General features: G+C 46.3%; 24 protein-coding genes, 2 long non-coding RNA genes and 2 other non-coding genes across 38 annotated transcripts in view; 15 read left to right on the top strand and 13 right to left on the bottom strand.

The window, feature by feature from the left end:
- LOC130374212 (kunitz-type protease inhibitor 1-like) overlaps positions 1-4,499 on the top strand; it is a 6,834-nt gene extending 2,335 nt beyond the window's left edge. Inside the window, exons 4-10 of the mRNA XM_056580866.1 lie at positions 572-742; positions 1,175-1,210; positions 1,455-1,583; positions 1,766-1,816; positions 1,896-2,066; positions 2,356-2,409; positions 3,411-4,499. Coding sequence (XP_056436841.1) covers positions 572-742; positions 1,175-1,210; positions 1,455-1,583; positions 1,766-1,816; positions 1,896-2,066; positions 2,356-2,409; positions 3,411-3,595 — 797 coding nt within the window. The 3' untranslated portion in view covers positions 3,596-4,499. The remainder of the gene's footprint in view (positions 1-571; positions 743-1,174; positions 1,211-1,454; positions 1,584-1,765; positions 1,817-1,895; positions 2,067-2,355; positions 2,410-3,410) is intronic.
- Positions 4,500-11,770: 7,271 nt separating this feature from the next.
- On the top strand, positions 11,771-45,651 carry LOC130374273 (pleckstrin homology domain-containing family G member 3). The gene is made up of 18 exons (XM_056580948.1): positions 11,771-11,905; positions 16,942-17,008; positions 30,111-30,562; positions 33,099-33,199; positions 34,183-34,252; positions 34,455-34,501; positions 34,978-35,128; positions 35,687-35,818; positions 36,574-36,756; positions 37,051-37,143; positions 37,554-37,640; positions 37,829-37,862; positions 38,038-38,139; positions 38,390-38,422; positions 38,649-38,659; positions 39,877-39,957; positions 40,330-41,809; positions 42,579-45,651. Exons 2-18 carry the CDS (start codon positions 16,960-16,962, stop codon positions 43,466-43,468), a joined length of 3,996 nt encoding a protein of 1,331 aa, XP_056436923.1. The 5' UTR covers positions 11,771-11,905; positions 16,942-16,959; the 3' UTR covers positions 43,469-45,651.
- On the bottom strand, positions 18,515-18,587 carry trnav-cac (transfer RNA valine (anticodon CAC)). Its single transcript has one exon. It is a non-coding gene; the product is annotated as a tRNA-Val (tRNA).
- On the bottom strand, positions 19,317-19,389 carry trnav-aac (transfer RNA valine (anticodon AAC)). Its single transcript has one exon. It is a non-coding gene; the product is annotated as a tRNA-Val (tRNA).
- cep170bb (centrosomal protein 170Bb) lies at positions 44,768-60,521 on the bottom strand. Its single transcript, XM_056580947.1, has 19 exons — positions 60,397-60,521; positions 58,071-58,160; positions 57,729-57,807; positions 57,402-57,460; positions 57,120-57,216; positions 56,157-56,243; positions 55,064-55,579; positions 54,523-54,692; positions 53,566-54,489; positions 53,014-53,190; positions 52,695-52,812; positions 50,907-52,577; positions 50,308-50,548; positions 49,784-49,943; positions 48,230-48,361; positions 47,967-48,055; positions 47,730-47,823; positions 47,584-47,635; positions 44,768-47,172 (listed from the first exon to the last, which is right to left on the bottom strand). Exons 1-19 carry the CDS (start codon positions 60,499-60,501, stop codon positions 46,958-46,960), a joined length of 5,076 nt encoding a protein of 1,691 aa, XP_056436922.1. The 5' UTR covers positions 60,502-60,521; the 3' UTR covers positions 44,768-46,957.
- Positions 60,522-64,813: 4,292 nt separating this feature from the next.
- Positions 64,814-69,835, bottom strand: ckbb (creatine kinase, brain b). Its single transcript, XM_056581191.1, has 8 exons — positions 69,753-69,835; positions 68,848-69,051; positions 68,177-68,331; positions 67,928-68,060; positions 66,581-66,752; positions 65,981-66,104; positions 65,499-65,688; positions 64,814-65,295 (listed from the first exon to the last, which is right to left on the bottom strand). The coding sequence occupies exons 2-8, from the start codon at positions 69,038-69,040 to the stop codon at positions 65,117-65,119; spliced, it is 1,146 nt and encodes a 381-aa protein (XP_056437166.1). The 5' UTR covers positions 69,041-69,051; positions 69,753-69,835; the 3' UTR covers positions 64,814-65,116.
- A 1,298-nt stretch (positions 69,836-71,133) lies between these two features.
- Positions 71,134-80,273, bottom strand: LOC130374981 (photoreceptor outer segment membrane glycoprotein 2-like). The gene is made up of 5 exons (XM_056581965.1): positions 79,693-80,273; positions 79,111-79,357; positions 78,508-78,710; positions 73,630-73,651; positions 71,134-71,247 (listed from the first exon to the last, which is right to left on the bottom strand). Exons 1-5 carry the CDS (start codon positions 80,271-80,273, stop codon positions 71,134-71,136), a joined length of 1,167 nt encoding a protein of 388 aa, XP_056437940.1.
- A 2,176-nt stretch (positions 80,274-82,449) lies between these two features.
- On the top strand, positions 82,450-86,196 carry LOC130374591 (transmembrane protein 179-like). Its single transcript, XM_056581449.1, has 4 exons — positions 82,450-82,805; positions 83,663-83,794; positions 84,307-84,385; positions 85,161-86,196. Exons 1-4 carry the CDS (start codon positions 82,492-82,494, stop codon positions 85,296-85,298), a joined length of 663 nt encoding a protein of 220 aa, XP_056437424.1. The 5' UTR covers positions 82,450-82,491; the 3' UTR covers positions 85,299-86,196.
- Positions 86,197-87,951: 1,755 nt separating this feature from the next.
- LOC130374980 (inverted formin-2-like) lies at positions 87,952-101,238 on the top strand (the record flags this gene model as incomplete). Its single annotated transcript, XM_056581964.1, has 23 exons — positions 87,952-88,106; positions 88,214-88,363; positions 88,917-89,054; positions 90,002-90,263; positions 90,489-90,604; positions 92,208-92,367; positions 92,712-92,745; positions 93,065-93,206; positions 93,495-93,627; positions 93,861-94,460; positions 94,794-94,927; positions 95,965-96,026; positions 96,159-96,261; positions 96,349-96,434; positions 97,106-97,206; positions 97,879-97,949; positions 98,055-98,162; positions 98,316-98,386; positions 98,554-98,677; positions 99,316-99,480; positions 99,729-99,831; positions 100,012-100,269; positions 100,955-101,238. Coding segments are annotated over exons 3-23 (3,243 nt in total), but the record flags the coding sequence as incomplete, so codon positions are not given.
- A 15-nt stretch (positions 101,239-101,253) lies between these two features.
- On the top strand, positions 101,254-101,927 carry LOC130375034 (uncharacterized). Its single transcript, XR_008893707.1, has 3 exons — positions 101,254-101,317; positions 101,659-101,728; positions 101,871-101,927. It is a non-coding gene; the product is annotated as an uncharacterized LOC130375034 (long non-coding RNA).
- Positions 101,928-105,450: 3,523 nt separating this feature from the next.
- On the top strand, positions 105,451-111,365 carry LOC130374979 (RAC-alpha serine/threonine-protein kinase-like). The gene is made up of 11 exons (XM_056581963.1): positions 105,451-105,551; positions 106,106-106,223; positions 106,427-106,558; positions 106,753-106,818; positions 106,972-107,040; positions 107,353-107,478; positions 107,997-108,125; positions 108,669-108,883; positions 109,361-109,448; positions 109,557-109,659; positions 110,292-111,365. Exons 1-11 carry the CDS (start codon positions 105,451-105,453, stop codon positions 110,369-110,371), a joined length of 1,227 nt encoding a protein of 408 aa, XP_056437938.1. The 3' UTR covers positions 110,372-111,365.
- tnfaip2a (tumor necrosis factor, alpha-induced protein 2a) lies at positions 110,626-124,183 on the bottom strand. Of its 4 annotated transcripts, XM_056581159.1 has the most exons (13): positions 123,775-124,178; positions 123,612-123,632; positions 122,720-122,870; positions 121,449-122,313; positions 120,131-120,245; positions 119,564-119,680; positions 119,086-119,180; positions 118,771-118,863; positions 115,080-115,206; positions 113,432-113,557; positions 113,118-113,273; positions 112,368-112,489; positions 110,629-111,920 (listed from the first exon to the last, which is right to left on the bottom strand). In XM_056581159.1, exons 2-13 carry the CDS (start codon positions 123,627-123,629, stop codon positions 111,758-111,760), a joined length of 2,148 nt encoding a protein of 715 aa, XP_056437134.1. In that variant the 5' UTR covers positions 123,630-123,632; positions 123,775-124,178; the 3' UTR covers positions 110,629-111,757. The 4 variants fall into 4 exon arrangements, with proteins under 4 accessions (XP_056437136.1, XP_056437133.1, XP_056437134.1 ...); XM_056581158.1 differs by lacking the exon at positions 123,612-123,632 and having other exon boundaries at positions 110,628-111,920; positions 123,696-124,180; XM_056581160.1 differs by lacking the exon at positions 123,612-123,632 and having other exon boundaries at positions 123,775-124,179.
- A 12,109-nt stretch (positions 124,184-136,292) lies between these two features.
- Positions 136,293-176,492, top strand: cdc42bpb (CDC42 binding protein kinase beta (DMPK-like)). 2 transcript variants are annotated; one of them, XM_056580678.1, is made up of 38 exons: positions 136,293-137,088; positions 141,519-141,610; positions 143,318-143,401; positions 143,777-143,872; positions 144,122-144,270; positions 146,416-146,509; positions 146,663-146,863; positions 150,145-150,393; positions 150,880-151,105; positions 151,406-151,519; positions 152,210-152,343; positions 152,994-153,236; positions 153,519-153,629; positions 153,990-154,243; positions 154,841-154,946; positions 155,157-155,281; positions 155,873-155,978; positions 156,162-156,224; positions 157,993-158,141; positions 158,469-158,566; positions 158,836-158,915; positions 159,276-159,353; positions 159,688-159,750; positions 159,964-160,069; positions 160,667-160,803; positions 161,002-161,141; positions 161,329-161,410; positions 161,582-161,798; positions 162,337-162,399; positions 162,768-163,009; positions 163,841-164,195; positions 166,814-166,911; positions 167,005-167,089; positions 167,302-167,419; positions 167,754-167,871; positions 170,476-170,578; positions 170,890-170,954; positions 174,006-176,492. In XM_056580678.1, the coding sequence occupies exons 1-38, from the start codon at positions 136,914-136,916 to the stop codon at positions 174,144-174,146; spliced, it is 5,160 nt and encodes a 1,719-aa protein (XP_056436653.1). In that variant the 5' UTR covers positions 136,293-136,913; the 3' UTR covers positions 174,147-176,492. The 2 variants fall into 2 exon arrangements, with proteins under 2 accessions (XP_056436653.1, XP_056436654.1); XM_056580679.1 differs by lacking the exon at positions 156,162-156,224.
- Positions 176,493-176,614: 122 nt separating this feature from the next.
- LOC130374754 (probable G-protein coupled receptor 132) lies at positions 176,615-179,390 on the bottom strand. Its single transcript, XM_056581698.1, has one exon. The coding sequence runs from the start codon at positions 179,370-179,372 to the stop codon at positions 178,230-178,232; it is 1,143 nt and encodes a 380-aa protein (XP_056437673.1). The 5' UTR covers positions 179,373-179,390; the 3' UTR covers positions 176,615-178,229.
- A 1,155-nt stretch (positions 179,391-180,545) lies between these two features.
- On the bottom strand, positions 180,546-182,864 carry LOC130374755 (probable G-protein coupled receptor 132). Of its 2 annotated transcripts, none has more exons than XM_056581699.1 (2): positions 182,638-182,864; positions 180,546-181,810 (listed from the first exon to the last, which is right to left on the bottom strand). In XM_056581699.1, exon 2 carries the CDS (start codon positions 181,644-181,646, stop codon positions 180,546-180,548), a length of 1,101 nt encoding a protein of 366 aa, XP_056437674.1. In that variant the 5' UTR covers positions 181,647-181,810; positions 182,638-182,864. The 2 variants fall into 2 exon arrangements, with proteins under 2 accessions (XP_056437674.1, XP_056437675.1); XM_056581700.1 differs by having other exon boundaries at positions 180,546-181,807.
- Positions 182,865-184,511: 1,647 nt separating this feature from the next.
- vipas39 (VPS33B interacting protein, apical-basolateral polarity regulator, spe-39 homolog) lies at positions 184,512-195,054 on the bottom strand. 3 transcript variants are annotated; one of them, XM_056581505.1, is made up of 19 exons: positions 194,942-194,981; positions 194,469-194,564; positions 194,273-194,378; positions 193,589-193,729; positions 193,413-193,451; positions 192,995-193,059; positions 192,853-192,909; positions 192,029-192,121; positions 191,918-191,951; positions 191,636-191,738; positions 191,219-191,246; positions 190,791-190,864; positions 189,792-189,867; positions 189,488-189,622; positions 186,870-186,911; positions 186,486-186,662; positions 185,878-185,967; positions 185,686-185,790; positions 184,512-185,577 (listed from the first exon to the last, which is right to left on the bottom strand). In XM_056581505.1, the coding sequence occupies exons 2-19, from the start codon at positions 194,562-194,564 to the stop codon at positions 185,557-185,559; spliced, it is 1,482 nt and encodes a 493-aa protein (XP_056437480.1). In that variant the 5' UTR covers positions 194,942-194,981; the 3' UTR covers positions 184,512-185,556. The 3 variants fall into 3 exon arrangements, with proteins under 3 accessions (XP_056437480.1, XP_056437477.1, XP_056437479.1); XM_056581502.1 differs by lacking the exon at positions 194,942-194,981 and adding an exon at positions 194,718-194,919; XM_056581504.1 differs by having other exon boundaries at positions 184,513-185,577; positions 194,980-195,054.
- A 257-nt stretch (positions 195,055-195,311) lies between these two features.
- On the top strand, positions 195,312-202,004 carry LOC130374570 (activator of 90 kDa heat shock protein ATPase homolog 1-like). Its single transcript, XM_056581405.1, has 9 exons — positions 195,312-195,707; positions 196,595-196,785; positions 197,189-197,271; positions 197,967-198,084; positions 198,373-198,467; positions 198,864-199,019; positions 199,674-199,775; positions 199,855-199,906; positions 200,510-202,004. Exons 1-9 carry the CDS (start codon positions 195,628-195,630, stop codon positions 200,665-200,667), a joined length of 1,035 nt encoding a protein of 344 aa, XP_056437380.1. The 5' UTR covers positions 195,312-195,627; the 3' UTR covers positions 200,668-202,004.
- Positions 200,421-226,260, bottom strand: brf1b (BRF1 RNA polymerase III transcription initiation factor subunit b). 2 transcript variants are annotated; one of them, XM_056581396.1, is made up of 19 exons: positions 225,445-226,260; positions 224,743-224,943; positions 213,381-213,461; positions 212,787-212,960; positions 212,120-212,151; positions 211,774-211,846; positions 206,826-206,975; positions 206,411-206,504; positions 206,138-206,264; positions 205,754-205,793; positions 205,444-205,539; positions 204,799-205,062; positions 204,570-204,631; positions 204,145-204,226; positions 203,996-204,042; positions 203,518-203,798; positions 203,105-203,156; positions 202,751-202,982; positions 200,421-202,623 (listed from the first exon to the last, which is right to left on the bottom strand). In XM_056581396.1, exons 1-19 carry the CDS (start codon positions 225,452-225,454, stop codon positions 202,583-202,585), a joined length of 2,139 nt encoding a protein of 712 aa, XP_056437371.1. In that variant the 5' UTR covers positions 225,455-226,260; the 3' UTR covers positions 200,421-202,582. The 2 variants fall into 2 exon arrangements, with proteins under 2 accessions (XP_056437371.1, XP_056437372.1); XM_056581397.1 differs by having other exon boundaries at positions 200,423-202,623; positions 225,949-226,259.
- On the top strand, positions 207,369-212,240 carry btbd6b (BTB (POZ) domain containing 6b). The gene is made up of 5 exons (XM_056581401.1): positions 207,369-207,506; positions 208,417-208,666; positions 208,966-209,056; positions 209,335-209,453; positions 209,626-212,240. Exons 2-5 carry the CDS (start codon positions 208,479-208,481, stop codon positions 210,656-210,658), a joined length of 1,431 nt encoding a protein of 476 aa, XP_056437376.1. The 5' UTR covers positions 207,369-207,506; positions 208,417-208,478; the 3' UTR covers positions 210,659-212,240.
- Positions 214,106-224,081, top strand: LOC130374562 (uncharacterized). Of its 2 annotated transcripts, XM_056581394.1 has the most exons (18): positions 214,106-214,272; positions 214,347-214,405; positions 214,609-214,704; positions 214,808-214,935; positions 215,962-216,105; positions 216,640-216,717; positions 216,841-217,011; positions 217,340-217,436; positions 217,643-217,866; positions 218,264-218,429; positions 220,277-220,479; positions 220,560-220,677; positions 220,824-221,032; positions 221,539-221,656; positions 222,044-222,213; positions 222,575-222,672; positions 222,903-223,009; positions 223,091-224,081. In XM_056581394.1, exons 1-18 carry the CDS (start codon positions 214,244-214,246, stop codon positions 223,645-223,647), a joined length of 2,772 nt encoding a protein of 923 aa, XP_056437369.1. In that variant the 5' UTR covers positions 214,106-214,243; the 3' UTR covers positions 223,648-224,081. The 2 variants fall into 2 exon arrangements, with proteins under 2 accessions (XP_056437369.1, XP_056437370.1); XM_056581395.1 differs by lacking the exon at positions 214,347-214,405.
- On the top strand, positions 225,780-230,954 carry xrcc3 (X-ray repair complementing defective repair in Chinese hamster cells 3). The gene is made up of 7 exons (XM_056581403.1): positions 225,780-226,640; positions 226,748-226,885; positions 227,313-227,525; positions 227,713-227,867; positions 229,138-229,350; positions 229,961-230,007; positions 230,392-230,954. The coding sequence occupies exons 1-7, from the start codon at positions 226,586-226,588 to the stop codon at positions 230,627-230,629; spliced, it is 1,059 nt and encodes a 352-aa protein (XP_056437378.1). The 5' UTR covers positions 225,780-226,585; the 3' UTR covers positions 230,630-230,954.
- LOC130374571 (uncharacterized) lies at positions 226,575-237,475 on the bottom strand. Its single transcript, XR_008893617.1, has 4 exons — positions 235,271-237,475; positions 234,863-234,995; positions 227,327-227,564; positions 226,575-226,862 (listed from the first exon to the last, which is right to left on the bottom strand). It is a non-coding gene; the product is annotated as an uncharacterized LOC130374571 (long non-coding RNA).
- serpina10a (serpin peptidase inhibitor, clade A (alpha-1 antiproteinase, antitrypsin), member 10a) lies at positions 231,021-236,297 on the top strand. The gene is made up of 6 exons (XM_056581402.1): positions 231,021-231,169; positions 231,815-232,090; positions 233,182-233,472; positions 234,034-234,307; positions 234,890-235,037; positions 235,265-236,297. Exons 2-6 carry the CDS (start codon positions 231,823-231,825, stop codon positions 235,448-235,450), a joined length of 1,167 nt encoding a protein of 388 aa, XP_056437377.1. The 5' UTR covers positions 231,021-231,169; positions 231,815-231,822; the 3' UTR covers positions 235,451-236,297.
- A 7,672-nt stretch (positions 237,476-245,147) lies between the features above and the next one.
- Positions 245,148-250,688, top strand: LOC130374565 (ankyrin repeat and SOCS box protein 2-like). The gene is made up of 10 exons (XM_056581400.1): positions 245,148-245,259; positions 245,946-246,165; positions 246,417-246,586; positions 246,937-247,092; positions 247,485-247,730; positions 247,960-248,131; positions 248,515-248,847; positions 249,213-249,447; positions 249,983-250,133; positions 250,388-250,688. Exons 2-10 carry the CDS (start codon positions 245,972-245,974, stop codon positions 250,528-250,530), a joined length of 1,800 nt encoding a protein of 599 aa, XP_056437375.1. The 5' UTR covers positions 245,148-245,259; positions 245,946-245,971; the 3' UTR covers positions 250,531-250,688.
- A 443-nt stretch (positions 250,689-251,131) lies between these two features.
- On the top strand, positions 251,132-259,732 carry LOC130374564 (ankyrin repeat and SOCS box protein 2-like). 2 transcript variants are annotated; one of them, XM_056581399.1, is made up of 10 exons: positions 251,132-251,395; positions 251,812-252,150; positions 253,255-253,365; positions 253,855-254,018; positions 254,656-254,814; positions 255,515-255,760; positions 256,074-256,245; positions 256,549-257,131; positions 257,298-257,451; positions 257,783-259,732. In XM_056581399.1, the coding sequence occupies exons 2-10, from the start codon at positions 251,819-251,821 to the stop codon at positions 257,929-257,931; spliced, it is 2,070 nt and encodes a 689-aa protein (XP_056437374.1). In that variant the 5' UTR covers positions 251,132-251,395; positions 251,812-251,818; the 3' UTR covers positions 257,932-259,732. The 2 variants fall into 2 exon arrangements, with proteins under 2 accessions (XP_056437374.1, XP_056437373.1); XM_056581398.1 differs by having other exon boundaries at positions 251,134-251,414; positions 257,783-259,731.
- Positions 259,733-262,374: 2,642 nt separating this feature from the next.
- On the bottom strand, positions 262,375-267,026 carry ubr7 (ubiquitin protein ligase E3 component n-recognin 7). Its single transcript, XM_056581149.1, has 11 exons — positions 266,731-267,026; positions 266,401-266,534; positions 266,247-266,304; positions 265,891-265,986; positions 265,713-265,766; positions 265,307-265,412; positions 264,732-264,856; positions 264,235-264,402; positions 263,505-263,670; positions 263,238-263,299; positions 262,375-263,125 (listed from the first exon to the last, which is right to left on the bottom strand). Exons 1-11 carry the CDS (start codon positions 266,857-266,859, stop codon positions 263,042-263,044), a joined length of 1,182 nt encoding a protein of 393 aa, XP_056437124.1. The 5' UTR covers positions 266,860-267,026; the 3' UTR covers positions 262,375-263,041.
- Positions 267,027-267,393: 367 nt separating this feature from the next.
- si:dkeyp-55f12.3 (uncharacterized protein LOC568418 homolog) lies at positions 267,394-268,527 on the top strand. Its single transcript, XM_056581220.1, has 2 exons — positions 267,394-267,629; positions 267,792-268,527. The coding sequence occupies exons 1-2, from the start codon at positions 267,422-267,424 to the stop codon at positions 267,875-267,877; spliced, it is 294 nt and encodes a 97-aa protein (XP_056437195.1). The 5' UTR covers positions 267,394-267,421; the 3' UTR covers positions 267,878-268,527.
- tmem251 (transmembrane protein 251) lies at positions 268,474-269,806 on the bottom strand. The gene is made up of 2 exons (XM_056581219.1): positions 269,662-269,806; positions 268,474-269,189 (listed from the first exon to the last, which is right to left on the bottom strand). The coding sequence occupies exon 2, from the start codon at positions 269,172-269,174 to the stop codon at positions 268,758-268,760; it is 417 nt and encodes a 138-aa protein (XP_056437194.1). The 5' UTR covers positions 269,175-269,189; positions 269,662-269,806; the 3' UTR covers positions 268,474-268,757.
- Between the last annotated feature and the right edge of the window lie 8,649 nt (positions 269,807-278,455).

Raw genomic sequence — 278,455 nt, 5'->3', positions numbered from 1 at the left:
TCCTACCAAGGGAACCAGTCAGACCACATCCCACTACAGCTTTCCAGCGGTTTAAAAGAACACGCAAAGACAGACATGACCGCAGGTACAGACATGCATGCTGTTTCGTTATGATAGTAGTGCGTTTTATATTATTTACACCATGACAACAGAAACTAATAACTTAATACTATTATTCACTTTTATGCCAAGCGACTGACTGAATTCAGATGAATGTCGTTCATTACCAACTAGTGGTTCGACAGTGAATACAGATAAATATATATTTCAGGAGCAGGAAGGGTGTTGTGCATCTTGCCCAAGGATGTCTACAGCTAAGAAGCCCAGAAATCAGACAAACCGCTACACCAGTGTTTCTCAATCTCAGGCCATGAGCACATTACTGCTCAGCACTTCACTGGGACATTTATGATATGGGCGGAGGTGGGTGGGGCTAAAATGATGCGTGGGAAGGTCTTGCACAACAACGTAGGAGAAAAATGGGTCACAGGCCTAAATTAGGTACTTTAGTTAGTAGGTTACTACTGCACCATCACACGCAGATGGCTCTAAGGATAAAGTGTGCCAACAGTGTACTGCCTGGTGGCGAAGGAGGTGGGACTGTGTCGCGCAAGTTTCCCTCGCTGGCACTACAACGCCGCCACGGCCCGCTGTGAGGAGTTTGTCTATGGGGGATGCAAAGGAAACAATAACAACTTCCTGACTGAGCCGGAGTGTGGTAAAGCCTGCGCCAACGTCAAAGGTACATCGGCCCCACTTAAGGTTATATGAAACTTCCTCAGCCTTGAATATCCGCCTTAGGTACACTATTGGCCTTTACGTCAACAGCGTATTCCACTTAGTTTTTCTTGCTTAGTTTTCAGGTTCTTTCATGACAGAACTGTTGAGGTTCACATATATATGTCCATTTGTTTGACACATCATTTTCCCATAATAAAGATCACCCGATCCCACTGAATTAGTAACTTCTGTCTGTTAATAACCAGAACAACCTATGCAGAACCTTAAATACGAACAGTAGAGACCCACGGCGTACACACAGCAGTAATTCAACTGTTCTATCTTTCACTGTTCACACTTTGACACATCGCAGTCATTTAGGTCATAACATGAATGTTTATGAATAGGTTGTGTTATTCACATGTGATGTTAATGTTATGTTCTGTTTCCATAGCACCCACTGGAAGATCTGTTACTCTGCCAGGCAAGGGTAAGCTAAACATCGATCATTCAGAGTGTATTTTAACAATGGACACTGCAGCCCTTCTGGTATAACAGGTCATTGGTGATCCTGATTGGCTATTTAACTGACGCTAAGCAATGTCCTGCAAACTATGCAAAGACCTCATCACCAAGTCCGCTAGGCCGGTGATATTACGGGCTGCTGTTTAGTGTGTTACAAAGAGGAGGGTCTGGGGAAGCAGTGTATTGACTGGTGTGTGGCTCCACTTTAGAGGACTGCACCGCCCCGTGTGGGGACGAAGAGTTTGAGTGTGCGAGTGGCTGCTGCATCGACCGATCGCAGGAGTGTGACGGCCAGGCGCAGTGCACCGACGGATCGGACGAGTCCCGCTGCGCCCAGCGTGAGAGACGTGCACGCACAGACATGCACAGACCATCATCGCACGCACGCATGCATCTGTGTGCAGACATCCACACACAGACGCACTCACACATGTCTTTATACATCTAATACCTATAGTATTGTTTGTGTTAACTTATCGTGCGTGCGTTTACATGTATTGTGTGTGTTTTCCCTCCCCAGTCAATGAGACGTTCTCCAGTCTTCTGGAAGTGAGTTTTGCCGACCACCTGGGTAAGTCTTCTGTTCAGGGTCATTCTTTTTGCCTCTCTCTTCACCTCTGTTAATAACCCCGTCCCTTTCCCCCGCCCAGCATTCTGCACCGAGCCGCCCAAAGTAGGTCCTTGCTATGAGAACCAGTCGGCCTGGTACTACAACCCCATCCAGCAGCAGTGTCACCCCTTCATCTACAGCGGTTGCCAAGGCAACGACAACCACTTTGAGTCGAAGGACGAATGCGAGAAAAGCTGCCATGGAGTGACAAGTGAGCAGGAGAAATTCTAGTGTAGAATTTGCATAATGCTATTGAGCATTGGAATGTATTTCAAATAGCGCTTACATGGGAAAGTATTGGCATGCGCTAACGTGGCATTGATGTGTTGCTAGCATAGGATTAGCATGTGCTAAATTGGTATTCACATGGAAATGAATGGTGGTAACATAGCAGTATGAGCAGAATGTATATTGGGATGAATGTTCTATCAGAATCATTTTAACTGATTTTGATAGTGATGATTAATGTGTTCATAAAGTGTTCATGATAACGTCCACAGGGTCGGCCCTCTTCGCCACGGGAAGGTTTGAGGAGCTGGAGGGGAGTGATTCAGGTACTTTAGTATGATTTCGGGTACTTTAGGTCAGGGGTTCCCAATTTTAACCTTTTAGTGTACCATTAAATTGTCAAGACTCATCACGGATCACCTCATATGCAAACGGTAAGAAATGGATAAATACACATGAAGTGGCTAAGCAAAAAGGGCCAATTTATAGACAATTATTTGGGCAAGAAGGCCATGGCCAGTGGGTACAGTGGAAAAGGTTAACACTGTTTATGCTCCCAGTGTGTTTATTTAGAAAACAAATAATGAGTTTTTAGATAATAAGTATTTTTGCCTCAAGGACCCATGCGGTCAGTTTGGATAGATTTTGCTGTACCTTGAATGTTTTGGATCCCTTTAAAATCTTGTTGAAACCAACCCGTAAGCCAACAATTTGGTACAAATACTCTTGTATATACTTAATACTGTCCGAACTTATGGTGTAATTTTGTTTTTGATAATGTTAAAAATAGCTGAATAATGCAAAAAATACAATGTAAATGTCCGCCATTATTAAACAAATCACAAGTCCACACTAGAGAATCCCAGAGGCCAAAAACGTTGTCACAATCAAGTTAAATACCCCTTAGGTCATTTGTAAGGTTAAATTTGATAGCTAACAAAATGGCGTTACAGGTTCAATTTAAAATGACCACTTTTGAAGGTGCTCCCCGGGCTACTTTTTATAAAGGAAGTCAAAGGAGTAAAAACGCTGACCTCTACCATTCCGAAGGCGATGTATAGAAACCGTGCGTAAGCAGGCCTACAAAAAGGTTAAGTACCTCTTTGGTGACACGGAGTGCGATAACTCGCAGGAAAACAAAAACAATCCGCTCCTTCATACAATCTATCACAATTCTGCTTCAAAGTGGCCCAGGGACTTCAGTTTTGGCGTGCTCACTCATTAGCCTTGCTAGCATTAGGATGTCAGCATGCTCGCAGGATATTGCGCACATCACACACATTGGCACTTTTTAATGTTCACTATCAGTTTAATGTTTTTCTCCCAGGCTCCATCGCCATAGCCATTGTGCTGGCGGTGTCCATTTTGGCGCTGCTGGCGGTGCTGGCCTTTTTCTTCCTGAAAGGACATAAGAAGGGCGCCCACCAGCCAGTCGCCACAGCGCCTCCACTGTCCGGCGAAGGTGGCGAAGATGACACTGTGGTGTACCGCAGTACCACCAAACCTGTTTGACCTACATTCACTCACTCACGTACTCACAAACTCACACTATTTCTCACATTTCCAACTTTTATTCAGAAGAGGGCGTCGCTTCAATTCAAAGACTTTTTAGTTTGTGGAAACTGAATCTCGGTGGAGAGCACTGACGCTAGCTTCTCTCAGTCCTTCGGGCTAACAGTATGTAGCACCAGCTAACATGACATCTTACACCTGTTTTGGTGTGTGCCAACACTTGGTGGCCTTTTTTTGTTTTGTTTTATGATATATTTATAATTTGTGTTTTTAAAGGTTATGGACAGTCTGATGGTTTTAGAAATGGGAATGAGCTTTTATAGGATGAATTTTTAACAATATTATTGTAAATATGTTTGAAATAATCTAGTATTCGTTGTTGCTGCCATTTTGTGTTGATTGTTTTGTCATCAATTCCTCCATAGATGGTTTTGTGTTAAATGTCCCATGGCATGAAAATGTCACTTTATTAGGTATTCTAACATTAATATGAGTACCCCTAGCCTGAGTGGCGAAGTCACGCCCCTTCCGTAGAGCCCATGGGACCTATGACATCATAAAATATGAATGGGTTTCAATGGAGAGAAATTAATTATTTTCTGGTCCCAGTCTTTAAATGCCCCGGATTACATATATGTTGTTTGTGGATTTCAATGAAATTTTTCATGTCACGAGTTTCACCGTTTATTGGGCAATTGTTCAGTTAAAGGCTGTAGAGAGAAAACGCAATGAGAAAGACTAGGCCTACATGTCTCGTATGTGACATCACGCTCCCTGCGACTGGCGTGGACAAGCCGACAATGTTTATGTTTGGTTGTAGTCTTTATGCTCGGTTCTCCGTCTCAACGTATGGACTGCATTTATATAGCGCTTTTCTAACCATTGGCCACTCAAAGCGCTTTACAATATTGCCTCACATTCACCATTCACGCACACATTCACGCACCGACGTCGGAGTCAACCATGCAAGGCGACAGCCAGCTCGTCGGGAGCTAACAGTCAAGGTTAGGTGCCTTGCTCAAGGACACCTCGACACTCAGCTAGGAGGAGCCGGGGATCGAACCAACAACCTTCAGGTTACCAGCCAACCCGCTCTACCTCCTGAGCTACTGCCGCCCGCAGTAGCTCAGGGCTAGAACCGAGCGAAAAGACTACAACCAAACGTGAACATCCCCCCTTTCCGTTTCCGGCCAACGAGCAATGAGTCTTCCAACAGAAATAAAAGGGATTTACAAAATGCACTAAATGTGCAATAAAACACGTTATAAACTGTATTTCGTTACGATACTTGATTCAACCACTCTATTTCATCCTAGACAAACCACAAAGGGGGCTCAATGTTCAAAATACAGGAAAAGAAGAATAGCTCACAGCAACATATTGAAAAAAAGAACTACAAACTAGTTCATTTTTTGGAACTGTGAACTTAGTTCAAAATTTTTAATTATGAACGTTTAACTGAACTAGTTCATTTTAAAATTTGTGAACTGAACTTTGAACTTGTTCACGTAGAAAGTGAACTTTCTCAACACTGGTAAGGGCGTTGATAAGGCCCAACCACTGGACCCATGTGGCCGAGTCACGGCAGGTAAGCAGCCCCGCCTGTTTAAGAGGCTTTATTGGCCAGTTGGAATAACGTGAGTCAAATGGGTCTGACCTACGAAGTCTTTCAAATAGCTAGCCAATGCATAGAGCAAATAAATGTATGTAACCATATTTAAAAACGGAATAACTAGCATCTGGTAAATGGGTGTGATTAGTGATTGGTTATTAATCAGCCAAGGCATATATATTCTATTAACCACCACTAGTAGTAGCATACGCCTTTTAGCAAGCACATGCGATGCACCGCCTAGCATAGCAGCTGGTCCTCGGAAAATGATTTATATCTCAAGTGGTGGGTAGTAACGCATTACAAGTAACGCAAATGAGTAAAAAAAAAATACTTTTTTCGGGTAACGAGTACTTTTCACGTTCCTTTTTTAAGTCAGATTTTTACTCTCACTCAAGTAAATATTAGATTAAGAATTCTACTCTTTACTCAAATACATTTTCCATTGTGGGAGTGGGTGCGGGGTGGTTACGGTCCACGTACAGTTTATAGAATTCTAAAGATACAATGTTACACAGGCTCTGTATTCTGCAGACCAATATATTACTTGTTTGTCGTTGTTTTGTCTGGCTGTGAGTGTCAGTGCATGCGTATAGCTGAATCGCAATCGCATCAAGACAAATCTGATTGGCTAATACACATTGAGGATGAATTCAATCATTTTTAAATTACTAAAATTATCACTCTCCTCATCCCACACCCCAAACATGACATACAAAATGTCGTGGAACAGAAACAACAACCAGAGATATTCATAAGCTATCATTTTATCGCACTGTTAAAGCTTCGCCACCAGGGTGCAGCACTTGCAGCACCCGTATTTCGAGCGCCACTTGCAGGCAGCGATGGACGCTGATGGAGCAGCTCCCACTCCCGTGGTCAACCCCTGGCCACCTGGTCACACTGTTCCTTCCCATGCGAAGGAAGGGAGAAAACTACGTTATGAAATGTTTAATGTGTCACCCTAAGCTTACCACAATATCAGCCTTCAAGAACTCTACATCTAACCTCCGCAAACCTGTTGAGGTAAGTTGCATTGTTTTCAGTGGTTCTCCTCGTTCTACATAGCGAGCTATTCCTAGAGTAAGTTGTAACTTTTTCTAGCTATCATGTTCTGGTTGTGCAAGAAGCTTGTTGGCTGGAGACTGGAGAGCTACGGTAGTTCTACCCTAGCGAATAACACTATTCACTAGGCTTGTAGGCTATCTATCAAGTTAAACCAGTCTGCTGGCAGGATTGTTTCAAGGTTATTTAAAAATTAGGCGCCAAATTATCAATATGCAATAAGGTAACTCAATATTTAACAAGAGGACAAATTATATTGCACATGCAAGGGGTACATGTCTTTAAGTGGAACGAAATTGTGCAATTAAATACTTTTGGGGATTTATGTTTTATTTTATAAACTTGAGCAGCATGAGTTTAAGTTAGCCCAATATATAACGTCTGTTTGCTTAGCCTATAGCGCTGTCTGATATAACTAAAGCAGATGTCCTGTATCACATCATGCAATTAGGTATCTGCAGTTGATCTGACATCAGATCCTCTGTATATATATATTTTTTTTATTTGTGTTGTTGTGCTGTCTTGTTCTGTGTGTGTGTGTGTGTGTGTAAATGTAAATGTAAATGGACTGCATTTATATAGCGCTTTTCTAACCATTGGCCACTCAAAGCGCTTTTACAATATTGCCTCACATTCACCATTCACGCACACATTCACGCACCGACGGCGGAGTCAACCATGCAAGGCGACAGCCAGCTCGTCGGGAGCTAACAGTCAGGGTTAGGTGCCTTGCTCAAGGACACCTCGACACTCAGCTAGGAGGAGCCGGGGATCGAACCAACAACCTTCAGGTTACCAGCCAACCCGCTCTACCTCCTGAGCTACTGCCGCCTGTGTGTGTGTGTGTGTGTGTGTGTGTGTGTGTGTGTGTGTGTGTGTGTGTGTGTGTGTGTGTGTGTGTGTGTGTGTGTGTGTGTGTGTGTGTGTGTGTGTGTGTGTGTGTGTGTGTGTGTGTGTGTGTGTGTGTGTGTGTGTGTGTGTGTGTGTGTGTGTGTGTGTGTGTGTGTGTGTGTGTGTGTGTGTGTGTGTGTGTGTGTGTGTGTGTGTGTGTGTGTGTGTGTGTGTGTGTGTGTGTGTGTGTGTGTGTGTGCTCATGACACTGTAAAGCGACCTTGAGTATGAGAAAGGCGCTATATAAAATAAACTAGTGCTGTCAAGCGATAAATATTTAATCGCATTAATGTCATAGTTAACTCGCGATTAATCAATTTTTTTCCGTGCGGCTAGTCTTTTAGTGGGATCAGAGAGTGTTGAGAAGGACAGTATAAAATATATTTGGTAAGATGGATATAAGAAGAGAACCGTAGTGAATTCAACCCGGTCCACTTGACATCGGATAGGACCGTGCATGACAGTGGTAGGCCTACCGTAAAACTTCAATAGCCCAGGCTTTTATTTGTTTCATTCACTGAACTTTCGAACAGAATTCTTCCTCAGCAAAGATGGGAAATACCATAACATTTATTATTTAAACCAGTATAAATATTCCTACCGTGCGTAGGCCTATACACACACACACACACACACACACACACACACACGCGCACGCACGCACGCACGCGCGCGGTGGCGGAGTGGTAATCGGGAGAGTCGTGAGAATGGGGTGGGCCGTTAACGTTTCGGGGCTGTCGGGTTGATTACTGCGGGATAACAATATTGCGTTTATAAAAGTTCCTTGCAGCGCCGTCCGGCAGCCTGAGCTGTGCACCCGCAAGCTCTCAACAGACGCAACACTCACACACTGTCAACGTCGCAACCAAGTCGATTTTGTCTAGAGGGGAGTAACTGAGCAGCCTCTCCCGAAGTGGTGCAGCCCAGGTGGGCCTTGAACTGCGATTGGTCAGAAAGACGTAACAGCTAATCACTACATTGAACTCTCTGCAGGCTCGAACAGACTCAGGTACACACAAACACGCACCCTTTTAAAAGTTTTTCACCTGCTCCGTATCCTTGCTTGCCCCAACAAGTTTGTGCGGCGTGCTTGTTGTTTTGTTTCTGGAGTAGCTAGATCCGGTATATTGTTGTCGTTTTTCTAAAGTGACTAGTTGTTGCTAGATAGCAGGGGACAAAACTACAACGTTTGCCAAGCCAAAAGAGCGTTAATCGTGCGATAAAAAAAATTAACGCCGTTAAAATTGTATATATAGGCCTACATATATATGCGGATGTGTGTAGAGACGGCAATAGGTGGGAGGATTGAGGGGAGAACGGACAACGCCACCAGGGGAATTACAACCCTGGAAATCAGTATAATATGGTATGTTACTTTTGTGTTGTCGAATATTATTGACAATACCGATGAGGCAAGCAGATTCGTTAAACTGAACGGCCAGAGACGGTAATTCCAAAATAAACCACAACTGGGGCCCTAACTGGAGCCCTAACTGGGGCCCTATTGCCGCGTTTCCACTGCAGGGTGCGGTACGGTTCAGTTCGCCTCAGTCTGGTAGGTAGGGGGCGGTATAGCCCAGCTCAGGTCCGAGGTCGCGTTTCCACCGCCGACAGTACCCTTTATGGTAGGCCGGATGTCGATCGCCGCGGCAGCTACGTAAACATCGTGACATCATAGCGCCGCGACACAGTGTAGCCTGCTCAATAAAAACAATTTAAAAAGTTGAACGCACGTCTTCCTCCCCAAGAATGCAGAGGAACGTCTCCACCTCCTTGTTCGCCCAAACAAGCGTTTTACGCGACATGTTCATTGTAAAGAATAATACCTCGAGGCTACCGTTTGTTTGTTTTTATCCCCACGTCGCCCGGAAGTGACGATTCTGTCGACCAATCAACGGAGGGGGTGTGTAGCTCATATTTTCCGGCACTCTTTCAGGCATCTCAGTACCCCAACGGAGGAGTACTGAAGACGAGGGCAAAACGAGTACGGCTCACTCCGGGTCACGCCCACTTTTGGCGGTGGAAACGCAATCTGTACCGCACCTTTGCGAACCGAACCGTACCGTACCCTGCAGTGAAAACACGCCATTAGTGACAGTTATTCAGTTACTACTGAGGAGTTACTGTTGAACCGACTAGGGGATACTGTATTAATTAAAAATTCTGTGAATTAGCCAATTTAGCATCTGTATTTTCCTTGTTTTCACAATTAGTTATTAAATTAACAGGGCACAGACGGGTTAATTGTCATATTTTAATTAAGATATTCACAATACATACATACATATTTACATTTAAAGGAGCATTTCGAGGCATGAATATGCCTAGAGAGTATTGAAAGAGTATTGAAATTGGGTCCTATTTGTAGATGAATGATAAAATAAAATTCAAATTTGGTGCCGTCTTGACCGAGAAAAGGCAGAAAGTGACTTTTTGGCACTTGTGGATTGAATACAACAACTCCCACCATGCACCACAATGCACAGCTTCGCTGGCCACTCCCGCTGATCTAGATCTCCGCATATCGGATACCTCGCTGTTCCATCTACCAAGCTGATACCGCAAGACTGCTTGAAAATCATTTCACACACCATTTCTAGTGAAGAGTATTAGTTGGTGAACTCAGTGAATTAGTCCTTGTTTGTATTTCTTTCGAAATGGTGACATTTTTGCATGGTGCCATCTTCTATGTCAGATCCAGTACCTTCCGCCATTGTACTTGTACTGCCTCTGTTAGCTTACCTTCAGACGCTGTGGATGTTAGTTTCTGCTGGTGAATTCCCACCCACTGGCACTTCTCTAACAGGTCTGTAGCGAGAATCCTCCCCTCTTACACTTATATTTACTTCTACGCAAAAATCGTCATATTGCATGTCATCTTAAACAGGAAGTGTTGGAGATCGATACGGATCTCTCCAGTCTCTCCAGAAAATAAGGGAATGATGCACGACCATTCAAAAATATGAGTGGGTTTCTAACGATACAAAGCTTAATGGAAATAGGTCAAGTTTCCCTTTAAGTATTTCCAGCCCTCAGGTAATAATTTCAAACAAATGCTGTTTGCAGCCACGAGAGGTCGCCAGATCTCCTCGTGCGTATCGGCAATACCAGTCAAACACAGTAAGTAGGTGTCTAAACAACAACGATCCGTTGTCACCAATGCAACCCTAAGTTACCATGACTGTGTATCTTGAAGAAATGAATATAGTTAAACTTTAAGCCAACTTAATTGACCAATAGACCTTCAGTTGGTCTTGAGCAGCAGCGAACTCGTGCTTGACAGAAACAATAAGGTGAGACGATCGAGGTGCAGGTATGTCCTGATGCCTTGTTTAGATAACCAGGCTGCAGACATGACCTGACACGATATGCTGTCCCAGGCCTACCCATGGCTCAGGAATGCCTACTGTACGGACGGGTCTGGTGTACTGGACTGGAGAGATCATTGTTTTCATCACACTAATGCACACATTCTCTCTGTTGACACCATTTCACGTGTTCACCTTAACCTTTAGGTAGATTCGATAGATAACGTTATTAATCCTCCGGAGGGGAAATCCTTTGTTACAACAGCCCAGCAGCAGTGGGAAACAAAGGCTAAGAAACAATACAATAAAATACAAAGTGCTAATGAAAACCAAAATAGATGCTAAAGTAAAGAAAAGCGGGGAACTTTGTAGTTTGTCGGTCCAACGTGTAGGCCTAACTAAAAATCTCATGTTTTTACAAAATGGAAAAGATGGGACATAGGCCTTCAAGTGTGTCCCATTATAATGCTTATTATAGTCTGTATGGGCAGTACACAATGAGGTTTTTTAAGCTTCAATACCTTAGTGTATTGATATTGTTTGATAGATGATGCTTGCTTATGGATTAAAGTCTATATAAGACTATACCCCTTTTAGCGAGGTCGTGTCACCGTCTATCATGCGATAATTCAAATAAATGAGTAACTCGATAATTAAAAAAAAAAACAAGGTTATATACGGTGACATGTACAGCCGGGCCAGGCCTCCAAATATCGGACTGTCCCGGGAAAAGCGGAACGTCTGCATTTTCTCAACAACTATCTTCAATAACCCCAGAGCGGATTTAAATGTTGAACAGAAAACATGCATCTAGAATTGATTGACCATATCACAACAATGTGGTGTCTTACGACAGACCGCTATAAGACCGTCCTGCATATTTCCTTCCTGCTGCTGCTGGATCTGCAGTAGTGCTGCTCGTTGCAGGCTGCAGAGCACGCGCGCGCGCGCGCACACAAGCACGCACGCACGCACACACACACACACACACACACACACACACACACACACACACACACACACACACACACACACACACACACACACACACACACACACACACACGTGTGCTCCCGCGGGGCCTGCCTGCAGACATAAGACTTTCAACATCGAAATGGTACAGAAAGACGCCGTGTAAGCTGTTGTTTGCTAAACAATGGGAAAAAAAGAATAAAAACTACTTTGCTGAAGAACAACTCGGCCATATGGGCGTTTTGACAACAAGACGCTCCTCCTCCGGCCCGTCCCCGCCTGTCTCCCAGGCAGCAGAACCCGCCCGCCTCCCGCCGGCTCACCCACCCGTCCCGACATCCTCCACAGTTCTGCAGACGTTAGTCCTTCAAGACGGAATCTAAATAAAACATACGATTGTAAACTACCGAATTAAAGACTCGTCTTGCGGTCGGTAGGCCTACACGTGTGGAAGTGAATGAGGTAAGTGTTTCAGCCTGTATTTTGAAGCCCCGACAGATTCAGGGACTTTTTCAGGACGATGTGTGCTGTTTTAAGTTCTTTTTTATCAAGTTACAACAATGACTGACGCTATCCTCTAACTACGGTAGAGGATAGTTGTTCGGAAAAGCGTCCTGTTAATGTGAATTAACAAGGTGTTCGGATTTAGGATTACGGCCGAGGTACTAAACTTGAGAGGACTAGAAAGTTTTCTTGGGGCTATGCATTCAAATAAAACAGTTATTCTCTTCCAACTCGATTGTTTAACGGTTTGGGATTGTATTGTTTCTGTGGTTAAGTTAAGTGTTTAGTTGCTGTGATTGACACTAGGCCTACGATATGTCAGAATAGACCAGTAGATAGATACCCCCGCCCCCCCCTCCCTACCCCCATCCGTTTGGCTCATCCCCAACCCATCTGTTTCACAACGGTAATAAGTAACATTATCCGGGCTGTAACAATGATCATAAAATATTTATATGATGAAAACATTGGCTTGGGCCGATAAATGTCGTCACCGCGTGACTGTGATTGGCCCGCCGTGACTGGCCTACCTGTGAGCTGGTTGTCATGGTGACGGGGCCGGACTGTGTCAAGTGTCAATGCTAGTTTCGCCAGTTCCTCGAGCGTTATTATATTCACTAAGTACAAATGTTCATACACGGGAGACAATGCTATGACCACACACCAACTGTCTTCATTGTTTTTATAATAAATTATAAAGATTACCTTTTTAGCGTCATGTTTTAAGATAGTGAACAGTGTACGGTGTCTTCTAGGATGGATTAAGTTGGACTCATTTCCATATTCTACAACCAAGCAAACCTATATTTACTGCCTTTATGTGTATTAGTATAAACTCATAAGAACCTCCAACCGAAAGGTACATAGTTTGCTTTGGACTGGTCCAGAGTACTTAGGGCAGGGCAGTGTAGAGCAGTCAGGTGTGTTGGTTTGGAAGAGTCTTGCAATGCAGAAGATTCTCTGAAATTCCAGCAATGTCCAGCACTGGTCTGTGTTCCCATGAACTGAAGTCCTCCCTGCTGTCTGCTTCCTAATATATTTCAACACTATCTTATTTCCTGATTTACAGTTTCCAATACCCCTCAGAAGCCCTTATAAACACTATCTCCTGTCCTGCTAATGTCCTTATAAACACTTCATACTGTTCTGCTAATGTCCTGATAAACACCTTCTACGTTCCTCTATGGGTCCTGCCAAACACTACCTGCTGTTCTGCTGATGTCCTGATTAACACTAGTGTCCTCCACTATCGTAATAATCACTGTCTACTGTCCTGTTAATGTCCCGATAAATAGTTTATACTGGTTGGTGTTTCATGTCAATATGAATATTTACTGTCTCTACACAGCATTTTGCCCTTATTTACCTTGACAACTGGTTGGAGAGTGAAATTAATTGTGTGTGTGAGTGTGTGTGTGTGTGTGTGTGTGCGTGCGTGCGTGCGTGCGTGCGTGCGTGTGTGTGTGTGTCAAACCTTATAATAGGATTGCTCGAGGACCACCTCTTGAGTCAGCCTCACTTTCCGCTCAGACAGGAAATGACCGTTTGATGGAAGTCTAGATCTAGCAATGTGATTGGCTCAAACTGTGCTGATTTTATTTGAATAGTGCAGTCGAACATGCTGCTTAAAAACAATCCGAACAGAAAAGCTGTCTCTCAATAGTGAGGGGACATCCGGTTACAGGAAGCCTTCTCGTTATAGAACAAGGTCTTTCTTCTAATCTATCAAGTAGGTCAATATTAGTCAAGACTAAGTAAATTGGCTTTGATAATATTGACAATGTTTGGATCTACTTACACATTTTAATAAAGCTTTTCTCAGATGTAAGCCGTTAAAACTAGTGCATTCTGTTCTGTGACTAATAGCAAGCTGCACCAGTGTCTCAGAATTGCCCTCACTTCATATGAGGCGAACTATGTTGACATAGTCAAATATAGACAGTGTTACTTCTCTCACTGACTCAAATGGGCAGAGCTCTGCTGAGAGCAGATGTTTGATAGCTGTTGTGGTGGAACCGATTCAGGAGTACATCGCAATGCTAGTTGAGCAAACACGAGGGAAACAGTTTAACTCCAGATAGGAGAGAGGGAGAGGAAGTAGGGGGTGGAGAGAGGGAGGGATGGGAGAGAGAGAGGGTGAGAGAGTGAAAGAAAGAAGAAAGAAAGAAAGAAAGAGACACACGGGGGAGGATTGAGTGGGAGAGAGAATGGGAGGGGGTTGGCAGAGGGCAGAAGGGGTGAAGGGAGGGAGAGAGAGGAGGGGGAAAGAAGTGAGGAAACGCCACATATTTTGGTGTTTATTTAATTTCAGGACACACTATTTTGATGTAATTTTAAACCGGCTTACTTATTGTTAGTCTGCTGGTTACTGTGTTTTGATTTTAAACAGGCCTACATAAATTCTGATGGTTACTGTGTTTTTATATTTATCTTGTAATACACATTCATGGATATGGCCCTATTTTAAGACTACCTTTTGAGAACTTGGCACAATTTCTGAAGGTATTATTAACAGAAGTACTTTTTTGATTTAATTATTAACCTACTATTACACATTTATGGATGTGGTTGTTTTTTTAAAACTACCCTTTGTTAACTTGCTTGGTTTGGAAGAACATTTTGCTTTCGCACATTGTTCTGCATGATATCAATACAATGAAAATAAATAGAATAACATTGCTTGTAGGAATACATATGTGGTGCTACTCTAGGAGGGTCATCTCCTGTAGTAGCCTTTTGTTGACAAAGAACTTTGCTCAGCCCCCATGCTGAAGTGATTTTCCAGTTTGGCTCACTTGCAGGTGAAGTTGAATAGCACTGCTGTAACCGAACTATGTAGGAAGCGTCCTTTTCAGTTACCTATGTGAAAGTGCTGCACTAAGTGAAATGGCCTAACCATGTAGCATCACAACGAGATAGTAATGTTAACGGTTTGATTATGATAGTAATGTTTAGGATTATATAATGCTAGTAATCTTTAGAAATATATTATTCTTGTTGAGTATATATTCTTCTATTCACAGGTGGTATAAGTCCCCTTGTTGTTTCCAAACGCTGCAGTTTGTGTTTATGTTCTTCAGGTCGTGTTATCTCTGATAGATGACCTTCAGACGTGGCCTGAGTTTATACAAGACACACGATCATAAACCAAAACATTGATAGTCGGAATTCCCCTGTCCATCCCGTTTGGTGCCAGCCCTTTATCAGCAATATGTGCCTTCAGGTGTAACTTATTAGTTGGAATCTGTTGGTGTATTGTTTTTTTCCCTGAGCAATATAAACTAGAATGCGGTCGGTCTTCATCAAGTTAAACAAGCCTGTAGAAGGCTTGTATAGGCAGGGCAAGGCCAGTTTGAACAGTGCCCCGAAACACAAAGCCCATTCCCAGTGCTTTACATAGGCAGGAATCACATTTCAATGTATTATTACTGTGCATATAACACAGTGAATACAAATGTATTGCAATCAAATTCTTAGTTGACAGCTTTTTTATTCTATTATCACTTTATTCCAACTTTTATATTGTAAATAAATACTGTATCTGCCTTACAGGACAAACATTAAAGTGAATAAAATTCAAAAAATTGAAAGAGAAAGACAATGGTATAAGAAGGTAGAGGAATACATTTATTTTACCAATGCCAGCACAAAAAAGCTGCATCCAACCGGGCTGTGTGGTGTACTAGAGACGCAGGTGTGTCAGGGGGACAATACTCCTCTCGGACCTCTGGATTGGCTTGAGAGCGAAGAAACAGAGTTCCATTAGAACCCCCGGCCCCCGACCCCTAGTTGGCCCCCTGATGGAGCACAGTCTGTCCCCTAGCCTTAATAACCAGGTATCCAATGGGACCACCTGAGCAGCAGATGAGATGAGATTAGATTTGATCGTATTCGATTTAGTGACATTACCTGAGCCTAGCATTAAGTTAACCCAGCGAGAAGGGCCCGTAGGAGGTGGAATCAGGGGTCGAACTCGTTCTTAAACTGGGTTTACTGGTCTGGTGGTTTCAGAGGTTGTCTGGGCGGTGCTGTGTGGCACCACCTCAGCCGGGTTCAACACTGTGTGCTGTTCTCTGATGTGGCTGATCGGTTTCGAGGCGATCAATCAGTGACTCGATGGATCGGTCAGTGTTGTTTTATCCGGGTAGCGCTAAGTTCTGTTGTGTGGTATCCACCAGTTGGCAGGACTAAATGACACAGTGAAAGGGCGTCTTGTTATTGTTAAACATGTCACTCAGTGATGCTATCACAGTGTCCTCTACAAACAGCCGTCTTCACTTTTGTTCACAGAGTCTCTCTTGGTTTTGTTAGTGTCCAGGTGTTGGATATTCGGTTGACCAAAGAGACGACACAGTACGGTGAACTCTATTTTAGATGAGATTGAGAACATGCCTGAGGCTCACCCTATTTCTTCACATGGAAACACATATTTCTCTACAAATGACCATGCATAATGTGAAATATCACATTACACACCATAACACTACATTGGTGTTTGATGGCTGAAATTCCTTGACTGCTTAAATATCGAGGTGTCATTTGTGATTCTGATGGAGACGGACATAAACATGAACTAGTTAGAATGCAAGTCAGATAGTTAATAGTTCTAGCAGTTCATGTAACATTAAGCAACACATTTACTGTTCTATCTTTGTTGTATCTTGATCAAATATTGTGGTTCCTAGAGAAGGAACATTGCAGGCTGAGACAAGTGTAGACCCGGAGATAAGTATAGACCACAAGACTTACCGCCACACTGAGATCGGCTGGCTAATCAATAGAGAGATCTTTCTTGAAGGCCGGCCCCCAGATGAACATACGATCGATCGTCATGAAAAGTGAAAAATTATGAACATGCTTTTTTGTTTCCAACTCTGATTTGATATCAGGAGGAGGGACACCTCCCTCCCTCTCTGGCTGCGTAGAGACATGCTGGGTGTGGTCGTCAGGTTCTCTCTTGGTCCTCTTCACTGACTCCTGTTCTGTCTCCCCAGACCCTGAGGCCCTGTGCCATGCCAGAAGGATCCAGAGGCTCCTTCCATGAAGCCCCCATGGATGAAGGTAGGATGAGCCTGATATGAATCTGAATCTGCTAGTCGTCTTCCGATACTACATATATCAATACAGATTAATATCTATACAATACACAGTCCTTTAAGTCTTTTATTGAACAATGTATCAGTTTGATTAGCAGCTGCATGAAACCCAAGCTAGTGTATGCCGTGTGTGTTTTATGTTCTGTATGTCTAGTTCTATCCATTCTATATGGGTCTATTTCTTTCTATCTGCTGGACAAAGTTGGTAGAATGATCCAGAACAACAATTATAATTTGTACCGCAGGATTATGGTTTTCTTGGGTTATGTTAGATTCTCTAGCGTGTGCATGGAACTACCCAATGGAAACACCAGCTAGCACATGCCAGCAGGCCAAGAGTGTCATTGCAAGCACCTGCAAGGGCAAGGTAGCCAACACAGATACTAGCTAGTCAATGCAGATGCTAGCTCCCCAGAGACAGACGATAGCTACACCGCTACGGTCCAGTGGTACTGTCTATGAAGTGAACAGTGGGGTGATTGTTGCATAGTGTGATGCCCTCTCTTTGGGTTTAGCTCTTGTTGCTGTTAATCCCCCCAAACCACCCCAACCATCCCGCTAGAAACCTCTTTCTTCACAATAGCCTGCATTATGCTCGCTGGACTGTGTACCACCGAGGAATAGCTAGGCTACATAATCTAGCATGTAGCCATGATAAGATGCGCAAAGGGGGGGGGGGGGGGCACATGTGCTGTGAGAATTGTCTCCTACTGAGCCTGTGTTATCCCAGATGGGAATTCCTTTTTTTTACTGGTTTGTGCAATTGTGGTGTGTACTCCTCAAGGGTTACCAGAGGAGAGGGAGAGTGTGTGTGTGAGTGTGTGAGTGTGTGAGTGTGTGAGTGTGTGAGTGTGTGTGTGTGTGAGAGAGAGAGAGAGAGAGAGAGAGAGAGAGAGAGAGAGAGAGAGAGAGAGAGAGAGAGAGAGAGAGAGAGAGAGAGAGAGAGAGAGAGAGAGAGAGAATGACTGAATCAAATTTCCTTCTCTCTATTTTGCATGGAAGCTTCTACCATCCCCAGGTGGTCAAATATGGTATGAACCTCTTAACTGTTTAACTAAATGAAATTCCAACACTTTATATTACTTGTATTACTATTACAATCAATTTTATTACTGTAACCTTATTGCATTTCTTTTTCCCATGAACTATTTACAAATAGGCAAATTGGCAAAAATGAACAAAATAGAGCTATTGAGTAATGCTGAAACGTACGCAGAGACACAGACGTACAGACACACTCACAAACCAAAAAAACAAACGCACACACACAGGCACACAAAATCAATCAAGAAAAACTAAACATTCATAATTAAAACCTGAATAATTCATCAGAGACTGGAAGATATAGAGGAGTTGCTTAAGTATATATTATAGGGACATACAGGTAGATAAACAGACTGACAGGTAAGATAAGACAATGTAATAGTAAATTATAGATAAGATAATAACAAATATAAGCATATTAAACAAATGTTTCCGCCCGGTTTCGAACCGGGGACCTTTCGCGTGTGAGGCGAACGTGATAACCACTACACTACGGAAACCTGCTGATCCAGCAGTCACACTACCCCTACAGCGCTTTATCTACAAATGGATAGATAGCACACTAGGCTGGAAGACATCTAGCTAGTCCGACAGACAGAAAGGTAGCGAGGCAGACAGACGGCTATCTAGGAGACAGAGAGCGAGCTAGGTAGCTAGCCAGACAGAAAGCTAGCTAGCTCGGAAGCATGACAGACAGAGATGGCTGGCTAGCCAGACAGATGGGTAAAGTAAGAAATAATATATTACTGTTGTTTAATTTGGAGAAATAAGGATGTAAGTATAAGTATGTCGATCTCAAACCAGGGACCTTTCATTTGATAAACGCTACACACTACATCATCTATCTTGCTTGCTTTCAAGAAGGTCAATAAATATGCACTTACAGACAGCTGGCTAGACAGACAAGCAGGCAGTCAGACAGCTGGCTATAGGCAGAAAGAGACACGGGGGGAGAGAGAGAGAGAGAGAGAGAGAGAGAGAGAGAGAGAGAGAGAGAGAGAGAGAGAGAGAGAGAGAGAGAGAGAGAGAGAGAGAGAGAGAGAGAGAGAGAGAGAGAGAGAGAGAGAGAGACAGCCAGCCAGCCAGCCAGCCAGCAAGAAGCCAGCAAGCAAGCAAGCCAGATCCCTAGTTATGCATACTAACAACTAGCTAGACAGAGGTAAGGCTATCTTGGCAGACAGGAAAGATAAGAAGTAATAGGAATTCAGGAGATATATAATAAAATTCATTGTTTCCGCCCGGTCTCGAACCGGGGACCTTTCGCGTGTTAGGCGAACGTGATAACCACTACACTACGGAAACCTACTATATATTGTTTTCGAAGCTACATATTTTGTTGCTAGTAAGCTGGCAAAGTAGCTAGCTATTAAGCCAGAAAGTCAGAAAGACATGTACTTACTGACAAACGACGAAAGAAAATACAGCTAGCTATACAGATATACAGCCAGATAGAGAGGCGGACAGGCAGACAGAGAGAAGGGTCACTAGCCAGGCAGGCAGCTTGCTAGTAAAAAGACAGACAAACAGACAGCTAGCTAGACATTAGGTGGCTAGACAGACAGGTTAAAGCAGATCAAAAAAATAAGGGCTAGGGTTTAGAGCTTTATTGATCCCAGACCAGAAATGGGCAAAGTCAAAACCATGTTGCTATTTCCGGCCGGCTTCTAACCGGGGGCCTTAATGTGGGAGGTGACAAGATAACTACACACTCTGAAACAGTATCGAACCAGGGACCTTTTGTGCAGGAGAGGACACTTTTTACACTCTCTATGGTGCTTTTGATGTACTCTACTGTGTTTTACTCTACGGGTGTCTTATATTGTTGGCTACCCATAAGTAAATGGGGGGCACTTTTTTGCATTTCCAGTTCCTGTCACCGCTAGTGCTGGAAATAAGACAAATAGCTTAAAGTTAGTTGACATACACAATAGGCCTACTTGCTGTTCTTCCTGATTGTTGTTTAACAGTATTAATTTAAATGGGAAGCATATTGAGCTTTACTCAAGCTTTATCCATTTTGTGTTATTTTGATGATTGATTCCTTTTTATAGTCGTAAAGTTGTTGTATATCTGTTGTTTGCACTACTCACTTGATAGTAAAGTTATAAAGTAATAATGCTAATTAGATAGAGCAAGAGAGAGGCCTTCAGCACACCATTTGCAACATCTCCCTGAGCTTCTCACACAGGTCCCATCAACCATCAACCTATGTATATTTATGCATGAAAATGTACTCTCCTTCAAAGGACAACTGGTAATCAGCCCCAGGCTGATGATGTGATGCTTTCAACTGTCACCCACTGAAATCAATGTCAACAACGTATATGCATATCATGAAGGCAATGAAATGCCTTTTATCCTCTTATCGATATGGTTAACTGTCACTCAATGTGAAATCAATGTGAAAATATGTATTTGCATATGAATCACATGAATACGTCTGAGACGTCAGATCTGGGGTAAGGCCCGCCCACTGGATGGATCAGACTTGAAAGTCTGCCTGCCTCTGTCCTTCTTGCTCCTTCTGGAAGATGTCACTCCTTTGGCAGTTTACCACCATGCTTTACTTCCCCGGTTAAAAGGTGTTCCCGCTTGAAGGTGTGTCCCAACTGATGATGCACTTGTCCGGAGCCGACGACACAACAACACACGCACTTAGTAGCCTTTGTTTTACATTATAGCCTACCGCACAATGATATCCGCAATGATGAAACCAGTTGGACGTCGGGTAGTCCCCCTTTTATGCTTCTTAATCTCAGTAGCTCATTGGAAGCCGATTTATTTGAGATTAGTCTTGTTTTAAACATTGGACAGTGTTTCACACATATTTCCCAGAGGGCCAGTGCCAAGGGAAAAAAAATAAGCAAGCTATTGGTGTGAAATATTGTCCAATGTCTGTGGACCTAGACTAATCTGAAATAAATCTGTACTATTTTAAGCCATTTTGTTGTCGTCAAACCAAAATCAACGTGATGTGCTTCCATCTAAACCTCATTACCCTTTTGAATTCCTATATAGTTATAGGAACGAACAAATAATAACAAATCGAGCCGTACTCAACGTGCATGTCTATGCTTTTCAGACAAAATAACACACAGTTCATTGTATCTTACGGTACGACTCGGCACGGTCAAAAGTGCTCATGGAAAATGAACACTTGAGGCAGGGCTGGAGCTTCCCCCTGCCTGGTCGTCCTGGTAGAGGGGACTCCTGGTGCTGAAAGGTACCCAGCGAGCTGAGTGAAGCATGAGGTAGGAAGGCACAACGGGGCCTCAAAACCTCATCGATTTATGTGGATGTAGCTTGTGCCGTCCCTCAGGATGCAGTACTGCTGGTTGTCCAAGAGGGGGAGACATTACAGTCCTCCTGTAGAGCCGTTATAATTGGATCAAAGTTCCCTCTCCCAGTGGCAGACAGTGAAGTAAACAGACAGAGCAGCAGACAGGCTGACACACTAGAGAGGACTGTGAGAGCGACAGGTGGGTACCTCTTCACCAACAACGAGGGAATCCTGAAAGACTGGATCAAGGAGGAGGGACACATTCTCTGGTAGGGAACACGATTAGCTCTGACTGACATCTCTTAGATGATACTCAGTGGCTTTGAATGTGTGTAAGGTATATTTACAGTACAGCTAAATGTGTAGAGTATTACTGCAGTACTGTAAACGTGCTGCACTACAATTAGAATGCTGTTCTATTAATAATTAACTGTACCATACTAACACTAAAATACAAATGCTGTATTAAACTTGAGTCACTTGGTCTATGTTACGCACACTGTACTGCGATACCTGTTGGGTTTTACCTGCGTCTGCATGACATGTCCTGACATAGAGAGGGAAGGAGGGGTGTTTGGTTATAGTTTAGGGTTGGGCCTTCTATGATTTACATAGCAAAGGAAGGTGTGTTTGAGACGTAGCGATCAGGTGGGGGTGGTTGGGTGGGGGAAACCGTGTGGATGGTTCCAAAGCTCCCACTTTAGCAACAAAGTCTAATCTCGGTCACCTGACCAGCTCCCTGGACCCTTCAATTACCATGGATACCCTGGCGTGTGTTGTGATGTCATGCCATAGGCAAACCAGGGTATTAACTACTGCTTTCACAGGTGTTGCGGGAAAGCAGCGTTCCCTACCTTCTCTCTGCTTGGTCTGGAAGCAGCACATCTCTATCATCATTTGATTGAAATGGATGTGATGGTTTGGAGGTGATAGTATGGCGGTGATGGTTTGGAGGTGATAGTATGGATGTGATGGTTTGGAGGTGATAGTATGGATGTGATGGTTTGGAGGTGATAGTATGGATGTGATGGTTTGGAGGTGATAGTATGGATGTGATGGTTTGGAGGTGATAGTATGGATGTGATGGTTTGGAGGTGATAGTATGGATGTGATGGTTTGGAGGTGATAGTATGGATGTGATGGTTTGGAGGTGATAGTATGGATGTGATGGTTTGGAGGTGATAGTATGGATGTGATGGTTTGGAGGTGATAGTATGGCTGTGATGGTGGACGTGCTATCCTAGATATGAGTGTGTGTGTGTGTGTGTGGATGTGATAGTGGTGCCGAGAGAGGTGACTGTGACGGCGTGGTTGCGATAGAGGTGGACGTGATAGTGTTTGGGATATAGGTGGGATGTGGATATGATGCTTTGGATGTGACTGTGGATTTATATAAGTGGGGGTGACAGTGCAAGGGATGGTTTGGAAGCGACAGAGGGGAAGGTGAGATGGGACAGCATGGAGGTGGATGTGATGGGATGGATTTGATAGTGTGGATGCGATGGTCTAGATATGATAGAGGTGAAATGGTGGTGTGAATGTGGATGGGGTAGAGATCAAGGTGTTTGTAGATGGTGGAGCAGAGGATGGAGGTGTGACAGTGTGTGAATTGAACAGGAGATTGTTTGAAATGAAGGGACTAGGAGGAGGTGTGACGAAGATTGCGATACATGATGGGATGGAACTGGATGTGATGTCCACATTGAAATGTATGGAGGGGTGAAGGACTGGTGGTGTCAATGAACCCTGACAGAGACGGCCATGTGTATCTCCAAGTGTAAATCTCCAAGTGTGTATGTACACGGGTATACATACATGGGTGTATGTACAAGTATCTTTCTCCAAGTGCATAGATGCAAGTGTGTATTTACAAGTATCTATCTCCAATCTCTCTTCAATAGCAAGTGCGTAAGGCAGGATTTACAAGTGTGTATGTGCAAGTCTGTATCTCAAAGAATTAATGTTGTGTAGAGGGGTGTGTCACCAACTGCGTACGCACAAGTGGTACAGGACGGCTTAGTGGGTCACCCTGTAAACCCATCACCCACGTTAGCAAAATGTATTGCGACCCAGGTTTGAAAAACAACGTATCCCTAAACAAAGTGTGTCATGATCTATGAGGCCAGGTATGTGGAGAGGTTGGTATAGGGTCCTCAGTATGTCTACTAGTATCACCTGTACAGAAGCACGTCTAGAACAAAGAACCAAGATAAATAAGCTCCCACCTGATAGAACCAGGCCCAGTTTTGTGAGAAGAAAAAGCGACATTAACCTCTCAACCACGCAGTCTTTCAGCCGCGTGTGATTGTGTGTGTGTGTTTGTGTGTGTGTGTGTGTGTGTGTGTGTGTGTGTGTGTGTGTGTGTGTGTGTGTGTGTGTGTGTGTGTGTGTGTGTGTGTGTGTGTGTGTGTGTGTGTGTGTGTGTGTGTGTGTGTGTGTGTGACGTGCAAGTGTGTGTGACACGATGAGCCAACAGGATTAGTTTGGCTAATCTGCTAGCGTAGCAGGAGCCTCAGATACTGAACAGGAAGTTCTGCCAAAACCCTGAGCGGCTCCATCCAGTGGCTTTAAACTGGGTCTGCATGCTATCCGTTGAGCCTGATACCATTGTTCTCATCATTGCTGTGGTTCTATCAGGTGCAATGGTTCTCACGGTTGCTATGATTCTAATGGGTGGCAGTAGCTCAGGTTGCTAGTTTGATCCCCGGCTCCTCCTAGGTGAGTGATAATGTGTCTCAGCGCAAGACACCAAACCCTAACTGCTCCTGACCAGCTGGCTGTTGCTTTGCATGGTCAAAATGTAGGCAACATTGTAAAGCGCTTAGAAAAGCTGTACATAATTGCAGTCCATTTACCATGTAATGGTTCCTATAGTTCTAATGGTTGCTATGGTTCTCATGGTAATGGTTCCTATAGTTCTAATGGTTGCTATGGTTCTCAGGGTAATGGTTCCTATAGTTCTAATGGTTGCCATGGTTCTCAGGGTAATGGTTCCTATAGTTCTAATGGTTGCTATGGTTCTCAGGGTAATGGTTCCTATAGTTCTAATGGTTGCCATGGTTCTCAGGGTAATGGTTCCTATAGTTCTAATGGTTGCTATGGTTCTCAGGGTAATGGTTCCTATAGTTCTAATGGTTGCCATGGTTCTCAGGGTAATGGTTCCTATAGTTCTAATGGTTGCTATGGTTCTCAGGGTAATGGTTCCTATAGTTCTAATGGTTGCTATGGTTCTCAGGGTAATGGTTCCTATAGTTCTAATGGTTGCTATGGTTCCCAGGGTAATGGTTCCTATAGTTCTAATGGTTGCTATGGTTCTCAGGGTAATGGTTCCTATAGTTCTAATGGTTGCTATGGTTCTCAGGGTAATGGTTCCTATAGTTCTAATGGTTGCTATGGTTCTCAGGGTAATGGTTCCTATAGTTCTAATGGTTGCTATGGTTCTCAGGGTAATGGTCCCTATAGTTCTAATGGTTGCTATGGTTCTCAGGGTTATGGTTGGCCGTTGTGGACTGTTCTCCTGACAGAAGACAAAGCACACATTCTCCAGAGTCGGTCTCATCCTCACCAGAATAACCAGAACACCGGGGCCGTTGTCCTCTGACACAGACTGTTTTATCCCCCAGTATTGTGGCTGGTGTAGGCTAATAATTAGCATGTAGCTAATGGTAACTAATGGTTATGAGGACATGGCTAAGGGAAATGATTGATAAGTATGGAAAGTGGTGTTAATGTTAATAATTAGCTTGTGGCTACTGGTGTCTATGGTGGGGTATGGTGCTCTCTGATACGATTTACTGCGCTGACGTTTAGGCGTTTAGACGCTTCTATCCACAGTGACTTACATTGAACAGTTTCCGAATAATTTATGAGCAGGGAGGGGTAGGAGGTCATCTATGATGTCTACGGGTAGACTACAGACACTGGGATTTGAACACAGAATCCTTCAGCTATAGGTTAAACACCAAACACGACTATCCTGCAAATACACTTTAACAACCAACCCCTCTATTTTCTAATAGACGGGAGGCATCTTTTGCTGTAGTGGATTTTAGAAAAACAGTTGGAGCATTTTAGATGCTAGGTAACCTTTACACTGCACTGCTGGTGGTCCCTCTGTCCTGAAGAGATGAATACATTTCATAGGTCATATTTCCTTTTCCTTTTCCATTTCACAGAGATGAAGACCCCAACCTCGACCATCATCAGTCCCTCCACCCCTCCCCTCTCCCATCGTGTGTGTGTATGTGTGTAATTGTGTGTGTGAACTAGGGCTGTACGTTATGGCCAAAATCGATGTCACCATATTGCATTTCATATCAGTTGATGCAATTAAGTTAATTAAGATGATATTACATTGAGGGCATTTAGCAGATGCTTTTATCCAAAGCGACTTACAACCTTTCATACTCATTCATACTAATACTCATTATACACATACGGTTGACACCGACGGCGGTGTCAACCTCGCAAGGCGACAGCCAGCTCGTGGGGGGCAGTCAGGGTTTGGTGTTTTGCTCAGGGACATCTCGAAACTCAGCTACGAGGAGCCGAGGATCGAACTAGCCGCTCTACCTCCTGAGTTTAGCCGACTAATCAGTCAATTAGTGTGTAAACAGGGTATTTTTTGGGTTCAGACTAAAGCCAGATACAATAATAGTCAATAGTCAATAATTATTCTTTTAACGTTTATTGTCAAAACATTGTTGCAATGTTGCATACCATTGCTCAGTACCGCTCTCTCTTTCAGCCACTTTCAAAATAAACATGACATCACCGCCAAACAAACATGAACCAAAACATAAACTTCACAGCTCTGTCACTATCCATATCTTAAAACAACTAGGCTGATAGAGTTTCGGGATACAGATAATAAACAGTGCTGAGTTGCTTCAGAATACAAATAAAGAGTAAGGCCAAAGAGCACAGAGAGATCTCCACACATCCACACACACAACGCGTTCTCATGCAGAGCTGTCCTAGAAGCTTTAACCCTTTCGGACAGTGCTGCAGCTAGTGTTGCCAGATTGGGCGAAAAATCGGGTGCAATTTGGCAACACTGCTCTCGGACGCGGACATCAACATCTGCAAAGACGGTCCTCTATGTAGCGAGCGGCAGGTCGCGGGAGAGGGCGAGGGGGGGGGGGGGGGGGTGATAAGTGGGTGTGCAAACTTTAATACATCCATGTTTTAGAAATGTAAGTCTTTAAGGTGGTTTTCCTGTTTGACGACCAAAGCAGGATTTCTTTCTCGCGGAGAAAGTTGGTGTCCAAAATAAAACTGTAACGATACAACTGCACACCGCAACACTATCCCCCTATATCCACGTAAATACAACTGAAGTGGTCCGACCTCTTTTATTATTAGGCCTACTCCTATTCGATCTTCGTCGACTTCATGACTGCTGGTGATAGCTTCTTCAGTGTATTTGCGTTGCGGTCAGGGGCGCTCGATTTGCATACAGAATTACCTGAGAGGCGCTGGGAGTACTGGGATTTTCATATAGGGATTTGGGGCGCTGCGTGCAGGTACGCCATTGACCACTGACGTCACCTTTGGTATTCCGCTAGACTCAGGGCGCTGCGCCGAGTCTGGGGTCGATCCTATTCAATGTGTTTCGAAAGTAGGGGAAATGTATAAATAAAACATGTGACAGTTATCGTGGCAGATTTGATCGATTTATGTTAATATTGATTTATCGTCCACTCCTAGTGTTAGCGTTTGTTTGGTGGGGAGTGTATAAGAGAGTGTGTATGCGCTTGTGTGTGTGTATGAGTGTGCGTGTATTTGGGGAGGGGGGGGGGGGGGGGGCGTTTGTGGATGTGTTTGCGGGTTCGTGTTCGTGTGTGTGTGTGTGTGTGTGTGTGTGTGTGTGTGTGTGTGTGTGTGTGTGTGTGTGTGTGTGTGTGTGTGTGTGTGTGTGTGTGTGTGTGTGTGTGTGTGTGTGTGTGTGTGTGTGTGTGTGCGCGCACACAGGAGTTTCTCAAGTGTGTGTGGGAGGAGTTGTATTATGACCAGTGAACCTGACCTCTGTTTTATCCACCTGCACTTCACTTGAGTGTTTCTAGTGTACAGTGTGACACTGGGTATAGTTTGGCTGGGTTAATGCTGTGTACTGTGTATTTTGTGTGTTGAGGGGATGGTGCGGCAGAAACTCATGGGTTCTGTGTGCAATGGTACGGATAGGTGGGGGGAGGGTAGGTGGGGTAGGAGTAAACGGGGTGTATTTTTGGGTCCCGGTTTGGATGTGTACACCATCAGGAGGATTGGGTTAAAATCCAAGCACAGACTGGGTCACTGGCTCGGTAAGTCAGGCTGTTCCCTCTCTCTTCCGACCGGCTGGAGTCTGAGTTCGTTCATTTAAATAAACAGGTTCATATATTTGACTAAGTGTTCATTTATGTAACCATTTCCGCGGAAGGAATTCCAGGATGTCTTTGTCTCAGAAGTAAATGTCGTCATGTTTGGATAAGGAGTTGGTAGTGTCCCGCATGTGTTAAGTTCCTGGAACTTGGAGGAAGTCTGGGACATTAAAATACCTTTTGTGTGTGTGTGTGTGTGTGTGTGTGTGTGTGTGTGTGTGTGTGTGTGTGTGTGTGTGTGTGTGTGTGTGTGTGTGTGTGTGTGTGTGTGTGTGTGTGTGTGTGTGTGTGTGTGTGTGTGTGTGTGTGTGTTTGCGGAAGTGTATGCATTTGTCTGGAGGTTGAAGTCCATCTCTGTACCGGCTGCAGGAGGAGTGTTTAAAATAGTTTTCCTTAAACGGACCAATCTGAACATTCCGGAGGTTTAAATGGACCAATCCTGGATGTCTTTGTCTCAGAAGTAAATGTCGTCATGTTTGGATAAGGAGTTTGTAGTGTCCCGCATGTGTTAAGTTCCTGGAACTTGGAGGAAGTCTGGGACATTAAAATACCTTTTGTGTGTGTGTGTGTGTGTGTGTGTGTGTGTGTGTGTGTGTGTGTGTGTGTGTGTGTGTGTGTGTGTGTGTGTGTGTGTGTGTGTGTGTGTGTGTGTGTGTGTGTGTGTGTGTGTGTGTGTGTGTGTGTGTGTGTGTGTTTGCGGAAGTGTATGCATTGGTCTGGAGGTTGAAGTCCATCTCTGTACCGGCTGCAGGAGGAGTGTTTAAAATAGTTTTCCTTAAACGGACCAATCTGAACATTCCGGAGGTTTAAATGGACCAATCCTGAGTTAGATCCTTTTAAAGCCCTCATTTATAATTTACATTCTTACAGAATTGTGTCATTGAATTAAAATATTGACAGGATGTTCTGGTCATTCCTAAGGAAAGTGTATTGGAAAACTTTAGAATATGATTGTAAAGTAATAAATAATATCCTTATGAATGTTATCTTTTTTAAATGTGTTATGTCTAATTAACACATGGATCTCCCTTCCATTAGCTACTTGGCTCAAAAAAATGGCAAATTAGATTATATGTTAATCTTCTCAGATGAGGCAACACGTTTGTCTGATGGAACACGTGCACATTAATTAATATATCTGAAGAACGTGTGCCTGTGTGATACTGAAGAAGGTGGGAATCCCCTCTTCTTCAGTATCACACAGGTTTACTGGGAATCCCAGTAAACCTGTGTGTTCCTCTCCCCAGGTGGGCTGTCTCAGTACTTCCTGGTCAGGTATTTTAAACACACCCAGGAGGGTCTAGGTATGACCTTTAACCCCTCAGCACCCGATCACCAGCAGCCTGCCAATCAATCACAGATATTCAGTTAACTCCTTGAGTTTGAAGTTTGGTGCTTCCCGTCTTAATTGGCCCTGTGTTAATTGAATGCCACACGCGTCTATATGCCCACTGATACATACCTAAGTACAATAGCAACATTAAGGAAGTGATTCTGCTATGTTTGGCTTTCATGATTAATCCTGGAGCTACTATCCACATGCGGGTGTGACTGTGCATATCTGCATGCTTGTGAGTGTGTGTCACACAGGGTGGTTAGTCTGGTATCTAGTTAGCCTGGTCACAAGTGGGTTCACCTGGTCACTGGTTGTCTAACGTCGTCACTAGTAGGTTCATCTCGTCAGTGGTTAGTAAACCTGGTCAGCAGTAGGTTAACCTGGTCAATGGTAAGTTAACACGGCCACTTAGTAGTTAACCTGGTCACTAGTAGGTTGACCTGGTCACAGATTAGTAACCTGGTCACTAGTCGAAGAGCTTGTTCACTTGTTTGTTTTCATTGTCACCAGAAGGTTAGCTTAGTCACTGGTTAACGAGGTCACTGGGTAGTTAACCTGGTCACTGGGTAGTTAACGAGGTCACTGGGTAGTTAACCTGGTCACTGGGTAGTTAACGAGGTCACTGGGTAGTTAACCTGGTCACTGGGTAGTTAACGAGGTCACTGGGTAGTTAACCTGGTCACTGTGTAGTTAACGAGGTCACTGGGTAGTTAACCTGGTCACTGGGTAGTTAACCTGGTCACTGGGTAGTTAACGAGGTCACTGGGTAGTTAACCTGGTCACTGGGTAGTTAACGAGGTCACTGGGTAGTTAACCTGGTCACTGGGTAGTTAACGAGGTCACTGGGTAGTTAACCTGGTCACTGGGTAGTTAATTTGGTCATTGGATGGACAGCAGAGATCCCTCTTCTATTTGTCCATTTTGACACGGGTCTTAAAGTTTTGAACGTTGTCATTTTGATCCTTCCAACTTGCTGAGACTTATCTCAATATAATCTCTTCTGTCAATCAAGCTGTTTCTGACGGCTGGCTCCGCCCCCTATCCCCAGACTCCCCCCGCCACTCTGCGGCCTCCAGTGGGAGTACCGAGCGCGCTCCGTCCGCCACGCCGTCGGACGGCTCCGACCCGCCGTCCGCTGCCCGCCGCCCGCTGAGCCTGGTCTCCACCCTCTCCTCCGGCTCCGCCTCCTCCAGAGACGACTGCCAAGCCCCGCCCCCCACCGGCGCCTCCAGCCCCACCCCCTCAGGCGAGGACATTGACCTTGAGCCAATCGAAGATGATGTGACGAAGGGGCGTGGCTTCGGCGGCGAGAGGAACAACAACAACAGCAACGGCTCCGCCTCCCCGGCCGGTCGGACCGCGTTCCGCCGGCAGCCCAAGGTGGCGACGGCGAGCGACGCCATGGCGCCCAGCCCCCAGCTCAGCTACGTGGACCGCGTCGTCATGGAGATCATCGAGACGGAGCGCATGTACGTCCGAGACCTGCGCATGATCGTCGAGGTACGGCATCGGGACACTGTGTGTGTGTGTGTGTGTGTGTGTGTGTGTGTGTGTGTGTGTGTGTGTGTGTGTGTGTGTGTGTGTGTGTGTGTGTGTGTGTGTGTGTGTGTGTGTGTGTGTGTGTGTGTGTGTGTGTTGTCCACATACACATAAACACTGTGTATGTGGCCAATGTGATATCATATACTATAACATTTACTTCATAGGGTCCCTGTTTAACCACCACGTGTGATGCTGATTAGAAATGACAATTCCTTTCATAATTCAATTCAATTGCATTTGTATAGCCCTTAATCACCATTACAGTCTCAAGGGGCTTAATAGGCCAAATATTTATGACCCAAGCCCCCACATGGGCAATAGGTAATCAGCCTTCTATTATCACGAATGACAACATATGATGGATGGTATGATGAATGGTATGATAAATCTAACCTGGACGTAAAGCAGGGTTATCCCGTGTGCTAGTACGGTCTGGTTGTATTGATTCAGGGTCCCCAGAGGTAGTATCCCAGGGGAAAAAATACTATTGTTTACCACAGCATTTACTACAGTATACTATATATTACTATAGTATACTATAATATACTACAATATAGTGTGGGATTTACTATAGTAATTTTCCAGACATTGTAGTGTACTATGGTAAATACTATAGTAAGTTACTACACAGTGTAGTATACTATAGATTATTATACTATACTACAATACAGTGTGGGATTTACTATAGTAATTTTCCAGACATTGTAGTGTACTATGGTAAATACTATAGTAAGTTACTACACAGTGTTGTATACTATAGATTACCATACTATACTACAATATAGTGGGGGATTTACTATAATAATTTTCCAGACATTGTAGTGTACTATGGTAAATACTATAGTAAGTTACTACAAAGTGTAGTATACTATAGATTACTATACTATACTACAATATAGTGTGGGATTTACTATACTAATTTTCCAGACATTGTAGTGTACAATGGTAAATAGTATAGTAAGTCACTACAAAGTGTAGTACAGTATAGATTACTATAGTTAACTATAATATACTTTTTTATATATATATTTTCATTATTCTGTAATTTGTCCTAAAATGAATATGTGAAACCTAAGCCAAATATTTGAATTATGTGGAGATTTTATTGTAGAAACATAAACCACACATAAATATAAAACATAATGCACAACATGCATAGGCTACAACAGCCAGAATATAATAACAATGAAAGAGAGTACAATTGAAGCCTTACTAACTTTAAACATTTTCTAATACAGGCATCTTGATAAGAATAATTGACTCATCGTGTACGTAGCAAAAATCATTTGCACAAAATATCATTAGGTTTGCAAATAAGTATTTCATGAGTCTTTCTGAACTTCACAATTTGCTTAGCAGTATTCACCTTAGCGAAATGATCATAGATTCTTAATTGTCTGGAATCCTTTTTGAATCTAAAAATTTGTAGGTACACCTCTTCACACTTGCATGCTGATAAGCAAACACAATTGAGCTTACAAAGTAGTATGGATTTAATGCTACCATGCTCTCCGTTTTTTAGAGCCACACAAGAATTGTTGCGTTTAAAATTTGCTGCATACATTTCAGTGGTGTATAAAGTATATGTACTGTAGTTTATTTACTATAGTAGGCTAAACTATAGAATTTTCTGTAGTATACTATAGTTTACTGTAGTAAAACTACTATAGTAAGGTTCAAAAACACTACAATATTTACTATAGTATATATAGGGTATACTATAGTTTATTTACCATAGTAAACTATAGAATTTTTTCAGCAGCTCTAGATGACTGTGGTATCCCTTTCAGCCTCATCAAAGGCTATAATTACCCTGAATACATCCTGGCTTGGGGATAATCTTCTTACGTAAAAGACTGTGAAGGATCAAGCCCTGTTAGCCAGCATGATGCTAGGCGCTAAGTGAAAACACACAGACATGCTGACGGTAAATAACGTAAGATGTATTTATAACAGCTTTAAGAGAGTGGCTTGATATTGCTCGATGTAGCTTTAAGTAGCTTGAAGTAGCTCATGCATGATGAAAGACTATAGAGTGGAGTAATAAATAAGTGAGTGCAATCTCTGAACCTTTCTGTCATGGTATTTGTGTTGTCTCTCTGTTGTTTCTGGGCATTCTTAAAGAAATGAAATTCATAGTTGTCATGCAAGAGATTCGCATGGCGGTCTAACGCACTAATGACGTCATCGCGGCCCTCGCGTAAGGTCCATGCAGCGATTTGTCTCGTGTCGGGCACCTTTGGGAGCTCAGCACTGAGAGTGCGTGGACTGCACATCCACTGGTAGGGCCAATAGACAGATATAAAGGCCAGGGCGGAGTGTGGACTGTCCCTGCACTTCACGCAGGGCGCATCAGGGCGACTACACAGAAGGGATCTGTGAATGGAGCTCTCTATGATGAGTTAATTAGGTCAAACACGTGCTTCTGGAGGGGGCGCCCTCCGCTGGACTAAACCTGGGATAACACAACACACATTGTTCTTCTTCCATGCAGGACTACTTGGCCCACATCATCGACCACGCTGACCTGTCGGTGGGCCCCGAGCTGGTCTGCTCCCTGTTCGGGAACATCGAGGACATCTATGAGTTCAACAGGTCAGTCCACTCTCTGCAAGGGTTTATTTGCTCTAAATCTGACGTTCTCGCCCAATAAGGTCTGGGTTTGTGATAATATAATAATAATTATATTATATATATATATATATATTTAAATGTGAGGTTTAACAATCTAGATGTCCATAAGGATTATAAATGCATACAATTCTGCCTTATTGAGCCAGGTAACCTACAAAAAACGTTTTTTGTTGCCCATTTAATCACGTTAATAAAATAAGATTTAGAGAAACCAGGTGTAAAATCCTATGTTTTTGCGAGTCGCCACCTAACAGTTTGTGAATGCGTTCTTTTCGTGACATCGATGGGCCTTTAGTATACTCTTCAACTCATTGATGGACGTGGGAGCGGACTGAGAGCCGAAGCGCTTTCGACCCGGCCTCTAGGCCATGGCATTGGTGTGTGTCAGCATTTATTGCACGTTTATATCCTAATGAACCTCCGTTTGAAACAGACTATCTAGCGGGGTCTAATGTAAAAGATTTGATGTACATCCCTCTCCTGTCCATCTGCTAACCACTGACAGAGTGGTCTCCTTCAGGTCCTCCAGAAGGACAGGCCTCTCTGGTACGGCCCAGTCTCCAGCTGTGAGTCCTGGTTTGGTTTGGTGTGGTTGAGTTTGAGTTTGGTTTGGTTTGGTGTGGTTGAATTTGAGTTTGGTTTGGTTTGCTGTGGTTTACTTTTTATTGGTTGATTATGTTTCATTTGGTTGACTTAAGGTTGGTGTGTTTTGAGTTTGTTCTCACAGAGCTTAATTTAGATAAGTTAGGTTTGGTTTTGTTAGGTTTGAGTTGAGGTGAGTTCTTCTGTGTTGCACTGTGGTTTTGAGTTAAGGATCTTTGGTTCCCTGAGTAGGCCTGGACCAGGTTGTTCTAGAAGGATCCGGCCTGCGTTGTCCTGCACCATGTCTTTCTAGAAGGTTCTGGACTAGAAGGTTGTTCTTACTTGTGTCTACTTTGTTGCAGTGAGCTCCTGCAATCACTGGACCAGTGTGACAACGACCCGGTCGCCATCGCCAGGTGCTTCGTCATGAAGGTGACTTTACTGCTGCTTTCTTTACTTCTCTTACTCAATCATGCGAACAATTCTAGAATATCCAAGGCAGCAGTTGTTGTTGCTGTCATTGTCGTGGTGAAGACTCACCAAGAAGGCATTCTTGGAATGTGTGGACTTCAGGTTGAAACCCTCCTGTATGTAACAAACTATGACCTAATAACATGTATTCTTCTAATTACAGAGTGAGTACTTTGACATCTACACGCAGTACTGCACCAACTACCCAAAGTAAGTGAACACATTCAGAACCGAGATCCACTGCTCTGCTCACTGTCTATTAAACCAATCAGCTGTCAGAAGGGAAGAGAGACTTCCAATCAAATGTACCTCATTAGTTGATCAGCAGATGATCAGCAGATCAACTCTGATGTGTAACTGATTTGGCTTCATCTGTGTTCATGTTCATGTTCATGTTCATGTTCATGTTCATGTTCATGTTCATGTTCATGTTCATGTTCATGTTCATGTTCATGTTCATGTTAATGCGCAAAGAGAGTCAGGTATCTGAGGTCAGCACTCCACCTAGTGGTAGAACGGGTTATATGCAGCCAGGGAAACAGTGCAGTGACATACATGTCAGAGGAAAGGCTAAATCCTGTGTGTCTTTCTTTCTTGCTCCTGTCTGGTGGCCCCTGCTCCTGTCTGGCCCTCTCTGGACCTGTTTGGACCTGTTTGGACCTGTCTGTCTGGCCCGCTGGGTGTAGCTCGGTGGCGGCGCTGACCGAGTGCATGAGGAACAAGTCCCTGGCCAAGTTCTTCCGGGAGCGCCAGGCGTCCCTGAAGCGCTCCCTCCCGCTGGGCTCCTACCTCCTGAAGCCTGTCCAGAGGATCCTCAAGTACCACCTCCTGCTACAGGTCAGAGAGAAGGTCTCCCCTCAGAGACACCTGTCACTAGGGAGGGGAGGGTGGGGTTACACTGAGCAGGGCTCGGGGCCACATGTTCACATCCAGAAGCATTTCAGGTCTGAGCTTAAGACACACAGAGGGAAACTATGGGCTAAGACTGTTGGAAGTGCGTTCCATGAGGGCAGCTTGGTGCACGTACTTGATGACATGCCATAATACTGATGTTTAACCATTGATGTATTGAAGCTTAACACCAGTGTTTATTACTGTGTATTGAATGTTTAATTTGTGTGCTACTGTTGTTTAAATAGTGTCTTTAGTTTTTGTTGGCATGCTACTGGCGTTTAACTGGGGTGTAACTTCGTTTTACTTATTGCAACGTGTGTGTGTGTGTGTGTGTGTGTGTGTGTGTGTGTGTGTGTGTGTGTGTGTGTGTGTGTGTGTGTGTGTGTGTGTGTGTGTGTGTGTGTGTGTGTGTGTGTGTGTGTGTGTGTGTGTGTGTGTGTGTGTGTGTGTGTGTGTGTGTGTGTGTGTGTGTGTGTGTGTGTGTGTGTGTGTGTGCCACAGGAGATTGCTAAGCACTCTGACCAGCAGGGGGCAGACTACGATGTGGTGGAAGAGGCCATCTACACCATGACGGGCGTGGCCTGGTACATCAACGACATGAAGAGACGCCACGAGCACGCCGTGCGCCTGCAGGTCACCACACATGCACACACACATGGATCTATATATATACACATATACACACACACATACCCATATTTACTCTTACACATACTCACACATACATATACAAGTGTGTGTATGTGTAATACACTATTTACTTTGTACGTTTGGGATCGCTTGGATACCTTTTTATTGTTGTTCTGTTCTATCATGGTTCTGCATGCTCCTGGTGTGGTCTCTGGTTCTGGTCCTGATTGTGGGTTGGTCTCTGGTTCTGGTCCTGGTTGTGGGTTGGTCTCTAGTTCTGGTTCTTGGTCTCTGGTTCTGGTCCTGATCGTGGTTCTTGGTCTCTGGTTCTGGTCCTGATTGTGGGTTGGTCTCTGGTTCTGGTCCTGGTTCTTGGTCTCTGGTTCTGGTCCTGATTGTGGGTTGGTCTCTGGTTCTGGTCCTGATCGTGGTTCTTGGTCTCTGGTTCTGGTCCTGATCGTGGTTCTTGGTCTCTGGTTCTGGTCCTGGTTCTGGTCTCTGGTTCTGGTCCTGATTGTGGTTCTTGGTCTCTGGTTCTGGTCCTGATCGTGGTTCTTGGTCTCTGGTTCTGGTCCTGATCGTGGTTCTTGGTCTCTGGTTCTGGTCCTGGTTCTTGGTCTCTGGTTCTGGTCCTGATTGTGGGTTGGTCTCTGGTTCTGGTCCTGATCGTGGTTCTTGGTCTCTGGTTCTGGTCCTGGTTCTGGTCTCTGGTTCTGGTCCTGATTGTGGTTCTTGGCCTCTGGTCGGGTGGGGTCCAGGAGGTGCAGTCCCTGATGCTCCACTGGAAGGGTCCGGACCTGACCACCTACGGGGAGCTGGTCCTGGAGGGGACCTTCAAGGTCCACCGGGCCAAGAACGAGAGGACCCTGTTCCTGTTCGACCGCATGCTGCTCATCACCAAGCGCCGCGGGGAGCACTACGTCTACAAGGCCAACATCTCTGTGAGGACCGCCAGCAGCACCACACCCACGCACCACAGCTTCACTAACATCTCTCATATTTACTACAATTTCAATATTTAACGTAGAAATATATGTATATCCGTTTTTATTTTATTGTATATCCTCAACATATACATATCCTTTTTATCGTATATTTGGATCTTGTATTTCTGCACCTAATAACCTAAGATCCTGAACTCAGAGTAACAACAGGAGGTCTTACTGATCAGTGCCGTCAGTACTGGACTCGCGTCTGCTTCTACTCCCACTCACGGTGTTGACTGTCTGTTCCAGTGCTCCACTCTGATGCTGATCGAGAGTGCCAAGGACTCTCTGAGCTTCAGTGTCACGCACTACAAACACCCCAAACAGTCCCACACTGTGCAGGTGAGAACACCCCACAATATCAGGAAATACTCATTCATACAGATGAGACGTTTGTATTTATCCCAGATGGTAAATGAACCCTCATTTCCTGTTTGGGATGAATATGGTGCATTCATATCTTATTTTCTAACTTTTTCTAACTTTGACAGCAAGTGATCGATAAACATAGTATTAGTGGTTAGTCTAGTGCTAGTCTAGTCTAGTCCAAGCAGAAACTCCAAGCTGGGTTCGATCACCGATGTCCGCATTAGTCTACCCTGAGTCATCCTAAAGCAAGATGCCCTCTAACCTGCTTCTTAATTATATGTATCCGAATTCACTGTCATTCACTTTGGATGAAGGATTAATAGTTAGCAGCTGTCCTAGATCCCAGGTCTGCTCTGACCTCTGTGTGTTCTTGCTACTTCCAGGCTCGTAACCTGGAGGAGAAGAAGCTGTGGTCCCACCACATCAAACGGATCATCCTGGAGAACCACCATGCCATCATCCCTCAGAAGGTCCACCACCATTAGCCTCCGTAACACACTAACTAACACATTAACTCTGCCACACCTTACTCCTCCACGCCAAACTAGCCTGTACCACAACACATCAAATTCAACACACTATCCCCAGTATACGAACACAGTACTTCCACTCCAGTTTGAAGCTGTGTGGAAGGTGACTCCTCTTGTGTTTATTTCAGGCAAAGGAAGCCATCTTGGAAATGGACTCAATATGTGAGTGGTTTTTTTCATAACTATTCCTAGACTCACATTTGATATAAAATGAATGGATTGTGTTTGGGATTGATTATGTCAGTAATAGTGGGATAAATAGCGTGCCATGTAGTCGACCCTAACCATGTCCTCAGAATGTCATTGTACGTTTGATAAATAAAACCCTTCCCGACAGATCCGTCTAAGTACCGCTACAGCCCCGACCGGCTGAAGAAGGCTCTGTCCGTCCAAACAGACGATCCGCTGCCTACTAATCGTCAGGGGCGACGCCAGTCAGGTGGGTTTGATGGACAAGCTTCTCCACCCAATGAGATCACTGCTATTTAAATATTTCCATATATAGACATATACTATAAATATCAATACCCCTCTATAATATCACTACACACCTCATTGTATTATCTCAACTGTGTACTGACAGTGTACTGTTTCTATTCAATCATGTTATCAAGGTTATGTATAATGTTAAGTTATAATGGGAGTGAATGTAGTATAACCTCATGGATTCTGTTTATTTCTTTCTTCAGAACCAATTAAAAAATTCTTTGAGGGCACCAAAGGTGAGTTTACACTTGATTAAACCTTTAACTTACTAGGTCCTGGTCAAACTCTAGACCTTAAACCACCTCCTGGTCTAACCCTAGATCCTAGATGACCTACTGGTCTAACCTTAAATCCTAGACCACCTACTGGTCCAACCCTAGACCAACATTTAGCAGAAAAGCAGCACTATATATGTCTTTGTACCTACGTGTATGTTTAACAGTCTCTTTTCTTTGTCAACAGCTGTCCTGAAGGTAAGACTCATCTACTCTATCATCATCTCACCAGTATATCGATGGATGGATGGGTGGAGGGATTAATGGATGGATGGGTGGAGGGAGGGATGGATAAATAGAGTGGTAGATGGTTGGATAAGAGTGATGATAGATGGATGAATTGTAGAGGGACAGATGGTTGGATGATGGATAAGGGGAGTTGGATGCTAGATGGATAGATGGGTGGAGGAATGGCTAGGGTGTAAGTTTGTCGTGTGGTCCACTGGGGATTCAGTAGCACTATGAGGAACAGAATACAACGACAGATGAATGATGCGGCGGTTGGTGGTCCGGTACACTCCAGGTTAGAGGAGGAGGAAGATGAGGAGGATGATGAGGATGAAGAGAGGGGTGTGGTGTGATGTGTTCAGCATGCAGCCAGCGAGGGGACTGTCCCGGGGGAGGAGGACTCCAGGGGCGGCGCCCTGGGCTTCGGCCTGGGGGGGTCGGGCTCCGACCGGCCCCGGGAAGAGGAGGAAGAGGAGGAGGAGGAGGAGTGTGGTGGGAGGAAGGCCTCTGTGGACGACCAGGAGGTGGTAATGGACAGTGATGACGCTGATGATGACATGATGCTGCTGGAGGACTATCAGGTAGCAGACTTCGCTAGCTCCATGCTCGCAGCCATTTCCTGCTGGCATTCTAGAGCCAGAGCTCTGCTTTCTCTTGGGGACCCAACGGTGAGGCCTGCGGCTGCCTCCTCCTCCTCCATGCCTCCTCCCTGCCTCCTCCTCACCAGGCTAACCTCCAGTCGCCAGTCGGCCCACACTGCAGCTTCATAACCCACTAAAGTCATGGTCGCCAGCACCAGCAGCTTGCGGCAAACAGCGAGAGGCTAGTGGCTATCAACTAACTAGCAGCTAAGAGTTGGCTGTTAGCAGCTTAGAGCTAGCGGCTGCAGTGGCAGCAAGCCGCTTTGAGTAAACGTGCCTGCTAGCTAACAAGTAGCAATCTCTCTATTGACTTAATGCTGTCTAATAGCAATGTTTTGAATTATTAATGATTGATTCTCAGACTGATCATCCAGGTTATTGATGACACGCATACCGAAAACCTCCTCGAACGCTTTTCTTTGGAAGTTGGTGAAGTGGGATCGGTCTAAAGATAGAGATGGATTCATAGAGAATCAAACTAACATCTGACCTATCCGCCTTGAAGGTCTGAGACTAGTGTTGTGATTAGCGTTTTGTGTCCTAAAGGATGAGGAGATCGGAAGCATCGCTCAGGAAGAGAACCACCAGAGACTTCCAGGTGTGGGGGAGCCACCGGCAGAGCTCCAGGTTAGCAGAACCCAAACTAACAAGCCGTAACCTACAATGAATCTGTCTGACGAACGTTAACCTGGCTCTAAAGCACTTATAACCTAATCTTATGATTACCTAGCTCTAACTAAACTAACCCAATGCTAACCTGGTTAGGACCGAACTATTTCCTCTTGCAAACCTAGGTCAGACCAAAATATATCTTGAAGGGGAACAACCATGCTCTAATATTGTTGTAAAAGAACATAGAACACACGTATGTAACAATACTCTCATGTTTTGGATAGCAGAATGTGATGGTTCACATCATGCTCTTGAGCAAAGTACAAATCTTCTTCTCCTTCGAAGTCTACGATGTGGCCTCACTGAGGCCTCTGATTTCCTCTGCAGGCTTCTGAGCAGCAGTCATGTCACCACAAGAACTCAGAGTCCAAGCCAACAGATTCGTATTCGAACACCTCTTCCAAGATCTCTGCTTCTCCTGGAACAAAGAAGCCAGCAGCAGAGCCACCAACAGCAGAGCCACCAGCAGCAGAACCTCCACTAGCAGAACCGGCTGTGAAGGTGAAGAACCGGGAGGAAGCGTCTTCTGCCAGCCAGGACTCCGACTCAAAGACCCTGAGCAGCGAGGAGTCCTCAGAAGAGGAGGACCACGAGGAGGCCGTCAAGGGGAGGAAGGCCACCAGCATCCTCCCCACCTCCGTCCTGAGCCGGGCCGGTGCCATCGCTCAGCACTTCCAGGGAAGCACACGGCGGCCTAGCCAGGCCTCCGACGACGCCCTTTCCCCGAACTGCCTGTCGCCACGGTTATCGAGTCGCACCGGCAGCATCCACAGCCCCAGGATCACCAGCCCGTGTTCAGACGGGCCCGAGGTGTTCCGGCCGGCCGACGCCAACATGCTGTCGCCGCGGGACGACGACGGCGGCGTGACGGGAGGGGCCCCCCAGCGGAGGGACTCCACCCTGTCCAAACACGACCAGCTGCTCATCGGGAAGATCAAGAGCTACTACGAGGTGGCCGAGAGCCACGACCCGGCCTTCTGCCTGCGGCGGCGGGAGAGCCTGACCTCCATCCCCACGGGGCTGGTCCGCAACTCCGTCAGCCACTTCAACTGCATCCCAACGGACACACCGCATCCCGGTGAGGGCGTCCAGGGGAAGCCCTCTTCTTCTGCCGCGGACGACGACGGCCGAGCCCCGGGAGAACCAGACTCTGGGGACCAGGGGGGCATCCACATGAAGGCCGTGTCCTATCAGCAGGAGGGCACTGCGGTCATAGTGGGCGGGAGCGTTGGCTACTCCAGTGCTCTGGTCACGGCTCCCGTGCTGCAGGAGGAGTTCAGGTCGTCGTCTGAGATGATCCAGATTTGGCAGGCGATGGAGCACGACCTGAGCAGACCCTCAGTGCGTAGGCGCGAGACCCCCATCCAGGCAACCAGAAGCTCCAGGACGGCTGCCTCTGGTCTGACCGGGGGTCTCCCGGCAAACCCCAACTCTGACGGGGAGAAGGGAGGCTCCGACCTCGGCACCATAGCAGAGGAAACCCCCAGCGTCTCCAAACAGAGAACCAACGGACCCGCGGGCCGAGCCGGGAGTTTACGGGAGACCTCGAAGCTGTGGGGAGAGGCGGTTCCGGTCGTGAGACCCCCGAGGGTGTTGGAGCTCAGGGGCCAGACGCAGGCTCAGTCTGTCCAGCTGGAGAAGGACTCCCAGGACGACCTGGACAGCGCTAAGAGCAAGGTGCTGAGCCTCGCGCGACAGTACAGCCAGCGCATCAAAACCTCCAAGCCAACGGTCCGGGTGCAGGCTGCAGACCCCCGCCTGGGGAAGAGAGCTCTGGCATCTGTGGTGGAGGAGAGCGAGACCTCAGGTACACACACATTTAGATATTTGGGAATACTCTGATATATCTGATGCTAAAGGGGGGCGTCTGGCCCAGGGGGTAACCGGTAGTTATCCTGGTGCAATGACCCCTAACCCCTACCTGCTCCACAACGGCATATCAAATAAGTCACTGTGGGTCGCTTTGGATAAATCGTCTCCTAGATGCCTTAATAGTAGTCAAATTTAAGCATGCATTAGTGCGTGAGCTGGAAAACCCAGCAATAAATTGCCCTTATTGACAACTTCTCCTTCTATAAATGTGCACGTGATGATACACTTGAACAAGTGAATATTCATATGTATGTTGTAGGAGCGGTCAGTAAATCAACGCGCATTCATCCTTTCGTAGTGTCACAATGCAACCTTTATCGCGTAACCGTAACAGCAAAATAAACTAAACTCATCTTAAACCGAAAACTCGCTTCATCAACTCGTAATGCGGTTGAAAATCATTTGCCCTTCCGCTCTCTAGCCAAAAAAACACCCGTGCTCAAGTGACGTCTATATATAGAGTTACCACCCCCTGACATCATCATTGCATCATCATCATCATCATCATTTCACGTCAACATGATCAATAGTATTTCATTACCCACATGAATATGATAAATATGACATAGGTAAAACACAAATCAGTGTAATGGCTTCAACACTGCGGCCCCTAATTGACCGGTATAGGACAATTCATACATTTACATAGGAAGCATACACTCAAGAGTCCTTTGTGACTATATTATATTTTTCCTGTTCTTCAGGTAAACCCAGCCTGAGTCTCCCCCTGGTCCCGGGCCACCAGCCCCGGACCGCCCCCCGGCTGAGCCCGGTGGAGCCTGGCGCTCCGGGGCCCGACCCGGGGGCCAGGGCGCGCTCCAGGAGCCCCAACAGCCCGCCTCCCACGGAAGGCTTCTGCTGGCCCGACGTCCGGGAGTTGAGGTCCAAGTACGGCCTGTCGGACGGCCCCGCGGCCGGCCAGGTACCGGTGGGCCGCAGCATGTCGGTCCCGGAGGGGATGACCACGGACGGCGGGGTCAAGAGACGCTCCAGCTACACCTCCCCCCTCCCCCCCCCGGCGGAGAGAGGGGAAGGAGGAGCGGAAGGAGGGGGGGCAGATGCCCCCCCGGAGGAGGCGGGGAGGTACAGACTGCAGAGGACAAAGTCCCTGGACCACCGGCTGAGTGGCGTCCCGCTCGGTCGTCTGGAGAAGCTTCCGGAGGAGGCGTCCAACGGCGGCTTCCACGGTTACTACATCTCAGGGGAAGCGGGGTTACCCGGCGACGAGAGTCGGAGGGTCGTCGTGGTGGAGAAGCTGCCCGACGAGCCGGCGGTGGCGACCGGAGACGCGGCAGAAGCAGCCGGAGGGGAGGAAGGCGGGGGGAACTTTGTCCAGATCCGCTCGCCCACCAGCAGGGAGAAGATCTCCATCCGGGCGGTGATCGACCGCTGCCGGGCCTACCAGGAGACGGAGGAGTACAAACTCAGGGAGGAGGACGCCGCCAAGATGGAGGCTGGGCTGGGCGGGGCGAGGGGCAAAGAGCCGGACAAGAGCGCCGCCGCGTCGTCGACGGAGCCGGAGGGCCAGGAGCCCGGCTCCACCCAGCAGAGCGTGGTGAAGAACCTCAGGGAAAAGTTCCAGAAGCTGAAGTGACAAAAAAAAAAGCGAGGAGTTGATCAATCGCTAAAAAGGCTAAAATAATATTGTACATATATTATATATCATAATAATTATACTAGAATACCCTGGATGAAAACCACACTGCAGGGTTCAGTTACGGAGCGGGCCAAGATGGTCACTACTGAACTCTCCAACCACACTGAAGCTCAGAGCACACGGCCCTGTCAGAACTACACAAGGGCAGTTCTGTCCTATTCAAAGTAAATACGGCCACACAACACTCACACTCTGTGTGCTTTGTGTTATCACAATTCTTGTGTGTGTTGTGCTACAAATATGTGATGCAAATGTATGCTTTCTGTTCTTCTGGCTCTAAACTAAGGAGCTCTTCGACGACACAACTGTCCTCTTTTACCAATTAACTCCTCAAATACGTCACCTTTCAACAACATTAAGCTTTGAGACGCATCTCTTCCACTAAGACTTATTTTGATTGTTATGTAGTCTTAAAATTAACCCTACCACTATGAAACAGTAAAGTTCTGTATCGAGCCATGTTACAAATCATTTGTATATTTCCTGTCATCATGTTGGACCACCAATGTACAATTATAACCCCAAGATTTGACCTGTGGTTGAACTCTTTATTTATAGGTGAAGGGCCATTAGCTAGCTTTACGTTAAAGCTAACATAATGCTAACATGAGTTGGTATCATGCTTTTCTGTTGATCCGCTTCTCTCTGTTTAGTTTATCAACCACACCTTCTCAACCACACCTTATCAACAAGCGCTACGGAGTTACCAACTTGGAAATCTATATGTCGGATAGATGTACAGTTTAATATACATCACATTGTTATAGTATTCATATTATATAAATTATATATATAGATGATTCAATTTTATACACCCATAATATATTATATCTATCTCAATGTATCTGGCTGTTTTATGAGCTAGTCTTCAGAAACACTCAGATGGACGTTTGCTCAAAGGCACTTCAACAGTTTATGATGACGTCCAACCTATGAGCTACTTACTTTAACATGAGGTCTACTATGACTAACTGTATTTATTATTAAACGGTTGCATATGAATTATGGTTTATCTCGTCTTTGTTGTAGTACATAACGTTTCTACTGTCGGAGGGAATGTCTACATTAAAAACAGCTTCTCACTCCGTCCTTCTGAATGATGGCTGTCTGTCACACACTTCTTGGGCCGATTTAACTTGGAGTCACATCACATTGATTTCAATGTGAACAAAAGCACAGTTGTAGCCTTTAATAACGGATAGCAGAGCTCCTAAACGTGCAGGTATTTACAATATTTTTTTTCCAAAAGGTAACAAGTGAGTTGGATGTGAAGTTAGTAAGATCAACTGATCATTTTCTTGTCCCTCGTTCAAAAAAAAGGAAATCGGCACATTGGCTTCCCCTGTGGCGGTTCCCCTGCTTGGCGTGAAGGTGCCTTGCAGACGGACCGAAACTCCCACTGAGGGTCTGTTGGGTCATGAGACATCAAGGCCTCCCCTTTTATATCGTCGACAATGACGTAGAAAAGAAAATGGCACGCGTACTCACAGGAGTGCATGAAGAAGTTTATTACAAAGAATGTGATGAGAGGAATGAGTTTCTGTAAATCAAATGCCTCTGTCACTCGAGATGAACAACATCATTGTACGCTCAAAGCCATAAAAAAGATTTAGGGTAATGGTTACATAGCTAGTAAATAACGACGGTTTGGTCTGCGGTAAGAGCTTGTCTTGTTTCTCTACAGCTGTTCTGTAGCATGCATATGAAGCATAATCAAGTAGAACACCAATCACCTATTAGCAGCAAGAGTTACATCATTACAGCAGCTGCCAATCAGGTGCCCCGTTCCGAGCAGGTGATCAAATCAATACATTCCCATTGGTTGAAGACATCTAAACTTCACCAGACTGCAAAACAAAAACTAAGTCACCCATTCAGCAAACTCGGGTCAACTGAAAGAAAGAAGTGCACGTTTGGTGAGGTAGCCCCAGCTCCTTGTGCACACCACGGCCGCTGAGCGCTACCGGCTGTTCTGTACAGTGGATGAGCCGTGAGCTACAGCTCGCACACGCACGCACACACTCGCAGCACTCAGACACTAACACACACACAGGATATACACACGGTACATACTAGAGAGGTCAGGGGTCATTCGAAACACACACCGGAACTCCAGATAAGACCCTACACACGTTCTCCCTAGGGCTAACGCTCGTACGTACCATTGAAAGGCTTTTGACCGAAAGGTCACCGGTTCAAACCCCCGGCTAGAATTAGATATGGAGGAGGTAATGTCAACTATAGCCCCCACATTTGTGTATTCTGTGAGAAGCACGTTAAACGAAAGCTGAGCCCCAACCCTCTTCAACGCGAAAGAAGGGTTGGTCAATTTGAAACCGAGATGCGTCACTGTATCAAGCTTTAAAGTTGGCCTGGGAAGGCCCATCAGCCATCGGCCACAATGACTTGGTGTGCTTCACAAATTACCATTGCGACGCAAGAACGGTTGGTTCAGTTACCACAGCGATGAGAAGACGCTTCAGTGTCCATAGTGATGCCCAGAATTCATCAGTTGCCATAGCGGTGACAAGAAGCTTCCGTTACAATAGTGATGGCAAGAAGCTTCTGTTACCTTGGCTATGATGAGAATGGTTCAGCTACCATAGAGATAAATGGGTAAAGGGCTCGTAGGTGGAGTGCTGGCTCCATCTGTAAGAGATATGAGATGAACGGTACTGGCGTGTGAATAGAAGAGGTCGAGCCGACAAACACAAACCAAGACATTCAAAATAAACTTCCCTTGTCAGGCACGCTACACACACATTTTAGAAACAGGAGATAGCGAAATTGACTTTTTTTGTGTACATTTTTTCATTCAGAATCAGAAAGCCGTGTTGTTCAGCATTGGGATGTCCGGGTGAGTATTGATTTAATTTGTTTAAAGCTACATTCTTTTTCTTCATTGTTTATACTGACAAACAGGCCTCCTCGTCCACGTAGTGACCCACTCAGCTTACACACATTCAGTACCCCTAACATTTGATCTGTCCCGGTCGGACAGGAAACACACATTCTATACCTCCCCTCTCCCTTAAATACAGACCAATGACAGATTATCAAAGCACAAATAAATATACTCCATACATTTTGATACAGGGTCCACTGACTGTACTGTAGTGCAAGCGACTAATAATCATAACAATATTTTCTATAACTTTGTTTATATTCGTGTTGGCAGGCGCAATGTGGAAGCAATTACTACTGGTTGTTGTTGCTTAAATAGTTTCTGTAAAGGATACAAAGTACAGATGGACGTTGAGAGCCGCGGTGTTCTGTTTGCACCACACACACGGTGCTCACAGACATGTGTTGTTGACGGTCTAGGTGAGATGTCCTAACACCATTGGTACTAAAAGGCTGTCAGTCATCAGCCAGTGGGCGGGACATAGCTACTAGCTACGGACAAACGTATCCCCGGTGGCCCGCTCAGGACATGTGATGCCCTCCCCCGCCGGCGGCCCCGCGGGACGACCGCTTGGTGCTCTCGTTGGCGTTGGACGAGGAGGGGCCCCCGCGGGGCCGGTCCCCCAGGGGCCGGCTGGTCGGCTTCTTGTCCCGCGCCGAGGGCCTCGTCTGGCTGGTCGACGTGGGCCCCAGGGCCCCTACCTGGAGGCTGGAGGGCTCCACGATGGTGTTGATGACTACGGCAACAGAGAGAGGACATTCGACTAAATGTGCTGCAGTAAAGACGGGAGACTATGGTAATGAACTACACAGAGGATTGATGGTAAACTAAGATACTAAAGTAAAGGCTGTGTGTTAAATCAAGGTTTACAGTAACAGAGGATTGGTATTGAACTAAGATACTAAAGTAAAGGCAGTATATTAAGGCCCATCCCATTTCTACCCCTTCCCCTTCCCCCTCCCCCTTGTTTTGAAGGGGGAAGGGGAAGGGGTACCCCTTACCCTTACCCCTTCAAAACAAGGGGGAGGGGGAAGGGGAAGGGGTAGAAATGGGATTGGGCCTAAATCAAGTGATTACAGTAACAGAGAGAATATGTTAAGTTCTACAGGAAAAACTAAGTAGAAAATCTCTCTCGGAGGACATTTACCCTCTAGTTGTCTCTGAACTCTCCTGAGCTCCTGCAGTATGGAGGTGATCTCCTGTGAGAGGAAGCACGCGTCAGTAAAGGCTCTTTCTATTTAAGGTAATCCAGTTCCTTGATGGAAGTGCAGGATAATATGGGACCGCTCCCACCTTATTGGATGTTTTCAGAATTGGGATTTCATTCTCAGCGTTGATTTTAGCCTCGATCTCCTCCCAGACCTCTGCCTTGTTGTGGAAGAGAACCCTAGGAAGGATCGGAGAAACGGACGGGATTAAGGTCAGACGGTTTCCACAGTTTGAAGACTCCCCCATCACCTCTTCAACGTCTGGTCCTCAAGTGAATTGAGTTACTGTATGTCGTTGCACGGGCTCAGCATTGTTCCTTACTTCATCTTCTCAGCAAGTTGCTCAGTGTTTTCCCGGATGGCTTGTGAGAGCTGAGACACGGGGTTCAACATCAGGTTGTCCAGGATCACCTAGAACCGTCCAACATGACAGAACAGCGCCATCAGCATAGTGCAGCAACCAGTCTGAAGAAACCTCTTCCCAGCACACTAAAACTGACTGCAGTGTTTCCCACGGCTAAGACGGGCTTTGACACTCAACTGTCTACAGACAATGAGAGTAAATAAAGGGGAGGAGCCAGTGACCTCTTGGCGGTTCCAGGGACGGCGCTGCTTAGAACCTGGCTCCGCCTCATTCATGTTTGCGTCCAGGACACTGGTGCAACCTGGAGGAACCTTCTGGTAGTTTAAACTAGCCTCAGGGAGATGTTGGACCAGCTGGAAAGAGAACAAAGTCACAATGGGTGGTGGTGGAAACCCCCCAACCAAGACCAGTAGGTCAGTGGTTCTACTGTAACCAGTAGGTCATTGGTTCTGTAAACCAGTAGGTTAGTGGTTCTATAAATAAGTAGGTCAGTAGTTATACTGCAACCAGTAGGTCATTGGTCCTCTAAACCAGTAGGTTATTGGTCCTCTAAACCAGTAGGTCATTGGTCCTCTAAACCAGTAGGTCAGTGGTTCCATTAACCAGTAGGTCAGTGGTTCCATTAACCAGTGGGTCAGTGGTACCATTAACAAGTAGGTCATTGGTTCCATTAACCAGTGGGTCAGTGGTCCTCTAAACCAGTAGGTCATTGGTTCCAATAACCAGTAGGTCAGTGGTTCTCTGCAGCAGTAGGTCAGTGGTACTAGTGGACCAGTAGGTCGGTGGTACTCTAACCCAGTAGGTGAGTGGTACTCTAAACCAGTAGGTCGGTGGTACTCTAACCCAGTAGGTCGGTGGTACTCTAACCCAGTAGGTCGGTGGTACTCTAAACCAGTAGGTGAGTGGTTCTAGTGGACCAGCAGGTTAGTGGGTCCATGGGCCGTGCTACGTGAACGCATGCATCCAAGTCAACATGCGTTTGCGATGGAAAACAATATATGCAGTGAGTCTTAGTGTGGCTGGGACCAGGTGTGAAGGAGGAGAGTGCAGAGGAGGGGGTCAACAGTCACCGCCCAGACCCATGAACCCCCCCGTTCATGGGCGGGGTCAACTGTTGTGGCGTCACGTTAGTGCCCTGGGGCAATCCAAGCAGGGTGGAGACGTGTTAGGGTCGGTGGTGGTTAGAGGGTGGGGGGGTGGTGGAGGAGGGGAACCAATCGGAAGACAGGGGAGACTAATGAGTCATCGATAGACACCTGAGATGGTCGGACCCCTGGAGAGTATGGATGTGGCCTCTGTTCGGAGAGTGGAGAGATGGGTGATGAGAATCCGGGCGATCAGCGCGTGACCACGACGTCATTCAGAAACCACACAGTTACCTTGTTGATCAGGAAATGGTTTCCCCTGATCACCACGATACATCAAAACAGGACTTGGTCCTTCAAGGAGTATTTGTTTCCACGAATAGCACTCGATACCACTATATCGCAAACATGACTTTCTACCACAAAACCACAACGCTGGTACTCAAAACCACACCAGCTCAAAACAGGCCTGAAAAACAGTCAAGCGCACAGAGAATAGAATACTATTATATTCAGTCATTATTATGACACCACGTCAAACCACTGACACACCGTGGCGACCTCCCCAAACACAAGTAATGTCAGTAAGGTCTCATTTCGGTTGGTACATCTACGAGGACTGGGCTCCTTGGTGTGGGTGCTGGAGTGGGGGGGTGGCGGGATGGGGGAGACGTGTTAATGGCGACCCACCTCTTCCCTGGAGGAGATGGGCGAGGCAGGGGTGTTGGGCTGGGAGCTTGGGGAGGAGATCGGGGTCCCGGCGATGGCTACGGGGGGGTCCCCGTCCCCGGCCACGTCGTTGATCTCCCTCGCCAGGATGGCCAGGTCTTTGGCCAGGTCGTGGCTGAGCCTGAGGAACCCGACACACAGTTACTCATTTACTTTGTCAATATTTATCACACAGTTTGATCCGAAGCAACTTACAGTGAACCCAGATTCACGTCATCGAGGAGGGGGCGGGGTTAGGTTAGGGGTCATCCTGCTCAAGGATGCCTACAGGTGGACTTTTGGGCAATAAAGGTTTGAACCCACAACCTTTTGGCAGCTGGTCAAACACCCTATCCCCTAGACTATCCTGCACACAAGATGGCTGCTATGGTCCATAACAACACAGAGTTGTCATTAAGTCTATAATTGTGATGCTAACCATGGAAATGGCCTGACAGAGTTTGGGAACCCCTGGTAGATAGATGACAGGCGGAGCCAGGTCTTACTTTGCAATCTCAGCGCTGTGCGTTGTCCAGTTCTGGTAAGGGTCCACGTCGTTCTGGGGGTCGTCGTCCTCGGTTTCCACGGAGATGGACTTGGGGCGGGAGGGGGCGGTGCGCCCGCGGTGAGGCTGCGAGGGGGCGGAGGGCTGGGAGGAGCGCCGGGGTTTAGAGGTGCCGGGGCTGGTCTCGTACTCCTCCTCCGAGGAAGAGGAGTAGTCCGAACCCTTCTGCCTACGGCGAGAGGCTAACACAATACGATTGGTTATTCTACATGAACACTGAACCTCAGGATCTCCACGACAACCTAGAACCGCTCACCCTCAATGTGACGCTCAAATGGATTCAGACTAGAAGTCAATATTGATCATAGTAATCAATATCGATCACAGCGATCAATATTGATCACAGTAATCAATATCGATCACAGTGATCAATATCGATCACAGTGATCAATATCGATCCATATTGATCACTGATCTTGTATGTTCTTGTATGACTGATCTTGTATGTTTCTTATCTCACCTCAAAGAACACAATGTAATATTTGTTCAACCACTCATTGGCTTGAGGGTACATGGGTGAGAGGGGCAGCCAGTACTAACCGGTTCCAGAGTACTTGGTTCCGTTGGACCGGGTCCGGCCAGCGGTCTGCTTCGCCGCGGCTCCAGAGCCTTTGGCGGCAGCTTGCCTGGCGTCCCCCACCGACGACTTCCTGTTGGAGCCCCCGGGTTCCCGCCCGGAGTAGCTGTTGCGCCCGGCGGGGGGCGGGCCGGCCTCGGTGTCGCTGGGCGTGGTGAAGGAGCCGGCCCTCTTGCGGGGCATGGCCAGTATGTCCAGCCGAGAGAGCTTCTTCTCCGCCGAGCCTTTGGACGCCGCCCCCACGTGGTCCGAGTTCTGGGACCCCCGGTCCGTCTCGGCGCCCTCGTTGTCCGAGGTCTCGCCCAGGCGCGCGCGGCGGAGCATGGAGGCGCGGGTGGGCCGCGGGGCCGACAGGCTGTTGGACCGCGTCAGGACCTGCTGGGCCGCCGTCTTGGAGGTCTTCCCGTTGTCCTCCTTCTGCAGAGGGGCGGTGAGCTTCTTAGTGCGGCCGGACGCACGAGAGCCGGCCTCGTGGTCCGAGGAGACGTTGTCGCCGTGGCTCTGCCCCGGCTGGCCCTCGGAGAGGTCCAGGGAGCCCCGGTTGCCGGCGCTGCGGCGCATGTGGAAGCGTTTGGCCGCCTCGGCCTTCCCGCCGGACGCGTCGGACCCCACCTGGCCCCGGCGTTTCTCCGATAGGCGCTCGCGGGCGGAGAGCTGGCGCCCCTTCTCCTGGATGGACGGGCTGGAGGAGGACTTTTCCTTCTGCAGGCCGCTGATGACCGAGCGCTTCTTGGAGACGGAGGTGACCGGTGTGTTCTTGTTGCTCACCTGGCTGACGGTGCTGGCCGTGTCCACGTCCGACTCCCCGGACAGAGAGTCCCCCATGTGGCTGGAGGAGCCGCCCTTCTTGGAGCTGCGGCCAGACCCAGAGGAGTGGAAGAGCGGGCCTTCGGACTCCTTGAAGAAGACGTCTGGGGCGGCCTCCTTCCTCTGCTCCATGTCCCTGATGGACGGGTGGCTGGAGATGTGCGGGAGCTTCTTCTTCTGGACTGTGTCGCTCTGGCGCTCTTTGGTGAAGCTCTCTTGCCTGACGATGGCGCCGTCTTTCGTGGGGACAGAATCCTTGTCCTGTAATTGGAGGTTGGGGGCCGAGCTGTTGGGCTTGACACTCGTCCTACGGGGCTCGTGGCCACTCAAGTGACGAATCAGAACGGTGGTGGGCGGGTTCTTGGATGGGGCCTCTTTGAGGCTCCGGGGTGGGTCAGCCTTTCCTGGGCTGTCGGAGCCGATATAGAAACAGGTGGACTTGGTGGACGGGGATGGAGAAACCCTCTCTGAAGGTCTGACGTGGGGCACAGGAGCTCTGGACGAGGCCTTGGCCGTGGTCTTGGCCTTGGTCCTGTGAGCTCGCTCCTGTCCATCGTCCGAACGGCTGGTGTCGCTCAGGCTGTCCGGGTCCACGTCGTCTCTGATGCTAAGCAACTGGCCAGATTCGGGAGGGCATGTGGCCCTGGCTTCTCTGTCCAGGGTTTCTGGTCCAGGGTAAGAGTCCTGCTGGATCAGGATGCTGGGGGTGCTGCCCTCCAGTCTCTCCCCAGGAGGAACCTGGGGTAGCAGCCTCTTGGTGCGGGAAACCTGGCTGCACTCGGACTCTGACTGGCTCATCACTGACCGGCTGGATAGGTAGCGAGAATCTAAAAAAGGAAAACAGGGTTCCAATGAGGCCTTAAAAACTAAAACAATATTCCATATATGAACAAGAGCCATTCGGATTGAGTTTGCCACTCAACAACAAGATCTCGTCAGCTCACCATCCAGAGATTCCCCAACAGAGGGGGGCGAGGCCCCCTCAGCGTAGCCGTCTGCCAGACTGGCCCAGCGAGAGACCCACTTTGGGCCCTCCATTCCTGCTGCGTTAGCAGGAGGAACCTGCAACACAACATTTCATCACCATCCCCAGAAGACGACGGAGATGAACAGACCTTAAAGCAACCAAGGTATAAGACTAACTAGATGGGGGTCAGGAGAAAAGTAGGGTGTACATTAAGTGGAACACATGCAGTGGATTGGGACATGCAGTGGTGTTCTCTCAAACGTTACACAGTGGTATCGTCCTGGGTTTATGTTTACCTGCACCGGGCCGGTTGTGGTGCCACTGATAGTGGCCGGGTTAAAGCCATGCATTGGATCCACAGCACTACCATCGATCTCAAGGCTAGTGTGCTCATCCTTCCCCTCATTAATGACTGGCCTATAAACAGAGGAGTTTACACCACTATACTCTGGAGAGTCCAGGACACCAAACACCTGTCAGGGGTCAGAGGTCAGAGCATGCGGGAGGAGGAGGAAGCAGCACAGAGGGAAGACAGGAAACAGGAAGTAGAGATGAAGGTCAAGAGGTGTGTCGTGCATTTTCAACGTAATGCAAATTCAGAAACACATCTCGTATGTATAGGACATATTATTCGACTTTGTAGAGCTTAATACGTGATACATTGATACATGTATCATTTTCTGTACCCTGTAACACAGGTTAAGTCTAACGCAATAATAAATCTATTTCAAGCACTTTTCCGTTGTATATATATATAGGAGGATTCTGCTTCAACAGCCGAGAGGCCCGGCAGGTTAAAGTGTGTTAATAACTCTGTAGACGTCCGTCCCCAGCCACTGCGGACCGACCTGGTCTATCATGTTGCGGGCCTCCTCCACCTCTGTGTCGTGGCACTCTGTCTCGATGGTGTAGGTCCCCGCGTCGCTCAGGCTGTCGTCCTCCTCGTTCCGGCCCACCCGCTGGGTGCGGGGGTCCAGTCCCCGCACTAGACCCGGAGGGAGCATGGCGGCCTGGGCGGGGCCGGGCTGGCGGGCCGGAGAGGCGGGCGGGCCAAGAGAGGCGGCCAGGGTACTCCGCGTAGGGGTGGGGGTCAGGGTGCTGGACACGGGGACAGGGGGAGCAGGCGAGGAGGGGTACGAGGCCGGGGCGGGGGTCTTGGGGCTTTCTTGTGGGGAAGGGAGGTGCATGCAGGCGGGGGACACCATGACGGGTGGGGCCGACATAGGCGGAGGGCCCGGCCTGTCCCTGGTCGGAGACGGCGGACCCCCAGAGTCCTTGAGGAACTCGGCGGCGAACTCCTGCACCAGCTTGGACTTCTTCCCCACGCTGCCAAAGGGTCTGGTGGGGGGGGCGCGCGGGGTGGCGGAGGCCAGCACGTCCCCCTCCGTCTTCTCCCTCTTCAGAGAGCTGGACCGCTGGGGGGTCCCGTGGCCCTGGGTCTTCAGGGGAACGGTCACCTGCTGGGTGGGGGGGAGGTGGCCGTGCACAGAGGCCGGCCGCTCGGTGCCTTTGCGGCGCTCCATCTTGGCCTTGAGGGCCGAGTAGGAGTCCGCCTGGGCCGGGGTGTGGGTGAAGGACTGGGAGCGCTTCTTACGAGGGTTGTCGTCGAAGAACTCGATGATGAAGGCCTGCTGGCTGAGGTGCTCCGGGGGCCCTGGGATGGAGGTCTGGCTGGGGGACCCCTGGCTGGGGGACCCGTGGTGTGGGGACACCTGGGTGGGCGGCTCCTGGATGGGGGTCTGGTTTGGGGGAGAGTGGCTCTGCGGCGGGCTCTGGGACAGCGAGTCAGGAAAGGACGGGGAGACGACAGCAGGCATGGGGACCGCCTGCTGGGAGCAGACGGACTGACCCGATTTGACCGTCTGCTGGGACACTTCGGACTGGTCGGTCTGGACCGAGTGGTTGGACTTGCTCCGCCTCCCTACCAGAACGGGCTCCTCAGAGTCGCTCTGGGTGCCATCCTCGTGGTGGTGACCTGAACAACAAGAACAACCCTTTAGGAAACCGAGAGCTCCAGCACTGGACAGGGCACAGCTTTATGATTTGGAAGACATACTAGTGACTTGGCTGACTCGGAACCACTGTATCAAGCCCAGCTTCTGTGCATTATGAACTTTTTATTTATAAAAAATAAATAAAAAAGAATAAGCTATTTAGTGGATGATCCTCAATTATTTACTATTTAGGGAATTGTAATGATTGATTATTAAATAAGCAGGTCAGGGTTAGGGGTGTCCTACTCTAGAATGACTACAGAGAGGCTGCGACATTAGGAACAGAGCCCAGCAGCTGGGAGTCAACAACAGCGTAACCACGTGACTCAGTGTATAGAGGTTGACCCCTGACCTTTGAGGGTCTTGGTGTTGATGGCCTGGTCGCTCTTGGTGCTGTAGACGTCCTCGCAGGTGGGCCTCTTCTTCATCATGCTGACGTCACTGTGGACCAGCCAGTCGGCCACCTTGCTCTCGGCGGACATCAGGTCCACGGGCGCTCCCACCGGGGCCTTCAGGTGCAGCGCCTGCTGCTTCCGCTGGCGGGACGTGAACTTGGTCACGTGGTCCTTGATCTTTATCTTCCCCGGCGTGAAGTCATCGAACTCGATGGTGAAGGAGGCGTGGCTCTGGACCACGGGAGGGGTGGGGGTGGGCGGGGAGGCCGGGGCCTGGGCCTGGGCCGGGGCCGGGGGCGTGGCGAGGGGCGTGTCCGTGTCCTTGGTGGGCACCTCGTGGAGCTCGGCCTCCGGGGACTTGGGGTGCTGGTGGAAGTCCTTGGTGGGGATCTCGAAGTAGCTGGCCTCGCGGTGGTACCCGGGGAACCCGGCCTGGTTCTCCCTGAAGTCACACAGCTCGGGGTTCTGGGCCTCTGAACACAAGCAGCACGCCGACACCGCGTTCAGACACACTTTAAACCGGAAACTTCACTTCTCAACTTTAGTGTTCGTTTAAAGGGGAGCTGTGAGCGGATATTTTCTCAAGTGCTGCTTGGTCAACATCAACTCTGTTTCTACAGTAAAAATGGACTGGGTTTTTACTTCATTAGTCTGCTTTGGAAAATAACATCAAAGGTCAAATATTTAATGGGAACGGAGTTGATGATGCAGAGTGCAATTATTTCACAACATGCATCTGTAGCGGTATAATTGAATATTAGGAAATAGCCAAGCGTGACGGCATCCTTCTAATCACTTGAGATAACACCACCAAAGCTAAGAAATATCTATCAATTCACCCTCACTGACATACTAGTTCACCAACACTTACTTCACACATACCAATAACATTACAATATGATGTATTAAATGACCTTGTTTACCGGGCAGCCATCTTGGTTCTTAACACTATGAGGGTGATGGAAGCAGCTGGTGTTTAGTACCAAGATGGAACCAAGATGGCCGCTAGGTTAGGCCTGTAGTTTTTGCCAGGGAGCAGAGGATACAGACCTGGGTGAAGACCATCGCTGCACATGTCCTCCTCCCCCCACCAAGATGGCTGCCCATACAGGGGGGTCGGCCGGGGTCCTGGGCAGTCTGACACACACACACACACACACACACACACACACACACACACACACACACACACACACACACACACACACACACACACACACACACACACACACACACACACACACACACACACACACACACACTATTTGTACTATGTCAGTACTCTATTACTATCTCCCTTTCTGTCTGTCTCTATGTGGCATCTCTTTCTATCTATATATACATATATCTATCTATGTCGATATCTATAATATAGATTTAGAGATATATATGCGTTTTTATTTTTAGTAATTGTTAAGCAGGACTGTGTCTGTCGCAGACGGCCATCCCCTCGGAAACAGTACAAATATGGACGCTCCGCTCGGATGGGTGGGGCAGCTGTTTCCATGGAGACAGGATGAGGGCAGAAAGGGGGAGGGGCAGTACAATGAAAATCTGATGATGCTTACATCATCATAAAGGGACAGGATGCAGAGATGTGCGTATTCTCTGATAGAAAACAGTATTCTCAGTTTGTTTTACTAAGAAAATGGAAACATGACTAACGTGCTGCACTAAATTAATCGTATATTGCTAGATTCTAAAACAGCTACCCTGTAAGCCACTGCGAGAGGGACACTCAATCCAGCCCTCAATGTGCCAAAAATGTATAGTTTACGATGCTGCTTGCAAAACACTGAAGGACTGGCGGCGTCCCTCAAGACAAATCGAGGGCTTTGTAACAGTGTAAACCAATGGGGATGCTCGGTCACCACTCTTTACCGCTGATAGTTCTACCCTGTTTCTAGGGTAGTGTGGGGGGAGGATTAGGGATTCTACCTGGGGTCTGGCTCGGGGTCTGGCTCGTTGTCTGGCTCGGGGTCAGGGTCTGGCTCGTGTTCTGGATCTGGGTACGGTTCTGGGTCTTGGTGCGCTCCGGTTTCTCAGGTCGGGGCCGGTCCTCCGTCTCTGCGTGTTTGCCCATCTGCAGCTGGCTGGTGTACTTCTCATGCTGAAACGGCAGAGGGGGGGGGACATTAGACTAACCGTGGAGCTCAGTTGGGACAAAAAGCAATAACACACACACACACACACACACACACACACACACACACACACACACACACACACACACACACACACACACACACACACACACACACACACACACACACACACACACACACACACACCTACCTTCAGAGCCTCCTCTGGCACTATGTGCTGGCTCTTCTCCAGGGTGTAGACATGGGTATGTGTTCACGTTAAGGTCAACATCCTTGCCGCTCAATATATAAATCCAAAATGATAAGTGAGGCTGACAATAATCAAAGCATCGATATGGAGTAGATACTGGAATAACCCAAGTGCTGCACTCCCTAGTTCTAAAAACAACAACTGGCCAGAGGGCAGATATCAAACACACACATTTAAAACAGGAAGTGATGTCGTGGGAAGGCTCTGAGACATGGTATTGATGCAAATGAGGTGACGGGAAGCAGGTTTAAAAGGCTGAAAGGATATCATATCCAAAGCGCACGATGTCCGACAGCTTGAGGGTGAAGTAGGTCTGCTCTGGGATCCGCAGGTCGTTCACAAACGTCTGGACAGGAAGCCAACACAACAAACATCCAATAAACACAAAGAATACTCAGGGTGCCTAAAGGCGAGGCTGACACTGGGGATTGAACCCAGAGACTTTCGACTTTCGGCTGAGACCCTGGTGGTCACTTGATGTGAGCCTGTCTCCTACAGGCAATCTAATATATGCAATCTAAAACATTTCAAGTATTCTGGATTATTAGAGAGCAGTACAAAAGGGAACAGAAGGAAGGTTAAAGATGACGGGATGCGGTAGTCGCTCACCCCGTTGAGACTGCCCAGGTCCTTGACCAGGTGCTGGTCTGTCGCCGGGTTATAGTTGATGACCGCATGCTGCTTGTCCACACTGCGAGACTACGACACACACACGTACGCTATGTTAGTCCCTTTATCATCTGTCAGGGTGTACTGCATTACTTGTTATGATGCTATGCTTTGTTGTGAGCTGTCTGCTAAAGTATGCTGAAATATGGATTTTATTCGTATGCTACATACGAGTGTAGCATACGATCAATTCAATGTATTTGTATAGCCGTTAATCACAGGTACAGTCTCAAAGGGCTTAACAGGCCGTATATGTATGACCCCTCCCTGACCCTAGCCCCCCAAGAAAAAAACTCCCTTGGAGGAAATCTTGAGAAGGAACACAGAATGGGGGATCCCTTCTTCCAGGAATGGTCAGGAGCGCAATGGGTGCCATGATTGACATACGTACAGGCAAAACATTTTAAATAGTTTAGTTTATAAAATGAATGTCTATGGTGATTAGGCGCCAGATGGCTAACCGTAAGTAGAGTCCAGGCATTCAGCTGCAGTCACTGAGATATGCCAGGCATAGTGTTGAGGGTCTGGATGCTAACCTATGCCTCCAGATTTGCTGGCTGTACACAGGCAAACACATATTGTTTGGTGGCTGAATCCTTACACATGCTAACTGATAATTATTGCTAGTTGTATGCAAACACAGGCTAACAGATATTGTATATTGTAATTAACACATGCTTACAGTTTTTTTTCAGTGGCTGTATGCTAACATGCTAACAAATAGTGTGTAGTGGCTGTATGCTGCAGACAAAGGCTGTGTGCCACCTGACCTGCAGCCTCAACTCACCTAACACAATAGACACATAATACACACACAAAACACACACACACACACACAACACACACACACACACACACACAATACACACTGCAAACCACAACACAACCCACAGCCAAACACACCACACTGGCAGCACAGCATGTTGGCCACTGTTCAAAATTGGCATGTTTTTTGTGAAACAAGTCACTGTGTTTTTTGTGAAAACAGAATTCAGGCAGTTAAAATGTGGAGTGATTCATCAGTGTAATACCCGTTTGGACTCAATCTATATTTGGTTGTCCCACTTTCCTACAAAAGTTATTATTCATTAACATCCTTAAGCCGATGTTTATCCAACCGGTAAGCTGTAGACAATGGTGTTAGAACTCGGAACCTTTCAGCTTGGAACTAGTTTGTAGCAAGTTTGTGGTCAATATTTAGCTAATCTGCAAGTGGTCTGTAAGTGTAAACTGTCCAGATGTGTTCTGTAGAGCCACATTTGGTGTGGTCAGGTGTGTTGTGTGTGTCCAGTTGTGTTGTGCTCAGGTGTGTTGTGGTCAGGTGTGTTGTGGTCAGGTGTGTTGTGGTCAGTGTTTTTGGCAGGCATTTTAGATTTAGTTTTAGTCTTAGTCTTTTTGACGAAATGCTTCTTAGTTTTAGTCCCATTTTAGTCATTTCTATCTTTGAAAGTTTTAGTCTAGTTTTAGTCTGACGAAAACTCAAAAGGTTTTAGTCCGACGAAAACTCGTCCACCAGCCTCTCTCTGTAGTGTATGAGTGTGTGTGTGCCGTGTGCGTGCAGGCGCAGCTGCGCGCGAGCACACGAGCCAGTGTTGCGGGGGGGTGGTGGAGGGGTCTCACGTGACGCGTTTTATCCAATCAGGTTGCTTGGATGCTCCCATTGAAACCCATTCTATTCTACGTGAACCACCTACATGTAAGCCGCTAGAAGCAGTTAAAATCGGAGCGGACTAGAGCGGAGTGAAATCCCCGTTCCGGCCTTTGAATTTAAAACCGCTCTGCGCTCCAACCCGCTCCAACGTATTTCTTCCGCTCCACCACCCGCTCCACGCTCCGCTCCGCTCACATGCTCTCACTAACAATTTAGTCTCGTCTAGTTCTCGTCTGACGAAAATGTCTACATTTTTCGTCACATTTTAGTCTTTATATGGCTTTGGTGACGTTCGTCTTAGTCTCATTTTCGTCATGGAAAAAAGGGGTCTGACGACGTCATTTTCGTTTTCGTCTTGCCTGACGAAAACAACACTGGTTGTGGTCAGGTGCGCTGTGTCCAGGTGTGTTGCGGTCAGGTGTGTTGTGGTCAGGTGTGTTCTATGTGTCCAGGTGTGTGTTGTGGTCAGGTGTGTGTTGTGGTCAGGTGTGTTGTGGTCAGGTGTGTTCTATGTGTCCAGGTGTGTGTTGTGGTCAGGTGTGTTGTGCTCAGGTACATTGTATCCAGGTGTGTTCTACGTGTCCAGGTGTGTGTTGTGGTCAGGCGTGTTCTCACCTGCAGCATGAGCTCACAGTCCTCACGGCCAACAAAGATGAGCTCCCTGGGCAGCCGGTGGCGGGTCCCAGAGCTGCTCACCAGGAACCAGGAGGTCACACTCATCTTCACAGGCCTGCCGGGACACCCCACGGCATGCTGGGAAAAAAACAGAGTATCAGGGTGAGAACATACGACAGAATGATGGAGGGTTGAAAGTGAATAGACAGAATGTTGGAGGGATGATAGAGAAATTATCAAATAATGAAGGGATGACAGAGTAGAGGCAGAATGATTGAGAATAGAGAGAAAATGATGGAGGGATGATGGAGGGTGGTAGGCCTATGACTTAATTCTGTTCTTGCCTGTATTCATACAGAATGTTGTACAGTGTTTTAGGCAGACAAATTAGGCCGACCATAGTCCAACCATTTTTTAATCAAAGAAAACAGTAATTCTAACTAATTATTTAATTATAGCGCAACGCGACTCAGGCGTAGCCTAATAATGGATGTGGAGGACTTAATTGATCTCGCGGAAACCGATAACACGCCTCATGGGAAGGCATAGGATGCAGATTAGCCCTAAACGACCAAACCTGCAGGCTTGTCCCGTTGCTTGTTGAGTTGACCCTTGATATCCGGTACCGTTAAGCGGGGCAATGTAGACAATCAGGTGCCGCGTGGTAAGCTACAGAGACCATCGAGGGAGGTTTTTTTTAGTAGAACCTTGCTATGTGGCGCCTCGGTGACAGACGGACGGGCCGGTTTGGTCCGGAAAAGACACAGTCCGTTTTAATAAGGGAAAACCGTGGCGTTTAGGGACGAGGATCTGGGCGGCTTAATCTCTAGAGCCGGATGATAATCGCTGGAAACAGAGAGCCGCGCCGCTGTCTGTTTCGGCAGAGCAAGATGTGATACAGGCCACCATTAAATATAACATGTCATCTGAATGGAGACTCAACGCGTGTTCTGACACCACGGTTTTAGATTCACGGGGGATAGCCTACACCCATTCCGTGTTTTTTCGTTCCCCACCTACAGTAAAACACACAATACACACCTCCCTATGAATACAAATCATCAGTATGGATGCCGGGCAGGCCGAGGCAGGGCGCGCCGTGTCCCTCCCCTCCTCCCCGCCATCCTCTCTCTTACCTCCGCTCCAGATGCGCCGCGCCGCTCCGCAACAAAACCCCGCGATATCCGCGTCTTTAATTCAAAACTGCGTCATGTGTGTCTCGAGCAGCACCGCGGGGATGTGAGGAAAGAACCGCAATTAATATTGACCGGGGATTTAATTTGAAATGGGGAATCGCCGACCGTCCGTGTCGCCTCTCGAGCTCGGGATGCTGCTGCTGTGCTGTTATGGCATTTCTATAGCAGCGCGAGAGTCACCGCCTGTGGACCTGCGCGCGGGCAGGTTGTTGACGCAACACCACCGCGTCACCTGCTGCCCGGCAGGTGGACGACATCTACAACCGAACCAGAATAAACGGATAATAAATCTATATCGCGTTTCATCAGGATTTAAATATATAAAATATATGAACAAATAACCATAATGTATTAGAGCGCCAAATAAAGGGCCAATAAGCACCGTTTCTATTTCAGGGTTTAAATTTATTAGCCGGTTCATAGCATTGCTGTTTATTTCGATTTTATTCATCACGTGTATTTTATTTATTTTATTCACATATTTATTTCCGTATTTACCTTTCAAAGAGAATTAATGTATCCATGACGTCATATATAAATGTTGCAATGAAGAGCCTTAGCCACGCCCCTTCCGCTGTCTCCTGTGGGACCTTGGTTGCGGTCGGGTGGTCCAAAAATTACGTCATATATTATTTTCTAACCTCTTTGCTTTGACCTTGATGTAAAACGTCATAAAGACATGGAAAGATGTGAAGGAGAATTCATAAAGACTTAAGAAAAGACCAACGCGGTGCAAAGATAATTTGACTGCACTTACACATGATTTATATAGCGCTTTTCTATGACTCAAAGTTGCTTGTCCCTGAGGGGCTGTGGTAGTAAAACAAACAACACACACATACAGCACTGACACACAGGTGGATTAGGGGGCGTGCTAAGAAAAGTCAGTAGAGAAAAGATGGGTCTTGAGGCGGGATTGGAAGACTGGGAGGGACTCTGAGTCTCTGATGTCTTCGGGGAGGGGGTTCCAGAGCCAAGGAGCTGCCCAGGTGATGGCTCTGTCCCCTAAACGGCGAAGGTTGGACTTGGGGGTTCAGAGAAGGCTGGCTGAGGTGGACCTGAGGGGCCGAGAGGGTGGAGGGGGAGAGGAGGACAGTGAGATATGGGGCAGCCAGTTGGTGGAGGGCTTTGGGGCTAGGACCAGGATCTTCACATTCATTTGGTGGGAGATAGGAAGCCAATGGAGGTCCTTTAGGTTGGGGGTGATGTGGTGCCAGGGTTTGGTGTGAGACTAGGAGTTGGGCGCGTGCATTCTGGAGTAGTTGTGACGAGGAGATGAAGGCGTGGATCAGTGTCTCAGCAGCAGGCCGGGAGAGAGAGAGAGAGAGAGAGAGAGAGAGAGAGAGAGAGAGAGAGAGAGAGAGAGAGAGAGAGAGAGAGAGAGAGAGAGAGAGAGAGAGAGAGAGAGAGAGAGAGAGAGAGAGAGAGAGGGGCAGATCTTTGCGATATTGCGAATGTGGTAAAAGGAGGATTTGAAAACTTGATGGATATGAGGTTCGAGGGAGAGGGTGGACTCAAGTATAACGCCAAGATTCATGCCTGGGAGGAAGGAGAGACAGGCGGTGGACGTTGTGGACGGGGTCGCCATGGTAAAACTACACTGTACCGAGGATGGACTTCTGAAAGCGCATCTTAGATACTTTGCATCGGGAATTCTAACAGTGCTGTTTCACACAGGCTGTATAAACATGGACAACACAGTGAAAAAATACTTCATAACTAGGCCTACCGTTTGAAATACAAATAAATAGAATAACATAGGCTAATAGTCTCAAAAAGGAAATAAAACGGTAGTTGTCACATTGATAACAGTTGTCACACTCCTGTCGACTCATAATTATGGACACTGATCCGAATTAGCTTGATTGAATGTAAAAAAAATTGATGTTTTGTTTTATAGAATGGAAGAATGGTGCGTTGTTTTGAATTATACTGCCGCAAGGAATTGTGGGACGGCATTATCTCCTTTCCTTTCGTAAATGGTCCAGTGTACCTATATGCTGAAGAAAATAACCCATGAATGGCGTGTGCCTCCCGTAGACCTACATCTTGCAGGATACTCCTTCCTATTGCTGGACCGGGGGTGTGGTCAAGCTCTACTTACTACAGGGTGCATCATGCTAACCTCTACCCTCGATCAACCAGAATACCTGGTTATTAAGTACCATCGAATAGTTTGCTTAAAAGATGTCCCTTTATAATGTTAAGATAATGTTAAAGGGGAAAAATACAGGCTAAATTTAAAACTGAAAATGAAACAAATGAATACAGAGACTTGAGCTTTTTTTTTTCAGATATTAAACACCTGTATTTATTAATTCATAGCGGTAAAGGGGTTAGGGTTACTTTGCAGCCTAACCATAGGATCCACTCTGTGTACCGGATTAAAGCATCTGCTCTCATTAGTTTCCATGTTAACATCTGCTCTGTGAGAGTGTTAGGTCTGCATTAGCAGTTAAGTATTCAGTACTATGAAGTAATGCAGTACTATAAAACCCCTCAGCAGTGCAGATAAACCCAATGACCCCCCTACCCGCCCCGACCACCTCCACCAATGCACACATTTACAGATACACACATGCACAAACACACCCACGCATACACCGATTAGGATCCTCCTCTCAAAAGCCCCTCCCACACCAAGCCACATCCAATCAGATTACAGCTTTGGTTGATGTGCTGAAACCAACGGAATCTAAAGGCCAACAGCTTTCTTCATCTCTAAAGCCAAACATGTGTTTCATTGGTAAAGCGCGTTGAGCTGCCGTCTGTTGGCTATGCTCCCAACGAACAGCTATGGTCCTTCTCTGTCGACCGCTTGAAACAACACTGAGGCTGAAATACCTGCATCGGAGTTTGACCGTTGCTCAAAACACATTAACAGTCAGAGATTAAGATAATATAACATAGCATATTAAAATATATAATATATGTCAGTAATTAAGATCGCCATGAGTGCAGACATTTTTTTATCAAGATTTATATTTGACAGCAGCTGAATGATACAGCCAGGTGTACAAAAGGGTTCCATTGACGGTGACCAGGGTTTACAACCAGTATATTTAATAAATATCATAAATATATGGCCTTTTAAGCATTCTGAGACTGTACCTGTGATTAGGGGTTATGCAAATAAAATTGAATTGAATATGCATCTCTGAGCCAGTAGCATGTCATTTCATATGTATGTAAAAAATAATAATAATAACACCAGGAGGTCATGGATTGGGCCAAAGACTTTATTTGAGGTGTTCATCCAACAACTACGTGAACAGAAGATAGAAAACCCCTCCAGAGCTGCTGTTGGAAGACGAAGCTATCGCAGGACAGAATGGAGTCTCCCTCTTGTACTTTACATTATTGGTTTCTGATATATATATTCATATATATAAATATATATATATACGAAGGAAGGGAGGGAGGGGTATAGGTGAATGACGTGAGGGGGGTGGTTGTTGTGGATGGGAGTGGGGTGGGGGTGGGGGGGCGGGGGATATAGGTCAAGGGTTATAGTGGGTCAGAGTTCACTTCTGCTCGGGCATGAGGTCGTCGATGGCCTGGCCGGCCTCCAGGCGCTTCTCCATGTCCACCATCAGTCGGACACCGTCCACCACCATCTGCACCAGCTCCACCTCCGAGAAGCCCAGCCGGTCGGCGTTGGAGATGTCGAAGACTCCGCCCACTGCGGCGGTGTCCACGCCACCTGAATGAGGAGGAGGAGGGGTTAGATGGATAGAGTCATCTTCCCTTAGGGTTAGGGCTAAGGCACCTTTCACTTAAGGGAGAGGTGTCAGGGACACGGTTAAGGTCCAAAGCCATCTAGTCATCTACTTCTAGGTTCAGGGGTTAAGGGCCATCTAGGGTTCAGGGTAAGTCCTTTAGCGTCATGCGGTTCAACGTATTTACCTGTTCCACGCTTCTGGAGCCTCAGCCTCTTGAGGACCTCTCCGAAGGACTCGTGCTTGCTGAGGTTGGGGATCTTGACGTGGACGCCGGCGCGCAGCCCGGTGCCCAGGTTGGAGGGGCAGGTGAGGACGTATCCCAGGTGCTCGTTCCACATGAACTCGTGTCCTCGGTCCTTGAACAGGGATTCGATCTGCAATAACATTGGAGGTGGTTTGGTTTTGAGCGTGCCGCTAAGAGAAGGCATGGGATTCTCCATGGCGCGAGGTATCTATTGGTTAAGAGGTTGCATCGTTCCTTTAACAGGAAGGCGCTGAGGGTAATGATGCGATTGGACGTAGGAATTATAGCAATGGGGAGTTAAAAACAAGTCTCTGTCATGGACATTTGTTTAAGGCAGGCGCTACAGAAATGAGTGGTGGCCTCAAATTGTATGTGTCCTTCTTAATCTTAACCTGATGAGGTTGAGGAGCAGGGGTTCGTACCTTTGTGAGGCCGGTGCAGAAGCGGTTGAAGACCTCCTTCATGTTGCCTCCCTTCTGCATGGAGATGACCCTGAGGTGGTCCTCCTCGTTGACCCAGACCAAGAAGGTCTTTCCCTCGTTGTGCCTGAGGAAACAGAACCGTGTCACTCTACTGAGCTCCAAGCCAATCCAGATCCCAGATTGCTGACTGACAGAGACTATATTTATTTAATGGTGCAATAAAAAATATTGAAAGATTTTTAAGACATGAATAAATGACCCAAAGTCCTAATGGTTCATAGCCACGAGCAAATGAGTGAGTTACTGCTTATCATTTAGTGATCCATAACTCATTACTTATGGAACTAATACTCATCATTCAGTGAATGACTAAACATTAATTATTGTACAACTAAATATAATTTAGTGAACTTCTCGTAAATCACGTAGTGTGGAGCGATACAAATAAGGTCACGGGAACATTGCTATTAAAGGTGGAGACGGGTTGACCCATGATGAAGCAGATTCACAAAACCTTTAGGAGTTGGGAGTCGCCTACAAACGACACCAGTGGCCGTACTGTCGGCCTGGGATGGGTCTCGTCGGTACCCTGGAACTCACCAGATGCCACGACCGTCGGGCCAGTCCCGGGCCATCCCGGAGGCCAGGAGCAGGGGGGAGACGGGCTTGTCGAACAGGAAGTGGTCGTCGATGAGCTGCTGCTGCTCCTCATCTGTCATGTTCTTCAGGGCGTAGTACGTTCCCTTCAGGTCCCCGTCCAGGACGTCCAGACCTGCGCGCAGCAAACCGCTGTTAAACCTTCAAACACACCGCTGTTGGGCGAGTCCATGGGGAATCGTTTATCACCCGTTGATGCAATGGACGACAACTTCACTTTTATTCTGCTTTAACTGTAACTGGTTTTTTTAGCCGACGGTTTGATCGAAAGAAACTGACAGTCAATACCGATACATGTGATTAAGGCACCGGTAGGGGTTGGAGGGAATCCTGCTTTATAGAATAACTACAGGTAGACTAAAGAGATTGCTGAACAAACCCAGTGCCTTTTGTCTGGATTTGGATCAAACCCCCTTCCCACCAGACTATAATAATAATAATAATAAATACAATTTATATAGCGCTTAATATGGTACTCTAAGACGCTTCAGACGCTATCCCTCTCCCAATTTTAACACTGGCATATGCAGTGGCCTGTAGAAATGGCTAGGCTGATATATCAATCATACATGTGGGTGGGGCATGTCATTGTGTGATAGGGTCGATTTTTAAATGCCTTCTAAAGGCTGATCCACATCTAACATGGCGATGAAATAGAGGTCCGTTTAATTAAAGTAATCATTTTGGCTGTGAAGTCTAGAAAGAATGGGCTACCTGCAGTATCTCAACGCACGACAGGGGGCAGCAAAGAGCATGACATTTATATCAAGAAGGCACAGCACGTGCACATTAATCCTTGGGTATTACGTAAAAGGATTTTCTCAGTGCCGTCTGTTACCTGCTAGGCTCTTATGGCCGTTAGTAGCCTATAAGCCCTCCAGCTTCCTATCTCTTCATGTTCTTTTCGACCTCGACCGAACTGTTAAACCTCCAATGAGTATTTTTGGCAGGCCCCTCCCTGTTTTGATTAAATCGTTTATTATTGAGCCTCATTGTTCTCATGTTGCGCAACTGGTCATTGCTACAGGGCCAAATGCATAAGCACCCTGAGACTCAATCAAAATACAATTTAATTAAAAAAAAATAAAAAAAAATACGAAGTCAATTCCAACACAACTCTTTCTTATTTTATATTATTTTGTAACTCAAATTCCCAATCTGTACTAGTGTTGAGGGGATCTTTCGATGGAATGTAAAACTGACTTTAGTAGGTGTTTGCGCCGGCAGGGGGCAGCAGCGGACCATTAATCATTGATGTGTGCGCATGAACGGAGAAGCGGAGCTACGCACTTTGGATGGAGAGGTCCTCGATGGCGCGTCTCTCCCCGCGGCTGCAGTGGGGCGGCAGGCAGAACCCGCGAACACTCCTCCCCGTCCTCACCCTGGAGCTCAGCACGTAGTTGGGATCCAAGTCGTCTCCGCCCTGCCGTGCGCCACACGCACGAACATCATATTAAAAAACGTGTGCGTGTGTATAGTGTGTGTTTCTGAGTCTATGCGCGTGCGATAGTGCGTGCGATTATGCGTCTGCGTGCGTACCTGCAGGTTGTCCGGGTTGATGTCGGTCTTGTGTTTGTCAGAGGGCTTGTACCCTCCGTGGCGGTCTTCGATCACGGGGTCCAGCAGCTCCTTGAACACCTCGTAGGTCTCCTCGTCTCCCGCCACGCAGCCCACCGTCATGATGAAGGGGTGGCCTGTTTTAGAAACATATCGTTGTTTATAATAACCTGTATGTAGTAACCCTCTCCAATGGTGCATGTTAAGACCAGTGACACTATAGCAGTCGTCCAATGTTATCAATGAGGTAGGCATTCTCCATATTCCATGCAGAACTTGTTCATATTGCCGGTAACAGGCCTATATTACGACGATGTCCGTGTCCTGCTTAAGGTCACGTGATCATCGACCCTGCAATGGAACTTTTACCAGTGCTCGTTCATTCCTCCACAAGATTCAAAATTAAATATCGAACCAATCCGCTTCGGACGGCCGAGCATAAGCCGCCGTGCGCGGGCTCACCGCTAGGGGGCGACCACAAGGTCACTGCTGGAGGCCCGCTGCGGTTTAAAGGCCTAGCGATGGACTTGGGTTTCCTCACGCGACCGAGAAAATACTGAGAAATCCGCAACTCAGTGACACGGCCTTTGACGGACCGATGGGACTGGGGGAGGAGATAGGATGGAGGGTCACGTGATGTGGGGCTTTTATACCTGGATTGTCGATGCCGGTCTGGATGACGTCATCCAGGGTGAAGCCGCTAGGCGTCTCTTTGTCCCGCAGGTTGGAGTAAATCTCCGGGGTGAGGATCTTGGCCATGTGGTTGTTGTGCTTGGTGAGGTCGGGGAACTCCTGGTCCGATGAGTAGTTCATCTTCAGCTTGTTGTGCGTGTTACCGAACGGCATGGTTGGTTCACCTGATGGGGGGGGGGGGAAATAACACAACGACACAATCACATACAAATACACACGCACAGCTCCACACGCACACACACAGCCGCTTAATGAGTCGTCCCAGGCTGGCACGCAGCGCCCTATAAAGCCGTCTGGAGGGATAAGGCAGCGGGACAAAGACTTATTATACAACACGGTGACGCAACCAGCCAGATAACGGTCGCTCAATAAAAAGCCCATTTAGCCTCAAATTAACCCTCTGTGCGCCGTCTCGATGGGTTAACATCCACCGTCTGCACGGGGGCGGATGGATGTTAACCAAAATCAGGCGTTAAGCCTTCGGTCCGCTGGTCAGATGATTTAAATAGGTGTGAGGTGGACTGATGTAGGAATGTCGAGGTGGGGATGCGGGATGGAGGCCTACTGCGGGTGTATCAACCTGGACAAGGTCGCCGGAATGCCGAGACGCAGTCCTGCACCGGAATCCAGACATCCCCCCCCTCCCCGCCCCCCCCAAAAAACAATCAGACAGCCGTCAAACGCGCAATGACGGACTATATTAAGCAATATCGCACTGTAGTCCTCCGTCTGTCAAGCATGCAAAATATGAACCGTTCATTTTGGTTCATTGTGCAGCGAAGGAGTCTCCGTGTGCGCGCCATAAGCGCTCTGCAAAAAAATACGCTCGACGACTAGAGCGCTTTAAAATCAAAGAAAAGCCTACCTGAAGACGCTTTTCTATGGGGAGAAAACAAGTCTTAGCAGCTTGGAGTGGAGCGAGAGTAAGCAGATCGACGTGAATACTGGTGTCCAGAATTAAGAAGCTTTGTTCGCTTTTATACTGAGCCGCAGCTCGCAGCTGATTGGCTCCTATTTCGAGTCCATTCATTCTATTGGAGACAGAAAGCGCAGCAGTCTCTCTACAACCCCCTCTCCCCCACTCCAACCCCATCCCCCCCACCCCCCATCTCTGGCTCACGGACAGATAGAGGTGATGAGGGAGGGGGTTGGGTGGGTGAGGGGGGGGGGGGGAGGGGAGAGGAGGGGGGAGCTAGTCTCTTAGTGACTTGACAAGTTTTCACCTGAAATTGTGGGGAGACAGAAAAACCTCAGATTCTAGCGGGGGATAAACGTGTTGGCGTGTCTCGCCTTGACTTCACTTCAGGACCGTGCGAGTGTGTTGTTTATGCCGGGACTTGTGTTTGTTTGTGTGTGTGTGTGTGTGTTTGTGTGAGTTTGACACAGACCGCCTGCTGAGATGATGCAGACAAGTGCTGTGTCTGTTGGACAGCTTTGCCCTGCAGGGCTCTCGGCCAATAGGATAATCTGAAGGGAGGAAGTGGAGGTTATAAGGCAAGGGGAAGCGCTGCAGTACATGTTGTGACATCATCGCTTTAATCCAAATCTCAACCCTGGGTCACTTCGTGCGGGACCTCTGGCAAAGGAGACAGACTGCGGTACTCATGTTGCACGCTACGTAGCACCACAGTGCTAACATAGTACCCCGATACCAAGGGTACTAGCACAGGGATACTCCATACAGGACCTCCTGCAGAGAAGCATCAATTGTAGTACTACAGTATAATCGCAGTACTATAACGTAGTGAAATGCTAGTACCACATTTCTAACATATAGCACCATGGTACTCCAGTCGTCCAGTACTGCTACAGTACACTCTGTGACCCGCTACAGCAGGACCTCCACACACACCTCCCTCCACCATCCTGCGACTATGAATAATTAATCCTGTGTGTGTGTGTGTGTGTGTGTGTGTGTGTGTGTGTGTGTGTGTGTGTGTGTGTGTGTGTGTGTGTGTGTGTGTGTGTGTGTGTGTGTGTGTGTGTGTGTGTGTGTGTGTGTGTGTGTTTGGTGCGTGTGGGTGTGTCTGTTTCTTTGTGTTTCTCAGAAACAGTCTTAATAATTATTAGCGATAATAACGATGGGTTTAGCATGTAATAGCCGTTCACGCTGGAATGTGAAATTCCAATTCATGAGAAATAGACCCAATGTGTATCGACTACATCGTCACTCGTTACGTTTCTTTACCAGTGTGATACGAGCGCTGGGCGTGGCTCTCTGCGGGTGCCTGAGGAGCACCACCGTATCACTGACCGTCCTGCACCCTCCTGGCCCCGCTGTCGTCCTCCAACTGGACTATTTTAAACACGGGGCCTCGGAGCTGGACCGTGGACCGTTTTCCCTGACAGGAACTCCTTTCCTATTGGCCGAAGGGCTGAGGATCCTGTGAGTGTGGAACCACTGGGACGAGGGCCAAGTAGAGATGCTGTGCAGGTGATCATGTGACACCCAGTGATGACTTAACTCGATGTTGAAAAAACTGCATAGCAGCAGAACATCTCAATCGATCTGCTACGGCTAAATGGTTGATTTTGTGCTCCAGATTTGGAATGCACTAACAAGAAAAACGTAAAAATAAATCAGAGTGTGCCATTTTACCGTTAATGTTGGCCAACTGCTGAGAACTGTTTGTTTAAACAGTCTCTCCAGTGGGCTGATGGAATCAATGGGATGACGTGACAGAACGCCCTCTATAGAGGACGGTTCCCCTCCATAGAGGACGGTTCCTGACTGCCGCAGCCAGGGGTAACCGGCCCCAGAACTCAGGGCTCAGAACAGCAGCACAACACACCGGGCCTGCCAAACCACCGCCATTCAGAACCTCTCCTTCCTGCCCTGGTCACACACACACAGACACACTCACAGACACACACACAGACACACAGACACAAACACACGAAGCCCCTCCCCCAAGTCTCATTCACCCAAAGCCTAATTTGCATATGAAGCCCATTTATTAATGAAACACAAGACGCTGTTGTTGACCAGAGAAACTCTCACGGTTTCTCTCTCTCTCTCTCTCTCTCTCTCTCTCTCTCTCTCTCTCTCTCTCTCTCTCTCTCTCTCTCTCTCTCTCTCTCTCTCTCTCTCTCTCTCTCTCTCTGTCTCTGTGTCTCTTCCTCAGAGAGATGACCACTGTAATTAGACAAATTAATCCATCAGTTTGATTCCCTCATATTTTTTTCATGTTACTGGTGTTTCTAATATTTGTGTATATCGATTGACCTTCACATTGTTTTATGCCAATCAATGTTTGCTTTGGCAATAGAAAGAGTTGTAGTCATGCCAATAATTCAGCCAAATGAAGAGCATCCACTCTGCTACAGTAAGCTGATTGTTTTATGGCCAAACACCGTGATGTATTTAGCCCTGTGTTAGTTTGGTCCAGACTAATTGTGTAGATCTCTGTCTTCTGGGGCTGATGCTGTGATGAGACTAAACCCGGGAAATGAGGGTCAGGACCAACTGAGTGAGGGGATTGTGTTTTTTTGCTTGACGGGCTCTTTTGGCTCTGCAGGCTGTCAAATTGATATTAGCATTGGTCGTTGTTTTTTAGGTGGTTGCATAAAAACAAGAATCATATTTTTTGGATTGAATGATCAGTGGGTTTCTAATTTCACCCTGCATGCATTGTCTGTGGCTCTCCTCGGGACTCGTAAGAGGATCTGCCGGAACGCTGCACCCAGGGATTGACTTGGAGGCTCGTCCGATGGCCTGCGAGCGTTCTCTGTAAGTTCATTCACAGCAGCATTGATATTTGCAGTGGAAGTAATCTATCTTTTGGCAAACTAGTTGTAATGGGTGGGGCTGGATGTGTCTATGTGTGTAGTAGCCTATTTGTGTTTAACTAATGTTTGCTTGATTCCCTGAGAATATTTTAGTCTTTTTAACGTTTCCTGCCATGGTCCAGGTCTTTCTAGATCTGCTTTTATAGGTCTGGTAGTACCGCTCCAGTAGGTCTGGTAGTAGTATAGGACCGCTCCAGTAGGTCTGGTAGTAGTATAGTACCGCTCCAGTAGGTCTGGTAGTAGTATAGTACCGCTCCAGTAGGTCTGGTAGTAGTATAGTACCGCTCCAGTAGGTCTGGTAGTAGTATAGTACCGCTCCAGTAGGTCTGGTAGTAGTATAGTACCGCTCCAGTAGGTCTGGTAGTAGTATAGTACCGCTCCAGTAGGTCTGGTAGTAGTATAGGACCGTTCCAGTAGGTCTGGTAGTAGTATAGTACCGCTCCAGTAGGTCTGGTAGTAGTATAGTACCGCTCCAGTAGGTCTGGTAGTAGTATAGTACCGCTCCAGTAGGTCTGGTAGTAGTATAGTACTGCTCTAGTAGGTCTGGTAGTAGGTCTGGTTATAAGTCCCTAGTAGGTACAGGTCTTTATGTTGACCCGGTAGGATAGGAGGCAGCAGAATCAGGTCATCTGCGTAGAGGAGGTGTTTAATCTCTCGTGTACGGCGTAGGCCAGCAGCTGTTGACTCTCCTTAGTGCGGTTGCCAGTTCATAAATATACATTCGAACAACCTTCCTCCCCCTCCGCTCCTCTCCTTTCCTCTCCTCTCTTCCTCTTATCCTTTCCTCTTCTGCAGGATGGATTTGTCATTGCCGTGCTCTCTTGGTTTCCGTGGTAACAACAGCCCGCTGTGACTGCTGAGTGCTGGAGCCAGTTTGGACCGGTCGGTCGCTGTGTGGGGGGAAGGGGGAGGGGAGGGAAGGGGGAGTGGTAGGGCGAGCGAGTGAGAGTCACCGTATAGTGGCTCTGAGAGGTGCTCAGGGCTCGCGAGCATTTAATTGTCTGACGTTATATAATATTACATAACCCGACGCCCGGAGCCAAGAAGACACTCATACAGGGGGAAGTGCCTCGGAGAATGGCCCTAGGCCCCCTGTGGCGGACATTACAGGAGTCAGTGGGGCATGTCTTTGACGGAAGAATATTGTGATGTCTGTGTGTGTGTGCGTGTGTATCTTACAGTAGAAGACTGTATGTGTGTGCGTTGTGTGCATGTCTGTGTGTGTGTTTGTTTCCATAGAAGACTGTGGTGTCTGATCACAGACCTGATCCTAAAACCTATCCCGAAACCTAATCATAGATGCCCCAGCATGCACACACAAACAAAGTTGCACTCATGTACGTGCCCACGAGCACACACACACACACACACACACACACACACACACACACACACACACACACACACACACACACACACACACACACACACACACACACACACACACACACACACACACACACACACACACACACACACACACACACACACACAAACACAAACACACATGCACCAGCCTCATCGAGCGTCAAGCCTTTATACCACCTCTGATTTATTCATCAAGCCCCGCCCCTCACACACTAGCCCCCCCTCCCGTCTCGCCCCTGCGCCAGCCTCCTGCTGCTCCCATTGGCCTAGAGATATCAACAGGGCTCAGCAGGTCTGCAGCCTCACTGAGCGTGCTCACATGGAGCCACACGCATCGCTAACCCTAGCTGCTAACTTAGCCGCTAGTAAGCAGTCAGGCGGACACTCAGCCAGGCTGGAAGGGGGGGGGGGGGGGGGGGGGAGCGAGGCTAAACGTGGAATGCTAAAAGCCAACCCTTGTTGTTTAACAAATAATACTGTGTGCTACAAAATGTAAAAAAAAATGCTTAAATTGCCACAGGGTAGGGAAATCTCAAAGACATCTCGGGGATCTCTTCATTATATTTCCCCTACATGTGTTATCTCGGAAAGAGTTAAAGTAACTGAAGTATTGTTAATAGTAGAGTAATATTAGTCATGCCGGTAATGTTAGCAACTGCAGTAAGCTTTAGGGTATCAATGGGCCTTGGTCACATAGCATCTATCTTAGATTTGTGCATTTGATTCTCCCACCAAGCTAGCATTTAAAGCCAAGATGGCCGCTAGGTGAATATAAAATCCCATGCTAACAATGCTAGCTAGCATAGAGATTAGTGGCACTGAGCCGGGGGACACTGTGATCGTCGATACCCTCTGCTGTCTGGGAGCGTCCGGGGAGGGCTCAACCAAACAGGAAGAGTGGGATTGGCCAGGTAGAAGGTGCAGAGCTTAAACGGTCGGGAATGGCGGACCTTAACACAGGAAGGGCTGAGATTAAAGAGTCACGCACAGGGTTGCTGAGGTTGTTGTAAACGGGCGTGGCTAACAGCAATAGGAAATAGGAGGGGCGTAAAGTAAAAGGTAGATTTGACATAAATACAACCTGAAACAACAAAAAAATATTAATCATGTTATTTAACCGAGGAGGAGTGGATAGAGGAATGGAAGGAGGAGAAACAGAGAGGGGACAGGAGGGAAGGAGAGGTCGGAAGGCAGAGAGGATACGTAGGAGGGAGATGAGGGAGACAAGATGAAAGGAGATGAGAGAGGCAGAGTAGGAGAGGTGAAGAAAGGAGGATAGAGGAGGTGTGTGTCAGCAAGAAATGTAAGAAGCTGACTTTGTACGTGTGTGTGTTTGTGTGTGTCTATGTAAGTGATGAGCATGTGCCTTTGCATGTTTTTTTTTGTGCTCATGAGAGTATGTATGAGTGTGTGTGTGTGTGTGTGTGTGTGTGATTGTTCTGAATGTCCTCAGCATCATTAGCATATTTGGAACAGAGCCATTCCCTGGTCTCCATGACGACAAGGTCATCACTTCCGCGGTGAAATGCACGTTGTAATGACCTTTGACCTACGGTCCTACGTAACCACAGGATGCAGTGAACCTGTTTTCTCCAAGAGCCATTGTGACCTTGCAGCCAATCAGATGAAGGAGGCAGACCCAGTCACAGAGGTTACAGGGGTACCAAGATTACCCAAGGTACCATTCAGCATACTTATTTGTTGTGTGTTTTTTGTTTGTGTGTGTTTGTGTGTGCCTGCGTGCATGTGTTGGCTTGCGTGTGAATGTGTGTGTGTGTGTGTGTGTGTGTGTGTGTGTGTGTGTGTGTGTGTGTGTGTGTATGTGTGTGTGTGTGTGTGTGTGTGTGTGTGTGTGTGTGTGTGTGTGTGTGTGTGTGTGTGTGTGTGTGTGTAAGTGTGTGTGTGTGTGTGTGTGTGTGTGTGTGCGTGTGTGTGTGTTTGTGTGTGTGTGTGTGTGTGTGTGTGTGTGTGGTTGGCTGTGTCATGCACCTGATTACGTAACTGTTCACAGGAGAGAGAGAGAGAGGGAGAGAGAGAGAGAGAGAGAGAGAGAGAGAGAGAGAGAGAGAGAGAGAGAGAAGGGAGAGGGATTAACTATCATATCCTGACCATTTCCACTAGCAATTATTTTTTACTATACATTATATATATATAATATACATTCTATATTCAACAATGTATACATTTATTAAATTAAATGAATTAATTGTTCCTCTATATAGTGAACAATTTTCCACTTATTTATTTATTTACTTGTTTGAAATGCCGAAAACGCTCCTCTAAATTTGAATTGGAAATGAGAGAGAGGTGAGAGATATAGTGAGGGTGGGGGGGGGTGAGGGGGGGGAGTGACAGGGAGAAGAGAGAGTGTGACATGCACACATGCACAAAACACTGTTTAGCTGATGTGTTTACCAAGCATTCCAGTGGCGCTGCCTATTGAGTTGCTATGGTGACAGAGGCATGAAGATGATTTGACCTGACAGTCCATCCCCAGCTGGTCACCCCCTGGTGGTGGTGAGGAAGACGATGATGGTGGTGGTGAGTATGATCATGTTGAAGGTGGCAGTGCTGGTGATGATGCTGACGATGACGATAAATTGATGAAGGGGATGATGATTATAATGACACTAGAGTGTGCTATTGCAAACAGGAGGCTCTATGCTGTCCCCATCGTTTATGTTACATTGTTATATGCTCTCATATGCCAATAAATAGAGTTGGATTACATTGAGAGCCGGAGAAAAACAGAAACATAGACAGATGGAGGAAAAGAGCGAGAGACTGCCCGAAACAGATGGAGAGAGAGAGAGAGAGAGAGAGAGAGAGAGAGAGAGAGAGAGAGAAATAGAGGTTAGTGTCTCCTTGCTATATAAATGGAGGCCTTCTGTCCTTGAACAGGATTTTTCTGCTCAGCCACGCCAATGCTCTGTGTGTGTGTGTGTGTGTGTGTGTGTGTGTGTGTGTGTGTGTGTGTGTGTGTGTGTGTGTGTGTGTGTGTGTGTGTGTGTGTGTGTGTGTGTGTGTGTGTGTGTGTGTGTGTGTGTGTGTCTGTATGTCTGTGTGTGTGTGTATAATTGTATAGATCACATATTAATAACTGACGGGAAGGGTTCCGATTGGCTGTTTCCTATCCATCCCTGGTTGGCTGCAGTCTGTATAAGAGGCGGGGTATATGTTTGTTACGTAACTGTTTTATGTTTTAAAACAGCTCCGTAACGCTATGCTTTGTGGTTAACGCTAGGCTTTCAACTGAAAAAAGGGGGTGGGGGAGTTAGGGATGAGGGGTAAACTAGGACATAGAAACCACGTGATGGTAACTATGACAACAGCCTTAGGCAGAGAGAAGAGGAGAAGTGGTGTGTGAGGTGTGTGTTAATGCCCCCCTCTCTCATCCCCAGACTCTGCCGCTGCATACTCTCCAGTACCTCTCGCTGCCACTAGAGGGAGACAGAGGCTTCCAGTCAGAATAGAACCTGAGACAATGGAGACGTTTGGAGGCTTTATGTATTCTTAAGGACCAAAGCTGAGTCTACGTCGGTGCTGCAGTGGGAGCTATTCATCATCTCTTCTGTGTTTATGTTGCCATGTTAAAACATCATATTAGGACCAATTACAGATAAGCAGAGATCCAGTACAAACCACCACAGAGCCAGTATAAACCAGGACAGACCCAGTACAAACCACTACAGAGCCAGTACAAATTGGTACAGACACAGTATGAACCATTATAGACCCCCTACACAGCCAGTCCAAGCAGTTTTACAAGCAGAGTGTTTTTATTAAGGAAGCCCTTGGCATCTTGTTGTGGGCAGAGGCACAAGACAGACCAGACAGAAGGCGAACAGAGAAGAGGAGGCGGCTGGCGCCCTGATCTCTGAAAATAGAACCCAGAGAATATGTTCTTAATCTCCACCTACAAATATAAACGGCAGAAGATCCCAGCTCAGTTCAGTGTGGATCTTAATGAAAGAGACATGACACAAAACACTAACAAGGTTGTTTTCCGAGGCCCTCCTGTCGAACCATACGATCACCATACAACCTGATGTCAACGGTCTTGTGGTCATGTGGTCACGGTGTCTGAGGCCACGCCCCCTTGGCTCTGATGCTACCAACAGCACCTGGACACCCTCTGCTCTTCCTGGGGTCTAGCCGTCGGCCATACTGTAGTTCTTCACTTCGCCAGGCCAAGGAGCACCGCAGTGGGCTTTGATGCTCAAGGGCACTTGAGTTCAAGTCGGTTTCAACCAGAGACCTCATGATGTGAGGTAATGGTGCACGCAAAGGTGTGTTTGAGACAGGGAGTCCTCCTGACTCACGGGCACCGTTTGCATCGTTGTAATGCTGCTGTTTGTGACGAGCGCGTGCACACGTGTGGTCAGAGAGGGAGGTGCCGAGTCTGGTCCTTCCTCCTCACGGTGACCTCCGACGTCGTGGGCTCCCCCTGGCTCTCCTGCGACCTGGGGACGTTGATGTTGGGGTCCTCGTCGTCGTCCACGTTGTAGCACTTGCCCAGGTTCTTGATGACGTTGAGGTTCCAGCGGGCCGTCTCAGCCAGGCTGTTCTCCAGGATCCAGCCGTCTGACTCTGAGTCCAGGTCCCCCAGGAGGAGCAGGTTCTCCATGGCCGTCTGAAGGTACCGCACGCCCGTCAGGACCAGCAGCTGTAGGGAACAGAGCCCACTGCTCTACGAGGGGTAGGGCCTCCATGCACTTTCCCGGCAAGGGGATACATGGTGACCCAATCCTCAGATACAACCCCCAGATATAGTCCTCAATGTCAGCAGTTATACCCTGAGGCATCCTTGTGCAAGATGCATACGAACCCCTACCTGCTCCTCGATAGAAATGGGCATGAAATGAACAGGTAGGGTCAGGGCATCTTGCTCAAAGCATGCCTGAGCGTGGACAGCGGCCATCGGGGTTCAAACAAAGAACAATCTTGCCCCTATATAAATATAACTAATACAGATACACATTACTTCATTGATCCCGGAGGAAATTTCATAAAAAGACGGATGGACGGGTGTATAGCTATAAAGAGTCAAAGAGACAGCCTGGTACCTCAAACAGCCATATGAGGAGGACTATGAGGCCGGTGGACTGCAGGATGCCGGTGTAGTGCTCCAGCAGCACCTGTCTGCAGCCCCGCGTCCACAGGTTGAGGCGGTCCGTCTGGTGGCGGTAGCTGAAGTGGGCCGAGTTGTTGGTGAGCTGGTGCTGGATGCAGGGCCGCGGCGAGAAGGTGTTACAGCAGCTGAACGGAACGCCGTCCATCAGGTACTTGCCCTCCACGTTGCTCCTCAAGCGACTGCAATGAAGCCAAAACACAGCAACCCCTGTGTATGTTATGTACTATTTGGTCATTCAGCAGACCCTTTAAAACCGAGTAGTGACCCTCTTGCCCCACTCATACCCAGTTTAAGTTATGTAGAATAAAACCTAATAGATTCTAGGCTGCTAAAACCGTAGTAGAACCCAGTAGAGTCTCGACCGCTAGGAACCCAGTGGAACCTAAATACTTTGAAACACCACTGATACCACTGGTACTGGTAGAACCCAGTAAAGTCCAGTAGAACCTGGTAGACTCTAGACTACTGCTACCAAGTGGCACCCAGTACAGTCCACATCCAACCCAACACTTACTCCAGGACGCGGGGGCTGGTCATGTCCAGGTATCGATTGCTGACCCACTGGACGGCGAACCAGTCTTTGTACCCGGCGTTCCCGCAGCACTCGAACTGGATCTGGAGCAGGTCCAGCGTGCGCTTCAGGTAGCACCGTCCAGGTGTGTCGGTGTCCTTGTAGTACCGCATTGCGCCGCGCAGGCCCATCTGCAGGGAGTCTTCCAGCTGGCTGCGCATGCTGTAGCACAGGAGCGCCCCCACCAGCACGCAGAAGGTGAAGCAGAAGGTGCAGACGATGTAGGGCAGCATCACCAGCTTCCAGCGGGTGAACTTGGCCCCGTCCACGCAGTCGTAGCAGATCTTCCCGCCCAGGAAGTTAATGCAGCAGGCGACCAGGCCCGTGGCGATGAGCATGTGAGGCACGTACAGGATGTCCTGGTCTGACATCACGTCCCTTTGCTTCTGGATCTCCACCTTGATGAACAGGCCCAGGCTGAAGATGATGACGCCTGTCACCACGGAGATCCAGTTCAGCATCCATAGCACCTTGGCCAGCAGGTCCCTCTCTTCCCTCGTGAAGGTCACCTTGCCGACGGCCATGATGTTGTGTGGTTGCTATGGTGTTGTGTTGTTGCTTTGTTGTTCTGGGGTTAATCGGGTGTCGTTCTGTGGTTGCTATGGTGTTGTGTTGTTGCTATGTTGTTCTGGGGTTAATCGGGTGTCGTTTTGTGGTAGCTATGGTGTTGAGTGGTTGCAATTTAGTTTATCGGTTGCTATGTTTCAGTGCAGTTGCTATGTCCCAGTTTGGTTTATTTGTCATAGTGTTGTTTTGTGGTAGTTTTTTGGTTGCTATGGTGTTCATTAGTTCCTGTTTTGTGATTGATATGTTGATGTATGGTTGCTAAAGGATGGTGTGGTTGCTAGGTTACAGTGCAGTTCCAATGTTACAGTGTGGTTGATGTGTTATGGTCTGGTTGCTATGTTACAGTGTGGTTGATGTGTTATGGTGTGGTTGCTATGTTACAGTTTGTTTGCTATGTTACAGCCTGGTTGCTAGGTTACAGTCTGGTTGCTATTTCAATGTGTGGTTGCTATGTTACAGTCTGGTTGCTATGTTACAGTATGGTTGCTATTTCACTGTGCGATTGCTATGTTACAGTCTGGTTGCTATGTTACAGTGCGGTTGCTATGTTACAGTCTGGTTGCTATGTTGCAGTGTTGTTGCTATGTTGCAGTTTGGTTGCTATGTTACAGTGCGGCTGCTATGTTACAGTGCGGCTGCTATGTTACAGTGCGGTTGCTATGCTGCGGTGTTGGAGTCCTCTCATTCAGGGCTGCTCCTCCTGCTCCACCAGGAGTTCATCCTGGGGCAAGAGGGAGCTATAGCGAGCTACAGCAGCGGCTAAAGATGTAGGGCCTCTTGCTTTCTCCTTAAGGAGCTTAGACACCAAGGGTTATTCCTGGCACCTCTCCTGCCTCCTTTCCTCCAGCAGAGAGGCTAACCTGGAGGCATCGGCAAACAACACACAACCAACAAAATCACTTCTGGAAAACTAACAGACTCACTCGTCAGCAAACAAAATGAAGACGTGCTCGACCTCGTACTCATACGTGGAATGATTATTGGAGGTCGGACGTTGTAAACATAAATAAAATTGAAAATAGGATCTATTTGCAAGATAGCATCCACTGGTCAGGGTGTTGGACACCCAGCCCAAAAGGACCGGGTTTGAACCCCACATCCGCCATCTGCCTGAAAGTTCCTTTAATGAGATGCGCCTAACCTTAACTAATGTCTAAATAGTAGTTGTTTCTGTATTGATCAAAGAATCATATCCTCTGCATGACCAGGTTAGGGGTGAGGTTGTGTTGGGTTGGGGTATATATAACCCTGTAGGGGGGGAGTAAGGGGAGTCATGGGGTAAGGTCAGGGTTGAGCCTCAGGGCAAAGGGTTAGGTTAGGGTTACTATTCCACCTGTGCGGTGTGGTTCAGGTCAGGGTGGGGTCACGGTGGGGTCATGGGTAGCGGGTTGGGGAGTAGGGCAGGGGAATTGGGGCTAGGGGCTATGGTAGAAGGCTATACCTGCGTGGCGCGTCTCCTCATGCTGCCATCTCCTCCTGGTGGTCCGTACTCCTCCGACGAGCGTGTCTTGGTAAAACTTAAGAGAGACATTTAGCTGCAGCTCTCCACCCCGGCTGTAATCTGTTTAGCTTAATGATAAACCCCAAACCACTAATCTGGAGTCTTCTACTGCCACTGGCTGCCCAACTAGAACCTCTTACTTTCTCTCTTAAAACACATTTTATTTTATTTTATTAAATTCTAAGGGCTGTATTGTCATGGGGTAATGTACATTTGCATTGCCCAGGCACAGCAAAATATACAATAAGATACGGAAATAAAACACATACGATTTCTCTCTCTCTCAGTTGATACTAATTTTTTGTAGGCTAACTCACTTTAATTAAGTCGTATTGAAGTTTGACCACACCTTTCGTATTACGTTTTTATTTTTTGTGTCCATAAATTGAAGATAAGACTCCCAACTCATCATCAGCAGTACATTTTGAGAGTGAGGCACATGGAAGTGGTCTGTGTTTGGCTCATTAAATCAACAAGTCCCAGGGGCCCTATAACACCTTCCTGGCCCCGCTGTTCCTGCACACCGGTGCTACCTCCTCGTCCCACCGGTGGTACCTCATCCCACTGGAGGAACCACGAACCACGCAGACCTCTGTCTTGCCTTCTTGTGGAAGCCCTCAGTGCGCAGCCGCAGTGCGACCCGCGCGTCTTTTAGTCAAGGTTTGGAGGGAGCCATGGCCCTGGATAATTTCCTTTTTGGCCAATGCATCTTGTATTTCCTTGCGTTTCTGTTCGGCTTCATCTCGGTTGTGCCGCTGTCGGAAAACAGCGACGACTTCCAGGGGAGATGTCTTCTTTTCACGGAGGGGAGGTGGCGCAAGGAGAACGCGACCGGAGGAGGAGGAGGAGGAAAGGAGAGCTTTGTGGTGGAGGAATGGGCTCCCGAGTCCTCCTGCCGCTTCGTCACTTTCGTGGGCATCGCATCCCTCATCGTGTCCGCGGTGCAGGCTTGGCGGACCTTCTACTATCTCTGCAAGGGACACGACGAGTGAGAGATGTTCTGTCATGGATAACTTCACTGGCAAACATGCCTGTCTGTCAGTCAAGATGTACATCATCAGTGCAGTGACGAATTTATGACGTCTCGTGTGAGAAAAAATAAAATAAAGATAAAAATAGAAGCATCAATATGAATTAGGCCTACATGAAGAAAGAGAGACATGTAGATAGACCGATTTTTTTGTATATGGGTTATGGGAGGTTTATTTCAGTATTTAAGAAATTGTAACTTGTAGAATAAAAGAGATCAATAATAGATGGGATTTGTAGTTACTTTGGAGATACTTAACCGTAATTTCACTTTTCAATTCATGCTTGATTCAACTGATACCTGGAGTCTTGATGTATTGTAACTGTATTTAAAACCTGTTTTCTGAAGGCCTTGCCTTGCTGTATCCTAACAGTTTCCGGTAGTTCTTGCTGTATTCTAACAGTATCCTGTATTTCCTGCTGTATTCTAACAGTCTCCTGTAGTTCTTGCTGTACTAACAGTCTCCTGTAGTTCTTGCTGTATTAACGGTCGCCTGTAGTTCTTGCTGTATTAACGGTCGCCTGTAGTTCTTGCTGTATTAACAGCCGCCTGTAGTTCTTGCAGTATTAACGGTCTCCTGTAGTTCTTGCTGTATTAACGGTCGCCTGTAGTTCTTGCTGTATTAATGGTCTCCTGTAGTTCTTGCTGTATTAACGGTCGCCTGTAGTTCTTGCTGTATTAACGGTTGCCTGCAGTTCTTGCTGTATTAACGGTTGCCTGTAGTTCTTGCTGTATTAACGGTTGCCTGGAGTTCTTGCTCACAGTGTTCTGAAGTTCTCCCGGTGGGCCCCGGCCCTGTGTCCTCTCTCCTGTAGTAACCGGGTGCGTGTGCTGCTCAGCCTGCTGGCCAGCTCCGCCCTGCTCTGCCTGCTGTTTGTGGCCGGGACCCTCAGCACACTGGGCTTCAGCAGCTGGTGCACGGCGCTGCGGGCCCACCGGCCCCTCAGGTACCGGACCCCCGCCCGGCCCCTCAGGAGCCCCTCCTTCGGCATGGCCGTCAGTATTATCAGTGGAAAGCCTGCTGTGTACACGGGCGTTGACCTTAGTCAGTCGTTTAAATGTCTATCTGAAGGGCCCCCCCCCTTCCGACCCAAATGTATGATGGGTATCTCAGCCCACCAGCCTGCCCAGTGGACTGTACCGACTGGTGCGCCGGAAGGTTGGCTGGCTGGCTGCTGTCACTACCGTAACAGAACTGGCTATAAATGGCTAATGAACCGGTGGTCAAACATGTACGGTTTTTATAAAGTTTATTTTAGTTTTACTGTCTGTTACTTACTTTCCTATATTGTTGTGTGTGTGTGTGTGTGTGTGTGTGTGTGTGTGTGTGTGTGTGTGTGTGTGTGTGTGTGTGTGTGTGTGTGTGTTTGTGTGTGTGTGCATATTTCTGTGTCTGTGTGTGTGTGTGTGTGCGTCCGTGTTTGTGTGTGTTCCTGTTCCTGTGCATGTGTGTGTGTAGTTGTGAAGAGCTCCAGCAGACGGACCTAGAGCTGGGTCTGGATAACTCCTCTTTCTACGACCAGTTTGCCATCGCTCAGGTAAACAACAGCAACCATCCTTCATTTGAATCATGTCTCTATTGAATAGTAGACTAGTGTTTGGTTCTGGGTTACCTTGTAAAGCTCCACAAGCACACTATGGCTGTATCGGGAATGGGTCTACTCTTCACCTTCATTTCCTCTTAGTGAGAGTTTTTGAGATGTAATTATGGTTTAGGAACAGCTATTTACAGCTGGTACCACAAACGGCATTAGCCTGGTCCTACCAGAATCTCGTACTTCATTTCATTTGTACAGAGAGTGTGGACCCACTCAATTAAACTATTCGATTTGCAGAGTGCCACTCTGGATATGCCATAACCAATCGCTAACGTTTGGCTGACTTTAACGTCATAGATCTCAGCCGCTCCCTCTGTTCGCTGATTGGACGCAGAAAATGTAGACTGAGAAAACCCACTAACACACCACCCAGACCCGCCCAGACCTAGTACTGAAGGGAAATTCAAAATAAAATTGAGCGGAAGTACTTAGGCGGGCGGAGCCAGGCTAAAATGGCATTGTACGTAGCATGTCAAAAGCATGTGGCTTTATTAGGCTGTACTTTCTCAATCATTTTGTATATGTTTTCTGTTAAATGTTGGGTCTGTTGGGTCTGGAGGTTTTGGGCTGGGAGGTGCCTTGAGGTTATGGGCTGGGGGATGTCTGGAGGTTGAGGTTGGGAGGTGTTTGGAGCAGTGGTTTGTGGCGGTCAGGAGGTTTTGGGCTGGCTGATCGGTGAGACTACGGGGTCCCTGACGTGCGTGTCCCCTCCCAGGTGGGTCTGTGGTGCTCCTGGTTGTCCTGGCTGGTCCTGGTTCTCCTGGAGCTCCTCCGGGTCTCCTGGGGCCCCCGCCGGGGGGAGAAGCTGGGGCTCCTCCTGGTGCAGGAGAAGGAGCCGCTCCTCAGCCTCTGAGGGCCCGAGGAAGAGGGCCCCCAGCACACACATACACACATATATACATACATACCTATATATATACACATGCATACACACACGCACGCACACATTATTACCTACAAACACAAACAGTAATAAACACACAGACCTGCTTCCAAAACACACACACACACACACACACACACACACACACACACACACACACACACACACACACACACACACACACACACACACACACACACACACACACACACACACACACACACACACACACACACACACACACACTCAAATACACGTGTTTATCCCCACCTATCTACACCCAGATACATAAATAGATAATCACTCACACATACACATGCAAGCATACATACGTACATACATTCATACACACATGCGTACATAAGTATGTACATACGTATATACATTATACACACACATACGCATGCATGCGTGTGCAGTGCTGTGCACACAAACACACACACACACACAGAATACAAAATACACTTTAAGATGACATCACATCCTATCCTAACTGTACTGTTTAATAACTGCAAGGGCCTACTATAATGGCTCTTTATATTCAGGGCTGTTTGACCACAACTCACTGATCAACTGTGCCAAACTGTGTCTGTTATAGAAAGATTCCTGCTATAGTTACTACTATTCATACTATAGTATAGTTATTGTTTCTATAGTTACTATTCCATTTTAGGAATGATATAGTTCTACTCTAAGTGATTGTATAACTATTGTATAGAATAGTTTACGACTTATATAACTGTTAGGCCTAATAGCTGTACCGTCCAACCCATGGTAGAGGATGTTTCAGTCCCACAGCACCACCTGCTGGTTGAGAATGCATGTGTTGCTCGGAGGTTAGCCGAGTTCTGTTTAGCATCATTTCAAAGAATGATTTAGTAGGCCTATATGTATTATTTAACGGCCTGTATAATTTTTTTCTGAATAAAGGTAATAAAACTACAGAGGAGGGTCTCACAATATCTTCATGAGTATAAACAAGATCCTTAAATCTCAGGTTGTGACATTGTGACTCTTAAAATGAATGAATATCATATTTTAACTTAAACAAAACTACGCCTAGAAGACAAAGTAAACAAATAAAAAACATCAACACCTAACACCTAAAATATACTTTTTTTTTATTTTGACGTTCTTAGTGGCCCTCTTTTGTAATTACAGGGGCCGCATATCGGAGAATGAGATAAACAGGCAGAGAGGGAAGGAGAGAAAAATAAAATAGTAAATAGTCGCCATGCAAGATTAGAACTAGAATCAAAGATAAAGGATCTTTAAAGTTTTAACTACATCAATATGACCTAAGATCAGAAATATCGATATAAATAGTCTCCAGTGGACAGTTTGATCACAGTTCATTCATCTTCACAATGATGGTTTAATAATCAAGTGATTTAATCAAGTAATAATTCATAATGACATGATAAACAACAAAAAAGAGCCATCATTCCACAGCTTTTCAGCCCACTCACCAGGTTGTTGAGCTACTGGTTCTTCTAAAGATGTCTAGATATGATGACAACATGTCTGAATCACGAGGTTGTTTTGAATTCTTCCCCTTTCCAGATGTCACGTCCTATGGGAGCTGGGTGGGGACACATGCCTCACCAGGAAAAAATCTCCATAGTGCCTGCAGCAACCCCCAGTGAATCTAGCAGTTGATAGGATCATACTCACTGATTCGATTTGATTTGTCAATGTTTACTCTGTTTCTGCCTTCTGATAGTCCATCGTCCACAAGATTACATTCCAACCTCTCCTTCTGTTCCAACAAGACTGTGATACAGTACCTACTAATTTCTCATTCTGACCGGAGATAACATTGCTCTGGGATATGCTTGCCATTACTGCACCCTAGCGCTCTGAAAGGCAACACACTTAGGGTTCCACCTTGGTGCTTGACTCCATCTGTACCCCTTCACACTATGCACTTCTCCACCCTGAACACTGTCTGACCAAACAGTCATTCATTTGTCTCAAAGCGCTTCTGTCACACTGAATGCCCAGCATTATTTGAGGAACAGAAAGAGATTGTGTCATGCGGCCTCGGGAACCTTGGTAGCACTGAAGGAATGCTGAAGGGTCATGCCAGAAATTGCAGGATGAGGCCCAAATTAGGTTGTCTGGTCATGTAAACTACCTGCCACAGCTCCTACTGGATTACATTTCTGCTCGGCACATTCATTAAAATATCAATATGAGAGGCAGGTACTAATTTAAAAAGAAATAGTCTCACGATATAATGAAGTAGAAATTATTCAGTACAATTACAATTGACGTAAAGTATCAGTATTAACAATAGTATATGTACAATAATTATAATATACTGTATTTTACCAATATAGCCTATAAAAGTAGGCCTGCAGTGAACAGTGCAAAAGCCTTAATCCATAGACACTGGAACTGAAAGAATTCGCATTGTTCAAGCAATATCTTATTGAGATCAATTGATAGGGATGTATGTACAGTATTCTCTGATTTCTCTCCCCATCTAACTTGAGACGTTAACTGTAAAGAAAGTTACAGACCGGAAATGCCGTTTCGGCTGACAGGAATAACGGTAGGTTCAGAATCCTCTCCCACCAGTGATTCTCGAGTTCAGGAGCGAGTGACCCGCCCTGTCCGACTCAGCACAACTGTGCAGGCGGGGTTTTCTCCGCTCGCCAAGTATTCAGAAAAAGTCCCTTCCCCTCTCAAAAAGTTTTAAACTGATGGTCGCTCTAACGCTTGGAGTTGAAAGAGTTCCAATAACGTGTCAGCCGCAACGCGTCACCTTTAACGGTAAGTGAAGCAAACAAAATAACCTTTCTAGAACAGATCAGCTGTTTCGGCTGGCCGTCCCCTCAAACTTTTGAGTGGGAAATGTGTTTATTTATTTAGATCTTTAGGCAGATTACATCGACTATCTGTGGTGGAGGAGTAGAGGGAAGAGGAGGAGGGAGTCTGCTGGCTCCTGGTACCAAACAGCCCGGAGCTGCCTCTTAAAACCACGGCAGCGATTTGCTCAACAGTCACATAAAACAACGATCAATTTAAAAGTGCGGGTAAAGGTTATCTTATATAATATATTTATTCCAAAACAATTTTTTGGATTTATGAATGTAAATAATTTTCCTATTCTCCTAAGCCAGCTTCTCTGACCATTAACCGACCATAACTTTTACATGACATTTACATTGTTGCTATAGAAACAACCGCTGGTATGAATTCACTGACGCTAATTAATGTGCGGTGAAAGAATACTCCCTCTTCTCCTCTTTCCACCCCCTCTGCTCCTCTCACCTCCCTACTGACCTAATCTCTCCTATTTTCCTTTCCCTCCTCTTTCCACTTCTCTCCCTGCTCTCCGCTCCCCTCTTCTCTCCTCATGTCCTCTCCTCTTCTCCTGACTCCTTTCCTTTCCTCACCTCCCAAATTTGATCTCCCTCCTTCTCCGACCTGGTCCACCTACCTCTGTTCTGTCCCCAGCGCTCTCTCTCTCTCTCTCTCTCTCTCTCTCTCTCTCTCTCTCTCTCTCTCTCTCTCTCTCTCTCTCTCTCTCTCTCTCTCTCTCTCTCTCTCTCTCTCTCTCTCTCTCTCTCTGTGTCTCAGACTCCAGTACCGATGGCCGCCAGGGCTAAATGGGGGACGGCGAAGGATCTGGTGACCAGCAGCGGTCCAGACGCCGACGCCCAGCTGGACGCCAACCTGGAGGATGCAGACCCAGAGCTCTGCATCCGACTGCTCCAGGTAATTTCGCAGATAAAGTTCCAGTGAATCCATTCACACAGGGGTGTACATGCTGACACCAGATCCTGTCACAGACGCAGGGCTGTCTTCTCCATTCACCTCTTGCCAGAGACTGTCCGTCATGTTTCTCGCTGGGTCTTTGATTGCATCATGAAAACATTGGCACATACAACTTTATCTTGAGATGACTTCTGCCCTTGCAGTTTATTACTGCGGTTTTCATAATGCAGTTTATTAGCCCCAGGCCGCCTTGAACTGCCTGTCTTCCCCCATCGCCCGCACATCAGCTCCGTGTTCAGCACACTCCATCAAGAAGCCATAGAAGAAGGGCACTTTTTTCCTATCTATTCATTATTCTATGGGCCATAAGTATTGTTTGCACCCAGCAAGACTTGGAGACACAGCACTGCAGAAGAGACAATGTCATACATCCTACAATGCATTCTATCACCACCAGCTCAGCTTTCACAGAAATACCATCATAACCCGTGAAATGTCAGGTATGAAGGTATGAAAGATTTGAAACTATCACAAGCCTTCTCTCCTGGCTTTAATAAAACGCCCTTTGAAGATATATTGACTTTGTTATGCCGATTCCTCTTAAATGTACAACAATAGCCAGATAGCTCTTTTGCCTTTGTTATTAGACATTTTGTGAAGTACGCGATTGCTGTTTTGTTGTCAACAAAGTCTTTACTAATGACCACGCACATTTCCAAAAGACAAAAGTGCTATATTTCCCTTTCTTAATTCACATGTCATCCCATTTCATTGGAACAAGGAAGTAATGTTGCCAAACTATATTGGCTACGGATGTTTTAGTGAAAGCGATACTGTAGAGGCGGTTACAATGGTTCAATCAAAGCACCAGGAAGTATCCCCTTAAATCTGACCAGCAGAACCAGCAGAACCAGGCTCAGTGACCTTTCAACCTTTGACCTGCACAGGTCCCGACGGTGACCAACTACTCAGGGCTGCTGAGGCGCCTGCAGTCCAGCAGCACGGCCTGGAAGGTGCAGTTCCTGGAGCTGCGCGGGCTGGACCTGCTGCTGGAGGCCTTGGAGCGAGTGTCCGGGCGGGGGTGCCTGCACATCACCGACGCCCTGCTCCAGCTGAAGTGCGTGGCTTGCGTGCGCGCCGTCATGAATTCCAAGACTGGCCTTGACTTCATGCTGGACAACCAGGGATACGTTCGAACGCTGGCCCAGGGTGAGGGGGGCCACCGCCTGGGATGGAAGATATCAAATATAGGGTTGTGTGCTGTGTTGTATATTATCAGCCATAGTGTCAATGAGCTTTGTAGCAGGTACTTAGAAGAAGAGGTCTGTCTGTCTCTACTTGGCTGTTTGTCTGTTGGTGTCTGTCTGCCTGTCTCTCCGTCTCCCTGACCTGTCTGTCTATCTCACCTTCTTTGTCAATGTGTCTCTCTGTCAGCTCTGGACACGTCTAACATGATGGTGAAGATGGAGGTGTTTAGGCTGCTGTCGTGCATCACGCTGTATAAAGTCAGTGGACACCAGCAGACCGTCGATGCCCTGGAGCACTACAAGGTGACTCACTGCCTTACTGTCTCAACGTGTCTTCCTGCTCTTCACTTCTGGGAGATGTTCATTCCATTAAAACAATGTGAGGGGAAGCACATAACATAACATTAGACCCTGGTGGTTGTGGGGTCTAGACCCTGATAGTTGTGGGGTCTAGACCCTGGGGTCTTGGACCAAAGGTGGTTGTGGGGTGAAGACTTTGATGGTTGGCGGATCTAGACCCTGGTTTCAGTAGAGTCTTGACCCTGTTGTTGTGGGGTGGTGGTTGTGGTGAATAAACCCTGGTGGTTGTAGGGTTGAGTCCCTGGTGGTTGTGGGGTCTAGACTGTGGTGGTTGTGGGGTTCAGATCCTGGTTGTTGTGGAGTCTAGACCTTTGTGGTTGTGGGTTCTGGACCCTTGTGGTTGTGGGATCTAGACAAAGGTGGTTGCGGGGTTCAGACAATGGTGGTTTTGGGGTCTAAACCCTGTGTTTGTGGGGGTTGGACGCCAGGTGGTGTGGGGGTTAAGATTATGATGGCTGGCTCCAGTCGGGTCGTGACAACCCTGGTGGTTATGGTGTCTAGACCCTGGTGGTTGTTGGGTCTAGACCCTGGTGGTTGTAGGGTTAAGACCCTGGTGGTTGTAGGGTTAAGACCCTGGTGGCTGTAGGGTCTAGACCAGGGGTCCCCAAACTTTTTGAACCTGAGAGCTACTTCATGGGTACTGAGTCATACGAAGGGCACCGAGTTTGATACACTTCTGAAATAACAAATTTGCTCAGTTTGCCTTTAGTTATATATTATTATTAATGATTAATGATAGTATCTATTCACATATCTACGTGAAGACACTGATCATGTTAATGATTTCTCACAATAATTATCAACAATGACTTGGTTGTGGGGTCTAGACTGTGGTGGTTGTGGGGTTCAGATCCTGGTTGTTGTGGAGTCTAGACCTTTGTGGTTGTGGGTTCTGGACTCTTGTGGTTGCGGGGTTCAGACCATGGTGGTTTTGGGGTCTAAACCCTGTGTTTGTGGGGGTTGGACGCAAGGTGGTGTGGGGGTCAAGATTATGATGGTTGGCGGGTCTAGACCCTGGCTCCAGTCGGGTCGTGACAACCCTGGTGGTTATGGTGTCTAGACCCTGGTGGTTGTTGGGTCTAGACCCTGGTGGTTGTAGGGTTAAGACCCTGGTGGTTGTAGGGTCTAGACCAGGGGTCCCCAACCTTTTTGAACCTGAGAGCTACTTCATGGGTACTGAGTCATACGAAGGGCACCGAGTTTGATACACTTCTGAAATAACAAATTTGCTCAGTTTGCCTTTAGTTATATATTATTATTAATGATTAATGATAGTATCTATTCACATATCTACGTGAAGACACTGATCATGTTAATGATTTCTCACAATAATTATCAACAATGACTTAAAAAAGGTGGGAAAGAGTTGTTCAAGAATGAGTTGTGCTATGTTTAGAACAGGCCTGCGGACGCCTCATAGGGTGCTAGCGGGCGACCTGGTACCCGCAGGCGCTGCGTTGGTGACCCCTGGTCTAGACCCTGGTGGTTGTAGGGTCTAGACCCTGGTGGTTGTTGGTTTTGACCCCAGCTTGTGTCTCCCTCCCAGAGCCTGAAGAAGCAGCAGTATCGGTTCAGCGTGATCATGAACGAGCTCCACGCCACGGACAACGTGGACTACTTGGAGACCCTCATGGGCATGGTGAACACGCTGCTTCACGGCCTGGACGACCTCCGCAAGAGGGACAAGCTGCGCAAGGAATTCATAGGTCACTATCAATATTATTGATCACAATGGATGTAGCCCATACTCAGCACTGGTTGATAGGGGATGGACGGATGGATAGAGATATGAGTCGATAGATGGATGGAAGAATACTTTATTGATCCCAAAGGAAATTCAAGTTTTTGCAATAGCATACCAATTCACAGTGAAGAGAAAAACTCCAATAAATAGAATAAGAGTAAAAACAAAACGGTTAAAGACCAAAAGTTAGCAGCAGTACAAACTGTCCACTGTTGGATTGTGCAATTGTCGTTATAGTCTACGGTCTATGAGTTTAGTATTATCTACAACATACTATCTTTTATGTTGTTGTTACTTCTCTTCCAGGTCTGCAGCTGCTTGACCTACTGCCCCGACTAAGGTACAGAACAGGCCCAACTCCACCAGAAGAATTTAAAAATTGTCTGTCCCTGTTTAACCTCATTCTGACCGTGTGTCTTTTTCTTGGTCTGTCTATCCTATTATCTGTCCGTCTTTCCTATTGTCTGTCTGTCTGTCTGTCTGTCTGTCTGTCTGTCTGTCTGTCTGTCTGTCTGTCTGTCTGTCTGTCTGTCTGTCTGTCTGTCTGTCTGTCTGTCTGTCTGTCTGTCTGTCTGTCTGTCTGTCTGTCTGTCTGTCTGTCTGTCTGTCTGTCTGTCTGTCTCTCTGTCTGTCACTCTGCCTGCCTGTGTCCTGTGCAGGGATATGGATGACATGAATCTGAACCACCAGTGCGAAACATTTGAGAACTCGCTGGCAGAGGACGAGGATGACATGATGGAGATGTATGGTGGCATCAACATGAGCAGCCACCAAGATGTCTTCACCAGCCTGTTTACCAGAGTATGCTCTTCCTCTTCCTCCTCCCCCTATCACCTCTCCATCACTCTGTCTCCTCTAAATCATCTCTCATCATTCTGTCTCCTCTATCATGTCACCGTCATTTTGTCTCCCCTCCATCATTTCTTTATCATTCTGTCATTCCTCTATCTTCTTTCCATCATTCTGTCTCTCCTCCATCATCTCTCCATCATTCGGCCTCTCCTCCATCACCTCTCCATCATTCTGTATCTCCTCCATCATCTCTCCATCTCTCCATGCATTGTGTTTGTCTCCCCCTGCTGGTGGCAGGTGAGCAGCACCCCGGCATCGCTCCACCTGCTGTCAGTCCTTCAGGCTCTGCTGCTGGTGTCTCCAAACAGGACAGACGTCTGGGGGGTCCTGGAGACCCTGGGGGACCGAGCCATGCTGCTGTCCCAGGATGGTAGCGTGCTCTGACTTTCATAGAGACGTTTTTAAGGGTGTTACACTTTTTGCCGAACGGTTCTGAGATCGATCCCCAATGTCCCCATACTCTGCCATGCTTAACCTCTCCCTTCTCCTTATCAACCGGTATCTGCAGATATGTTTAATGACTGACATGGTAGTTTAATGAGGTGTGTGTGTGTGTGTGTGTGTGTGTGTGTGTTTTTGTGTGAGTGTGTTTCTGTATTTCAGATCAGATCCCAGAGGAATCCGCGGAGCAGCTCTTATCTAGGTTCCTTCCCTCAAAGGCCCTGCCTCCCCCTGTCTCCCCCAATCGGAGGGTCCCGACCACTGACATGGCGGTCCAGACTGTATTGATGGACAGCCTTTCTGACCTATCCCAAACCACTAATCTATCACCTCCTCCACCTCCTCCTCCCCCACCACTGCCTCCGTGTTTAGGAGGTCCTCCTCCACCTCCTCCTCCCCCATCTCTGCCTCCGTGTTTAGGAGGTCCTCCTCCACCTCCTCCTCCCCCACCTCTGCCTCCGTGTTTAGGAGGTCCTCCTCCACCTCCTCCTCCTCCTCCACCTCCTCCACTTCCCCCTGGCATTGGAGGAGGTCCTCCTCCACCTCCTCCACTTCCCCCTGGCGTTGGAGGCGGTCCACCTCCTCCTCCACCTCCTCCTCTTCCCTTTGGAGCTCCTCCTCCTCCTCCTCCTCCTCCTGGTGGAATGATTGAAGCCAATGTTTCTCGAGGGCTTGGCAGAGCTTACATTAAGTCCGCCCCCCCTGGTCGCTGCCCCACCCAGCGCATGAAGAAACTCAACTGGCAGAAAATGACCATCTTAGGTCAGTGCTTGTGTGTGTGTGTGTGTGTGTTATTGTGCGTGCGTGCGTGCGTGTGCGTGCGTGTGTGTGTGTGTGTGTGTGGCATATCTTCCACCAAATGACCCCTCGATGATCCATCGAGCGAGCGTCAATACTGAGTTGTTCCGGGGTTGTGAATGTAAACAATAAGAAAGCCTGGAATTCCCAATAATCATTGAATCGGTTTATCCAATCAAGCGATTATTGGGAATGGAAACATTAAAAAGAAACGATTGATCGGATAGAGTCAGCCATGGTGAACACGTGGTGGTTGGGGGTGCTAACCTTCTCCCTCTCCCCTCTGCGTGACCCCAGAGGGTCACTCCATGTGGACCTCTGCTTCATCCGGACCCCTGGAGCCCAACTACACCAGCATCGAGGAGCTGTTCGCTCTGCCGAAGACCGACGGCCCGGCTAAAGCCACCGGGCCCCCGGCCAAGCCCAAGGAGGTGCCTTTAACTGGACATTTACCGATGCCATTTTTTTTCTTCTGTAAGCCGCATGATTTACACTGGGCCGTGGTGAATGTGGGCAGTGCCCGCGTTGATTGGTGCATAGCTGACATTTTCAGTGCATGCGAGAGCGCGTACGGGACAAGCCCATCAGGCGAGGTCTGGACGGCGGAGATTACATGAAATAGAACCTGGCGTATCTCCGCCCCTTTGAGTGGTTGGTTAGCGGCCCACGCTCTGCGCCGTCTCCCCCAGAGGTTCTGCTACAACATAGTAGGACTTTTGGATCACGCATAAGTTGTATGGTACAGTTCTTTTTTGAGACAGGCACAGTCAGTTAAACAGAGAGACACACAAACTATGTACACGTGTTGAGGGAGGGTTCCTCTATGTTCTTTTAAAGTTTCAAGTTCCGGCCTCCTTCTTACGCGACTTGCAATGGAAGTTGAGCATTAGCAATAAGCTTAGCATTTTTTCCAAAAATTACAATTTGGCGCTGTGACCTCATTTCTTAGCTTTCGACACACACATTTTATACACGTGTTCAGGTGGGTGGCCTCTATGTGCATGGCAAGTTTCTGCTTCTTTCTAAAGCTGACAGAAATTCTCACTGAAAAGGAAAATCTACCTTGACAGACTTTATGGGGTGGCCGTGCCAACGTTTTTGTCTCTGACCGGACATATAGTGGCCCCGAAATAAATGTTGGCACCAAAACTTTTTCGAGACCTGCTTACAGTGGATATGTATATATCCCCCAAATTGAAATCTTTTGACCATCGACCCCAGCGATATATAGGCATTACCAATCAGAAATAATAGGATCAGACAAACGCTAAAATAACAACAGGTATCCATAGATACTCTGTGAATACCTTAGTACGGGAGCGGTCGGGACCTTCATCTAGCTCATTTCAGCCGGAGGCGGAACTGGCTTTGTTGGTTCATTTTATATAGGTAGAGTTGTTTGTTATTTACATAATGGATTAAAGAAGAATGTTAATTGAAAGAAATGTTATTTTTCGTCTCTTCTCAGATATCTTTCATCGACGGTAAAAAAAATCTGAACCTCAACATCTTCCTGAAGCAATTCCGATGGTAAACAAACGCACTCAAACAAACATTGGGGATGTTTTTTTCCCTGAAGATGTTAGCAGAGTGTTTCCATCGATGCTCTGTGGAATCACTAATTAACCTCATTCTGCTTGGTGTTTTGCTGTTGGACTACAGTTCCCATGAGGAGTTTGTGGCAATGATCCAGAGAGGAGACGGCTCCAAGTTTAACGTTGAGACGCTGAAACAGCTGCTGAAACTGCTCCCAGAGAAACACGAGGTGAGTGGGTGGGACTCTAAATGCGTAGACTGAGTCTATAGAGTCTACTCTACAGTTGAAGCTGTTGTATGAAAACCTCTCTTTCAGGTGGAGAACCTGCGCTCCTATGAAGGAGAACCAGACAAGCTGGCTGACGTCGACCGCTTTTATCTCCTCCTGCTGGCTGTCCCATGGTACTGCACCCATATACCTTAACTAAATCTGTCCTATTGATTACCTGAACATTACCCAATGCTGGGGACAGACTCCATGATTTAGAAAATAGTATACCATTTTTAAATGAAGGTAGATGATAAACAACTCCACAACAGAAACTCTCGCTATACTCTCTTGACCAAGCGGGAGGTGTTGGTAAACCATGGATGTTAACATAAATCATGATAATAACATTGATGGTTATAATCTATAAATCAGAGTTTTTTTTATGATTTTCTATAGAGAGTTGGAAATGAGTAGTCTCAAGTAGATCTTTAAATCCATACAGCACAATACATGTTTTTTAAAGTGTTTTCATAGTTGACAATAGTAAACAAATATCACAGCATTAGCCATTATGAGTGACATTCGTAACATGGGTTTTAGGTCATTTGGATTCTCTCGTGTCACTTTGAAGACTTTTTTGAATTGGCAATTGCACTCAGCGCTCAGCAAGTTTGATACCCCATTGAGGGGCAAAATCTGGTCTAAATTGCCCTGATTAACTGTAACTGTAACTGTAACTGCCATAACCGTGTGTGTGTGTGTGTGTGTGTGTGTGTGTGTGTGTGTGTGTGTGTGTGTGTGTGTGTGTGTGTGTGTGTGTGTGTGTGTGTGTGTGTGTGTGTGTGTGTGTGTGTGTGTGTAGCTACACGCTGCGTATAGATTGCATGCTGCTGAGCGAGGAGACCAGCGTTGTGTTGGAGAGTTTGATGCCCAAAGCCCAGCTGGTGGAGCAAGCCTGCAAGAGTCAGTCCCTCTCTGCATGCTAGCGACATGCTATTCACATGCTTAGGACACGATGGACGTTTTTAATATTTGTAACCCACAGAAGAAGATGCACAATGTATATACCTCCATGCACAAATATTTGTTAATTGTGCTGCGTAAAATGATATCCACACAACTAATTAATAAATTCTTGTAGAATTTTGTCCAATGTTTGCCACATCTGATCTGTATAATGCGGCTGCATACTAATGATATGTGATTCACAAACGATTCGTTCAAAAATAACAAATCTTTTCGTACAATTCATAACTGGAAGTGGTTTCTTCATTTTGTTCAAGGTTTCGTGCATAAAATGTGCATTTTAGTCTAATTAGCCGTGTGTATATCATTTGAAGCACAAGTACCACATTTTGTGACCGGGGTACAGGCATTGTGAATCTTCTGATGTGGATTACAAATAATGAAGTCCAATAAAAATGTCCATACTACACAATGAGAAATAAAATGAGTTTAAAATGACAAAACAGAATCACATATACATTTGAGTGTTGGAATAAGATTTCATGAGATTACACACTACTTTTTTATGCACACAATTTACTATTAATTTGCTTAATACAACATCTTATGTGTATTATTGTGCATTGATGTATTTACATCTGTGTAATATTATGTTTTTTTTGTCTCAAGGCCTTAAGAACAGCCCACGCCTGCCCAGTTTCTGTAAACTTACCCTCGACATCGGGAACTTTCTCAACTATGTAAGCTTCTTCATAACAAACAACAGACCAGATAAGCCTCATTCTGAATGAATGAATTTATTAATTTATTAATTAATCTATCTCTTCCCCCTCCCTCCCCCTCAGGGCAGCCATACAGGGAACGCAGAAGGGTTTAAGATCAGCACTCTGCTCAAATTGACGGAGACCAAAGCCACAGGGTCACGGATCACCCTGCTCCACCACATGATAGAGGTACCCTACTGGACCTACTGGACCTACCGGGAACAGGGCGCAGCACAGGAGGCTACTGAGACCCAACCGGTCTCAGTAGCCTCCCTCCCAGTCCACCAGTTCAGACTGAACCCCGTTGGTCTGGTTTGATCCGCTTTTCTTTTTGACCTACAGGAGGCTGAGAAGAACCATCCTGACCTGCTGAAGTTACCAGAGGATCTGGATATCTGTGACAAGGCCGCTGGGTAGGAGACTGAATCGGCCTCTCGGAAAAATTCAACTCTGAAATGGACAATTAAAGAATTAGGAATTCAAATTCAGATGTTAACTTTAACATTTGTCAATTTCAAATTCTAAAAGCTTTATTGGTAGCAGGTGCCCGCTGACGGTGTGAGCTGTGTGTGTGTTTCAGGGTGCCCCTGGAGTCTATCCAGTCGGAGGCCGCCACCCTCATCAGGTTCCTGGAGAACACGCAGAAGAAGGTGGAGGCTTCCTCTGCGGAGGACCTGAAGGAGAACTACCTCTCGGCCATCAAGGTACCGACGGCAGCGCCCTCTTTCTCTGTGGTTATGGTGAGGGTCGGTACTGAGGGTGTGGTTATGATGAGGGTCTGTACTGAGGGTGTGGTTATGATGAGGGTCTGTACTGAGGGTGTGGTTATGGTGAGGGTCTGTACTGAGGGTGTGGTTATGGTGAGGGTCTGTACTGAGGGTGTGGTTATGGTGAGGGTCTGTACTGAGGGTGTGGTTATGGTGAGGGTCTGTATTGAGGGTGTGGTTATGGTGAGGGTCTGTATTGAGGGTGTGGTTATGGTGAGGGTCTGTACTGAGGGTGTGGTTATGGTGAGGGTCTGTATTGAGGGTGTGGTTATGGTGAGGGTCTGTATTGAGGGTGTGGTTATGGTGAGGGTCTGTATTGAGGGTGTGGTTATGGTGAGGGTCTGTATTGAGGGTGTGGTTATGGTGAGGGTCTGTACTGAGGGTGTGGTTATGGTGAGGGTCTGTATTGAGGGTGTGGTTATGGTGAGGGTCTTTACTGAGGGTGTGGTTATGGTGAGGGTCTGTATTGAGGGTGTGGTTATGGTGAGGGTCTGTACTGAGGGTGTGGTTATGGTGAGGGTCTGTATTAAGGGTGTGGTTATGGTGAGGGTCTCACATGTCCTCTGTGGTTTCAGGACAACCTGGCCGGCTGCAAGAAGCTACAGGAGATGTTCACGTCCATCGAGGAAGAGAAGAGGACGCTGGCGGTGTACCTCTGTGAAGACCCCTCCAGGCTGGACCTGCAGGACGTCTTCAACACCCTCAAAGCCTTCAGAGCGCTCTTCATCAAAGCCTACAAGGTGACTCAGTCTACAGCCAATCAGAGAGCTAATTAAAAACTCTACAGCCAATGAGAGTTCATTAAATATTCTATAGCCAATCAGAAAGGTAATTCAACTCTCTCCAGCCAATCTGAAAGATGAATTCTATGTTTATTTTTGAATTTCTATCTATGCCATATAAGTTTATAGACGTGTGCGTATATACAAATATATATACGTTCTTTTATACGTTTTTTTAATCTATCGATGTTTTCCCATCCCCTCAGGAGAACCACAGCCGCAGGGAGCAGGCTGTCAAGGTGGAGCGGCGGCGCAAGCAGCAGCAGGAGGAGGAGAGCAAACGACCCAAAGGGGAGGATGGAAAGCGCTGTGAGTGTTAAAAAGGCTCATGGTCCTTATTACAATGCACTGCTATGTATTAGTATGCATCCATCCATTCATCCACCTATCCCTCATCCATATGCTGTATGGTATGGATGTAGTATGCACCGAGGGTGCACTGTTGCCATAGTACCAATGCAGTAGTGGCCTGTTTTCCCCGTTCTGCAGTGAGGAAGACTGTGGCGGTACAGGAGGAAGGCTGCATCATAGACAACCTGCTGGCGGACATCAGGAAAGGCTTCTGTCTCAAGAAGAGCAGATCCCGCCCCGACGCAGACACACTCCCCCCTAACGCAGACACACTGGCCCCTGACGCAGACACACTGGCCCCTGACGCAGACACACTGGCCCCTGACGCAAACACACTGGCCCCTGACTCAGACACACTGCCCCCTGCTGGCACCACCGAGGACAGCGGGCAGCCTGGTAAGACCTGCTACCTGTGATAATAAAGTGTAAATAAATAAAGTGTGGCATATTATTAGTGGTGGTCGTAGTCACACTAGTATTATTAGTGGTGGTCGTAGTCACACTAGTATTATTAGTGGTGGTCGTAGTCACACTAGTATTATTAGTGGTAGTCACACTAGTATTATTAGTGGTAGTCACACTAGTATTATTAGTGGTAGTCACACTAGTATTATTAGTGGTGGTTCTAGTCACACTAGTATTATTAGTGGTGGTCGTAGTCACACTAGTATTATTAGTGGTGGTTCTAGTCACACTAGTATTATTAGTGGTGGTCGTAGTCACACTAGTATTATTAGTGGTGGTTCTAGTCACACTAGTATTATTAGTGGTGGTCGTAGTCACACTAGTATTATTAGTGGTGGTTCTAGTCACACTAGTATTATTAGTGGTACTCACACTAGTATTATTAGTGGTGGTCGTAGTCACACTAGTATTATTAGTGGTACTCACACTAGTATTATTAGTGGTGGTCGTAGTCACACTAGTATTATTAGTGGTACTCACACTAGTATTATTAGTGGTGGTCGTAGTCACACTAGTATTATTAGTGGTGGTCGTAGTCACACTAGTATTATTAGTGGTAGCATTAGTGTCTATGGTCCTCACATCTGCATGCCTCCACGTCCTCCACAACTTGTAGAACCACCACATCTTCCAGAAGCTCCAGAACCGGCAGGCCTCCCAGAACCACAACAATCTTCCCCCAACACAAAGGAGGACCGGCTCTACGGATCCACGGTGGTCCTCAGTTTCTCTGACCTCCCCGTTCTTGAGAGTTCTTTCCCGTCTCCGCCCGCCACCCCCACGCTCACCGCAGAGCCCAGGCCCCTGATCACATCCACTCCTGACTGGCGGGTCAGGGAGGAGGGAGGCGCGGAGCGTCCAAGCATCACCAACGCCGCGCTGGAGGGGGCGGGAGAGGAGGGGGAAGGGGCCGGTCTGGAGGACCCAGTGCCCAGCGGAGGGGGATCAGAGGGTGGAGCCGAGCCAGGCAAAGACACGGGTGAGATAATGGGTGTGTTTAAGTGTAGAGGCCCAATCCCATTTCTACCCCTTACCCCTTCCCCTTACCCCTCCCCCTTGTTTTGAAGGGGTAAGGGTAAGGGGTAGGGGTAGAAATGGGATTGGGCCTTGGGCCCAATCCCATTTCTACCCCTTACGCCTTCCCCTTACGCCTTCCCCTTACGCCTTCCCCTTACCCCTTCCCCTTACCCCTTCAAAACAAGGGGGAGGGGTAAGGGGATGGGTTAAGGGGTAGAAATGGGATTGGACCTTAATGTGGTCTGGTGGTCTGGTGTACTGCTGCATCTCTGACTGGATCGGTGTGCTTCTCTGAAAACACAGTTTCGACTTCCTCGGTTCCAGAGTAGATCCGCACACGGCAAGGCCAAAAACATCTGCCCTCAACAGTGAGGTGAGTTCCCGTCTGACTCCCGTCTCGTGTAGTCTCTGGCTCTTCTGTCTTGCTGTGTGTCCGCTATCATTCTGTTTGGACGTGAAGGGACCACCAACCTGTCTGCTAATGTTTTGACTTCTTCTCTCCTTTCTCTCACCAGTTGATCTTAAAAAAAAAATGACCCAGAAGTCCCCACAAGACCCCACCCACCCCATACTACACCCACTGTCCCCCACAAGACCCCACCCTCCCCATACTACACCCACTGTCCCCCAATTTTGGACCCACACAATAACCTGATTGTTATTGGTAATCAATGTCATGATTTTAAACTCCGATATGGAATTGGAATTAAAGTGTCAATAGAGAACTGACAGCACAAGAAAGAAACTATTTTTTCAAATTGACAAAATTATTTTATTATATTTAAGAACATATATATATATATAGCCTATATATCATTTTATATTAATTTCTGAATTATTTTTGGCGGGCTGTGATGTAGAACCTTCCATGTAATTAATGTTTTTTAAAATGTAAAATAAACGTGTAAAGTAACCCTGGTGTACGATAGTCATCTTTATCAGTATAATCCTATCAAAGAAATGTATGGATATGGATAGTCAAATAACATAGTCATATGTGCACTGCAATATGCAGTAAATATAGTCACAGGTCATTAAGGGTCTTCAGGGGCGAGTATAGTTTGTCTTTGAATAATTAATCACTAATGCGTTTCTACGTACCCTGCTCTCTTTTCAGTTGTATTTTTTAGATACTAGTTCAATCAGTTGCTAAAATAAATTATGTAATGCTAAATTAGTTATAATATGTTCTGATGATATTTCAAATTCACTAGTATTTCAAGTTAACGGTTGAGTGGAAGGGAATCATTTTCCAGGCTGCAGCGCTTATGTCATCAGCCCGAAGCCTTCTCTAACTGGAAATCACAGCCTTGGTTCCTTCTGATGGTCACAAACACAGCATTAACCTGCACTTAACACCCTCCATGATGCCCACAAACACAACATTAACCTCTCCAGAAGGCCTTTGTGACGTCACCGATGCAGCGTTAACCTGCAGAGAAAATCTTTCTTATGGTCACAAACACAACATTAACCCCCAGGGAGAAGATACTTCTGATGGTCACAAACAGCATTAACCTCTGGAGAAGGCCAACGTGATGCCACCAACACTGCGTTAACCCCCAGAGCAGACCGGCCGCGAGCCTGAGGTGATGGAAGCCATCTTGCTGCCGTTGTTGACACGGAGGCCATCGTCTGGGGCAATTGGATGAAAGGAGAGGTGCGGAGGAGAGCGAAGAGGAGGAGAGGAGAGGTATGGAGGGAGGGAAGTTTGACCAGAGAAGAGAGGAGCAAGGGAGAAAGTCGAGGAGAAGGGAGGGAAGAGCACACAAATGAAAGGAGAGAGGAGGGGGGAGAGAAGGGGTAGGAAAGAAGAAGAGAAAATAAGAGAAGAGGATTGGAGAGCTGGTAATGGTTTTATTAAACTTGGACTACTCTATGATATTTCTATGACCCACGAGTTCAGGGCCCTTCCCGGACCCAGGTAGGAGCTAGGACCTTGCAGACACCATGGTGCGGGGAGGGGGCGAGAGAGGGGAGGACTGACCCTAACCACCTGTGAGTAGTTGAAGGAGTGTTTCACTGGCTCGCCTTGAGGTGGATATTTGACTGTCCTACTGCTGGGACCTGACCTCTGACCTCACTCTTCTATACACAGGTAAACTCATTTCTCTCACCTGTCGACATCATATTCAGGGGCAGTACCGAGTGAAAGGCCGGTGATCTTGTAGTGACGATGTCTCTCCTCCTTCATCCCTCCATTCTGTCTCTCCATCATCTCTCCATCGTTCTGTCTTTATCATCTCTCCATCATTCTGTCCCTCCTCTATCATCGCCATCATTTTATCCTCTCCTATATCATCTCTCCATCATTCTGTCCCTCCTCTATAATCTCAATCAACTTGTCTCTCGTCTATCATCCCTCCATCATTCTGTCTCTCCTCTTTAATCTCCCTCATTCTGTCTCCATCGTTCTGTCTCTCCTCTATCATCCCTCCATCTGTTATTGTTCCCTTATCTTGTTACTGACCGGCTTTAGTGAAAGTGATATTGAATTTTGTTCTTGTTTAACAAGTAGTTGTTAATTGTTAAGATTTGCTTTATTAATCATCAATTATTCCAACCAATGAAAGCTATGTTTAATTTCAACACATATCTTTTTCACCATTCAGAAAATTACCTGTTGGATTTTGATGATGTCACTGTGAGATGAATTGCAAAAAAATGATAAAGTTAATGGCACAGTCCCTTAGCCCCAAACAGGTTTGGAACCAGTGATGTAGATAACATTGAGATTAATGCATATTTATAATAGTAGCTTTCCTTATTATGACTGATTTTCCCATAATTACAGACTTTAATACTCAGTTCATGCTGTCTGCAGTGACACAGGAAGTGTGATTGTTGCTTGGTTACGGGCAGAATAAAAACTGTTATTTTGAGCGTCCGGAAATGGAAGTATGTAATTGAATGGATGATTAAATGTGTTAGCTGTCCCTTGGGCAGTTACATGATGTAACAGATGTCTCTGAATCCCTCTCAGAAGCCAGGAATAGCCAACATTGATCTACCAACAACCGAGTTCAGACAGAAGGACATAAATATTGCTGATTAATAGGATTGTCAATTCAATTAAGAAATAATCAATTAAGAAATGATAAAATAACACAGTACTTGTTGAAAAAGAGAGAATTGTTGATGGAATTTCTAAATGTGGCTAAGATAAGTAACAAGTTAGAAGTTATCAGATATTAATTACTGATTTTTTTTCTGATTAAGTCCTGCCAACCTCTGACCTCTACGCCTATCAATCAGAGTGGAGATAGAGCCTGCAGCTCGTGATGTCTGAGGGGACGATAGTGAAGGAAGGATGGCTTCATAAACGAGGTTAACAACTCTGTGTGTGTATGTGCCTGTGTTTGTTTGGGTCTGATGGTCTGGGCTACTGTGTACGTGTCTATCCCTGTAATAAACTCATTACTACAGAAATAGTCCATCTTTCTTTCTTCCTCCGTCTCTCTCTTAATTCAATTACATTTCAAAGAGCTTTACTGGCATATGGATACCTGCATTTACATTGTGAAATTCACATAAGAAAAATACAAGATAATGCAAAAATAAATATGTACAACAGTTATAGGTACTCAAATTAGCATGTCCCTGTCTCACGCTCTCTCTCTCCCTCTCTCTCTCAATCTCTCTCTCTTTCTCTCTCTCTCTCTCTCTCTCTCTCTCTCTCTCTCTCTCTCTCTCTCTCTCTCTCTCTCTCTCTCTCTCTCTCTCTCTCTCTCTCTCTCTCCGTCTCATCTGCCTGTTTGTCTTTCTCCCTCTCACAGGAGAGTACATAAAAACATGGCGCCCAAGGTTCTTCCTCCTAAAAAGCGACGGTACCTTCATCGGTTACAAGGAGCGACCACAGGGTGTAGATCAATTAGTGACCCCCCTAAACAACTTCTCTGTTGCCCGTAAGAGCTATATTCTCGAGTCTAGGTCAATACTCCAGTTCTCTTAAAGGAGGCACATTTCATGTCCATTGTCTTTCGATCTATACTGTTGGTCTCTGAAAGAATCTATCTACATATAATATGTTAGTTCTCTCATGCTCTTCATCTACTCCCGCTCTCCTCCTCCTCCCAACCTCTAGAATGTCAGGTAATGAAGACAGAGCGACCGAAGGCCAACTCCTTCATGATTCGCTGTCTCCAGTGGACCACGGTCATAGAAAGGACCTTCTATGTGGACACACCTGAGGACAGGTACAATTAATCCACTGAGGACACTTAAGGTCCTTACACACCTGAGTACAGGTCAAATCTATCGACTGAGGACTGGTACAATTAATCCACTGAGGGCAAGTAAAGTTAATCTAATGAGAACAGTTAAATTAGTCTAAGGAGGACAAGTATAGTAAAGTCAATCCACACCTGGGGACAGGTAACCTTGATCTACTGAGAACATATAAGGTCCTTACACACCTGAGTGCAGATTTGGTTAATCCACTAAGGACAGGTAAGGCTAATACACTGAGGACAGGTAAAGTTAATATATTGGGGACAGGTAAAGTTAATCTATTGAGGACAGGTAAAGTTAATCTATTGAGGACAGGTAAAGTTAATCTATTGAGTACAGGTAAAGTTAATCTATTGAGGACAGGTAAAGTTAATCTATTGAGTACAGGTAAAGTTAATCTACTGAGGACAGGTAAAGTTAATCTATTGAGGGCAGGTAAAGTTAATCTACTGAGGACTTCTCCGGGCAGGACAGCTCTTCTCTATACAGCTGAACCCAGAGCCTTTTCTGTGTGTGTCAGGGAGGACTGGCTGGGCTCCATCCAGGGGGTGGCGGCCAAACTGCAGAGATCAGAGGAGCAGGAGGAGGCAGAGGAGGACCGGAGCGAGCCTCACCTCAACCACCCCAGAGACAAAGTGGTACGATCCGTTCTGGTTCTAGCACTCTAAAACCTACAGAATACATCATTATTATTAACATCAGACATTTTCTTCTACTACTTAAAAAGCATCTGTGCGCACGCATGTGTGTTTGCATAAATATCTATATGGATACATTGGTGTGTGTTTGTGTGTGTGTGTGTGTGTGTTTGTGTGCGTGTGTGTATGTGTGTGTTAACCAGTCCATGCTGGACTTTGAGTACCTGCGCCTGCTGGGGAGGGGGTCGTTCGGGAAGGTGATCCTGGTGAAGGAGACGTCCACGGGGAGGTACTACGCCATGAAGATCCTCCGCAAGGAGGTCATCGTCACCAAGGTAACCTGACCCCCTGACTGTGTGAGTGTGTGTGTGTGTGTGTGCAAGTGCGTGTGGGTTTGTGTGTGGGTGTATGTGGGGGGGTGTTGTTTTACTTATACTGACTAATATTTAATGACTTGAGGACACATTTTGTGACAACAAAACCAGTGAATGTGTTGTTGATTGTTGTTTGCTTACGTTGTTGTTGTCAGGATGAAGTGGCTCACACACTGACGGAGAACAGAGTGCTGCAGACGTCCCGACACCCCTTCCTCACCGTGAGGATCAATTACATAGATATATTTATTTAAAAAATATTTATATATATATATACTGTATATATATATTTTTTTTTTGTGTTAAATATATATACATATATCTACACAACAGACCGTGATATGGAGTAGATGAAATGTGTTTCTGGATGTTAGGTGTTGCGGTACTCCTTCCAGACCCACGACAGGCTGTGTTTCGTCATGGAGTACGCCAACGGAGGGGAGGTTAGCACTGCTGCATTCCTTAACCATGAGTTCATAGCTGTGCTGGTCCTTAGAGTAGAGGGCATGCAGTAGCAGGCAGTAGCTTCTTTCCTTCAACTGATCTGCTTGCTTTGGCCCGTCCCCATGGCAACTCATCCAGAAGCAGAAAATGCTACAACTTTCTTTTGTATTTTGGAAAAGAAAATTTTTATTAAAATAGTCTTTCTGTCTCCTTTCGCTTTCGCCTTCTCTGTATCTCTGTCTGTCTCCCCCTTCCCCCTTCCCCCCCCCTCCCTCCCTCCCTCCCTCCCTCCCTCCCTCACTCCCTCCCAGCTTTTTTTCCATCTCTCGAGGGAGCGCGTGTTCTCGGAGGAAAGAGCTCGTTTCTACGGAGCAGAGATCGTCTCCGCTCTCGACTACCTGCACTCTGTCAAAAATGTTGTCTACAGAGACCTAAAGGTCTGTCTGTCTGTCTGTCTGTCTGTCTGTCTGTCTGTCTGTCTGTCTGTCTGTCTGTCTGTCTGTCTGTCTGTCTGTCTGTCTGTCTCTCTGTCTGTCTCTCTGTCTGTCTGTCCAAACTCAAGGTGTGGCATTCCGGTCTACCTGTCTGTCTCTCCCTTTCTGGCTCTCATTTTCCCTCTTGATCTGTCTGCTTGTGTTTGTGTGTGTCTTCATGCTCCAGTCAGAACAGTATGGAAAGCCAAGAAGGCCACAAACTGGCCCTAGAATGGCGCGGTAAAAGGGCTAAACCGCACGGAAACCATACGGAATCATTACGGAATCCGTACGGAATATGTGCGATTTGACAGGAATTCCGTTTCCATACGGTTTTCCTGCCAAACCGTACGGAATTCCTGCCAAACCGCACAGATTCCGTACGGTTTCCGTGAGGTTTAGCCCTTTTACCGCAACATTCTAGGACCAGTTTGTGGCCTTCTTGACTTTCCATAGAACGGTGTATTATGTATATCTTGCAGCTGGAGAACCTGATGCTGGATAGAGAAGGCCATGTTAAGATCACTGACTTCGGCCTCTGTAAGGAGGGCGTCACAGACGACGTCCCCATGACTACCTTCTGCGGAACCCCTGAATACCTAGCGCCAGAGGTAAGACCACACCCCCTAGAGTAAGACTCTGCCCCCTAGAGTAAGACCCTGCCCTCTAAAGTAAGCCCACCAACCCTAGAGTAAGACCACACCCCCTAGAGTAAGACTCCGCCCCCTGGAGTAAGACCATGCCCCCTACAGTAAGCCCACCAACCCTAGAGTAAGACCACACCCCTTAGAGTAAGACTCCGCCCCCTGGAGTAAGACCATGCCCCCTAAGGTAAGCCCACCAACCCTAGAGTAAGACCACACCCCCTAGAGTAAGACTCCGCCCCCTGGAGTAAGACCATGCCCCCTAAAGTAAGCCCACCAACCCTAGAGTAAGACCACACCCCCTAGAGTAAGACTCCGCCCCCTGGAGTAAGACCATGCCCCCTAAAGTAAACCCACCAACCCTAGAGTAAGACCACACCCCCTAGAGTAAGACTCCGCCCCCTGGAGTAAGACCATGCCCCCTAAAGTAAGCCCACCAACCCTAGAGTAAGACCACACCCCTTAGAGTAAGACCACACCTTTTGTGTGTGTGTGTGTGTGTGTGTCCAGGTGTTGGAGGACAGTGACTACGGCCGGGCGGTGGACTGGTGGGGTCTGGGCGTGGTGATGTATGAGATGATGTGCGGCCGGCTGCCGTTCTACAGCCACGACCACGAGGCGCTGTTCTCCCTCATCCTGACCGAGGAGGTCCGCCTACCCTCCACGCTGAGCCAGGCCGCCCGCCGCCTCCTGGCCGGCCTGCTGAGGAAGGACCCCAAGGCCCGGTAGGAGGGCCAGGTCCTAGCCAAATGTGAAAAATATTGTTTGATTTTGCCTTCAATTACAAGCTTACATTGTTTGATTTGAGGCCCGCAGGAAATAATGCAGCCCTTCTACAGTTGTGCTCTGCGAAAGTAGTCCGGTTGCAGTTTTTGTGTGCGTCGCGCTTCAAAAGAAGACGTGGTGAAATTCGTGCTCCCTGTGCTTTGGGCTTGAAGCTGTCAACACCGTGTTGAGCTTTGTTGAGGATTTAGGTTAATCAATTGTCACGGCTCCTTGTCAGATAGAGCAAGCAAATGTAATCACTTTTGACTAAGGGTTGGGTTATTGTTTGGATTGACGTTTGCTAGTATTTTGGACATTTTATAGACCTAAATGATTTGTCAAATAAATGATCATTGGTAAGAATTGGAAATTGCGCTAACAATAATCGGTTGCTTAATGGTGAAACTGGGTGACCTTTGAACCTGTTCTGAACTCAGGCTGGGCGGTGGTCCCGGGGACGCCAAGGAGGTCATGAAGCACCAGTTCTTCACGGGGGTCCGGTGGGAGGAGGTTTTTCTCAAGAAGGTATGGAGAGAGCATCCATCACAGCTCATCAAGAATGTCAGGGGAGGAAAAGCTGGCGTTCGCTAGCACATCACACCTCATTTGCATAACCCCTCCCTCTTTCACCAGCTGACTCCGCCCTTCAAGCCCCAGGTGACCTCAGAGATGGACACACGCTATTTTGACATGGAGTTTACCGGTCAGGCCATAACCATCACCCCACCCGGACACGGTACATAAACAACCTCCCCTACTCTCCCTCTCTCCTTCTCTTCCTCTCTCCTTCCTCCATCTCTCTTGACGTTCTCGCTCTCTCTCTTTTGAAAAGTTGAACATCATGAGTCCACGTCGTCGTGGGGACACACCACATCCGCCCACTTCCTCTCTCTTCAGGGCCTGATAACCCCATTGTGCTGATTACCTACAGCTTCCCCCATTGGTTGGTGCACAACACCAGTGTTGTTATAATATACACTGTCTATCTCCAGGAAGGGTTGAGTGTGGTTCTCCGTTGTCCTTTCTTCCCATTGCGGGGCGGCATGTGGCTCAGGAAGTAGAGTGGGTTGGCTAATAACAGGAAAGTTGCTAGTTCGTGCCGAGACACCTCACCCTAACTGCTCCCGATGAGCTTGCTGTCGCCTTGCATGGCTGACACCGCCGTCGGTCTGAGAATGGATGCATGAATGGGTGAATGTTGGCAATGGCAATGTTGTAAAGCGCTTTGGGTAGCCACTGGTTAGGAAAGCGCTGTATAAATGCAGTCCATTTACCATTGACCTGTATCTGACTGACACAGATGGTCAACGCTGTCACGACGAAGTACTGAGTGTTGTCCTGTTGTGGTTCTCTGCTGCCGTCCACCAGACCGAGTGCTGGAGATGTTGGATGGCGATGACGGGCCCAGCTTCCCCCACTTCTCCTACACGGCCAGTGGGACGTCCTAGCGCGACAGGCTCCCGTCACGAATGTGATGACATCACGTGTCTGCGAGGTGATGACATCACATATCTGTGCCAAGGCTTGATTTTGTTCTCATCGTAGTGTGGTCCTACTGTACGTGTGGCGTGGTCTACTTAAGTTTAGGCAGTCCAGTTTGATATTGGTAATAAAATGTTTTTCATACTCAAATCAAGGTGGTTTCAATGATTAAATAACGTTTTGAATCAACAGGTTACGAATTGGTGTTCCTATTTGAAGCACTTCACACACATGGTCGGCTATTAACGATTTCATCCTGACTGAATTCAGGTACAGGTTAATGGTATACTGTATGTATAAATATAAAGCTGTCGTAGGGTACCGTAGTCAGGCAGTCCATCAAGGTTTTATGTTTTATTTTATCTCACATACATTGTACATGAAGACCAACACAATAGCAATACAAACATGACTATGATACAAGCCTGTAACACTGGGCATAGCTACCCAAAACACTGTCCTCTAGCCTCATCCTACCTCTTTGACCAAACCCTGACAAAAGCCAGGCTTGAATAGTCCATTCATTACCCACCCTTACGGCACAACAAAACACATTACAACCATTGCAATCACATACTTTAAAACGCAGCTGTTCTAAATAACACATCATTTAAAGATAATATAACTCACTACACATCAAAGTCTGCAATGAGCTACATATCACAGCCATAATTCAGAGATGAAATACCACTTTAACTTGTGAGATCCTGTGATATAAATACTGTGCCTCTAATGCAGACTTGCCCTTTAAAGCGGGGGCGCTGTGGTGAGTGTAAAAGAATGTTGACCGTTGTGACATTACTGATCACTGCCAGTGTCTGGATATGAATAACGAAATCCAGATGAACCCAAATGATCCTGGCTGCCAATACTATAGTCAAGGTGTTCCAACTCGAACTGTATATTGTGCTCCAAATACTAATTAAAAATGTAAGTCTAAAAATCTTTGACGCGTGATTTTTGCAGTGAATGAAGTTAGAACGTGCTAGGTGACCAGGGAGTAAATAGTGAACACAGAATACAGCTACATGCACAACACGCAATCTTTAAAATGCCGTAGCACTTATTCGAAAGGGCTGTCAGCACGTGAATGATGATCGTGTAGCGCATTGGCACACTTCCTATTCATTAGTGGTCCACCCAAACAGAGGAAACAAACACCAACATTTAAATATCAACAGAATTTCCGGGAAGGAAGCTGTCAGCACGTGAGTGATAATCACTTAGCACTTAGTTGCACTTCCCTATTCGTCAGCTGTCAACCCCAACGGAGGAAAGAAACACTTAAAGATACACAGCGTAGAAGTTGTTTAAGTGCAGAATGTTAGGGTTTGCTATGTTGGTTGTCATGGTTAGATCTTGTTGATCCACTTTACAGGCACTCTGGAGAAGAATAAGATGTGATCGGTTGAGGGCTGCTGGGGACGGATGTCCTGCATGCTCTTTTTGATAATGCGGGCGTCGGCAGCCAGAAGGTTGAACTTGAGTGACATCAGAGCCGCAACGTGACTGCTCCTGCAGAGAGAAGAACGTAACGATAGATCTTTAGACATACTAGCTATTGCATTAAGAAGTTAAAGTAATAATTACAGCGATAAAACCAGGGTGGATTAACATCTGCTGCATGGCAGCTGCATGTGAAGTATTGTCTCATATTCTTGCCTCTGAATAGTGTGCCGTAACTTGAGCTAAGAGACACACCTAGTATCTCTCGCGCTCTCCCACACTCTCTTTCTCTCTCGCGTTCTCTTTCTCTCTCTGTCGCTCTCTACTCATCTCTGTATTTGTCTCTCTAACACACCTCACGCCCCTGTTGAACTCACCTTGTTACCATGACAACAAGAGTCAATGTGGTCACAATAGGACAATAACAAAGGATGTGGGAGACGGTAACGTCGCTTGAGGTCCGAGGTTATCTGAGCTAAGGGCAGAGAGTTGCCAGGTTCAGAGGTTAGAGGTTACCTGAGGTCAGGGTAATGCATCGCCATGGTAGCCACTTCCAGCTGCAGACTCTCTCTTTCCTGGAGGCGGACCACCTCTGCAATTCTGGAGAGGAGTGGGAGGAGCTCCGCCCTGGGGGAGCCCTATGACACACAGCTCTACTGTAACATTCATGTAGTACTATACTGGTGTTGTTCCACTACACTATACTGGCCCAACTCGGCACTGTTCAACTCGGTGTGGCAGCCCAGTGTGGCTGGGCTTTGCATTTCCATTACCACAAGCTTCCTGCTTGAAGGTGTGTCTCGAGTTGATGAAACAACACTCACACTTTATGTTTGGGTTGTTTCAGACGGACGGAGACACACACATTGATATCAGCCATGTTGAATTCAGTTTTACGTTCAATTCACCTTTTGGCTTCATGGTCTCAAAGGCTCCGAGAGCCGATTGATTTCAGATTAGTACTGTTTACACATTCAACAACAATGTTCACACATATTTACGCGACGGTGTCCTTGATATTAGAAAAAATAACGCATTGAATATCGATGTGATCAGTGCTCTTCGATACTGAAATATTGTCCAAAGTCCAAAAAACTCAAATAGGTGAGGTACGGTTTGGCCCGGCTAAAAGTGCTTAGAAAAACCGCCATACTGCAGTCCTAGTCGTATTATTACTACGACTACGAGTGCAGGGGTAAGCCGAGTAATAAGTACTTATGGCCGTGCGTGCATGCCTGTGTGTGTGTGTGGGCGTGTGTGTCTCACCTCCTCGGTGAAGTAGTCATGGATCTTGTCGCCATGGTCACAGAGCAACTTAGCCGCCTCCTCTTGCTCCTCCTTGCTCCTCATCATCACCTTCCCCTTCATCAGCCTCTTCACGTACTCCATCAGCACCTCCTCGTGGAGCTTTCCGAGGAAGACCTACAAACGAGGAGACGCACCCAAACACACCTCAGACATCGATTTATGACCTGTTGGCGGGTTTGACATATTATTCCCAGACAGCCAGGTAAACAGGAAGTCAAACCCGCTGAGGGAAAGACAGGCCGACAAGAGGGACGGCCGGACGCCTGTCTTACCTCCAGGCAGGCCGGCTTCATGTCAGTGTGGAGGCGCAGCTGTCTGTCCAGAGCTTCCAGCAGTCCGTCCAGAACACAACCCGCCCTGGCCAGCCAGGAACCGGACCATAGGAGTCTGTACTGGGGCTGAGAGATAGAGACGGCTGGTCAGACAGACGGCTAGTCAGTCGGACAGGAAGTCAGACCGCTGGATAGATAGATAGACGAGTAACCCGGGCCGGGTGAAGAGAGAGAGAGGAAGGTGGGTGCGTAATTCTTATCTCTAGGTGTACTGGTCATGTGATGGGAAAGAGAGCTGGATAGATGTGTAGCCTTTGTCTCCAGGTGTATGGGGCAGGTGAATAGAGGTAGGTAAAGTTGTGTAACCTTTGTCTCCAGGTGTATGGGGCAGGTGAATAGAGGTAGGTAAAGTTGTGTAACCTTTGTCTCCAGGTGTATGGGGCAGGTGAATAGAGGTAGGTAAAGTTGTGTAACCTTTGTCTCCAGGTGTATGGGGCAGGTGAATAGACAGGGTATCTGCAGGTTTCAGCAAGTCAAATTTAAGACTTTTTAAAGACCTTTTTAATACCACCTTGAATGAAATTTAAGACCTAAAACACGCTGCAGATTAGCTCGCTTCTGATAAAAGGCGCTAGTCCAAAGCGAGTTATATACGCCGTCTTGTCCTTTCCCGATGTATAGGTGCTCGCGATTTGCGAGTCAGGGAACATCAAACGGAAGAGATCTCCTATCCCCTCATTGGAGTTGTAAGACTGGGGCTTGACCACTGTATCTAAAATCCACAAAACCTCTGCTTTCGGTGTTGGTGTCGCACCAAATGCTACTCTCAGATGTGGCGCCACTGTCTGCGGCAGTGGCGCCGGGGCAGAGATGCAAAACTGCGAAATGGCTCCTGGCAAATGTTTTGGGTTTTTGGCACTGCATGTGGCTGACGACAGCTTTAATGCCCATGGTGCCGAGCTTGATTGTAGTTTTGCACAGAATGCATCTGGCCTCTTCTGGGTTGGCAACAGACGCGAGCCAACTTCGGAAACGGACGTCATCCAGCCAACTGTCCTTGAATTTGCACCTACCCATTGTCGCAGACTAGCTAGCAAGCACGCAGATAATCGTTTGTGTATGCAGCTAGCAGGAAAGAAGCCTCTCTACATGTCCTTCCTGAAAAATCCCACGAGAAAAAAAAAAGAAATAGTCCTGCCCCGACAAATTTAAGACATGAGTTACAGTATTTAAGACCAGCATATAACATTTGTAAAGAATTTAAGACTTTTTAAGGCCTTACATTTTAAATTTAGCACGGACACCCTGATAGTGGTAGGTAGATATGTAACCTTTGTCTCCAGGTGTATGGGGCAGGTGAATAGAGGTAGGTAGGTGTGTAACCTTTGTCTCCAGGTGTATGGGGGCAGGTGAATAGAGGTAGGTAGGTGTGTAACCTTTGTCTCCAGGTGTATGGGGGCAGGTGAATAGAGGTAGGTAGGTGTGTAACCTTTGTCTCCAGGTGTATGGGGGCAGGTGAATAGAGGTAGGTAGGTGTGTAACCTTTGTCTCCAGGTGTATAGGGGCAGGTGAATAGAGGTAGGTAGGTGTGTAACCTTTGTCTCCAGGTGTATGGGGGCAGGTGAATAGAGGTAGGTAGGTGTGTAACCTTTGTCTCCAGGTGTATGGGGCCGGTGAGGACGCTGTATCCCCAGTCCTCCAGGGCCCTCACGCTGCTCTGCAGCCCTGCCCCCTGGTCACCTGACAGGGCGTTGTCCTCCTTCTCCAGGAAGCTCCTATCAAGTGGTAAACATCACATCACAACTTCCTTCAGCCTGGTAGATTAAGAGGAGCGGGGGGGGGGGGGGGTAAGAGGAGTAAAGATGAGAAAGAGTAAGGGATGGAGCAGGAGAAGATGTGACGATGAGGAGAGGAAGATAGAGGAGATAAGAAGAGGTAGGATGAGGTGGGGGGAGAATATGGGAGTGTGGGGATAAAGAGGGGGAGGAGAGAGCAGTTGTATCTGACCTGAAGGAGTATGGAGGACCAGGGGTGGACTGGGACAGAAAGTCAGCCCTGGCATTTTCTGTCCAGACCAGCCCACTACATTATCAGCACTAGGGGTGGGACGAGATGAACGGGAAGAAGCCTGTATGTACTTGATTAAAACAATTTAATCAAGTACATCCATCCAATAATAGTACAACACTGTAAATAGCAGTTGTTGCTTTTTACTGTTTTTGTTTTTCAAGTTTGTGTCTCTGGTGCTGCTGACAAAATAGATGTGAAACCCGAACAGGAAGTTAACGGACCTCCTGTGGTCGCTGCATCTCCATCACCCATATCTACAGATCTATAAAACCCTTGTTAAATATCACACTTGATCCAACGCTAAATTCTCTCTTGCAGTTTTTAGTCTGTGACTGTGAAAATCTTTTGGTGTAATTAGTTAAAACCAGACTCGGACAATAATAACAAAATATCTCGACAAATAATCTAAATAGAAACATATTACAGACAGTAGCAGCATTAGAGCTGAAACTCATTTGTTTTAACGGTGACTCAGTCATTATGAAACCATAAATAGAGAATTGAAAAAATATATATTATCTATAGCTGTATGAAAGTCTAAGACATGAATTACAGGTTTAAATATATATGCATTCTCATATACGTGTATGTGCACATCAGTGTTAATTTTGTCAGCTATTTTAGATTTAGTCTTAGTCTTAGTCTTTTGACGAAAATGCTTAGTATATTTAGTCACATTTTAGTCATTGTTTTCCTTTGTAGTTTTAGTCTAGTTTTAGTCGACGAAAATTCCTTACATTTTAGTCAACTTTTAGTCATTACTTTTAGTCAAAATGTTTTCTCTTTTTAAACTAGGCTATATGGACACCTGCTAAGTTGTTCCACTCAAATAGAGTACTAAAGTGAAAACGTTACGTTGTCCTGGCAACCGGATTTTCAGTTCTAAACAACCGAACGAGAGATGGTGTTCTCCATTGCTTCCATGTGTTGTTTCTTTCAAAATTAAAATAAATCAATTTCAAGAGGTGAAAATCACTACCAATCGAAAAATGTCGAGGCGTTCATGTATTCCCCTGGGGTATTAAAAGGAAAAGTTTGTCAACGTTAGTTTAGTTTAGTTTTTTTTTTAATGTGAAGACAATCTATTCTCAATATTACTTACATCATTGGTAAAGCAAACTCACAAATCAATTCGCAAAAAGATTGTTCCTTTTCTATAAAAGGTTTGTGTGCCATAGGATTTCCCCTTGTTAATTTGGTTTGTGTAGAACCAAATCTGTTGCTCTCGAAACGTGACGTCACACTTTACTACTCTTGTCTGTTCAGCCTTCAAAACGATAGCTGGTAAATTGTGAACAATGCATTAAACTGTAATCAGAAAACGCGGTTATATGCTATAAACCCGATAGTATCTTGGGTATAAAGGCTGGGACGAATTTCAAAGTCCACCTTATGTTGAAGTCAGAGTATAGACCGTGGCGATTCCCATTGAAACGAATGGCGCGGTGATTTTCTTCAAAACAAGAGCCGGTAAATTGTGAAAAATGAATTAAACTGTAATCAGACAACGCGGTTATATGCTATAGACCCTAGTATATGTGGAATAAAAGCTGGGAAGAATTTCGAATCATGTACAATGCATAACGTTAGCTCATAGCTGAGTGGACCATACCTCCCGTTGCCAAGTCGTAGCTAAGGTCCGTCCTATTTACTGGAGGAGTGAACAGTTGCATAAGAACCTTACGGGAGTGTACTGATTGGAAAATATCGTGCATTTTGAATGTCCAAATAGCACACCAATAACATTTTCGTCCTGTCTCGTCTCGTCAACGAAAACAAAATGACATTTCGTCATCGTTTTTATTATCACAGATCTATTTTTAGCTCGTCAACGTCTCGTCGAAGTCACGGAAAAAAGGTCGTTGACGAACATTTTTCGTCATATTTTTCGTTAACGAAATTAACACTGGTGCACATGTATGTTTACATGTGCACAAACACGCATGAGAATGCATATCTATTCAGACCTGTAATTCATGTCTTAGACTTTTCAAACGGCTATAGGTAAAAAGAATTGTATTCTCTATTTATGGTTACAAAAACGTACTTCCTCGTCCGCAGCCAGCCAGCTACACTCCTCACCAAATTCATGACTTGCAAAAAAACTGCAAATAGAACTTGTAATCAGTATCTGTGTACTGACAACTATATGTAGCCAATAGCCATGTAGCCTTTTTTGATGTAGTGACACTTGGTGACAAATTTATCTGTCATGAAGGATGACTTAAGTCTCCAAAGAGCCCCAAGGCCTACCTGCATAACTGTTAATTGAACTTCAAAGATATGCAGATGTTTTTAAAATGAACATCAATATGAAAATGGCTACTTTGAATCACGTTAGGCTGGAAAAACGGGACATATGCCCAATCTGGCAACACAAACCGAAACTAGACATAGACCTACTCGCGCTCACACATGTGTTCGCTGTTGACTCGTGGTTGCTATGACTACAGCCAGAGCTACAGCACAAAACAGCCAATCACAAATGTCCGACGTGCAGCCAATCGTAATGTACGCCCATTCAATCGTACAGCCAATGATATTGTGTAACGTAATCAGCAGACGACGGACCCCGAGACGATCTGGAAGCCGAACCGATATGGTACTTACACCGGCACCAAATAGGTCTGTCAATTTTGAACATTTAACTTCCATCGCCAGAGGCTTATGTCGCCGTTTTTCAGCACCACCCAGGCGTTTTCAGCTCCGTACCGGCTCCCGCGACTCCGGCCCATGCCATGAGGTCCCGCCCACCCTGGTTTGTGTTGTGATTGACAGCACTGCCAGGGCTCCCTGAGCCAGTCAGCCCATGATTGATTGACAATGACAAACATAGACCAATAATATGCGTCGATGCTGGCAACACACTGCTAACCCTCTGTAGCCCATTGGCCGGCCCAATTGGAGGGAATTTAGAGAGAGGAAAAAAGAAAACATAGCGGACCGGACCGGCCCACATTGGGTCAACGGCCCACCAGGACGATGCCCGGTATGCCAGATGGCCAGTCCACCCCTGTGGAGGACGGAGAAGGAGGTGGAACAGCAGGAAGAAGACAGGAGGAAGTGTAGGTAAAAGAAGTAGGTGGAGCAGCTAGGAGTTGTACCTGAACTTGAGGAGTCAGGATGAGGTATAGGGAGAAGGAGTAATGGGGAGGAGCAGGGAGGAGGAGCGAGGAGTAATGTGGAGTTGTAACTGAGCTGAAGGTGTAAAGATGAGGAGTAGGGGAAAGGAGTGAGGATGAGGAGCTGGGAGCAGGGAGTTCTTGGACCTGAACTGTTGGATACAGCCCAGGTTGGCCTTCACAACCGCAGGGCCGTTGTCATGGTTACGCCGGGTGAAGTCCTCCAAAGCCTTCCTGTAGCTGAATACAAAGTAGAACAGATCCGACCATGCATTGTGATGGGTCGAGTTCGTAGCAAAAACGATATACAAACATGTAATTAAGCTGTGTGAGTGTCACTCTGCTATGTGTACATTGTCGCGCGTACCGACAGCTGGTATAGTGTAGTATATAGTATAGGTATAGTATTGTCAAGTGTACGGTGGATATAGTGTAGTACATCATGTAGCACAGGTACGATACCTGGTGAAGAAGGGCTGCAGCTGGGCTGTGATTCGCTGGGCTTTACTCGGGTCACTGAGGACCAACCGAGCCTCACACACAACACTCTCCACTATCTAGAGAGAGAGAGGGGGGGGGAGAGAGAGAGAGAAACAGAGAGAGAGGGAGAGAGAGAGAAAGAGAGAGAAAGAGAGAGAGAGAGAGAGAGAGAGAGAGAGAGAGAGAGAGAGAGAGAGAGAGAGAGAGAGAGAGATTCAACACATGCTACTAGAGAAAGAGGGATAGATAAAGAGGGGGAAACATTTTCCCGAAGCCATTCCATGCTCAAGCTGTTTTGAATTTTTGAACACACACACACACACACACACACACACACACACACACACACACACACACACACACACACACACACACACACACACACACACACACACACACACACACACACACACACACACACACACACACACACACACAGCCCCCTAGCATGCGGTGGTACCTGTAGCGTGTCCACAGCTAGAGGGCTGAACCAGTAGAGGTCCATCTTCTCGGGTCCTCTCTGCCAGCTCTTCTGCTCACTGGCCAGGGCAGAACCAAGCCATGCCCCCACCTGACCCTGGGAGCCCCACACATACTGTTAGCTTAGCATGCTAGCAGGCTGCAGAGGGTGACGCCTGGAAATGAGTGCCGTTGCAGCAACAACATTTGCTAAGCATATAAGTAGGCTAAGCTAATGTTAGGTTATCAAGCAGATGGATTCATCCACATTAAACACAACCCAACTTACAGTTGATTCAGATAAATGTAATTAAGGAGCAGGTAGGTCTTAGGGGGCTTCTTGCTCAAGGATGCATACAGGTAGACAGTGGACACTGGGGATTGAACCAAGTAGCTAGCACCTACTGTAATTACAATTTTGTGGCAACGTTTTTTGGCAACTGCCGTGGAAGTTCCATGACATTGCGCAAGTTACGAAAGGGAACTTCCCATATCCTTTGTTAAACTACGCACACTAAACAGAGCTTCCCATATTGACCCACCCTTGCTTCTACACTAGAGTGTTTACCTCTTTATGGGTGAGGTACTGGTCCTCCAGCTGGTTCAGCTCCTTCTGAGGGACCAGAGCTCCCAGTTCAGCGTGGGTGAAGACAGACTGCAGCTCCTCGTGCTTCAAGATCGCCCTGGGCCAAGTAGAAGGAGCACGACGGGGTTTACACGCACACTAGCACAACCATCTTGTGTTTACGGCAATCATTCCATTCACCAGCTGTCGGTTAAGTGATTTCTTATATTCCCAGAGTGTAATGCAGTAATGACACCGAGAAAATGTATCACTATACTTTGTTGTCATGACAACACCTTAAACATAAAAACGTCAGTGTATTCATTCTTCACATGAACCAAAAGATAAGAGATTGCCTTCATATCCATTTTTAACATGAAACAGCTGGTTGACCAAATGCATTTCAAAACGCATGTCCGGTGGTCACATTCTGCTCTCCCAGACGGCCAACTGTTCAACGCACTTCAGGACTGACAACGAGGAATAAAGTTGACTTATTTAGTTAGTGTTGTTAGTGTTAGTGTTTGTGTCAGACAGTACACTTTGATCAAACCAGCATTGATCAAAGTACAAATTGACAGTCTAGATAGCAGCAAACAAACAAAAACTGAGGATCTCCTCCCTGTTATAGACGGTAGCATTAGATCAGCAAAATTAGGGATCTAGAGCAGGAGCGAGGGAACAGACACTAGCATTATCAACCAACAGAGAGGTCGAGAGCTGGGTTATAAGAGATCAGCAGTGTAGAGAACGTTGTACTGTAAGTTAATGTAGAGAGGCCAACCAATGAGAAATTTGCTTTGTGTTTGAAGGGCCCTTCATCTGCAATGCAGTTGCAGCTGCAGCTGCAAATTCAAACCTGCAACTGCAGGCCAGAAAGGGAAATCTGTATGTTTCCGCTAAACAAGGCGCAGCAGCTATCAAGATGGGAGAGGACAAAGGCATTAACAACTTCCTCATGGGAATAGAAAGAGAGGAATGGCTTGATTTTTTAAGATAGTTCTAAACTGGACCTTACGTTTTATGCAAACTAACGTGTGCATATCAATGAACTAACATGGGGCGTTTTTCTCCACAGGTCTGCAAATGTAACCTTTCTGCTGCAAGTAAAAAATGTCTAAACTAGAAAGTTTATCAAGAATAAAATGTGCCTAAACACACCCATTCTCTACATATCATTCTATTCTGGCTCACTATAACTCCCCTCCCCCACTGTGGGGAAATGTTAGCCCGAACTATCGGTGTAGCTCAAGCCACTATTCACACAGCACAGCTTCAGGCATAGCGGGGCCTTTGGGGCCCATCAGCCCACAGGACTCACTTGGAGTAGTAGTCATTGACCCAGAAGAGCAGGTAGCTGCAGTCGTCCAGGCCCAGCGGGGTGCGCGCCAGCGCGGTCAGCCGGCTGGCGAAGCCGCGGTGGTACAGGCCGGCGTAGAGCTCGGCGACGGCCAGCTCCTCTGGGTAGCAGAGGGACACCTTCCGGACCACCACGAGCAGGTCCTCCTGCAGCCTCTTCCCCAGGCCACACAGCTCCTTCTTGGCCTCGCTGGAAAGGGTGGTCGCCCCGACGCCGTCCAGCGGGACGGCGCTGTTCAGCCTAGACTCCACCATGACGGCCAGCAGCTCCCTGTGGGTTTTAAGGCACTCTACCGGGCGCCAGTCAGGAAGGTTCGCCCCACCTCCTCCTCCTCCTCCTCCTCCTCCACCTCCTCCTCCCACATCGCTACCCCCACCACGCTCCTCGTTCTTCTGCTGCTCCTCCCAGCATTTGTCTTGCGCCTCCTGCTGGAGGATGACGCTCACTGCACTCTGCAGGAGGCGCAGGTCACCCTGGGAGAAGGAGGAAGTGGAGGAGGAGGAGGAGGAGGAGGAGGAGGTGGAGGTGGAGGAGTTGGAGCTAGGGGGGGTTATGGTGCTGTGGACGACCAACCACACACGAAACATCAGAGCCTCAAGGTCCTTCTGTAGAACATCTTCATCGTCTTCCCCCTTCTCTTCCTCAGCGCCTCCATGAGAGCCTGGGGCCTGCTGCAGGGACCTGGGGTCTGGTTCGGCCGACACCCGTCTGAAGAGCTGGTCCTCGCGGTTGATCAGCAATCGGCTCGCCTCCGCAAGGGAACACTGATCCAACAGCTCCCCGAAGCTCAAAGGTGTCTCTGAAGCGCTTACTAACAGGTCAGCGCCTTCAGCACCAAGAAAGATCCGCACACATACAGTACCTCCATTAGGTGTGATGATTCAGAGTTTGGATTAACTGACATTTAATGCAGAGCTATTTATTTGTAGCATTATTTTTGGTTAATATTAATATGATTATCATTATTATTTGTATTGTTTATAATTGTACCATTGATCAAATGTTTAGTTAGAGATGATAAAAAACGAATTGATTCTAACTGAGACTATTCGCCTCAGGAAATCGTGTATCGTTTCTCTGAAATGAGAGTTGCCTTTCTAAAATTGGCGAGTGTGGAGATGGTTGGGTTGTAGCCTATCATGGGATAAGTAACAAATATAAACGGGCATGATTGTTTGGAGTCACGGGCCTTTGAAAAATGATGAAAGTGATCATTTATTAGTTTATCTTACCGGGTAGAGAGTCGCTCTGCTCGGTGCTGCGTTTTGGTTTGAACTTCGGACGCGCCAACTGCGTTAACTTTGGGAGCTTCAGTTTGATGCGGTATTTCTTATGGGGGGCTTTTGGCTTCTCCGGGGTCCCCTCCATCCTCACCGCAGTTGTCTAGTAAACACCAGTGCGGAAAGTAGAACTAGTTAACTACTTTCAGTCTGTCATTTTCCACTTCTTCATTTGGGTATCTTCTTACGAGCGGATGGTTATAGTTGATGCCAAAGCAAGTCTAGCAGACAGCCCTTCAGGCCGATACAAAAGCCTGAATTTACAAAGCAAATATTTAACTGTTGATGTCGCAGTTATATAACCCTTTAAATAATGTCTAATAGTGCTATTCATTTATCTTAATTGTTCATTTATATAATATACACACTTGAGTTGATTCGTGTTTATTTTGATCATGCCGACATAGGGAAACATGAGATCCCCACTGGATTATTAATCCTTTAGCCATACCACAGTTAGTTTAGGCCCAAGGATATAATCTGTCCATACAAAATACCAGGTCATAAAAGATAAGTGCGTTTACTGTTTACCCTACATATAGGCCTATCCAGTCATTTAGCTTATTTGTATTTGATACAAAATGGGCTAAATTCAAGCTTTTGTTTTATTTTTGCATAGGTTTTTAACGAATTTGACTGCGTATATAATTTGAATTAAGGGTGGGGACCACACGATCCATCCTGTGGGCCTATGGGACCATGATCTATCTAACATGTATTCAGCACACGCTTTAGTCAAAAGGAACTAAAGTGTGAAGGTATATTAAATTAAACGATGAAGATGTACCCCAAAAATTACTCATTTAAGGGAACCACCAATTCATAAAAAAAGCAAGGCACCTACCTCTACGTCCTCCGACATTGCCTATAAACAAGAGATCGAGACATCAGTATCTCTATCTTTTTGATGTTTTCATTGAATGCTCACCTGAAGACAACACATGCCCATAATGAAGCGCAGGGTTGACCAATCTAACGGCGACATCACAAGGTTCTTTTTTGCTTACTTTCACATTCGGTCCGCCGGTTATTTCCAGGTCTTGGGTGCGATGAGCTGTCGTCTGCGACTAACGTTACAGGGACGAGCGCCACCAACCAGCCTGCCTGCCAATCAACCGCGGCACGAGTTCCCTGGCAATCGACCAATCTAGTGTTCCCCTTTTACCCTTCACTCAAGTCTTTTTTTTGCATTTGTATGCTATATGATAGAGTGAGATAGATGGATAGCCTATAAGCGTAACGCTACATCTCCTAAACTCGAGGTAGTAAGCGGAGCTCCGATCGTCCCGGTCTTACGTCACACCTACGCACCCGCCCACATATGCCTTTTATTTTTCTCCAGGCGGTGAAGTCGCATGTAGTTTATGGTGTTATGTAGATTGTGAGGGAACACAGTACTTGATCGGATAACATCTGTAGAAATAACAACGTGCTATTCAGCCCATTCACATAGTAGCATAACACAACGGCGTAGGAGGGCTCGAATTACGGGGGTGGGGTGGGGTGGGGTGGGGGGGGGGGTCTGAACCCCTCAAATGGGTTTCATTTGGACCCTCCCCCAAAAGGGACTAAAACGAAAGTTTGGGGGGTACTGAAATACTTCATACATTATGAAAATGACAAGTGTTTGGTAGTATTTCTCAATCTGTGCTCATCAGACAAGGAATAATCTAATGTCATACGATTTCAAACACCCCTTCGTTGGACTGCACAATTTCGGCTTTCCACGAATTCCTTTATTGTAAGTTTATTTAATTAGGGGACGCCTACTGAACAGTGGCTATGCTATTTATGTAGCCCATAAACAAACGAATTAGATTGAGTTTAAGTCACATGATGTTTGTCATTTCTTTCCTATTACTGTCCTATTTAAATAATGTTTTTGTCAAAAATAATATAGGCCTATTGCCTTATATTTATTAGATTCAGTGATAATGTAACCTACGTCCTATATTTCAGTTAGGAGAGTAAGCAAATTGACGTCAGGAGCGTAACATAGCGTTTATGTTCTGCAATAGTCCTTTTAATATAGCCTTGATCGTCGCTGTAGGTGTTGGTCCGAAGTAGGCCCATGATGTATGGATATTGTAACGTCAGTGTGGTTGGTTGTGTTCACTTGTTGTCAGTCACGTCACTTAGCCTGCTGCCCGCATTCAGCGCGCCGCTGCCCCAACCTGCATTGGTCATTGAGAAACGTCCCCTTCTTTTGATGGCTTTCATATGAGGAAAAGCTAGACTCACTAGGTTGAGTCAAACATTGTCTAAGTGATGCCAATTACCTGACTGCGGGGTACTGATACCGGCTAGTATCATTGCTACACACACAAACCTGATTTGCAGGCAACTAATTTTTTTAATTTGACCCAAGTCAATGTTAACAGTCTCTAAAACAAAACATACGTTTTTCAGCTCGATTTTTTTATGACTTTTACTAACTCTGTGGGGTAAACATGGCAAACATGAAATTAACAAAAAGTCCTGTACACATTTTGTACACATCGGTTTTGTTGGGGTCATTCTGACCCCTAGCAGTATTATTCTAAAAATATTATATTAGTTGTGTTGGATGAGGGCACCTACAGGTTAATTTCTGTGTGTGTGTGTGTGTGTGTGTGTGTGTGTGTGTGTGTGTGTGTGTGTGTGTGTGTGTGTGTGTGTGTGTGTGTGTGTGTGTGTGTGTGTGTGTGTGTGTGTGTGTGTGTGTGTGTGTGTCTGTGTGTGTGTGTGTGTGTGTGTGTGTGTTTGTGTACATCCGTGTGTGTTTGTGTGTGTGTGTGTGTGTGTGTGTGTGTGTGTGTGTGTGTGTGTGTGTGTGTGTGTGTGTGTGTGTGTGTGTGTGTGTGTGTGTGTGTGTGTGTGTGTGTGCGTGTGTGTGTCTGTCTGTTTGTACGTGTCCATCCGTGTGTGTGTGGGGGGGGGGTGAGGAGAAAACAGTTCCCACGAGATCTCTGATCATTGAAGAAGCAATGGGAGAGGCCAAGAGAACTGGCTGGCTCCATCCTGGGGGTCCAGCTGGACTCTTTGGTGGTGGTGTCTGAGAGGAGGATGCTGTGTATACTGCACAATATCCTGGACAACAATGCTCACCCTCTCCACCAGGTGCTGACCTCGAGCAGAAGCACCTTCAGCAACAGACTCATCCTCCCCCGGTGTAACACAGAACGCCAGAGGAAGTCTTTTCTTCCTGTGGCCATCAGTCAGCAACGCCTTCCCACCTCCGTTGACTGAAGGAGGTAGTGGGCACGGGGCGTCCATGACTGAGCCGACGGCTCCAACTCAATGGGGATCAGTCGACAGACGCATGTAGTGGGCACGGGGCATAGACTGTTTGAATCTACCTCCGGCTGCAGAAGGGACCGTGGAGACACTATGCCCTGAGACCAATGTCACTTTATTTATTTATTTAATTATTTTTACCCAATTTATTTATTAAATCACTTTAGTTAATTTATGCTGCCAACAATTGCTGCTATAATATTTATTTATCACTTGACCACTTTTACCACTAATACCACTTTTATCTAATCGCTCCTTTTAACTTATTTAGTTTGTAATTATTTTAGTTCCATCTATTTTATCTATTTTGACTCTAACCCTGTATTACTTTCCCACCTTTGTATTGTAACTGTTGCACAATAATTTCCCTCGGGATAAATAAAGCATCTTGAATCTTGAATCTAGATGTTTTGGTTTGCAGGAAACCTCACGGGGCCAGACAAAAATTAAGAAGGGCCGTATTCAACCTATGGGCCACTAGTTCAATAGGCCTGGTCTGATTGATTCGACTATCACGCTTTTACTATACCTTGATATTAGCTGCTATGGTTAGGGTTAGGTTGTGATTTTTATTATTTTGCTCTCGAATGTTCACAGCGAGGGTACCGTAGAGTTCTAAAGGGTCCAGTTGAGTTGGATGCAACCCGGCCAATCACAGCCAGAGTAGGGCGGGTCTTGGCGTGGCCATAGTGAGATTCATAAACGCTGTCAGGCCAGGGGCAGCATTGCCCTATATTGGGCCAGATTTCCCAACCAATCCGGCCCAATCTGGCCAGACTGTTCAGGGGAGCTTGCTCAGCTGTTTACCTGTAGACTTGACTACAGCCAAGTCCCTGGTATGGGTTTTCAGAGAGGGGGCCACTCTTGTGACGTGTGACTCTTGAGGCGATGTCTACAGGATGGCAGACATGAACAACCTAAGTAGTTTGAGAAAAGGATACTGCATTTCATAAAATTGCTTATTGTTTGCTGGATTCCGGATTGATCGAAAATGTAGTTGACCTGACTAACTACAGTATATGCCATCATAGATGATAATCGACCAGGATTGTGTGTGTATGAGCCATAGCTTCGGGTCTATAAGCGATTTAATGGTAACATTAATCAAAATAGCTTTCCTGGAACCATCACCATATCGTGATATCTGTGGGCTCACCACCTTCAGGAAGACCCGCTGGGGTCGGGTGCACTGCCACATGGGTGGCGGTGAAGGTCAGGGGTCTCAACGGACCAGACCCGGGCGGCAGAAGCTGGCTCTGGGGACGCTGAACGTCACCTCACTGTGGGGCAAGGAACCGGAGCTTGTGAGGGAGGTGGAGCACTACCAATTAGATCTGGTGGGGCTTACCTCTACGCACAGTCTCAGCACTGCACCGTACTCCTGGATAAGGGTTTGACTCTATTCTTCTCTGGAGTTGAAGAGCTTGAGGCGCCGGGCGGGTGTGCGGATAAATCCCTGGCAGAGCTCCGCGGTGTTTGAGTTTACCCCGGTTGACGAGAGGGTCGCCTCCCTACGCCTAAGGGTGGTGGGGGGGAAAACTCTGACTGTTGTTTGTGCGTATGCACTGATAAGCAGTTCAGAGTACTAAGCCTTCTCGGAGACCCTGGATAGAGTCCTGTATGGGGCTACAGTAGGGGACTCCGTAGTTCTGCTGGGAGACTTCAACCCCACGTGGGCAGCGATGGAGACACCTGGAGAGGCGTGGTGGGGAGGAACTGATCTAAACCCGAGCGGTTGTTTGTTATTGGACTTCTGCGCTTGTCATGGATTGTCCATAACAAACACCATGTTCGAACATATGGGTCCTCATAAGTGTACCTGTTACCAGAGTACCCTAGGCCGAAGATTGATGATCGATTTCGTGATCGTGTCATCCAATCTGAGGCCGCACACTCGGGTGAAGAGATGGGCAGAACTGTCGACCGACCACCATCTGGTGGTGAGTTGGATCAGGGAATGAGATTCTGGACAGACCTGGTAAGCTGCAATAGGTAGTGCGGGTGAATTGGGAATGTCTGGAGGAGGCCCCTGTCCTAGGGATCTTCAACTCACACCTCCAGCTGAGCTTTTCTGGCATTCCTGTTGAGGTTGGGGGCATTGAGCCGGAGTGGGCGGTGTTCAAAGCCTCCATTGCTGAAACTGCGGCGGTGAGCTGTGGCCTCAAGGTCTACGGTGCCTCAAGGGGCGTTAACCCTCGGACCCTGTGGTGGACACGATGGTCACGGAACCCGTACAACGGAAGAAGGAGGCCGTTGCAGGGTATCGACAGGCTCGAAGGGCTGCAGCTGCTGCCGTGTTTGAGGCTAAAAAGCGGGTGTGGTAGAAGTTCAGAGAGGAGATGGAGAAGGACTTTTGGTCGGCACCAGAGTGTTTCTTGAAGAAACCCGCACCAGGAGGGGGAAACAGGGAACCATCCAAGCTGTGTACAGGGATGGGACTTTGTTGACCTCAACTGAGGAGGTAGTCAAATGTTGGAAGGAACACTTTAAGGAACTCCTGAATCCGACTAACACCCTCTATGATGGTGGCAGAGCTTGAGGTTGATGGGTGGAGGTCACCCGTCAATTTCCCCGGTGGAGGTCACGGAGGAGGTCAAACGTCTCCACAGTGGCAAACCCCAGGGATTGATGAGATCCAGCCAGAAATGCTGAAAGCTCTGTGTGTTGAGGGTCTGTCTTGGTTGACACGCCTTTTCAACATTGCGTGGGAGTCTGGTACAGTGCCAAAGGAGTGGCAAACCGGCGTGGTGGTTCCTCTGTTCAAAAAGGGGGACCAGAGAGTGTGTGTCAATTACGTTCCTAATCTCACCTATGGTCATGAGGGATGGGTGATGTCCGAAAGGAAGAGATCGCGGCTACAAGCGGCCAAGATGGGTCTTCTCAGGAGAGTGGCTGGCGTCTCCCTTAGGAAAAGGGTGAGAAGCTCAGCCGTCCATGAGGAACCTCGGATTAGAGCCGCTGCTCCTTTACTTAGAAGTGAGTCAATAGAGGTTGTTCGGGCATCTGGTAAGGATGCAACTGAGCGCCTCCCTTTGGAGGTGTTCCAGGCACGTCCAGTTGGGAGGAGACCTCGGGGAAGAGATTATATCTCAACACTGGCCTGGGAATGCCTTGGGATCCCCCCGTCAGAGCTGATCAATGTGGCCCGGGAAAGGGAAGTCTTTGGCACCCTTCTTGAGCTGCTGCCCCCGCGACCCGACCCCAGATAAGTGGAAGGATGAGGATGAGGATAAGGATTAATTAATAATGTTCATACAGAGATTAGCATCCTTAAATATGTTAAGAGGAAGAGGACATCTGACCAGCAGGTCATAGGCAGAGAATTTAGGAAAGGAGGAAAAGGTTGTATTTGGATTCAAGTCCCCTTGCCAAAGTTCTAGACCAGTCTTTAGTAACAGCAGGATTCTGGTACTTGTAGAAGGCGATCGCAAAAATTCAAATTACGTAAAATGTTTCAAGCATACAAAGAGGCCGTAACAATGCACACACATCAGGCAAAGTGTATTAAAAGACAATTTTATTTATATTATAATATATTATAGCCCGTCTCTCTACCTGTACACCCCTCTTTAAAATATTCCCTCCCCAGTCTGAGTATCTTCTATCTTCTATCACTGCACAGACCCTCTTAGAACCCCACTAATAAGTACATATAGTTCCCAAAAGTCCCAAAAATAAGCATTAAAGTGCTTTATTTAAAATAACTAAATATATATATTTATGGCAACCTGGCCCGGGCCAATTAAGGAGATGCAGAGCACCTGAGGAACAGGTGGAGAAGCAGGGCTTAAATAGCCTGCTTCTCCAGTCATTCAGGGCTCTCCCAGCCCGGTCGTCGTGGGTGACGGGATTCCACCCACCCTATTCGTGAAGCAACACTTTAGCCAATGCAGCCTCCTACGTAAGTACTGACATAGGAGGCTGCATTGGCTAAAGTTGTTTGGATGCACAATGTTTTATAACAAGGAGAGGCAAAGTTGTGCATTACAATGCAAACACAGCAATAATTGGCACCAATATGGCGCACTTAGAAGAGCAATCAACAACTGAATAAATGCCAGGTATAGCCTATCGGAGACTGGCACGCAATCAGTGCACTTGCGAATGAAAGCCTGCAGTATGACCGATCGTGTGACATTATTTAACCATCCATCCAAATACAATCAGACAGATACATCATTGAACACATACACAAAGCACATTCGTCCAACCACGGCGGATGCTGACAACATTTTACACAACAAGCCAAACATTACCACGGCAGGTGCGCTCTCTTTTGACAAAATTTGAGACCCCCTCAAATGTTGATTTTGAGGCTTTTAGAGGGTTTCATTGGTAAATCGGGGGGGTCGAGCCCCCCCGGACTCCGTATTTCGCACACTTGTCCTGCCTGCATATAGGCTGAACTCGACTTTACTGTTAGGCTACAAATAAACAAATGGTGAGCGATAATGCATGATAATGCATAATAATTAGTGCACGATCAATATACAATAGGATTGTTATTACGTTCTGCATGCGGCTGCCGATGTCAGGGAACATTCAGCATTGTGTTTAAGGTTTGAGCTGCACATGGGGCGACCCCGTTCGGAACAATAAGTGTAGACAGAGGGTCTGTTTAACATTCTCAGAGGAAGGGCACCAGCCTGAGAACCAGAAGCAAAGAGTATTGTGTGGTTCAGACAACCCTGGGAAGCAGAACACGTCCAGTAAGCCAATACAGTCATCGGTTCAGCTAATAGGCGTTGACACAGTTCTCTACTGGCATGACTCCCTCATGACCCCTGACCTCTAAGATATGAGGCTTGAAATGTAATGTAGCGCATAAACCAACACATTAAAGCAACTATCTGGAAAACATAACAATATTTAGTATTTAATTATTAGGCAGAGACTTCTATGAAAACGACTTACAGTGAGTTCAGATACACACAATCCATGAGCAGAGAGGGTATGGGGGCATCTTGCTCAAGAATGAAACAGGTTGACATTGGGGATCCAACCTTTCGACTGGGAGGAAAACCCTGGCAACAAGTGGTTTTCAACCTCTAACCCAAAGCACAAACGGATATTCACAGCAACTTAGGAATTAAGTAAGTAAGATACGTTTTAACAATATTACACACAGTCAACTGTCAAAAACACCCTCAAATGGATACAGGTTACTTCATATCGAACAACCTTTCCTCATTTAACTTGATCAAACCTCCCATTTCTGGAAACCAGTTTTAAGTGTTAATGACTAATGCCTATGACCTTACAGAAAGGTGCTTATCTTTAATGTGTTTAACTTCCTCATTGCAGTGGCGCCCCAGACATTTTTAATAGCGGTGGTAAGTAAGTAAAACTATGGTAAGGAATGAAACAGGTAGAGTGTTGACATTGGGGGTTCAAACCATGAACCTTTCGGCTGAGTTCCACAACAATCCTTTGTTATGTATCTATATTATACATGCGTTAGGCTATTCCTTGTTCTTCAAGTAGGCTGTCCTTTTCCTTAAAAAGACAAATATTCAGCTTTCATTTAAATGACTGATTGTAGGGAACATTACATTTCCTGGGGCTGGCTGGCTATGAATGAGTTAATTTTGTCCAACAAGGAATCCACACCCTAGGAAAATGAAAATTATTGATTTAAATGAATAATATATAATGTTAAATATAAGAATGAAGCAAATTAAGCCTCAGCAGCAGGGGTGAGGGAGGCGTCCAGCCATTGAATGAGGGTGCCGCTCTGCCGGGCCAACCCTAGGGGGCGCCACTGCTGCATTGGTCTGATATACCATAAATCTAAATAGTACGTAAGATCCAAGTGAAAATGTATAAAGGACAATACTTTAAAACTTTAATTTCACACATCATCACACATCGATCACACATTATCCAATAATAATGCAGATTCTTTGCCGGTTTGGGGTTAAGGAATACATTCATGATTCAGAAAAGCACCAAAGGTAGAAAAACATTTTATTAAATGGTTAAACTTCATTTAATTTCTTTCGCCACTAGGTGGCGGCAATGGTTGGTCTGTGGTTTTGAGCCAAACTGTAAGACAACTGTCAGTTTTTTTTAGTATGGCAGCTCTCTCTCTCTCTCTCTCTCTCTCAATCTCTCTCTCTCTCTCTCTCTCTCTCTCTCTCTCTCTCTCTCTCTCTCTCTCTCTCTCTCGCTCTCTCTCTCTCTCTCTCTCTCTCTCTCTCTCTCTCTCTCTCTCTCTCTCTCTCTCTCTCTCTCTCTCTCTCTCTCTCTCTCTACTCATACCTCATCCTAAATATAATACAGTTAACACTATAGACATCAACCTATATATAATACAGGCGAACACTATATGCCTCACCCTATCTATTTACTCAGATTTCCTGGCTGGGATTAATACAATACATCCCTTATATAATACTGCAGACCCCACCCTAATATATATATGACCATATCACCCAACATCAACACATACCCACACACTCTTTGCAATCCGGACATAGTGTGGGCATGTCAATGCAGATCATGTCTTCACAAACCCACCTCCCCCTCCTCCTCCTGAACCTCCACCTCCCAACACCTCCTCGTCCTCTTCAACCACCACCCCCCCTCCTCCTCTTCCTCACTCTCCACCTCCTCGTCCTCGTCAACCACCACCTCGTCCTCCTCCACCAGCTGCTCCTCCTCCCTCTCAACCTCCTCTCCTCCACCGCCCCCTACTTCTCATTGTCCCGTCAACCTCGTCCTCCACCACCTCCTCTACCTACCTCTACCTTTTTGTAGCGGAGCCAATGTCAGAACAGACAGACAGACAGACAGACAGACAGACAGACAGACAGACAGACAGACAGACAGACAGACAGACAGACAGACAGACAGACAGACAGACAGACAGACAGACAGACAGACAGACAGACAGACAGACAGACAGACAGACAGACAGACAGACAGACAGACAGACAGACAGACAGACAGACAGACAGACAGACAGACAGACAGACAGACAGACAGACAGACAGACAGACAGACAGACAGACAGGACAGACAGACAGACAGACAGACAGACAGACAGACAGACAGACAGACAGACAGACAGACAGACAGACAGACAGACAGACAGACAGACAGACAGACAGACAGACAGACAGACAGACAGACAGACAGACAGACAGACAGACAGACAGACAGACAGACAGACAGACAGACAGACAGACAGACAGACAGACAGACAGACAGACAGACAGACAGACAGACAGACAGACAGACAGACAGACAGACAGACAGACACACACACACACACACACACACACACACACACACACACACACACACACACACACCTCTTGTTATGTCTGACTTTTGTAAACATGTTCTTCATATTTCTGCTGCACCACAACAAACCAACCACTCCCAAACCAAACCCTGCTTGCTTCACCCACAGGCTCCACCCTCCTCAGGAACTAATCCGACAGAGTGAAGTTGTGACAACAATTCAAAAAAATATATTCTAATAATTGTCTTTCTTATTTGTTGGATTACAAATCATAGTTCACACATCATTCCAATTGCCAAATTAAATCTTTAAATAAAATTTGATTTGATCATTTCAATAACATTAATGGTTTTACATAAATTTAGGGGAGGGTGTTACATGACGTTGTGTTGTTGAAGTGTCTCGTTATACTGCAATGGAGACGGATGACAAAAGATTTCTTCACGGATCCGCTGATTATACTGGTGGTGAGGTCAACACCACCCTGTTCCTAGTGCCTGTCAATCACGCCGTGACGTCCTATATCCCAGGCGTTTCCGGTGTGGGAGGCGGGAGCTACTCCCTGGCCAACCCTCTCATTCCAGAGCCAGGGAGAGACAGGCGTGTCAGGTTAGTTGGAGCTAGTGCTAATTACTATTCCTTCAGTGATTGGTATTTCAAAGTAAAAGTTCAGTTCAGGTTTTCTCCCCTATCTTTTTTGTAGAAGCAGTGGAAGCAGATTTGTTTCAACAATGACACATTTGTAGATAAAACCTTTATGTAACATTCTAATCTAGTAGCCCTCTAATCTAGTTTGGAGGGCTACTCAGGTTGTTGTGTTTGGTCTCAAACTGAATCTTTGAAAAAAGTGTAGGAAGATATCATTGTTGTCTAATATTATGGATGCTGCTTCTTATAAGATATCAAGCTGGGACGTTTATCCAAAGTGAATTTCAATGAGCGCATTCAACCATGAAAATACAACCCAGAAATGGCAGAATCCTGGGAGTAAATTACGAAGTTATATATTAACTTTTCCTGGGCCAAGATGGAAGATTGCATGTCCCAACAGATGAGTTTTCGGTCTATGACATAAAATGTGTGTGGGGTTTCTGTTTTCCTGATGTCAGTGGGGATCACGTCCCACCATCGTGGAGCAAGGATAGCAAACAATCGAGAGACCTAATGAATGTCGCTTCGGTGATAAAGTAATGAAATCATATCTCCCCAAACGTTTCAAACGTTTAATTAAATTGCATAGGTTGGATAACTTTTTACTGATCTGGTTTATATATCAGTTAGCCCAGTGGCGGACTCAGACTGTTTGAAGGGCAGGGGCGAAAAAATAAAAAGGGCACATTCTGGACAAAATGGGGCCCCACCAGCGGACACAGTGGCTTTTCTAACTTGATGGTGTTTTGCTCCCCCAACGGAGCCTTAAAGGCAGCGCTGCCTGGAAGGTCCTATCCCCTAACATTAGCAAGCGCTGCCTTGAAGGTCCCATTCGGGGCACTTGTTACATCTCCATGTAGCACTTAAAATAATAGTTGGGATCATAATTTAAACGGGGGGTCTGGGGTCCTCCCCCAGAAAAAAAATTGCTTCAAAGACACTGTTTCCCCTCATTCTAGTGACTTTATAAACACCAAAATTAGTTCTTCACATCATTGTGCACTTTCACATTTTAGCCAAAGAAAGGAGGATGCCTTACTGCTTTCATCTTTACTAAAATTTAAGTACAAATTAGACATTTAAGGAAGTTTTCCTTCATGTTGAGGTGATAGCTGACCATTATCGTCTCTCTTGCATGAAATGACCTACACTTGAATGATCTTGAACGCTCAAAAAATGTATATACATTTTAAACGGATTATGCAAACTGAAAATATTAAGTTTTTCTAACTTGGCATCTAATTGCGGTTTTCCACTATGGGTACTGACATACTCTTAATCCGCTTTTTGCTTCGTTGTCCAGTGGAGATTTAAGTACCACTCGATGTAGCTGTTTGTCATGGCGACGCCACATGAAAGCAACGCCTCGCATTCCCCGTTCGTCAGCTACCAAAGAGAGGAACGTCTGCACCTCAATAGCTAACCACAACATGTTTTTTTCGGTTTGCCATATTCTTGCTCCAGAAGGCACATCATCATCATCAGGGGCAACCTATAGGGCACTCATTCATTTTTGTTCACGTGTAAAGGGCAGCCAATAAGGCACTTTCTCTAATTTTCACCACCATATAGGGCACTTTAGCACACTTTTTCTACCATGGGGGCACCAGATGGGGAGAAGGGCAGTAGAAGGGCACCAGACGGGCGGAAGAGCACTAGAAGGGCACTATATGGACCAGAAGAGCAGAAGGGCACTATCAGGGCACTAGAAGGGCACTGGAAGGGCACTGGAAGGGCACTAGAAGGACCAGACGGGCAGAAGGGCACTATCAGGGTACTAGAAGGGCACCAGACGGGCAGAAGGGGACTATCAGGGCACTGGAAGGACCAGACGGGCAGAAGGGGACTATCAGGGCACTAGACGGGCAGAAGGGCCCTATCAGGGTACAAAAGGGGGCACTAAAAGGGCATCAGACGGGAAGAAGGGGACTATAAGGGCACTCACTAAGGCACGTCATTGAATTTTCCTCTCGTTTTCGACATTCTTGAAGGGCACTTTAGCACGCTTTTTCAACCATTGAGCCACGAGGGGGGGGCCCCCTCCCTGAGTCCGCCACTGAGTTAGCCTATATATTATAAATAAAACCAAAAAGTATATAATGTGAATCTTGTTAAAAGTGCTGTACACCCCATATGACAAGGAGATCATCTTGGTGTATAATCATGTATCTTCAGAGCTAAAGAATGATATCATATATTTATGCATTAACTTTTTAAAATGTAGATAGATGGCAAGATTTTAGATAGCAAACAAACATTATTTTTTATTACTTCCCTGAAAACTAGGAAAATACTTTGGACTTTTACTTTTGGAAATGAGACCGGAAGTCATCCTTTACTGCGGACGCTTGCGGTAGTGGGAGCTCGCTGGGGAGAACCTCAGCCATATTCCGCTGCCTGCCGAGCCACACCGGCAACCGATGTGGAAGCCATCAAAAAGGGCCACATTTCCAGGAATACATGCACGTTAAGATTTAGTGTGGATGTACTCCTCCGATTCCACGACGTGACGACACGTTGTGGAAATGCTCCCGAGCTGATAAGAAGAGGAACGGACGGTCGCCGAGCAGCCCAGTAGAGACTCGACGGCGGACTCGCCTGACATCCCGTATTCCCTAAACGGAAAGTACAGATTTACCGGGATTAAAGCAAATGTTAGATTCCTAAAGCCTCGAGGCTGGATAACTCCGAACGGCGGCTACACAGAAACCCGACTACTAGGCGGATTCAGAGGCGCTCGACATCATGCCGGGATTATGATTTAAGGTGAACACCAGCTAGCCGTGCTGCTAGCCTTTATAGCAAGTTGGGAGTCGGATCCCGAGCCGACATCCACAACTAGTTGAGGCAGCGTTCAGGGAAAAAAGGGGCTGGGTTCTTGACATTCTCCGGTCCCTGAGTCGGGAAGGGGTTTCGCTGCGCGAAGAAGGGAGTGGTTGTCAGCCGAGACAAGTGAGAAATTGCCCGAAAATGTCAGCCAAGGTGCGCCTGAAGAAGCTGGAGCAGCTGCTCCTGGACGGACCTCGGCACAACGGGACATGTCTGAGCGTGGAGACCCTCCTGGACGTCCTCGTCTGCCTCTACAACGAGTGCTGCAACTCGCCCCTCAAGAGGGAGAAACACGTGACGGACTTTCTGGACTGGGGTAAGTTGTTGGCCTTAAATGGCTGATAAGCAGCCATGGCGTTAATACTCCCAAACCCCGGGATGGTGGTGTTATCCTGTGCCCAAAGCCTTGTGTCTACAGCCAGATACATAAGATGCTTGTGCGCACGGAAGCCGCAGCAAACACACAGATTAACCCCATGTCCACTAGTCTAGAGATTATACCTCTTGTAATACATATCTGCTATTCGGATCAGGCCGCTATGGGCCATAAAAGTAGATGCCATCGTAATTGTGTCACGGCGTCCTACTTCCGGTTCCCGGATGACTACACTGCCCTGACCAACACAGCTCGGGAGGGAGGATGTGCTGTGGGAGTGTTGGCAGCGCATGTTTACTGGCTAATGGTCGGTGTAGAATACTATGGTGGTCTAGAGAACATAATCTCTCTTTCTGGGCACCCAAATGGACATAGAAAAGAGAGGGACTGCACGGTTATTTACCTATTGACCCAGCCCAGCTTGTCATTTTAAACTGGCTGGGTGATTCTGCAGTTAGACAGGTGAAACCACCAGGTTGGTATCATCAGTCAAACAGGTACGGTCAGGTAGCTCTACTGTAGTAGAGGTACGAGCACCGGGTATCTACAGCAGGTACGAGCACCAGGTGACCTCGGTAGGACAGGTGAGACCACCAGGTCTGTAACTACAGTTGTACAGGTGAGGTAAGGTTACTCTAATGTAGGACAGGTATGAGCACCAGTTAACTACAGAAGGACAGGTATGAGCACCAGTTAGCTACAGAAGGACAAGAATGAACACCGGTTAACTTGAGTAGAACAGGTGGAACTACAGTAGGACAGGTGACCCTACTCTAGCACAGGTACGACCAGGTTACTCTCCGGTAGAGTAACCTGGTTTACCTGGCCCAGTATTGCTTGCTGGGTTGGCGAGGGACTGGTTAAAACCCTCTTCTGACTAATTGTGTCGCATCTATATTCCAACTATAAACCATAAGAAACATGTTTCCCCTGGATGGTGTGTGTCACGGCACCACAATAGGCCTATCCTAATTCCTGGGGTGGGGGTAGGAGATGCTGGTTCGAAAATCCTGTCCATTTACTCAGTCCATTTATAGACGCAGTTATCAAGCTCAGCTCTGAAACCATCTGGGTGGCTCCACCACAGATTATGTAGGCTATGGTCAGATGAATATAGGCTTGCCTTAGTAGCCTAGCACAAAGAGATTATTAATCCACAGTGTATGACACAGCGTTGGCTGCGCTGGATCTAGGGGCTGAGAATTACATGGCTAGGAGTGACCTTTAGAATCTTGTTTTCTGCATTATGTTAATGCTACATAGTCACTCTGGACCTGTGTAGTCAAAATATTGAATGTTAATGTAACCATTGTCCCCTATGTGTTGTATACTGGAAACCTAATGGTAACTTCCACTCACCCCCTTCGGAGCTGCCATTAAGGCTGTTGTTAAATCATTAAGCAGGAGCTTACAGCCAAAGTAACTTGCAGTGATATTTTTCATCTGCATGCCATTAATGAGCAGGTAGGGTTGAGCCATATTGCTCAAAGCATGCCTGCAGGTCGACTGAGGAGTACTGCAAATTTGCTTAATGGCATACCTCAATTATTGCACTAAATACAAGAAATCAAGTAACTTCAAGATGACGCAGGCCTCGTGTTTGGTAACAGTTGTACAATTATAGCTTTGCAGCTGAGCCTGACAGAAATCCCATGTGAAATAGTTTGTTTACATTTGGTATTGTCATTGAGATTGATTCATCATTGTTGCCGTGCAAAATCAAATTAGAAATGGGAAGCTTTGCTACTTATAGACCCTGATAAACTACTCTTTCTCTGTTTAAAACACTTATTAAAAGTTATTCTTCCTGGTTCGTGCATTACACACACAACAACCTTCAGATGTGGGAGTTCATTCAACCCAACCACAGAGAGTTGTTGTCCTGCTCGCTCGACTCGTAGAACACAGCATTAACACTGGCCCGGTTGGGGGTTGGATTCCCACTAGGGCCGCCCAGAATGACAACACATGCACTCAAATTATGAAACGCCCACCAATTGTGGCTTTTTTATTATTATGATGTAGCTTTTAAATATAATCTTTCATGAGACGATTTTGTCCGACGCGATAAACTAAGCACAATCAAAGCTTCCAAAAACAATTGGGAGTAACTACATCAAATTCTAAGTGCTCCGCCGCTATGTTTCTAGAAAAACAACTTGATAGAGTGCAGCCAGAGTAGTGATAGACTGCTGGTAAATATATCAGACCTCGGGTCCCTAATAGACTGAGAACAAAACGCAAAGGGAGAGGCACTCATTAATGACCCCATTACAGGAGCCCTGTTGTGGGAGGTTGCATACTGTCTGAAATTGAGTTTCGAAAACACAAACCATCTAATTCATCTATTGCCCTTATGAGAAACTTGCAGTTAAAATGTATCTTGAAACATTATGCAAGCGTATTAAGGCTAAGCAGATGTGTTTTTACCATATTATGTCTAAAGTATTTCTGACTTGTATACTGAAACGACAACACCAGTCAATTCTGCCCCAGGTAGGACCTGGATGGCAACCAATGATTCTTTGACTCATCCCTCAGATATCCAATCAAGTTGGGGCATGTCAAAAATGTGCAACACCCACCAAAAACAGCTTGGTGGACTTGAAGTGAGACCTGGTCTGGTGTGTGTGTACATAATATGTAGAGACTTGAATATATATATAGATAGATAGATAGATAGATAGATAGATAGATAGATATGAATCATTAACACAAATAATACACTAACATTGGGTGATGATGCTGGTTAATCAAACCAGCAGCAATTCTGTCATGTTGTTGAAAGATGACTATATTCTTGCTTCTGGATTCACGGTTGGTTGATCATTGACAGTGGGTGTGGTGGCCCTCACCACAATATATTTTATTTATTTAACCAAGCCTTATTTAGCTTTTATGTTCTCCTTCATGGGTAGGGCAGACACAGCTCTGTGTCTACCCAAGCCAGCGGCTGGGCCATGACTGCAGGCATTCACCAGTGCATGCAAAGCTGCGGAGGAGCTGACGTCTGGATGAGATGTGTTGGGGAGGGGGGGCAGGCACAGCCGGAAGTACATGATGTACTGTATACACGGATCACATGACACGACAGGCGGGCACAGAGCCTGTATTAGTGTGTCCCTCGAGGCCACGCCCTCTTGTGACGCGGCAGGAGTCGAGGTCTGAGTGGAGCTAAAGTTAGCAATTTAGCATTAGCAGCTTAAAAAGGGATATATGGTCAACTTGCCGCTTAGTGCACGAGTCCCAACGTGACGTAATCATCGGGGCTCTAGTGTGGGACTCTTGTATCTACATCAGGGCCTTTATTCTTCCCAGCACACTCTTGTACAGATCACAAAATCCCCAAATTAGGGCTGTGCTATGATGTCCTCTTTTTCTCCCTGTCACATCCCCCGATCAAACATGGCTGATATCGTACATCGGAGCGTTCCTACGCCTGAAGTCGAGAAACACATGCAGACACTGGGTCGGACAATAAATAGGGTTCACCTCGCCCTGATAAACCAGTCACACATAGGACTTGGTGTGTCGGTCTGATGTTAGGGCACAGCACACTGAAAGCATGCGTGATTTACACCCTTTCATGCTATACGTTGATACGGCAGATACATGGTCAAGTGATTCCCATCAGGTTTTGTACGACGGACCGGTCCACTAGTTTTATAAAATGTCCACAGACCGGTTAGGCGAGAAAGAGAAAGGCAGGCACAATGTGTTGGCAGCCCCATGCCATTATTAAAGATGGATGTGTGTTATAATTATAATAATTTTCAGTATAATTTTTTAAGTATAATCTTTGAGTATTTTTAATATCAACAATCTTACATTTCTTCTAATATTTGCTTGGCTCAGTCAAAAATGATTGTCATACTATTTACTTGTAGTACATTTTACAAAGCTTTGACATAAGTCCCATGACTTGGATCATTAAATAACCTATAATGACTGTAAACCAAAGTCACATATTCAAGTAAACTCATTGAAATTGCCTAAGTTTTCCAATAACCTTTTTTTCCTATATTCTATTTAGCATTAAGCTATAACAATTTTAAACTCATGCCGACTTGCATTTAAATTATTACTCAATAACATTGTGTACTTGTAACTTGTTGGCACATAAATCTTAATGCAGATAGATCTGTATTCTATTCTTCCATTTATTTTTCTTTCAGAATTGTGTGGAACCCTTTTATAAGATCAATTGAAACACAACATCCAAGTCAGTCTCAGTGTCTCGCTCTGTAAATAGCTCAGTGTCAACTTTATAATTCAAGCTTCATCAATGGTTTCACAGAGTGACCAGAACGGCCCACAGTAGTAAAGAGTGTTGTGTTTGTGTTTGAATTCATTCTCTGTGTCGTCCACAGTGAAACCCTTCACCACCACCGTGAAGGAGATGCGGCTCCACCGTGACGACTTTGAGATGCTCAAGGTGATTGGTCGAGGAGCTTTCGGAGAGGTAAGAACCAGTAACGGGCCGAGCAATGTGATTGGTTGAATGCCACTGTTGGCACAGGCAATCGCCTCCCTGAGCTCAAGCTTATTAATGTTGTTGCCAAGAAGCTAGTCTATTTTCTATCTCTGGCATAGTACTTGTGGATGTTACCACACATTATTTACTAGTTGGTAGTACAACGTGTAGAATTTACTAGCTTACGGTATTGGACATTTTGGTTTATGGTTAGGGTATGTAAAACACATTTTTGTTTACTATTAAAGGTATTCTTAACCTCCGCTTCTCCCTCTCTTCCGTCTCTATTCTTCCTGTCTACTATTCAGGAAGTGCAGCCAGATAACGCTTGGCCTGCATTTCCTGTTTACAATGGACAAGGCTTCCCAGTTTCATTACGCTGTGTCGGTTCTCAGAAACTAGTTCAGTCATGATTGGTTGTTGAGAGGAAATATGATGTAAATTACACCATTAAATACATAACCCAATCATATTCGGCTGTTAATTAAAGTAAGCCTATTGAAGCTAGCACCGAGTTGTGTTGGTAGGGGTGCTGACATACACTTAAAATAATCCAACCTCCTGCTTTATAATAGAAGACTGGGTTGTACTGTAAACTAGGCAGCTTGAAGCTCTTAATTTGGCACAGGTCTAGCTAGCTTGGCAGTAGGCTAATGCTACCGCTATGGGCTAGCTTTGTCAGAGTTTTACATTAGGCTATGGACTAGTGTTCTTAGCTCTGCCTTAGGGTGAATGCTAGCTAACACATAGCTCTACTAACGTCTTTGGGATAGCTTCCTCAGGCCTTTACATCACTCAAGTAGACTTAAGATAGGTTAGGTTTGGACTGGGGGAGGGTATTGAAAGGGTTTGGATAGTGTAGAGTATTGAGGATTCACCAGGAGGAAACCACCTGTCAATAATTAAACCATGATGCTCTTTGATCTCACCTGTAAATCGTTTACCTACACCCCTCACACTTGGTTTAACCGCAACTCTGTTGTCTGACTTTAGCTAACTAACATGTTTATCCAGTCTTTAGCTAACTAACAATTATATACACCCAATTCTCAGCCGTCCTTTTAGCACGATTCCACTTGACGTGTGTGTGTGTGTGTGTGTGTGTGTGTGTGTGTGTGTGTGTGTGTGTGTGTGTGTGTGTGTGTGTGTGTGTGTGTGTGTGTGTGTGTGTGTGTGTGTGTGTGTGTGTGTGTGTGTGTGTGTGTCAAGCAGGTCAGGCTCAATGACTGTTCCTCTGTCCATAAAAGGAGAGCGAGACCAGAGAGGGGGAGAGAGACCTGCCATATATAATGGCAAACAATGCTGCAAGTTAGCAGTGATGGTTTAAACAGCAACAGTGAGGAACCAGAGTGATATAAAGAGAGAGAGCTGCCCCTTTTATGTTCTTACACGCATGGAGAAGAGTGATAAAGTGTTCTAGTGATGAAGAGTGTTGTGGTGGTCAAGAGTGTAGTGGTGAGGATGAATTGTGGGGTGGAGAATGAAGTGATCTGTTGATTACGTTATGTTGAGGAAGACTGCATTATGGCGATGAAGAGTGTACTAGTGAAGAAGAGTTTTATAGTAATGAAGGGTGTTGTGTGTGTGTGTGTGTGTGTGTGTGTGTGTGCAGTGGGATGGAGGCTATTGTGTGTTTTGACCAAGTGTTATTTGTGGGGATTGAGAGTTTTTCCTCATGATGTATGTGTGTTCCAGGTTGCCGTGGTGAAGATGAAGGAGACTGAGAGGGTCTACGCCATGAAGATCCTCAACAAGTGGGAGATGCTGAAGAGAGCCGAGGTAACGCACACGCACGCACTCGCATGCACACGGGTGCACAAGCTGCCTGGTGCTGGCGCCCACACATCATGTTTGTAGTCCTCTCGGCCAGGTACCAACTGTACCCATAGCACAAACCATCGCTTTTTCCCAATGGTTACATTTCTTTGTTGAACAGACCTATGTTTAAATTCCCTTACATATGAGGGTACAACCTTATAACATGCTGAGTCAAGAGTCCTGGAATTGTAGCTATTAAATGTGGACCTGCTGTCAATGTTGTGTTGGCAAGTAAAAATGTGTTTAAAATGGTATGCTTTTTTCTTTTTGGATGTTGATGATATCGGTGGTGGTTGGAGTGGTGGTGATGATGGAGGCCTTGTGTTGTCTTTTCAGACGGCTTGTTTCCGAGAGGAGCGTAACGTTCTGGTCAACGGAGACAGCCAATGGATCACGGCGCTTCACTACGCATTCCAGGACGACAACTACCTGGTCAGTACACAGATACTACTATTAGTACTACTGTAAATGCAACCAATGGAATACTAGGATATTCTTGAATTTCCTTACACCTGCGACAATTACTGTAGTACAGGAATATAAAGATGTTGCCCGTAAACATAAACCAAACATCACTTGGTCTCAGGTATTTAGAAAAATGAGTGTCTAAGGAGTGACACAGTGACGTAGCAATCGTATTCAACCTCTTTAGCCTAAGGAAGTGTGTTTCTGTTTCTGTAGTACCTGGTGATGGACTACTACGTGGGCGGTGACCTTTTGACCCTGCTGAGTAAGTTTGAGGACCGTCTGCCGGAGGATATGGCTCGGTTCTACGTGGCCGAGATGGTCCTGGCCGTCCACTCCATCCACCAGCACAACTACGTTCACAGGTTCGAGTCCCACCTTTCTCACTGTATGCTCCACCTCACTACAAAGACAAACCGAAGTATCTGCGTCAACAGTGGAACTGAGAATAAAAGCTTTAAAGTGGTTTGACTCTCCAGTAGGGCTGGGCGATATACCGGTAGTAAAATTGATACCGGTATATTTTTGAAAGAGATATGTAGTTGAGACAATATCGCCATACCGGTATATTATATATTATTTTGATATTGCCTTGCCAGCGCTATTTTATAAGGCCGACCGCTGCTCCCTGAGCCTAAAAGCCATGTTCAGCTGCTCAATCCCGCCTCTTACATGTACGTAGTGTTCTCCCACCCACGTTACACGTCACAACAAGCTTTGAACAAAAACATAGCGGACACAGTGGTAGAGTACGGAACCCGCTAAGGGACATTGGGAAATAATAATGTTTTTAACGTTTCTCGTGAGCACGAGAAAGTATCTGGTGCTCACGAGAAAGTATCTGACATGATTTTAGCTTGTGTGTCCAGCCAATTGTGCGTGTCAATGAGGAATTTGATCCATACAAAATAATCCCCAACATTTTTTACCGTTGGCCCTTAAAATGCACATTGCCTTTTTTTTTTTACTATGAATGGCTGTAATGGCAAAACAACGTCAGTACAACATCAAAGTGCAGCAACTAGTGTTTCAACTTAGATATCTTGTTTTTTTTCAAAAAACAAGAATAATAATGTAACTGGTTTACAATTAAGATGTCCATCTCTTTAAAAGAGATGTTTTTTTTTGATTTTGAGATAAAAAAAAATACCAAGGCAGGCCGCTGTATCTGCATGGGGAAAACGCATCATCTGCCTTTTGGATTCAAAGATCAAACCATGAGACTTTGTGACAACATAAAACATAGATCCACAAGTTTTTTTTGTGTCATGCCAAAAATTGTGAGTTACTGCGGTTTGTTTTTGTAGGGCAGTGCACTAGCATAGCCTCCACATGGACAGGCACTTGCGTAACGCTCACTGCACTGGTAGCACTGGTGATACAAGCCCTGGCGCTCCCAACCATAGACGTTAGGCGCACCTGTCATTTATGTAGTTTTTTATGTAGATACTTTTTTAGGGGGCTTAGCACCACAGCCGTAGTGCTGGTTTAGATTGATTTGAATTAAGGATACTAAATAAATGGAATCCAGAAATCAAAATTGAACACTTAACATTTGCTGATACATTTGGCAAGTAGGCTGACTTGGGCTTTTTCTGACCTTAAAATTACAGACATCTTTAAATATTTAACTAAAGAACAGCTTCCATTTATGGAAATTATGTTTCCATAGTAAGCAAGAGTGCACATTGTAAGTCTGAATATTTAAAGTATCAATAATACCCCCTTTAAAATGGTACATTCCCCCGGAAACACCCCTATAAATGTGCAATGGTAGGGCCAGCCCTCTCTCGCGTTGAGGAATAATGATGAAGAAACGGTAAATTCGCAAGCAGTTTCTGTCATTACTTCATTTTAATACATCTTATTTAATAGACTAATTTATAAATGATCCAACGCAGAAATTAATCTGAACACTGCACATCCTGAGTGCACTAATTAGCGAATGTACAAGGGAAGGACTTCGACATTAATAATGTTTTAAAAAATTGCACCAGATGGGGAAATATTTCCGCTAGCACAAACGCTCCAAATTGTATACTTTTAGGTTGCACAGATTCAATTTCAGGAGAATATGCGTCAAAAACGTTTGCAGTTTCGATCCCTGTAATTTGCAACATGGTTTTGCATTGTAGCAAGGGGTTGTAGGACTGAACAGAAACTGGAGGACTATTTGGGTGTGTCTCTTTCAACTTCCTGTTACAGCTTCCATACAGGAAGAGGCCTCTTCCTGGAGGGAATGTCCTCTGGGAAATGTAGTTTTGTACTGGGCAGTTTTCCAGCTTCCTTCAACGATACCTCTCCTTAATATAATTACAGCAGTTTAATACTATACTTAATATTACGAGAAAGCATTAAGCTTTTCTTTATATACCTAGATATAACTAGAAGCTACTAACCCCCTCCTTAATTTAACTCCAAAAGATAAACCGTCATCCTTATATAACGACATCTATATAATCTATACTCTATGATGTTTAGTTCTATATATTGTATTCAATGTTTTCCAGGGACATCAAACCAGACAATGTCCTGTTGGATGTCAACGGCCACATCCGCCTTGCAGACTTTGGCTCCTGTCTCAAGATGATGAAGGACGGCACGGTAACACACACACACACACACAAAAACACACACATATGAACACACGTACACGAGCGTCAACATCACAGTCCAAACAAAGTGGCCCTGTTCTTTTCTGTCTCTCTCAACCATCATCATAGAACTACAACTGTAATGGCCGCTCTTTGCTTCCAGGTCCAGTCTTCAGTCGCCGTGGGGACTCCAGACTACATTTCCCCTGAGATCTTGCAAGCCATGGAGGACGGCATGGGGCGCTATGGTCCGGAGTGTGACTGGTGGTCCCTTGGGGTCTGCATGTACGAGATGCTGTACGGAGAGACCCCCTTCTACGCAGAGTCCCTGGTGGAGACCTACGGAAAGATCATGAACCATGAGGTGAGCCCCCTTGCTGATCGCGGTGCCTCGCAAACATACTGTGATTATCTGTTTACCAAGTCATACGCATATGAACACACATTACCCACAAGACTTCTTACCGTCCCCACTAAGACTACATAACACATCTTACTGTCTCACTAATACACCTTACTGTCTCCACTCGTACACCACAACACACCACACTGTCTCACTAATACACCTTACTGTCTCACTAATACACCATAACACACCACACTGTATCACTAATACACCTTACTGTCTCACTAATACACCATAACACCCCTTACTGTCTCACTAATACACCATAACACACCACACTGTATCACTAATGCACCTTACTGTCTCACTAATACACCATAACACCCCTTACTGTCTCACTAATACACCATAACACACCACACTGTATCACTAATACACCTTACTGTCTCCACTCGTACACCATAAGACACCACACTGTATCACTAATACACCTTACTGTCTCACTAATACACCATAACACCCCTTACTGTCTCACTAATACACCTTACTGTCTCACTAATGCACCATAACACCCCTTACTGTCTCACTAATACACCTTACAGTCTCACTAATACACCTTACTGTCTCACTAATACACCATAAAACACCTTACTGTCTCAGTCATACACCTTAACACACCTTACTGTCTCCACTCATACACCTTAACACACCTTACTGTCTCACTTATACACCATAACACACCTTACTGTCTCACTCATACACCATAACACACCTTACTGTCTCACTAATACACCATAACACACCTTACTGTCTCACTCATACACCATAACACACCTTACTCGAGCTAGCTCTCGTAGAGTGTAGGTTTCCAGGACAGTCTGCCTCTCCACGGAGCTCGTCCTAGTTGAGCTGCTATTTAAAAACTCTTTCAATCTATGAAAAAAGCTCCCCCGGTGGTACAAGGCCCATTTTTTTCTTTCTTCCTGTCACGTCATCTTTATTTATATAGCATGTGCATGCTACTTGCTACATATAGCGTTCTACATAGAGCCTGCTGCATATAGCATAGCATAGCATGCTGTATCGTCAAACTACATGGCCAAGCTACAAATAGCATGCTACATTGGCAGGCTACATAATATAGTTTTCTAGATAATTATGATGAAACATTCAAAATAGCCTTATTTAGATTACCACCTTAGTACCTACCTTGTGCATGCCTTATTTCTCTACCATATTTGTACATATTGTGTTTAAATGATATTTTGTGATATCACTTGCATCTGGACTGGGCTGCACCAGATATGTGTTAGTTTGTAGCTAAAGCCCTTACTAAGTCCGTAGTGAACATTAATTCATTTCAGACTGCCACTATACTTAATTTGATTACAGCCCGAAACGCGCAAATATTGTTCTCACTGGTAACACCTTAGTAATGCGCTTCAGTTGCTTCAGAGGTTAGACGTGACGATCACCATGTTGTTACAATCACCAAGTTACGATGTAAACCAGGAGGTGCATGAGAAGACCAGAGAAGAGTTTACTGTATGTTTGGTTGTACAATTATTTTAAATTTAGAATTGCTTTTTTTTTAGTTAAAAAGGTAAACCAGCACAGCATCCTTACAGGCTGGTACTACATGAATCTCTTCAGTGTGCTTTTATTATTATTTTTTGTGGTACATACAGCTAGGGCTGGCCCGAATTATTCAAATATTCTAATACTCGTTCGGAAAATTAGTATTCAAAGCTTAAATCAGTATTCGGAGCTTCGTTTTTTTTTTCTTTCACGTACGTGACGTTACCAGAGCGAGGGAGGCAAACTATAAGCGTCAGCTACACCAAGCAGAGAAGCGAGAGAGGTGGAGGAAGAATAGATATCTTGTTTCCCTTTACTTTATAACACAACATTAGCGGGATCTCTGGAGGAAAAGTAATACTTAAAACCTTATCTTAGTTGTTTGTTTACGTTCGCTGTACAGCGCCGCGCCAATCAACTGTGACTGGCTTGCTGCAGAGCGTGAGCGTCTTGGGAATACCCGGTCAATATAATGGATATAATATGGACACATAAGACAATCAATATTCGGTATTTGTTATGGATTTATTGTACAAATTCCCTGAAAAGAAGCACGTTCCAGGATGAATTGAAAAGGTCCCGTAAGGGCTGAGATGGCAGAACAGCTGATTTGGAACGGAGCAACAGCTGTTCGCTTTCACGGGGAAAAACTAAGGAACTTCAACCTACTTATGCCTACTAATTAACGTTCAAAAGCTATTAAATCTTCAACAAAATATGCAGATACTGTCAAAATCGGTTCCAGGGAGTATATAGGGATTATTAATGTTTTTGATTATTATTCGAATATTCGCTCGGAAAAACCAACGAGTATTCGAAGCCTGAAAAATGGCATTCGGGCCAGCCCTACATACAGCAGGCAACATGAGCGTCCTACATACAGCCCGCTACACCGACGTGCTAGCATATATTTAGTCTTTCTCCATTCAGCATGCTACACCGTCGTGAAGGTTGTGAGGGGAAGAGGATGTTCTGTCCATGCAGCGTGCCTCATCGGTGTGCTTTGCCACATTCAGCAAGCTACATGGTTAGCATGGTAGTATGAGGTAGAGGACCGGCTGTGTCTCATATCAGCTACATGGGTGTGCTACACACGGCATGCTACATGGGCATGAAGGTTGAAGTATAAGGGTTAGGAGGCCGTCCGCCTTGGGGTGTCCTCATCCGATCTCTGCTCTGACTGCCCCAATTTCCCCTCACTGTCTTCTACTTAACAGCGTTTGTGCCTGCCTGTATACATATTAGTGCTGTCAGTTAAACGCATTATTAACGGCAATAACGCAAACAGATTTTAATGGCGTTAATTAAAAAAATATATAATAATCTTTGGCTCAAAACAAAGAAGCAGTAGCCTGACTGCAATGTTCAAGGCAGTATGTTTGTATGTTCATCGTTTAATTGCACTATAGGCTTTTTTTTTGTATCGTCCTGTTTTGATCAGTATATGCCAATGTTGTTCAATCAATAAAAAAACATTTGCACAAGGCAAATGAAATCAAGGGATATTTAGCATAGAAAAAACATTTGCGATTAATCGCGATTGCTCGCGATTAATCGCAAGTTAACTATGACATTAATCGCAATTAAATATTTTAATCGCTTGACAGCACTAATGCATATCTGTCAATATACGTGTTCCTGTCTCTGTGTATATGTGTTTCTGTGTCTGCACATGTTTGTATGTTTCCTCAGAATCCTAACGTCTCCGTCTGTGTTTTCAGGAGCGTTTCCAGTTCCCCTCCAGTGTGTCGGACGTCTCGGAAGACGCCAAGGACCTCATCCAGAAGCTCCTCTGCTCCCGGGACCGCCGCCTGGGCCTCAACGGCATCTCCGACTTCAAGAACCACCCGTTCTTCAAGGGCATCGACTGGGAGCACATCCGCTCCATGGAGGCGCCCTACATCCCCGACGTCTCCTCCCCCTCCGACACGTCCAACTTCGACGTGGACGACGACGTGCTCAAGAACCCTGTAAGTCCACGTCCAAGGAGACAGTAGACCCAGGACACACTAGACCAGGGGGACACTAGACCAGGGGGACACTAGACCAGGGGGACACTAGACCAGGGGGACACTAGACCGGGGGGACACTAGACCGGGGGGACACTAGACCGGGGGGACACTAGACCGGGGGGACACTAGACCGGGGGGACACTAGACCGGGGGGACACTAGACCGGGGGGACACTAGACCGGGGAGACACTAGACCGGGGAGAGACTAGACCGGGGAGAGACTAGACCGGGGAGAGACTAGACCGGGGAGAGACTAGACCGGGGAGAGACTAGGCAGGGGAGGGACTAGGCAGGGGAGGGAGGAGGCAGGGGAAACACACTGGACCAAGTAGATGCTAGTCACGCTGGGACAATAGGTTGTTACGTTATTCTTACTTGCTTGTATTTACTCTGTGTGTGTGTGTGTGTGTGTGTGTGTGTGTGTGTGTGTGTGTGTGTTTCCAGGAAATCGCCCCCCCTACGTCTCACACGGGCTTCACCGGTCAGCACTTGCCCTTCGTAGGCTTCACCTACACCACAGAGAGCTGCTTCTCCGACGGGGGCAGCGCCGGCCTCGGAGGGGTGAGGGTGGGGGAGGAGGGGGGGGAGGCGGGGCAGGACGTGGAGGTCTTTGAGAAGAGGATCCGTCGACTGGAGCAGGAGAAACTGGAGCTGAACCGCAAACTACAAGGTGAGCAACGAAAGACACACACTCATAGAGGGAAGGCGAGCTCAGCCACGATGGTGCACGAACACACAGCTGCACAAACATACATGTGAAAACACACATGTATGCAAAAACGCACATATGCACAAACACACAAACACGCATGCACCGATACACAAACACTGAGAAACCTACAGACTGACATGCACGCACCCGCATATTCATGTGCATTCCAGTTAGCACATTGTGTTTTCTATGGTAGACATAATATCCACCCATATTATATCTACTAAATGGTGTGTGTGTGTGTGTGTGTGTGTGTAGAGTCCACACTGGCCCTGCAGGCCCCTGGTGGGGGCAGCGGGGGGACTCTGAGCCGAGACAAGGAGATGAAGAAGCTCAACGAGGAGATTGAGAGGCTGAAGAAGAAGCTGACGGGTGCGTAGAACGTACCTAACTGTCATACTGAGGGTCAGGACACTGACTTATACCAGCTTCAATTTCTCTGAGGTTTCGAATGTTGAGAATTTTAATATATAATAATATTAATATTATTTTTCCCATCGTTAGAAATGTAGTACAATATGATATATCTTATTTTCGATATCTTAATTTCGTGACAGTAAAATACCATTTGAGGACAATAAAAAATAATGGAGAATGTTTGGCCATTCACGGTGGTCTCTCCATCACGCCTCTGAACACATCTGAAGTCTGTCAATGGGGCGTGTCACTTCCTCCCACGTCCTCCGGTAACCTTTTGACCAATCAGTGTTTCCGGGGGCAGATGCTGCAAGCACCTCTCACTCTGTAAGAGTTCCGGCTCGTAACCATGGAAACGCCTCCTTCAGTCACGATCCCATCCATTTATATCGGCGGGGAGATTAGAAATGGTTATTTTGTGAACACAAGGCCAAACAATCAAATCTGTCTCGGAGAAGCCTAGTTTGCTTTATAATAGAGAAAATCATGCGTTATGAATGCCAAAAACTGCCAAAAAAGAAAGCGTATGTACCCTGAATGTCATAATAGTTTGTCTCCTGATAATGATGCAGTATGATGATGATCAATGATCTATACATGATGGTCGATGATTGTAACCCGCTTCCTGCTCTCACTGTATCCTAGACTCTGATAGGCTGGAGCAGCAGCTGGAGGACGCCGTGACTCTGCGTCAGGACTACGAAAGCTCCGCCTCCAAACTCAAAGCCCTGGAAAAGCAGGTCAAAGCCCTGAGACAGGAGAAAGATGAGATCCATAAGGTACCTGGTCAGCGGTTCGATCCCTGTCACAAAAACTATCGGGGGGGTATGTCCAACGGTTAGGGATTCAAGCCCTGCATGTCACTCCTGCTTTCCTTCTCATCACTTTGTCTCTCTCCCTGTCAAACTCTTGTTTTCTTTCCTCCTCCTCCATCTCTCCTCTCTCTCTTGCTCCTCCCTCTTCTTCTTCCTTCTCTCTCTTCCTCCTGCTCCTCCCTCTTCCTCCTCCTTCTCCCTCTTCTCTCCTCCATTCTTGTGAACCTTCTCTTCTCCTGTTCCTCCCCCTCTTCCTCCTCCTTTCCCTCTTCTCTCCTCCATTCTTGTGAACCTTCTCTTCTCCTCTTCCTCCTCCTCCTCCTCCTCCTCCTCCTCCTTCTCCCTCTTCTCTCCTCATTCTTGTGAACCTTCTCTTCTCCTCTTCCTCCTCCTCCTCCTCCTTCTCCCTCTTCTCTCCTCATTCTTGTGAACCTTCTCTTCTCCTGTTCCTCCCCCTCTTCCTCCTCCCCCCTCTTCTCTCCTCATTCTTGTGAACCTTCTCTTTTCCTCCTCCTCCTCCTCCTCCTCCTTCTTCCCCCTCTTCTCTCCTCATTCTTGTGAACCTTCTCTTCTCCTCCTCCTCCTGCTCCTCCTCCTGCTCCTCCCCTGAGCAGCAGCTCCTCGACGCCCTGGAGCGCCTGCGGTCCCAGACTAAGGAGCTGAAGGAGGCCCACTCCCAGAGGAAGCTGGCCCTGCAGCAGTTCTCTGAGCTGTCGGAGCGCATGGCCGAGCTGCGCTCGTCCAAGCAGAAGCTCTCGCGCCAGCTCCGCGACAAGGAGGAGGAGATGGATGCCGTCAGCCAGAAGATGGATGCCATGCGGCAGGAGATCCGCAAGACGGAGAAGGCCCGCAAGGAGGTGTGTGTGGGGAGAGGGTGTCCCTGAGGGGGTTTACTATGAACTGGTTTACAGGCTCCTAGTGGATCTGAGTTGGTTCGTAATGTTAAAGTGGATCTGAACTGGTTAAGTCTAAATCTGAGCTGGTTTAAAAAGTCATAGTTTATCAGAACTTGTTAAAATCTTATTGTTTGGGCTTGTTAAGAATGTAAAATACAACTTTCTGTGTTTCAATATATTTCAGTATGTAAGGCTTTAGGATCCAGCGTATAACAGTGTTAACGCTCTCTGTGTGGTTCCCAGCTGGAGTCCCAGTTGGAGGAAGCGCGGGCGGAGGCGTCTAAAGAGAAGAAGCTGAGGGAGCACAGCGAGGTGTACTCCAAGCAGCTGGAGTCGGAGCTGGAGATGCTCAAGGTGGGTGGCGTCTAGTCTGCCTTCTGAAGGCCAAACCACTGCTTCTCAAGATGAGATCACACGTCGGGGTGACGGAGGGACATCTTCTTCTTTGTCTGCCATTCACATAAATGTTAATTGGTCCCTTCCCCTTCACGTTATGAAGATGTAGCTAATGTCCAAATATGACATTTGGCCACTTCTGCGAGACTATTCTCAGTATGCGCGACAATAAACGCAACGGCATAGACCCAGGGCGCCCCAATGACGACAATACAATAAAATACGATGCAGTCTTTTAATGTCCGCATGGGGAGATTCCACCCAGGGAATAACACGGGTCGGTGGCTAATCACCTCTGTGGTTCCCCCCCCCCCTCAGGTGAAGCAGGGCCGTAGCACAGGGCGGAGCACCGCCGGCAGCCCCGAGTCCCAGCAGGAGCTGACCCGGGTCAAGTCTGAGCTGGACAAGAAGGCCCTGTTCTACGAGGAGGAGCAGCTGAGGCGGGAGGCGTCCCACACCTCCGAGCTCAAGAGCCTCCGCAAGGAGCTGCAGGACTCTGAGGGGCAGCAGCTGACCATGCACAAGGAGCTGATGGTCCTCAAGGACAAGCTGGAGAAGACCAAGAGGGACCGGTACGGTCTGGCTGCGGTCTGGGGAGGGCAGGCTAGGGTCTGGCTAGGGTCTGGCTGAGCTGGTCTGGCTAGTCTAGGGTACTTGCGAGGCTAAGCTAGGTTCAGTATGGCTAGATCTGGATATGCTAGGCTAGGTATGGCTACGGTAGGCTAGGTCTGGCTTAGCTGGTCTTCCTCGTCTAGGGTACTTGCTAGGCTGAGCTAGGTTAGATATGGGTAGATCTGGATATGCTACGCTAGGTATGGCTAGGTCTGGCTTAGCTGGTCTGGCTAGTCTAGGGTACTTGCGAGGCTAAGCTAGATTAGTTATGGGTAGATCTGGAAACGCTAGGCTAGGTCTGGCTTAGCTGGTCTGGCTAGTCTAGGGTACTGGCTAGGCTAAACTAGGTTAGATTTGGCTTGATCTATATGCTAGGCTAGGTATGGCTAGGGTAGGCTGGGTCTGGCTAAACTGGTCTGGCTAGTCTAGGGTACTTGCAAGGCAAGATTTGGTATGGCTAGATCTGGCTATGCTAGGCTAGGATGAGCTAGGTGAGGCTAAGCTATGATGGGTTAAAAATGACAACATGTACTGTTTTTCTGTTTGTGTGTGTGTAGACAAGTGGAGAGTGAGGAGGCGCTGGGGGCGGTGAAGGAGAAGTACGAGAGGGAGCGCAGCATTCTGACAGAGGAGAACCTCAAGCTGACCTCAGAGGCCGACAAGGTACGACAAGAAGGACCTGTCAATCATGTTGAAGCTGACGCCGGCAATGTTTTCGCCGCAGTAAACACAGCAGAAGTATTATACCATCTCCCTTCCTATCTCTGTTTCTCGCTCTCTTCCATATTTCTCCTCTCTGCCTCCCTCTCTCTGTCTTTGGATCTCTCTTTCTCTTTCTCTCCGTCTCTCTGTCTCTCGGTCTCTCTCTACCAGCTGGCCAGCTTCGCGGATAAGCTGACCGATCAGAACCGCCAGTTGGAGGATGAGCTCCAGGAGGTGGCGTCTAAGAAGGACAGTGTGGCGCACTGGGAGGCCCAGATAGCAGAGATTATCCAATGGTGAGACCAGTTGACCAGACCAGTGCACCACACCAGTTAACCTCATCAGTGTACCAAACCAGTTTAAATACAAACCAGTTCACCACACCAGTTTACCAAACAAGTTGACCAAACCAGTTAAAATATACGACAGTTTACCACACTAGCTTACTAAACCAGGCTACCAAAGCATTACCAAACAATGCCTTCATATTCATTCTATCATTCTGTATTCAGTATATAGCTTTGATTTAGGTTAGTGTTAATTATACATGTAACCCTGTGTACTCAGGGCGAGAGATGAGAATACTATATTCAGTATGTGTTTACACATGTTGCTGTTTGCTAGGTTAGTGTTATTAATCATCATCAATCATTAACCTGTGTTCAGGGTGAGATGACATATAGTCAGTATATATTTATTTACACATGTTGCTGTGTGCTGGGTTAGTTATTGTACATGTAAACCTGTGTGGTAGGTTAGTGTTATTAAACGTGTTAACCTGTGTGCTAGGTTAGTGTTATTGTTAACCTGTGTGCTAGGTTAGTGTTATTAAACGTGTTAACCTGTGTGCTAGGTTAGTGTTATTAAACGTGTTAACCTGTGTTCAGGGTGAGCGATGAGAAGGACGCCCGGGGCTACCTCCAGGCGCTGGCCTCCAAGATGACGGAGGAGCTGGAGTCTCTACGGAGCTCCAACCTGGGATCCAGGACCCTGGTAACACACACACACAGACACAGACACAGACAGACAGACAGACAGACAGACAGACAGACAGACCAATGTACACACTCCTCTCAGTCGTATAATATGTTGCTACCTTTTCGGTTCGACGGGTAGTATTTCAGGTAGCGTGTTGACACGTGTTGCATGCTTTGTGAAATTGAAATGCCTCCTCAGCAACTATCTGGAGTGGCCACGCCCCCTAAGAGGCCCTTGCCTCCTATTGGTGGGGACAAAAGGGTGAGTGAGCCAGGCACGGGTCTCCAAGCAATCCATATAGGTTACCGCTCTGAACTGGATTCTGCTTGCATGCTCATAGGCTGAGCTGTCTGTCATTCACAAAGTGGTTGTGATCATTGTCTGATCATTCTGATCAGACAACCGGCCATTGTGTCATATCCCAGTGTGATACTGAGCTACTTAAAGTTTAGTTATGTTGGCCAGTGATTGCTAATTTCTTTTGAGTATAGGTTTAGTCAATGTAGGGTTTGGATAGGTAAGTCTAGGTTTAGGTTAGTTCATTTTTCGTTTTGATAGTTACGTTGCAAGTTATATTAGTGTTAGTTTAGCTTATTCTTTGGTAAAATAGATTAAGATGGAATCAGTAAAATTAAAAGTTTTTCAATTCCTCATTCTGCAGACGCTTTTATCCAAAGTGTATGTGAAGGCAGACTTGTTAAGGAGAAGGTCGGGTTATGGGGCATCTTGCTCTAGGGGGCCTACAGGTAGACCCCAACGTTTGGGAGTCAAACTCCCTAACCCCTATACTATTCTACCCCGCTTTAATACATACTGAGCATCAGTCAGTCTTCAATACGTACTGAGCATCAGTCAGTCTTCAATACGTACTGAGCATCAGTCAGTCTTCAATACGTACTGAGCATCAGTCAGTCTTCAATACGTACTGAGCATCAGTCAGTCTTCAATACGTACTGAGCATCAGTCAGTCTTTAATACGTACTGAGCATCAGTCAGTCTTCAATACGTACTGAGCATCAGTCAGTCTTCAATACGTACTGAGCATCAGTCAGTCTTCAATACGTACTGAGCATCAGTCAGTCTTCAATACGTACTGAGCATCAGTCAGTCTTCAATACGTACTGAGCATCAGTCAGTCTTTAATACGTACTGAGCATCAGTCAGTCTTTCATACGTACTGTGCGTCAGTCAGTCTTTCATACGTACTGAGCATCAGTCATTCTTTAATACATACTGAGCATCAGTCAGTCTTTAATGCATACTGAGCATCAGTCAGTCTTCAATACGTACTGAGCATCAGTCAGTCTTTAATACATACTGAGCATCAGTCAGTCTTTAATACATACCGAGCCTCAGTCAGTCTTCAATACGTACTGAGAGTCAGTTTTTAATACGTGCTGAGCATCAGTCAGTCTTCAATGCATGCAGAGCATCAGTCAGTCTTTAATACATACTGAGCATCAGTCAGCAGCAAAGGCCACTAAGGAAGACAACGAATTAAAGGGACCATTGTGCCTCGCCTCATCTTATCAACGATCACAGGGTATGCTGGTGGCTGTTCTGATTGGCTGAAAGATCCTTGGCTGTTCCAATTGCCTGTCCTAAACAATAAAATAGGAAGCAGAGGTATTTCTGCTTGCTGTTTCCTGTTTCCTCCGGCCTCCTCCTCCTGTGGTCAGAGTGTTCTAACATCACCATGGCTACCATCCATCACTCGGGCTTCTGTACCACCTGCCGTGTGTGAGACACCGTATTGAAGAGGTTCTGACCTTCTTGCATTGTTGTACCTCTGATTCCACACGCATCGTTCTAACACTATCAACATCCGCATGCGATATCAATGTCCTTGTGAACGTTTGCAAGTGGGGTCCTCTGCCACAGTTTGGGAAAACTCTTGTGTGTTGACCTGTTTCTTACCGGTTCTAACTGGTTATGGCTGGTTCTTACTCCTGGTCTGCTTCTACCCAATCCTGACTGGCTCCCACTGGTCCCGGCTGGTTCTCACTGCTTCCGGTCTGGTTTTGTGTAGGACCCGCTGTGGAAGGTGCGTCGCAGCCAGAAGCTGGACATGTCAGCCCGGCTGGAGTTGCAGTCGGCTCTGGAGGCTGAGATCCGGGCAAAGCAGCTGGTCCAGGACGAGCTCCGCAAAGTCAAGGCCTCCAACATCTCCTATGAAAGGTCAGTCTGGGGTCAACACCAGCGACGGTGAAGACGAGTCTGTGCAGCGTTCAGTGCAGGGTCAACAGGCTGGGCACTGGAGCTGCACGGTGACCCTGTTTTCTGTGGCTGAAAATACGCAACACAAACTTGCATCTGCTGCCCCACACATCGATTTAACCCCAGCGGCATCTTCCTATAATATCAGTGTGCGCATTTGCACATTGTGCCACACTTTGTTTTGCTTGTGGGTAAATTCGTTAAGGACAAGGAGATCTTTGGGCCTCACTGTCTATCTCTGCGTCTCACCGTCTGTCTCTGTCCGTCTCTTTGTCTCCGTCTGTCCAGTAAACTGAGGGAGAGGGAGGAGAAGAGCAGGGACATGGTGGAGCAGCTGGAAAACATGAAGACGGAGCTGGAGGAGAGCCGCTCACGCTCCGATAAAGGTACACATTCTCTTCCTTCTCCTCCTTTTCCTTCAGCTCCTCTAATTACCCATCCAATGTAGCTACTGGCCCAAGGCCAGTCGCCAATACCAAACTGTTGTCATAGCAGTATAACAAAATGTATTTCATTGTTACGCTAGTCCTACCATTATAGTCAGAAAATAAGGATTCTGCAACTATAACATTAACTTTTTTCTCGCTCTCACCCTCCCACTTGTTATCTCTCTCTGTCTCTCTCTCTCTCTCCCCCTCGTGCTGTCTCTCTCTAGGTATGAAGCTTCCAGACTTCCACGACTCTATATTTGAGTACTTCAACACGTCCCCGCTCGCCCACGACCTCACCTTCAGGGTGAGTGAATCTCTCTCCATCTCCTTCACACTTTCAGCCTCATTTGAACTACGGTGTGCATGTGAACATAGGATAGGACTTGTTGACGTGGGATTCTGGTGCTACAGTAGCAAGTACAGCACAGTAGTAGAACGGAAAACACTTTCAGAAAAATGTATTTTAAAAAATGTATTGTATTGTAGACGTAAAATAAATGTGAACTTTGTCATAATGAAGGTGCTCCTTGGAACTAGTAAATCAAAGAGACTTTACAATGTTGAGTGACTCCGTCGGTGTGGTCGTTTTGTGTGGCTGCCATCTAGCGGTGACCTGCTGCCACTGTATCCTTCTGACCTAATGTTGTTTGTGTATGTCTATCAGACCAGCTCAGAGATAGACTCCACCCCCCTGAAACCCGAGAGCGCCCCCACCACCCCCTCCCCCACCACCGAGCACCAGGTGAGTCACGGACGCTCTCTCGCTCACTCACACACACCTAAAGGGTTTTAGTGAGAGAACGTTACAACTTTCTTTCTCGAAAGATAATACTTTATTAATCCCAGATTGGAAAATGTGGGTTTCGTAGCAGGAGTACAGGAAAGTTAAACCAATTAAAATACATAATAGGAATCCGTAATAATAAGCAACCACATACAAAACAATACTGAAATCCTAAAATAAACAAATATTGGCGTAAAACTGAAATGCAGGATGTGATTGTTCCAAATAGTGGCGGTGTATATGCTACATGATTGACCATGTTATCTAACTCCCTGTCTGTCGGCCGTTATAGGAGCTAGTCACTCCCACCACCCCCTCACCCGTCTACCAACCCTCCCTTATCAACACGCCAAAGGTACACACACTCCCTCACACACCCGCCAACACAAATCTGATTGTGTTGACTTAACCGTGTTATGTTGCAGGGAACAAAATAAGATTGCTTATTCAAACTACACTGTTTATATTGTGGTTAATGAATTGAACGATAACTAGGTTAAGATGAGTTTATTATTTGCATGCATGTAATCTAGAGCTACACATATAAACTGTGTGTGTGTGTGTGCAGCCTAAAGCCCACCAGCTGAGTATCAAGACGTTCTCCAGCCCTACCCAATGCACCCACTGCACCTCTCTGATGGTGGGCTTCATTCGACAGGGATACGCCTGCGAAGGTAACGCACACTCTATACAATAGACACACATTACACAAGACACATGGAGTAACACCCTCTATACAATGCACCCACTCTGTAAGAAACTATATAAAGCACACACTGTACAGTATACACTCCATTCAATACACATACTCTGTGAGTGACACTCTATATAGTAAACTACACGGCACGCTACTGCACAATTCACACTCTGTACTCAGTTTTTTTAATAATTTTTTTAATAGAATGTGCAGAAAGGCTGGATATATATCCGTTCATTATTTTAGATTTGAATTTTTTTCTTTTTGACCATTTGTGTATATTTTTAAGTCGAAATTTCAAAGTTCTCAGTCAGTGACAAAGTGTTTTTGGGGAGAGACATGCTGAATAAATACATCATGTTTTCAAACTCACAAATAATCGTTTGAATAAACATGATTTCAATAATGACCAAAATAATTGTGATTATGATTTTTCCCATAATCGAGCAGCCCTATTCTGAACGAGTGGTCACATACACCTCCCCTCTGCATACAACTTACACTCCCTTTTCTCTATCTTGCTCTCCTCACTCCCCCCCCCCCCCCCCCCCCCCCTCCCCTCTTCCCTTTGCAGTGTGCTCCTTTATCTGTCATGTGAGCTGTAAAGATCACGCCCCCCTGGTGTGTCCTATCCCGGCGGAGCAGGCCAAGAGGCCTCTGGGTATTGATGTCCAGAGAGGCATCGGCACCGCCTACAAAGGCTACGTCAGGGTGAGCCGCCACGCTGGTTTACTCTCACTCTACAATGTCTCCCACGGACGTCGGTTAACAGTCCCGTCAGTCAAGATGCCCCATTAACCCGACCTGCTCCTTCATGTCCTATATCTGAATTTACAAAGTTGACTTAGATACAAAAAAAAATTATGGTATAACGTGTGTCTGGTTGTGTGTCTGTGTGCATGCGCGCAGATCCCTAAGCCTACAGGCGTGAGGAGGGGTTGGCAGAAGGTGTATGCGGTGGTGTGTGACTGCAAGCTGTTCCTCTACGAAATCCCTGAGGGCAAAACTACCCAGCCTGGGGTGGCTGCCTCTCTGGTGCTGGACCTCAGGTACCTGACTGATTGCCTGGCTGACTCACTCGCTGCCTGGCCGGCTGGCTGGCTGCATGCCTCCCTGTCTGTCGTCACATGTCTCTTCAATCGGTGTCTGAGTGCCGACAGACAAAGTATGTCCGTCGGTTTGGCTGTGGATTGTGTGTGTTTGCTTACTAACTCTGTGTCTGTGTGTGTTTATTAGAGATGAGGAGTTCTCTGTGAATTCTGTGCTGGCGTCAGACGTGATCCACGCCACGAGGAAGGACGTTCCCTGCATCTTCATGGTATGATCATTAATATGATCCTTTATATCAAATTGTTACTTTCTTACCCCTTTTTTTCTCAGTATGCTCCATGCTGTCATGTTGTTATTGCTATTGTATGTTTCATCGTAGTACTGCAGTATGGTCCCTGTGTAGCATCATTGTAATAGTAGTATCTCCGTGTGCTTCCAGGTGTGCTGGTCCCAGCAGAGTGGGGCGGGCCGGTCGGGGTCTCTGCTGGTGCTGGCCGACAGCGAGGTCGAGAAGAGGAGGTGGGTGGGGGTTCTGGAGAGTCTGCAGAACATCCTGTCCAAGAACCGTCTGAAGAACCGCCAGGTCCACTTCCTGCAGGAGGCCTACGACTCCTCGCTGCCCGCCATCAAGACCACGCTGTCCGCCGCCATCATAGGTAACCCTTAACTTAATGTAGAGCCCTTAACTTAATGCAGACATCCCTGTCAGCCGCCATCATAGGTAACCCTTAACTTAATGTAGAGCCCTTAACTTAATACAGACCACGCTGTCAGCCGCCATCATAGGTAGCCCTTAACCTAATATATCATGTTTAATATAGAGCCCTAACTTAAGGTAAAGGCTTTTGCTTAATACAGTCCAAACTGTCTGCTGACATATGACTCAGATTCAAGTCTTCTGTGATTGGCCAGATTTGTAGCTACATTTATTTGATAATATATCCAATGCCAATTTTACACGCCACTACGGTCACTATGTTAGTGAAGGAGGATGTTGTGACAGGCGTACTAAAGCCAGCCATAACATTAGAAAAGAACAGAGCTAAATTGAAAGACATTGAAAACGCAACCGATTCCTTAGCTTGAATGAACAGCATTCATTATTAAGTATATGAATTGATTTCTTGCCTTCTGCTCTCTCACTGTGTCTCTTTGTCACTCTCTCATCTTGGTCTCTCTCGCTCTCTTTTACAGACCGGGAGCGTATCGCCTTGGGAACGGAGGATGGCCTGTATGTGGTGGAGATCACCAGAGATGGTGAGACCAATACACAGACAGACTGAAGATACTCACCGTGAATGACCTTTTCAAAAAGTTTGAAGAAAATCAGTACACTGTGCACCCTTTAATTAAACCTTTATTAGCTTAATTGGCTGATATTTATATCGGATCAATATGATTGGCTGATATTTATAATGGATTTATATGATTGGCTGATATTTATAATGGACCGATATGATTGGTTGATACTGTACCATATAGATATATATGATTGGTTGATATTTGAACGGACCGATATGATTGGTTGATACTATACCATATAGATGTATATGATTGGTTGATATTTGAACGGACCGATATGATTGGTTGATTGAGGATTGTCTGACTCCACCGTGCCCCTCCAGTGATCGTGCGCGCCTCGGACTCCAAGAAGGTGTACCAGATCGACCTGATCCCCAAGGAGAAGATGGTGGCTCTGCTGTGCGGGCGGACCCGCCAGGTGCACCTCCAGCCCTGGGCCGTGCTGGACGGCGTGGAGGGCTCCTTCGACATCAAGCTGACCGAGACCAAGGGCTGCCAGGCCCTCTGCACGGGGGTGCTCCGGCCCGGGGGGCCCGCCTGCCTTCTGGCCGCCGTCAAACGCCAGGTCAGCCCCCCCACTCACCCAAGCCCTTCTCTACTGAAAGAAGGCCTTTATGTTGGCCGGGTATGTGGTCGATGCCCTGACAGACAGTTGTGGGTTGGATACCTCCTTTAGACAGACGGTTGTGGGTTGGATACCTCCTTTAGACAGACGGTTGTGGGTTGGATACCTCCTTTAGACAGACGGTCGTGGGTTGGATACCTCCTTTAGACAGATGGTTGTGGGTTGGATACCTCCTTTAGACAGACGGTCGTGGGTTGGATACCTCCTTTAGACAGACGGTTGTGGGTTGGATACCTCCTTTAGACAGACGGTTGTGGGTTGGATACCTCCTTTAGACAGACGGTTGTGGGTTGGATACCTCCTTTAGACAGACGGTTGTGGGTTGGATACCTCCTTTAGACAGACGGTTGTGGGTTGGATACCTCCTTTAGACAGACGGTTGTGGGTTGGATACCTCCTTTAGACAGACGGTTCTGTGTTGGATACCTCCTTTGGACAGGCTTTGTGTTTGATACTTTTGACAGAAGAATGTGTGTGATTTCCTACTGTGTGACGCAAGGTTGTGTGTTTGATTCCTCTAAACGACATCTTGCGTGGTTGATGCCACTTTCATACAGACGGTTTTCTGTTCAGTACCTCTTTTATACAGCAGATTGTGTGGTGATTAAATAGGCTCTAGTAGTGAGGCCCAATACGTTGTGTGTACCATACCCACCTCTTACGACCTGAGACTGTGTGTTCAGGCTACCACAGCCAGTGGTCAGGCTGTAAGACTCCCAGGCTCCAGTTCCTCGCAGGGTGACCAACAGAGTGCTGTGTGTCCTGTCCCAGGTGATGTGCTACGAGATCACGCGGGTCAAGCCCCACTTCCGCAAGCTGTGGGAGGTGCAGGCGCCAGGCCTGGCCCAGTGGCTGGGCATGGTGCGGGAGCGCCTGTGCATGGGCTACCCCTCGGGCTTCGCCCTGCTGGCCCTGCAGGGGGAGTCGTCCCCGGTCAGCCTGGTCAGCCCCTCGGATCCCTCGCTGGCCTTCCTGGCCCTCCCGGCGCTGGACGCGCTGCACGCCCTGGAGGTGGGCTCCAGCGAGCTGCTGCTGTGCTTCAGCCAGCTGGGCATCTACGTGGACCCCCAGGGCCGGCGCTCCCGCAGCCTGGAGCTCATGTGGCCCGCCACCCCCCTGGCCTGCAGTAAGGCTATATACTACTACTGTATACTACTGCTATATACTACTGCTATATAATACTACTATTGCTGTATACTACTGCTGTATACTACTGCTATATAATACTACTATTGCTGTATACTACTGCTGTATACTACTACTGTATACTACTGCTATATACTACTGCTATATAATACTACTATTGCTGTATACTACTGCTGTATACTACTGCTATATAATACTACTATTGCTGTATACTACTGCTGTATACTACTACTGTATACTACTGCTATATACTACTGCTATATAATACTACTATTGCTATATACTACTGCTGTATACTACTGCTATATAACACTACTGCTATATACTACTGCTGTATACTACTGCTATATAACACTACTACTGCTATATACTACTACTGCTATATACTACTGCTATATAATACTACTACTGCTATATACTACTGCTATATAATACTACTACTGCTATATACTACTGCTATATAACACTACTGCTATATAACACTACTGCTATATAACACTACTACTGCTATATACTACTGCTGTATACTACTGCTATATAACACTACTAATATATACTACTGCTGTATACTACTGCTATATAACACTACTACTGCTATATACTACTGCTCTATACTACTGCTATATAATACTAATACTGCTATATACTACTGCTATATAACACTACTGCTATATACTACTGCTATATACTACTGCTATATAACACTACTGCTATATACTACTGCTATATAACACTACTGCTATATACTACTGCTATATAACACTACTGCTATATACTACTGCTATATCACACTACTGCTATATAACACTACTGCTATATACTACTGCTATATAACACTACTGCTATATACTACTGCTATATAACACTACTGCTATATACTACTGCTATATAACACTACTACTGCTATATACTACTGCTGTATACTACTGCTATATAACACTACTGCTATATACTACTGCTATATAACACTACTACTGCTATATACTACTGCTATATAACACTACTACTGCTGTATACTACTGCTATATAACACTACTGCTATATACTACTGCTATATAACACTACTACTGCTATATACTACTGCTATATACTACTGCTGTATACTACTGCTATATAACACTACTGCTATATAACACTACTGCTATACACTACTACTGCTATATACTACTACTGCTATATACTACTACTGCTATATACTACTGCTATATACTACTACTGCTATATAACACTACTGCTATATACTACTACTGCTATATACTACTACTACTGCTATATACTACTGCTATATAACACTACTACTGCTATATACTACTACTACTGCTACTGCTATATACTACTGCTATATACTACTGCTATATAACACTACTGCTATATAACACTACTGCTATATACTACTGCTATGTAACACTACTGCTATATACTACTGCTATATAATACTACTACTGCTATATACTACTGCTATATAACACTACTGCTATATACTACTGCTATATAACACTACTACTGCTATATACTACTGCTATATACTACTGCTGTATACTACTGCTATATAATACTACTGCTATATACTACTGCTATATAATACTACTACTGCTATATACTACTGCTATATAACACTACTGCTATATACTACTACTACTGCTATATACTACTGCTATATACTACTGCTATATAACACTACTGCTATATACTACTGCTGTATACTACTGCTATATACTACTGCTATATACTACTACTACTGCTATATACTACTGCTATATACTACTGCTATATAACACTACTGCTATATACTACTGCTATATAACACTACTGCTATATACTACTGCTGTATACTACTGCTATATACTACTGCTATATAACACTACTGCTATATACTACTGCTATATAACACTACTGCTATATACTACTGCTATATAACACTACTGCTATATACTACTGCTATATAACACTTCTGCTATATACTACTGCTATATAACACTACTGCTATATACTACTGCTATATAACACTACTGCTATATACTACTGCTATATAACACTACTGCTATATACTACTGCTATATAAAACTACTACTGCTATATACTACTACTACTACTGCTATATACTACTGCTGTATACTACTGCTATATAATACTACTACTGCTATATACTACTGCTATATAACACTACTGCTATATAACACTACTGCTATATACTACTACTGTATACTACTGCTATATAACACTACTGCTATATACTACTACTGTATACTACTGCTATATAATACTACTGCTATATACTACTGCTATATAACACTACTACTGCTATATACTACTACTACTGCTATATACTACTACTATATACTACTGCTATATAATACTGCTATATAACACTACTACTATATACTACTGCTATATAATACTACTACTGCTATATACTACTACCCTATACTACTGCTATATACTACTGCTATATAATACTGATGCTATCTACTACTGCTATATACTACTGCTATATACTACTACTATTGCTATATACTACTCCTACTATTATGTACTATTATGTATTTTTATATACTACCTGCTGTTATATATAAATCCTGTCTCTCCCTCTCTCTGCAGGCTCTAACTCGCTCTACCTGAGTGTGTACAGTGAGTATGGGGTGGACGTGTTCGATATCCACACTGCTGAATGGGTGCAGACCATCTCCCTCAGAAAGGTACAGCCCCGCCGCGAGGCTGAACACGGACGTGCATGTCATATTATGCGTGTTGTTCATTATCCATGTCTCTCTTTCTCTCTCTCCCTCTAGATCCGGCCTCTGAACATCGAGGGGACATTGAACCTGCTGGGTTCTGAACAGCCACGGCTCATCTACTTTAACAACAGCAGCTCAGGTATCTGTCAACACCTAGACTGCCTTAACTAGACTGCCTTAACTAGACCGCCTAAACCAGACCGCCTTAACTAGACCGCCTTAACTAGACCACCTCAGCTAGACATCACTAGAGAAGCAAACCATAAAAAGGAATGAAAAAAAAGCATAATTGGCCATTGAATGTAAAAAACAATTATGATTGACATGTGAATGAATGTCCCACTCCTGCAGAAGGAGAGCTGGCCATCCCAGAGACGTCGGACAACAGTAAGAAGCTGATGGTTCGAACCCGCAGCAAACGCAAGTTCCTCTTCAAGGTCCCTGAGGAGGAGCGACTTCAGCAGAGGAGGTGATGAGGCTGGACGGCCGTGGTCTAAAGGCCTTTTTACAGTCCCACGTTCCCGCAACGCAATGACCACGCCGACGCTTCGACGCCGTCGTGAACCTGTATTGGTTCTGCGTCGGGTTTTAGCTAGCGGACCAATCACAGCCCTTGCTGTGGCGTCGCCTCGACGGAAGGTTACGATTTTTGGGAGGCGCACTTGCTGGACGCAAGGAGGGTCCGCAAGGACGTAAGGGTTCCATAACCCCCTTGCGTTGCGTGCACGTGGAACCACAAAGAGCCCTTAAGAAGCGCTATCCCACCCTGCCTGTCATCAACACGGTGCTGTCCTCTGTTCCAGGGAGATGCTGCGGGACCCAGAGCTGCGGTCCAGGATGATCTCCAACCCCACCAACTTCAACCACGTGGCCCACATGGGGCCAGGGGACGGCATGCAGGTCCTCATGGACCTCCCCCTGGTACTGCCTTACTCCTCCTTAGACCACTCGAACACCTCCTCCTGTTTATACTCCTCCTCCTCTCCCCTGGTAACTCCTCACCCCTCCTCCTTCCCACTAGTAACTCCTCCACTCCCCCTGGTAACCCCTTACCCCCCTCCTACTCTCCCCCTTTTAACTCCTCCTCTATCTTCCCTCCATCTGGTAACTCTTCACATCCTCTCTCCCTCAGTTACTTCTCCTACCTACTCCTCCTTCTATTGTGATAATTAGTCACCAGGGGGGTATACCACGAACCTCGCTGAACATACCCAGGCTTTCTTGGGAAAACCTGGCTCGACAGAGCCGCAACTCGCATTCAGAGTTAAATGGTACCACGAAGCTCACTTTAGATTCAATTAGTTGAACCAGGTTTTCCGCTTTAGGTTCAGTGCGCGTTCACTTGAAAGGGGCGTTTTTTGCGTAATTTTTCTCACCTTTACAATGGATTAAGCAGTCTATATGCGTATAAGTGAAATGATTCTGCATATTGTCTATAAAATAACTATGCCAAATGCAGAATTGTTCGCCATTAATCCAAATAGAATGATGATGATTTAAAAAGTTATAAGCAATGTCCAACCTGCCTTATTCTATAATTTAGGGAATTCACTTTAAATACACCCTATGTAAGAAATGTATCGCATGTTTTCAACCGCTGAGAGGTAGCGGCTGTAGCGTAGTGGATTAGTATAAGACCCGAACGCCAGCGACCGGGGTTCAAATTCGCCGGTCTATCATCATGCATTTTACCCCCATACATGTGGTGCCAGCACGGCCTTGAAAATATGGGTTCAAGTTCGAAATAAGCACAAAAATATAATTCCATAAGCTTAAGGCCCCGTTCACACAAAGCCAATTTCATGGCGAAACCGCAAAGGTCTTGTACGGTTCGGCCTTCCGTACACACGAAGCCGGCGAATCCGCTGACCGAAATCGCAAACTTCTGAAACCAACCTCGTGACGTCATCGGCCCACCCCTCGACCTCCTAGCTAGCCAATGGCTCTTAAGCCTGCGGAGTCTCAGAAATCACATGCGAGCATGCGCATAAGGGCAGCCTTTATACGCATGCTCGCCTCTTCTTCTTATTTCATTTCTTCTGGATTTCTGTACCAGAAGCAGCGCCCCTTATGGGCCTGGAATGTGTACTACAGCGTTTCTACAGATCTACCCGGTTTCGCTTGGCTTCGTCTTTACGGAGATACTTCGAAACCGTAACGGTTTCGCCCGTTTCGGCCTCGTGTGAACGGGGCCTTAGTGAATAAGTATTCCATATGCATGAGAATTGGGACTTTTTAAGCTTCACATAAATTCGCGTCACTTGGGAGTCGAACCCCCGCAGAAATTCAGCAGAAATTCAAGACTGACGTGCTACCTCCACTCTAGCACTCTGTCACGGAGACATAATGCGCAACAGTAAGCATTGTCTACATAAGGTCCAAAAGGACGATCAAATAACGAACACCCTCTGATGAGAATCTGTATCTCTCATGAAGAACCCCAATTTCGTTGTTTGCACAATGACAATAAAGTCTGAAATCTGAATATCGTCAGACAATGCCAAGGGATCGGTTCTGTCCTGTAAAACCCTCTGTCTCCGGAGAGACGCCTGTACGATAAGTGCGCCGAGGTCCACGGGAACACCCACAAATGGTGACGCCATTGTCAGAGGAGGGGCTAGGAAGCTGCGCACGCCGATTTAAGTGGCCGATCTCCGGCTAGACTTAGCCGAAAAACTGCTCCCGACCAGGTTTGGTTGCGAGCATAAGTCACCATGGTGATACAGCGACGCTAAAAGAGATCGACTTTCGTGGTACAACTAACCCAGGCTTTGAGCTCAACATACCTCGCTAACCCTCTAAGCGAGCTTCGTGGTACAGGCCCCAGGGCATTCATTCTGGGTTTTTTCCCTTTTTTCTTTTGGTGTCAAATCAAAACAAACTCTGACAGAACTCTTCACCTTCTGTTTTTCCTCTCTCCTCCTCCTCACCTGTGTCATGTGACATCAGAGCAGTGATGTCATCAGCCCCTCCCCCTCCCCCTCCCGCCACACCCTCATCTCCCCACCCACCAACTTTGAGCACGTTTACCACCTGAGCTCTCCGTCCAGTGCCCTCCTCAACCCAGACTTCTGCTCCTCCTCTCTCTCCTCCTCCTCCTCTTCTCTAGGATGGGTAGGCCACACCCCCTTTCCTCTCTTTAAGCATGTTCCTTCCTGTCTCCTCCCTACCCCTTCCTGTCTCCTCCCTACCCCTTCCTGTCTCCTCCCTACCCCTTCCTGTCTCCTCCCTACCCCTTCCTGTCTCCTCCCTACCCCTTCCTGTCTCCTCCCTACCCCTTCCTGTCTCCTCCCTACCACTTCCTGTCTCTGAACTTGCCCTATCTAAGTCAAGCCAGTCACTACCTGTCTCGCCCCTGCCCCTTCCTGTCTCCTCCTCCAATACCTGTCTTGACTCCAACCCTTCCTCTCCGTGTCACACCGTAACTGGCTTCCACCATCTTAGCAACAATAAGATGCTCTTGTTTCCATAGTTACTATGCAAACATCTCAAATGCCCTTCATAAATTTGTGTGTGTGTGTGTAGGGCATTCCCTCTCAGGATGAGGTTGTTAAGGAGAAGCCTCGCCCCCTCTCCAGTATCTCCCGGCAACAGAGGAGCAAATCACACATCAGCCGCACCGCTTCAGGTAAATGCACACAAACGGCTACTCTGACTCTTCTACACATCAACGGCAGATCTCTCCCTGTTCGCCTTGAGGGCTGGTTTATGTACACGGATATTGGTAGTGATTGGTCAACCTGAAACGCAAAGACCAATCGTGCCGTTTGCCCGTTGAATGTCATTCAATGCTTGAACTGCATGAACCGATCCTCAGAGATGAGACACTAACTACTGTGGGGCGAAGGGCAGCGCGTGGGATGGGATTCATCTGAATAACTGGGGTGGGTTCAGGTGAGAAACTATTGGTGAATACGTTGTTTGTTACTGTGCTCTCAGGGGCAGAGTTTGGAGGCTCTGGGTCCAGAAGCCTTGGAGAGCCGGACCAAGACCTTGACCGAGAGGTAAACACCTGGATCTATCTTATAAACCTCTGGCTCTACATTCATTCACATTGGTGTGTGTGTGTGTGTGTGTGTGTGTGTGTGTGTGTGTGTGTGTGTGTGTGTGTGTGTGTGTGTGTGTGTGTGTGTGTGTGGTCAAGCGATTAAAATATTTAATCGCGATTAATCACAATAATACCATAGTTATGGTATTAATGTGATTAATACTATGCTAAATATCCCTTGATTTCTTTGTCCCATTATTTTTTTCTAATTTTAATGCCCTTATCAACATTGAGAAGTGCATCGGCTTGCCTTGTGCAAATGTTTTTTTATTGATAACAACATTGGCATATACTGATCAAAACAGGACGATACAAAAAAAAATTACAAAGTGCAAAGGTAAACTAGGACTCAGCCTATGGTGCAATTAAACGATGAACATACAAACATACTGCCTTGAACATAGCAGTCAGGCTACTGCTTCTTTGTTTTGAGCCAAAGAATAATAAAAAAAGAAATTGCGTTAATCGTGTGATAAAAAAATTAACACCGTTAAAATTAGTTTGCGTTAACGCCGTTAATACGCGTGATAGTTAACTCGCGATTAATCGCACATTTTTTTCTTTTCTAAATATCCGTTAATTTTGTGCTGCTAGCCTTCTGGTGAGATCAGAGAGTGTTGAGAAGGACAGTAATAAAATATATTTGGTAAGATGGATATAAGAACAGAGTCCCGCAGTGAATTTAACCCGGTCCACTTGACATTGGGTAGGTGCATGACAGTGGTAGGTCTACCGTAAAACTTCATTAGCCATGGTGTTTTAGTTTTTCTAACGCGACTAGTTGTTGCTAGACAGCCTGTGAAAGAACTACAACGTTTGCCAGGCCAAGAGCGTTAATTGCGTGATAAAAAGATTAACGCCTTTAAAGTTGATTTGCGTTAACGCCGTTAATAACGCGTTTAACTGACAGCACTAATATATATGTGTATGTATGTATGTGTGTGTGTGTATGTGTATATGTATATGTATATCAGACCCTCCAGGATTTCACGATGTTGCGATTTGCACTTCAACGCAACATCAACCAATCACTGCGAATTCAGGGCGGTTATGCAATTTTAACCAATCACCGCAATTTTTCCCGGAAATTTGACCAATCAGTAGCGTCGTCTTGAACTGACGTCAACCAACTACCTTCCGCCTTATGCTGCTATCCATTTGGATTTACGAAGTGGTAAAGTCGCAAATCTCCCAGCTTTCTGCGGCATTTCACTGAGGCACGCCCCCTTTTGGTCGTAGTATCTCGTCGCTTTCAAAGTAGAGCGAGCAGAGCTGTACAACTCGCAAAGAAGATGGCTGCGCCCATAGTTAATGGGGGATGAGATGTATTTTCTTTCTATTTGTACCACGTTGGTGGTTTTAATGTCGTTTTTAAAACCTCTTACACAGTGTTGATGTGTGTCCCTGAGCAAGGCACTTGACCGTAACTGCTCCTGACGAGCTGGCTGTCGCCTTGCATGGTTGACTCTGCCGTCGGTGTGTCAATGTGTGTATTAAATGATGTAAGTCGCTTTGGATAAAAGCTTCTGCTAAATGCCCTAATTGTAAATTGTAAAAGCAGTATCCTGGTATTCTACATGAAAGCGGGGGGGAATTATTTTGCACTGCATGCAATATTGTAGTGGAACATAAGCGGAAATCTCCAATTGATGATCATTTTGCCACCGCGAAACATAACTGCAGAACAGGACTACAGAGCAGGACGTCAGACGACGAGGCAGATCACTATGACATAGGCTGTTGCATCCAAGTCAATTGCCATCGCGGAAAGAATCAACAATCAATCATAGGACCATTTTTTTTGTGTTCTTTTAAATCATGTTTTTTTAAGTAATGACGTAATATTTAACAAATTACTCTGGGAAAACTTTTATCGCAACTTTAACTTCTTCTAGCTCTAGCAGCAGTAATCGCAACAAAAACATTAAAAACACTGCAACTTTCATCGCAACTTTTTGGAAAAGCTCACGCAATCAGGCATTTTAGGCCGCAACAATCTCAAAAAAGGCCCGCGAAACCCTGGAGTGACTGATATGTATGTGTGTGTGTGTGTGTGTATATGTACATTTACTTAAGCAATAGATCACGACAGGCTGTGGTATGTGCTAATTATACCACTGTTAAGGGGCGTTGTCCGGCCCCGACGCGCAGCGGAGGGCCGGCGACCCCCTTCACAGTGGTATAATGAGAACATACCACTGACTGAAGTGATCTATTCCTTTTATACAACGGTTACCATTATGGCAAAACGAAAGTCATAGACACACTACATTTAAAAAGAAACCAATAAAGTCAAAGTAGCCGTTTTATTAAAGAATACAAAAAAGTAGTCCCTCCTGGCTGCCTTCAAAATGCACGACGGTCGCAATGCAACACACTTTAGCGTCCCTCCGAGAGAAGGCTCGGCTAGAGCGGTTCGCCGGCAATTTATCCTATGGAGCAGTTCACTCGCCGATTTTAGGCTTCAGTGAACTGTGCTATTGCTTTTATACAACTGTTAAAATTATGGCAAAATGACTCCACACATACACTAGTAAAAATACGGTTGTATTCTTTGACACTTTCCACTTCAAGGCGCGGAGTGATACTTTCACAAAATGGTTGGGCGTCATAGCAGTTATGTATACGCTCATTATACAACAGTTAGGAACCAATCAGATCGCTGGATTCAGGCCCCCCGTTGTATAAATATACATGTGTGTGTGTGTGTGTGTGTGTATATCTATATACAAATATATGTGTATATATCTATATTTATACATTTACATATGTATATATGTATGTGTATTGTGTACGTATATATATGTATATATATTAACATGTATTTATATATTTACGTACGTATATATGTATGTACTGTACGTATATATAGTAACATGTACATTAACATCTAAATTCCTCTACACATGAAATGCGACTGAAATGAATCTTATTCAAACATTTGTCCGATATTCTTTAACCTTAATTCAATCTCTCTCGCTCTCTCTCTCCTGTGTCTCTCGCCCAGCCGGACTCCGACTCCACCAAACACTCCACTCCGTCTAACAGCTCCAACCCCAGCAGCCCCTCCAGCCCTAACTCCTCCCACCGCAGTCAGCTGACCCTGGACGGCCTTGAGGCCGCCCTCGACCCCGCCCTCGACGCCTGACTGCATCCCCCTCCCTAAACTTACGGCCAAAACCACGCCCCTCATCCCCGACCACTGCCCGTACTCCTTCACCTGCCATGCCCCGTATTTGCCCCTTCCTGCATCACTGCCCACGCCCCTCTTCTTTGGTGACCACACCCCTTTCCTCATCACTGACCATGCCTCTTCCAGATCTACAGAGAGGAGTCTCCTGCAGAAAGGGGGTGGGGTTTACTATTTTTTTAATTTAGCTGTTTTTGAGTTTTTAAGGCTCCGTTTCAATAGGAACGGTGGTGTACCTAACCTCTGCCAGGTGAAGCTTTCTGATCAACACTACAGCCGTGTTCCCCTGCGGCGCAGTCAGCCATGAAAACCCCATACACCAGGAGCCGCTAGGCGCTAACCCCGCTGCTAGCTTTTCCTAACTAGAGCTGCTTTTATAAACTCTGTATTCCACAATAAGAGTCTGCGCTTTAACTTTGAAAAAAAATTGTGTGGATGAGGTGGTTCAAGTCGTTATCGTTCTGTACCAGAAGGGGGCGCTCCTCCCACTGTATTCTACTCTTGTATTTGCACACTGTTGTAGCCCCTCCCCCAGCCTGAATAGACGCGTCTGAAACACTACAGAATCACCGTTTAAATCTTTGTAATTATTGAATAAGCAACACATCAAGTATGACCGGAAAATAAAATATCTGTGCTTCTGTCCATGACTACATAAATAAAGCAAAGCTGGGTTTTATGTTCAAGTTTAACTTTATTAAACGAGTTTGACCGTTGTGAGTGGGCGGGGCCTAATGTCCCTTGTTTAGTTTGGTTACGTCCTCTGAAATGAATACGTTGCATTATTATTACTTTGTTGGACCTCAAATGAACGTCTTTAACAGTTATAGAAGTAAGAATTAAAACCAATAAACTAAAGTAAAGATTGTGTTCCGTTTATTAAGGCCTTTCTATATAGCCCACCTGAATTTGAACTTTACAGTTTTTCTCAGTCGCTTTGGTACATTTCTCAGATCAGAATTGAAATTCTCAAAACTACCTGTTCAATCTTCACATAATTGTGTCACTTGTGCACATCAAAAAAAGCAGTTTCTCATTTCTTTGAACAAGTTGCAAATGCTTTGGTACATTCATGCAAATGATTATGTATGATTCTCTGCTCTTTCCTACATTATCAATGGCTTATGTCATGTTGATCAAAATGTTTTGCAAGGGGTGTCTATTGTATAGCCTAGTCTCAGCTCCACAACCGTTAGGTATTACTTCATTGCATAAGTCTTTACATGCAAAATGGTTGAACAAGTTGTCATATGTCCAGCATATTTCTATACATTTCCATTGGACTATTTTTCTAAATCTGTCCTGAATTTGTCAATTGCTACCAGGTGAATCTTGACTTTCTCTAAAGAGGTGAAATGCGGGAAGTGTTGTATCAACCAACGATCTACCAGTTTACTGAAATAGCTCAAAGGTGCATCTCATGAACCATAAACTGGCAAGTATATATATATATATATATAGCTGGAGCACAACATAATGTTACATTGTCTGACAATGGAAGGACAAGGAATTGGACGGGGTCAACAGCCAGAGAGAAGAAGGAAGAGGAAGAGAGGCTGCGTGAGAATGAGAATTTTTGGCCCAACAGACAGGAACGTCAGGAGGTGTAGGAAGACTGCACTGTTATTCCTACACCAATGCATGTACAGTTTACCCTAAGGAGATTGTCCTATATTCACATTTCTAGCAATGACATGGTCCGTCAACAAATTACAGAACAAACAGTCAAATCGTAAATGTGAATCTTGTCCAGTCTCCTGCAATCAATCTCCCACCTACACTAAGGTGTAACTTACAATTTACAATAATTGTCTTCAAAACTTTAGCCATAGTTTACATCAGAACATCCCTCCACAATACACTGTTATATTGACAACATGACTAAGCAATTTGACTGTCTTATCCGTACACAATGACACAAGGACTTGTCATTTTGATGGCACTGACATGTTCATCACAGATATTTAGTGTATTGGTATGGATTTTGAGCAGGAGACTGGCTTTTGCAAGAAATCCATGGTGTTTTGCTATTTGTACGAATTGTTTTGAGAAATGCACTTACTGTTTTGCAAATTTCAATTCTGATCTGAGAAATGTACCAAAGCGACTGAGAAAAACTAAATGTATTTCAAGAGTCTGTGTGATTTAACCACAAGGGGACGCTGTCGCCTGGTTACAAGCCGGAGTTTATAATATCACGAGAAACGCTTCAGACAGGACGCAGGTCAGTTTGATTTGAAAATGTCGGAGATCATCTCTTGCTCTGATTGGACCTTCTCACTAAAATGTATGGTGTACATATCCAATCCAATATGTATACAAGAATCCATTGAAAATATCAGCAAACCTCTTAAGGAATATATATATATATATATATATATATATATATATATATATATATATATTCCTTAAGAGGTTTGCTGATATTTTCAATGGATTCTTGTTCACAGTGATCCTGACTATCACTGTATAACATATCAAAACATTTTACTGTATGGTTTTATAATAAATTAAATTCAAAGTCCCTCCCACTCTCAAAGTGTATAACAATAATCCATTGAAAATATCAGCAAACCTGTAATAACCCCCATGTTTAACCGTTGCACCGGGTATAAAAAACTGCTTTCCCATCCATTTTGGCCTAGTCGGGCACCGTGCCGTAAGTGCAGTAATAGATGCGCAACAGATATTAAGCGGCGGCTGGCTTGACGGGGCTTTTCCAAAGTGCGGCTGGCGTGACCGCAGTGCTTAACAGGCACCCGCTCACATTATTGTTATTATTGTTTGATAGCGGTAACTAAGTTTAGCAGCACAATTGTCGTAACGTCTATTGGATATTTGCGTCCGATATCCAATAGACATTCCGTCTCCTCTTTGCTCCATGTCGAGCCACGACCCATTTTCACCCGACTGTCTGACAAAAGCATGTAAAAAGTATGCTGGAAAACACACATAAAAATGCAGATGCATCTAACATTCAGAATCAGGATGAGAGGAGTTCGACCGGTCCGCAGATCAATGTATATCAGATATCCATGATTGTTTAGCCTACTTACTTTTTATATTTTACCCTTTACCCCGCCCCAGACCTTTTTGTCCAGTGATTGAACGATCTTTGCACACATGTGGGTTTGTTGTTTGACGAGGGCAGAAATGTTCAAAATGCATTTGTGCATGGAAAATATGAAATTAACGTATGTTAGTTAACCTATACATAGGCTCTCAATCTAAATGATTTTAGGTCACATCACATCTACCACATTCAAAATGTTCTGGGGGAGTTCCTCCAGACCCTCCGTCCATGACTACGTCCCACCCACAAATAATCACAAGCCGCCACTGTATGTAGGCCTAGGTGTTATTTGGAATTATTTTGTATCTTCTCTCATATCCGCTTAGTTGAAGTGAACAATACACCCATATTTAATCGCCATCTGAATAATGATAATGAACAGTTTACGGTATAACATAGAAAGATTTACAGTTCACCTAATAAAAAAAGACATTCCCAACGGGCATATGTTTTCGTGTTAAGTCGTGTTGATGACTCCACGCCCAGAAATGCATACAAATTTGGGTTTACAACGTTTTTTAGCTATACGGTGTGCACTTCAGGCCTCTTGCCCAGCAGACTATATACCGCAGATGGATCTGACATGATGAGGTGGGAGAACAAAAAAATACACTAACCATCTGCAAATCAAAGCGTATTTTATTTAAAAAAGTGAGGAATTGTTGATTACAAGGCAACGCACCAGGTAGGCTATTCTCAATAGCGGGGAGTATTTCACTGCTTCTTCGAAAAGGTTCTCTCTCCTCTCCCCGAGTCTCCTCATGACAACACACTGAGAGCCTACAAGTGGAGACTATCCTGGTCAACAGAGAGCCGCTAGTGTTCGTTCCCTGTGGGGTTCACCAGAACATGTTGTTGCACACTAGCTGTCAAACATATTACCTGTAAAAGCCCCTCACGTCGGTAGCTTGTAGCGTCCGGCTCTAGGAGGCCTCCAGGAATAATTTGGATGTTTCAGAGAAGTAGCGTCACATATAGGCCAACTGAACGCTCTCCCCCCTCGTTCCCGAGCCGACGTCGTACTGAGTCCTCGAACCACTACTATATAGTATCGGACGTGTTGTCACCTCTCCATTACACCCCCAGGCTGTCCCCATTGTGACCTCGCTCTGACCCCGCAGCGCTAGGGACAGCTCCTCGCGCGCGTCCCCGCTGGACAGCACGTAGAGGAGGGGGTTGCAGGCGCTGTTGAGGGTGGAGAAGCCCAGAGACACGTAGTACGGCGCGTAGATCCACCTGGAGAAAGCAAAATTAAGCTCAGGGTAGTGGGAGAAGACGGCGCGCACCAGCAGGACCAGGTGGTACGGCGCGAAGCCCACCAGGAACAGCGTCACCACGGCGACCGCCAGCCAGCGCACACGCCTCTTCTGGCCGAGCTGCAGCGAGTGGCTGGCGCGCACCGCGCGCAGGACGCCGTAGTTTGAGGTGGTCAGCAGCGCCAGCGGCACCACGAATCCCAGGAAGAAGCGCGCGTAGTTGAAGGCCGTGACGTATTGGCTGGGGGTGTGATCCGGCTCGAAGCACCTCATATCCAGCTTGTGATCCGTGTCGCCCTCGCGCATCTTGTGATCCGTGTCGCCCTCGCGCATCTTGTGATCCGTGTCGCCCTCGCGCATCAAGAAGACGGGCACGTGCGCCGCCATCACCATCGCCACGATGGCCGCCGTGATGCCCGCGGCAACGCGTGGGCGCCGCAGGCCACGCGACTCCAGGGCGTAGCGCACGGCCACGTAGCGGTCGCACGAGACGCAGCATAGCAGCAGGATGCTGATGTACATGTTGGTGTAGAAGACAAAGCCGGTGACATGGCAGGCGTGGGAGCCCCAGGCCCACTTGTGGCAGCCGTCGATGTAGAGCGCCCACAGGGGCAGCGTCGACAGGTAGATCAGGTCGCACACAGACAGGCTGCACAGGTAGACCCCCAGCACGTTCTTGCGCCGCACCTGCCTCCAGGTGAACCACAAGGTGAGGAGGTTGGCGGGGAAGCCCACGACGAAGACGACGCTGTAGAGGACTACCATGGGGACACGGGCCTGGTCGTACGGCGGATCGCAGGCCGTCGCGTTCCCGGCGGTGGTCGCGTTCCCGGCGGTGGTCGCCTCCGCCTGCATGTCTGCATGGACACACAAGGAGGCGTGGACCGCGGTGAAGATCTGCACCCTTCAGTGCGTCCGGGGGAGCCGACCCACTGCACGCTTGTTTGTCCCAGCCGCGTAGTTTAAGAGACACTGGTCTGATTCAGAGTTCAACACTGTCGACCATGGTATTGGTTCATTAGCTCTTCTGAGAAATAATGAGGAAACCAAATAGCACAGGAGGCAAAACAATGACAAGTTCAAAGATGTGTCATCACTTCCTGGGGAAATCAAATCAAATGTTCACCGTCACTCTTATCTGATCTCAACCGATCTTTTCTCAATAAGGTAAAGACTTGCTGTTAAAAGTGCTAAAAGTTCAAGATGCTTCTAAAGCCTATTTTCAATGGTAGTTTTCTTTCCTTCATTGTAATGACATCTAATGCCAGAGTGTGGTAAAAAGCATTGCACATATGTGTGTGAGTGAGTGAGTGAGTGAGTGAGTGCATGCGTATGCTTTTGGCAGTGGATGCCCTCGTAGTTCCCGTTTGTGAAAGTGCTTCACAAGAAAATTGGTGGAAGTTGGAAGTTGAGCAAGCACTGAATACAACCAACAGATGCATTATATGCACGGGCCGCGCGCGTTATGCAATTATTTTTCTGAATTAATTACATAATTTTCTCAGAATTCAATATCCACATCCCTGGATATTTGAAGGATGCTGACTGTTTTATGGGTTTGTCATTGGAGCGGATGTGTGTTAAACTGCCAAAAATGACCTCTTGACCTAGGCTACATGATGAGGTGGGAGAGCAAAAAAAATACGCTAACCATAAGCTTTGTTTCAAATAAAAGCTTATTTTATTTTTAAAAAAAAGTGAGGAATTGTTGATTACAAGGCAATGCACCATGCATTATCAATAGCGGTGAGTATTTCACTGCTTCTTCCAGAAGGTTCTCTCTCCTCTCCCCGAGTCTCCTCATGACAACACACTGAGAGCCTACAAGTGGAGATTATCCTGGTCAACAGAGAGCCGCTAGTGTTCGTTCCCTATAGGATTCACTCGAACATGTTGTTGCACGGTAGCTGTCAAACATATAGTAGCCTACCTTTAAAAGCCCCTCACGTTGGTAGCTTGTAGCGTCCGGCTTTAGGAGGCCTCCAGGAATACTTTGGATGTTTCAGAGAAGTCGCGTCACATATAGGCCTACTGAACGCTCTCCCCCCTCGTTCCTGAGCCGCCCTCGCACTGAGTCCTCGAACCACTTCTATATAGTATCGAACGTGTTGTCACCTCTCCATTACACCCCCAGGCTGTCCCCATTGTGCCCTCGCTCTGACCCCGCAGCACTAGGGACAGCTCCTCGCGCGCGTCCCCGCTGGACAGCACGTAGAGGAGGGGGTTGCAGGCGCTGTTGAGGGTGGAGAAGCCCACAGACACGTAGTACGGCTCGTAGATCCACCTGAAGAAAGCAAATTGCAACGCCTTGTTCTGGGAGTGGGAGAAGGCGGCGCGCACCAGCAGGACCAGGTGGTACGGCGCGAAGCCCACCAGGAACAGCGTCACCACGGCGACCGCCAGCCAGCGCACACGCCTCTTCTGGCCGAGCTGCAGCGAGTGGCTGGCGCGCACCGCGCGCAGGATGCCGCAGTTCGAGGCGGTCAGCAGTGCCAGCGGCACCACGAAGCCCATTATTAAGCGCATGTAGCTGAAGGCCGTGACCGTTCCGCTGGGGTCGTGATCCGGCTCGAAGCACCTCATGTCCGCTTTGTGATCCATTTCGCCCTCGCGTATCAAGAAGACGGGCACGTGCACCGCCATCACCATCGCCACTATGGCCGCCGTGATGCCCGCGGCAACGCGTGGGCGCCGCAGGCCGCGCGACTCCAGGGCGTAGCGCACGGCCACGTAGCGGTCGCACGAGACGCAGCACAGCAGCAGGATGCTGATGTACATGTTGGTGTAGAAGACGAAGCCGGTGACCTGGCAGGTGCGGGAGCCCCAGGCCCACTTGTGGCAGCCGTCGAAGTAGAGCGCCCACAGGGGCAGCGTCGACAGGTAGATCAGGTCGCACACAGACAAGCTGCACAGGTAGACCCCCAGCACGTTCTTGCGCCGCACCTGCCTCCAGGTGAACCACACGGTGAGGAGGTTGGCGGGGAAGCCCACAACGAAGATGACGCTGTAGAGGACTACCATGGGGACACGGGCCTGGTCGTACGGAGGAGCGCAGGCCATCGCGTTCCCGGCGGTGGTCGCGTTCCCGACGGTGGTCGCGTTCCCGGCGGTGGTCGCCTCCGCCTGCATGTCTGTATGGACACACAAGGAGGCGTGGACCGCGGTGAAGATCTCTCACCCTTTCAGTGCGTCCGGGGGAGCCGACCCACTGCACGCTGCCAAGCCTCGATTGTTTGTCCCAGCCCCGTAGTTTAAGAGACACCGTCGACCATGGTATCGGTACACTAGCTCTGCTGGGGAACAATGAGGAAAACACGCAGCACAAGAGGTTAAAACAATTAGAGAAGCTCAAAGATGTGTCATCACTTCCTGGGGAAATCAAACAAATGTTCACAGTCACTCTTATCTGATCGCAACCGATCGGTTCTAAATAAGGGACTAGAGACTTGCAGTTAAAAGTGCTAAAAGTTCAAGATGCTTTAAAGCCTATTTGTAATTGTAGTTTTCTTTCCTTCATTGTAATGACATCTAATCCCAGAGTGTGGTAAAAAGCATTGCCCATGTGTGTGTGAGTGAGTGCATGCATATGCTTTTGGCAGTGGATGCCCTCGTAGTTCCCGTTTGTGAAAGTGCTTCACAAGAAAATTGGCGGAAGTTGGAAGTTGAGCAAACCCTGAATACAACCAACAGTATTGTGCATTATGTGCAACGGCATGGGAAGCGTTAAACATAATTCTGAGAACATTCTCTATGAAAAAAATTTGATACACTGTTCTTCTGAAATAATATGATCCCTCAAAAAGCGTCCGAGAAACTCACCTGCATGTATACTGCTGATATCAGCCTAACCCTGCAAAGGGGTTTCATTTTCTTATGTAACATAAGAGAATGCGCCCTTTTTCTTCGACACCTTTTTTTTGTGTGTACGCACGCACGCCCGCACGCACCCACACACAACCACAACCACACACACGAGGGGTCGATATGGCTGTTCCACCGGTACTATTGAGAAACGCAGGTTTACTCAACAGGGGGATAACCACATAATACAGGAAATCCCATCTACCACCTTAAAAAATTACAAAGACTGACAGCAAAATCGAATGTAAAGCTAAATTACCCAATGGGCTTTTCACAGGCACGTGCCGTTTTTTACAGGCACTGATGTGCCCCAGTAAAAAGGGGCTGATGACGGGGGGGCCGTCTGGCTCTGGGAGGCCTCCAGGACGTCTTGGATGTTACAGTTTCAGAGTAGTAGAGTCACATATCCTGGCCGTTCTTCCCCCCTCGTTCCTGAGCAGACCTCGCTCTGAGTCCTCGAACCCCTATGTAGTGGCAGTCATGTAGTCCCCTCTCCTATAACCCCCCTGTCCCTAGTGTCCCCCCCGGTGACCTCTGACCCCGCAGCACCAGGGACAGCACGTAGAGGAGGGGGTTGCAGGCGCTGTTGAGGGTGGAGAGGCCCAGAGACACGTTGTACGGCGCGTAGATCCACCACGAGAAAGCGCAGTTCCTGTCAGGAGGGAAACGGGAGAAGGCCGCGCGCACCATCACGACCAGGTGGTACGGCACGAAGCACACCGGGAACAGCGTCACCACGGCAACCGCCAGCAAGCGCACGCGCCTCTTCGGGCAGCGCTGTGTGACTGAGTGACGCCGCAGTTGGAGGCGGTCAGTAGCGCCAACGGCACCGCGAAGCCCAGGAAGAAGCGCGTGTATTTGAAGGCCGTGACCGCTCGGCTGGGTGTATGGTCGCGCTCGAATATGGACCTATTAATAAAAGGGCAGCGGATAAAAAAAATGGCGCCCATTCATTCCTACGAAAACTGCTCAATGGCGCAGGGCAACATCAAGGAGAGAATTGCTTCTGCATCATGGGAGCCAGCCACGCCCTAGTGCATGACGTGCCGGGTTCAGAAATATTCTCGTTGTCCTCGTAGGTCTACTCTATGGGCTCGAAGCACTTCATATCCAGCCCGCAATTCGCCCTCTCAATTCGCCCATCGCCGCAATGGCCGCCGTGATGCCCGCAGACCGCGCAAATCCAGGGCTCAGCGCGTGTCTGTGCGTGTTCATATGCTTTGGGCGGTTTCCCTCGTAGTTCCTGTTTCTTGCGTATGAAAGTGCTTCAAAAAAAATTGGTGGCAGGAAGTTGAGCAAGCCCTGAATACAACCAACAGTATTTTGCATTATATGCACCGGCGTAGGGGTGTAAGGAAGCCTAGTGCAATGTTTTTCTGAATTACTTAAGAATTATCTCAGAATTCGGAGAACATTTTCTATTAAAATGGATGCACTGTTCTTCGGAATTAATGTGATCCCTCAAAAAGCGTACAAGAAAATCGCGTGCATGGATATTGTTGAACCATGTAAAGGGGATTCATTCTCTTATGTAAAATAAGAGAATGCATTTCAGATGCAAATCTGAAAGATAATAGCCAAACGCTTCTGAAGCTGTCTTGTGTTTGGCCTATAGATAATACCCAACCCCTACAATAACTAATAGACCCAACTTTTATAGGCTATTTAACAATAGACGCATATAATTGTACGGTAGGCTATGGAGGTAGAATTGTGTCTTTATTATGCAATCAAAAAAAATAGGTTTGAGAGCAAAACTTTCCACACTGCAATCAAAAATAATAGGTTTGAGAGCAAAACTTTCCACACTGCAATCAAAAAATAGGTTTGAGAGCAAAACTTTCCACACTGCAATCAAAAAATTGGTTTGAGAGCAAAACTATCGACACTGCAATCAAATTTTTTTTATTGCAAGATAAATTAATGTGATAAAAAAATTATTAATGGGAATCAAAAAGTTTTGTTTGTAAATCCAAAAGTTTTGTTTGCAAATCCAAAAGTTTTGGATTCGCAAACAAAAGTTTTGGATTCGCAAACAAAACTTTTGGATTCCCATTAATAATTTTTTTATCACATTAATTTATCTTGCAATAAAACATTTTTTGATTACAGTGTGGAAAGTTTTGCTCTCAAACCTATTATTTTTGATTGCATAATAAAGACACAAATCTACCTCCATAGTAGGCCTACGCTGCTGTGCATAGGCTGCTGTAGATAGAGCGAATGAATATAACCTTTAATCCATCTGCATGCACAATATATAGTTGTAGGCTACTGCATCCAGTAAAATGGGAAAGGTTAATTACAAAACCAAACGTGCACCTTTTGTGCAATAGGTCAAACTGTTTTAAACTGCCTTGACAAGTCTGCACTGCAACCAATAGTTAATGTATAGGCCTACTAACCAATTGTGCAATAGTGGATTATCCGTTTAAAAAATCTAAATGATCATTCAAAGTCAAGCTATTTTACCTGTGTGAGGTACAACAAAGGACGACATTTGGCAGCATTGGAAAAACATTTTGTAGACGTTTGCTGTTGCAAGTTTTTCTAAACAAATAACCTAAAATCAACATTGCGTGTCCGCGGGGGTCTATGAGGGTGTTCCACCGCCCTGGTATTATTGAGAAACGCTGGTCTACTTAACAGACTGAGAGGATAACAATGACAACTAGGACTGCCTGTAGTCAAAAAAGGTATTCACGGCCAACTTGTCCTCAAGCAATTCAAGGGGGCAGTCCCCGAAAACACACTCACACATCCCCACAACCTCGCTCGTGTGCGTTAACATACACATAGCTGAGATAGGGGCAGGCCAAAAAAAGCAATACTGCAAGTGAGTATTTTCTGTTATTGTTTACACCGTTGCTGTTATTGCGACTGTTGACTAAATAGAAATGGCCATGATCTCATTTTAGTCATATTAGCAAAATCGATCAATCAGTAATTTGGTGAAACATACAATAGTTCATAAATTCTTTATTGAAATGCAAAATGAATCCCAGTTATGAATTAATCATGTCAGATTGAAAAGTTCACTCTATACATACAGTACATACATAAGGTAAACATACATACATACAGTATATACATATTTACAGACCAGGAACCGGAGGACCGATCACACGCAGGAGTTGTTTTTCGACACACAACTGTCGGTCAGGATGTGGTCCAAACCTCAGTTCTTCCAACGGATTTGCTGAGTAAAAATGTAACCGTCAAGACATCAACACAGCCTGGTCTGATCACCTTTGAATACAGAGATTGTGTGTGCGTATCGAATGTGTAGCGTGTGTGTGTTTCTTACAGAGTTGTTGAGCACGTCCGCTATCTTCTTGTGTTCCGCGGAGCTCATGTCAAACTTCTTTTGGTATCCTAGCAACTGCTTCTTGTCCTTTGTGTCTCGGTACGTCTGATAGGACCAGACACGCATCAATCACAGCCATACAGATGCTGAGCTCAAAATCATACTACAAAGTGTGTATGATGCACGTCTCACGTTGATGATGACGTCATGGCATTTAAACTTGTGGGCCATGTTGATCTTGAGCTCCAGGTCCTCCAGCAGGTTGACATACACCTCCAACACCTGGGGATCAGGGGGAGAAGCACTTCAACTCACCGGTCACTCAGAAACCACCCCTCACTCTCTGATGCCCCGTCCACACGGGCAAAAGCAATCTTTTCCCCTCCGTTTTCCTTTGATGCGTTTCAGGAATTTCTCCGTAAAGACGGACTCATTGCGAAAACGCTTCGAGCTGTAGTAACGCTGTAGTACATATTCAAGACGCTGATTCTCCACAGAAAAAGTGGAGTGCAGCAAGCCTGCGCGCTGTATACAAACATTCAGTCGAGGAGGACATAGCAGTAGTTGAACCTTTTAGATTGAGCAGAAATACTTACCTGCCCAAGTGTGTTGTTTGTACTGGCCCAGGTGTGTTGTTATTACCTGTCCAGGTGTGTTGTTATTACCTGCCCAGGTGTGTTGTTATTACCTGCCCAGCTGTGTTGTTATTATCTGTACAACTGTGTTGTTCGTACCTGCCCAGGTGTGTTCCTACCTGTACAGGTAACCTGTTTTTACCTTTGCAAGTGTGTTGCTTTTACCTGGACAGGTGCGTTGTTCTTGTGGAGGATGTCTAGCACCCTCTGGAAGGCGACAGGGGACTTCTTCTTGGTGAAGCCGAGCCAGTTCCTGGTGGTGAACAAGGAGTCCACGTCCGTCCACGCCTTCAGCTTAGCCCGGGCCGCGAGGGCGGTCAGGAAATACTGCTTCTCAGCCAACTGGAAGACACACAGAGGTCAGGACATTATATCAGTATAACACTGGAATATATATATAAATATATAAAACACACACACACACACACACACACACACACACACACACACACACACACACACACACACACACACACACACACACACACACACACACACACACACACACACACACACACACACACACACACACACACACACCCCCCTAACCTTGAAGGTTCTGCGGATGTTGGCAGGACTACTGTAGGTTCCCTGGAAGGAGGCAGACAGGCCGCACAGTTAGACACGGTTCCCCTAACAATATTATTCAGAATTAATTCATAGCGGTGCAGCTCTGCCTCAACATGGAAAGTAGTCTAGGGGACAGCAGAAGTGAAAGTAAGGGTAGAGGGTTTATGGTAAGGTTTAGGAGATAATAGTTAGTAAGGGTTAGGTTAGGGTACCCTCTGTAGTAGTTGTAGAATGTTGGTGTATTTTAGTGTCTCTCAGGCCAGTGCCTCTCCAACTGATAGGAGGCGTTACTTCCAACAGAAGTATCAGTAGTAGGGGGTGGTTATGAGGGGTTAGGGGTAGAGATAGACCGATATGTTTTTTTAAAATATTAGTTAACAGAAAAAGGGGAAATATTGGCGTCAATATTTTGAATAATACAAACTCCAACACTTAACTTCATTTAAATGCCTTTAAGCATAATGTTTGATAAACACAACAGTTTATCAGATTAGAAATATTTTTAAGTGTCCGTCACTTCGTCAAGGGACAACGGAGACGGCAAGGGTCATGGTTGTAAATAGCTTGTTGTAGCAATCACATTTTTTACTTTTAAAGCATTATTGCGTTGCGCATCCGGCACCACGACGAAGAACTGAGGGCTCGAGGCGTCACCGTGGTTACGCAGTTGGATGGCGCATTACGCAGTTGTAGAAGTCAAAAAAGTCAAAGTCAGCTTTATTGTCAACACTTCACATGTACAAGACATGTGAGGGAATCGAGAAAACGTTTCCCCCTATCCCGCGGTGAACATATAAAAAGTGCACAGGCACTAACACAAATATACGAGACAACACTAAAAATAGACAAGATAGACAATGACATATAAAATATAGGAGTTCTGTGAATAAAATAAGTAAAAATAATTGTGCAAAGAGGCAGTCAATACTGTCATGTAGTAGTGCATTTTTTAAATAGATAAATAAATAAATAATAGCAGCAATTTCAGTCTGTATGGTGTGTATTTAAACTAGTAATAGTAATAGTAATAGTGCAAAGACAGTTAGTCCACAGTGTAGCACGGCAGAAAGCAGGGGGGGGGGGTATTTCAGCTTACTGACAGCCCTGTTGATGTGGCTGAGGGGAGAGAGGGGAGAGAATTTAGTTTCTTGACAGCCTGGTGGATGAAGCTGTTTTTGAGTCTGGTGGTGCGGGCATGCAGGCTCCGATACCTTCTTCCAGAGGGCAGGAGGGTGAACAGACTGTGAGCGGGATGGCTGGCCTCGCTCACAGTCCTGGTCGCTCTGCGGGTGAGGCGAGTGCTGTATGTGTGTTGCACGGAGGGGAGTGGGGCACCGATGATCTTTGCAGCTGTGTTAACCACGCGCTGCAGGGCTTTCCTGCTGTATTCAGCGCAGCTCCCGCCCCACACGGTGATGCAGCTGAACACGATGCTCTCAATGGTGCCTCGGTAGAATGTGCACATGATTGATGGGGGGGCTCGTGCTTGCTTCAATTTTCGGAGGAATTAGAGGCCCTGATGGGCTTTCTTCGCCAGTGATGCAGTGTTGGGTGGTCCAGGAGAGGTCATCGCTGATGTACACCCCCAGGAATTTTGTGCCACTCACTCGCTCCACTGCCGCACCATTGATGGTCAGTGGTGGGTGCTCAGTGTGGCGTCTCCTGAAGTCAACAACAATCTCCTTAGTTTTGCTGACATTCAGCAGGAGGTTGTTGTTGCTGCACCACATGGTCAGAAGGTTGACCTCCTTCCTATAGCTGGTCTCATCGTTCTTAGTGATGAGACCCACCAGAGTGGTATCATCCGCAAACTTCACCATGTGATTGGTGCTGTAGGTTGGTGTGCAGTCGTGAGTCAGCAGGGTGAAGAGCAGGGGCGAGAGCACACAGCCTTGGGGGTATAAGTACAACCACCGCTTAACGTGCTTCCCTGCAATAAAACTGGACTGAATTGAGTTTATTAGGTTTTTACTCTCTCTCTCACACAGACTTCTACTATCACGGACTAGTTCCATATCGATATTATCAGCTACCTTGTTTCGAGTGATTAACAGGCACGCCTGGACGGACCGCGAGCGAGCAGAGCTGCCGCTAATGTTTATATAACGTTAATGGGCTCACTGTAATGTTAATAGTAGTTGTGAGTTGTAGAGGACTGGGATGTTTATTACAATTTTGGGAGAGTCTGCTGCCTTAACTTACCTCGAAACCAAACCAGACAAAACGTTTTCTCCTCTCGGCGTGTGTGTGTGTGAGCACTGTGCATGTGCAGCTTTCACTGCTGATTGGCTGTTACCCGTCGTGGCTCTGCGTGTAACCAGAGCGTGTAACCAATCAGATGGTGCTGTGGGTGGGACAATGCTGGAGACAGCGTAGTGACAGCAGACAGAGAGGCGCGGCTGCATCAGAGCCAAAATAACCCAGTCTTAAATTGATCCCTTATCGGCCGTCGGATAAAAAAAAAAAGGCCGATGCCGATATGCGTCAAAATGCCGAATATCAGCGCCGGAAATTGGCCCGGCCGATATCGGTCAATCCCTGGTCAGGGTTAAGGGGGTTAAGGTGGTTAGGGGTCAGGGTAAAGGGGGCTCGGGTACCTCTGGTTCGCTGTAGTGGTAGAAGCAGGAGTAGTAGAGGGTGGTGATGAGGGGCATGTTCAGGATGGAAGCCTTCCTGGGGAACCTCTTGAAGACGTCCGACTGCCCGGTCCTCTCCACCTGCTTATCGTTCCCCTAGGTCACCCGGGGGACGGTCAGGCAGGTTGACGAGGGTTGAGGATTCAAACTCTGATAGAGAAACTGCCACGACAACGTGCTCTTTTGTGGAGCGCGTAGAACGGCAGCTTGACGCCGAGCTGGAGCCTTTCCAGTGACAGCGTGGGGGGTGCAGAGCAGAGCTCACCTCTATGATGATCTGCCTCTCCAGGAGCGTGTAGTGGTCCTGGACGTGGAGCGAGTCCTCTGGGGAGAAGGGCAAGCTGTGGACAGATCCAGACAAAGACAGGCTTATTTACGGGGTACCCTTCATGCATACATGCCACTGAAGAGCTGCCCAGTACCACGTACTGGGGGTGGACAATGAGAGCAATATGGCAGACATTCAGTTCCTTCTCCCATGCTTGGATTTTTAACTACTACATGTGAATCTGGCTGTTCTGCAGTCGCCACCGTCCATTTGCAGAAACATGTTTCGAAAATGTCCTGCCGGCCTAGTTTCACCACAAGCAAATTTTCACACACAAAAAGGAACGACTTATTTATTGTTGGAAACAAAAAAGTGCAGATGCAAATCTGTTGAAACCGATTCGCTCTATTGGGCTTGGGCGGCGTGGGGGTATTTCAGTAATCCAGGGTATTTAGAAATACAGAAAGCATGATCAATACTGTCAAAAATACAGATGCTCCACTTTTCTCTCCCACATCTTAGGAAATCCTTTTTATTGTGTCTCTTGGCCAAGTTTTGCAGCAGGACTTATAATGAAATAATCCAAAATAAAGTCTTTGCCGTTGCATTGTTATTCATACTGAAACAGGTTTCATTACCACAATTGTGGCTTTCCAGGGTAGAATGTGGGCCCCGCGCACTGACATATTACAAAACAGGAAGGGACATTTTTTGCAGAAATAAGCAGCTGTGGTGGTGCATTAAAAGAAAGGCACATCTCAACAGCAGTTCATCTACTTAGACAAGCTAGACTTGTCTAAGTAGGCAAATTACATATTAGAGGCACAGCATTGTAGGCCAGACAATCTGAGCCTATCCCAAACATACAATGAATCACCAGCAGCTCAGCTTTTATGTTCTTACTTTCTTATGATTGTGAAAGAAATCTGGTATTTTCCAGTAAAACTGATGAAATGTAAACGCTGCATTAATCATAGCAGAGGCAGCGCAACGTACCCGAGGCAGGTCTTGAGGAAGTCTCTGCGCTTGTTTTCATCAGTGATGGTCAGGTGATGTTTATACTGCAGCAGCTACACACCACGAGACACACACACACCTACCACCCATCATACACCACCTACCAACACTTCTCACATACTTTTCATATAAAGTATAAAAGAAAAAAAATCATCCAATAGTACAGGATGATGTGACTATGGGTTTGAAGGCAACAGTAAATATGGGGACGGAAGATAACAGTAGTAACAGGAGATTGTAGGTTGAAGAAAGTTCTAGCAACGTAGAAACGATAGAGTAGAGGAGGTATTACAATATTAATACTTGAGGTAGTATAAAGGTTGACCGTATTATAGTCGTGACAGCAGAGGTAGTATAACAGAATTGAAATTAGAAGTTGTATAATAAGATAGTGTTACAGTACATACCGCCTCATCCTCAGTCCGGCCCAAAGCCCTGTAGGCGAAAAACAGGGGATGCTTTAAGATATAATAATATAGATATAATATTATAATAATGTATTACAACATAATGCCTCCTAATCTTAACAAGCCCACACTGCAGCAGCTACACATTATTAATTATATATAATTAAATGTATATATATATATATATATATATATATATATATATATATATATATATATATATTTATATTTATAAAAATTATAATTAATAATAACTAATAATGCCAGACAATAAACTAATAATAATATTAGTAGTATTACACACAATAATGAAGTTGCAACATTTTCTGGATAAGGGTTAGGACATAAGGGAAGGGTTTTGGTAATGTATGACGCAGGTTAGGGTTATGGGTATTGGGTTATGAGTTGACCTCTGACCTGAAGAGGTCCAGTAGGACTTTCTGCTCCCCGCTCTCCTTTAGGTAGTGGATGTAGTGTCGCAGGGCTGTCTCCCTGCCATCCAGCTCTCGGAACAGAACCTCTACACAGGGGAACAGGGCAGATGATAAGACCAGCAGCTCTACAGAGTTAACAGAGTCGACCCTAGGACCTGGGGGGTGAGCCTTCAGATCCAGTGAACTACACTACTTTAACAATTAAAATGACAATTTAACTAATTGTGTGGTTGACTGGTAATACTGGAGCCTGGAGAAAACATACCTTTACACAAAGATCTCTTCAAATAGATTAATATCTGAAATGGAGAGAAAATGTTGCGTCAATAAAATCAAAAAGATGATTCTGATGATGAGGGAAATGAGGAAGACCTACAGCTGTGATGATGTTCCCGTCGTGCCCGTCGACAGCCTTGTCCAATAGGAGCATCTTGTCCTGCAGCGACTGGAACCGTTCCAGAGAAACCACCTGCACAATGAACACAACAAGGCATAGTAAACAATACTGGTGACTGGCAGATGCTGCCTGCATTTTATACACCACCTATCGCGTTTTCAACTATACGATACTGGCCCGGTTAGGCATGGAGGCTGGGATTTCCATTTAAATTACAACCTTGCTTCCCGCTTGAAGGCCTGTCCTAACTGAGATGACTCGCTTGTCTTGAGTCGATGACACAACACTCACAATTGTATCCTCTATTCAGTTATTGTTATTATTATTATTATTATTATTATTATTATTATTATTATTATTATTATACTTATATAATAATAATAATAATGCATTGAATTTATATAGCGCTTTTTCCTAGACACTCAAAGACGCTTTACATTGAAGGGACCTCACTCACCACCACCAGTGGTAATTATATCTATATTCCTACAATTTGAGGGACAACTTCTTGCTCCGAACAGCAACCAGGGCTGATGTCACAACAGTCCACTTGGAGTGGCCCGACCTCGAAGAAGGTTCATCTTCGGTGAGGTACGGTACGGTAAAGAACGCTTAAACTGGTAGCGGTAACGCAAATCAGCGCGGCACGGTACGGCAAAAAGTGCAAATGTAAAACCACGACTTTCTAACCTGCCTCTAGCTAATCTGCTAGACTAGTGTCTCCTTCAGGTACTTCTGCATACTCGCACGCAGGCTGTACAGTATAGCCTTCTTGATCCTTAAATCTGTGGAGGAATTCCTACCTTTCCCTGTTGCATTTTCAGGATGGTCTCTTGAGGGGACCAGTTACTTATGTAGTCCTGCCAAGGGTACGAATAAAATCACTTTTAGTGGAAATACTTTGAAGTACACCATTCTGCATGACCATGCTTAGAAGATACTAACCTTGTATTCACATTTTGGTTTCCGTAGCTCTGGTGCATAATGTCTGGCAGGTGTGTCGCTGAACGCTACAGAATCACAAATCATCCGATTAGTTAGTAGAACCTTCTAGAATCTGGTCTTTAGAAGCTTCTGCACCAGCACTTGGACTGAGCTGGAAGGATACCAGAAATATGCTCAATAAGACTATTACACACATACTTAAATCACTTTTCACTCTTTTAGTGTGTTTGATGAAAAGATTCATGATAGATTCAACGACATTCAAGACTACCACACACATTTCTAGCGACATACAGGTTCAATTCTAACCTGCAGTTCTATGCTACATGTCATTCCATCTCTTCTTCAACCCAATGTCGTCAGTCTTTCCTCTCATGAAGACCATGAAAACGTGTTTAAAAACTGATGATTTACTCACAATCACTAGAGGACAGCATGCCGCCTACTTTGGTCTTTGCTGAAGAGCAGAGAGAGAGATTATGTTGTGGACAAAGAACAAAGAAGTGACTCAAAACAAGATATGAGAGTCATGCCTTTAAAGATTCTACTGGTTTAGGGTTAGGGTATGATGCAGTGTACTGTACTGTGCTGTACCTTTGAAGAGGGAGCTGAGGGAATATACAGAGTTATTCTTGGGTAGGGAAGGCGAAGCACTGATCTTGGGGAAGCCTAGCTCTCTGCTGTCCCCTGCTGGCCGGAGTTTGGACGCCGTCTCCTTCACGGACCAGGAGATACCTGGCGATAACAGTAGCAGAAACATGGCCGATCAGTGTCCATTAATTCACCTGTTCCCTATATAGTGCAATAGGGCGTCAACATTGTGCAGTGTAATTTCAGGGACAAATCTGCTTCCCTATTCGACAGAACAATTTGTACACACATCATCATTGGATAGACTTACAACCAATAAAAGCAAAAAAAAAGTGTGAGCCACTCATCTTAATTCCTTAAAGGCGCTCCCATAGGGAACCACCCCCTGTAGGGTAAAGTCGTCATATCAAACCAGTCCCATACTGGATGGAAGGGTTGTGATTGTCCCAACCCGGCCTGGGACTACTGGAAATCTGCCTGACCGGAGAGAGGCCATACTCATATGCCATGGCAAATAAAACATGAGCTGGCAGATTCTTCTGGTTCCCAGGCTAGGTTAGTTAGTGGACTATATAGTGTTCAGTGTAGTGAAAAGGAATGAGGGAAATAGAAAAACGACTTCAGACACGGCCTTTATCACATTTCGGCTTCCCCACTAAAAACCAAAAAAATCGGAAGGCTTCTTACTTCCGACTGGCTCTCCGCTCCAGCTGACCTTCTCCACGTCATCGTCATCATCGTCTTCATCCGCTAGGGCGGAAATGCTGTTCACAGCCTTTTTGGACTCTTTTAGCTGCCCTCACAAAACAATGAAATTTTCATGGTTTGAAGCTTATGTATGTGTGTAAATTTGTTTAGTGTGGCAGGTCTCATCATTTCTTACCCGTGTATAATCGTCATCCTCCTCGTCGAAGGTGAAAGCCAGCGTAAACTTGCTGCTGTTCCAGTAATCATCTTCGTCTGCTTTGGCCCTCGACATCTGAAATCAAGACAGCAGTCTTCTGCTTATTCATGATACATTACATCCCCTAGCCTAGATCAACCTGCATGGACATCTAACACATGTCGTTGGCTAAACAAAGAGTGCTTGTGTAGCTATGCACGTATTCGCTACTATTAGTAATAGGCCTACCTCGCACACAGGGGAAACACACCCCGAATACATGAGTCTGTTTATGTCTTTGAAAGGTAGGCTACAAGTAAACATGTCAGATTGCTAACACGGATATGGGACAGAAACTACCTTATATCGTGCAGATAATCGAATATAAATTGGACCTACGAGACGCGTACAATGAAAATAGATTTGCTGAACGTTGAATGTCAGTAGATAATATCAATAACATAATGACATACGGAGGAGAATGAAGAAGAATCAAGATCCAGCAGTTTACCTTTTGCAGCTTCAGATCGCGCAGGGCGTTCTGGGAGATGTAGTCATCACGTCGTTACCACAATACGATGACGGGAAGACAAGAAGGACAACTTTGCCATAAATTAAATGCGTATATTTACTCAGGCGGATAGTCAACGTAACAGTTCAAGAACAATTTAACGTAACAGGCAGCTTTGGAAAAGCAAAAAAACAAGCCATGCTTAAAAGCCATATAACTTGTCTTGACGTTTGAATGATTTAATTTCTGTGTATCCTTTTGAGTTTGTATAGTTATTGTACATCAGAAGGAGGGGCGGGGGGCAGCTGTCGGCGCCGGTGACGCGCAGTGCGGCCGGTGACGCGCAGTGCTGCATGCGAGAGGAGGCGAGGGGATCAGATATATAAATGACGCGCTGACGATAAATGGAATAACTCATTTTTTTGTTAACATACTTTCACCATTGGAAGAACCTTTCATACATTTGGGCAGAGGCTACGGATAATTATAAGGATTATTGTATTATTATAGGACGACACTGCCTTACTGGAAACAATTCCTGTACACTGTTCCAAAGAAGTGTTGGGATACTTGATCTATTGTTTTCTCTTATTTATTTTTTATATTTTTGCCAGTGTTTTTTTGAACCAGTGAAACTTTGGTGCGGCTATGGCCAAGTGGGGAGAAGGGGACCCCCGCTGGATAGTAGAGGAGCGGTCCGACGCGACCAACGTGAATAACTGGCATTGGTGAGTGGAAAACTAAAGGATGTGGGAATACTTGAGTCTACGTTCATATCGTAGAGAAAACAACTTAACGCAACAACCCTTTATAGTGTGCTATCACCTGCTGGAAGGTGCTGCTGTTTGGGTGGTTTCAACATCTAGACGTCTTACTATAGGCGTCAGTACCTCCTGAATATACTGATTAGATTGCTGCATGGCAAAACCTTTTAAAGTTGTGTCTAGTTCTTATGATCCGTTAGCTGACTATGTTTGTAGCCTTGCTTAGCGAAGACGGGGTTCTGGCCGGCTGGTGGTCGTAGTAGAGCAGAAGGATCCAGAAGGTTATTTTAGGAGCGCAGCTTGGTAAGCACATGCAGAGATATTTATATCTGAGTCTGTGGGGTCCAACTCTGCCCGCTGTGTTTGCGCGCGCGTGTCTACATTGTGTGCACGCGTAAGTAGACCAATGTGTTTGTGGTTGTGTGTGTGTGTGTGTGTGTGTGTGTGTGTGTGTGTGTGTGTGTGTGTGTGTGTGTGTGTGTGTGTGTGTGTGTGTGTGTGTGTGTCTGTGTGTGTGTGTGTGTGTGTGTGTGTGTGTGTGTGTGTGTGTGTGTGTGTGTGTTTATGTGTGTGTCGGTGTATGTGTGTGCTATGTGCTTGCGTGTTCATATGTTACATGTGTTTATATGTGTATGTATTTCTGTGTGTATATAATATGTTTTTTGGTATGCATAAATGTATGTTATATGTTTTTGTATGTATATCAGTATATGTATTCTTGTGTGTATATGGGTTGATGGCTTCATATGTGTGTATGTGTATGTGTGTGTGTGTGTGTGTGTGTGTGTGTGTGTGTGTGTGTGTGTGTGTGTGTGTGTGTGTGTGTGTGTGTGTGTGTGTTCCCCCCCCAGGACGGAGCGCGATGTGACGGCCTGGTCCACAGACAAGCTGACGGAGCTCCTGGTGGGCTGTCGGGTGGAGCGGGACGGGGCCAGCTGTCGGCTGACGGATGTCACCAAGCTGGAGGGAGAGGCCTCCATCAACAACCGCAAAGGGAAACTCATCTTCTTCTACGAGTGGGTGATCAAAGCCTCCTGGATGGGTGAGTCACCAGGTTAAGTGAGTCGTCTGGCTTGGTTAGTTACCTGGTTATGTCTTCAACTGCCTCTGTAGCCTCTCTACTGGATAGGCCTAAAGTTACACTTACAGGTGCAATTAGTTATTTAGCCGATGCTTTCATCCCGAGCGATCTTTAACAAATGGGGTTGAGGATCACAAATCAGTTCTGTACACAGAGAGATGTGCCAGTCATTGGTTATAGTATCCATGGCTCCTCATCTGATTGTAATGTATTTTAAAGTCTTATAGAGTTAAAGTGAAACTACATTCCGCATGTAATTCGTTTTTTAAATCAACAACTTAAAGAGGAAGGACTGTTACGAACATAGTTATAGCAGCAGTGTCTGAGCAGGCCTCTCACTGCATGTTTGCCCCCTGTGTTGCAGGAACTACCGCCATCGGTATCAAGTACAAAGGAACGCTGGAGGTGGCAAACCTTTCTGATGAGAACGACATGGATGACCTGGACGTAAGCCTCCTCACACGGGCTTCTAGACAGTAGAACGCTCAAGCACTTAGAGTCACCAGGATACCAGTGGGCTGTAGTTGAGTGCTTCCATAGGTGGGGTAGGTAAGAGGTCTTATGTACCCTGAGTTGGGTTAGTCAAGTGTTACATATAAAATATGTGTAGTTATTACTGCGCACTTTATAATTATACTACATATATAATATATTACATATATTTTTGTGATATCCTTATGCAGCTTTATTTAGTATCTCCTTTCTTTCATTGCACCAACATCTCAGAAAAATACCTTACCTGGCAGTACATGTGGTTTGTGATTGTGTGTTTGTGATTTTGTGTTTGTGATTGTGTGTTTTTCACTGTGTGTTAGTGACTGTGTTTGTGACTGTGTGTTTGTGATGTGTGTTTGTGACTGTTGGTGATTGTGTATTTGTGACTGTGTGGTTGTGTGTTTGTGACTTTGTTTGTGATTGTGTGTTAGTGACTGCGTGTTTGTGACTGTGTGTTTGTGATTGTGTGTTTGTGACTGTGTGTTTGTGACTGTGTTTTTGTGACTGTGTGTTTGTCATTGTTTGTTTGTGACTGTGGTTTGTGACTGTGTGTTTGTGACTGTGATTTGTGACTGTGTTTTTGTGACTGTGTGTTTGTGATTGTTTGTTTCTGACTGTGTTGGTGACTGTGTGGTTTGTGGCTGCAGATCTCGGTGAGTCTGTGTAAAGACGAACCGGTCACGCCTCTCCTCGGGCTGATGAAGAAGGAGGGGGTCGAGAGGGTCCGCAAAGCTCTGGGAGAATACGTGACCCTCCTCAAATCAGGTGAGCCTCTAGATAATCACCCAGATGGTTTAGATACAGACACCAGCATCTAGAATAGGATCCCAGCCCTTTTTGGCCTCACCGCATCTTCAGGTCTGAGGTTTGTTATCATCCAACCAATCTGCCCATAATATGGACATACCCGTAACCACCGTTCCATTAATCAACCACAGTGTAGGAGGTCCGGTAGTGGATTTAGGGATGGATACTCAGGTCCATCTGGGGATGTCCCTGAAGGGGCACTAGTATTAGTAGATGGTCTTTGACCCGTTGGTGTCTGTGCTCCAGCCTTCTCTCATGGGATGATCCTTCCTACGGCGAGCGGACCCGGCCAGCCTCCACCAGCGCCCACGCCCAAACAGGTCACCACCAGCCGAACTCAGGTAGGAGATGAACCCCCTCCTCTCTATTCTAACGGCCGGATTCTTACTGACGGAAACACTTCTGACAGGTCTTACTGCTGGAACACAACTTACTGCCTCGAGCCTGAGGGGATGCACACAGTGTATGTAGAGGTGGTGTTTGTGTTTAATAGCGACAGTTGCATGGATGGTTTCTACATTGCTGCCTCTGAGCGCTGTCTGGTGACGGGAGGATGTGTCGTACCAATGAACATATACGTGAAGGTCTTCGTCTAGTTGGTTATGCATGAACCGAAGAATGCAGAAGGAAAGACGAAAAAGGGTCGCCCGCCGGTGGATATTCAACGCAGGAGTATCTTTGGCCTTTTCTAACTATCAGATACAGTATCACTGAGTAGCGTCGATGTGGCTCCACAGATCTCCTCCAGTGTGCCGGCCAAAGCTGTGCCCCAGGGCCCCCAGCAGGGGAGCGGCAGTACTGCAGGGGTCAGGATCTCCACCTGCAGCTTCAGTCTGAAGGAGACGTTCCTCACGTCACCCGATGAATTGTACCGCACCTTCATCAACCAGGAGGTGAGAACATCGCCGCCCTGGTTACTCAGCGTGGTATCATTAACAATGCCTATGGCGGTACACTTTCAGCCATTACATCCTACAGGCCAGCCGCTGTGCTGGCCTTATACATCAGAATGCATCATGCAAGTTTTTTATGTACCATAACCTAGGCTACTGGAAACTCAGTTCTGCCACGTCTATCTTGAGAAACGCTCTGGCAGTTCCGAACACAAAAATTTCTCCAAACAATAACAAATAACATCATGATTAATTACTAAATAATGACCAGAAGGGCATAACTACAACCACAATTATGAGATGTGATGAGGTGAGGTAAACCCCTGTGGTTTTCAGTGGTGTGTTTCATTAAATTGTACTGTAAACAACTTAGGCCCTGGTGGGATATTACAATAAACCTTAAGGGCAGGTTGGTCAAGTGGTTTGTTTATAGGGTTTGACCCCTCGTAAGAAGGTTTTGGGTTTGATGCCCACTGTCCACATTCCAAGGTTAGGCATCGTAGAGTAAGATGCTCCATAACCCCTTCCTGCTCCTGAATGACTTGCAGCTGAAATCACTGTATACCGCTGAAGGTAAAAGCTTCTGCTGGATGACTTAATGTGTGATGTGTAGACTAGTCCAGAGCCAGACCCTAACCCGTGGCCCCGGTGCAGTTTGTGCAGGTCTTCACCCTCTCAGCGGCCCAGGTGGACGGCTGTCGAGGAGGAAAGTTCCAGATGTTGGACGGGAACGTGAACGGAGAGTTTTCTGAGCTGGTGAGAACCTGAATATTAACAGCACTGCACTTTAAGAAGTGCTAGGGCTAGTACTCACAACTAGATGGTTCGTCAACAGATTCCAGATGAAAAGATTGTCATGAGGTGGAGATTCAAGACCTGGCCAAGTGGTATGTGCACACACACACACACGCACACGCACACGCACACACACACACACACACACACGCACACGCACACGCACACGCACACGCACACGCACACACACACATCCATCTCAGCTTTCTCAGAAGGAATTATCTATTTTTCATTGTTGGAGCCTAAAAATAACATCATTACATCATCATCTCGTTATTACATGGTATTAAATTCTATATCATCCCAATATTATTACATTAACCTGATATTGCAAATTCCTCCTTTGGGATGAATAGAATATCTCTCGAGTTGCAAGAGGAAAATATAGTTTGTAATTACTGTGCTATTATTCTTAACTTTTCTTTTTTACTTTGCCTTTATTTTCCATTTTAATGCTAAAATGCCTTCTTAACTTTCTATTTTACCCATTTCTTTGCATATGTTTTCTTTTACTTATCTATTATTTTATTTTATTGTATGACAATGTTTATATGTGAAGCACATTGAGTCTGCCTTGTGTATGAAAAGTGCTATATAAATAAAGTTGCCTTGCCTTGCCTTGCCTATACACCTGCAACAGAAGCCTTGTGGTTCTGTGGATTGAGTTGTTGTTGTTGTGTTTGTTTGTTGTTTAGAGCACTACGCCACCATCACTCTGCGTCTGAAGGGCGTGGGGGACGAGACGGAGCTCAGACTGGACTGTCAGGGCGTCCCCTCTGGGGAGGAGGAGCGGACCAAGGAGGGGTGGAAGAGATACTACTTTAAAGCCATCAAACAGACCTTCGGCTACTGAGCCTCACCCTACTGATGATCCCGGGGCTCAACAGACTCTCTCTTGATGTACTACGCAACTGACACCAGGACACAGACACACAGTGTACCAGCACGCTACTGAAACTACAGACAGTCTACTGTCCGGACACAATAGCACTGCCAGAACACAACACTGAATGGACAAACTCCTGGAACTCTATTGACAACAGGTACAATAGCACTCTACCTATAATATATTGACACTCTATTGACTATCAACACTACCAGCACTACTGAGAGCAGGGGATATTTGGATAAGCAAGTCATATTTAACTGGTCAGGTTTTACTAGTGAGATAGCCCTGCTGTCCCACTAGCATGTAACATAATGTACAACCCCAATTCCAATGAAGTTGGGACGTTATGTAAAACATAAATAAAAAACAGAATACAATAATTTGCAAATCCTTGTCAACCTATATTAAATTGTATACACTACCAAGACAAGATATTTAATGTTCAAACTGATAAACTTTGTTGTTGTTTTTGCAAATATTAACTTATTTAGAATTTGAGGTCTGCTACATGTTCCAAAAAGCTGGGACAGGTGAGGAATGCTCACATTCCACAGGTGAACAGGTTAATTTGAAATAGGTCGGTGTCATGATTTGGTATAAAGGAAGCATCCGTCTTACTTACGTCTGTACACTGAGAATAGTCAAGACTAGGATTATAATGTGTCCTCTTCAAATACCCACGGAACAAGAATGTGAACTGGGAACCATAGTTAAGGGGTTCCCAAAGCTTTTGATGCAGTGAACCATCGGGGGTGTACGCTAGTTCGTTTTGGACCAGGACCTGCAAGACATTGTGTGCAATTAAACAAGACAACAAAACATTCTCATCACGTCGTTAGGGGTGTCTATTCGGTCTACTTTGCCTTCAACAAATTCATCCTCTACAGCAACAGAGATTTTAGACCCCATTTAGTGGGCAGAAATCACCCACATCCTGGATGTCCCCCATCCTCCCAGTGAGTAGCCTGCATGATGAACCATTGCCGATGTGACTAAAATGTAGACCTTATTTTGGGCTTAATCCCCTAAAGATCAAATCCTACTCTAGAGGAGTGGGGTTGCAGTTGCATGCATTTGAAGTCAACTAATTTAAATGAAGACTGATTGATTCTCTGACACGTCTGTCGGCCTGTATTTAGAGAAAAGAGACAGGAGCCCTCTATTGAGTAATGCCCATTTAATGCACGACAACGGACATGAGGGCCTAAGATCATCTGACATTACAAAGGAGGCGGGGTCAGAGACGGCTGGGAAGATTTGCCCTGATGACAAAGATAAACCTGATTGCATGTTTTCGTCCATTATTACTTTCAGAGAAGATTTGGTCCAGTGTTAATGACCCTTTAAGGTTGGAACACTTGGGAATGTTAAATCAATTTCACTTCTAAACCAGGAGAAAGATGTGCTTCCATGTCTGTTGGTTGAGGGTAGAACGCTGCAAATATTACATCAGTACACAGTGAAGCATATCAGTGCACAGTATAGTACTGTAAACCAATGTGCATTAAAATAAATTACACGTTTGCATATTTAAAAATAATCCTCTTACATAAGAGAAGTACATAACATTTCAAAACAATATGTAGTCCATAATATTATCAGTACTTGAAGAATATACACAATATACACAAAGTAGGAGTTCTTATGAAACAAGCAGCTGCCTTAGAAACATACATACATTTAAAAGCACATTAAAAACATTAAAAACAACATTCAAAGTCCACTTGTCAACAGTCTGTGATGGAATGGAGGAGTGTGGGTGGAGGTTGGTTCTGGTTGGCCAGCAGCCAATCAGAATCAAGGGAAACCAGCCGATGCTTCGCTACGAAGTGCTGACCTAGAATGGACGGTCCTGGGGTCAAAGGTCAGGAGAATCGGTTCAAAAGAACTCCTCTTCCTCCTCCGTGTCACAGCCGTACTCTGAAAAACAGACAGACAGAGAGACAGACAACAATATTAGACTGGAACAAACCTTAGTGAAATATGTTGATGCTGCAAATTACTTTTTAATTATTATTATAGTATCAATAGACTGAGTTCTACGCACCATTTCCCGCCATCAGCTGCATAACGCTGACACAAGGCTCCGCCTCCTCATCCTCCAAAGTCTCCAGAGGGGGTGTGGCTTCACGAGCGGTCGAGGCGTCCCTGGGCGGCGTGGCTAGCTGTGGAGGTGTAGCTTGTCTTGGAGGTGTGTCTGTTGTTTGGGGCGTGCCTGGAGGGAGTGGGGTGGATGGGGTGGATGGAGCCGGTTGCCCAGGAGCCGTTGGCCGGTTGACCTGCCAGGAGGTGTGATGGAGGAGGGGGGGGGGGGGAAGAGAAATTAGAGAGGTGGTTGTAGTCTTTTGGCTGCAGTGAGTCGTAGTCAACTAGCTGCCGTGAGTAAGCAACATTAGCTGACCTGGGACGTGTCTCTCTTCTTCTTTGGTATGGACGACACTAACGGACGGAGTCTGGGGAGAAAGAACACATTTAAGTTGCACCTCTTATCGTTGCTGCGGTCAGATGAGATCCTCCTTCTGACCGCACCATTGACCAATAATGCTGTTCTTCTGTTCTAGCCTATGACCCATAATACTGTTCTACACTCCTTATATGCTGTTCTGCTGTCCCTACCGGTTCCCCATGATGCTGTTCTGCTGTCCCTACCGTTTCCCCATGATGCTGTTCTGCTGTCCCTACCGGTTCCCCATGATGCTGTTCTGCTGTCCCTACCGGTTCCCCATGATGCTGTTCTGCTGTCCCTACCGGTTCCCCATGATGCTGTTCTGCTGTCCCTACCGGTTCCCCATGATGCTGTTCTGCTGTCCCTACCGTTTCCCCATGATGCTGGCCGTGGCGGCCAGGCTGTTGGTCTTGCGGTTGGGTTTCTTGCGGCGAGGCGGTCGGGGGCGTCCAGTGGAGGTGCTGGAGGAGGAGGACTCTGAGGGGGGCGGGGGCGGGGGCGGGCTGCTGGGTCCACTGCCCCCCTGGTTCAGGTCCCTCAGGACCTCGTAGTTGATCTTAGTGGAGATCCTCTTCTGCTCCAGCATCTTCTCTATGGCCTCGCCCGCCGTGGCCGCCTGGATGGGAGCGCGCTTCTTACTCTTCTTCACCTGAAGAGACACAACATGACAATATAATGGAAGAACACAACACAACATCTTCACCTGAAGAGATATAATACAACATGATATAATGGAAGAACCCAACACAACACACCATAACATCTTCACCTGAAGCGATATAACCCAAAATGACAATATAATGGAAGAACCCAACACAAGTCACTTTCACCTAGACACACACGTACCTTATAGGTTCCCAGCTCCTTTTCTTTGATTATTCGTAATTCCTTTTCTAAAAACAGAGGAGGGAGGCTTAAAGTCTTGTGCTTAGGAAAGGGAGTGGACTATTAAGTTGCAGTTGGAGATATATCTGTCAGCCATGGCGACCTCTGACCTTTCTGCTCCTTCAGGTAGTCCTCGTTCTGTTTCATCCAGAGCTCCGTCTTGGTCTCCACCTCGCGCTCGTTCAGGATGTACTGCGGGAAAGGAAACACACATCCCATGCTAGACATAAATAACATACTAAATACACAACTGTAACACATGTAGGGACACAACCATCAAACAAAGACAACTTAACATTTTAAATACACAACCATCACACAAATACAAACTTATCAGATTAAATACACAACCCTCACACAAATACAAACTCATCATATTAAATACACAACCCTCACATACAATCACAGCATAGGGCACCATTCAAACACTGACACATAATAACAACGTTATAGGTTCTTGATTCTCTGCTAATGAACATCATATGTTATGGGAGGTAACATAAGTAGTAATGGAATGCATAACACAGGTACAGACCTTCTCTATCTCCTGGTCATCGATGCCTTCCAGGTCCAGCTCCCCACTCTCTGACTGGGCGTCTGCGAACAAATCTGGAGTCAAGGGGAGATCTCAATAACACACACGCACACACACACACACACACACACACACACACACACACACACACACACACACACACACACAGTGTATGTGTTGTGTGTCCCCGTGCTCGAGAGAAGCCCCAGAGAGAGGGTATCAGTCTTACCCTCCACCGGGGAGACGTGGACGGGGCGCCCGATCCCCAGGATGGAGCTCAGCGACTGGGAGCACGGCCGGCACCCCGGCATGCCCCCTGACGGCCTTGTCCCCGGCTCCTGCTCCACCTCCTCCAGCACCTGACACAGGAAGTCCTGGGTGAGCTGCTGGGCAGCCACCTGCAGCTCCATGTCCTCGCCCTCGGGCTGGCCGAAGGCCAGGCCCAGCTTCTTCTCCTCCTCCTGCTGCTCCTCCTCCTCCTCGTCTGGGACCTCTGCAGGGAGAGGGGCTGTCAGAGGGTGTTCTTCTGGAACCCCTCTGATCTGGGACCAGCGTTGCCAGATGTGGCCAAAATGTCCCTCCCAATCTGGCATCACTGGCTGCAGGCCCAATCTGGCCCAATCTGGCAACACTGCCCGGGACCCAACACTGGGTCTGGAGGGGTCGGGGTCTACACGCCTGCTGGGCTCGGGACCAACAGCCTATGGGTTTGGATGGATAGAAGTTAAACTGCAAAAGGTACTGGTTTTAGAAGGACAATCCTACTGGGTTAATAATGAGCCACCAGGGTGATGAGGACTTATGCAGGGGGTTAAGACTGTGCTCTATAGGCTGTGTGTGCCTCGGGGAGGGGGGTGAGGGGGGTGTCAGGGACCTGTGTGCTTGGCGAAGGCGCTGTACATCCCGCTGAGCTTGGGCATGCTGTTGGCTAGCTCCGTCTCAATCTCGTCCCGGTAGCCGCTGATCTCCCCTGGAGGAAGGGGGGACACACCGCCACATTTACATCAACGCCATTTAGCAGATGCTTTTCCCCAGAGCCCCTTACGAGCTGAGACTGAGAACAATCAAAGCATTGAAATGAAGTGGTGTGTGTGTGTGTGTGTGTGTGTGTGTGTGTGTGTGTGTGTGTGTGTGTGTGTGTGTGTGTGTGTGTGTGTGTGTGTGCGTGTAAAAATATGACACACCTTCGACTTCATTCAGCTTCTTAGCCAACTCATGCTCCAACTGTAGAGAGAGACAGAAAGAAATAAAGAGCGGCAGACAAAGAGAGAGAGACAGACAGACATACAGACAGACAGACAAAGAAAGACAGAGAGAGAGACAGGTGAAGGGGTGAGGACCGGTTTAGTGGAACTCTTCTAAAAGCAGGACATAATGCTTACGCTTTTATTCAAAGCTCCTTACAGTTAATACTTTTTAGATACTTGTCAGTAAGGAGTAGGTAGGGAACAGGAGACATCTTGCTCAAGGGAACTACAGGTAACTGCAGTGATTGAGGTTCTAACCAAGAACCATTCTGTGGCCGGGGGTCTAACCTGCCCCCGTGAGGGCCAGGTGGACAGACCCACCTGCTGGATCTTGGTCTTGTGTTGACCGGCGATGAAGGAGGGAGGGTCGCACTCCTGCTCCAGATCCACGCGCATGAACTCATCGATGGTCAGGTGGCTGGTGGGCGTGTCCTCAAACTCTGTGAGTCTGACAGGAGAAGGAGAACGGAGTCACCCTGGGCTAGGAGGGTCGGTCGACAGCGTGAACAGGAATCAACAGGTCATAGCCCTTTTTAAATCTCAACATGCAGAGGTTTTATTATCAGGGTAACACATATTTGGCTCAAAACTCACCTCTTCCTCAGAGTCGCCTGGCACACCTTCACCACCCCGATCACCTCCTTCACCGTACGCCGGAAATCATGCATCCGTGCTGCGACCAGGAGTGCTGCGACCAGGAGAGCAGGAAGATAGAGAGAGGAGGGAAGGGGAGGAAGGATAACAGAGAAGAGGGAGGGATAGGGAGGTAATGGGGAAAGAAGGGGGAAGAGAAGAAAGAGATCAGAGTAGAAGAGAGAGGAGGTAAGAGGACGAGAGGGGAGGAAGGGGAAAGGAGATGAGATGGGAAGAAAGGAGATGAGATGGAGGGCCAAAGGTGGGGTAAGGAAAAAGGAGTATAAACAACAAGAACAAGGTAGGATAAGTGGAAAGGTGCTTATGATGAGGCTCATTTGATGAGGCTTAACATTTGTACTCTTTGGTGGGTTACCTGCTCCACACAGGCCGGACGGCCGGCGTCCAGTGTGCATCCAGTCCCTCTTCATCCTCTGGAGCAGCCTGAGAGCCGTCATGGACACCTGGTGGGTCTTCTCCCCAAACTCCAGCATGTGGGCGAAGCGCGGGATGTAGAGACAGGGGTCTGCAGAGAGAGGGGAGGGGGCGGTCACAACCTGCCCTCCTCTACACTTGAACACACCGACCCTGTGTTTACATTACACTGGGGTCACCCATGATAAGACATGTATGCACTTACGATATGTAAGACACTTTGGATGAAAGCTTCCATGGCACCCAAAAGAGATTATTGTTTTGTAAATATATTAGTTATAAAATCATTCCATGTGGGTGTCTGCCTTGAAACCCACATTTGTGGGTGTCAAGTAAGATTACAAGCCAGTGATATACTCATAATATGGGTTAATATACATTTTTGAATGACATTATTTTGCTTGGCAAACAAACTGAAACACAAACTCATGTTTCTCACTAAGGCATTTCTGCGGACTTTCGAGTGAACAGCCCTGGCGGCCGGCCAAGGAACTGGCCCGGGGGAGCCAGCAGTAAACCCCGCCCTCCTGCTGCTCACTGCGACTGGCTTTAACATGGCTGCCTGCTAACTAAACATCAATGTTTCATCCTGTGACAATCAACTCGTTGGCGCCGTGTTAAGGTAAGAATACACCGATATTAAAAAATACCTTCTCATATGTCAATCAAATGTGTAAATGATCGGTGTAAAGAGCCCCAGACCTAAATGATATGATTGATGCGGAGTGTGATTAATGTCCTCTGGTTATCGACTATCTCCGACGCGTTTTCTGCAATTGTAATGATTTCGTATTAAAGATATCTAACGGTTGTCTAACTATTAAAGTTAATAATTTATTATTTGTAAGTCTGTTCTCTGGTTGTCACCGTTGAGGCCCGTGAACCATGCTGCTGCTTAGTACTGCTGGACACACGATGCAGATTAAGCGCTGTGTTCGTATCAAAAGATGACAAATACGTTTGTTTTCCCACTCAGTAAGTCTCCTCTTGTCGTACTTCAACAAGTGACTTTTAATAAGACTACTGTTTCACAACGATAAGCAATCCTGTGTTGATAGATGTGCATTTTTAGTAAACAAAACCATTAACCGAAGACGAAGCTTTGCCATTCGTTGATGTTGGATGCCTCCGTCCATCTGATTGGTCAGTCATATTTTGACAGCGCTAAACTGAGTTCGATCTACTGTATCGTTTTTGCTGACGTTCATGCTGACACGGCAATATCCTATCCAATGTCATATGTTTCAGATAGGAACACATCTCTACAGTAAATGTCTCTTTTATATATATTTCACATTGTAGTGGCTAAGGTCAGGGTGTTCATCACCCAGACCAAAGGTTGTGGGTTCAATAGCCAATGTCCCTGGCCATCCTCGGCATCCTAGAGCAAGATGCCCCAACATATCTGCTGTTCGGGCTTCTTACTAACAAAAATCGAAGTATAAGAAATATATTTTGCTTTAAATTAAGATTTCCTTGAGGTCAATCAGAAGAAGAGATGACGATATTTAATGTTTATTCTCTCCCTAGAGATCCTGACAAGGAGAGAGACAACCGGCCAGAATGCTCTGAGATGGTGAACTAGAGATCAAAGATGGCCGCCGAGCTGTACCCTAGCAGCCTCAACACCAGTCTCCCCAGCAGCACTGAGTCGAACAAGAAGAGCTTCATCCAGGTGTCGGAGCCTGAGTCGCTGCCCACGCCCAGCGACCCCCAGCCCAGCGCCAGCAGCACCGGCCAGCCCAGCAGCTGGCAGGCCACCCACCCCACGCTGAGAGAAAGGTAGACCACATGTAGACTCATCATTTTACAGACGTTTCCAAATTGTTGATCGCACCCCATAAGTGGGCCGCTGCAAGGGGACAAATTGGGTTGCAGAATTCTCTTTTTTTGTATAAAAGATGTATAATTTCACTGAATAGAGAAAGTGAAACGTTTAATCTCTCACTTATAATTAAAAGGTCTGAATGAAATCTGATATTATTGCTTATTTCACTTTACGTTATGAAAAGGGCGAGGGCCCCTGTCGTGCGTTATTGAATCAGAGCACAAGGCCTGACTGGGGATTTCTTTCTTGGCAGGAATGCCTTGATGTTTAACAGCGAGCATATGGCCGATGTTTTCTTCATCGTCGGACTACCAGGAGAATCCCAGAGAGTCCCTGCCCACAAGGTAACCAGGTGCATCGTGAATATTAGTACTACACTAGCACTACTATGCATCATATAAAGAGTCCTTCATGTTGTTGTAAAAGTGCCACATTTACCACGGGATTGTCATCTCCCTAGTGGACTGTGCCAACTAGTCGGTTGATCTAACCATCAAACATCTGAGTGGACGCTCACACGTGTGATGTCAACAACGACTGTGTTTTAAAATGGCTTGTATGGCCCTTTGGACTACAACTGTTGATGGAGTTTGTGGTTTGACCTGCTCTTGGTGGGTTCCAGTATGTCCTGGCCGTGGGGAGCTCCGTGTTCGGGGCCATGTTCTACGGAGACCTGGCCGAGGGAGAGATGGAGATCCTCATCCCAGACGTGGAACCGGCCGCATTTCTCATCATGTTAAAGTAAGAACATCTAGACTCACTTTTCCTGTTTAACATAAATATGCAGCCAATTGCCAAATTATAGTGGTAGCTTCAGCTATGCCTGAGTACCCTGTTAGCTAAAGAGACAGCCTGTAAGCTATTCTGTTCATCCTAAAAAAACAGATATATTTGTATGTTTCGTGCTCCCCAGATACATGTACAGCGATGAGATCGAGCTGGAGGCGGACACGGTTCTGGCCACTCTGTACGCCGCCAAGAAGTACATCGTGCCGGCGCTGGCCAAGGCCTGCGTCACCTTCCTGGAGACCAGCCTGGAGGCCAAGAACGCCTGCGTGCTGCTGTCCCAGAGCCGGCTGTTCGAGGAGCCCGAGCTCACGCAGCGCTGCTGGGAGGTGATCGACGCCCAGGCCGAGCTCGCCCTGCGCTCCGAGGGCTTCTGCGAGATCGACCGGCCCACGCTGGAGATCATCCTGCAGCGGGAGACGCTCAACACCCGCGAGGCGCTGGTGTTCGAGGCCGTGCTGGACTGGGCGGCGTCCGAGTGCGGGCGCCAGGGTCTGGTGGTGACGGCCCCCAACCGGCGCGCCGTGCTGGGCAAGGCGCTGTACTCGGTGCGCATCCCCACCATGACCCTGGAGGAGTTCGCCGACGGGCCGGCGCAGTCCGACGTGCTGACGCTGGAGGAGACCCACGACGTCTTCCTGTGGTTCACGGCGGCCAAGAAGCCCTGGCTGGAGTTCCCCCTGGCGCAGCGCACCGGCCTGAGCCCCCAGCGGTGCCACCGCTTCCAGTCCTCGGCCTACCGCAGCAACCAGTGGCGGTACCGCGGGCGCTGCGACAGCATCCAGTTCGCGGTGGACAAGCGTATCTTCATGGCGGGCCTGGGCCTGTACGGGTCCAGCGGCGGCAAGGCCGAGTACAGCGTCAAGATCGAACTCAAGCGCCAGGGCACCACGCTGGCGCAGAACCTGACCAAGTTCCTGTCGGACGGCTCGAGCAGCACCTTCTCGGTGTGGTTCGAGCACCCGGTGCAGGTGGAGCAGGACACCTTCTACACCGTCAGCGCCGTGCTGGACGGCAACGAGCTCAGCTACTTCGGCCAGGAGGGCGTGACGGAGGTGCAGTGCGGGAAGGTGACCTTCCAGTTCCAGTGCTCCTCGGACAGTACCAACGGGACCGGCGTGCAGGGGGGGCAGATCCCCGAGCTGGTTTTCTTTGGTTGAGCCCCGGAGGGCCATGGGGGGAAATGTTGAACTCTTTCAGACCTCATCGGTGGACTCGTACAGATTAATTTATTCAGATTTAATCCAGGTTGTAGGATTTTAAATCTATAGTCCCAGGTCCTCGTGGCTTGTCATGTGTCCCTGGATGTTTATAATGAGATGCCCTGTCCTGTTATTGATGCTGTATTGAACTCTGAGCTGCTGGTTAAATGAAAACCGCTATGATGCTGAAGGTTGAATTGTGTTGTCCACGCGGCGTGCGCGCCATGGATCTCTAGGCTGGTGCTTATGTTTTTATGTTGCCGTGTCAGGGAGTCCACCAAAGCCCCCCCAAAAGATGATGTTTTACAAATGAACATCAACTCGACGATCTTTCATAAATTACCCGGAAAACATGCAGGAAAGACAGGCAGGTGGACGGTCATGTGACGTGTATTCATTTTACTCTACTGGACGCTGCAGTATAATTCAACCTTTTAAACATGGTTTATAGTAGCAATGGCTAAACAACAAGGGCAAAGTTTACAACAAATACCCAGTGTACTCGTCCCGTTCTGATACACCTTCTGTTCTGTATATTTTACATAAGTGTTACATAAACTTTAACGATTTTACAGAATATAACAACGAATGTCTGTGCTTATTTTTGTGATTTACTAATAACCCAGATTACTAAAACAAAACGCTCTGTTAAAATTTGTAAAGAATAAACTAGAAATGCTATAAAAGCAATGATACATCTGTTTAAACAAATCCATTTGAAAAAACACTTTAAATTCCAAGTTGCACAACCTCAAGAAATCCATTCTGGATCTAATCAGAAAAGGACATTGGATCAGTGGTTTAACCAGTTTTTAGCATTTTAATATGCGTGTTAAAAAGGTTTTTGATGACATATTTAACATGCCACCATTTCAAATGAGGGGGGGGGTATTTTGCCGCTTAGTATTGCCTATTGTCTCAATAGGCAGGCTGGCATGCATTTACTAAACCTAAACAACTTATTTTTATTTCCAAGATGTCTGAGCCTCAGCTCTAAGCTACGTTTGCTGGTTTTGTTGTGAACGTTTCAGACATGAAAATAGATGTTTAACGTTCATGCGTTTTAATCTCACCAATAGCAGGAGCGTTGATGTAGAGCTCCCGGGACAACAGAAGGAATGTCTTCCCCAAAATGTAGACATTGACCTGTATAGGACAACCGTTTCTTAGCACCTCGTTCATCACAGGAACAATCAGCAGTATGCTCAGCTAACAAACATTGAGGTATTGGTATGACCAGCTAGCATTTTATAGCATTGAGTTAAAATGACCTTAACCATCTTCTAGCATTGAGCTACAACTAAGCTTTCAGTATGGACTGCTATCATCAATAAGTGTTGAGCTAGGTTAGCACTATGAGTTTCAGGTTGTTTCAGTTTTGAGGTGTGGAATATCCCTGATGGTTGGTGTGTAACTGACCTGCAGCAGGTCACTGAGGTCCAACAGCATGTCTGGGGCTGGCTAAAGAAGGTAGCATGCTATCAAGCTTCACTCATGCTGACCAAGTATAGTCAGGGTGGCCCACAATAATAATACACCTTTGTAGAGCATTGCATATGTTTATAACAATTATTTAGAAGTGTAATAATTCGTCCATGATCGGCCATTTTCATGCCTAGATTTGGATTGACAGGTTTAAAGCCAATCAACAATCATATTTAGAGGAGGGGGCGTATCCCACTAGAGGCCCCTCCCTGGACACACCCCTGCTAACACTCCAATCCATACATAACACAGAAACAGTAAAGGGACTATAGTAAAACATTAAAGTACTGGTGGGGCTGATCAGACCATTGTAACGTCTCGCCTATCCTTTGTCAGGATTACATAGTTGTACTGATTTGGCCTAAGAGCACTTCACCACTCTCACCACAGACAATAGCAGAAGCACTTAGTTCATTGTGATGAGACATTTTATACTAAGTACTTGTGTGGCCAATGTGGCCATGAACAGTTTTTTCGTCCACTAACTCCATACTGACGCTACGCACGTTGTGGAGAATCTGCACAACAAATACAATTTGCCAAATGATGCACATGACAGACACACACACACACACACACACACACACACAGTCTAGGATACGGGGTGTCCCCTCAGTTCGGCAGACCATGTAGAGGCAGGCTGCGATAACATGTGCCATCTTGCGGCCGCGGGTCAGCTGTTTGCTGACCACCATCTTGAAGAAGTTGAAGGCGGTGTCAAGGCAGTGTTGGTTCAGCTGCAGCTGGCTGCCCAGCTGGTGGATCTGACGCTTCCCTGAGAACACATGAATATAAAGATCACTCCCACACCTCCTGTTGATACTGATGGTGATTAATAATAAAGGACCGCTTTACCATAAAAGCAGTTGGTTAGTTGTAGGAATAACCCATTAGCACATATTATACCCTATTAGCTATGGGAACAGCCAGATTGTAATCTGAATGTAAAAGCTTTATGAATACATAGGATCTAAGTAGGAATAGCATGTTAGGACATGTATGCTCCCCTTAGCTGAATGAATAGCCCGTTAGCTGTAAGAGGGGCCTGTTAGCTGTGCAAGTAACCAGTTAGCTGTAGGAAGTGCCTGTAAGCTGTGTGGGTAACCAGTTAGCTGTACGTGTTGCCATATGAGTAGCCCATTAGTCATACGAGCTGCCTATTAGCCATTAGTAAGCTTGGGACATGAAGTCTCACCGTTCTGGAGGGTCTGAGCACGTGACTCTTTTCCAATACTGGTGTGGAAACCACTGCCCAAAAGGGGGGCTTTCTCTGGACCTGGGGAGCGCGCGCGCACACACACACACACACACACACACACACACACACACACACACACACACACACACACACACACACACACACACACACACACACACACACACACACACATTTTGGATCTAATTTCAACATTATATAATTTAAAAGTCCCCTTTGACAAACAGCTGTGATGTTGATCAGCTAATAAAAGTATTTTGAAAATCTACCCCTTTAATGTGTTACCTCACACATGGGAATGTCCACCCAGATATATGATGGACATATTAACCTACAAGATGGTACAGTCCAATGAATAGGCTGCTAGTTATTTTAACTTTGTCATTTAGCAGATTACTTTATCCAAAGTGGCTTACAAGCGGGGATGAGAACATTTCAAGCATACAAACAATTTGGAACAAAAACAAAAATTTAAGCGTCAACAAACATTGGATGTCAACTGTTCACACTTCACACACTTGAGGTTTTTATGAAAACAGATTGTTACTGAAACCTCACTTCACTATAATCATTATTTTGAAATACATGAAAATTACTAAACTCCCAGGCTCCTTAAAAACCACATTGTCATCATGCTAAATGTCCAAAACCGAAATCCAGACAAAACAATCAATCCTTATCTCGTTCAATTAGCCACACCTTTGTCCAATCAAACAGTCCTTGTGTTTACATGACACCTTGCTCCCAGGGTGGTTAGCTCCTTCTGCAAAGAACTCAGTGAATGTTTGTACTCATACTGTTTGTTCAACACATATCTCTGGTTTCTTCTCTAAAGTCCCACCATGGATATATTTACTAGCATCTGTGTTGGGTAAGTCACTGTCTCAGCAACCTATTGTCAAACTGGCTCTTGTGTTTGAAATGAAACCTTTCCTGTGGTTTCAGACTGTTTCTGCTCTGTGTTGAGCTTGGCTGGAGGGTAGAGGCTGCAGGAGATCAGGGAGGTACGAGAATACTTCCTAGAACCACCCACACATTACCAACTACCTAATGACACAACCAACTACCTATGATGAAACTACTACAACTAGTTTCATCAAACTACTACACAACCAGCCGCCTACAAAACAGACTCATCACATCATAGACTACCTGTATTACAAGCTGCCTGTCAGGAAGGCGTCAACTCTTTGTTATTGGTTCCCAGGGCATCGGGAGGTTCCGATAGAGTCCGAGTGTCGGGACCGCTACCTGTGGCTTCATGTTGCTGCGACCGGAGTTGCGCCTCAGTTTGAGGCTGTAGGTTGGTGGAGAAATCCCATAATGCCCAAATTTGTAATGGTTTCAAGGAGCCTCACGCAATACAAACAATGGTGTCATCAGCCCTTCTCTCCGATGTTGTCCAGATAACCAGGTGGTCCACTCCATCAGTGGTCAGAATGCACAGAGCTGTGGCTACACCATCAGTCAATTCAGAATGGACGGCTACACCACCTTCAGGGCGTCCTACTACTCCTGCTACACCAGCAACCAGGTGGGGTTCATGCTCCTCCTCTTAACCAAGACTCTCCTCCTCTGGACCAAGAGCCTTCTCCTCCTCTTGAACAGGACTCTCCTCTTGACCAGGACTCTCCTCCTCCTCCTATTGACCAGGACTCTCCTCCTCCTATTGACCAGGACTCTCCTCCTCCTATTGACCAGGACTCTCCTCCTCCTATTGACCAGGACTCTCCTCCTCCTATTGACCAGGGCCGTGTTCCAATACCCGTACTGTCCGTGCTGCGTACTCAAAATTTGAGTACGCAGTACGTTCCAATTCAGATCCGGCGAAAAGAAGTATACTTCAAGGACCCGGATGCCGTACTCAAAATGGACTAATCGTGAAGTGTGGATCGAAGGACACTCTCCGTACTCAACGGCAGCCATCTTAGCTACGTAGCGGAAGAGGCGGAGCCAGGCTGAGCCAAAGTCGGTGCATTTTCCACATAGCCTGCATTAATAGTCATTTTGTAGTTTTTATAGTTTTTTATAGCTGCTAGGCGTAAAGAGTTCACCGTTCAAAGCGGGATGTTTATTGCGGGGGAGGAGCCGCGGCGGCAGTCGTGATCGTCATTTCCGGTGAGTGCACCACAGAGTACTCTATTTGGAACAGCACTCGCATCTGAAAAATTAGCGTACTCAAGTGAGTACGGATAGTGCAGATAGTGTACTTCCTTTAAGTGTACTCATGGAAGTACGGGTATTGGAATACAGCCCAGGACTCGCCTCCACCTATTGACCAGGACTCTCCTCCTCCTATTGACCTGGACTCTCCTCCTCCCCTTGACCAAGACTCTCCTCCTCCCCTTGACCAAGACTCTCCTCCTCCTATTGACCAAGGCTCTCCTCCCCTTGACCAAGACACTCTTCCTTAAAGGGGCAGTGAACCCATGTATTTTTAGGGTTCAACATCTTATACTGAACTCTCTTAAATCAGAAAATATCTTGGTTTGGCCGTACTTCTTCTTTTATCCATTCATTATCCCACTGCATTAATAAACATGTCCCCCCCCCATTCCAGAATGATGAGGTCTTCACCTTCACCCTAAACATCATCCTGACGGATGCCGAGGGGCACTGGTGGAGCCAGCCGCTCTCCAAGACCTGTGATCTTCCCCTGGTCCTGGCCCAGAGAGAGGTCCTCTGTGAGGAACACTACATGGAGGTACAAGTTATACCACCAAAACCACAAGATAATTACAACTCAAACGACATGGAGGTACAACAGCCATCATATTGACCCCTCAAACTACATGAGGGTACAACAGCCATCATATTGACCCCACAAACTACATGAGGGTACAACAGCCATCATATTGACCCCACAAACTACATGAGGGTACAACAGCCATCATATTGACCCCACAAACTACATGAGGGTACAACAGCCATCATATTGTCCCTACAAACTACATGAGGGTACAACAGCCATCATAGTGACCCTACAAACTACATGGAGGTACAACAGCCATCATATTGACCCCTCAAACTACATGGAGGTACTACAGCCAATATATTTACCTCTGAGGAAACATGGTAACATTAGTAGCATCAGCAGCCTGAAAACCCTTTGAGTGTTCCTATTGGCCCAAGCTGTGACCAATAGGGAGAAAATCACTCATGGGTGTCTACCTGTGTGTCAAGTAAGCTTGATCGTTTTCCATTGGATACTAGTGTTGTTTGTATTCTTGTGTTTCAGGTCAGTGTGGATCAAGACATGCCTTGTGAGGATTATCATGGTGGCTCCAAGGAGATCCAGAAAGACGTTCTTTCTCTGGTAAACATGTTCTCTGCCAACAAGGATACAGTTGAAAAAATGTATCCATTTGGTATATTTAGGGAGCTTTGTTGTAAAGCTACCCTCTGCACCAACAAGAGCTAAACAATGCATTCTCTCCAGGCTCAGAAAACGGCTACATCTGTCTGGCAGCTGATGTTTCTGCTGGCAGGAAACGACCTTGCCATCATGTCCGCCAGTGAGGCCCGGGGATTGGGCTACAGTCTTATGGCCACTCCAAAGAGACTTGTGTTTCGCTCTCCCTACAAACAGCCCCATAGCCAGCTTGTGCACGTGAGTGACCAGAAATGTTGTTTCCCTATTTAAATCTATATTCTCTATGATCACTATGGTTTGGCCTTGCACAACACTGAAATAAATTGATTAGGATATTCTAATGGCTATAGGTTAATTGGTCTCAAACCCTTAATGTCCAGGCATCTTGGAGAAGGTTGGCTAACCACTACCTACCATTTCATTGCTTGTCTCTCTGGAAATACTATAGCTGAATAACGTGATGGTAACTTTGCCTTGTCACAGGGTGGATGTTCGGGTGGCTATGTGGGGGGTGTAAGTGTGTCTTCATAGGGTTGATAGCTGACTAGGGTCCTCTGCTCTCCAGGTACACGGGGTGCCAGTTGAGGTCATAACGTTGGTGCTGTTCTTCCGACGGAAACTGGTTGTGGTCATGACAGACTTTTCATTGTCTTGTACAGTCGGTATGTGTTTGAAAAGAGAGCATTCGTAGTTCTTCCATTGAAAATGACGAATGCTTTGGCCCCAGGTTGATCTATTCCTCATGCATCGGAGTGGACGATAATGGTCCCAAGATTTTTTTTTTAACTGATCATTTTAGCTATTCATCATCCAAAACAGTGGTAGAATAGGGGCGCTTCAAGCCTTCTCTGAAGGTAATCTTTTCCAGGTTCTGGATCATTCGATGGGTCAAGGCTACTGTGGGAGACCCCCCAGGTCATGCCCCCGATGGTCTGGGCTGGAGAGCGCTTTGAGAGTCGGAGCATCGTGTTGGGTGTGGAAGGGAGCCTGGTGGACTGGGACACCACTATAGCCAGAGGCTGGGCCGTGACCAAGGATGGCCCAGTGATCCAGGTTGGGATACCCTTCGGATCAGAAGGGGGCTACAGGCGGGTGAGTTTTTAAAGGGGCCCTAATTTTAACCAGAATCAACCCACGAGGAATGTCGTGTCCACTCGGATGGATCATGGATGGATCAACATCTTGGGACACTCCCTTGGTGGACTGTACCAACTGGTAGGGATGGTGGAGTTGGATCAATCTATTGTTCATCTTGGTGGAATGAACTGATTGTCGCATAACTGCTAAATAGACCAGAAATTGCCTGTAATGACTGAATTGTTAAGTTGAATAAGGAAACAACGCCTCATACCAACATCTCAGACAGTTTTCTCTGGCGATGTCACCGTAACCACACATGGATTCCCCACCATGTATTACGTGGCTTGAAAATGACAGGAATATATGCAGGGTTAATTCTTCATCATGTGTCAAAATGGGTTTTATCCAGAGCATGGTGGTGAACAACGTCTACAGGGAGACGTACATCATCTTCCTCTTCTACGAGCACGTCTTCTCCATGCTGTATGACGACGGCAGCGAGGTGGAGACCAGACAGCGACTGGTGAGGGTCCTGGATACCCCGCTACTCTGCAGACACCCCTTCACCCTCGACCGTAAGCCCAAGAGTTTAGAGTTTATTTATGTTTACTTATTCGAATCCCCATTAGCTGATGCCAAAGACACCAGCTACTCTTCCTGGGGTCCACACAAGAAAACAACGTAACAAACAGTTAAAAAAGGAAAAAACATATAACAAAGACGAAATCTACATAAAAACAACATTTAAAGGAAAAGGCATATATCAAAGAAGAAATCAACATACAAACATCAGATGACCTAAAAATAACCTAACCATCAACACACAAAAACAACAGATGACAAATGGTAAAAAAAAAGGATCAGTGAGTAGATACTAGTATCCAGTGCTAACAGCCATGAGGTGTTGCTTCACTTGTTTTTTGAATCCAGCTTTGTTCTGGGTTTTTGAGATGTGATCTGGAAGGGAGTTCCATTCTACCATAGCCCTGCATAATACTGTACGTTGTTTTGAGTTTGTTTTTATTGTTGGAATTGTGTAGTTACCACTGGTGGCATGTCTGGTGGGGTATGTGTGTACATTAGAGCTGAGTGTGAGCTGCCTAAACAAACAGTCGGGGGTTTTTAGTGTGTTAATTTTTTTTATGAAACACAGAAGTGATGCTTTTAGCCTCATCTACTTTCAGCCAGAAGAGTCGGTCATGCATGTTAGTTACGTTTGCTCTTGGTGTGCACTTAAGGGCAAGCCTAGCTGCTCTGTTTTGTACCCGTTGAAGCTTCCCTAGATTCGTTTTTGTGGTACCTGACCAGACGACCGAGCAATAATCTAATTGTGACAATACAAGGGTCTGCAGAACCTGTTTGGACAGATGAGGTGTTAAAAAAGAAGAGCATCTTTTAACCACAGATATGTTTCTACCCATCTTTTGCACCAGTAGATCTATATGTCTTGACCATGATAGTTTAGAGTCTAAAGTTACACCTAGAAGCTTTGTTTCCTGTACTTGCTCAACAGCAACATTGTTCAGTACCAGGTTCAGCTGGGGATTAGAGCTTAGTGAGTGCTTTGTCCCAAATACAATGCTCTTGGTCTTGGAAATGTTAACGACCAGTTTGTTATCAGAGACCCATTTAAACACCATCTGTAACTCTTTATTGAGTGCTGAGGTGATTTCTTTAACTCTTGGCGCAGACATATATAGTGTTGAATCATCTGCGTACATAGACATACAGGCTTTTTTACAAACAAGTGGGAGATCATTTGTAAAAATTGAGAAGAGCAATGGTCCTAATGAGGATCCCTGAGGAATTCCACATTGTAAATGTCTTGGGTTTGAGAGGCTTCCATTAAAGAAAACCTTTTGTTTCCTATTGGTTAGGTAACTTTCGATCCAAGCTACGGCAGATGGAGTAAAGCCATAGCACTTGAGTTTTTTTAATAGCAAGTTATGATCAATTACATCAAAGTTGGCCTGAATAGGGAAGCCGGTGATAACCACGTAGGCGACACACTTTGTAGCAATCGCAGGTTCAAATTTCAAACCTAATTAAAACTTAACCAGTCCTGAATATTCTCTAAACCATTCACCAACCTTTTTGAACCTGAGAGATACTGGGTACTGAGTCTTACGAAAGGCACCGAGTTTGATACACTCTTCTGAAATAACAAATTTGCTCAGTTTGCCTTTAGATATATATTATGATTAATGATACTCATCTTTGTGAAAACACTGATCATGTTAATGATTTCTCACAATAATTATCAACAATGACAAAAAAAAGGTGTGAAAGAGTTGTTCAAGAATGAGTTGTGCTATTTTTAGAACAGCCCTGGTGCCCGCAGGTACTGTGTTGGTGACCCCTGCTCTAAATTCTAAAACCCCAAAGCAAATATGTATACATCGTTGTATTTTGTTTTTTATAGAAACTATGCCTGCAGAGCGTGTGTTTGACGTGTACATGGGAAACATTCCCTTTGACGTGACCTTGGTGGGAGTCAAAATCAACGACAGGCATCTGCCCATTGCTGTGACGCCTGAATACAGCATCAATAGGATTGTCAATGCCAACGGCAGCCAAGCCTACACACTACACGTCCCCTTTGACAGCAGGGTAGTGCACAGGATGGTGAGTAGCCTTACTTCAATGTGTTTGTGTGTGTGTGTGTGTGTGTGGCTATGACATTTAAATGTTCCTTTTTCTGACAGCACCTCGACCATGGACTTGTGCAGTACTCAATGAGCCTGAACTACACCTTAATAATCCTGCCCCAGAGAATATCGTACTACCACTACTCTTTTGTATCGACACAACTCGACGACGCATGTGCGTACCACTGCATGTGGTTGTATGTTCTGGTTTGTGGTTGTTGTTTTCCATTTTTTGATTTAAACTCTTTCGGGACTCTTTGTGTTATAGCCCTTCCTTGTGTCAAAACAACTGGACAACTGTATTTTCTTTGCTCTGAGCAGTTGCTCCAGAGCCCACGGCAGAGTGCACACCGACGGGCATCACCTTCAGCCTCTGGAAGAGTCCCCAAATGGAGTTCCTCTGGGAGATCGGGGTCGGAGCAGAGCCTCTCACTCCGGAGCTGGCGGAGCTTAGGGGGTACAGGCTATACAACGACACCCAGAGCATCACCTTGGAAGTCCCCGTCTTCTCCATTGGTTACACCTACCAAGTATGAGCTCACCACAGCTATATGGCTGCCTTCTCATGGTTGGAAGTCAAGCCTGTATTAACTTGTGCATGAAATAGCTGCCGTTGGTCTCTCTCAGGGCTTGGTCCAAAAAAGAAGATGATGTGTTGTACAAATTAACTTGTATCCAAACTGTAGGAAAGATAAAGTGAGTTTTATGATGAACTATCAAAGTCTGCATATGCAGAATAATTTCTCTGGTCATTTATTAGGAGGACAAACAAAGGCTATTCAACTGGTACATCCAGAATGCATTAGCTTGGCTTTATGGCTCATGAAAGAGCGGGTGGTGCAGAAAGTAATTCTGGGTATTGTAGGAAACTGACAAACGGGAAGAAGCCTGAAAGGATAGAGGGTGACTTATTTCAAATTGAAAAAATATTTAAGATCAAAAAATAATCCAGGAATGAAATGGAAATGACCTGTCACATTTAAAAAATGATACTAATTGTGTAAAACGAATTCTGAACTATTTAATTGGTTTCTAGGACATTAATCTGCATGACTTCTATGGAGTATTCCAGCTTCTTGTGAGGGATGCCAAGACACTTGCTCTTCAATCAATGCTTTCAGGACGCTGTGTATTTGAAACAAGGGACCTGATAGGTAAAGTAACCCCTAGTGTATAGTGTATATATAGGAACACCTATACCGTGATTTGCTTATGTATCAATCAAATTTTTTTAGCTAGTAATGTTTCCCCATTAGTTATATTCCTGACTGAGACAGTCGAGTTCAGTAGTAGAGTTTAAGTATTTATTGTGTTGAGTGGCCTTAGAAACTGTTGGAATGTCACAAATATCTAAACATTTCAGTCGTTTTCATGATTTCAGGACTGCGATCTGAACAAATTGAATTGTAGTGTTTCTTTTACCCCTCCTTCAAGTTTGGAGGGACACTAAATGAAGGGGTGCCCCCAAACAAAGTTGGAGGGAAGGTGGAGACAAAGTACTACATTTAGCAGTGGAACAAGTTTAGTGATCCTCTGTTCAGTGTGTTCCCCAGACGGGATCATGACAGTGGTCACCACTCCCAGTGTGACCTTGCCAAGAGTGCACCCCGACAGCACCACCCTCCTGGACAGATCCTGTAGACCGAAACAAACAGACCCGTACAGAGCTCTGTTTGAATTCAGTCTCAACTCTTGTGGAACAAGGACGATGGTAGGCACATGTTCCTAACCAGACTTCAAAAACATGACCAACTCCTGTAGAGTATACCACTACTAAATGACTCAAACCCTTACAAAGAGCACTTCAACATTATGCAGACCATTGCAAGAGACAAACAATGGTATTTTACCATAGAAGGTGAAGAAGCACCAACTTGCAGTAACAAGAAATGATGCCTTCCAACCAAGAGAACATTCTGATAACTATATCGGTTATGGATAATTCATCATATATATATATAAATAATACGACTGCAGGAAACAAATTATCCTTTCTTTGCATTGTTTCTGAATGTCCCTTAGTTGCACTTGATTACATCCAAATATCTGAGGGCTGTGTGGTTTGTGGACAGGTGGGCGACACCTTCCTGGTTTACGAGAATGAGATCCTTTACCACAGGCGTCTCCTCGCAGACGAAACGGCCCTCATCTCCAGAGACTCTAAATTCAAGTAGGGGTCGAAATTAAGTTTGCTTGTTGTCCTGTTAAATGGACCAGCGGCTTGATTACTTCTAAATCGCACAATTTGTAATTAATCAAATTTCTTCCTCACGCTTGTATTATCCGTTTTTATTTTTTCAAATGTTTAGTATTTAGTAGCTTGCATTGCAATTTGTCACACTCATTTTTATGGATAAAGTTGGATCGATTTGTTCAACATAAACATTGTCTTCGAACCAGGCTGACTGTGAGGTGCTTCTACCCCCTGAGTACCATCAGCAGGCTACCTGTAGAGAGAATCTTCCCGATGTACACACCAGGACTTGGGTTGATCCTAGGGACTAAAGGTCAACCCTAACCATCTTCAAAATCGCCACAGTCATCACAAAACATGATCTGGATTTTCACACTATTTTCATGTGTTTCAGGTTCAACCCTGCCTCCCGGGTGTCCATATGAGAATTCTCCATTTCATGGTCATCGATCAAACATCCACGACCCTTGGCCCGGGCAGCAGAGCACCAGCCCCCGGGCCTCCTCTCCAGCTGGGAGAGATGACGTCCCATGGTTGACCGACAACTTATTACCCGTTAGCTTCGATGCTAACTCCCCAGTAAACCATGTGGAAACTGTTGACCTCTTCAACCAAAGGAATGTGGGGTACCTGGACCCAAACAGACCCGCTGGTCAGAAACGGGAGATGTCAAGTAACGTAGGACCTCACAACAATACTCACAACCTGCCTCGAGCGATAAATGCACTGTCTTCACAAAAGCAGGAACATACGAGTAACCCAAACTATACCGATCAACCTATGGGCAAGAGCGCTCTGTACTTCCAAGAGTTCTTCAAGGTGAAAGTCGCTGCCAGAGAAAATGAGTCTACTACCGCGGTTACCACCAAGCCACCAGCCACCAACACAACCAGTGCTGTTTCCACCCAGAACTCCTCCATGACCTCTGCCAGTGTTACTCAGCTGGTCTAACTGAAGCAGACGATGGATTGTCTAGATCCATGCTACACATCCAGGAGCCGCTGGTTTCCTACCTGGTTGGAGGACAGGGGGGGGGACAAAGGGCTCACTATGGGCTAAGCACTCCTAGAGGCATTGAGAGGTATAAGACTCTTCTTTAGCATGTTGAGCTTTTCCAAACCTAAGCTGTTTATGTAATGAAGACGCTGAATAAATGTATTTGCCGTAAAGGCTTGTCTAATCCCGCCTCTCTCCTCAGGTCAGTGTGAAAAATTGAAATCCTTCTGTGTCTGATCCATCCAAGTGTTCATTTCAGAATTGTGTCCTATTAAACGTGAACTAGATGTTTGGTTCTATTCAGAAGTGTTTTGGTGTTTACATTGAATAAAGGGCGCCCTGCTCCTTTGGCAGTCTCTGGGTGTTTATTCAGATGGCTTTCACCAGACTGCTTCTAAACACCTTCATTCTGCTTAATGTTATTTAAAATTAGCTTGAATCACAATATGTAAGGTCAACTTTGTGCTTAATGGAAATGTAATGGACACACAACTCCATCTATGCAAACCGCAGAAGTTTGAAAGTGAGAACATCTCTTTACTTTCAATTCTGGGATCAACAATCTTATCAAACTGTTCGATAAAATGTTGACGCAGCTCATAAGTGTAGATTGAATAGCTCAACCCACTTATGTCCTAGCCATCTACTCCAAATTGTAGGGGGTGGCCAGGTTCGATTCATGGCTGAGGCAGTGTGATTATACAGCTAAATGTTTTTTTAGGGGTCCAAGCCAACAGGTTGGATCCCTGTTGTTTTTGTAGCGATTATTATTTCCTTTTTTTTTTCCAGCTGCCATTACATAATTGATTATTGCATTGATAACGGTGAAGAGTTTCTTGACCATCTTTCACTGGAGTGTTAAGCTTGGAACCAGCCTAGTGTTATTTTCAAGATCCTTTAGGAATCATGTCTGCGGGACGTAAAATGGACAAAAAACGTATTTATTTTCTTCTACCTGATAAATGGTCAAATCAATCTACCATTGGACCATCAGCAGGTGTTGATTGTCCACCCTGATTGTGATGACCGGGGAGGGAGGTAACAACTCACCATCTGAAGAGACAAACTGGCCCACAGCCGAAGTGACCCCACCGCTGCCTTCAACAAACTGGACCTCCGAGACGATGATGTTGTCCTCCAACACAGAACCACAGTTGGTGCAAACTGCATTTCCCCTGGCCTGGTCCAGATCGATCTCAGCACACCCACACGCCTTGCAAACCCTGGGACTCATCGCGGCAGAGAAATCACCTGTACAAACATAATGATTACTGATTCCACAATACTCATAAGTTATAAAACAGGGATTATAAACACAATACTTATGAGTTGCAAAATGGGGGTTAGAGGGTTTGTCTCTCTGCCGAAAGGTTTTGGGGTTGAACCCTGCAGTCGACCTGTAGGCATCTTCGGGCAAGATGTTAACTCGTAGCAGCCTCCTCAGGGACATGTATCTAAATACAATTTACTAATTATTTTGGATAAAAGCTACACTACTGAATAGTAAATTATTCATGATTATAATAGTTTACATTTATTAATGAAACTATATCGCTATAGTTGAAAAAGTAATGTTTATAATATTCTGAATAACAATATTGAATTTAGTACTCAAGACCAACTGATTAAAACAATGCAAATTATTATTAGGATGATTATTAAATCACCACCAATTGCTAACCATCATAACACCACCTATAAAACTGTACTACTCAGTATAACCCCAAGTATTAAAATAGCCAATGGTTTTACCATGATACATCAGTTCAGTGTAGCTCAGCGGGTAGCGGCAGTAGACTACGGCTTGGGGGTTGTTGGTTCGATTCTCGCGTTAGCCAGCTACCCTTGCGGTATTGAGAGAATCTTAGACCGAAATCATTGGCCTATATTTTATACTATTTCGATTATTTCCATTATACATGGTAGTAAATAACGGCAACTAAATTAGAGGATCTCAAATTAACTACCGGAAACTAGCGAAGCAGTTCGTCCTTGTATTTGAGAATGAGAGCGAAAGAGCCTCCTGAAATGTCAATGTTTGCTTTGTTTGCCAGGCAAACGTCATCTTTGCTCATACAGTGGTCGGACGAGAACACGTAGTATATTGAGAAAGATATTGCACAAATCAAACGGAAATATCAGGCCATAATAACGCAAACGCCCATTAGAGATGCACAATTCTTTATTATGAATGCATATTCCCTTGAATGTGGGTGGTGGTAGTCGATGCACCTGCAGGTCCGGATGATAACTTACCGTGGGAGACGTACCAACACAAGAGAGGATTAACTTAAATTAATTAATGTAATTAACGTAGTTTGGCGCTGAAAGCGGTTATCTAAGGGCTGGCTGTCTAAACTGCAGTGTTTTCTCTGACTAGAATAAAAGCGTATTCCATCTTCGACGTGAACTACTGGATGCTAAGTACGGCGTTGGCCACATTGTCGACATTTAATCTTAAAAACCTTTAAAAAAGTACGTTTGTATCCTACTGTGAGGACTTTTTGTTATTGTTGCTCAGGCATCAGAGATGTGACGAACGTACCCGGTTGGAACAGTTAATTGTTTACAGGGGCGCTGTATAATATGGACTTGAATGTTATGGCCGAGAAGCCCAGTAAAATGGATTTATTTTTCCTTTTTATATAAAAATACAATCTTTGTATATATTTCTTGATTTGAAATCTAAAAATTAAGCGATTGAATAATAATTAAAAAAAAACATATCGTAACGCACCCCTACTACTGCGATGGTTTGAACCCAATGTTCTGCATTTGCGCGATGTGATGACGTAATGTGACAATGTGCGGTAATATTTGAGTTTGTGTGTGCATGACTTTATTATTATAATATTATATAGTAAGTTAAGGGCAATTTATTGTTGACAAAATAATGAGTATCGAACAACTTGAACTGAATCCTAGAATCATCAAAGCAGTCAATAATGGTAAGAAGGCCATGTCAGTGTCTCATTTCTGGGTTTATTTATTTTATTTCCAGTTTATGTGATGATCAACCATGTATAACTTGTGTCTGTGTATCTATATGCATAAGCTAACATTGGCGTAGCCAGGGACATTCTCAAGTTTTCGGGACCCGACCTGCAGCGACTGACAAGATTGTCCGCATCTGACGTTCATCATCTTCAAACCGCTGTAGCTGCACTTTTCTGTCAAAAAACACCCGTTTCTGGTAAGATGATTATCTATATTCACATGTCGATTGAGCAGACAGTAGCAGCCTAGGGGACTTTAACGTGAAAACAAGTGCTGCTCATTTTAGTTTAAAAGCAACAACCCCAACTTGTCACAATGAAGGATAGCTCTAGGAATTTATTATTTCATTTGTTAATTTGAGTATAATTTACGGGATAGAACATCTCAAAAACTTGTATTCTAGTTGAGAGGCAACCATAGAGCCAGAATAACACAAATCAAGAAATCGAACAAGTGAGTGAGCTATTCTCAGAAGAGTGGGTGGGTCTTCAAGTGATTATTGAAGATGGGGAGGGATTCTGAAGACAAGATAAACATTGTTCTAATGTAGTATTAACACTGAGTTAAACACGTGTGGGAGCAGTGTATTGTTGATCATCTATTATAATTGTTATATCTGTTAGCTCTACAGCTTTACCGTGGGGAGTGTCCCGAGTGGGACTGTGGACTGCGTGTGTCGCTGGGGTGTCCGGTTCTGGATGGTGTGCTCAGAGGTGGTCTCCTTCCCTGGGGTCTTACTGAGCTTGCCGGGCCCAGTGGAGCAGGGAAGAGCCAGCTGGCCATGCAGCTCTGTCTCTCAGTGCAGTACCCAGTGCAGTATGGAGGACTGGGCTCCGGTTAGTGCACTGGCGGTTCCCAACCAGTTTCAAGGTTTGCTAAAAACATAACATATACTTCAGAGTGGAGAGTCGATCTAGGAATCAGTAATACAAGGTTATTCATTGGCTTTTTGGGGGGTTTGCTTTGTTGGTTGTACATAGTGTTCACTATAGTGCTTACTCTAGTTCTATAACTGTGTTGCAGGTGCTCTGTACATCTGTACAGAAGACTCTTTCCCCATCAGACGTTTGAAGCAGCTGCAGAATGAGCAGCCGAGTCTGAGGAGCGATGTTCCTCCAGACGTGGTCTCCAGCATCTGCTTCTCTGACAACATTTACGTGGAGCATGCTGCAGATCTGGTAGGATACAGTGGAGCAGAAGGCCGCTGTAGAAACAAGTTGCTGTAAAGCAACCCTAACCCTATATAGATATTGATATCCAAATACATACCCCTGTACATGGCAATTTAGGGTCACGCCCCCCGTCGTCACAATGCCGAACTCGGACAAACAAACCAGACTAGATAACAAAAACATGGAAAAAATGTCAGCTGACAGTATATCAAAGCAGGTTTTGGTAAAGTTTGGGCAATTTTTTTTTTCATTCCGTCCAGAAGCAATCGAAAGGGACTGCATGACCCTATGGTGGGGTATATTCAAAACTAAAAAGTACACGTAAGGTGACAAGCTTAAGTTCAGTTGCTATTCTGGCCTGTCACACATTCTGATCCACGTTACACACTTTTTCTTCTCCCGTTGTGGCTTGGGAAAAGGGATGAAAAAGGGTGTAAAATATACTACTACTATTTAGTGCTTTTTAAGTATTAAGTAAGTAAGTAAGCAAGTAAGCTTTATTTGTACAGCGCCTTTCACAGACCAGGGTCACAAAGCGCTTCACAGTTAAAACAAAAACAATAACAATACACAGTTAAGAAGTACATACAAATTTAAGTTTAAAAGGCCAAGACAACTAGGTGTCTTGGCCCCAAGACAGCTAAGCAAAAGCATGAGCAAACAAATAGGTCTTTAGTTGCTTTTTGAAGGAGTCAACAGATTCCATTGAACGCAGAGAGAGCGGAAGATCGTTCCAGAGCCTGGGAGCAACAGCCTGGAAGGATCTGTCTCCTCTGGTCCGGAAACGAGTGCGTGGCAACGTCAACAGATTCTGATCCACAGACCTCAGAGCCCGAGTTGGGGTGTAAGGCTGGATCAGATCACTGATGTAAGGCGGAGCCTGGCCATGCAAAGCTCTGAACGTTAAAACCAAAATGTTTAAATTAATTAAGACAGTCTTATCCAAAGTGACTCGCAGGGAAACGAGAAAGGTTATTAAAGTGCAGGTAGGAGGTTTGGGTTTATCTTACTGTAGGATGCCGACAGGGCCTTGGGGAAGGAACCCTGAACCTTTTGGCTGGGAGTCTAATCATGCACCTATGTATTACCATTTCTTATTCATATTATTCGAGAAAATTCACAATTGTTGAGTATTCTTTGTATTATTTATAATGCTGTGATCGGCTGCCTCATTTTGTCTTGGTTCTATCGGTCTAGATCTGTGCTAGGTCCATCTGTCAATCTACAGGCGGCACTGATCCCCAGTTTTCTCAGCAGTACTGTGTGCGGTCCCTAGGGGGCGCTGATGGCGTGTGTGTCCCAGAGGGTGCCGGTGCTGCTGGCCCAGGGCCGGGTCAGGCTGCTGGTGGTGGACTCGGTGGCCGCTCTGTTCCGCTCCGAGTTCCAGGCGGACCAGGGCCTTGAGCGGTCGCGCCACCTGACGGCCTTCGCCACCGCCCTGCACAAGCTGAGCGCGTCCTACCAGCTCCCCATCCTCTGTGTCAACCAGGTGGGTGGGTTGGGTTGGGTTATGGGTAGTTTGGCTCAGTCAGGTTAGTTATTGTCTTTCTTAATGCATTCCCGTGGATCGAAAATGTGTGTGCTAGTTAATTGGGTTACAGTAAGTGCAATCATTTCTGTGTCTCATCCAGAAATTATTCAAGGGTCAGTTGGGTCCTTTTATGGTCCATTGGTTTAAAGCCTTCTTGTACTGTTTGTCAAGTCAGTAAGGTTAGTTATATGAGTACGTTGGGTAGGTTAGCTTAGTCTGTTGGTGAGCCGGGGGCTCCGCCCGCCTACGTACTTCCGCTAAATTTCCATTTCCCTTCATTACTATGTCTGGGTTTGCGGTATATTCGCGGATTTTCTCCGGCCAAATTTTGCCGGTCCAATCAGCGAAGTGGCTGAGAACAATGACGTTGAGGTTGTGCGCTAGTTTGAGTTTTAGTCGATTGGTAATGACAGGTCCAGAGTGGCACTGGGCAGATCCAATAGTTTTAAACTCCAACAGACACCCGCCTTCAAGTGAGCTAACGTAAAAATGAAGTACAAGAGTCTGGTAGGACCAGGAAGGCCGAGGGGAGCTAGGCAAGTAAAACCGTTTTTGCTTTTCTCCCGAGGTGACTGATGTGATGGAAGGGGATTCTAACCATGATGCTGGGTTGAGGTACATTTCTCAACTTTTCTTTGTCATATTATTCACCTTATTTCTACTGTTGTATGTTTCACCTATTTAGCTGTCATCTAAACACACGTCACTCATAACACTAATAAAGGGGCTTCTGCTTGTATGTACCAAAGCATGGGCAGTAGACTCATCTCACAAGTTTAGTCTGCTACCTTTTCCCTGGTGCATCATATATAGGAGCAGACCCATTATTAGTGATACGCGTGAAACCCTTTGTTGTCCTATGATGACCCCTCTGTGGAAAGGCTCTATAACAGTGGTACAAAGGGGTTCGTCATGGGTCAAACACCTTACCTTCTGCTGGGAAATAATAATATGACACATATCCTTCATATCATCTGTGCGTGTATCTGTGCGCTGCAGACCAGTGGACAGTAAGGTGGTTCCCGCCCTGGGCATGGCGTGGGCCAATCAGGTGATGGTCCGACTGATGGTGACCCGCCTCCCAGGAGCGGTCTCCATGGGAACTCAGAGCAGCGCTTGCCGCCGGTTGGAGGTGGTGTTCGCTCCTCACCTGGCCAGAGACAGTTGTCTGTTTGGGGTGTGGAGGGAGGGAACCAGGGGGCTTCCTTCTCCCCCAACACAGGACGCCAGCTCATGACCACAACCCAATTCTGTTGACCACTCCCCCTTAACATACCGCCGCCCTTCATGCCCCCATGGGTCCGCCCTCTCGGCTCACCAGATCTATTGTGTGGAACTGATGATTATTTAGCTCTTATGCGAACATGTAGATATGTAAATGTTATCTTTTTTTATTTGATTAAGAATATATTGAGTTTGATCTTTGTGTTGCATGTTTTAAATAAAACATTCAACAGAAATGTGTTTGGTTTGGTTTACTCCGAAGGCATTAAAAGATTAAAATAAAAAGCTTATTGGTTATTAGTAGTATCAGTTGTTTTTTATTGTGTAAGCCATCAGAAAGCAATTTCTTGCCCTGATATTAAAATTGTATAAGTGTTGAACTCCCTACCGATTAAGGACAGGACTGAAACAGTGCCAACTAGCGGTCTGTGGCCATTCCTTCCTGACTCATTGCGTTGTTGGTAAAGGAGTATCGCTGTCTGAGGAATAACGGGTTTGATGACCGGACTGCTCGTATTTCAAAACATCGTTTGAATTGGACGTTGCTTCCGAGGTAAATTGTTTTAAACTTTTATTTCCGATAATTATCAGCTGATAGCGTTGTTTAGCAGCCTGTACACTGCACAGTGCGTGATGCTCGGGTGTTGTTTTGGTCGTTTTCGTAGGCCTTCGGGTAGTGGTCGTTCGCTATCTACCAGGGATCGATGCTCTTATGACAGGTTCTCAATTCATCACGAATTTGGGACGGTATCAATGCTTAAACGAATATATAAGTAACCGGGTGTTGATTCAAGCTGAGACTGAGGGAGAATTATAACGGCATTAGGGCAAGAGGGAGTTTTTAGATGTAGTAACTCCATCCTAGTTTTGTATTGATGATCAAATATTTGTAATCATTTGTATATGACTAGGGCATTCAATAGTAACGCGCGGACACGTACACATCTGAATACACATAACATCACCACATGAGGGGTTATTTGTTGTGGATAATTTCCAGTCGTGCACATTAGGTCCAAACACAATGTAAGTGCGTGGAATCTACGCCCAAACTCTGATCGCAATGGATTGGATTCCGGTAAAAGTGCTTATTATCCGCCGGATGCTACCACTCTGGTAAATTATTATTGATGGGTCGATAGATGAGGTTACGCTCTGATATCCTGACTAAGTGCTGCTGCCTCTTGTGTTCCTGTAGGCAAGAAGATGAGTGGAGGTTTGTGGATCCTGGGCGCCGTCGCGGCTCTCCTCTCCGTGCACTTAGCCAGCTCCCAGGAGCTGACCATTGGGAACGCGGTCTTTGCCAGCCGGCTGTACCGGGCGGTCTCCAGCCGCACGGACGACAACGTGCTCCTCTCCCCGTACACCTTGTCCGCGGCAGTGGCCATGCTTGCCAGCGGCTGCGAGGGTGCGACGCGGCAGCAGCTTCTGTCTGCGAGCAGTCTCGGATCCCTGGAGCCAACGAATATCCCAGGTAGACCTACTACATCCACCTCATAACATCTCATTTGAGAAGACACCTGTTTCACCACCATGCGTGATGTTGATTGGCTGTTGGCCATAACAATCCATTTCCAAATCAATACACTTTCCCGATACTACTAGCCTGCTAACTAGTAGGCATATATAGTGGTATTTCATAGGCCTAGATCTGGGTGGAACTCAGTCTTGCCCAGGTGAACGATGGATGGATCAGTCTACCGGCCTATAGACTGTGCCAAATGGTACTGGTAGATCTGCCCATTATGCATGCATAATTTGAGGGTGGCTTTTTGAATTGGCTTATAATGGTTAATCAACATCACACCTTGTGGGAAAAAGGGGTCCCATTAAACATGGCCCTTGTGTTGGGCAAAATAACCTGCTGAGTACATCACATGTACATTACAAATATAGCTAACTCCTACCCTAGCCTGATGAGCACATCACATGGCAGGAACACAATATAGTCAACTCTTGCTCTAACCCAACGAACACATAACACAAACATGATAATATAGTCAGGTCAAGGCCGGAGCCGAAGGCCCCATTTCCCAACCAGGCAAATGGTAGACACTCAGACAATGCACCAGTCATCCTCAAGAACGGGAGAGCCACATTAATTTATCACACAGGAGACACTTCGAGGTGCTCTCCCCCGTTAGGAGGAACACAAGAGATACACATGCATATACCAGGGCCTGGGAGCCAAGGTCAAGCAAAAACACACAGAACCACACACACCTCAAACGCACACACCTCATCGAGAGGAGGATACAGCATAAGACTGTATCACACAGGGACTCTGGATCTTCTTCTGAAGCAGACCTTCCACGGAGGCGAAGCTCTGGACGAACCATCAGCGCTGATTAGGGACTTAGACATATTCGATCTCTCAGGCTTTATGACTCTGTATAACCGTTGCCACTTTACTTAATAAATCCAAGGTCCTCGTGCCGACAGACTTTATTACCTCTCCGTCTCATCACTTGCTAACTATATATACGACGACTGAATATCAACAGTACTCCAACCGTACACCAATTGGAATGTTTAATGTCTGCTTGTTGATGTTTTGTGTCTCAGGTCTCTTCCAGGCCCTCCAGAACTCCATCACCGTGGAAGGGGGCTTCCCCCTGCAGCAGGGCCTGGCCGTCTTCCCCTCCACAGCCTACACCCTGGCCCCCTCCTACCAGGAGCTGGTGGAGACCCAGTTCAGAGGCAAGGCCCAGGGCCTCTCCTACGCCTCCCGGATGGAGGCCATGCACTCCATCAACAGCTGGGCCCTGAGCCAGACCGCCGACCAGGTCAAGGACGTGGTGGGCAGCCTGGATGCCGAGACCAAGCTGCTACTGGTCAGCGTGGCATACTACCAAAGTAAGGAGGGCCGGACGTTTACTGCCTTCTGCTCAGCCGTCTGAGCACATAGCTGCGTCATAACACAGTGTTGTTTACCCCTGCACCTTTTGACGGACGCGGACCTACGCTGTCATGAAGACGTTTAGTTCTGCCAGAGGTTGGCACCGTATTCCCCGTCTCTAAGAGGATAGTAAATACTTATTGGTTGAGCAGGGTTCGTGCCTCCTGTTATGGTAAAGGTTTGTTTTGGAGACAACTTCCGAGCAACAATAAAATGAGCACTGTATTTTCAGTTGGTTGTGATTCACCAACAGACGCAGTTTGCGTTTTTTAACTGCAAAATAAAAAAATATCAACAGTGCTATGCATGACCTGATTAATCGTTGATGTATATTTTAGGTTAGAAAATGTAATACTGCCCCCTTGTGTTCACGTGAAGTAGCAAGTGTATGTAGGCACCTCTGTGAAGATCAGGACTTTTTGGTTGTTCTGATGGAGAGTCCGTCCTCTGCCAATTTACAACCATAATATTCCCTCTTTTATTTTAAACAACGCCTTTTCACTCTCCTCATTCTCCAGCTCAGTTCTCCTTCCTCTTCAACGCCAGCATCACCCAGGACGAGCGCTTCTACGTGAACCGCTACCAAATCGTCCAGGTGCCCATGATGTTCCACTCGGGGAAGCACCACCTGGCCTATGACCCCTCCCTCAAACTGGGCCTCCTCAAGCTGCCCATGGCGGGCGGCGTGGCCATGCTGGTGATGCTGCCTGATGAGAACATCTCTGTGACGTCAGTGGAGGAGGAGTTCACAGCCGAGAGGTTCCAGGGTTGGCTGCTGAAGCTTAAGAGGACGTAGGTTGGCCCCACCCCGTGACCCTGTGACCGTAGGCATAGTGACCTGACCACCATAGGAACTAGGTGGCTTTTGTCTGAGAGTCCACACCCCGGGGATTGCCAATTTATCTACTCTAAAGTATCGATCCACTCCCCAGTCTCCTTCCTGGTAGACGGTACCTATTACTGGTAGGCTGGTGTTGATCAACCGATCACAGTGTTTTTCAAACTGTGGGGTTGGTCTCATAAGTAAATTGCTGGACGGCCACAATGCATTCATTTCTTTATATATATTTATATGCATGCCGACTTACCCTGTCCCTGTCATTTGATCATTGGTATGTTTGAAGGTGAAAATAAGAATACTATAAATCTTGGATATTGTAATGAGTGTGTACAGATATTTGATGGGTCCTAGGCCATCATTCAGCCACACAGGTGGGTCCCGGCATGGCAGTTTTTTGGCTCCCCTGATTCTATCATTAATCTGCGTGGACAGTCCCATTTGTGAGCTCACCTGTCTGGTGGTAAAGTAGGGCCCCTTGAATAGGCGTTAGGCGTTACTGCCCTTACCAGGCCACTGTGTCCCGGTCTCCACAGGAGGTTGGAGGTGCAGCTCCCTCGCTTCCTGATGGAAAGTTCCAGCAATCTGCAGGACGTCCTGAAGCAGATGAAGGTCACAGACGTCTTCCAGGACGGAGCAGACCTGTCCGGCATGACAACAGATGAAGGCATCCAGCTTACCCAGGTAGGTTGACTGACCTAAACCAAACTCAAAGTCTGTTTCACTGATTTTAAGTAGCCCGGGTCAGTTTAGCTCCCATTTAAAGTAGCATTAGTATTGTCCCTTAGGGGTAGGCAGTGTCTAACTGAGGGGGCCGTGTTTAACTGGGTTAACCAGCGAGGGGAACCATCTGGTGTTACTAGTAAGCGAGGTGAGCACAGATGTTGAATATGTTGGTGTTTTTGCTCTAGGTTTACCACAAGGCAGCCATCACGGTGGACGAGAGCGGCCCGGTCACCGGGCGCTCCCCGATGGAGATCTTTAACAGCCCTCCACCCCGGCTCACCATCAACAGACCCTTCCTCTTCACCATCTATCACGAGAAGACAGGCAGCATCCTTCACATGGGCCGTGTGGTGGACCCCAGCCAAACATAGTCACCCACTGTCGGCTACCTAACCCAAACCCCAGGGAAAACCCAGCCAAGTATCCCTAACCCCGACTACATAACCCCAGCCTCAGACACACATTGAGAACCATCGCCTATCTACTACCTAACCCTTAACCCTGAGAAGCTCAACCCCAACCACATAGCACCTACCCCAACTACATAACCCCAGCCTCAGACACACATTTAGAACCATCGCCTATCTACTACATAAACCTTACCCAGAAGCTCACCCCCAACTATCTAACCATGTCACACATATAGGAACCCACCTTCTTATTCCAACTAAACAACCACATTATCACAGAAACTCTATGTTTACATGCAAATACACTGATCCTAATCTGGTTAGGACAAACAGGCAAGTTATTAACTGTCATGTAAACATCTTAGGTCGGTAAGGAGAATGAATGTATTGCTTAATGCAGTTAAGGCGCTACGCTGTGCATGTAACCATGCTGACCTGGTGTCTAATCGTAACCCCACTATCTAAAATAAACTAGCGGACTACATATAACATATTTCTGTTTTGTCTCCTAACATTTCTTGAATCGACTGAATGGTTAGGACCTTGTACGTATTTAAAACCGTTTTATTGTTGTGGTGTTTTATATGGTTTGTGTGAGCAAATCACAGATCGGCTTGCAAAACGAACAATCAAATGATATGGCTGCTATCTGAACCAATCAGATGAGGGTATTCTAATAATAGCAATTATAATAATAGAGCTTCTTGTAATGCTACGTAAAAATACTGTCTTCTGCAAGCATGTTCAGTTAATAAATAAAACTGATTCAAAGTGTGAAATCTGACCCTGTTTGAGTCTCGCTTTTTATTGGAGGTTTTTAATTGGAGTTGCTTCCTGTGTCACTTCCTAAAGTCAAAGTGAACTTTATTGTCAGCAACAAGTTACATAAAGGGACGGAATTGCGTTGAACCATGCTCCAAATGTGCTATTAATATATATACCACATATAGCATTTAACATAATAACAATACCATAGAAGAGCAGCATGGAGATACAGTTGCACTTTATTATGACTATAAGTTATTGTGCATAAAAAGAGCAGTGTATACAGAATGTTCATGGATTTACTTGAGTGAGTTGACGATGGCCTCCGGGAAAAAGCTGTTGCTGAGTCTGGTAGTCCTGCACCGCACGCTGCGGCAGCGCTGGCCTGATGGCAGGAGGGTGATCAGTTGGTGTGCTGGGTGGGCGGGGTCTTTGATGGTGGTGATGGCTCTCTTGCATCGGCGGGAGTCTCGGGACGACGGGTACAGTTCCTGGATGGAAGGTTGGGCTGATCTGTTCATCTTCTCTGCTGTCCTACCACGCTCTGTAGCGGTGTCTTGCTCATTGCAGGGAGAGACAATCTTTACGTTGAGGTGTTTTGCATTCTTAGAAGATAACGGAGATTGTAAGTTAAAGTGAAAAGGAAACTAAAGGGGTCCTATTTTGGTGCCGAAACATTTTCACTTTTTGCGACTCGTGGATGTACTTTTGGTCCAGTAGTATTCACATGTAACTTTATACCTTAGTGATATATTTTATGTACATGCTTTGTGTTCTGAAAACCCATTTATTCTCCATCCCGACCGGGCATGCAGTCTTCACTGCAGCTGCACCTGATACCGCTGAGCCAAACATGGAGTTTGAAGACTACACTGCCTAGTACTGTAACCTGTCTGATGAGGAGCTCTTAGTTAGCCATCGAAAGAAGTCTCAGGAATTCTATGAGAGCTGACACATTCCTCCCCCTCCTGATGCACCGGGGACATCGTGTCCAATTCCAAGTCCACGCCCCTCTTTTAAACATGAGTATGAATCCCCCCCAAACACACTCTTGTGCCAGCCTTTAGTCTAGACTATTCCTAGTCTGTTTTACATATTTTTGAATGATGACTATATGCTCTGTAAGGTGACCTTGGGTGTCTTGAAAGGCGCCTCTAAATTAAATGTATTATTATTTATTATTATAATAACTTCCATAATTTATTAAACAAAAAAGACGATCTCCTTCAGCTCAAAAAAAAAAAGGTTTTGACTCACCAATGCCGATCACTTAAAAAGGAAGTTGGCTCAACGGTTCTTTGCTTGAGCAAACCTCTCGATTACTTTGTCGTTAAAATCCAACAGTCCATTAATGAAGGTGTTTTCAATAGAAAGCATGGAGAGGGCGTTCAGTCTCTTCTGTCCCATCGTCTACATTACCAGTCTACATTACGTAGAATACGTAGATTACGCAGTTAACGTCTAGGGGCAAATTTGAAATTGCCCCAAGCCTCAATGTTAACTTTGGCCGGCGTGGTTCGCGCTCATTGGTGTTCTATTTCATGTAGGCTACGCCGTCTAGGCTTCGCCTTATGGGCTTGTCCCGTGCGCGCGCTTGCGCGCGCTGAAAATTCAAACTATGCACCTATCAGCGTGGGCACCGCCCACATTTCCCACGGTATCGTGTCTATATAACGCGGTGTATACCGTCGCTCATCCTCCCTTTTCTTTCAGCACTTGTGCTTATCAGCGAGAAATTGAGAACTACTATTAAGAAGATGAGAACTTCAACACGGATCTCCCAAGCCGGTGGCAGCGGCTCGGGCGAGGCCGCGGACAAACGGCCCTTTTCAGGGCCACCTGAGAGCGCTCCTAGAGCTAGGTCCTTTTCAGGACTCCTATGCGCCTCCTGTCCCGCCTCCCTGGCACCGGGTGACGGGCACTTGGCGTGCTTTTGGTGCCTCGGCGCCGACCACGCCGCGGCTGCTATGGCGGCCCCCGTCTCCTGTGTCGCCTGCCGGGAGCTGCCTGAAGAGGGGATCCTCTCCAGGCATCTCTTCTTTTCCCCTGCGGTGGAAATGGCTGACGCCATCGACCTATTCGGACCTGACGTCGACGATGGCATCATCGACGCCTCCCTGGACGACGTCTTCGGCGACTCGGCGTCCGGTTTTTCCCGCTCTCGGGTTACAACCGCCACCGTCATACAACACGAGGGTCCGCGCCGGATGACCGATCTCTTCCGGGAGATCATGGGTGAGGCGGCGGCCATCAAAGGGATTCCCATGCCGGCCCCGCCTCTCGCCCCCGTATCTGACGATATGCAGGGCGAGTGCTTTCGCACCCCATCTTTTTCCCGGCGGGTTACCCAGTGCCCCTTGTTCCCGCCTTTGCAGCACTTGATTATTGCTGCCGGTGAGGACCCTTCGACCCTGAAGGCTCCGGTAAGATCCTACACGGATTTCACCAACGTGGAGGTGAGAATCGTTCCCGGTTCGGGACGATTCTCACGGGCTCCTCCCGCCAGCAGGCTGCGAGGAAGCGGGGTCTAGGCCGGTCCCAGCGTTCCATGGGGCCGCCTCCGACTCCAGCCCCGGTGCAGCAGCCGCAGCCGCCGCGCACGGGGAGAGCAGCAGCGCCACGGACCGGGAAGTTCCGGACGCTTGCTCCTACTTTTTCTTTCCATATTAAAGAAAAGAGTAAAGACCGTTCGGCCGAACGGCAGTACATGGTACCTAAAGAGCGATATTCCCCAGGCCACCTGCGTCCTACGCTTGTGGTGCGCTCCTCCATGTTGCCTCTTTCCCCCTCTCAGCCCGGTGGCTGTAGGGTGGCGGTCGGACGGCGTGTTCACATGGCCTCTGGTTCACCTGCTTCTAAGAAGCGGCGTCCCTTGGAGCCTCGTGGACGGATCAGAGACTCGTTGCACGAGCCCGTGGATACGGCCGCTTGTACCGGTCTCCTGGTTCCCCACATTATAGGTGAGGAGATGGGTCCGCGCGCTGTGGCTACAGCCTGCGGACAGCGCATGCGCACAGGTGCTGCGGCCGGACGGCTCGCTCCCTGTTCAGCGGGCACGAGCGCGACGTCTAGACAGCTCGTTGTTTTTACGTCTCCTACGCTCGCTGAGCCTCCTCCCTTTCGTGGGGAGCCCCCCATGGTTCACACGCAGTGTGAAGGCGGTAGGGGCAGAGGAATACGGGTTATTCCTGGACGGTCTTCCTCAGCTGTCGGCTCGCCCTCTCTCCAACCGCTATGCGTGTTGGCAAGAGCGGTGCGTTCTGCCATCGTGGTTGGACACCACGTTGAGATGGGGCCATCCCATACAGTTCAAGCGTTGTCCCCCACCCTTTATGGGGTTGGTGGAGACCACGTTACGGGACCCGGCTGCGAGCACGGCTCTGGCAGCAGAGGTGGCACGTCTCTTGGTAAAGGGGGCCATCACTGTCGTTCCCCCCCACGAGTCTCACCTAGGTTTTTATTCCCGCTACTTCCTGGTTTCCAAGAAGTCAGGGGAAATGAGACCTATTCTGGATCTTCGCGTGTTCAACAGATTCGTTGCCACGAGGAAGTTCAGAATGCTCACGGTCGGAGCATTGTTCCGGTGTGTGAGAGAGGACGATTGGTTCACATCCCTGGATCTCAAGGATGCTTACTTCCACGTCCCTGTTCGGCAGGCGCACAGGAAGTTTCTCCGCTTTGCTTTTATGGGGATGGCGTACGAGTACCAGTGTCTGCCGTTCGGCTATTCCCTGGCTCCGCGCACCTTCTCGAAGTGTGTGGAGACGGCGTTGGAACCGCTCAGACGTCAGGGAAAGAGGATTCTCTTCTACCTAGACGATCTGCTTATTCTGAGCAACTCAGAAGAGACCGCGAGAAGGGACACCATGTTGGTGATAAACCATCTCTCCTTCCTGGGTTTTGCCATCAACTGGGAGAAGAGCTCCCCGCTCCCCAGCCGGCAGACAGTCTACTTGGGGCTTTGCCTAGACTCAGCCACCATGACTGCGATGCTTTCGCCTCCTCGGCGAGACGCCATCCTGTCGGCGCTCTCCCGTTTTCTCGTTCGCAGAAACGTGACCGCACTGTCCACCATGCGCCTGTTGGGGCTGATGGCAGCTGCCCACCCCGTGGTCCCCCTGGGTCTGCTTTTTATGCGCAGACTCCAGCGGTGGTTTGCTCGCCAACGGTTGGACCCCAGGCGACACAAGCTCAGGGTGCTCCTCGTCCCCCGTTCGGTGTCGCCAGACCTGGAATATTGGAAAGGACCCTCCGCCCTTCTCAAGGGTGTTCCACTGGGCAGGGTGGCGTCCTACGTAGTGGTCTTCACGGACGCCTCGTTGACGGGTTGGGGAGGAACGTGCCTCTCTCACTCGGTCGGAGACGAGTGGCGCACGCCCCCTACAGCACACATAAATGTGTTGGAGCTCGACGCTGTGAGGAAAGTGCTGTTGCATTTCTTTCACCTGGTGCGCGGCCGCCACGTTCTGATCAGGACAGACAGCGTGTCGGCGGCGGCGTACATCAACAGACAGGGGGGAGTCCGCTCCCCTGCTCTCCACCGAAAGGCGGTCGAGCTCTGGCTTTGGGCTCATCAGTATCTCCGCAGTCTGAGAGCCCTGCATATCGCGGGCGCCCAGAACTTTGGGGCGGACCTCATGTCTCGAGGCGGTCCCCGCCGAGACGAGTGGCGGTTACATCCCGACATTGTCAGACTGATCTGGCAGAGGTTCGGGACAGCGCAGGTGGACCTCTTCGCGTCCCGGGAGAACACGCACTGCAGGTGGTGGTTCTCCCTCAGCCCTCGGGATCTTCCCCCGTTGGGGGTATGCGTTGGCACACACACCTTGGCCGCGGGCTCTCTTGTATGCGTTTCCCCCGCTCCAGCTGATCCTTCCTCTTCTGGAACGGGTCAGACAGGAGAGACTGTCCCTGATATTAGTGGCCCCGGAGAACCGTTCAGCTCTGTGGTTTCCAGAGCTGGCCGCGCTCTCGTTGTCGGCGCCTTGGCCAGTACCATTCAGGCCGGATGCGCTTTCACAGGCCCACGGGACGGTGCACCACCCGCCCGATGTCTCGGGACGGCTGTTGGTTTGGCTCCTGAGAGGTTGATCCTGCAGGGCAAAGGTTTGCCTGAGACGGTTATCAACACTATTCAGAGTGCTCGTGCGCCTTCTACTTCTTCCCTCTATGCGGCGAAGTGGTGCGCCTTCTCTAATTGGTGTGAGACGAACCACGCTGTCCCATCTCAATGCGAGGTGGGAAGCGTGCTTTCGTTTCTGCAAAACTTATTGGAAAAAGGTTTGGCCTTCTCCACTATCAAGGTCTATGCGGCAGCCGTTTCGGCTGGCCATGCAGGCTGTGATGGTGGACCGATCTTCAGCCATCCACTGGTCAAGAGATTCTTGCGTGGGGCTAGACGGGTTAGGCCTGTTTCACGCGTGCTTACACCACGCTGGGATCTCCCCACCGTGTTGCGCGGATTGTCCAGGGATCCTTTCGAGCCTCTCTCCCAGGCCCCTTTGGATGCCCTGTCATTTAAGACGGCGCTCTTGTTGGCCTTGGTTTCTGCCAAGCGGGCCGGTGAGCTAACCGCTCTGTCTGTCAGCCCGAGTTGCTTGTTGCTAAACGAGGACAGCTCCTTCGCGTTGCTCAGACCTAATCCTGCGTTCCTCCCGAAGAACATTAATAGTTATTTTCGGTCGAGGGATATTGTGCTTAAGGCTTTTCACCCCCCGCCTCATTCTAGTGAGGCGGAGGCTGAGTTGCATCTCCTGTGCCCGGTTCGGGCGTTGGCTATGTACGTGAATCGCTCGGCAGCGTTCCGCTCCACACAACAGTTGTTTGTGTGTTATAGCGACGCTAGCAGGGGCCGCGCTCTCTCTAAGCAGCGGTTTTCTCGCTGGGTATGTGAGGGTGTTTGCCTAGCCTACTCTCGGCAGGGCTTGGCGCCACCGTTGGGCGTTAAAGCTCACTCCACGCGGAGCGTGGCCGCTTCAACGGCTCTACTTAAGGGCGTTTCGGTGGAAGACATCTGCGCGGCTGCGTCTTGGTCTTCCCCCGGCCCCTTTGTCCGTTTTTACATGTTAGACATGTCCAGGGGCTCACTCGGCAACTCTGTGCTAGAGTCCGGGACCCCTTTTACGGCTTAAGAATATAGATGTTCTTTAAAGCGGCGTGGTTGGATTTCCTCTCGCCGGCTGGCGAGTTGGTCTTGATTACCAGTCTCTTACTCTCCCACCTATTTTCAAATGAAAAACAGGCTAGGGGGTTTTCTATTGGCTCGCCAATTGTCTGGTGGGTTTGTTTACCAGTGAGGCACTCCCGCCGTTTTCTTCAAATAAGAAACGGCCGAGAGAGTCCCATTATTGGAGAGCCGAATTCCGTAGCTCCGCCCCCGGTGGTAGCGGACCTAATGGAAACCGTGTTGCTCTGGTTTTCTTTTCCTTTTCATGGGTTCCATGAAGCACGGAATAGAGCCGGAGTCTTTACAGACTCACTTTTTTCTCCCTTGATCATTGCCTTGCTTGATCTAGGAGGAATTAGTTTTTATAAAGCTGTTGTGTTTTACACTTCCTTGGCTTTTTGAGTCTTAATGTGTTCTGGTGACTTAGGTCGTTTTGACTGGGGTCCAGCAGGAGTACATTGATCGGGCTCCGCTCGCAGCTTCACCTTAGCCCATAAGGCGAAGCCTAGACGGCGTAGCCTACATGAAATAGAACGATAGTTATGTTATTATAACTCTAGTTCTATGATTGTAGGCGTAGCCGTCTAGTTTCCCACCTGCTGTACCCTCCAAATGCTGAAAGAAAAGCGTGGAGGATGAGCGACGGTATACACCGCGTTATATAGACACGATACCGTGGGAAATGTGGGCGGTGCCCACGCTGATAGGTGCATAGTTTGAATTTTCAGCGCGCGCGAGCGCGCGCACGGGACAAGCCCATAAGGCGAAGCCTAGACGGCTACGCCTACAATCATAGAACTAGAGTTATAATAACATAACTATCGTTTCTATGGTAACGGTGGGGCAGCGTGGGTCTTTGCCCCTCCGGAAACAGGAAACGGAAATATAGACATAACGTTCATTCAAGCAAGCACACAGGCAGTAGAACACACGAATCAAATTACTCCAAAACAAGGCAATAATGCTTGTGAGTCAAGTTTATTCACACAAATATGTACGCTACTTTGCATATAAATATATATATATAGTTTGCCACGAAGTAGGAATGGATTGAGCCTTCTGCTCAACAGCGCCATCTCGTGGGTCTGGTGGGGCACTGCCCCACCTGCCCCTAATGTAGAAACGCCACTGACTATTACTAATTAAAATACATTGAAATAAACATTTAGGAAAGTACAAGAACCCCCCCCCCCCCATTATACTCTTTAACTCAAAACATTCACTAAACAGTTGGCAAAAAACGAACCCAGCCATGTCATAATACCGGAAGAATAATGTAATAATAATGACTCAATGAATAATGACTCGTCGACATGACTCATTTTGACTTAACTTGCAGAGACTTCACTGAGATGCAGATAATGATACACGATCAGGATCAGGAAGCTTGGTTGGCTTTTCACCAGATGAGCCCAACCAACCATCCAGGACCTGTACCCGTCACCCTCACCACCCCCCCGTAGAGCCTTCTGGTCAGCAGCAGGGTAGCTGCCGTACCAGACTGAGGGGTCGCTGGTGAGGATGCTCCCGATGGCACCCCTGTAAACGGTGGTGAGGGCAGAAGGGGGAGGTCAGCTCTCATCCGGCGAAGGAAGTGGAGGCGTTGCTGTGCCTTCTTGACTATGGAGGTGGTGTTGGCGGACCATGTCAGGTCCTCTGTGACATGCACCCCCAGGAACATGGTGCTTTTCACAGACTCCACTGCACTGCCATTGATGCTGAGTGGGGTGCGTGGTTTTTGTTTCTTCCTCAAGTCCACTGTTTTTTATTTTGTTTTGAAGACGTTGAGTTGATGACTATTGATGTCACACCAGTTGATGAGTTGATGTACCTCCTCTGTAGGCTGAGTCGTCGCCGTCGCTGATGAGGCCCACCACTGTTGTATCATCTGCGAATTTGATGGTGTGTTTTCAATTGTGTCTGGCACAACCGTCATGTGTCGTCAGTGTGAACAACAGAGGGCTCAACAACACACATCCAGGGGGGACCCCGGTGTTCATGATGGTGGTCTCTGAGGAGTTTTTTCCAACACTTACTGTCTGTGGTCTTGTCGGTAAGGAAATCCAGTAGCCAGTTGCAAAGTGGTGTGCTGATGCCTATTAAGCTGAGTATATTCACCAGGTGACAGGGGATGACTGTGTTGAAGGCGGAGCTGAAGTCAATGAACAGCATCCGCATGTCACTGTATTTGTTTTCAGGATGAGCCAGCCATAGGCGGAGTGCTGTAGCTATGGCATCATCAGTGGAGCGTTTGGGATGATATGCAAACTGTAATGGGTCAAGTTGGGAGACTGGATGTAATATGAGCCTTGACCAACCATTTAAACGCTTAATCGTGATGGGCGTGAGGGCTATGGGCCGGTAGTCATTCAGTGTTGAGGCTGGGGATTAAGGCCAAATCCCCATATGTTGATATTTTCTGTATACACAGACAAACACAATATTGTATGTCAACATAAATATACAATAATAATAATTAATACAAATATAATAAATAAATAACAATTCCAACAATACCTACAGAAATACTTGACCAGTTAAAACAGATCATAATAATTTTTTGAAGTCCTTCTTTTCTTAAGCCATTCAAAACCGAACCAGTAACCAGTACTTGCTACTGCCTGGCAGGACGAAGTGTTGATCTGGCCTGTAGTTCAATCTGTTTTCATAGTTCAAACTAGGTCAGCAAAATGTGACCACTCCCCCTTAATAGCTAGCATATTGCTAGAATAAAATATCCCATGGCTAGACAACAGCCTGAGCAGCCAAAGGGCCCTGACAGGTGTCTGGAGACAGCTTGGAAAGCCTTTCTGAACCCCTGACGGATTTGTTCTGAAAGGTAGGACTCTAGTTAGTGTAGCTGGTGCTTTGAAGTGTGTTTTGACCTCAAATCCTCCCGATTTGAGGTCAAAAGTGCAATAAAGACCTTAATAAATCAAATGTATTTGTAACTTAACATTTCTATAGCAGCTACTAATGCCAATCGACCATGCACTGTACTTTGGTGCATCCATGTACTTTAGTGTGTACAATCAGTAATTTGTATTGCTTTTGCATGTTGAAACTTACCAACACAGCTGCAGGTCACTGGATCTTTGCTTTCAGATGATCAACCTGAGCATGTTGGCTGAGCATCAGGTGTGCTCAGCCAACATTTCAATGGCTTGAATTTCAGATTACTATAAATAAAGATTTTTGCTTAATGCAGGGACAGACCATCTTTACAATGATTTGTTCACTACATTCCGAGTAAATATAGATGATTGCAAGTAAAAGTGAAAAGGAAAATAAAGGGCGTCAAATTCTTTTCACTTTTGGCGACCCGTGGATGTACTTTTGGTCCAGCTAGGATCAAAATATTTAGTGCAATAAAATAAGCATTATTATATCATGAGTTGAGTATGCGTATATTTGTAGTATTTACATGTTACTTGTATGGCTTAGTAATATCTTTTATGTACACGCTGTGTGACCTGAATACCCATTTATTCTCCATCCCGACCGGGCATGCGGTCTTCACTGCAGCTGGACCTGATACCACTGTGCCAAACATGGAGTTTGAAGACTACACTGCCTACAATAACCTGTCTGATGAGGAGCTCTTACAGTTAGCCATCGAAAGAAGTCTAACTGAGGAATTCCTTGAGAGCCATTACATTCATCCCCCTCCTGATGCGCCAAGGACACCGTGTCCAAGTCCAAGTCCAAGTCCAAGTCCAAGTCTACGCCCCTCTTTTAAACATGAGTATGATTCCCCCACAAACAAACTCTATGTGCCAGCCTTTAATCTAGCTACGTCATCCCTAACTAACCCAAACCCTAGCAAACCTATCCCTAACTACACCTACCCCTAGCACAGTATGACTATTACTAATTAAAATACAATGAAAAAAATTAATAAATAAATGACTCAAAACATTCACTTAACACAAGGCAAAACACTAACCCACTGGAAGAATAATATCATAAAATGACTCATTTTTACTTTACTTGCAGCCTCTTCATTGAGATGCAGATAATGATCCGCGACCAGAATGAAGGAGCTTTGTTGGCTTTTGTAAAGGAAAACTCAGGCAGCTCGACGGCCACCAATACTGACGGCTGGACCGCTCTCCACGAAGCCGCTTACTTTGGCGAGCTGGGATGCCTCATGATCCTGATAGAAAGTAAGACTAGTGTCCTATCACCACCACTTTACCACTTTCAAGCAAATACCTCAGAGCCTTGTCCTTCATTTGTTTTTCTCATGGTCTGTTAATCCTCGGGGCAGTGTACAGGGTTGTGTATACTACAGGGTTGGACTCCCAACTGAAAGGTGCTGGGTTCAAAAGTCTAACTGTAGTCATCTTTGAGCAAGAAAGCACCTCTACCTACCCATTGATGTGGTATCTGAAAAATGTGACTCTAAGTCGCTTTGGATAATATTGTCTGCTAAATGACTAGAACACTAGAATCAAGTACAGGCAGCAGTGTAAAGAAGAATTGTATTAAGTTTGTCCTCTCTTTCTCTCCGTAGGGTTTCCTGACATGGTGAACAGATGTAGCCCCATAAACCAGACCGCCCTTCTCCTGGCTGCATACCGAGGACATGTCTCCTGTGTTGAGTATCTCCTGGAGCATGGCGCCGACCCCAACATCTGCAACAAGGAACGAGTCGGTCCGCTGTTCAGAGGTAACCCAATCCCCCTCTCTCCAAAGATGGAGAAGAGCAGACAAGTTTTCAAAAAAGCACAAAAAGTACCGCTCTTTCCTTTTACCCTTCACTCAGGCAAACATCTTATATTCTACTGAGTGGTTCTGATTAAGAAGGGCAGTCTGGTCAGTGGTTAGGTAGGGGCTTTGACTCTCAGCCGAAAGATTCTGGGTTTGATCCCAAATGTCCTACAATGTCTACCTTTAGGCATCCTCACCTGCTTATTAATGGTATGCACTAGAATAAAGTTGTAATTAGACTGTTACATGGTGTGGCAAAACCAGAAAAGGACTCATCTTGACAAAGGACACAGGCAGGACAGAAAAACCGTCAAAGCGCTATTGTTCGGTAAGCTGAATGGTGTCTTTCAGCATGTGAAAGTAAAAGCCTGCGCATGGTGGAGCTCCTTCTGAGGTCTGGAGCGTCAGTGAACAAGACCGACAACCAGGGAGCAACGCCCTTCCACGAAGCCGTCAAAAACAACCAGCTGGAGGTCTGTGAGATCTTGTTCCAGGCCGGAGCTAAGATCTCTACCTTCAATATCTACGGGAATCGGCCGTTCTTCACTGCCGCACAAAGTGGATGTTCCAATGTCTTCGGCTTCCTACTGGCTAAAGGTTAGCTCTTTGTCCTAATTTCTCGTCTGTGATTATTAATTTTATCTCATCCTTCTAATTTATGGATATTGTACGTAGATGGATTAGGATTTAGACTGACCTTCCAAACACTTTTCCAGGATAAGGTTTGTTATTGTGCATTCTGGATAACTGCAGGCAAGCAATGTACAAATGCAACTGCTTTCTGACTTTTTTGACATTGTTTACCGTGTCCGTTGTTGTGTCTCAGGTGTGGATATTAATACACAGGCTAGAGATGGGGCGACTCCACTGTACGAAGCATGCAAGAACGACCACCTCTGCACGGTGGAGATTCTTCTGTCACATAAGGCAGACGTAAACCTGCCCACAAAGTCTGGCCTCCTACCCATCCACCAAGCCACGCAGAGGGCAAACAAACAGTAGGACATTTTTTTGTTATTTATTGGACATCATGCTCTGCTCCAGTAGTTCCCAACCTTTCTGGTGGCACAACCCAACAAGTAATTGTTGGGTTGTGGCACCAACTTAAAAGATGTAGGGAATGATTCTGAAAAATGTCACACTCATTATGACTAGGAAACGTTCCCAGTTCCTAGGCATGTAGCCTGGCGAGAGCCAGCCTTGGCACAATTAAAAGACCTTGCTAGAATAATCAATCCATGATGAAGCAAGTCTTTGGGGAACACCTAGCCTGACATTACGACAGATGGATGGGGAACCGCTGCTCTACACACAGAAAACTGTAATCCTAAAATCTGTTCTTGGCAGCACTAACCGGTTTTCCAATGATTTTTTTGAAAAGGATGGTCTCCATGCTGCTTCCTCTGACCAGCAAGAAGATGGTGAGCAGCAGCGGTATAAGCCCGCTGCACCTCGCTGCCGAGGATGGCTTGGATGACATCCTGGAGCTGCTGATCCAAGACGGCTACGACGTCAACAGCCAGCTGTCCAGGGAGCACCGGCTGATGTATGTGGACCACCGCAGCACGGCGCTGTACTTCTCCGTCTACGACAACAACCTGGAGGCCGCCACCATTCTCCTGGAGGCCGGAGCCGACCCCAACCTGGACTTCTTCAACCCTCTCCTGATCGCCGTCCAGAAGCGAAACGCTGAATTAGTGGAGCTGCTGTTGATGTACGGTCGTGGAATATAATAAGTAACACATCCGTCTAGTCCTGTGATCAATTTGAACATACATGTGTCAAGCGTCTCCTTGTAAATAGAGGTAGCTCCCTTCCTCCCTCCAATTGAAAGTTGTCTTGTTATAGTTAGCATCTGTATCGCCAGTGTTGACAAGTAGTCTAAAACACTGAGACCATGTCTCCTGACTTATATACTGTATTGTGCAGATTCCTTTAGTTTTCTTGCATTCTTGCAGACACGTCCACTTCCCCCCATAATGTATCGCATATGAACATGGCCTGGGCTGTCCTGGCTGCTTCAGCCACGGTCAATTCACAACACTCTCAACGACAGTCACTCTAATTCTTCATCATCAGGTACGGAGCAGACGTCCACGCCAGCCTCCCCACACATAAACTGGGCTTCCCGTCGGCCCTGCTGCTGGCCATGAACAGCATCGACGTGCTGAAGCTCCTGTTGGACCATGGCTGCGACGTCCACCCCTGCTTTGACTGTGACTATGGCAGCAAGGCCCATCCATACTTCGTCCCGCTGTGGGAGGGACAGGAACTGCAATACAGGAGAGAGTCTCCCACTGAACACTTTGTCGATGTATGTCTGTCCTCATGATGGGTAACCTATGGGATGGCTGGATCTGTGGCTGCAGATGGAGATGGATGGATAGAGGGAGGGGCTGAAGATAGAGGGATGAATACAGAGAGAGGGATACTGGTATATATATAGATTTTAGAGATGGATCGATCGATAGATACATGTATAGATAGATACGTATGTGAATAGATAATTACCTTCCCTGACCTATTTAAGTATGTTCCTTCAGATTACAGCTTTGTTTACAACCGGTCCAAATTTGTAGTAATTTCTGAATAGAACACATGTTCCCATGATTGTTTGAGCAAAAGGCATTGAACTCCTGTCGGTTGGGTGGCTATATTTTGATGCCGGACACTCATCTCCTCATGTGTTAACGACTTCAGATTGATGATGGATAAGAAAGGATGATAGAGAAAGATAGATCGATAGTCGATAGATGGCTAAATACCTGCAGACTAATATTGACTGTTTTGTAGCAGGCACCAACTCGCGGCACAACCACATTTTTATTCAAACTGTGATTCTTTCTCAGTTTTGTGAAGCCATCTCAAAGAATTCCATTAAGGAGCCCGGTCCGCTCATCTCCCTGCTCCTGGATTATGTTGGCCACATCAAACTGTGCTCCCGGTTGCTGGAGATCCTAGACGGCTGCAACGACGGGAAGCACATCAAAAGCAAGGCAGGTACGAGAGATCATCATTCATCACTCTTCATTACTCACTACGATTATAGCTATTTACCCTCTTGTCAATCAGGAGATTGTTTAAAATTCTCATCAATAAGAAGCGGTTGGGGGCTTGGCTCAAGTATACCTTGAGAGTCAAACAACCTAACCACATGACATTCCTGCCCAACGATGTGATAATGTATATCAATATCTGAAGAAGAACTTCTGTTGAACATTACATTAATCATTTGATGTTATTTGTTGCACTAGTACCACCGCATCCCCTGATGCAGCTGTGCAGACTGAGAATCCGGAAGATTCTGGGAGCCAAACGACTTAAAACAGTCAATGTTCTGCCGCTACCAAATATACTACTGCGTTTTCTCTGGTACGACGTGGAGTGCATTTCATAGTAAAAGTCCCAAATGTGGAGTACTTTTCAGAGTGAGTGCCTGATCGCTTTTTTTTGTTGAAATTAATTTGATGTTGAAGTGACAATATATATTGATGAAATGTAAGAACTTGTAAATGTACCTATTAATTATGCCTTCATAATAAACTTAATTATATTAGCCTTGTCTTTCTGATTCCTACAACAACAATGTCGATACATTTTTCGCTACTCCAATTTTGATCGTAACTTTTTATTGTTCCCAACCACACTTGCAAGACGCCTTGGATAACAATTGTTTGCCATGTAATTTCCACTATGCAGCATGAAACAGCATACATCATATGCACCCAATAGGACACCAGACAGGGAGATTAGGCCAATAGAAAGGTGCAATACTCCATTGGGAGACGGGTTACATTGATGTAATCAAGAACATTAATTGCAACACATCATGTAATGAGGTAATGTGATCTAACAGTCGAGGGTAATGTAATCAGGTAACGTTTTGTGAAGGTCAAAGGTCGGATAACAGGTAACAGGATAGGAAGGTGATATGTTTAAAGATACAGGTCACCTCTCTGTGCAGCTCTGGGAGGGGAAGGAGTGGGAGGGGCCACTTGGAGCAAGATCTCCAAAAATACACCCTGAATTCTGACTCCTAAACACAGACACGCTGCAGAGACTACCACAGACAGGCAGGGGAGACATAGAGACACAAGATAGACAGACACTACCAAGAAGAGACACTACCAACTAAATGACAGGCCCTACCAGCAGGCAGACAGGATGTCATGGATTCCACCACACATCAACAGAGTGACATAAGGGATAGCAGACATTACAGTTGAATAAGTGAGACATTTTGCCACCCCTTGGATATTCAGGTGAAAGACTGGATGAGCGGTAACTACATTTACATGTATTTATTGACAATTTTAATTTCTTGAGATGTTACTCTTGCCACTGTTGTTTTTGCAGCAGTAATTGCATGCATTTAAAACAACACACAAATGCATGTTTTATTATGTTGACCTATTGAGAGCATTTCCCCCATAGCTTCCAGTTAGAGGAAAGCACATTCAGTACCACCGTTAGATTTAGACCTTGCACATCCTATTTATACATTCTCGGTTGCATGCTGGGAGATGTTTACTAGTGGTTCAGAGACCGGACACTTCTTTCAGGGTCAGACTGAGAGCATCACTGTCCGTAACTTTCCTACCAATGCATGCCCAGACCCAGGCATTCAAAATAACTTTATTTACGAGAGGAGGAGAGTGACTGAGATTGCTGTCCCCAGATCCAACATGGCGTTGGTCAGTGCCTCAGTCTCCCAGGCCAGCAACTCCGGCCTGGCCTTGGAGGACTACTCCATCTACAATCAGCTGTCCGATGACGAACTCCTTGCGCTCGCCATCGAACGCAGTCTAACCAACAGCCCCAGTCTATCCGGCAACCAGAATCAACCTGGCAACCAGAGTTCGGCTTCAAGGGGAGAAACAAGTGGAGGTCTTTCAAGTCGTCGAACTGGTCAGCCTGACGGACCGAACCCTGCAAACCCTCCCCAAAACCAGCCACCTGAGGGCGCTGCCGCGCAGTACAGTTCCCACAATCCCCCAGTGGACAAATTATTCAATCCGTGGGTGTTGCACGGCCTGCCCCTCAAGGACATACCAAAGTTGTTCTACACTTTTACACACACATTCCAATTTAACTTTTTCTTTAGTTGAATGGTAATTTAAACTGATGTTACGGATATCCTGTGTGGTTTATATTTTATGAAGGACTTTTATTTTTCTATTCTATTATTTTGGAAATAGTTGATTATAAAAGGAGCTTTGCACTAAATAGTATAGTTTATTATTCTGTGCTGTTATGCTGGGTTACTTGATAGCAGGCAGCACCTGTCCAGAGACATCCGGAGAGGCTTTCAGACTGAAGGGTAGTCTCAACAATTAAGAGGCAGCCTAGTCTAGTGTTAGGCTTCTCAAACCTTCTTAAACCAAGCCTCTAACTAAGGGTCGCAACTCATTTTTGATTCCTAACCCCCTATTCAGACGTTGGGTCCCTCGGACAGAAATTGTCCATTGAGTCCCGCTCTGAAAAAAGTTTGGAACCCCAAGGTCAAGTGGTTAGAGTGTTTGACGCCCAGCTGAAAGGTTATTTGTACAGTCCTCCATGTTTGCAGTCTACCTGTAGGCATCCTGGAGCAAGGTGCCCCCTAAGCCCAACCCGCTCCACAATCATATGTATCTGAATTCACTGCAGGTCACTTTGGCTAAGAGCCTCCTGCTAAATAAAAGAGAACATGTCATAAACACATTCCTGCTTCAGCTCCCAGGCTTGTAATGTCAGCCATGTAAACATACCAGCCTGAGCTCGGTCATTGGCATGCAATTCTATCCCAGTAAACTGTGAGAGTGCGGCCGATGGCAGAGATCAAAGGGGTCTTTGGTGCCGTAAGTACAGCATCCAAGGGTTACCCTCAAAGCCCTGATATACTTAATTTGAAATGGAAATTGGCGTGTTCGCACAAGCTACCCAACAGCAGCTGTCGATCATAACGATTTACACAGGATACAATGGAGTCACTGCGAAGGGCGGGTTGTTGGTTTAACGATGCCAGGAGTTTCCTACCATCCCGTATCCTTGTAGTCTCTACACTGAGAACCAGACACAACAGGGACACACAATGGATAAAGTGTTTAACCTCTGGGTCATTGACTTGATGCTTGGTTTTCAGGAAGAACTTTGCTGGAACGGTGAGCCACTTCATCACAGGCCAAGGCATGCGCATGGTTGCGTACCGCAAGCACGACGGGGCACTGGTCCACGTCTGCCCCGAGCCAGAGGAGTAAGTTCCATACAACACTGAAATGCACGTCCATTCCAAACCCCAATAGGCCAACTGACCGTTATCAGGCCATCAGATTCCCCTCACATGAGATGAAAGTGAATGTTTCCTGCGGTCCTTTAAAACAGTTTGTGGGGTCCATTAAGTAGTGCTTGACCTTCAGCTTCTGGGGCCAACTTTGACCAGCATAAATGAGCCACAATGTATACAGGGCTTGATGTGTATAATTTACATTAATGTCAAAATGAACTGTCAATGACTGTGAGTGATGTTACATGTGATTTTTCAACTGCATATTCCGTGGTCTGATGGTTACGTCCTTGAGTATTTTGTTAAAAATCAACAAACAGGAAGTTCAGGTTATAAAGCTGGAATGCGGCCCATGGAACCAATTCTGTAGTTTGAGAAACACCTGATTGCATACTCCCACCTATGGTGTCCACAGTTGATGGAATAAGGGCCATGCCACTAAGGAAGTGTTTGCCGTAGGGAGGATGGGCCTCTGTTCGCAGCCATCAAGAAAGGAGCTGTACGCCAGGTGAGGGCGCTAGTGGGCCAGGAACACAGCCAGATGTCCAGTAAACCCGGCTGGATGGCCATTCACGAGGCTGCCCGCCACGGACAGGAGGCCTGCCTCAACGTACTGCTGACAGGTAGAACTATACTACTTCAACTACCAAAACTGATACTAACTAGAACCAGGTACGTAAATAACATATTACTGCAAACAATTCTGGAAAGGGCAAAGGTCAGGCTTTATTATGGTAGCTCTCTAATTGTTTCACACTATTTAGTGTTATCAAGAAGCAACTTTTAGTGAATTTAGACCAGCGGTCACCAACACAGTGCCCGTGGGCACCAGGGCGCCCGCAAGGACCATATGAGGCGCCCGCAGGCCTGTTCTGAAAATAGCACAGCTCATTCTTGAACAACTCTTTCCCACCTTTTTTAAGTCATTGTTGATAATTATTGTAAGAAATCATTAACATGATCAGTGTCTTCACATAGATATGTGAATAGATACTATCATTAATCATTAATAATAATATATAACTAAAGACAAACTGAGCAAATTTGTTATTTCAGAAGAGTGCATCAAACTGGGTGCCCTTCATATGACTCAGTCAGTAGCCTACCCATGAAGTAGCTCTCAGGTTCAAAAAGGTTGGTGACCCCTGATTAAGAAAATCAAGGGTCTAAAAGTAGGATGCCTAAAAGTAGGGTGAGGTAATTGGGTTTCTAACTCAGAACCTTTCGGTTGGGAGTAAAGCTGATGTTTTGAAAAATCAGGAAAAGGACAAGGGATGATCAACATGCGAACTGCGCAGGACCAGACTGCGCTTCTTCTGGCAGTCAGCTACTGCCATGCGGCCTGTGCCAGGCTGCTGCTGGAGAGAGGAGCTGACACGGCGCTCATGAATAAAGACAGGGAGACTCCCCTTTACAAAGGTAACGGCCCCCAGTCCAACATACCTCTAGATTAGAAACACAGGTTCCCAACCTTAATCATGCCCGTGAAATTATGTTTAGGTCTGAAAATGTTTGTGAACCCAACTTTTTAAAATGTTGAGCATCGCTCTTGCCCACACATCGTTTTCATTTGTAGCCATCCTATCATTTCATCATCGGACTAGGCTACTGTTCCTTCTGTTCTACACAATTAAATATGTAGGCTACTATAGATACTTAATTAATTCTTTCTCTCCATGCTTCCTACATTAAATATAGAATAATAATGTTTTGTTTTATTCGAGCATCACTATTTTGCGGTCAGTAGGCCTATGTCTCCATGATGTTTCTCCAATAATAATAGTGTTTTCTTATTTATGTAGCCTAATAATAACTTTTAATTATACATTAATTATAACAATAAATAATACAATAATAAAGCTAGCGGCTGTCTTTATAGACATCATAAATTATGAATGTTTTGAAATAAACAACAATCTGATATAATTGATATGATGCAATGTCATATATTTCAACAATCCTCCTTGCAAGGCTTTCAAAGTATTTTTAATAAAACAAAATAAATTATCACATTTATATGGCTAATAAATCCAGCTTCTAAACTAGCTCCTCGAAGTGAGGTATTACCTGAGCGGTGTGACAAGTCTATGATGTGAATGCGTGTGCTTTAACCCGTCAGCTTGCGAGGAAGACAACGCGGAGATCGTGGCGATGCTCCTGAACCACGGGGCGTCGGTGAACGTTCACTGCAACCAGGGCTGGACGCCGCTGCAGGAGGCCGTGTGTCGCAACAACGTGGAGATCTGTGAGATGCTGGTGCAGGCCGGTGCCAGGCTCACCCCAGCCAACGTCTACGGCATCTCCCCGCTCTTCACCGCGGCCCAGAGCGGGCAGGTTGCAACGCTCCGGTTTCTTATTAAACACGGTATGTTAAAAGGGAAACGTCCCGATATGGTTTACTGTTGCATGAGAGTGTTGTGAAAAAATGGCTTGTTGTGAAAAAAATTGGGATTCTAAACCTAGTGCGGCACTAATTCAGTGACATCTGGTGAATTGTATTAATCAATATGTCATACTGATAAATTAACAAAATTGACTAGTTTTAAAACTGGAGAGCTACATCACAAAACATAATTTGGCCTTAACAATTCACTGTGTGTGACGGCAGAATTATTTTAGACTTAACAAGGTCAGCATATAATCATGATGATGACATGGTCTCTGATGGGGTGCTGCAGGTGCGGATGTTGACAGCCAGGCAACAGATGGCGCCACCGCGCTGTACGAAGCGACCAAAAATGGACACGTGAAGATCGTGGAGCTGCTCCTCTCGCAGAAGGCCGACGCCAACAAGGCCAGCAAGAGAGGACTACTGCCTCTGCACATCGCAGCCCAGAATGGGGATGACGTGTAGGTCCTTCATCATGAACAGGCAGGCTCTCAGACATAAACAGCTTGACATAATAGTTCAGATGAACCGTGCATAGGTGATGTCTGACCCAGTGCATCCTCTTTATCATTTATCAGATGACGATGATCGACTCCTAGCCCAAAGTTACTTGGTTTGATCCCCAATGTCTGAAGTCTATCCCTATCCTTGAGCAAGATGCCCGCTAACCCCTACCTGCTCCTTAGGGACATGTATCTGTATCAACTGTAAAATGCTTTGGATGAAAGTCTGCCAAATAACTAAAGGGTAAAGGTGTGTCCCAGCCTGGTGCCCATGCTGATCCCGGCCACTACCAAGGCGCGTATCCGGCGCGCCGGCATCAGTCCTCTGCACGTGGCGGCCGAATACAACATGGACGACGTGCTGGAGCTCCTGATCCAGGCCGACTTCGACGTCAACGCACAGCTGTCCCACGAGCACTCCAAGCTGTACGAGGACCACCGCACCACCGCGCTCTACTTCTCCGTGGCCAACAACAACGTGGACGCGGTGCGGATGCTGCTGGAGGCGGGCGCCGACCCCAACCTGGACCTGTTCAACCCCCTGCTGGTCGCGGTGCGCGGCGGCTGCATGGAGACGGTCACCCTGCTGGTGGAGCACGGCGCCGACGTCAACGCCTACCTGTCCACCCACCCCACCACCTTCCCGGCCACCGTGCTCTTCGCCATGAAGTACCTCTCCATGCTGAAGTACATCCTGGACAGCGGCTGCGACGCGCTGGCGTGTTTCCGCTGCACGCACGGCAGCAGCCCCCACCCCCCCATGAAGCTCAACTACTTTGAGCGGGATGAGATGAGATACACGGAGCTCAACATGACTGAATGTACGGCTCGCCACTGTGTTCAGGTGAGACCCAGGTGTCCACTGCGGCCCTTTGAACGAGGACCCAACCATATCACTCACTCATTGTTAACCGGCCAATGCTAACCTGCAGAATTAGCACCTAAGCCTAAAGTTAATGATCTTGAATGTAACAAAAACCCGATTTTGGATGGGGAAACCACCTCTACAGTTCTGCGAGATGGTGTCCATCCCAAGCATGTGTCGCTGGGCCGGCCCCATCATAGACGTCTTGTTGGACTACGTGGGCCGTGTGAAGCTGTGCAGCCGCCTGCAGGAGCACCTCGACAGCTATCCAGACTGGCATCCAATCAAAGTCAGAGCCAGTGAGTTCACCTCAGTATGAAGTACAATCAATCTCAATTGTTTCCAACTGTTTACAGGTAAGGACTTATTTGATCTGCATTGCTTCAGGGGCTCATTATTGCATAGCCATTTACACACAATTGGCCCAATTGTTAGAGGAACTATTCCTAGTACAACTGTACAAAGTAGAAACAATGACCAGTGAGCGTGTACAGCAAGAAGAGGAAACGACCGCGACTTGCCCCTGATTTAAGCTTGGCTGTCATCATGCTTTAGAGACCAATCTGACTCCTGATGTGGGAGACTCCAAAGCCAGCAGACAGTAACGATGAGGTGTTTTGTATTCCTCAGCCACAACTCCTCCATTGATGCAGATGTGCAGACTGAGGATCCGGCAGGTTGTTGGAGTTCAGCGCCTGAGGAGGCTGAAGACCCTGCCTCTCCCTGGGTCCCTCCTCCTATTCCTGGTGTACAAGGGGGCAAGCATTGACTTTGAATAACCCAGAGGTTCTACATTAACTTGAAGCACTACTGTGACGTGGCGAACCACTGAAGCAGGATACAAATGGAAACAAGCTTTGGCCCATTTCCTCAAGCATCCCTCCTTTTGCTACTTCATTAATCTAAAAACAAGGGTTGCAAATCTTGATCAGGCATGGCAGACATTGGGGTTTGAATCCAGAGCCTTTGGGCAGAAAGTCAAAACCATTGAACAATCCAGCCCCTTTAAATCAATAGACCTCTTTAGGAAATGATTGTGTATGATTTGAAATGTGGGAATAGCCTGTCTGTTTGACTACATTGCTCTTGATTTCATTTTTTATAGAAAACATCAAATACTTTATTGTTGTGCGAGTAGCCATAGCCATAGGTAAGCTCCATCAATTCTGGATTCTACACCATTTGAGTTCTCCACCTGGATCCTCTCTTTTGGGTATCTTGTGTTCTAAAGTGTTCACTTGGATCGTTTGATTTGGAAAAGTGCCTTCCATAATCTAAAAAAACGTTTTGGGACTCACAATTGGAGACATACTGTCTTGTTGGAGTAGTTAATTTTTGATCATTTTTGTTTGAAAATCTGTTCTGCTTACCAGGTCAATATCTCAATGCTACTAACAGGTATCCTGGGGACCAGAAATATCTACAAGTTCATATTATATTGCGCTGGAAGGTCTGACGTCCCCTTGTTCTCAACAGATTTGGAGCGGACTGCGCCTTGGTCGAGCCAATCACGACCGTTTATCTAATATGGGACTACTAACGGGTTAAATAAACTGTGACTCATTACATTTTATAACATCTGCTATTGGGTGACAAAAGGCTAACTACATCTTTAGTCTTACCATACATAAATGCTTGATAATGTGATGGGGATTTATAGATATATTAACTGGTTGTCATAACTGGGTATCCGTTGACACATACTTAGTTTAATTACAAAATATTTCTGAGCATTTTTTTAATTCTGGGTTTAAAGTTTATTGAACAGCATTGAATATCAACAGTCTTACATAAGCAAATAATAACTTCCTTTATCTCGGTTTGGCTGCTACTGCCTTGATTAAAAAGTTTGTTTGTTTGTTTTTCTTTAATTTATGTCTTGTTTGGTTGCCTTCATAAGAACCAACAAATCTGTTTGTTTTGATAAAATGTTCCCAAAGATTGAATTGACATAAGCAAGCTCTGTGCGCCATCATGAAACAAAAGACACAGTATTATACAAACGGCTTTCCCTTGTCAACAGACTCTGGAACCCCATCTCTCTTCCTGTTTATGTTTTTTTATTACAATACACTTGATAAAAGATATGAACTGTGATTTCTTCCCTAGATGTTTCTTCATCTATGATCACTAACACGTAGTTTTCTCGGCAGACTGAACAACTACTGTTTGGGATATATTTTATTCATGGCTGTGCTATAATTGTTACTTTTAGATTGATTAAGTGTGGGTTTATTTGGTCAATAATTTGCTACTTAGTTGACTGTTTAGAACATCTTACGACAAGCTATACATTTCTATCAGTCAGCTACGTAGCAAGGTATTGAACACTATACTTTGTAGGCCTATAATCTGATAATAAAAAGATTTTGAGTTGATGCTTTGAACTAACCAGACTACTCTCTCTATAATGTCTCCTTGGTTGCGGTGGAGATTAAACATAACCCAGATGTGGACTAGTGACCACAGCACTAAAGAGTTCTGAGCCCAGGTCTTTGGTGCTGATTTCTTTAGGTTAAGTAGTTGGTGTCTTAGTGGTCTTGCCGGTGGTCGTTCAGCTCTTCAGGTCTTGGTTCAGGTCTCAGGTCTTCAGATCTTCGTTCAGGTCTCAGGTTTTCAGGTCTTGGTACAGGTCTTGGGGTTCTGGTCTTCAGGTCTTGGGGTTCTGGTCTTTAGATCTTGGGTCAAGTCTTGGGGTTCTGGTCTTAGGGTTCAGGTCTTTAGATCTTGGTTCAGGTTTTGGGGTTCTGGTCTTGGGGTTCAGGTTTTGGGGTTCTGTTCTTGGTGTCCAGGTCTTGGACGCTGGCGGTACTCTGGGAGGTGATGAAGGATCCAGCCAGCAGGAGCCAACATGGCCACCGCAAACACCGACATGATGAAGAAGCTTTGCTGTAAAGCAGACAGGTAAATAATAAAGACAAATGAAGTTAAAATAAATGAATAATAATAAAAAATATATGCTAAAATTAAGAAGACTAAAGGAGGAATTCTTCTGACACCAGCAATAGATATTTAATGTTGCGATTAGCCTATATGAGATTATCATAGTAACAATATATTTATTTTATATGCTACTCATATAGGACAATGTTACTGACAACAGATGGTAAGGCATCATCGTAACCATTACACCATCCTGTGTTTACAAAGTGAAATGTGTAAATATCTATTTCATTACATAGCTTTTATAAAACAGGGATTTTTATGTAAAAGTTAAATGACACTCCCAACACACAGATACACACAAAAAACATACACACACACACACACACCCACACTCACCCCGGCTCCAATGTGATTTCGGGGGGGTTTGCTGTAGATGCTGGCCCTGCTGTCCTGCAGAACCGCCTTGGTCCAGATCAGAGAGCGGCGGCCTCTCCTTAGCCACAGAACCCCCATGGTGGTGCGTCCGCTGGGCTGGTGGTCCGATAGTCAGGGGGTCTGGTAGTCTGGGGGGTCCGCTGGTGCTGATGTTTAGACTGAAGATCTCACGCAAAACATCCCAAGTAGATGCTTAAATGGGTGGGGTTTATTGTCTCCAAACTAGCCAATAGGAAACGGGTAATCTGTAAACAGATGTAATCCTGAGCGTTGTTCCTTCGCTGGGAGAGCTCTGAGAAAAGGCCAGCCCTTCATTTAAAAGTCTTCTTGATATCAATGATTATTATGGGTACTTGCCTAATATAAACTGTGTAAACCAGAGAAAACAACCACTAGTCCGGACAGCTCTAGACATTGTCAGATCTTCTGTACCACTATGTATAACCCATGTTAGTCACTAGTCGCCATGTTAGTCTAATATTATACTAATCACTTTGGCTTAAGTCTCAAGTTTCTTGTCTTTTGTCACTTCTACATTAATTGAACAATGAATTCACCAATGGCACTGCGATGCTTGGATGGAATTTCAGGCGTTCTCACATGACCCATTACTGAAACACATTAACAGAAATAAAATGCACACATTTTTAAATGTAAGAGTGCGACGTGCTTTATGGATATTGAAGAAGTAGTATGTTGTGGCCCTGTATAACAGGCTTATAAAGGTTATAAAGGGAGCTGTTACATGACTTCTGTTATCGCTGACAGTTCCCGGAGAGACGTGGGAGGACATAATTGGTTGTTTTGCTATGCCGGGCAGATTGGATCTGTGTTCAGCGGAAGAACATGTTCTCCAAACACAGAGCAGCTGGTTGGGAACATGCAGGGGGACAATGGGGCCTGATTGGCTTTAATGTGGAGATGAAAGCAGGGCCAGACCCTTCTGTCTGGTCACCCTGGGTCCTGGAAACACCACAATATTAGATCTTCTGCTCCTGACGCGTGTAGGTCGGGACGCACGGCGCTTACCGCCCCATGCAGTCCCACTGATCTCTGACCTGATAACAAGCGCTCAGCATGTTTGGGAACAACAGTTTCATTATTTAGCTGTGCTGTGGTTTACATTGTGTCGGTAACATGTATTTTATCCACAGCTTGACATCGTTATGCACGTCTTATTTACAATAGTACTTTTACACCTCGTATTCTATAGCTGGACTCGTCTTGGCTACTTTGGTTGTGTGGATGTATCATCCCTTTAAAGCCTGTTTTTATAGTATATTCAAGACACTCGGCTTGTCTTCAAAGTACAGGCCTGTACAGTCAAAGTATTTGACTACAGTCAAGACTACACTGGAGCAGGTTATACAGAACATCTTATAGTACAACACTTTGACCAAAGGTCATCATCATGATGTGTTGTCTGAAACAAAGGGTTGCTGAAACCTGTCTGGAGGCCATTTCTGCTGTCTAGCCGCAAACAGGGAAGGGTAGAAACAACCAATCTACAGTTAGCCCACAAGGGTTTTATATTTCAAAGTCAGGCTTAGTCTAGTCTCACAAATAAGACCTTATATTAAAAGCTTAAATCACTCGGCCAGCAAAAGCAAACGGTAAAAAAGTTTCTGTAGTGTCTGTTCGTTTCAAATCAACACAGTGTAGACTGGCAACTGCAGAAATACACATATTTAAATCCCCTTCTGTAGGATTCATCCACTAGCACAAATGTGTTTTCTTTAGTCCAGTTTCTCCTTAGAGAAACAGGAAACAATGCGTAGCTCCGCCCCCTTTAGTTGATTTTAAGTTGATTTCCTATCAGTTGATTTTTCTATCCTCAGTAGCTCCGCTATAACACAGTAGGACTGCGGGATTAGGCTTAGGCTTTCTAAACGTCAGCAAAACGATTCCACAGTAAAAGCACCGAGACCACAACTTCTCCTTCAAACGGCAGCAAACCAGGGTTGACACTTTAATAAACACGTTCATCAATATGCCAATGAAGAACCATTTTTAAAATACAATCAATGATTAAAGCGTTATTTACACAAAACTGCAGATGTTCTACCTAGTATAAAGATAGGATACAATAGAACATTTATCACATATACCTAGTACAAAGGTAGGGTGTACAATAGTTCATTTAACAAATCTACCTAGTTTGAAGGTAGGATGTATTGTGGTACATTGCAGCCTACCGAGTAGACCAGTGCTATAGCACATGTACCACTGTAGGGGTAGGGTGTACTGTTGTACATTCACATCTACCTCCTATAATGGTAGAGTGTACTATGTACCACTATTGGCGAAATGTTGTGTGATATCCTACCCGTGTGCGAATATTGAAAATATAAGATCCTGAAATTACGAATAAACAACTTTAAGGTGTTGTGTCTTGTACGTTCTGCTGGGATGGGGGTGTGTGATAGCCCTAAAAAATAAGATACAATATTCTATATTTACCGACTTTTAATATAGGGTGCACTGTTACACATGAACTAAGGTACTATAGAACTTGAGCACAGTACTACAGTCCAGGTAAAAACCGGCGGTGTCAGAACTGATCTGAGATCAGAACATCTGCCCGTCTGCCCGCCGCCTCTTCCTGCTCTGCTGCTGTTCAAAGAACCGTCTGATGTCGTCGGGCGTCACCACCTGACAGGAAACACAGAGGTCACCTGACGTCAAGCCTCATCTCAGGCTGTACCTTAAGAAAATGAAGGTTTGTGGTTAACACCATATTAACGAGTAATGATCTCGAACTCACCTTTCCCTCCGCTGCAAAGCTCTGGAGGAAGTCTTTCAGCTCCGTCTTCATGTCGTTGTATCCTTGAAACAAAGAAGAACAGTTGGGTTCGGTTCCTCATTACCGGGTCAGTAACTGACCACAAATACTCGTAAAATATATACTAGAAATGCAAATCCTGATATCAACTAGAATATTGAATATTCAGTACTCTGTCCATAAAAAAGGCTTCTTTTTTTTATGCATTCTGTGTATTATTTTTTTCAAAACACACACACACACACACACCATGTATGATCTCCAGCTGCTGGACTCTGTTGAGGTTGTCCAGGGCTGACATGAGGGGGTCGTGACCCCTCTGCGCCTCCTCACTGCGCTGGCCCTTGGTCTCGTAGGCCAGCACTGTGTCGCACTCGTCCAGCAGGAAGCTCACCCCGGACGCAACGTAGCAACTCTACACACCCACCACCAGGGGGCAGCACAGCACACAACGTTAAACCCAGCTCATTGCTCAACACAGTACTTTTATTTTGAAATGGTTTTGAAGCAATTATCATATTTGTTCAAGGCCACACTAACACACAAACATTTATATGGAATTTAATAGACACTTTTACCCAAATTGGCGATAAAAGCGAGGCCGGGAACAATCTTAAATGATAGCGATTGGAGAAACAAAAAGTGATGCAAGACGATGAAGCAGAAAGTCAGGTTTGTGGCCGTTTGTTATTAGTGGGATTGTCCAGAAGACCACAATAGGATTCAGTGTGTGACCACCAGCAGGCAGGAGAGTCTTGTGGTTAGGGTGCTCGATACCAAGCCGGAGGTCTTCAGCCTGCAGCCTACCTGTGGGCATTCTATTGAGCAAGATCCCCTAACCCAGACCGGCTCCTTGATGACATGCATGCGTCTGACTTCAGTTGAAGTGACAGGCAAATGCTGTATGCAGCGGCCAACAACGCACAGCACAACACTATCAGCCGAGGAGAGGGTGAAGGTGACCCCTGGGCCGTCTCACCTGGCAGGAGACGCAGGAGCAGAGCTTGGTCCTCCAGGTGGCCGGCCAGAACACAGCCCCCCTCTGCACCCTCCGGGGACCCCCCAGCCCCTCCAGCTCCTTCATCCGGCACGCCTCCTCCAGCTCCTCGCACCGCCGCTTGCAGCGCTCCACCTTCAACTCTGTTTTCTGCAAACAGGAATCCCAATGACTTAAACCTTGGGTAGTTCACAAACAGGTTGTTTAGCGCTAACGTTAACGTATGGTGGGCTGTGCTGGCCATTTTAAACCATCCATTTAAGACATCCTCAGTGGAGCCGCCCAACTGTCCAAAAAGGCCACTAGGGAGGTGACTGAGGATTGTTGATTATATCTGGCATACATCAGGGCAGGCAGTGGATTGATTTTGAAATGGCTTCTAATGACAAATCAACATCTTGGTGGTAAAGTATTTGCCTTGAGTCAAACTGAGCCAGCCTATTAACAGCCTCCTTACTATCAGTCGTCTCCTTACTCACCTCCTCTTCATCGCCGCCGGTCACCCGGCTAGTGGACGGCTCCCCTTCTTTTTTCAACTCCTCGCTCTTCACCTCCTTCTGCTCCTCTTTCTGCTCCTCCTCTCCCTCTAGTCGACCACCAGGAGCTGACCAGCCACACAAAAGAGAGGCACGTTGGTGACCAGCCAGGAAAAGAGGAGGCAGTTCCCTCAGGTAACAGAGTAGTCTATTCAAATTGACTCCTTCACGCCATTGTCAACAGTTGGCTAATTAAACTGCCATCCTGAGCTCAAACTAATGTAGCAAGATAAAACGATAATTGACTCTTCTGTCATTTAGCAGACGCTTTAATCCAAAGCATTCTATAGTGAATATATCTCATTAAGGAGCAGGAAGGGCTAGTTGGAGCTTCTTGCTCAAGGATGACTTCCGATAGACTGCTGAAACTGGAGGATCGAAATCTGTTGTAGTGGCTCCTTCATTTAGAACGCTAGACTGCATGTTGAACAAGGTGTGATCTGACTTGTAATAAGTCAGATATGATATGGTCATAATATCAAGCTCGGTGAAACTGTGTGTTATGGGGCTCTGGTTACTTGCTACGGTGGCCGCATAGGTCCATAGGAAGGGGTTCTTGTTCATACAGGACCCGCAGACCATCTCCTGCAGCTCCACACTGTCTGGCGTTTCACATCCCAGGTGCTGGGAGAACAGGGATCAGGGAATATTAGAACAAGCGTAGGCTGAGAGAGGGTCAGGAACTGTCGCGTTATCCCGAAGCACCGCAGTGAAAATCCCGCTACTTTACTTCTTATCAGAAGAACAACAACAAAGACAAGGAGAGTAAATAAGTCCCGCCCACTCTCTCATGCAAAAAACGCTAATCTAGAGCATCCCGTTCCAGGCATTCTGTTTTGAGAGGAGGACATCTGTTTACGAGGTAAGAGCAAGCGGAGTAGACAGGCAGACACAGAGGATAGCAGCATCCAGGTGGAACCTTACTCTGCCGTGAAGCCAGTCCTCACACAGAATACACTGGACCATCTCGTCCTCCACCTGAACACCAGGAAAAAAGGCACAACATTTATGTTTCAAATGGATATTACAGTGATAGTATTCTTGGTCATCGTATCTCAAGCTTCTCTGTAAGGAACATTGGGACATCGGAGCGAGCAGGTACCTGGTCATCTGGGTCAGGGTACGGACGGTTGCAGGTGCAGTAGAGACCAAAGAAGTTGTGGCTGTATTTGTTCTCGCTGTTGAGCTGCTCCTTGTCCTGAAATCAAAGCAGGTAGAAGGTGCTCATTGGCTTTCTATCTAACCTACGACATATTTTACATTTACATTTAGCAGAAACTTTCATCCAAAGCAACTCACAAGTGAGGCTGAGAACAACATTGGACATAGCGTTGGAGTAACTATAACGATTTCCAAGCGCGGCACAAACTAGTTTCTAAAACAAAAACAAACTGGACAAGGTGCAGAGTAGAATAAGAAAAAGAAAAGAAGAATTAAATGGAATTGAAGAAGACCTACTGGGTACAACTTGCACTGTTGTTTGAACTTGCTGTTTCCACAGTCACAGCGGAAGTTTCTGCGGAGAAACCAACCGTTTGTTATATTTACACATTCAATACATATGGTATTATATCTACAACACCAGCAAACCAACAGGGTGGCATTGACCTACCTTTTGGTGTAGAGTTCGAACAAGTCGTGCCCTTCATGGCATTTATAAGAGCAAGCAAGACACACACCTGCTGCCTCTCCACCCTTTGGTGTGCAGGTGTTGCAGGCGTACAGGGCCTGCCGCTTCACATAGCCCTGGGAAGGTCACACATACACAGGCACTGTTAAAAACGCACACAGACACTGGTATAAACATTAGTCTATGAAAGAATAGATTTTTTGAGTCTAGAAAACCATACAATATGTACAAGGGTTCATATTACTTAGACCATAGGGATTGTATCAAGTAGAACTAGGTGAAGAACACTACAACCTGATGATATAACCGCACCTGAGGAAACGAGCACAAATCCGAATCGCTGCCAGCCAGAACAGCAGAAGCTTCGTTCTCCAACTCCTCATCCTCCTCCAGAACATCCACAAGAGAAACGGTGGTTTCCTCTTCCTCGTTGGCCGCCATCTTTATTGATATACACCGATCTGCACTCCTCTATCAAATGGATACAAATCGGATTTGCAGACGGGCTGATTTCGTGTTGATTTAGCCTAAATATTAGCTATTTCTGTCCAGTTATCTGCTAGTTGTTGTGGCGTCTCTGGACAACTTCCCAACTACTTCCGGTGCACGTATTTCGCGGGAAACGTACTAGAAAGTGACGTAGATTGACATGAAAACAACCCGCAGCGACCAATCCTGAACGTTAGAAAAAAGGTTTGTGAAATTTCCTTGGAACAGTTATCGTTATACTATATATAATAAATACCCATAATTATATATAATAAATAATATTTCAAGATGTTTGATATTAATTTCCACGTACCTACAATTTAAAAATGAAAAAATATGAATAATACAGCTTATAAATAAACAAATGAGTATGCATATATTTGTTAACAGATATATATTAATCATTAACTCAATTAATGAGGGCTGTGTTATTTTCATTAGTCGTAACATGCTTCAATATAAAAAAGCAAAAGTAAAAGTACAAAGCGGAAGCAGTTCATCCAGTGTTCAAAACATGGCGCCGCACGGTGTGACGCTGCGAGGGGAGCTGAGGTACAGGGATGGGGTGAAGAAGAACATAGACGTACACATAGAAGGTAACCTCACCTCAATGATCGTGGGCATCAAGACACTAAGAGAACAAGTGTCAGACCTTCTCACAGAACTTACAGTGCAAGAAAAGGGGTCGGTCGCCGGTGACAAAGAGGAGCTTGGATCTAGTGGTGAGGATATTTTAATTTTGTGAATATTATTTGTTTATTGCTCAAATACTATCGCTTTTGCGAAATTCTCACCTAAACGAGTATAAAAACGTTGAAGCCATAACGATTGCAATGGCCTATTGGTCTACAATGGTCTAAGTGATCTATTACTTTCTACCGCAGATGAAGATGATGAGAGCGATGAAGAGATGGAGCCGATGCACGTTTCAGAACCTCCTGCAAAGAAATCAAGACCTGTAAAAAAGTGATGGCCCTTTGATCGTGGTTCATATCTTCCCATGCTTTATTTTTTATTAAATGTGCCTTTGAGGAACATGTTTATTTACCCTTCAGTCTACTGTACTTATTACTGACAGCCTTTCATGTGTATTATGTGTTTAAAACGGTTGTATTGTTTGAACTAATCTAGCTGGTTGATTGAATACTTCTAGATATTGAGCAGCACAGTGAAATAGATTTCAGTGAGGGGGCATGTAATCGGCGTAATAAATCAATTTCGCACATTGTATATTTACACCATTCATACTTTCTCCAGATGTTAACCAGAATGAAACAATCTTTCGACCCTAGTGTCTTCAAATGACGATAATTTCATTAAGACATCACGTCCAATTGTATCCAAGCTACGATTGAGGCAAAGGTTAATACATATTAGAGTGCATGTTTGTATAATTGAGGCAGTGAGTGTTAATAGGCTGTATGCAAGTGTGGAAATCTTATATCTAAATGATAATATTTCCTATACAGAATAAATAATATGGATAAAGTGTTGAGGTAAGTATGACATGTTAATGCTGAAGTGTAACGTGTATATGGAGAATGAAGGTTCTAATTGAATTCGTAACACTTTACGTGTGTGTAGTCATACATAATTCACCATCTGTATTAATATACTGGTGTCAGAAGTCAACAGTACAGAACATGTGCTTTATTTGTCATACCAACAGGACAACATAATCATATTTCCATTCAATAATTATACGGTGTAAGAAATCGTACGACGAATTGAATGACATAAAAACAAGTATCTACCACTCGCCAAGATGGCTTAATGGGAATAGTCAGTTTACATTTTGGACCAGGGAGAGCCTTCTAGTCTCACACAAACACACACACTAATTGGCCATCTCAGGTGTCAATCAACTGCAAACGGCTGATCTGATTGGATGCCTTGGCAAAAGTCTGGTGGCGGTTACAGAGCACAGCCAGGCAGATGGGCAGAATGCAGTAGCCAATAGTCTTTGGGTCGGCCCTAGTGCAGGAGTAGAGGAACAGGAAGACTTGGAGGTAGGGGACGAGGAAGATAGTGGCCCACACCCAGAGGGGCAGAAGGAGGAGATGGGTCTTGAGACTTCGGCTCCAGGAGGAAGAGGAGGACAGGGGTGCTGAGGAAGAGGAGGCGGCCACACTCCTCTTCTGTTCTAGCCGCTCGACGTGCTCCAGGGAGAAATGGTTCATCTCAAACACATAGTAGACGGCCAACATGCTGGCAAGCAGGTAGAGGCCAACGCCTATCCAACCCATTCTCTGGCGAAAATTCATCATTCTCCATAATCTTCCCTGGAAGACAAACAGGTTACATTAAGATTAGTTTATTTTCAACCAAGTGGAAATTTGTCTCCTGCTTTATCCAGTGTGTTTAAAAAAACGCATGATATAATACATATGATAAAGGCAAATTTCAAAGGATTGAAGATCAACCATGTCAATTATTTATTTTTCAACGTCTCTTGAGGTAACGAATATTTTAGGCATTGAATATTTACCATTAAATAGGTAAGACAGACAGTAGGCTATGGCTTTGGAAATTCAACATCATATAATAGGATAGAGAAGGCCGACAGCTTTGACTTTTAAAATATGTATTCATACGTTTAGTTCGGTTAAGTAAGTTACTAGTTAGCTGGACTAGAAAGCAGATCGGCCAGGTAGACTAGTTCCCTACCAGCTGCATTCACAACATAACCTACCGAGCCACGCTGATTATACAGCACAAATTGCGCGTTTTAATGTATGATGAGATTTACTTTACCTTCGTTGACACAGTAAATGGAACAAATCTTGTTAGTCTTATGATGTTTGATCTGAATTATTTCACATCCATTGTTGAACAACAAGCTCTCTGCTCTGCGCCGTGCGGTCATGTGACTTCAAGCGCAACTTCCGGGTAACGCGGACTTTAATTTGAAGACAACAGCACCATCTGGTGGCACAAATAAGACTTTGTTCACCCAGGCAGGTGTTTCGATCTGCATTCAATTAAAGGTTGGGTACGCGATTTGCGAAACGCCAGCAGATTTTGAAAATACACAACTCAAATGGTCCTACCCCCTCTCCTTCAACGCTGACTCTGACTCCACCCATTCCAAGTACCTGGACGCGCAATCATGCACGAGCGCGAACAGAGATGCGCGAGAGCGAGCCAGGCTAGCGTAGGTTTTCGTTTAACAACATGGCACTACATTCAGCTGTAAATTGCACCCAGTACCGCGGGAAGTAGGGGTTTTGGGGGTGCTGCAACACCCCCTGTCCGAGGCCCTGTCTTATCACAGAATACGATCATTTCTAAAAACTCCGGCCAAAGTGGAGATTTCTGAAAACGCCGGTTATGTGTTGTCGTATCAACGGGGAGAAACGGGATTTTAGGTTCTGAAGCGTCACATTATGCACCAGGAAATGCTTAACGTCATGTGAGCGTCCGCTGTACCGTATTGGTCCGAATATAAACACAAACCCCATTGTAATACGACCTATATTTGGAAAAAAGATTTGAAGACCAGATCTTGATTTCATGAATAAATAAATTGTATTAATTGAAATAATATACGAAAATAAAAAGAAGCATAGAATAAAACACTGCATTGCCACTAAACAGTAGTGCAAATAGGCCGTACTGATGTGTACACCAAAGACTTCCTGACACTCCTCTGCCCCGCTGTGTTCGCTCTGGCTGTGGTCGCTCCGAACTGTTTCGGCCCGTGGCAAAGCGAGTCGTCCTCGCTGCTGTCCAAGGCATGTTGAGACGCAGCATTTATTTAATGCTCATATGTCCTAGTGCTGAAAAAAGGTTATATGAAAAAGTGTGAGGGTAGCGGTGGTGCGCTAAACTTGTTCTGTGAGCAGCTGGATGTGAACCATGGTGTGAAGGAAGTGAACACAACGATCGATTTTCAACTGTGCGCGCATGCACTGGTGTAATTGAGCTGCGCTGCTATATATCTTTTTTATCAATGACCCCAGACCCTTCTCGTCCTTCAGTTGCCGCCAACGTTCAAAAGCAGCGCCTAGGATTATTCTTGATTTCAGTTTTTCTCTTTCAGCGTTTTTATTATCAATTACTCTCTGAAAAAGAGTTTTCCTTCTCTTTGCTGGTGGTGGTGGTGGTGGTGGGGATGGTGGCGTCTTGTCTGCTATGGAAATTGTCTTCTACTGCTAGGTCCAAATGTGGATTAACTAGTTCCAGTAAATACCGCAGGATAACAACAAACAGGAGCTTGCTCTGGGTCACGAGCTCTGGGTCACGAGTACTGCACGAAGGGGTGGCGCGCGGGGCGCGGGGGAGGGGGGGAGGGGGAGTGCAGTACGACCGTTTGATTGACGTATTTACTGTCCAATGAAACTCGGTGGCAATGGAAATGATTGGCTGGAGTTTTTCGAGCCCTGCCCGTTCCACAGATGATTGACAAGTTTAATTTTCATGTCAGTACTTCTAACTCAGTGGCTGTAAGCGGGTTATGATAAGGATTTCAAGTAATTTTGCAAAAATGGCCAAAAAAGCGAATCACCTACGCAACCTTTAAGTAATAATTACTGCTCGTTTTTCTGACTTAACGACATAGTTATCTTAGAAGTCTGAGAAAGGATTTAATTCAAAAAAAGAATAGATTTTCTGAAATGATGATTCCAGTTTTATTTTGGATCATGTTTGAGACGTTAGGAGATACTAGTGTCCATCAGTAAAAGTGATGGTATTGTGTTAGTTTGTCCCCTTTGTGCACCGCATGACTTTGGGGTTGTTCAGACAGAAAGTCCTTCATGTTGAACCGATATGGCTTCAATCACGGATATAAGATGATATTTCGGAAATGCATTCTCTTATGTTAGCCTACACCTGGTCAGGCGAACAGTTCGATTACATCATTTACATTTTTACTAATATGCCTACCTTAGATAGCTTAGATCGACCACCACGACTGTGTGTGTGTGTGTGTGTGTGTGTGTGTGTGTGTGTGTGTGTGTGTGTGTGTGTGTGTGTGTGTGTGTGTGTGTGTGTGTGTGTGTTCTTTCTGATTAGCTCTTAATTGAGATCACCTGTCACGCACCACATTATTAAAGGTGATCACAATGGGTTTGGTTTACTTTTCGCATCGGCCTGTGTCAATCGAGGTTGAGTTTAGTGAGGATGAAAGTTTTCGATCTAGATTGCAGATCACTATTGTCACTTTAACTGAAAGTATGCGTTGTTGCGTGTTTGTTTTTGTGGGCATTTGACTCAACAGCCCAGACAAATATTGCTACCAACATGGCACTTCGAAACAGACCACCGCAGTGAGTAAGTTATTTTCCTTTATTAATTGTTGACGTTTTTGGGCTGTCTCCTCAGACACAAGCCATCAGTATCCCTGCTCTTTGCACCTTGACATGCATGTCGCCGCTGTTTGTTAACCTAGCTTTGCTGATTTGTATCTTGTGATGTGTGTTTTTCTTAACAGGTGTTAGATGACTGACAAGATCTATGGGGGGGCCCCCTTTGGGCCCCCCCATACCAACTTAGTCTTCAAAGGAATGTAGTGCCATGGGACTCCAGTGTCTTCAAAACATCCTCGGAATACATGTGTATGAATGGTCCACCGAAGGGTTGATCTGGAAGCCACCACGGTCCACGCAGTAATCTGCTGCGTGGGCCGTAGTGGCTTCCAGAGCCATCTTTCGGTCTTGGTCAGGATTTGTTACAGTTGCCCTTCAATGTAGCAGGCTACGGGTTTCTGAAGAAGCCTGCTTTACGTATACAGCATTGGAGTACAAATATTGTGCAAAATGCTCATGTAATTGCACTAGCACTAGTAACCTGTAGATTAGCTTAGTTTAACGTCATTCCGTGCTGTCTCTGTCAAATGTGTGGCTTACTTTAAATGGTAAATGGTAAATGGTCTGAATTTATATAGCGCTTTATCTGTAACCAGTGGCCACCCAAAGCGCTTTACAATATTGCCACACAATCACCCATTCATACACCGACAGCGGAGTCAGCCATGCAAGGCGACAGCCAGCTCGTCGGGAGCAGTTAGGGTTAGGTGCCTTGCTCAGGGACACCTCGACACACGCTAGGAGGAGCCGGGGATCGAACCAGCAACCTTGCGGTTACCAGCCAACCCGCTCTACCTCCTGAGCTTGTGGACCTTAAGTCCACAAGGCCCTCTGGTAAACCACGTTGGAACACCCCTGGACAAGGTGATTAGTCACTGGGTGTGTGCTAAAGTTTTGTTCCATTTTTCACTAGTTGGTTAAGGTTTGGTAGAATTGTTTGGATGCTAGCGACGTGATAGCGTATGTACAAGAGCCTACCGTGGCCAGGCCACAGTTGCGACGGCCACGGCCAGATGGCCTAGTGTGAGTGTAACCTTGATTGCATTTGTATACTGTTTACCATTGGATGTTTATGCAATTTGGCTTAATTCATCCGCAGTAAAGCTGCATTTCACTATTCCAGGGTCGTTTTGTACAGGCTTTCAATTGACCATGTTGACTAGTTTGTGGGAAGTTTTTTTTTTTTATCCTTGCTCACAATCCAACGGTTGTGACCACTAATGCAACTGGGCTGTGAACCTTGCAATTCTAGTTGCATTTTTGTACACGCAAGCTCTTCCATTTCTATCGCCATCACTAACACTAGCTTCAGCATTTCCTTGTAGGCCATTAGGTGACTTGTGTATTGGAGCGATGATTTGGGTATTTTAAGATGCTTAAACCTAAAATAAAGCAAAATGCGTGTCTGGTGTGCAAGAGCCAATTTGTTGGCTTGCAGTAGCCGAGGAGTTGCCGTAGGTCGTAAGCCATCTGGAGGTTGTGGCAATGGAGGCTTGTGGTAGATCTGCCATCCAAGAAAGGTTAATTCTTCTGAAGCATGATTAATAGTTTAGTAAATTGAATCTATTCATATAGAACTATAAAATCCAAGACTGCAGCCAGTAACTTGGATCGCAATATGTGGAAAGTATTAGTCTTCATTTGTAACAACAGAATAATTAACATGACTAACTGGGTTTCTTCCATTTTCTAACTAGGGGGACTTGACTGGTGAGTCTACTGGATTAATCAGTAGCGGTACTGTGCCCAACAGATTTGATGGCATGACTACAGGGTGACAAAGACAATTATTCCCTGCCTATCAAAAGAGACTTCTAAAACATATCTGCTAGAACAGTTCTTATACTTTTTGTATAATTTGGTCATGCTGCAAATTTACTTTTTGTAGTTGCTCCATATTTAGTTCTTTGACAGCTTCACCTGCTAGAAAAGTCTATTCAAATCGGCTAAATATAATGAACTAAATTAATAGCCATGAAATGTTGTCACTCATACTAATGGCAAATACCCTCTTTCAGTTGGTGGTTCAACACTGATGTCTATAGGCTTGAGGGAGACCTCACAAGTAAATTACACGAATGTCCTGGGGCAATTGGGAATACACTTTTATTTAGTCTACCTGACCAGGGACATCTTTGAACTATAGGTCACCTAACCCAAACTTTTCACTCTTGTTAGGTTGTCCTTTTCTCTTGTTTTAACCCGAAAGGGCTGAAATATCAACATTTCAGGTATTATGTTTGGATAATGTGCAAAACTTGTGGCTTCACTAATAAAAAAAATTAACAAATGTATTTTTCTTAATGTGGTTAAACTATTTAAAGATTTGTATGCAAAATATTTCTGCTCAATTTGTGGTCGATGAAACTCTGAAATGTTTTAATTTGATAAAACACAATATGGGTTAAAGGTATTTGCTTCGGGCATCTTTTGATATTTTTAGAATCTAGCTCCATTGCCGTTGGAAATGGTGTCTCCCAGTACTGCGAAGTGCTTCCATAAGTTTAAATAATGGGCAGAAAAGGAACTGCCAACTAAATCTATTTAACATGGGTAGAAAGTTTCCATGGAAGCTCTTGGCTGCTGGTTCCCAACACAGCTCCACTGTTAGCCTGTGACTTTTGGTGACTTTCACAAAAGAGAAATGAACTGGTTAATACAATAAACAAGACATTTCATGGTACCATTTTTCAACTGTTTGTGGATATTGCATTAAATCCATATGCTTGAAAATTTTCAATGCTGCATATCAACGAAACAATGGAATGAAATCGTGCGAAGTCATGTGAATGGGAATATTCTTTAAATGTCTTGATATCATCTTTCGTCTCAACACTTCTGCTGCAGCCGCTGTTGAAGCGTAAGAGTCCTTTGAGACCCCCTTTGATAAAAGGGTTCTCAAATGTTGACCCTCAGTCACCTATTGCATCACTTCCTTTAGGGCTTCGGCCTCCTAATTGATTAGCATAATTTAATGCCCTCTTTCATATATATGATACCTCCACCACTGGGACGTGGCAACAATTCTCCAAATCCATATGGGGGGGATGCTTGTGGACAGTATGGGTGTATACTCGACATAAATAGGACGCAAACTCATCTCACAAATGAGTAATGACATCTCAAAAATATTTATTTAATAAATTGTATCAATTTATAATAATCCAAAATCCAATGGCAAAACCCGTTGGCTTTTTATCGAGGGAATCCAGGGCGACGCTCGATATAGGAAATGTCTGCATTGAGCGTTTTGCAAATAAGCCTAAGCCTAAAACCCTGAGTCTGTATTCGTGTTTCATTTATTTTTTAGCTCCTGTCTCTTTAATTATTTGGGTGATTTGACAGTATGTTTCCAGTAGATGGCAGTAGTCGCCAAGGATCAATTGTTGCGGCCTTCTGCACAACGTCACCGTGCGTAAATTACGTTATACGGAGCTCATTATAACGTAACCAAGCTAATGGATTGCTATACTACGTTGCTCCAGGGATACCCGAGGGATCGAACATATATAGTTACATATACACATATTGAGTATATGCATCATCCTATGTTGTTGAATCACTAAGCCTCCAGGGGGTACAATATGCTACTGTCAATACACCGTCGGACATTCTATACACTCTCTCACTCTTTTTCCATCCTTGCCCTGATAGAAGACCTATCTGGCTGTTTGTGTTATATAGTGGTCTCGGTGTAGGGGGGGAAGGGTGGACTTGCTGGGGAGGGGGGGGGGGTGGTAGAGTGGGTGGAGGTTGGGTTGGAGAGGTGGTCTGCATGGAGAGGGGGTTGTCGAAGTGGAGTGCGGCTGGTTTGGGTGCAGAGGTGGGGGTCGGGGTGGAGGTTGAGGTGGAGAGGGTGGTGGTCGGGGTGGAGGTTGAGGTGGAGAGAGTGGTGGTCGGGGTGGAGGTTGAGGTGGAGAGGGTGGTGGTCGGGGTGGAGTGGGTGGTGGTCGGGGTGGAGGTTGAGGTGGAGAGGGTGGTGGTCGGGGTGGAGAGGGTGGTGGTCGGGGTGGAGAGGGTGGTGGTCGGGGTGGAGGTTGAGGTGGAGAGGGTGGTGGTCGGGGTGGAGGTTGAGGTGGAGAGGGTGGTGGTCGGGTGGAGGTTGAGGTGGAGAGGGTGGTGGTCGGGGTGGAGGTTGAGGGGGAGAGGGTGGTGGTCGGGGTGGAGGTTGAGGTGGAGAGGGTGGTGGTCGGGGTGGAGGTTGAGGTGGAGAGGGTGGTGGTCGGGGTGGAGGTTGAGGGGGAGAGGGTGGTGGTCGGGGTGGAGATTGAGGGGGAGAGGGTGGTGGTCGGGTGGAGGTTGAGGGGGAGAGGGTGGTGGTCGGGGTGGAGGTTGAGGTGGAGAGGGGGGTGGTCGGGGTGGAGGTTGAGGGGGAGAGGGTGGTGGTCGGGGTGGTGGTCGGGGTGGAGGTTGAGGTGGAGAGGGGGGTGGTCGGGGTGGAGGTTGAGGGGGAGAGGGTGGTGGTCGGGGTGGAGGTTGAGGTGGAGAGGGTGGTGGTCGGGGTGGAGGTTGAGGTGGAGAGGGTGGTGGTCGGGGTGGAGGTTGAGGTGGAGAGGGTGGTGGTCGGGGTGGAGGTTGAGGGGGAGAGGGTGGTGGTCGGGGTGGAGGTTGAGGTGGAGAGGGTGGTGGTCGGGGTGGAGGTTGAGGTGGAGAGGGTGGTGGTCGGGGTGGAGGTTGAGGGGGAGAGGGTGGTGGTCGGGGTGGAGATTGAGGGGGAGAGGGTGGTGGTCGGGGTGGAGGTTGAGGGGGAGAGGGTGGTGGTCGGGGTGGAGGTTGAGGTGGAGAGGGGGGTGGTCGGGGTGGAGGTTGAGGGGGAGAGGGTGGTGGTCGGGTGGTGGTCGGGGTGGAGGTTGAGGTGGAGAGGGGGGTGGTCGGGGTGGAGGTTGAGGGGGAGAGGGTGGTGGTCGGGGTGGAGGTTGAGGTGGAGAGGGTGGTGGTCGGGGTGGAGGTTGAGGTGGAGAGGGTGGTGGTCGGGGTGGCGGTGGTCTGAGTGGAGAGAGGGGTGGCCTCGGCTGTTGTTTCTGGAGAGGGAGGAGACATCTGGGGGAGGTCTGGGACGTCTGCTGAGCCTTTAGAAACGGTTGATTGGTCGTAGAGGGAGTCCATGAGGCTCAGCCGGCTTTGAGGAACTACTACTAAAGGTCCAATGCTTTAGTATTTGATGGTTTCATACAGATTTGGTGATTGCTTCCAGGAAATACTGAGAGAAGGTGAAGTCCACGCTCATACTACTGATGCTGCGCTCTAGCTCACGTCTTACAGAACATCCAATCATCTGCTCTCATTAACGATCACATCTTCCAACACAAACCACTGGAGTACGTCTTATTAGATGCTGCAGCCGGCTACGTTAGACCTATGATAAATATGCCTACAGTTAGTCTGTGTTCTTTTTAGCTTGAACGATTTGAGCAGAAATAATGAGATTGCTTGTTGTTAATGTCCATGCGTGTGTAAACAGACCCAGAATAAATTACCTAGCATGTAAAATGTGTTTACAAACTAGGACCTTAATAATGTTTATTATCACGGTCTTGCCTGGGCAGAACTGACCCTTAGCTGGGCCAGAGTTCAGGGTTTTGTGTGCAGAAACCTCCCAAGAGAGCATCGTTAAGGCTCTGTAGCCTGCAGGGTCAACATGAACTAACTACACGACCTATGTCAGCCGAGATTCCTCCACTTTGGGCGCTACATGTTTCTGTCACAAAAACGAAGAGGCTCTCAGTCTCATCTCCCACTCGCTGCTACTCTTCCAGTCCCAGGTCCTATTTATGTTCTTGCCATGCGTCTTGTCGTTTTCTGCTTTTACCTCTTTTGACAGCTGCCTCAAATCCACCTTTAAACAGATTTAATAGTGAAGTTTTCTTCACTTAATAAAGTGCCAAGTAATGCAAGAAAACGTCACCCCTCTTTATCATAGTTTGTGCTTACTCCTCGTGTGTGTGTGTGTGTGTATGTGTGTGTGCGTGCGTGCACGTGTGTGTGTGTTTATATATAAAGAAAGGTCGTCAGATGGATTTTAGATGGAAAAGCGGTTTGAAACACTGATGGAAACTAAAACCTGAGATTTGCCTGTGCACACCGGGGGTCCGCTGGGAGAGAGGAGGAGGTATGTATGATCCAGGGGTCCGCTGGGGGAGAGGGGGAGGTATGTATGATCCAGGCTGTCTTCCTTTTAATGAGCAGCGGCAGAGGAGACGGCTGTTAGCGAAGGTGGACTTCTGTGGATTGACCCTCTG

This window comes from Gadus chalcogrammus, chromosome 21, assembly GCF_026213295.1.
Source record: "Gadus chalcogrammus isolate NIFS_2021 chromosome 21, NIFS_Gcha_1.0, whole genome shotgun sequence".
Classification (NCBI taxonomy): Eukaryota; Metazoa; Chordata; class Actinopteri; order Gadiformes; family Gadidae; genus Gadus; species Gadus chalcogrammus.
This window is presented reverse-complemented; position numbering and strand designations above follow the sequence as displayed.

Excerpts from the sequence above, each read along its gene's own strand:
- cep170bb (XM_056580947.1), bottom strand. The coding sequence starts at position 60,501 with ATGAGTGTGACCTCCTGGTTCCTGGTGAGCAGCTCTGGGACCCGCCAC. Across the intron at positions 54,693-55,063 it reads CAACACCAAGACCCTCAAAG|GTCACCACCACGAGGATGGC; the intron begins GTCAGGGGTCAA and ends CTTGTTGTTCAG. Across the intron at positions 47,173-47,583 it reads AGTTCAGAGACAACTAGAGG|TCATCAACACCATCGTGGAG; the intron begins GTAAATGTCCTC and ends CTGTTGCCGTAG.
- tmem251 (XM_056581219.1), bottom strand. The coding sequence starts at position 269,174 with ATGATGAATTTTCGCCAGAGAATGGGTTGGATAGGCGTTGGCCTCTAC.
- LOC130374755 (XM_056581699.1), bottom strand. The coding sequence starts at position 181,646 with ATGCAGGCGGAGGCGACCACCGCCGGGAACGCGACCACCGTCGGGAAC.
- LOC130374564 (XM_056581399.1), top strand. The coding sequence starts at position 251,819 with ATGGCGTTGGTCAGTGCCTCAGTCTCCCAGGCCAGCAACTCCGGCCTG. Across the intron at positions 254,019-254,655 it reads CCTCAACGTACTGCTGACAG|GAAAAGGACAAGGGATGATC; the intron begins GTAGAACTATAC and ends TTGAAAAATCAG. Across the intron at positions 257,452-257,782 it reads TCCAATCAAAGTCAGAGCCA|CCACAACTCCTCCATTGATG; the intron begins GTGAGTTCACCT and ends TGTATTCCTCAG.
- LOC130374565 (XM_056581400.1), top strand. The coding sequence starts at position 245,972 with ATGGAGTTTGAAGACTACACTGCCTACAATAACCTGTCTGATGAGGAG. Across the intron at positions 246,166-246,416 it reads CGCCCCTCTTTTAAACATGA|CCTCTTCATTGAGATGCAGA; the intron begins GTATGATTCCCC and ends CTTTACTTGCAG. Across the intron at positions 248,132-248,514 it reads ACGCAGAGGGCAAACAAACA|GATGGTCTCCATGCTGCTTC; the intron begins GTAGGACATTTT and ends TTTTTTGAAAAG.
- LOC130374562 (XM_056581394.1), top strand. The coding sequence starts at position 214,244 with ATGGATATATTTACTAGCATCTGTGTTGG. Across the intron at positions 214,406-214,608 it reads GGCTGCAGGAGATCAGGGAG|GGCATCGGGAGGTTCCGATA; the intron begins GTACGAGAATAC and ends ATTGGTTCCCAG. Across the intron at positions 220,678-220,823 it reads GACACAACTCGACGACGCAT|TTGCTCCAGAGCCCACGGCA; the intron begins GTGCGTACCACT and ends TGCTCTGAGCAG.
- tnfaip2a (XM_056581158.1), bottom strand. The coding sequence starts at position 123,752 with ATGTCGCCGTTAGATTGGTCAACCCTGCGCTTCATTATGGGCATGTGT. Across the intron at positions 120,246-121,448 it reads GTCAATGACTACTACTCCAA|GGCGATCTTGAAGCACGAGG; the intron begins GTGAGTCCTGTG and ends TACTTGGCCCAG. Across the intron at positions 118,864-119,085 it reads CTGCAGCCCTTCTTCACCAG|CTACAGGAAGGCTTTGGAGG; the intron begins GTATCGTACCTG and ends CTTTGTATTCAG.
- cdc42bpb (XM_056580678.1), top strand. The coding sequence starts at position 136,914 with ATGTCAGCCAAGGTGCGCCTGAAGAAGCTGGAGCAGCTGCTCCTGGAC. Across the intron at positions 167,872-170,475 it reads TCCTCATGGACCTCCCCCTG|GGCATTCCCTCTCAGGATGA; the intron begins GTACTGCCTTAC and ends GTGTGTGTGTAG. Across the intron at positions 170,955-174,005 it reads ACCAAGACCTTGACCGAGAG|CCGGACTCCGACTCCACCAA; the intron begins GTAAACACCTGG and ends TCTCTCGCCCAG.
- serpina10a (XM_056581402.1), top strand. The coding sequence starts at position 231,823 with ATGAGTGGAGGTTTGTGGATCCTGGGCGCCGTCGCGGCTCTCCTCTCC. Across the intron at positions 232,091-233,181 it reads GGAGCCAACGAATATCCCAG|GTCTCTTCCAGGCCCTCCAG; the intron begins GTAGACCTACTA and ends TTTGTGTCTCAG. Across the intron at positions 234,308-234,889 it reads CTGCTGAAGCTTAAGAGGAC|GAGGTTGGAGGTGCAGCTCC; the intron begins GTAGGTTGGCCC and ends CGGTCTCCACAG.
- LOC130374981 (XM_056581965.1), bottom strand. The coding sequence starts at position 80,273 with ATGGCCGTCGGCAAGGTGACCTTCACGAGGGAAGAGAGGGACCTGCTG. Across the intron at positions 78,711-79,110 it reads TCCTCATATGGCTGTTTGAG|CTGCTGGTCCTGACGGGCGT; the intron begins GTACCAGGCTGT and ends TGTTCCCTACAG. Across the intron at positions 73,652-78,507 it reads CCCAACATCAACGTCCCCAG|CACCTCTCAGAGCCACTATA; the intron begins GTCGCAGGAGAG and ends GCGAGCCCTGAG.
- LOC130374979 (XM_056581963.1), top strand. The coding sequence starts at position 105,451 with ATGAAGACAGAGCGACCGAAGGCCAACTCCTTCATGATTCGCTGTCTC. Across the intron at positions 106,559-106,752 it reads AGGAGGTCATCGTCACCAAG|GATGAAGTGGCTCACACACT; the intron begins GTAACCTGACCC and ends TGTTGTTGTCAG. Across the intron at positions 107,479-107,996 it reads TTGTCTACAGAGACCTAAAG|CTGGAGAACCTGATGCTGGA; the intron begins GTCTGTCTGTCT and ends TATATCTTGCAG.
- LOC130374570 (XM_056581405.1), top strand. The coding sequence starts at position 195,628 with ATGGCCAAGTGGGGAGAAGGGGACCCCCGCTGGATAGTAGAGGAGCGG. Across the intron at positions 197,272-197,966 it reads ACGACATGGATGACCTGGAC|ATCTCGGTGAGTCTGTGTAA; the intron begins GTAAGCCTCCTC and ends TTGTGGCTGCAG. Across the intron at positions 198,468-198,863 it reads TCACCACCAGCCGAACTCAG|ATCTCCTCCAGTGTGCCGGC; the intron begins GTAGGAGATGAA and ends GTGGCTCCACAG.
- vipas39 (XM_056581502.1), bottom strand. The coding sequence starts at position 194,792 with ATGTTTACTTGTAGCCTACCTTTCAAAGACATAAACAGACTCATGTAT. Across the intron at positions 192,122-192,852 it reads TGAAAATGCAACAGGGAAAG|GTGGTTTCTCTGGAACGGTT; the intron begins GTAGGAATTCCT and ends TTCATTGTGCAG. Across the intron at positions 189,623-189,791 it reads AGAGGCAGATCATCATAGAG|GGGAACGATAAGCAGGTGGA; the intron begins GTGAGCTCTGCT and ends CGGGTGACCTAG.
- brf1b (XM_056581396.1), bottom strand. Across the intron at positions 205,540-205,753 it reads GAAGCTGAATGAAGTCGAAG|GGGAGATCAGCGGCTACCGG; the intron begins GTGTGTCATATT and ends CCCTTCCTCCAG. Across the intron at positions 203,799-203,995 it reads AGGAGCTGGGAACCTATAAG|GTGAAGAAGAGTAAGAAGCG; the intron begins GTACGTGTGTGT and ends GTGTCTCTTCAG.
- xrcc3 (XM_056581403.1), top strand. The coding sequence starts at position 226,586 with ATGAGTATCGAACAACTTGAACTGAATCCTAGAATCATCAAAGCAGTC. Across the intron at positions 226,641-226,747 it reads CATCAAAGCAGTCAATAATG|CTAACATTGGCGTAGCCAGG; the intron begins GTAAGAAGGCCA and ends TATATGCATAAG. Across the intron at positions 227,868-229,137 it reads TGGAGCATGCTGCAGATCTG|GGGGCGCTGATGGCGTGTGT; the intron begins GTAGGATACAGT and ends TGCGGTCCCTAG.
- si:dkeyp-55f12.3 (XM_056581220.1), top strand. The coding sequence starts at position 267,422 with ATGGCGCCGCACGGTGTGACGCTGCGAGGGGAGCTGAGGTACAGGGAT. Across the intron at positions 267,630-267,791 it reads AGAGGAGCTTGGATCTAGTG|ATGAAGATGATGAGAGCGAT; the intron begins GTGAGGATATTT and ends TTTCTACCGCAG.
- LOC130374591 (XM_056581449.1), top strand. The coding sequence starts at position 82,492 with ATGGCCCTGGATAATTTCCTTTTTGGCCAATGCATCTTGTATTTCCTT. Across the intron at positions 83,795-84,306 it reads CGGGCCCACCGGCCCCTCAG|TTGTGAAGAGCTCCAGCAGA; the intron begins GTACCGGACCCC and ends GTGTGTGTGTAG. Across the intron at positions 84,386-85,160 it reads ACCAGTTTGCCATCGCTCAG|GTGGGTCTGTGGTGCTCCTG; the intron begins GTAAACAACAGC and ends GTCCCCTCCCAG.
- ubr7 (XM_056581149.1), bottom strand. The coding sequence starts at position 266,859 with ATGGCGGCCAACGAGGAAGAGGAAACCACCGTTTCTCTTGTGGATGTT. Across the intron at positions 266,305-266,400 it reads TTCGAACTCTACACCAAAAG|AAACTTCCGCTGTGACTGTG; the intron begins GTAGGTCAATGC and ends GTTTCTCCGCAG. Across the intron at positions 265,987-266,246 it reads AACAGTGCAAGTTGTACCCA|GACAAGGAGCAGCTCAACAG; the intron begins GTAGGTCTTCTT and ends CTTTGATTTCAG.
- LOC130374273 (XM_056580948.1), top strand. The coding sequence starts at position 16,960 with ATGCCAGAAGGATCCAGAGGCTCCTTCCATGAAGCCCCCATGGATGAA. Across the intron at positions 35,819-36,573 it reads AGCACGCCGTGCGCCTGCAG|GAGGTGCAGTCCCTGATGCT; the intron begins GTCACCACACAT and ends GGTGGGGTCCAG. Across the intron at positions 36,757-37,050 it reads TCTACAAGGCCAACATCTCT|TGCTCCACTCTGATGCTGAT; the intron begins GTGAGGACCGCC and ends TGTCTGTTCCAG.
- btbd6b (XM_056581401.1), top strand. The coding sequence starts at position 208,479 with ATGGCCGCCGAGCTGTACCCTAGCAGCCTCAACACCAGTCTCCCCAGC. Across the intron at positions 209,057-209,334 it reads AGAGAGTCCCTGCCCACAAG|TATGTCCTGGCCGTGGGGAG; the intron begins GTAACCAGGTGC and ends GGTGGGTTCCAG. Across the intron at positions 209,454-209,625 it reads GCATTTCTCATCATGTTAAA|ATACATGTACAGCGATGAGA; the intron begins GTAAGAACATCT and ends CGTGCTCCCCAG.
- LOC130374754 (XM_056581698.1), bottom strand. The coding sequence starts at position 179,372 with ATGCAGGCGGAGGCGACCACCGCCGGGAACGCGACCACCGCCGGGAAC.
- ckbb (XM_056581191.1), bottom strand. The coding sequence starts at position 69,040 with ATGCCGTTCGGTAACACGCACAACAAGCTGAAGATGAACTACTCATCG. Across the intron at positions 68,332-68,847 it reads GACCGGCATCGACAATCCAG|GCCACCCCTTCATCATGACG; the intron begins GTATAAAAGCCC and ends TTTCTAAAACAG. Across the intron at positions 65,296-65,498 it reads GCTCCAGAAGCGTGGAACAG|GTGGCGTGGACACCGCCGCA; the intron begins GTAAATACGTTG and ends CTCCTCATTCAG.